At 44.7% G+C, this 288,358-nt stretch overlaps 1 protein-coding gene across 3 annotated transcripts; it reads right to left on the bottom strand.

The window, feature by feature from the left end:
* Window positions 1–88,891: 88,891 nt before the first annotated feature.
* LOC148011277 (uncharacterized) lies at window positions 88,892–282,343 on the bottom strand. Of its 3 annotated transcripts, XM_087669993.1 has the most exons (16): window positions 275,476–282,343; window positions 275,131–275,210; window positions 234,886–235,049; window positions 234,417–234,779; window positions 219,208–219,378; window positions 189,167–189,427; window positions 120,270–121,004; window positions 120,021–120,128; window positions 119,319–119,384; window positions 119,108–119,184; window positions 118,867–119,001; window positions 91,683–91,769; window positions 91,436–91,586; window positions 91,101–91,236; window positions 89,687–91,015; window positions 88,892–89,519 (listed from the first exon to the last, which is right to left on the bottom strand). In XM_087669993.1, exons 1-7 carry the CDS (start codon window positions 282,093–282,095, stop codon window positions 120,522–120,524), a joined length of 8,142 nt encoding a protein of 2,713 aa, XP_087526119.1. In that variant the 5' UTR covers window positions 282,096–282,343; the 3' UTR covers window positions 88,892–89,519; window positions 89,687–91,015; window positions 91,101–91,236; window positions 91,436–91,586; window positions 91,683–91,769; window positions 118,867–119,001; window positions 119,108–119,184; window positions 119,319–119,384; window positions 120,021–120,128; window positions 120,270–120,521. The 3 variants fall into 3 exon arrangements, with proteins under 3 accessions (XP_087526119.1, XP_087526120.1, XP_087526121.1); XM_087669994.1 differs by lacking the exons at window positions 88,892–89,519; window positions 89,687–91,015; window positions 91,101–91,236; ... (7 more) ...; window positions 189,167–189,427; window positions 219,208–219,378 and adding an exon at window positions 227,526–227,720; XM_087669995.1 differs by lacking the exons at window positions 88,892–89,519; window positions 89,687–91,015; window positions 91,101–91,236; ... (8 more) ...; window positions 219,208–219,378; window positions 234,417–234,779 and having other exon boundaries at window positions 235,036–235,049; window positions 275,131–275,225.
* Window positions 282,344–288,358: the final 6,015 nt, after the last annotated feature.

The raw sequence follows: 288,358 nt of genomic DNA, 5'->3' as shown, positions 1-288,358 counted from the left end.
TAGGAGATTTACCTGTTGAAGGATCCTTTGGATAAATATTTCCATCTACCCACAAATCTATATGTTTCTTTGCTTGAGTTCGCAATCTGTTGGCCTCCATCTTATCTGTTAGTACTCGACGATGTATACTTCTCCAAGATGAATAAATTGGATCTAGTTGGATGGTAAGTTTGTATTTGCATGTGCTCGCATTTGTATCACTTGCAGAGGTGTTGCTAAACATTTTAGTAGATCAACGATCGCATTGATAAGAAAGTGAGCACAAAGAAGAGAATGGCGAAAGAGAATGGAGAAAGAGCATGTGAAAAGAAGACGCGGGAGTAGACAAATCGCAATATAGGTGGACATTTCTCGAAAATACAAATTCTCCCAAGTTCCAAGACAAAAAACGGCCGAAAAGGTGACACTGACATAAATTAAATTTGAGGGACAATTAATGGCTCAGCTCTTTGATGAATTCAATATTCTCTCATTAATCACATCTGAGCAACCAAATTTGGCGTTTTCATTCTTCCAAAATCTCAACTAATTAGCAACTTAATCATTTTCTTACAAGTGCCTTTTTTGAAGCATTTTTTGGCCATAAAATTAAGCTACATTGCATCCACTATCTCAACTTCTCCATCGGTGATTTTCTTTAAGGTTGCCAAAGCTAAGGAAGTGTCACACGAAGCTAAATATCTTCACCAAGTGATGGCATCCAAGAGAGGAAGCTTAAGAACTACAAGTGCTAGAGTGGGAAACATAGTAGCTTGACAATGCACCAACTCCACCAAATCATTTCCAAATTGTTCTATTGCATACAAACTCTTGTAATGGAAAGGAATGCTTTTAGTTCTCATTTCAAAAGAAGAAAGAAATTATAGTTAGAAAGGGATTTTATTTACGAACTTTTCCTTGCAAGGCTCTACTTAATATAGTATATAAACAAGGATATTATGACTCTAGTTATCATACTATCTTAAAGGTATAAATCTCCCATAAAAAATACTTAGGATTGTGTTTATCTCGTAAACATGTATAATAACTATCCCCTTGAGATCTTCATAAGGATTAGAAGGCCAATGATTAAGTGTAAGCCTCTTTCATGGGTAAATTATATTACATGATTGTAAACCACTAGAGTAGCAAGACCTAAAAGCCTTCCCCCTAATGAGATCCATTGAAAGAATAAGATGGATCTTTTGCCTAAGTTTCTAAAGAAGCCTTGGTGAAATACCTTACTTAAGGGATGGCCTTAGAAGAGGGAAAAAGGTTCTTGGGCTTCCAAGAGGGAGTAAATTATGCATGATTAAGTGTTGTAGTTTTCTTAAAGGAAAAAGAGATTTAGGAGGCCTTAATCCCCCTCTTTGTGACCCTATCTCCCATCATTAGAGTCCTAAGAGATTGCCATCATGATGTCAATGTGAAGTGGGGAAACTCCTTTGAATCTTCAACAATACATAGAATAAGAATACAAGATCAAACTATATGAGTGGTTTGGATCCATCAACCAAGGGGTTGAAGCTTTAAGCTTCAAAGATTGAGAGAGCATAGCCCAAAATAGAAAATCATTTTGGGTGTAACTAGGCTCAAAGATTACAATTAAGATAAACAAGATGAACATAAGAGAGAAGCTTGGTTCTCGAAGAAGGTTTGGAAAATTTAAGACCTTGGAAAGCTTGGGAAAAATATTAAGGGGAAGAGGGAACCCAAGGATTGTTATAGGGATTACCTACTAGGGTCAATTCCATTTTTAGTTGTGCATTCAAGGATTTATTGATGCACCATGAAATGAAATGTTTGTGTTTGTAAGACTTAGGATTCTGATTGAATCTTAATAATAATAGGTTGATATAGTTTGCACTAGACCTCCCCCAAGGCTAGTAGTGGAAATCCTACACCAAGGGGGTTTGTTTAGCCACATCGTCAGCTAGGAATGACCCCGCTTGCAAGAGGCCTCTTTATCAGGAGGACATTAGATTAGGGGTGGTAAGGGTGCAAGGGGAGATATGGTTGTAAATTCCTTACATGCCTAGAAACTACCTAACCCCTACAAGCCCATGATGGTCTTCTTGGAAGGCCCTATTACTAGTTAGGAGCAAGAACTTGGTGGATTTGTATCTTTAGGTTTGTCCTCATGGATGAGAAAAGATATTGTCACAATACAACTCTTTAAGATGAATAAACGATTGTTTGACAAGAATTGCTTTACATGTTTGAGTGTTATGATTCTAATTTACATAAATGAATCCCATGCTTAAATGTTAATTAAGGAAGTGGATTTTACATATTCACATAGATATAGTAGATAATTAGATAAACTAAAGAACACCTATGTCAAAAGAAAAGAGGAAGGGTGAAACCCTTGATGGGTTTCTTCCTAAGGCTAGGTGGTCTCAACTAGCCAAGAGCTTTTTTCAAAGTTGCAAAGTCATACATTGACCCAATTTAGGAAATCTACTAGGACCCTTACTCTATACCATCTTAGGGGACTGGAGTGAGACTATGCCTTTATGGGTAGAGGGTTTGACGTGTTGCAATCCCTCTTATTTCTCACTCTCATTGAACCAATTATGACTTAGATCTGCTTCAATTCAAGTGGATTTGTGTAAAGCAGACACTATAAGACCATTAGGTGAGCTTAACTTAAGTTGGGAGCTAGATTCAAGTTGATCCTTGTGGGAATGGCTAGAACCTTCCCATGCGATGTGGACTCAAACGAGGATAGGCAAAAAAATCCATGATATTGCAATGATTTTCAATTGAAATCTCTTATTAAATATCTCTTAATGGGCCATTAAAAACTATATCACTAAAGGCTCTTCAATTGGACATGTCACACATAGTTTTATTGACAAACCTCTCACCTATTACATGCATTATGATAAAAACCATCATTTTCTTCATTGATAGAAACTTAGGACTGCTAGAACGTTTTTATTTTAAAAACAAAACAAGTATAATTTATATGAGTAGAATCTTGTGAAATAAATTATAATTCAAGAAAATATAACTCTAGAAAGGAATTAAAAGTGTTGAAGTAAACATGTTGAACTTCTCCTGGATCATCTTTAATGTCTTCTCCAACTAAAGAACTATTTGATTTTTGCAAAAACATTGCTTATAAGTAATATAAAAGTAAGTAAGTTGTAATACATGTAAAGGAGCATACCATAGATGAGCTCTCAAGTAAGCATCTCATCTCTTGTTTTTTGAACTTTCTATTTGTATGCATATTCTTAAGGGAATATACATGTATGTCTTCTTTTTTCTTAGTATGCATATATTTGCACAATTAATTTGATCCTATGTACTACGATAATACACAAGTAAATTTTTTTTCCACATTTTTTATCAAGATTATGACTATTCAATGGTGGAGGCAAAAAGATCTACTCATAAGTTGGTGTATCTACAACTATGACTTTATTGGAGGCCATCTCAAAAATTAATTTGAAAATAAAAAGTGTCTATCAAGTAAACATAATGTTGAAGATTTTAATCATTTAAGAAACATAAATAATAGTTTTAAAGATATATGAAACTTTGATTGATTTTGTAAAATCGACATTATAAAAAATACTCATATTTATAGAAATTTATGTGGCTTATAAGCATGTTATGTTTTGCATAAATTTAGGATATCCATGCCATTGAAAACTCACATAATTCTCCAAAAGGTAGCCTTTGTTTTCTTCTTTTCCTTACAAACCATCCATGTACTATTGCGATACAACAATTACAATTCCTCATGTAGCCGTCCTCCACAGAAACTTTCCGTAAGTTATTTTGATTGCAATCTTGCTCCAACCATGCTAATTTGCATTCTTTTTTTTTCTCTATCCACTTCACATACCAAACATATTTCGTTATTTTGTCATGCTAGCATAATATCATTTTTCTCTAGCCATGGAGGAATACATCCAACTTCACCCACTTGAAGTAGTCTCATCCTTGGTAAGAGATCTTTGATTTCATAAGTAGTAATTAGCTTATTTGTGAAAGGGAAAAGCATAAACTTGTGCAAAAATGATCTTATAGATTATACAAATTTCCAATCAAATTGAAGATGTTCTCTTTGTAATACACTCATTCCTATAGTTGGTTCAATAAGTAAGCACTCTGTATTATCTTTTACTATGATACATTGTTCATAATACTCTGTTCCAAAGAAAATCATGATCACTCTATTTCACTATACTAAAAATAATGATTTAGTACGGGCCTTCCAATGACCCATACTTTCAACAATAGTGTTAGGTTCGTCAACTTCAGTTATTACATCGTCCCCAAGCTTAGAAACATTCCCATTGAACAATATTTGTCTATACATTATTGCATGTTGGGATTGTAGAAAACCCTCTTTAAAAGACCAATAGTGCTCTCCATACTTTTGTTCCTCTTGAATAAGCAGTCTAATCATTCCTCTCTTCTTTTTTATATTTCTCTATATACTTTTGTTTCTCATGAATAAGTTATCTAGTCATTCCTCTCTTCTTTTGTATTGCTATGCCTTTTTGTTTTACCATTCTCCAACTTGTAGAATCTTGATTTATTATTTCAAGCTTCCTCCATAACTCATTTTTCCTCTTGAGTGTTCAAATTCATGACAATAATAGACATCATGCATTCCATTCTTGGAAACATATTCTAGTATTTCTCGAAACCCTATAAATAAAGAAAGTTAGTAGACATTATATGATATGGATAACAAGTGGTGGACTATTTTAATAAAGTTCCATACATGCAACATGCTCAAGAGGGAAAGAATTTTCTTCCATGGACTCTTCCTTTACTCCTCTCCATGAAGAAGCAAGGAACAAATCATTTGTATGCATTCCTTTGACTAGTCTTTGACATCTACTAGAAGAATCCCCAAGTCATAGATCTTTCTATGTAAGTTAGGGATTGTCAGTAAGATATATGGTAAACGATGCTAGATAAACTTTTGATTCTCCTTTGTCCTAAAAGTGTCATGGCATTTTCTTGGAGTGGATGGCCAAAGATTGTATCAAATGGATTGTGAAGCAAGGGCAAACATTTTTTAAACAAAATCATGTATATCTCTCTTTAGCTTGATGATGTGGCAACCAAGGACTCTTGATGTGAGAGTTATGAGCTTGATTTGAGCTCTATAAGAGCTATAGTAGCCATTGCTTGACAAGCTAGTAAGGTGGCTTGTTGTCATTTAGTGAAAATCATGCTCAAACATATTCTTGTCCTCGTTGATGCCACACCTTAAAACCAAGGCAAAGGAGTACTCCTTTAACGTGCCCCTGTCCAATCACATTTTTGACAGTCCATCGAGAAACGAATCTAAGCGTCGCCGCCCAACACTCCCACAGAATGTCATAGGGTTTGTCGCCTAGGGTTGTTTGTACTAGCTACACATGACTTCAAGATCCTAATGAACTAATAGTTTGAGATATTAGCAAGACTTTAATGCAATATCAATTTGTGTACCATGGACGTATGTTTCATATAATCTTTCCCATGCATGTACCGCCTATGTGCATCTACGAGTCTTAACAATATTATCCTAGGTAAAGAATAATTGAGGACTTATCGATACTTAGCACTTTAGAAATATTATATGCCACTTATGATATGCATGGATTTGTCACATAGCAACTAGGGAAATTAACTTCCCTTGATACAAGCACTTTGCAACTTCATCCTCGAATATTTGAAATGGACTTTATCCTTTCAATTAACCTATTCTCGTGCTACCTAGTAAGGCTAAATGCACCTCGTACGGAAATCAAAGTAGGTAGTCCTTTCATTTGGAAATACCACAGTTGGATTAGTAGTGATACCCTTGCCCAAGGCTTCATTGCTTGTTGTGGGGTTCCCATCCGCGCATGTCATTTTCCACTTGGGGGCCATCCCTAATCTTTGCAAGTTGTGCAAGACTTTTGCACCTTGTGCTCGAGTAGTGGATCCATTTGCGAGTGATGGATAATCTTACAAACAGGTATAGTTTCATAGCCGGGAGGGAGGAGATGTGTGTGGCCACCTCCTTTGGAGGGGAAGGGAAAGAATCTCTCTCTCTCTCTCTCTCTCTCTCTCTCTCTCTCTCTCTCTCTCTCTCTCTCTCTCTCTCTCTCTTTCCCTTTTCTTCTTCTTTCTCTCTCTCTCTCTTCCTCTTCTTCTTCTTCCCTTCTTCTTGTCCTCCTCTTCTTCTCTCCTCTCTCTCCCTCTCTTCTTCTTCTCCTTCTCTTCTTCTTCTCCTCCTCTCCTTCTCTCCTCTCTCTCTCCCTCTCTTCCTCTCTCTTCTTCTCCCTCTCTCTCCCTTTCTCTCTCCTTCTCTCTCTCTCTCTCTCTTCTTCTTCTTCTTCTTCTTCTTCTTCTTCTCTTCTTCTTGTTGTTCTTCTCTTCTTCTTCTCCCCCTTCTCTCCTTCTTCTCTTCTTCTCTCCTCCCTCTCTCCCTCTTCCCTTCTCTACACGAGCATGCCCTTTACTCAGGCATGGCGTGCAAGACGAGATACTACCAAGGTCAGAGCTCTGATATTACATATGAGCACAACGGAGGACAGAGCCGCTTTCTTTCGGAAGCGGATTTCACTCCGAGGGATGACTGGGGCTCCCATCTTCATGGATGAGGACCTGACTCAGATGCAGATTGCACACAGACGAGCATGCATGCCACAGATACTCCAAGCACGTAGAGAAGGCCATAAGGCCTTCTATCGAGATGGCCGGATTTTTATAGATGGACGCCCCACCAAATAAGGGGGCGTGGCCTATGAGACGGGGCAGAGGACTGTACAGGAGATCCCGATACGTGTGGCAGTTTGGAACTGCAACGGCTCCCTATGGTCACGACCAGACAGACTTGAGGAGATTTTACCCGACCATGATGTTATATGCCTCACAGAGACACATGAGAGCCCAGAGAGAGGGCTTCCACGCATTACAGGATTTGAGTGGGTATCTGCATACCGGGCTACTACTAGGCAGAGTACATCTAGGGGCTCAAGAGGGGTGGCAGTTCTATTCCGTCAGGGGATACAGAGACATATCCAGTTAGTGAGACAAGATGAGGAGGCCAGTTACATATGGATCAAAGTGCAGATATCAGATGAGAGATGGATCTATATGGTAGTATGCTACTTTTCACCACGAGGGTCCAGATATGCTACTATGCAGGGTGATATTCAGGCCAGAGATTCCCCCTCTCCTTATTCACAGCTCTCAGAGGACATTATTCTGTATTCTAGTTTCGGTGAGGTCTTCCTTATGGGGGACTTCAACGGGCGCACACAGAGCCGACAGTGTTAGAGTTTTGATATGGAGCAGCCAAAGATCATGAGAGCATTAGACCCTGAGGAGTTGGGGATCAGTCGGGAGTCAGCAGATACTGGGCCAGACGCCATAGGGTATGGAGGGCATTTACTTGAGCTTGGTAGTAGACATCATCTCGTTATTTATAACGGGATGGCACGATGGCCATATTCAGGAGGTCTTACATGCTTCCCACATGGGGGGGGCGAGAGTACTGTAGATTATCTACTCGGACCGATCGATGGGATGCATACTATCGAGTCCTTCGGCCTTGGGAGACTTCCACTCGGTGCCGATCACACCTTTCTCAGTTTCTCACTCCTCACCTCATTACCATCACCACCTGCAGATATCATACCCCACATGCATACTACCACACACTTCACTCATGAGCTCTCACATGTTTACTCACAGCATCTGGAGGATCACATCACGTCACTTGATCCATACGCACCCCTTGATACACTAACCATTGATATCACACGCATTCTGCATGATTCTGCTACACTCAGTTTTCCACATCACACGTACACGCACCCCCCTCGGACCGGTACCATGCCACAGAACAGGTGGTATGATGATGAGTGCAGAGATCTACATCAACAGCTACGCGATTTGGAGGCCAGAGGAGAGATCACACACAGATAGGCACAGAGACGCATGCACCACTTGACCCGTCGTAAAAAGCGGGAATGGGAGGAGGAGAGATATTGGGATATATACCACCTTCTTATGAGCAAAGATTGTGCAGGGACATGGAGGCAGATCAGAGAACCACGCTCACCCACACCGATACATGACCCTGCAGTATGGCGTGGATACGCACAGAGTTTATATCATGTACCCGCGCAGCCGCTGATACCCACACCATGTACACCGAGACCGGGTATTTCATCCTTTTTCACCACTAATATGGTGAAACATGCTATCTCACGATTATAGCATGGCCGCGCTCGAGACCAGTTTGATCTTCAGGCAGAGCATATTATATATGGCAGAGACACATTGGCTCCACTCATTGCTCACCTCTTCAACCGTGCATTGTCTGAGGGGTTCCCTGACTCGTGGACAGAGCATACCATTGTACTTATCCACAAGTCAAGGGATCCTATGGATCCTAACACATATAGGACCATCATGATTGGGCCAGTTTTGGCCAAAATTTATGGCACGGTGATGGAGGAGGAGCTCAGCATGCTGGCAGAGAGAGAGTGCATGCGCGCACCCAGACAAGCAAGGTTCAGACGGGCATTTTCTACCATAGACCACATCTTCACTCTCCGTTGTCTGATCGACCAGACACAAGTGAAGAAACAGAGATTGTATTGTTGCTTTGTGGATTTCCGCAAAGCCTTTGACACGGTTCTGAGAGAGAGGCTTTTCAGACGCCTACTTGATCTGGGGGTGGATGATGACATGATGTGGGGTATTTATGCACTATATGAGCAGGTTACTGGCAGAGTCAGATTTTCGGGAGGTATAACAGATCCCCTTGTGAGCACCATTGGTGTGAAACAAGGATGCCCACTCTCACCGACTCTATTTGGGCTATACATTGATGAGATAGTAGAGTTTATTCAACAGCAAGCCGGTGGAGGTATAGATCTCAGTGGAGCCACAGTTCATATCTTACTATATGCATATGACATTGTGTTGGTCTCAGATTCAGCTCAGGGATTACAGCAGCATTTATTAGCATTGGATGATTTTTGCATACAGAGAGGCATGACAGTGAACCTTGGTAAAACCAAGGTTCTTATATTCCATACATCAGCTCAAATACACAGACAGAGTATTTTCATGGTAGCAGGAGGGAGTATTGAGGTCACTGGATCATATGTATATTTGGGAGTCACCTTTACAGCAGCTTCAGGGATTTTCTTGATGACACAAGCAACTCGTGACCGCCTCACTAGAGGATACTCAGCATTGGCTCTTATGGAGCGACAGTGTCATCAGGCACATTTCCAGGAGCCCCGCACCAAGGGGTGGCTCTTTGATACTCTAGTCACTCCAGCACTGATGTATGGAGTAGCTATATGGGGGCCACGCCTTGCCGGTTATGTATGGACATTGATGGAGAGACCTCAGGTGATCATGATATCTAGATTGATTCGCAGCAAGGCCTCAGTCCCACATGACATTGTGCGAGTAGAGCTTGCCACACCGCCCATGCTAGTAGAGGCACTATTTCAGACAGTCTGCTTCCTACACAGATTTCAGGATATGGACAGAGATCGCATTGCATACAGAGCATATATGGCATCTCAGGAGATGGCTCGAGCGGGGGATACCACATCATGGTATGCACAGACTAGAGCTTGGTTTGATAGACATAGGCTGGACATTGATAGACTCCCACCTCTTCTATATGATACTCAGGCTCCCACTTACACCCTCTCTCTCTCTGAGAGGAACAGAGTCATCAGACAGGAGATATGGCATATTTATATACAGAGGACATGGGTCAGCCCTGCACAGCCACTGCCATCGAAGATGGCACATTATTATACACAGTTCTTGAGCATATTAGAGCAGGGATTCATAGAGATTATGAGATATATGCAGATCTATATGCCACATCGATTGAGAGTTCTTATTGGACAGCTCAGGGTATCATCACATCAGCTTATGATTGAGAGTGGCAAAGCCAGTGGCATCCCACGGGAGGAGAGGATATGCCCCCTTTGCAGATCAGAGGTGGAGAGTGAGGAGCATTTTGTTCTCAGATGCCCGGCATACTTAGAGTTGAGATCTAGATACACATTGAGCAACTCACTTCAGGGATGTATGACTGATATGGATCAGAGATCATTTGGCCATTTTCTGGGAGAGGCATGGCACATCAGAGAGCAGAGCACACAGCGGGTCCCAGTCAGAGAGGGGCCCACCCAGACGACTATTACACAGTTCTTTCAGACAGAAACAGTGAGAGCTACTGTACCAGCCTCCAGCCAGACCTCCGGGCTCACACTACAGCAGGCTGAGGACCAGCGTACCCGACGCCGCACAAGGATCGGTGGGTTTCGGACCCCACAGCCACACCGACAGGAGATCCGGAGGATTCTTGATCTACATTGACAGCAGAGTGAGATCCGACGACACTCGACACACTGAATCTCAGACCTCCAGTTTGCTCTTTCTCCACCGCCGATGTACCACATCCTACATCTAGGAGGGATCACCTGCTATTAGCGACTTCGACGACTGCTACTACATCCCAGGATAGTATATCTCCCTGCATCTGTTACATATACACATCGCACCACTTTATCACAACCGACAGTTGTTCCCCCTATCACAGCCGACATTTGTTCCCCTTTTGTAGCCATTATCTGGAGTACCAGAGCTACATACGCACATACACATACACGACACTTATCACACTCACAACACCGTATTTTCAGTTTCCAGTTTTTAGCTTTTCATTCAGCACTTTTATTTTGGATAGCTGGACCTCATCAGTTGTATCACAGTTTGTCTCATAGGCCAGTTTTGGTCTTTAGAAGACGTTAATATAACTTTCTTTCTTTCTTTCTTTCTCTCTCTCTCTCTCCTTGCAACGTCCTGGCCCCCTCTCTCCCTTTTTTTCTACGTGCCGATTGGGGGGGTTGTATAGTGGAAAGGGTGAGGGGTATTATGGGGAGGTGTGGGGAGGAGGTGGAGTCACTAGTGTCTCCCTCCACCCACCTCTCATGGGTGCATGGTGGCGGGGGTTCCAGGTGGCCATGGTTTGGTCGGGGGAAATTGTGGGGGGGGGGGGGGGTTTGGTGGACCACCTGGCCTCCCCCCTTCATCATCGTCATCTCCGTCTACATGTTGACGGCTCCCTTCCACCCGCCATGTTGTCCTCCTCTCCTGTCATCTTCCCCTCATTCTCAGTCATCCTTCTCCTTTTCCTCCCCCCCTCGCCACCTGTCATCGACGACGATGGGGGGGGGGGGGATTCCTTTAATTTTTTTAGGGAGGGGTGGTTTCTATGCAAGACATTACATCCTCTCCCCCTTAGAGAACTCGAGATGTCCTCATCTTGGAAGAACTGTGGAAGACAAGCGCTGATGGGGCTCAAGAGAACTGTGGGTTAGGATCCACCATGCATCCACTGTGCTACTCTTAATGATTCAAGTAGTGCAACTTATATTATCCCAATTAATTGCAGGTACAAGAGTAAATTTTATTCAATACAAGTTGTATTTCATGTCGACAAAATTTCTAGGATTTCTAAAACTCCCGAAGAGATGTTGTAGGTTCTAGGTCTTCGTCTCCATCTGATTCCTCTATATATCCATAGACTGATCCTGTGTGTAGCTTTGTTTTCTCGGAGGCTCAATGTCTTCCGGACTTAAGTCACAACAATTAGCTTGGATGTGTCCTAGCTCATTGTAGTGGAAGCATTGACAGTAGGGACATCTCCTACGGATGTGCCCTATCTCTCCACACATGTGGCATCTCTTGCCTTGATCTCAGGAAACATCTTTGTCACAATTGCCCAATCTAAGTTCTTGGATGATTAGCTTTTCCTGAAGTAATGCATCTTGCAAGTTCATTGGATGCATTGATTCGAGACAATAGTTCAAAGGAGTGTTTAGACCATGGCAAAACTTGGATACTTGATGTGCAATATCCATAGGTGATGCGTATTTTAGTAGGGTTACAAACTTTGAGTAGTAAGCTTCCAAGGTTGATTCCAGCTGCTTAAGCTTGAAGAATTCATTCATCTTCAAAGTCTAGTAGGTCGACGAAAAGTGTTAGGGGTAAAGGAACCTCCACCTAGCCACCCGTGTATTACTACACTGACAGTACCCGCCACCGCATACTACACGTGGTGAGCGCCTGCCACAGTCACTTATTCTTTATTCTTTTAGTGACAGTTTGAATAAAGGAAGGCCTTGCCACACATTGTGGTTGTTGGAGTTCCCACTTTGTGTTTTCCTCTCTCTCTTGCTCTTGCTCTCCATTTGCCATAGCTCTCACTACCAAGCTTCTTCCTCCTGGGTTCTACTTCCCTTTCAACTAGTATCAGAGCAAAGGCATTGGAGCTTGCCCGAGATTCTCTTCAGCCTAGATTTGAAGACCTTCAACTTGAGCTTCAATGGCAGCCATGGCTCCTTCATTTGCAGGTATGTTTTGATCTCCCGCCTCCTCCCCGATCTTCTCGACCTTCCTTTGGCACCTTGCAGGCCTGCATTGGAGCCCACTGATTATTGCCAAGTGCTCAATAGCACTATTGAAGACTCCCTAGCCCCTAGGAGCAACCAGCGCAAAATGCAGTGCATTTTTAGGGGGCCAGGCTGATCCACTTCTGGCATTTCCAGCTCCTTCCTCGGCTTCCCGGCATTGTATGCAAGCTTCCCGATCATCTCAGACTCCCTGGCATTGTTCCTTGGCTCTCAACAATCGATACGAGTGCTTCCACCTTCAACCATTGATGTATACATAGTCCCAAGACTGTCAAAAATAGGGCAATACTTGACATTTGATGTTTGATGCTTCTTGGCATTGCCCATTTGATGCCTATTGATGCCCGATGATGCCCGGATGTTATGGGATGCTATGTCTATGCTTTGGGACTTATTTGGAGCAGACTTGGGCACCGATTGAGCTTCATTTGATAGTGAATATATTGCTGTAATACAGTGGGCTGAAGCTCATTTACTTGGTGTATGCATTGGTTCTTGGATATAGGGTGCTTTACCGGTGATTTGAATGATCATCCCGATGTATCTGCAGATTGTCAAATGCTTCTTTTTTGGTTTTGGAATGCTTTTGAGCTTGGATTAGGCTCCGTCTTGGTCGTCATTCACTGGCATTTGGATTCAGTTGGCATGCTTTGGACCGGTTTATGCCTATTGTCACTACTTGACATTTAGGCCTCTTGCATTTATGCTTTGGTCAAATATGGCTACCACTTGGTTTGCCCATGCATGACAACCACTTGGAGCTACGTCTTTGGATATATTTGAGCATTTTGGATCAACTGGGAATTACATTTGGTTGTCAGTTACATGCTATTTGAATGCTTTCAGGCTTATGCTTTACGGGTCTGAGATAGCTTGGGATTTCTACTTCAGATATACCCTACGGGGATTTGGAATGTCTGATGATATGTACTCGATTTATTTGAGCATTTCTTGCTCTATTTGCATCTAACTTTACTTCCAGTGGGAGGCTCTTAGCATATTCCGATGTACAGAGAGTTTTACTTACACTTGAGCTTGAGCTTGTGGGACAGTTATATGCATTTTCTCTCTTGAGAGCTTTATGTCTGCACTTAGTCTGTAGTGGGATGATTTGATACACCTACTGGGGCAGGCACCAATCTTTGTCACAGGTTTGTCAATTTCGTATGCATCTTGGATGCTTATGCATTGAGATTCTTACTCTATTAGTTGTTTTGGTGCTTGTTCTCTTCTCTTACCCCGAGACCCATTACATGCATGACTTCTAGACCTATGCGATGTATCTTGCCTGACAGGTTATTGGTTTGATAGTTCTTGGTACCTTCTTGCCCCTTGACACTCACTGTTGGATGTATCTTGCTACTTGGCAATTGTAGTGACATATATATCAGTGATTGCTTCACTTTGGGACAATTTTACACACTGCCGTAATTTATTCCAGCAAGCTGAAATCTGTAGATTTTGAGCACTTGTATGAGGGTAATGCTTACTATTTGATGCTATCTTGGTCATATTTGGTGGACAGGTGGTTCTCTTGGTGATATCCACTCTTTCAACTAGTTTTAGCAGTGATTTTAGTGCATTTTTTGCTAATTACAGAAACCTACAATTTTGTATTTTTGCTTTGATTTGGGACAGTATGGCTGTTCATCTAAAAGACATAGCTCTATTTAACATTGCAAGGTTGAATGGTACCAACAATGGGTATTGGAAGTTCCAAATATGACAGGTTTTGGTGCAAAAGTTGCATATTGAACCATTGTGTTTCAAGGGTGCTAAACCCGAGGATATGGATGATGATGTTTGGATGGAAATTAATGAGCTATGCAAGTCCACCATTATCTTGTCACTCTCAGAAGAGGTCCATCATAATGATGTTGAAGATGAGCATCAAAGTGCATGGGACTTATGGGAGAAGATTCACGAGCTTTATGCACAGTAGAGTCCTACGTCACAGATGTATTGGCTAAAGCAGTGAATGGACCTTCGCATGAAGGAGGGGACATCCCTATCATCTCATTTCAATCGGTTTCATGCTATCATGAAGAATTTGTTGTCACAGGGTATTGAGTTCATAGAAAACTTGCACTCGTTGTTTCCGCTTGGCACCTTGCCTGAATCATGGGATGTCTTCCGTATTGCCATATGCACGAACAAGCTTGATGGGCTGAAAATCAAAGATGTTGAGAGTGCTTTATTGACTGAGGAAATCAATAGGAAAAATAATGATGCTTCCTGCTCTTCACATGCATTGACATTTAGAGGTGGCAGACATGGCAGACATGATAATGATCTTAAGGGCAAGGACTCTCAGAAGTCCAAGTCAAAGCCACGTGGCTGTGTGAAGTCCCATGGACGGAAGTCTGATCTTACCTATCATTATTGTGGGAAAGCAAGACATATTAGGCCACAGTGCTAGAAGATGCGCAATGATAAGTGCAAGGAAAAGGGAAAGGAGAAAGTGCATGAAAATTCTTCTGAGTGCAATATTGTACCTGCAAAGTCCAATGTGAATATAGAAGAGGTTAATATCATGCAGGCCATTGATTCAGATGAGCAATGTTCATGGCCGAACCCACTAGGATTGACTTGAATCTTGAATCCTTGGTGGTCAAGGGTTCCCAATCACTCTACTATATATGGAGTTACCCAATTAAAAAGCAAGTCCATACCCCACTTGGTTCAAGGATAAGTAGGAACGAGAGGGATGCATCACTCCACCTCTCTGCCCTTAGGTCATAATCCCATTCCGGTCCCCAAAAATTGTATGAATTTGGGCATTAACCCGCGTTGCCCAAAGGTCGAATGACAGCAAAATCTTGTGAGAAGCCTCCTAGTTCTCTCTCGGACCACCTTGCACCATAGGATAGACTCGTCAGGGTTTTTCCCACTCGCTTCCCTTGATAGCTTCAATTTTCTAATTAGGTCCTACCACATTTATGTGCGACACTTAAAATTATCTTCCTTAATTAAACCTTTTAGGGAACACGGTTTGTTAGCGTAATTTACACCACTGACACAAAAACAAAACAAGTAGTCCTTTTGACAACCAAGTTCCTTAACTTATCTTCAAGTTAATCTTTGTCTCCTGCCCATACAAGAGAAATTATATATATTCCCTTCTGTCCAATAGAAGTACTCAATCCAAATCACATGGTACTATAATTTCCATCCATTATCTAGAATAGGATCTTCCAACACCCTAGATGTTGGGCACACACGACAGTCTATAGCTCCGTCCAGACTCGGCAACAAGGGGTGTCCAAAGCTCCACTGACCCGGAGCAACCTAGGAGTGAGACAAACTTTCCATGGTTGGCCTTTTCACCACTCGACCTACAGCCCGTGAATTGAGCAGTGCCCTTTCGCGTTGAGACGTAGCATGACCTTGGAGATGATCCACCCACGTAAAATATCCTTCCTTAATTAATCCAATTAAGAATCAAGCACAATCAAGGCAATCAACCTAATATCATCTTCAGAGGAACATTTCTTTATTTCCCATGGTAACTTGTCATTACTGACCCTTGCCATGCATTTACCATCAAACCCAAGCATTTGGAATAATCATCCAAATCACATCCCAACAATGTTTAATGCAAAAGCATTTACAATGTTATTCGATTAGTCAACAAAAACAAGTTATCATTTTCCAAACATTGCAAGAATAGTCGAGATAACCTTCCATCACGTGTTCATTCTCCCCCTTGGGATCTAAGCAATTCCATGCAAAATTTACTTAACACTTCCTCCATTCAGCCTATGACATATGTCAAAGTTTCAACATTGCTCAAGACATGGGTTCTAATAATCCCTTATTTTAATTGATAACTGAACCCTCTTCGTAACAAGTACAAAAGCATCGGTTTTCCCTTTGACTTAGGGTTTCCTAATTCCTTGAGCTTTTCGTTTGCCCTGGAGTTGTTGTTGCATCTGGCCCATCCCTGAATAGGTTTTGATAACATGGTTGCTATCGGTAAATCTCAAGGAATCGTAGTCTTAATCCCAATGATTGTTGTTTGTACTAGCTACGCATGACTTCAAGATCCCAATGAACTAATAGTTTGAGATATTAGCAAGACTTTAATGCAAGATCAATTTGTGTACCATGGACGCATGTTTCATATAATCTTTCCCATGCATGTACCACCTACGTGCATCTACGAGTCTTAACAATATTGTCCTAGCTAAAGAATAATTGAGGACTTATCAATACTTAGCACTTTAGAAATATTATATGCCACTTATGATATGCATGGATTTGTGGCATAGCAACTAGGGAAATTAACTTCCCTTGATACAAGCACTTTGCAACTTCATCCTCGAATATTTGAGCTGGACTTTGTCCTTTCAGTTAACCTATTCTCACACTGCCTAGTAAGGCTGAATGCACCTCGTACGAAAATCAAAGTAGGTAGTCCTTTCATTTGGAAATATAATACTTACGTCCGACAGTACTGCAGTTGGATTGGTAATGATACCCTTGCCCAATGCTTTGTTGCTTGTTGTGGGGTTCCCATCCGCGCGTGTCATTTTCCGATTGGGGGCCATCCCCAATCTTTGCAAGTCGTGCAAGACTTCTGCACCTTGTGCTCGAGGTAGTGGAGCCATTTGTGAGTGATAGATAATCTTACAAACAGGTATAGTTTCGTAGTTGTGGGGGGAGGAGATGCGTGTGGCCACCCCCTTTGGAGGGGAAGGGAAAGAATCTCTCTCTCTCTCTCTCTCTCTCTCTCTCTCTCTCTCTCTCTTTCCCTTTTCTTCTTCCTTCTGTTTCTCTCTCTCTCTTTTCCTCTTCTTCTTCTTCCCTTCTTCTTCTCCTCCTTCTCTTCTTCTCTCGTCTCTCTCTCCCTCTCTCTTACTCTTCTTCTCCCTCTCTCTCTCTCTCTTCTTCTTCTCCTTCTCTTCTCCTTCTCCTCCTTCTCTCCTTCTCTCCTCTGTCTCTCCCTCTCTCTTCTTCTCCTTCTCTCTCCCTCTCTTTTTCTTCTTCTCTTCTTCTTCTTCTTCTTCTCCTCTTCTCTTCTTCTTCACCTCCTTCTCTCCTCTCTCTCTCTTCTTTTTCTCCCCCTTCTCTCCTTCTCTTCTTCTTTCCTCCCTCTCTCCTCTCTTCCCTTCTCTCTCTCTCTCTCTCTCTCTCTCTCTCTCTCTGTGTGCAGTGTCTTGACCCCCTCTCTCCCTTTTTTTCTACGTGTCGATTGGGGGGGAGGGGTCTATTGTGGAAAAGGGTGAGGGGTATTATGGGGAGATGTGGGGAGGAGGTGGAGTCACTGGTCTCTCACTCCACCCACCTCTCACGAGTGCATGGCGGCAGGGATTCCAGGTGGCTGTGGTTGGTCAGGGGAAATCAGGGGTGGGTGGTTGGTAGGCCACATGGCCTGCCCCCTCCATCATCGTTATCTCCATCTGCATTGATGGCTCCCTTTCACTGCCACGTCGTCCTCCTCTCCCGTCATCTTCCCCTCGTTCTCAGTCATCCTCGTCCTTTCCCTTCCCCGTTGGGCACCTGTCATCGGCGCCGACAGGGGGGAAATTTTTTTCGTTTAATCTTTTTAGGGAGGGGTGGTTCGTCCGTGGGACATTACAACTCCATGGCTAGTACTCAAGACAAGGAAGAATTCTATGCCATTCTTAGAGCTCAAGATGGAAGGGAAAGAAATAATGAAGCAGATGTCTCCATGGATGTGGCATGCCCGCTTGAGACATCCTTAGCGGCATGATTTTGTGGTCCATCTAGATGATTTTCTAAGAAATGCCGCTCCGTACTCCTTCAAATAACAGGAGGATTGCTACATAGACTCTCTTGAGTCTACTTATCTACTCCTCTTCTTCTTCACTTCTTCTATTCTCCTCTCTCTCTCTCTCTCTCTCTCTCTCTCTCTCTCTCTCTTCCCCCCCCCCCACCAACAAGCGGATGGTAGTGAGGCATTAAGGCTTAGGCTAGATTTTATAGCCTATTGGCCAATTTCAAATCTTTGTTCAAATTATGTGGAGCTCCCTTGTACCTCAAATTGATGCATTTGAAGATGTCCATTGATCAAACACTTGTGTGGTGAAGCCTTGGGGCTTATGAATGGACATCCATGGCGGCATGCTTAAGGGGGGTGATGGAAATCATCCAGTTGTAGTCTATGTATTTATCCCCTTTTTTTCTCTTTTAAAAAAAATATATGGTTTTTTTCAATCTTACAATTCCACTCCCCCCCTATATCTTGTTCGTGCGAAAGAGGAGATAATATTACAACCTCTTTCCCTTAAGAGGAATCGAGATGTACTCATCTTAAAAGAAGTTAGGACTTGATTCTAGTGAAATGGATATCATAGTACTTGTGGGTTAGGACTCTTTAATGCTTATGCTATGCTAATTGAGTACATGTATCACCAAAGCACTTAAGATTGTAAGGATAAGGTGGACTAGTCATTACAAAGCATTGCAAGTGTAGGGTTCATTACATCTGAGGAAGATCTTTCTAGATTTTTGTTTTTTTTTTTGGGTCCTAGTTTCTTATTACAAATGAGACTAGGGATGTTGCTTACATAAAGTATTCTCATCTATCCAAGTGGCATCCTCCTCAAGATAGTCTTTCCATTAGGGCTGAGATATTTCCTTATGGTTTTGCTTCTAAGGATGTGTTCCTTTACATCAAGTATACTGTCAGATTGAAGCTCAAGGACTCCTTGGGTTGGCATTAAAACTTGTTGATAATCAAGAATATGATCAGGATTGGGTACATAACCTTTTAGAAGGCTAACATGAAATACATTGTGAGCTTTCATGTGTTCAAGAAGTTGTAGCTTATAAGCATTGAGTCACAAACATTTGAGAATCTTGTATGAGCCACAATATCTAGGGCTTAGCTTCTTAAATTTCCCTAAGGACAAGGAACTCTTCTTAGGCCAAACACGAATAAAAACTATGGCTCCTCCCTTAAAGATCTATTCTTGTCTTCCTAGATCACGACATATGCTTTTTGTCAATCCTTGGCAACCTAGATATCTTGTCTGATAGCCTTAACTTGCTCATACATTTCTTCTAACATCTTCTAAGAAGCTTCTACTTTTAAGGTAGGGTGTGAAAAGTTTAGTGAGATTAGACACTCTTGTCCATAAAAATATTGGAATGGGATCATTTGGATGCTTTGATGATATGATGTGTTGTAAGCAAACTCAACCATGTTGAGATATCGAGCTCCACTCGTGATATGCCAGGGTGACCATTGTGCATTTATGTCACCAACTTGTCAGTTGCAGATGCGGTTGGTACACCGCCCATGAATAATAGCTAGATGACAACTATCCTTATCTACTCTAGTTTGTGGCTCAGTTAGTATGCCACCTTAGTTAGTTGAGTTTGGTTTGAGACCCGTATATAGGGTTCTTCTATTTCTTTGTATGAGAGTTCTTTTTGGCTTACACAACTAAGAAGAGGAAAACTGTTTTCAGCCTCCACCTGTGTGTGTATTCCCCCATTGTGCAAGCAAGAAAGCTACAAGTGAGACTCCTTCCTTCTCTCCCACAATCTTGACATGGTATCAGAGCCTTGTTCGTGGTAAGGAGCTCAAGAAAGCAAGCCAAGTTTGCGGTGTTATGGTAAGAGGACCAGTGTTGCTTTCATTCTTCTGTTTTGGGAGCAAGTCTCTGCAGGTAGCACAGCCGGAACGTGCAAGAGTGCATTGTCTCAGGTTGAGACGCCCTTCGCGGTGAAGCAAAAGGGCAGTATATGCTGCGGGTAAGGGCTTTAGCCCTTGGTGGCCCTACTTTTTTGATTTGAGGCCATTTCGGGGCCTGTTTTGGAGGCGGAAGTTTTGTGCGTGCACTCAGGAAAAGGCCCAGTTTTATGCTGTGCGACCACTGTTCTATAGGTCGGTGAAAAGTTACTGTAGAAATTGCATCATATGCCTGTGCGTAGAGACATTGGGAGTTACAGAATCATTCTTGTTGCATGTTGATGCAAAATCATCACTAGGAAGTGACTGTGTGGTCAAATACCACTTTCATCAGTTTTGCAGATTTGCCCTTGTGAGGCTGAAGCTGTGTTCTTTGCAGTGACAGAATTTTTTGCAGTGTTTTGTAATGGCGTCTGATTCTCTTTCACAGATTGTCACTGAAAAGCTTGACAAGAACAACTTCCAAGCATGGAAGTTTAGAATGACGAATTTCCTTATGGGAAAAGGATATTGGGAATTTGTTGCAGGAAATGAAGAAGAACCAGTTCTTCCTGATGTTCCCAATCAACAGCAAATGCAGGCATTTAAAGCATGGCATGAGAGAGCTAGGAAAGTTATGTATTGGCTGTCTATTAGCATTTCAGACTCTATGATTGTGCATATTCAAGATGCAAGTACGCCAAAGGAGGCATGGGATACTTTGTCAAAAATATATAGCACAAATACGCAAGCCAGGAAAATGCAACTCAAGCAAGAGTTGCATAATGTGCAAAGAGAAAATATGAGCATCAATGACTACCACATGAAGGTGAAGAAGATTGCAGATGCACTTGCTTCCATTGGATCGCCAGTGGAAGATGATGATTTAGTTTCTGTGACCTTGAATGGTCTAGGAAAGGATTATGCACAGTTCCGAACATCCATTTCCGTCCGTGAAAGATTTCCTGATTTTGAGAAGTTGATTGCTCTTCTAATTTCTGAGGAGCAGAGAAATGGTGGTGTATCTTCTTCAGGAGGAACTTCAAAAGAATCTGTCTTCTACTCAAATGCTGGAAGAGGTAGAGGCAGAGGTAGAGGAGGCCGATCAGGAGGCCGTGGTAGAAATCAGAATATGCAGCAAACTCAAGAAAACTAGTCCTATGGAGGAGGACGTGGTAACTCTAGAGGCAAGGGGAGCCAAAGAGGTCGTGGTGGATGGCAAAGAGGCCAAAATGCAAACAGCAATGTTGAATGCTACTACTGTGGTAAAATGGGTCATATGGCTAAAGACTGCTATAAAAAGCAGAATGACATCATGAATGGAAAATTGCAACAAGGGAATTATGCATCTTCTAGTAGACAGGGTGATGACAGAAATGAGCATTTGTTTATGGTGCAGCACATGAACAATTCTGTGACAAGTGCAGAAGAAAGCAACGATGTATGGTATGTTGACTCAGGTGCATCAAACCACATGACAGGTCATGTAGAATGGATGGAGGATGCAAGAAAAATGGAAAAACCAGGATTTGTGGAGACTAGTGATGATACTGCACATCCTATTGTGCAGATTGGAAAATTTCCTTTGTCTATGCAGGATGGGAAAAAGAAATACCTGTCAGATGTATTTCATGTCCCAAATATCACCAAGAATCTGGTTTCTATTGGTCAAATGGTTGAGCAGGGCTTGTAGGTCAGATTTAATCCTCATGGATGCTTTGTTGAGGATATGAAAAATAAAGGTCGCTTGATAGCAAAAGGAAAGAAGAAGGGCAGAATGTTTACATTGGATGCAGACATGCTTGAATTGAGTGCAGCAATGTTTGCACATGGGACCGGTGTAGTTGCAGATGTTGATATCTGGCATAAATGCATTGGTCATGTTAATGTACAGCGACTTAAATCAATGCAGGCCCAAAATATTGTTGCAGGATTGCCTAAATTCAAGGTTGCAGAAATGCATAAGGTATGTGAAGCCTGTCAGTTTGGAAAACAGGCAAGGAAACCATTTCCTAGATGTGTTCAAGAGAGTAAGAAGCCATTGGAATTAATCCACTCTGATGTGTGGACTACTAAAGCTACATCTCTTGGAGGCTGTCATTATTTTGTCACTTTTATTTATGACTATAGTAGAAAATTTTGGGTGTATTTTATGAAAAAGAAAAGTGAAGTTTTTGGGCATTTCAAAACTCTTAAAGCTGTGGTTGAAAAAGAAACAAGCCTGCAAATAAAATGCCTAAGGTCAGATGGAGGGGGAGAGTACCTCTCAAATGAGTTTGCAAGGTTCTTGCAGGAGCATGGCATAAAGCAACAATATTCATGCAGTCATACCCCACAACAAAATGGAATTGCAGAAAGAAAAAACAGGCATATTGGAGAGGTATCTCGTACCATGCTCAATGAAAAAGACCTGCCAGACTTTTACTGGGCTGAAGCAGTTGCTACAGCATCTACATAATGAACAGGACTCCCACTGCAGCAATACATGGAATGACTCCAGAGGAGAGGTATACTGGTAGGAAACCAGACATTTCTCATTTGAAGATTTTTGGCTACGTTGCCTATGTTCATGTGCCAGATGAGTTGAGATCCAAGTTGGATCCAAAAGCTGAAAAGTGCATCTTTATTGGTTATTCTCTGCAGCAAAAAGGGTATAGATGCTATAACCCTTCTACTCGTAAGTTTATAGTGAGCAGAGATGTTGTTTTTGATGAGATGAGTAGCTGGTATAGACCAGTAAATGTGATTGATAATGTAGATGCACAAAATGGTAATGCTGCACAGAATTCACAGCAGTAGTCACAAGATATTAGTGGACCTGGAGCGTCCTCTAGCAATGGTTCACATTCTTCGCCATGGACAAGCAGATTGAGATCAGGAGAATCTTCTTAAAGCAATGCAGATAGTAGTATGCAGGTATCACGAAAAGGAAAAGAGTGTTGAGAATCAGCAATCACACTCAAACAGCCTCTTTGTATGGAGTCTCAGGGTCAAGGACATGCAGGCTAACTTATCCCATATGCACAATGGTGCCTACTGCAGTTTCCTACTTTCCTATAAAGCATTGTACTTGCTTCCTTTCTTAAAGCAATGATAGTACTCTTTTCATTTCAGTAAAGTGTCAATGTCATTGTCCACATACACAAGATTGTGTTTATGAGTCCAAGTCTCAATCTTGGAACCTAATTCACTTGTGTAACAAACAGTGTCCATTACATCATGAGTCTACACTTCTCCTTCCATCCTCCATAGCTTCCGGTTATGTCATGCTCTAGATCCCGCATTTCTAACATGGTATCAGAGCCCAGTTGGGCATGGCATTGCTTCTCCAACCTCTCTTGATTCTTCTGAACCTCCATCCAGCTCAGTGTCAGTGTATGACTTCTTTTCTCAACTCTACTCTCACTGAAGTTTCCATGGCAGCCATAGCCAGCAGCACCCTGTCAGATTGAACTGCTTATATCTCACTCCACAAGTCAAATCTCTTGGAGCTTCCTTCTGGAAAAGTATTCCCCAACTCATAAAGCTTCCCTGTATCACATCAATCCAGGACATTGGACCATCTGGAGCTCAGCATTGTGAAAATCCCCAATCTCTGTTCTGTGTCTGCCATAGCCAGACAGGACCTACCTTGCTTGGAGCTTCCATAACTCTTCAACCAGGCCATTTCAGCCCACGATTTCTTCTGGAGACTTGTTCCTCTGCTCAAGGCGCTTCATCTTGGCACAATAATCAATGACATTGATGCTCCCTGGCTCCAGCATTGCAGAAATTCGACCTCGCTGTCCAGATCTGCGCCGATTCTGTTCGCAGCACCTGCGCGCTGCATACTGACTACGATCTGCACAATCTCCATGGGGCTTTGGTAGCCCATGACATAAGCTTCCTAGATATGTAAAAAGTTTTGAAAATGATGCACTGTAGCTCCTGCAATAAGCAAAAAACCAGGCCCCTGTCTCAGAAACCCTAATTCCACCATAGCCAAAAGCTTCAAAATCTTGACATTTTTCACTGTTTCTCTCACTGAAGTTATCAACAGTGATTTTAATCACTGAGCAATACTCTCTGAAGTTCGTTAAAGTACTGTCACTCAGATCTGAAGACATCAGCATCAAATCAAGAAGGGGAAGATTGCTTGGAGTAAAAGACTTTTGCAGATTTGGTATTCATTGACACTTAGTTAGTGCTTTTTAGCACTTGTGTCTCTCAATCAATTCTTCTGTTGCTCAAATCTAATAAAGTCTGAAGTTGATTTGCTACTGTTCCCGTAAATCTAACATGGGCAAAGACTCGCCAAATGCTCGATTCAAAGGAGTCGGATTCCACACTTGGCAAACCCGCATCAAGCTCATCTTGATGAAGAAGGGTCTCTGGGCCATCATAAATGGCAAAGAGAAGAAACCGCAGGACGCGGACCTTGCAACTACTTGGCAAAAGAATGATGACAGAGCCCAGGCCATTATCAAATTGGAGCTAGATGACAGTTATATCCATCACGTGGATAACTGTGAGACCTCACAGGATACATGGAAAAGACTTGACACCCTGTTCGGTGCACAATCTAAATCATCAAAGTATGGTCTCCTAATTGAATTCTTCAGGCTTGAAATGAAGTCCAGCACATCACTTGCCACACATCTTAATTACATGGAAGGACTCCTAACCCAACTTGCAGGAATCAACATTAAAATGGATGAAGATGTTTGCATCGGTGTTCTACTTAAGAGCTTGCCTCCTGAATATAATAACATATCAACAACTTTAATCAACATGCCAAATCCTGAACTTGTTGATATCCAGGCATCACTGTTAGAAGAAGAAAAGAAGCTAAAAACTAAAGAAGAACCAAGTACCTCTAGAGATGAGCATGCATTATATGTTGGCAACAGGTACAAAGGCAAGAAAGATCAGCTCTTTTGTGACTTCTGCAAAAGGACCGGACACACCGAGAAGTTCTGCCACGCAAGAAAGAGATCCCAAAAGGCCTATCTAGTCGCAGTCAAAGAAGAAGAAGAAAATGAAGCAAAGGAAGAAGAAGATGAAGATCACCAGGATCGGAAGGACAAGACTCATCAGTCCTTGTACTCTCATAATTCTGATAGACTGTTTTAATAGTCTTGTATTTTTCCTTGCCCTAATGCTTCCTGCCATAAGCTATGTAAACTCCTTATGTAACTTGGCATTACAGTCCCTGTACACTTTGTGAGGCCCCTATTACAGCCTCTGGATGTCCACCATGTTTATGGTACCCACACTTAGTTTTTTCTGCGACAGCCTCTGGTGTTTTGCCATGTCTGTGGTATACCCACACTTTGCAGGTGGTTCTCATTACAGCCTCTACACACTTTGTGCCTTTCCTAGTTGTGATTGAGGAGGGGTGTTGAGAATCAGCAATCACACTCAAACAGCCTCTTTGTATGGAGTCTCAGGGTCAAGGACATGCAGGCTAACTTATCCCATATGCACAATGGTGCCTACTGCAGTTTCCTACTTTCCTATAAAGCATTGTACTTGCTTCCTTTCTTAAAGCAATGATAGTACTCTTTTCATTTCAGTAAAGTGTCAATGTCATTGTCCACATACACAAGATTGTGTTTATGAGTCCAAGTCTCAATCTTGGAACCTAATTCACTTGTGTAACAAACAGTGTCCATTACATCATGAGTCTACACTTCTCCTTCCATCCTCCATAGCTTCCGGTTATGTCATGCTCTAGATCCCGCATTTCTAACAAAGAGAAGGTAGATCAGCCCATATTTGATATGAATGCAAGTCACTCTTATGTTGATGGTGAATCCAGTGGCTCAGAACAGAGCATTGATGATGAGTTGGGTATTCCTTCTATTGTTACACCTGGAGTACGGAAGACCAGGGATGTTTTGAGAGCACCTGGGGGGAGTGAACCTACTTTGCGCAGGTCTACCAGAGCTAAGTATCCTGTGGATAGGCTGAAATATGATGGATTTACATCCATTCACTATGCCTATATGGTCAAAGTGATACATGACCCAGAACCCAATTCTTTTGAGCAAGCCATGGGAAAAGAAAAATGGGAGAAAGCCATGGATGAAGAAATGGATGCCTTGGAAGCAAATGCTACATGGGAATTGGTACCTTTGCCTAAAGGTAAGAATGCAATTGGCTGTAAGTGGGTTTATAAGGTGAAGCATAATGCAGATGGTTCTGTGAATAGATACAAGGCAAGATTAGTAGTCAAAAGGTATGCACAAACATATGGCATTGATTATGAAGAAACATTCAGTCTGGTTGCAAGGATGGCAACCGTAAGAGCAGTTATTTCTATGGCTCCATCAAAGGAATGGTCTTCACATCAGATGGATGTAAAGAATGCCTTCTTGCATGGTGATTTGCAAGAAGAGGTATATATGGAGTAGCCACCAAGTTATGTGCATGTTGTTCATCCTGAGTTTATTTGCAGGTTTAAGAAAGTATTGTATGGCTTGAAGCAAGCACCTAGAGCATGGTCTGACAAGATAGGTCAGTATCTTGTCACTATTGGCTTTCAGATTTCCAAGGCAGATTTTTCACTTTATGTGAGAAAAACAGAGAAAGGTATTATGCTACTTGTCATTTATGTTGATGATTTGATTATGACAGGTGACAGTGATGAAGATATCCTTCATGTGAAAATGCTATTGAAGCATGAATTTGAGATGAAGGATTTGGGAGAGCTGGGTTATTTCTTGGGCATTGAGGTGATTAGATCACCAAGTGGGATACGGCTCTTGCAGAGGCAGTATGGATTGGATATGCTATCCAAATATGGGATGACAGGCTGTAAGCCTATTTCAGTTCCTTTGGAGCAGAATGTGAAGCTGAGTGCAGATGCAGGTGAGCTTCTGGAAGACCCTACTATGTACAGACGCATAGTAGGAAGTTTGATTTATATGACTATTACCAGGCCAGATTTGAGCTATGTTGTTGGATTGGTAAGTCAGTTTATGCAGGCTCCAATGGAACCACATTTGGATGCGGCTAGACGCATACTCAGGTATGTGAAGTCCACATTGCAGTATGGACTACTTTATGAGACTGGGGTTCAGATACAGTTGCATGGATACACTGATGCTGATTAGGCTGGTAGTATTTCTAATAGACGATCTATCAGTGGATATGTGTTCTCTTTTGGGAGTGCTACAGTCACTTGGAGCAGCAAGAAACAGCCTACAATTGCCTTGTCGAGCACAGAGGCTGAGTACAGGGGTGCAGCAATGGCTGCATGTGAGGTAGCTTGGTTGCATAAGCTACTTTATGATATGCATCAGCCTACAGACGGGCCAGTTGTCATTTATTGTGACAACATGAGTAGTATACACTTGGCAAATAACCCATTCTATCATGCTAGAACAAAGCACATTGAGGTGCATTATCACTATGTGCGAGAGAGAGTTTTACTAGGTCTTATTGATCTAGTTTATGTCAGCATAGAGGATCAGGTAGCTGACATATTCACGAAGGCATTGGGTGCAGAGAAGCTGCACAAGTTCAGAGACCTGCTTGGTGTGCAGGAATTGGGATTGAGCTCGAGGGGGAGTGTTGAGATATCGAGCTCCACTCGTGATATGCCAGGGTGACCGTTATGCATTTATGTCACCGACTTGTCAGTTGCAGATGCGGTTGGTACACCGCCCATGAATAATAGCTAGATGACAGCTATCCTTATCCACTCTAGTTCGTGGCTCAGTTAGTATGCCACCTTAGTTAGTTGAGTTTGATTTGAGACCCATATATGGGGTTCTTCTATTTCTTTGTATGAGAGTTCTTTTTGGCTTACACAACTAAGAAGAGAAAAACTGTTTTCAGCCTCCACCTATGTGTGTATTCCCCCATTGTGCAAGCAAGAAAGCTACAAGTGAGACTCCTTCCTTCTCTCCCACAATCTTGACAAACCAAAGATAGGTATTGTATCCATCACTTAGGCTTCTTGCAGTAGTAAGCTCTAAGTATTTCTTCAATGAATTGGTTGACCCGTTCAATTTTTCCATTACTTTGAGGGTGATAGATGGTGTTGAAACAAAGTTTGGTTCTCAAATAAACTCTTCCAAAAATGAGAAATGAAGAGAGAATCACAATTAGTGACAATCCTTTTAGGCAAAACATGCAGCCTAAAAATATTCTTCACAAAGTTCCTTGCAATATATCTAAAGACTTGTAGTTGGCCTTAACTAGCATGAGGTGAACAAACTTAGTTAGTGTATCCACAATAACTAAGATTGCATTGTATCCTCCTTGGACACAAGATAATCCAACTACAAAATACATGCTAATAAATTTTCACTTCATTTGGAAATGTCAAGTAGTTGGAACTTCCTTGGCATCTTGACACACTCAGTCTTGACCCGGTTGGTAGCTCATGCATTCAATGACATATTTAAGCACATCTCCCTTGAGATTTTTCCAATGAAAGCTTCTTCTAACAATGTTGAGAGTCTTGCATAGCTCGAATATCCTAAGAAAGGAGAATCATGGGCTTCCCAAAGTATCTTCTACCTAAGGTCTTTACTTCTAGGGATGCACAACCTCGTCTTGAAGTAGATAAGTCCTTCTTTTGTAGAGAAGTTCAAATACTTGAATTTGAACTTAGGGTATGTCTCTTTGGACATGACTTCTTGTATCATCTATTGGTACCTTGGGTCCTTACTTGCTTCCTCCTTAGCCATTTCTATGATTGGATTATGAGGAATTGACATTAGAGATCTTGCCATGGAGGGTTCTTTTGAGATAAGGGTGTTGAGAAATGCTTTATGGCTTCTGCAATGGCATTCTCCTTACCTAGCTTGTACTTGATCTTGAAGTCATACTCATACAAGACTTCAATCCATCGTCGTCGCCTCATGTTTAGATCAGGTTGAGTAAAGATCCATTTGAGACTTTTATGATTGATAACTAAGGTAAACTTGCTACTAAGAAAGTAGTGTCTCTGTAGTTTGAGAGCAAGAATTACATCAAGTAGCTCTAGATCATGGGTAGCATAGTTCTTCTCATGAATCTTCAACTTCCTAGAAGAGTAGACTATCGAATGGCCTTCTTGCATGAGCACATAGCCTAATGCAATAGATCTTGCATTAGTGACAGCTTCAAATTCTTGGTTCAAGTCGAGTAGTTTTAGAATAGGACTATTTAAGGCAGTTTGCTTCTTAAGTAAGTTAGTTCTCATGGGTGTGACAATCACGGCATAATCCTTGCTAAAAATCATGTACCATCCCATCAAGCACAGAAAAGTTTGAACTTCCTTAATTGTTGTTGGGGATGCCCATTCTTGTACATCTTTAACCTTGCCAGGGTCTACTACAATCCCTTTGTGAGAGACTATAAATCCAAGGTACTCAATTTGCCTCTTAAAGAATGCACATTTCTTCTTCTTGGCATAAGGCTTATGCATCCTCATTATTTCAAGGACAATTAAAAGTTGTGCTTCATGATCTTTATCCCTCTTTGAGTAAGTCTAGATGTCATTGAAGAAGACAAGAACAAAGTCATCAAGATAGGGCAAAAAAAATATCTTACATCAGTATATTAAATGTTGCAGGTGTCAAGATTGTGGGAGAGAAGGAAGGAGTCTCACTTGAAGCTTTCTTGCTTGCACAATGGGGGAATACACACAAGGGTGGAGGCTGAAAATAGTTTTTCTCTTCTTAGTTGTGTAAGCCAAAAGAACTCAAGTACAAAGAAATAGAAGAACCCTATGTATGGGTCTCAAACCAAACTCAACTAACTAAGGTGGCATACTAACTAAGCCACGAACTAGAGTAGATAAGGATAGCTATCATGTAGCTATTATTCATGGGTGGTGTACCAACCGCGTCTGCAAAACTGACAAGTCGGTGACATAAATACACAACGGTCACCCTAGCGTATCACGAGTGGAGCTCGATATCTCAACACTCCCCCTCGAGCTCAATCCCAATTCCTGCACACCGAGCAGGTCTCTAAGCTTGCGCAGCTTCTCTGCGCCCAATGCCTTCGTGAATATGTTAGCTACCTGATTCTCTGTGCTGACATAAACTAGATCAATAAGACCTAGTAAAACCCTCTCTCGCACATAGTGATAATGCACCTCAATGTGCTTTGTTCTAGCATGATAGACTGGGTTATTTGCCAAGTGTATACTACTCATGTTGTCACAATAAATGACAACTGGCCCATCTGTAGACTGATGCATATCATAAAGTAACTTATGCAACCAAGCTACCTCACATGCAGCCATTGCTGCACCCCTGTACTCAGCCTCTGTGCTCGACAAGGCAACTGTAGGCTGTTTCTTGCTGCTCCAAGTGACTGCAGCACTCCCAAAAGAGAACACATATCTACTGATAGATCGTCTATCAGAAATACTACCAGCCCAATCAGTATCAGTGTATCCATGCAACTATATCTGAACCCTAGTCTCATAAAATAGTCCATACTGCAATGTGGACTTCACATACCTGAGTATGCGTCTAGCCACATCCAAATGTGGTTTCCTTGGAGCCTGCATAAACTGACTTACCAATCCAACAACATAGCTCAAATCTGGCCTGGTAATAGTCATATAAATCAAACTTCCTACTATGCGTCTGTACATAGTAGGGTCTTCTAGAAGCTCACCTGCATCTGTGCTCAGCTTCACATTCTACTCCAAAGGAACTGAAATAGGCTTACAGCCTGTCATCCCATATTTGGACAGTATGTCCAATCCATACTGCCTCTGCAAGAGCTGTATCCCACTTGGTGATCTAATCACCTCAATGCCCAAGAAATAATGCAGCTCTCCCAAATCCTTCATCTCAAACTTCTGCTTCAATAGCATTTTCACATGAAGGATATCTTCATCACTGTCACCTGTCATAATCAAATCATCAATATAAATGACAAGTAGCATAATACATTTCTCTGTTTTTCTCACATAAAGTGAGAAATATGCCTTGGAAATCTAAAAGCCAATAGTGACAAGATACTATCCTATCTTGTCAGACCATGCTCTAGGTGCTTGCTTCAAGCCATACAAGGCTTTCTTCAACCTGCAAACAAACTCAGGATGAACAGCATGCACATAACCTGGTGGCTGCTCCATATAGACCTCTTCTTGCAAATCACCATGCAAGAAGGCATTCTTTACATCCATCTGATGTAAAGACCATCCCTTTGATGCAGCCATAGCAATGACTGCTCTTACAGTTGCCATCCTTGCAACCGGACTGAATGTTTCTTCATAGTCAATGCCATATGTTTGTGCATACCCCTTGACTACTAATCTTGCCTTGTATCTGTTCACAGAACCATCTGCATTGTGCTTCACCTTATAAACCCACTTACAGCCAATTGCATTCTTACCTTTAGGCAAAGGTACCAATTCCCATGTAGCATTTTCTTCCAAGGCATCCATTTCTTCATCCATGGCTTTCTCCCATTTTTCTTTTCCCATGGCTTGCTCAAAAGAAGTGGGTTTTGGTTCCTGTATCACTTTGACCATATATGCATAGTGAATGGCTGTAAATCCATCATATTTCAGCCTATCCACAGGATACCTAGCTCTGGTAGACCTACGCAAAGTAGGTTCACTCCCAGGTGCTCTCAAAACATCCCTAGTCTTTCTTACTCCAGGTGTCACAATAGAAGGAATACCCAACTCATCATCAATGCTCTGTTCTGAGCCACTGGATTCACCATCCACATAAGAGTGACCTGCATTCACATCAAACATGAGCTGATCTACCTTCTCTTTTCCTTTTCGTGATACCTGCATACCACTATCTGCATTGCTTTGATAAGATTCTCCTGATCTTAATCTGCCTGTCCATGGCGAAGAATGTGAACCACTGCTAGAGGACGCTCCATGTCCACTAATATTTTGTGACTGCTGCAGTGAATTCTGTGCAGCATTACCATTTTGTGCATCTACATCATCAATCACATTTACTGGTTTATACCAGCTACTCATCTCATCAAAAACAACATCTCTGCTCACTGTAAACTTACGAGTAGAAGGGTTATAGCATCTATACCCTTTTTGCTGTAGAGAGTAACCAATAAAGATGCTCTTCTCAGCTTTTGGATCCAACTTGGATCTCAACTCATCTGGCACATGTACATAGGCAATGCAACCAAAAATTTTCAAATGAGAAATATCTGGTTTCCTACCAGTATACCTCTCCTCTGGAGTCATTCCATGTATTGCTGCAGTGGGAGTCTTGTTCATTATGTAGACTGTTGTAGCAACTGCTTCAACCCAATAAAAATCTGGCAAGTCTTTTTCATTGAGTATGACACGATATACCTCTCCAATATGCCTGTTTTTCCTTTCTGCAATTCCATTTTGTTGTGGGGTATGACTGCACGAATATTGCTGCTTTATGCCATGCTCTTGCAGGAACCTTGCAAACTCATTTGAGAGGTACTCTCCCCCTCCATCTGACCTTAGGCATTTTATCTGCAAGCCTGTTTCTTTTTCAACCATAGCTTTAAGAGTTTTGAAATGCCCAAAAACTTCACTTTTCTTTTTCATAAAATACACCCAAACTTTTCTACTTAGTCATCAATAAAAGTGACAAAATAATGACAGCCTCCAAGAGATGCAGCTTTAGTAGTCCACACATCAGAGTGGATTAATTCCAATGGCTTCTCACTCTCTTGAACATGTCTAGGAAATGGTTTCCTTGCCTGTTTTCCAAACTGACAGGCTTCACATACCTTATGCATTTCTGCAACCTTGAATTTGGGCAATCCTACAACAATATTTTGGGCCTGCATTGATTTAAGTCGCTGTACATTAACATGACCAATGTGTTTATGCCAGATATCAATATCTGCAACTACACCGGTCCCATGTGCAAACATTGCTGCACTCAATTCAGACATGTCTGCATCCAATGTAAACATTCTGCCCTTCTTCTTTCCTTTTGCTATCAAGCGACCTTTATTTTTCATATCCTCAACAAAGCATCCATGAGGATTAAATCTGACCTGCAAGCCCTGCTCAACCATTTGACCGACAGAAACCAGATTCTTGGTGATATTCGGGACATGAAATACATCGGACAGGTATTTCTTTTTCCCATCCTGCATAGACAAAGGAATTTTTCCAATCTGCACAATAGGATGTGCAGTATCATCATCAGTCTCCACAAATCCTGGTTTTTCCATTTTCTTTGCATCCTGCATCCATTTTGCATGACCTGTCATGTGGTTTGATGCACCTGAGTCAACATACCATACATCATTGATTTCTTCTGCACTTGTCACAGAATTGTTCATGTGCTGCACTATAAATAAATGCTCATTTCTGTCATCACTCTGTCTACTAGAAGATGCATAATTCCCTTGTTGCAGTTTTCCATTCATGATGTCATTCTGCTTTTTATAGCAATCTTTAGCCATATGACCCATTTTACCACAGTAGTAGCATTCAACATTACTGTTTGCATTTTGGCCTCTTTGCCATCCACCACGACCTCTTTGGCTCCCCCTGCCTCTAGAGTTACCACGTCCTCCTCCATAGGACTGGTTTTCTTGAGTTTGCTGCATATTCTGATTTCTACCACAGCCTCCAAATCGGCCTCCTCTACCTCTGCCTCTACCTCTTCCAGCATTTGAGTAGAAGACAGCTTCTTTTGAAGTTCCTCCTGAAGAAGATGCACCACCATTTCTCTGCTCCTCAGAAATTAGAAGAGCAATCAACTCCTCAAAATCAGGAAATCTTTCACGAACTGAAATGGATGTCCGAAACTGTGCATAATCCTTTCCTAGACCATTCAAGGTCACAGAAACTAAACCATCATCTTCCACTGGCGACCCAATGGAAGCAAGTGCATCTGCAATCTTCTTCACCTTCATGTGGTAGTCGTTGATGCTCATATTTTCTCTTTGCACATTGTGCAACTCTTGCTTGAGCTGCATTTTCCTGGCTTGCGTATTTGTGCTATACATTTTTGACAAAGTATCCCATGCCTCCTTTGGCGTACTTGCATCTTGAATATGCACAATCATAGAGTCTGAAATGCTGATAGACAGCCAGTACATAACTTTCCTGGCTCTCTCATGCCATGCTTTAAATGCCTGCATTTGCTGTTGATTGGGAACATCAGGAAGAACTGGTTCTTCTTCATTTCCTGCAACAAATTCCCAATATCCTTTTCCCATAAGGAAATTTGTCATTCTAAACTTCCATGCTTGGAAGTTGTTCTTGTCAAGCTTTTCAGTGACAATCTATGAAAGAGAATCAGACGCCATTACAGAACACTGCAAAAAATTCTGTCACTGCAAAGAACACAGCTTCAGCCTCACAAGGGCAAATCTGCAAAACTGGCGAAAGTGGTATTTGACCACACAGTCACTTCCTAGTGACGATTTTGCATCAACGGGCAACAGGGATGATTCGGTAACTCCCAATGTTTCTGCGCACAAGCATACAATGCAATTTCTATAGTAACTTTTCACCGACCTGTAGAACAGTGGCTGCACAGCATAAAACTGGGCCTTTTCCTGAGTGCGTGCAGAAAACTTCCGCCTCCAAAACAGGCCTCGAAATGGCCTCAAATCAAAAAAACAGAGTCGCCAAGGGCTAAAGCCCTTACCCGCAGCATATACTGCCCTCTTGCTTCACCGCGAAGGGCGTCTCAACCTGAGACAATGCACTCTTGCAATTTTCGACTGTGCTGCCTAGCAGAGATCTGCTCCCAAAACAGAAAATGAAAGCAACATTGCTCCTCTTACCAGAACACCGCGAGCTTGGCTTGCTTTCTTGAGCTCCTTACCACGAACAAGGCTCTGATACCATGTCAAGATTGTGGGAGAGAAGGAAGGAGTCTCACTTGAAGCTTTCTTGCTTGTACAATGGGGGAATACACACAAGGGTGGAGGCTGAAAACAATTTTTCTCTTCTTAGTTGTATAAGCCAAAAGAACTCAAGTACAAAGAAATAGAAGAACCCTATGTATGGGTCTCAAACCAAACTCAACTAACTAAGGTGGCATACTAACTGAGCCACGAACTAGAGTAGATAAGGATAGCTATCATGTAGCTATTATTCATGGGCGGTGTACCAACCACGTCTGCAACTGACAAGTCGGTGACATAAATACACAACGGTCACCCTGGCGTATCACGAGTGGAGCTCGATATCTCAACAGCAGGTACATTGGTTAACACAAAGGACATCACAATGAATTTGTAATGGCCATACCTTATATTAAATGCAATTTTTAGAATGTCTTCTTCTTTGATCATTATCCAATAATAGCCTAATTGTAGATCAATCTTTGAGAAGATCTTTGTACCTTAGAGATGGTCAAGTAATTCATCTATCCTTGGGATTGGATATTTGTTCTTGATCATCACTCTCCTAAGTTAAATTCCACTCTTGTATTCTGTTGAGCAAAATTTCCTCTTTCCCATTTGCCAATTCCACTAATAACTTAAATGCACGTTTGGTATCTATTCCTAGCATCTTTGCACACTTCGATGAGATAAATGAGTGGGTGCTTCCACAATCAATCAAAAACTTAAAGGTTTTACCTTGGTAAGTTTTCGGGGTCGAGATTATTGAGAACTGGCGATTGGGGTCCTTGTTGAGAGTAGCATGTACCATTGCTCTTTTCATATCCACTTCTAAAGTGGGGTATTTACCTTTGTTTGTTCCTTTGTTCCTCCCTTTAAAGGTTACTCTAGTAACTTTCCCCTTGGTGGTTGAAATTGCTCATATCTGACCATGAAATTTCCCTTGGTGGATTGGTTGACCTAACTTTGGGCATAGTCTTTTGAAGTGGCCTGATTTGTTGTAATGGAAGCATCTTAGTACCTCCTTGTTGCCGACTATAGGTACAAAGTTTTCAATTGCACTTGTATTGGCCTTCTTCCTTTGCCTAGTTTGGTATTGTCCTCGGATCCTTTTGACATATCCTTGTAGTCCTTTGTATGGAGGACTTTGTCCCCAAAATGTGCCACTCTTGGATGTTGATTAAAGTTCCTATATGATGGGAATACTTTAGAAGGGACAAATCTAGAATAGTAGGCCTCCAAGGTTAATCAAGATTACTTTAAGCTAAAATTTCATTCATTTTCAATGTGCAATAGGCGGGTGGGAGGTATCACCCGCGTACAACTTCCTTTGGTTTTTCCCAAGTAATGGTTACTTCTATAACTGCTTGGTCCTTATACCATTGCTTCCACAAGATTCGAGCTTTACTTATCAACTTTGATTTTGCTATCATTGCCTAATTTGGAGGAGCAATGCCTGCACACGGGAGCGAAGTAATCCTCAATAGATTTTATCCAAATTTTTGCTTCGGACTTGACATCCTTTTCTTTGCCATTAGACTTGGGTGGTTTGATTTGCTTGAGAAGGAATTTCTTCTCTTGCACTTCCACCAGGGTAAGCATAGACATGGAAGGCGCAATGCCATGGTTTTGTTAATATTTTCAAGATTAGTTGTACATCTTGAGAGCTTACAATATTCATCTCTCTTGAGGTTTTTTTCAATACCTGAATCCACAAAATTTTTTCAAATTTCTAGCGTAAGGTTAGTACAAAGCACACAATCTTGCAAAAATCTTAGACTCTTTTATTATTCATGGTTTGTGATAGGGCTAACCAAAATTTGTTATTTACATCAAGTACACATACTTTGGGTGGCCTTAATAATAAGAAGTCTTGGAAATCATTTGTCACTCTTGTATATGTACGAAAGCCATTTCTAGATTTTGAGGAGTTGGTTTCTCTCATGATTACCAAAGAGATTAATATGCAAAATGACTCATCTAAAAGAAATGGTGAATAGGTCCAAGTATTTTACTCAAGTTGAGTAAGGGGATGTGGAAGATTCTCTTCGAGAGGTCATGGTATGGGATGATGTACTGGTGATAACCAACAAAACATGTTAAATCAGGAATTTGGTGAAATACAGGTTTCGGGAGGCCGTGGAAACTTTAGAGGCAGGGAAAGCTCTAGAGGAAGAGGTGGATTGGCAGAACAAAGGTTCTCAAAATTCTACTATTGTTTGCTATTATTGTGGTAAAACATGTCATATTGTAGCCCATTATTATGCTAAGAAGGATAATATCCATAGTGATAAATTGCAACAATGAAATCTTCATGATAGAATGAAGACAAAAATGAGCATCTATTTATTATGTAGCATATGATGAATGCTATTATAGAAAATGAGACATAGGATCATGTATGATATGTCGATTCAGGTGTATCTAATCATATGACTAGTCATATTGAGTGGTTTGAAGAGATGCATGACTTACAAAATCCAAATTATGTACAAAGATGTAATGATTCATGCTACCCAATTTCACACATTGGAAAGGTTCCCTTTTCCTTGCATAATGCTCAAATAAAGAGTCTGTCAGATGTATTACATGTGCCATCAATCACAAAGAATTTAATATCCATTGGTCAAATGGTAGAGCGAGGGTTGTAGATTCAATTTAATGCAAAAGGTTGTTTTATAGAAGACTTTAATGATAAGTGTAGGTTGGTTGCAAAAGGAAGTAGAGTTTGTCGCATATTCACTTTAGATTCTAGAATTTCTGCAATAAATGCTCCTATGTATGCTAAAGAAAAAGGGATGGTTGCAGACATTGAAATATGGCATAAGTGTATTGGACATAAAAATGTGCAAAGAGTGAAATTAATGCAATCCAAAGGATTGGTTACAGGGTTATCTGCTTTTAGAGTTGTAGAATTTCATAAAGTGTATAAAGCATGCCAGTTTGGCAAGTAGATAAGACAATCCTTTTAACATGACAGAGATATGAGTAGAAATATGCTTGATGTTGTGCATAAAGATGTTTGGGGGCCTAGACAAAATGTATCTCTTGGTGGCAGCAAATACTTTGTCATGTTTATTGATGATTGTTCAAGGAAACTATGGTTATATTTCATGAAGAAAAAGAGTGATGTATTTGAGCACTTTAAATCTTTCAAGGGGGGTATTGAAATAGATTCAAGCTTTAAAGTTAAGTGCTTAAGATCAGATGGAGGGGGAGAGTACCTCTCTAATGAGTTTTGTGGATTCTTGAGTTCTCATGGGATAAAGAGGTATTTTACCTGCAGATATACCCCACATCAGAATGGGGTTGCAGAAAGAAAAAATAGGCATATTACAAAAGTTTCACGAGGTATGGATGACTGAAAAGAATATGCCAAAACATTTTTGGACTGAAGCTATTTATACTAATGTCTATATTATGAACAAAACTCCCACAACAATAGTTTATGGGTTGACCCCCAAAGAATGCTTTATAGGTAACAAGCCCGATGCATCATACTTGAAAGTTTTTGGCTATATTGCATATGTTCATGTGCTAGATGAGCTACAAAAGAAGCTTGATCCAAGGGCCTAAAAATATATTTTTACTGGATACTCTTTAGAACAGAAAGGGTATCATTGTTATAACCTTGCCACATGTAAGTTTAGAGTGAGCAAGGATATTATTTTTAATTATATGAGTAGTTGATATACATACACAATGACGTATTAGATTATGATAGCTATGTGCAAGAAGAAAGGCAAGGATCATAGAGCCTTAATGGACTAGAAACATCATCTGGTACTATACCTATAGTTAGCCATTGGTTTGGGAGACTAAGGAGTAGCCCCACATCTTCAGGTGGATCTATAAGTATTGCAAGTAAAGACAAAGGGAATAAGAAAGTGTTGGATGGTAATGATACATCTACTAGTCATTTGGGATTGATGGAGATTCTAGTGGTCTAGAGAGTTTGGATGATGAGCTTAGTATTCCTTCAGTCAGGACACCAGGTATACAAAGAAAACATAGTAATGTAAAGGCTCCACTAAGTGATCTAGTGGTATGCATGTCTAATAGGGTCAGATACCCTATTAAAAGATTTGGTTTTGAAGGTTATGCAACTTACCATTATGCTCATATGGTGAAGATAGTTGAGGATGTTGAGCCCTTTTGTTTTGAGGATACTATTGATCATGCTCTTTGGGATGCAGCAATGGATGAGGAGATGACTGTGTTAAAAGCCAATAAGACTTGGGATTTGGTACCCTTACCTAAGGACAAGAAATCCATTTTCTATAAGTGGGTTTACAAAATCAAGCATAATCTAGATGGTTTGATTAAAAGGTATAAGGCTAGGCTGGTTGCAAAAGGCTATGCTCAAACATATGGCATAGATTATGATGAGACATTTAGTCCAGTTGCTAGGATGGCAATTGTTAGATGTATGATTGCTTTGGTAGTAGTGCCAAAGGTTGGAGTTTGGAGTGAATGGATGTCAAGAATGCCTTCTTGCATGGAGAATTACAAGAAGAGGTATGTATGGATATTTAAAGCATCCCACATATGTGTGCAGATTAAAGAAGGCACTCTATGGGTTGAAGCAAGCACCTAGAGCACAGTCTAACAAGATTAGAGAGTATCTTGTCAATATTGGCTTTTATATTTTTTATGTTGATCACTCACTTTATGTGAGAAAGGGAGATGGAGGTTTAGCCATCATAATCATCTATGTGGATAACTTGATTATTACATGTGATAGTGACAATGGGATTGCTGAAGTTAAGGAATTTTTGAAGAAAAAGTTTGAGATGAAGGATTTTGGTAAGCTAAGATGATGCTTTCTTGGTATTGAGATGATCATATGTGATGATTTTATATGGCTATCCCAAAGGCAATATGGCTTGGATATATTATCCAAGTATGGTATGACAGCATATAAGCCTCTTTTAGTACCATTGGAGCAAAATATAAAGTTGAGTTCTGACATTGGGGATGAGATAGAAGACCCTACTATGTTCAAAAGGATAGTAGGGAGTATGATTTACATGACTATAATAAGGCCAGACTTGAGCTATATTGTTGGCCTTCTCAGTCAATTTATGCAAATGCCTAGAAAGCCTCATTTGGATGCAGTTAGACACATATTGAGGTATGTGAAGTCCACTTTACATCATGGACTTTTTTATGAGGTAGGTAAGGATGTACATGTGTTTGGATACATAGATGTAGATTGGGCTAGTAGCATGTTAGACAAAAGATCTACCAATGGATTCATATTTTCCCTTGGCCATATAGCAGTTACATGGAGCAGCAAAAAACAACCTACAATTGCTTTATCAAGTACAAAGACTGAGTATAGAGGTGCTAGTATGGCACCATATGAGGTGATATGGTTGCAAAAGTTATCGAGTGATTTGGATGTGCAGAGAGATGGTCCAATTGTCATTCACTGTGAGAGCATGAGTAGTATACAACTAGCTAGGAACCCATGTTCCATGCTAGGACAAAACACATCGAGATGCACTACCACTTTGTGAGAGAGAAGGTACTTACGAGAGAGATTGACTTAGTATATGTTGGCATACAGAATTAGATAGCTGACATTTTCACAAAGGCATTGGGTGTAGAGAAGCTTTACTTGGAGTTGCAAAGATACAATTGAGCTTGAGGAGAAGTGTTGAGATGGCAAGCTCAACACATGCAGACATTGATGTTGATGATGGACCACCTGACTAGATGGGTCTGTATGTCTACACTTAGTACATCGGTGGTCATTATGATCCTCACAGGGCCACTAACTTATCACTTATTACATTTTGTTTGATGCACCTACTTAGTGCTGGCATAGTTATAATGCTAGTCAATTAGCATAGTTAGTTATGCACTGTTTGAATTAGCAGGCCACTTTCATTTATATTGAATATTATCTATACTTTGTGTACATTGCATTGTGGGGGGAAGAAGAAGAAAAAACTAGCAAGAAAATATTTTGGCCTCCATCTCTCTTCTTGTATTCTTGAGTGAGCTTCCTCTTATATGTGTGGTGTGTGTTTGGCGCATCAACTCAAGAAAGTCCCCCCACCACGTGATTCTTATGACCATTTAAGATCTTCCATCCAATTGATTCTTTTAAGGTTGTTTTGAAGGTAGGCAATTTGATTGGCATTGATAAAGCAATAGACCTTGCTTCGCATCCACCGGTGGACACTCCCAATGTAGTGGTGAAGGACTGTATGTATGCTCCAATATCCTCATGAAGCGATCTCACCAATCAAAGTGGAGGGAATGTATCGTTGAGATAAACATTTCTCTAAATACCAAGATTTTTTACCATATATTCATTATTATGAAAGAGATTATGTCAATACTTAGAGGGTGAATCATTTCTTTCATTCAGTGTTTCCTTAAACAAGGTTACAAACAAATCCTTCCTATACCTTAATTTCATTTTTCTCTGATACCACATGTGATGTGCCCACTCAAAACATCCTCAGTGGCATGATTTTTTAGTCCATCAAGATAATTTTCTAAGAAATATTGCTTGGTACTCATTCAGATAACACAAGGATTCTTGCCTAGACTCTCTTGAGTGTACTTATCCACTTCTCCTCTTCTATTCTCCTCTCTCACTATGTGTGTGTGTGTGCAATGGCGGAAAGTGGTAGTGAGGAATTAGCCTAAGCAAAGTCTTAAGCTAGCTTTTATAGTTTATCAACCAATTTCTAATCCCTGTTCAAATTACATGGAGCTCCCATATACCTCAAATTGATGCATTTGAAGCTATCCATTGATCAAACACTTGTGTGGTGAAGCCTTGGGATTAACGAATGGACATCCATGGTGACATGCTCAAGGGGAATGATGGTGACCACACAGTTGGTCAACTAATGGACTTAGCCCTTTTTTTCTCTTTAAAAAAATTCTAAGTTTTTTCTAAACTTTAGAATTCCACGCCTCCCCCTTAATACTTGTTTGTGTGAAAGGGGGGAGAATATTATAATGGAAGCTTGTAGGAAAGCTTGAGAGAAAGAGAAAAAACTCTTGATTAGCAAAAAGTAGACTTGTTTAAGCTTTTTTATCTCCATTAACTCAAGTTAGTCCAAGAATCTCCAAATGGGTCTCATCATGACCATGAGATCCTAAAATATCCAAGAAAATTCCTTTTTTTTTTAATTTCTCCAAGAACCTCAAAGATAGTCACGTCTTACTGTAAAGAGCCCTAACTAGTCACTGTTTGAATTGTAACAAGATTTGTGAAAAAAAATTAACTCCAATTATCCTGTAATGGTGTTAGTAACCAAATCAAAGCTTGAAAACAACCTTACCATTGTTGAGATTTATACAATAAAACTCCTAAGATAGCCTCTTCATATCGATCAGTAGGGCAAGGGATATGCAATAACTTAGGAGAAGTTACATTTATCCCATAGGCACAGTGAGGAAAGTGGCACCATCCTATAACTATAAAAGAGAGTACTTCAAAATAATTTGAATGCAATGATATTGTACTTTGTAATTTCACTCTTGTCTTTCTCTACTCAAGATTAAATTTATGAGTCCAAGCTAATCTATCTTGGAACCTTATTCACTTGATTAATAGTAAGTGTGTCTAGTCTTAGTCATCATACATGTTGTCATTGACTTCCATCCATAGCTAAACCTTACTCAAGGTGGAGCCCCAAGAGAGACACTAAGAAAAATAGGGAATCTATTGCAAGAAAATCTATATTGTCACACCAACAAGCATGTTCTTCATAGTCTAATCAACCATAAGAAGAAAAACAACACCAATCCTCTCAAATCTTCATGTAATATCATATAGCAATTCTCCCACGGATTTATCACAACAAACTTCAACACATTCTTCATATTCTTTATAGAAACCATCAAAATAACTACAATGTCACAAAAGATAGATCAACTTTGAATGGAAATCATCACATAGTATTCATATTTCATCATCTTCATAGTCTTCATAGTCTCTCTCATGTAGATACAATGTTTCTCATAGAAAATTGGCTATCTCTCATACTCTCTATCTCTCACATATCCTCTCTCTCAATATTAAATTGGAATAATGAAAAATAACACTCCATAATCCCTCTTTGGTCGTCGATACCCCTCCCAAGAGGTATATCTGATATGAAGGGTCACTAGAGCCACTACAGTATCAATAGTGTCACTATTACCCCAATCTTTACTTGAGTCTTTAGCAGCTATTTCTTCTACTTCTTTGAGCTATTTTGAACTTTTATTCATATCTTCCCAAGACTAGAAAATTTCCTCAAGCTACACATTCATCCCACAAAACACTTACAAAGAAAACAGAACAGAGACATATGCTCTACAAAAGGTCTACCATACCATACAGAAGGTCATCAGAAAACATTTATCTCAACCAAAACTATTTAAAACCATCAAGAATCATTCAATAAGATTCAAAACACCCTTAAAATCCATCAATCATCATTTCAACCTCTCATATAGAAAGAAATTAGAACAAAATAGAAGCTAAAGAGAACCTATTAGACACTCAACAGAACCTTCAACGCATCATATCTCTACTAAAAAATATCATGAGGTTCTCAAACCTATTCACCCTTATCTAAAAGTCTCTCAAACACTTCTAACCCAGTCAATCATCATTCAAATCATACAAAAATCACCCAAAAATCCAATAAAAAACATAGCCAAAAATACTATCATATCAACCCTCAACGTATCCCCATACCTAATCAGGGAGTGCCCTTTTGTGACATAAAAAAAAGAGAATAAAAGTTTGAAATATCCCCACACCTAATCATGGAACGTTCTCGCGAACTCAAAAAAGGAGAATAAAAGTTCAAAATAATAGCTCATCACTTTATCTTCAAATATCTAATCATTAGAGCTCTAGCTTCATCTCTGAAAAAGAAAACCAGTATCAAATCCTTTATTCAAGTAAAAATCCCAAAACAAGTTACCATGAACAATATTAATCAAACCAACCAAATTTAAACAAACTCTTAAAGGATATGAGAGTTTCTTCATCTGCATCCATCCATCTATCATCACCACGAATCTCCAAAAGGTTATCTTCTCGAATAGTTTGAATATCCAATCACAATCCCATCATGCAAATAATACACACAATATAGACACTAAACACAAAACAACCATTTGAATGGCACTCCCAAAAGAGAGATACAATACTATAAATCATCAAAATACATCAATGAATATCAATGAAGGTGATCCCTCTTAAAATCTTAGTGTTTTGGAAACGATTCATGGACAATGATTCATCTATAAAATTCTTGGGACGATTTTGGAAAATTTGCAAGCAACACATCCTTTCCACCAATACAAGATACCAGCTAGGCAAGGAAAGGACATGAAAGTATAAAATATCCATCCACATTCACATTCATACACAAATTCAAGATTGGTTTTTAATCATTATACAAATGTCGATGCATGTAGACTTGGATAACTATCAAAGCTTTTAAGTCTTGGGCTTCCATCAACAACCTATCTCTCTCCTCAATCACAGTAATGACTTTAGATTTGGTATCTACCAATTGAGCTTGCAAAGTATACATATCTTCTTTCTAAGCATCAATGACCTTAGTCTCCATCTATGTACACAGGTCAAAAAAAAAATCTTTTGCAGCAACTAGCTCAGTATTAGCCTTGTTCAACTCCTCCTTGGATTGCTATACCTCTTCATAAAAAGAAGAATAGAGTTGTTCAATACAAGCGGTAACTGAGAGTTCAATAGAGCTTTGTTAACCCCATTGCAAGAAAGAAAAAATAAAATTAAAAAGACACAGGTCAAAGCGGAAAAAGGCAGCATGCTGATTAAAGAAATGGGAGGAAAAAAGGCCAAAAGCACAAGGGTAACCTTAAAAGTTTAGGGCAAGCACAAAAGAGAAAAGGCACATTTTAAATATAAAATCACACTCTAAATCCTTGTAAAAGAGTGCCATGATCCCTCCTATGCAATTTTTAAATGTAGATGGGCATGGGTAAAGGCACAATGCAAATAGGAAGGGAATAGGAAAAGAGGACCTATGCTAAAATGGCTGGGCATGTAAAAAAGGGATGGGTGCCCAAGGGGATCAGGATTAGGGCTTTGTATAAAAGGCAAAAAGTGAATGAAGAAGCTCATTCTTGTGTGTGGCCTCCTCTTCTCTTCTTCTTCTTGTTCTTGCTTACTTGAGCTTGTGCTTGAGAGAGGGAGTGGGAGGGAGTGAGTGTCTAAGGGTGAGGGACCATGGTGGAGAAGCTCTCCATCTTCTCCTCTCTTCTTCTTCTTCTTCTCTTGTCTTCTCTTCTCTTGTGCGCAGAAATGGAGCATGGAGCTTGGAGCTTGAGGATCAATCTTGCTTGAGCTTGCACCTTGGATCATGGAGCTACTAGAGTGCTTGAGGGAGGAGGCAACTCAATCAAGCATGGAGATAAGCTCACTACACTTGTAGGTGTGAGAGCATGTACATCTATGTGAGAGGTAGCCATTGCACTTAGCTTGAAATGCTTGAACCAATAAGTGGTCAGTGGGTCTTGACGGTTGAGCAAGAAGCTTCCATATTTTGGTTCCATTGCCGAGACCACGGACTCAAGCTTTGAGTGCTTGCACGCTTCGAATCGAGCATTGAAGTAGGGTTTGCCCCGAACTGGTCCTTGAGATAGGTAGGAAGCGAGGGAGTTGATGAGGTATTTGATCTCCTTTGTAATGTAAGTTTTTCTAGGTTTTTGGATTTAGGTAAGTAGGTTGGATTAGTGGAAGCGGTTGCTAGTGATTTGGATGCATTTAGGTAAGGAAAATAATAGAGAAACAAGCAAGAGGGTTATTGTTGTAAATAGGGAAGAACATGAAGAAAAAGGGCCTTCAATGCATTGAGAGAGAAAAGAGAGAAGAAACTTGAGTGGAAGACTGAAGAACAAGGGGTTTCTCTATTATTTTCCTTACCTAAATGCATCCAAATCACTAGCAACCGCTTCCACTAATCCAACCTCTTGCTTGTTTCTCTATTTTGTATTCGGAGTTGAGAGAGAGAGAGATCTAGATAGGTTTGTTGCAAAGCAGTAGTGAGGCAAGGAGAGCTTTGATTTGTTCGACCGAGCGTATTCTTAGGCTACAAGTGAGTCATTTTGATTACCCCTCCTTGTTTGATTCTAGAGCTTGCCATGAACTAGGAAGAAGAATAGCAAGCATCACACCATATTTTGTCAACCCTATGCTTGTTTTTGCTATCGCGTTCAGACCGTCCAATTCCTAGAATTGGATCATCCAACTACCTCGAAGTCATTTGATTTTCAGAATTGAACACAATCCAATTGTCCGATTGACCAGTCCACCCCAAGAATCAGACATTTTGACCATTCAAGTCAGACAAATCCAACTCGAACAATCTAAAATTGAACATCCAATTCTAGGAATCAGATGGAAAAACTTGCAAATCAAATGGAAAAACCAAACATCAGGTTTTGACAAACTCTGATCTCACTGGACCCTATAGAGACCAAGCCCTAGAGTTGTGGGGCACCCCAATAGATCCCTAAGTGAGTGAGCATGCAATAGAGCTGATTGAATCAAGAGTTGAGATCTAATAGTCTAGGAGCAACTAGGATCACTAACCATATCCCAATAGAGATTCGGACAGACAACCTGAACCCACTACCTTTTAGACCATGCATCAAGCATATAGCAAGGACCTAGAGTGGACCACTGTGAGTGGCCGCCACTTGCACAGAAGAGCTAGCACTAGCCAAAATTGATTGAAGGAAGTGTGATCTACATTGATTGTAATTGAATTCACACATTTCATTACATAAACACTTGAAGTGCACTAGAAAAGTTGAAAGCCTAATTTCTCACTGCACACATTGAGGAGCATCCCACTAGCGTATGAGTGCACATAACATTGAGAATTGTTTTAAATAATAAGAAATTCACACAAGATAAGATAACTTGAATGAACCCACTAGTAGAAGGAGACCCTTAGACATTGAATAGTGACTAAGGACACCAATCACTGAATACTGAGAGACTTGAATCATCAATCCATTTAGAGAGCAACAACGATAGGCACAATTAGGGACATAGTTCTACCCAACTTGATCAATCGAATTGATGCCCTAGTTTCTCAAGAATTCAGCAATATTTTAGAAACGAGTGCCAACATGGAAAATGACAAGCTTGACAGCAATAACTGATGACCTAGTATGACCTACAAACCAAAATGGAGCATCACGGTACACCAACAACTGAGGACATCATAGCCAATATAGAGGAGGAGAGAAGATTGGCAAGGAAAGTGCTACAAAGCATGGGCACCTACAACCAAGAGCAATGAGCTCAAAACCTGAGGCTAGACATAGGAATCCATAAGATCCAACATGTCTTAGCACTCGCCAACCGAAATAGAACATGACTAAATGATAAGAGGGAGAGAGCCTTAGAGGTTGATCTTACACTAAGCGAGCTTCTCACCAGCAGGCAACTCTTAGACAACATGGCTACAGAACAGAGTGGAGTAGCCCTGGTGGCAACTTCATTGCTAGTAGGATTAGGAATCACCCTGAATTCTAGGAGCCAAACTAAGATACCTATGGTTGCTAAGAAACTCGAAAAGTATCAGCCCAATAATGAACTATATAGCTTTTTAGAGCAGTTTGAGCAAGTACGCAAGGCTAACAGCCTCAAGGACCTTGCTCAATGTGCACAAGCTTTCAAACTTTACCTAGGAGACAAAGGATGGATGTGGTACATTAGTCTAGACAATGCCAAATGCAATGACTTCAATAACCTCAAGAGTCTCTTCATCAAGAGAACTCTGAGGAGGTGGGATACTCTGACAATCTCATCATCAAGTTGATGAATGCCAATCAAAAGGATAAGGAGGATATCCAAGACTACATTACCCACGTGCGGATTCTCTTTAAGAAAATCCCAACCACCAAGAGAGTGCCCTATAGCAAACAAGCATTCTCCACTGTGTTTATAAGTGGGATCCAAAGTGAAGAGCTTTATAAGGCCTTGGTGAGCAAATCAACCTTGCAAAGGGATGTGCTAGCTAGGGTCTTCAAAGAAGTCATACAAGTGAATGACCTACTCAAGGAGAGAAGCTCAAGACCTACAACTTGAGACCACATTGTCTCTAGAAACATGCATTGCCAATTACCAAAGTGGTTGCCATACCCACAACCATACAATTAGCCTAACTACCTAGGGAATAGACTGTCGCATTATGGAAGGGGAGCTCCACTAGCTCTCCTAGCACCCAATGATTCAAAGCTAGCCATCTCCTAGGATGGACATCAACCCCACAGGATACCTAGACCACCAGGACCTATCGTGACCCATCCATGAAGTGATGCTCCCATACATTACATAGAGGAGCCGAATGAGGACAAAGCATATGTGAACCCTTACATCTCATATGATGAAGAGGGCAATCCCATCTTGATGGATTTAGCATAGGCAAACCAATCTAGTATTTCATTACCATGACCTAGCAATCGTGATGCAATTTCAATAAGAAAGAGTAGTTGTAGAAGGAGAAAAAAGAGGGTTGAGATGAAGATTACACTTTAAACAAATATGTGCTAGCACATTACCATAGGGGAAGCAAGTCAAGAATGCAGAAGTAGAGACATCTGCTCCTAAGACATCAGAAAAGGGAAGTTCCAAGGTTGGAGAATATCCCGATCTGAGGCACCAATTAGAAGTGGTTGATAAGGTCAAGAAGTGGGTGAGAGAATCCCAATCACACCTAAAGGATGCAGAACCCATCATGAAAGACGAGATCAATGAGCTCTCTAGCATGAGCATACCGGTCTTGCCTACTCAATTTCAATCAGGAGATGCATTTGCACCCCACAAGTAGCACCACATACATAGAGTCTAGATGCCACAAGTGGGCAGACTACCCAAGATCATTGGCAAAAGAGTGTAGAGTCTAACAAAAAGAAGGCATTGGCAACTTGTTCAAGATGTTAATATTGACCCCTATGACTATGCCTTTGGGAAAATTAATTAGGTAGATTCCAATGCTATGGCAAGGGTTGAAGTAATGGGTAGAATGACATGACAAGCTTGGAGTGACTAACTTGCCTAACACGACGCAGTAGCACGCATACCAAGGTTAACCTTGAACTCAATGCCTAAGGTTTTGCCTGTAAATTCTTTTTGAGAAGGCATAGAGATGCATGCAATCTTGTCTAACAATGCATTAGGAGATGCTATAAGAAAGCGAATTGTAGAGACACAAGCAGGAGTCAGTGTACTTAGCCATGCAGTCCTACTACAGGCTTGGGGTAACCCACCTATGGAGACCGCAAGGTTTAATGTCACGATGGCTAAAGGAATGAAGGTCAGAGGCTCACAATAGTTGAAGATGCCATGTTGTTAGACATAATGACTACGGTACCCTTTGGACTGGCTAATGAGTCACATCATATACAATTTGGAGTACTAAAAGAGTGGCCCTTGGAGATAGCAAGAGTCTAGTTCTAGGTGAACTTCATAGTCGTGAAGGGAGTGGACTACGACATCGTACTAGGTTGACCACACTGGATGCAAAACATATGAGTGATCAGACTTGGGAAATGGTCTTTTATATTATTATGCAATAGATTGGAGGTTGTAAAAGTCGAGATGAATACCTGGAAGACCATGCTAGCAGTTGACTTAGATGCCATCCCCGCTATCTTGAAAGGAGACTCACAACTTAGAAATTCCTATGGGAGACTAACAAAGTATATCCCTTACCCCAAGGATGAGCAAAATTGGATGGATGTGCCAGCCACCATCTACTACCATTTTCAAATGAAGAGGAGGATTATAAGCAAGATACCATCGCAATCGGTGAGTCCTAAAAAGTCACATCATCTCCGTTGCCACCGAAGAGTGGGATCCCACCATCAGTGCCACTTTGCATTATGGCTAGGAGCTCTAGCAATCAACCAACACCAGCACATCTACATACAAGCCTCCAATACTGAACCTACATATAAACATAAGAATAGCCACCATCACTAAGATAGAGGACAAGGATGAGGAAATGGTAGAACTCGCCTATCTACGCATATCAGTCACTACCCAGAAGACACACGTCTTTGATGTACTCATTGATGAGGGAGCTAACTTTAATATCCTTACACATGATCACTAGACCCTCATTGGTCAGCCCCAATTTGAGCTTAACCCATTTAGGGGATAGCTCTACTCACTATTGGGAAAGTGTGAAATAACAGTCCCTATCAAGATTGAGAACCTACCTATGATCCTCTATGTGATGCTTAACACCAAGGTTGTCAGTAAGGAATCGCTACTAGGATGCGCATTCAAAAAGCAAGCACACTGCAATGTCAACTATGACTCACAGCACATTCACCTAGCCATTGGCAATGTTTGGATAGTCATGTCTTTCAACAAGGGTAGTGCACCTTCATTGTAGTAGCCTGCAATGCCACCGGTAGAGGAACCAAGTGCAAGGTCTAAGGAGGGGGGTCATGACTTATTCCACTCTGCCAAGACAAACCACCCGCAATCCAACAAAGACACATCCAAGACCATTGAGCAACAGCTCAAATGGGTGCCCAAACACCAATTGCACCTTCCTAAAATCCAAACCATGCAAATCCATAACCACGAAACCTCATGCCTTAGGTCTAGGAAACAACGCTGGTGCTAGAGAAACAGATGAATGGTCAAGTTGTGATGGGTGCCCAAAGGCCTAGTACACGCCCAAGGCTACCATGAAGGCAACAACTTGATTTGGTTGCCCAAGTCTACAAACAACACATGTGTCCCTCAATCCCAGCCCCCCAAACCTATCTCAACAACATGGCAAGCTAGCGAGGACTGAGAAACCAATGGACTCCAAAAGCACCAAACCCATAGAACCTCAACGAGTCTATCGACCAAAGCCACAACTAGTTGGCCCTAGGTAAACTCAACCTAACACTTCTACCATTCCAACTACTCTACAAGTAGAGAGCAGCACATCAACTAAGCCACAAGACCAATCCATCACACAAATGGCCATCAACAGACACCCCATTGAACCAACCATGAGGTAGGCAGTAGTTGAGCTATCGAGCTCAATTTTTTCCTTTTTTGCAAAAAGTACTCTCAAAGGAGCTAATTGTAAACTGTTGTGCCATAACAAGGACTCGAGATGCCATGCCAAATCCCATTCTTAGAGGAAGAGCACAACAAGTACCGATTGGCCACTAAAATCCAAGTCTACAATCAACTAAAGTACTGTAGCGTCAGCAATTTGGGAGAGCTAGTGAACAAGGAAGGCGCGATGAGATAAATAGTCGAGTAGTGCAATCTCCACAAATACATGGAGAAGGTTGGCCAAAAAACGGCCAAAAAACGAACCATGGTAGATGCACAAAATTCCTAAGTACTTTTGATGTAAGAAGGAACATTGGCACAATGACCATCATGCACCCCACCATTCGCCTACAGGCTAAAATAGTTCACACCCTTTTCTCAAGCCAGAGATATAATGCTCTCATGAATAAATAGGCATACCATGTGCTCTCTCTCTCTCTCCCATCACTCTATTACTCTCTCTTCCCCCCATGCATTCTTGGATATGTGCATTTTCTTCGTGCCAAGAAGGGGTCGCTAGCAACTCCATTTTGGGCAAAAAAAAACCCCACATTCTATTGCTCTCTCTTCTTTCCATGATGTCTTCTTGGAACTATGGCTTGTTTTTTCATTGAAAAGGGGTCGTCGGTAGCCACTTATTGAGCGAAAAAAAGCCCACAAATCTAATTGGGTGAAATTTTACTCTTGCCAGGAATGAATCATCGAAAAAAAAAATCATCTAATAAGGGGCTACCAACGACCCCTTTCTAGTGAGAAAAAATTACACATATCACATGTTCTCTCTCTTCCCCCCTCTCTCTTATCACTCTTTCTCTCTCTCCCTTCATTTTCTCAACTAATTAACTAATAAATACTTAATTAACTTTACGAGAGAGATATATATATATAATTTTTCATAATAAGATAATTAATTAATCAAATAATTAACTAATTAAATATTAATTACTAATTAAATTTTAATAATGAGTTAGTTATTAATTATTAATTATTAGTTACTAGTTACACTTTAATTACTACTTAGTAATTATTATAGTTACTAATTTTAATTATGAATTAAGAATTAACTAGTTATTAATTATTAGCTACTTTTTAACTAACTATGAACCAATAAATAAATTAATAATTTGTCATTATTAACCATTTTTAAATTAACTATAATTTATTTTTAATAAATATTTTAATTAATTATTAATCAATTAACTAGCTAATTGAATTTTCTCAACTCATAAAAATATTAATAATTAACAAAATTAACTATCTAATTAAATTAATTAACCAATAAAATTATTACTTATTGATATAATTTGAATTAATTAAATTATTAGTAAACTAATTAGCTTTTGAATTACTAACTAATAAATAAAATTAATTAACTAATAAGATTTTTTCTTTTTAGGGGTGGAAGGGGGCCAAACTTTTTTCGAGATACTAGGGGATGGGGGACCGAAAGGTGTGTTGGTTGTTGTTGCTTTTTTTTTTTTCGGGGTGGGGGGGAGGGGGGGAACAATCTAGGAGAATTTTTTTGCGAGCCCCCCTTGATCGTACTTGACCTTGTGCCTGCATTGTCTGCATCGGTCACCCACCTGCACTCATGTGCACCACTCACCATGTCTGCCACAGTCTGCTCACCTGCCCTCGTGCCCGGTCCTCCCCACCTATCCACGTGTCCTATGCTCTCTCTCTCTCTCTCTTTCTCTCTCTCTCTCTCCCCCCCCCCCCCACACACACACACACACATCTATATCTATATATAAAAAGTTTAAAAAAAAAGCTTTTTCTTTTCAAGTTGGTGGAAGGGAGGGATGACCTAGGGGCAATTTTTTGCAAGCCCCCTCAATCGTACCTTAGCCTATGCTCGCATCGTTCATCATCACTCGCCCGCCCACGCTCATCCATCTGCCATGTCTGCCACCGTCCGCTCACCCACGCCCATCCTTCCCACCCACCTGCACTAGCCCCACTCATCTCTCTCTCTCTCTCTCTCTCTCTCTCTCTCTCTCTCTCTCTCTCTCTCTCTCTCTCTCTCTCTCTCTCTCTCTCCCCACACACACACATACACACACATACACATCCATATATATCTATATCTATATATAAAAATTAAAAAATGATTTTGCTTTTTCTAAATTAATTCATTACTTAACTAATTTATTTATTAACTTACTAATCAATCTATTAATTAAATAAGTAACAAATAGAAATTAAGTTTAAAATTTTAAATTAACTAATTAATTAATAAATTTTTAAAATTAATTGTTTAATAACTAATTAAGTAACCAATTTACTAATTGATAAAACTAATTTATAATTAAATAACTTATTAATAATCAATAAACCTATTAACTAAGTAACTACTTAATCAATTAAGTAATTAAAAATTGATTAATAACTTATTGATTAAATAATTATTAAGTCAATTAATTAGCTAACAAAATTATATATTAGTTGATTACTTAATATTCTTAACTAGTTACTTGAAATTAATAACAAATTAGTTAAAATTAATAACTAATAACTAATAAATGATTACTTATTTATTAATTATAAATTACTTAAATTAAAATCACTTAAAATAATTATTAATAACCAATAAATATCTTTAATTCAAGTATTAATTTTTAATTTTAATTTTATTCAAATATTATTAAATAATTTTATAGCATAATTATTTAGTAATTAGTACTATTTATACTCAATTGATGTTAAATTAATTATTATTTTTATTATTATAAAAATAATTAACACATATATAAATCAAATAATATTTACTAAGATAGTATTAGTTAGTTTATTAATTACTTAATTAGTGTATCGATCAAATTATATCAATTAGATTATTAATTCATTTGTTAATTGATGTTAGTTAGCTTGTTTATTAGTTTATGCATATCAACTAGTTTATTAGTTAATTAGTTATTGTAGTGATAAATTAGTATAAATTGAACCATTGGTATATTAATATTACTTAACTTGTATATTAATATTACTTAACTTATATATTAATATTAATCATTTCATATAAATCAATGTGTTAGTATAGTAATACTAATTAATAAGTTACCATGATAGTACATTAATATGTTGGTTGTATGGGATTTTTTTTTTTAGGGAATGAAGAGAGAGTACAAGTGTATGTGAATTAGGATCATTCTGCCCGCCAAGAAAGGGGTCATTAGCACTTACATCTATGTTAGTTATTTGGGTTAAGGGTCCAGGGTGTGCGAGAGAGTGTGTGTGTGGGCCAAGATGGTTAAAGAGAGAGAGTCTGTATGTGGGCCAAAATGGTTGAAGAGAGAGGGCGTGTATGTAGGCCATGATGGTTGAACAGAGAGTGCATGTGGACTATTATCATTTTATCACCAAAGAAGGGGTCATCAGTGCCCCAATATTTGGTGTAGATGAATATGACAAGCACCCCTCTCGCATCTCTCTCTTTGTATGCGGCATGTCTCCTAGTCTCCTTTTCTCTCTCTTTGACATTCATTTAATACCCCACTATCCCAAAGTGGTTATATAAGGCCACACACCCCCATGACACAATGCCTCCCCCTCCCTCAAGTTGTGGAATATTTTCTTAATTTCACAGGCACGTACACCTCTCTCTCTCTCTCTCTCTCTCTCTCTCTCTCTCTCTCTCTCTCTCTCTCTCTCTCTCTCTCTCTCTCCCTTGGCTCCCTCTTGCTACTCTCCAACCCTCCCCCCTCTCTCTCTCTCTAGCACCCACATCCACTCACACACACACTCTCTCTCTATCTACATCTTTTGCTCTCTCCCTCCCACACAAATCTATATATCCTCTCTCTCTCTCTCTCTCTCTCTCTCTCTCTCTCTCTCTCTCTCTCTCTCTCTCTCTCTCTCTCTCTCTCTCTCTCTCTCTCATATCTGGCACCCACTTCCATACATAGACATGCCCTCTCTCTCTCATGCCAAATACTTTATATATTAGGTACTCGTACACGCACACATACATACACTCTCTATCTCCCTTTCTGTCTCTCATGCACACACTTTATATATCCTCCTCTCCCTCCGCCTCTCTTATATATGACATACACCCCCACACTAAATCTTTCAATGACACCCATATCTGACATGCATATTCGTGTTGAGATATCGAGCTCCACTCGTGATACGCCAGGGTGACCGTTGTGTATTTATGTCACTGACTTGTCAGTTGCAGACGCGGTTGGTACACCGCCCATGAATAATAGCTACATGATAGCTATCCTTATCTACTCTAGTTCGTGGCTCAGTTAGTATGCCACCTTAGTTAGTTGAGTTTGGTTTGAGACCCATATAGAGGGTTCTTCTATTTCTTTGTACTAGAGTTCTTTTGGCTTACACAACTAAGAAGAGGAAAACTGTTTTCAGCCTCCACCCTTGTGTGTCTTCCCCATTGTGCAAGCAAGAAAGCTTCAAGCGAGACTCCTTCCTTCTCTCCCACAATCTTGACAATTCGTACATGTGTAGATAGATTTGGAAATGGATCTAACATCAAGTGCTACAGCAAACACCGAGGTCTGCATATATGTATCCTCCCTCTCTGCCAAACCTATTATGCACCACTAAAGTAGTCAATTTCCGATGTTGAAGAAGGAAGACATTTGCAATGGAAATGGCTATCATGTTCTTGCTATCACCCATGCGAATGGTCGAATACAAAGCACGTGGATCCATTGTAACAATAACCATGAGGTTGGACAGGTCTATGTTTTGGATACCTTAGTCTCGCAAAACTATCTTGTCGAACAAGGAAATGGGCCTACATTGCAGCCTTCCCCCACCATAAACCTCACTCAGATCCCTTGCAGCATTAGGAAAAAAACAATCACCGTGGAAGCCTCACCACCCCCTGGACATTGAGAAAAACAAAACCATCCCTATCACACTTGATGTGGAAGAGGAGGGGATGCGACAATCATCTTATGTTGTAAGTGTGGTTGAGTACATAATGTCTTTGGGGGCAAACACCGAGTGTTGCGTCATTTGCTTTAGAATACAAGTGCTATAGAGAGAGTGGAGGAGATCCCAGTTTTGTATGATGGCAAGGTGGCATACGAGCTTCCACCAGTGCAAACAATATGCATCCAATGGAGGGTGTGGAGAAAAAGTACAATGGCCATTGTTGGGCAAAGCCTACATTAACATCGATGGCATTTCCCCGTACTGTTCACCAAAGCAATTGTGTAGGAGCCCAATAGAAATTGTGTTAGTAGGTCGATTTTTGGCTCCCCAAACAAGGTGGCATGGACATATACAAAATTCTTCATTTGCTCCACTATCATTAAAATGATTGCAGAGTCGCATGACATGGTTCTAGTACCCTTTTGCAAGTAAATCATACTAATCAAGTCCCAATACATGCCATGCAAGTAAACTCAATACCAATATACTAACCATCAAAATGGCTGATGGTCTTGAAAGCCTTGGATGCTTCTATTTTAAGAACCCCCCATCGTGCTCTCCAAGTGTGAGTGTGTAGCGTATTAATGTGATGTTAGTGAGGCCACTATCAAGATTATTCATCCATCAAGGCACACATAACCATGAGGTGCAAAAAGGCATGTGCAGAGCTAATGTCAAAGAAGTGTGAAAGACTGTAGAGGAAATGGTAAGACACTTTAGTGTAGTTGGACTTTGATACCTACAAATAATTATGGCTAGAAGGCTAGTGATGAGTGCCTTGGTTCATAAGCAAGGTGTCCCCATGTCTGACACTGAATGACGATGCTCGAGGAACTCCAACCACTCATTCAGAGGAACATGTAACATTCACATTGGCTCTAGATGAAATCATGAAGGGCCACACAGTGGTGAAGCCATTGAAGCATGAGGTTTTCAAACTAGAGACACCTAACTCAAGTATCGTGTATGAGTATTATGATGTGCACATTGCAAAGAATCCAACATGTAATTGTCAGGATTTCATGGACCATCTCGCAAAAGGAAAAGCATATTTGGCATGCAAGCACCTATACTATGTGCACCTCTCTGAGTGTTTGGAATGGATGCGAATGCCAACATGTTTATATACCAACCCACACTCACTGAAGAAAACTTACACATTGTATTTAGAAGTAGAAGAACTTTTCCAACACCACCTATCTTGTGATTAGCAATGCAACGCCAACGCTACCTCTTAGCATGACTACATTTTATTTTGCTGAGAAAGTACTACTATACAATCCAGTTGGATGGCTTATGTCAAAATTTTGACAAGCCTTTGGTGACCTTGTCTCTCTTAATTTGTCAAGCAAAAGCACTTTTTCCAGAGTTAACACAATATAAAGGTACATTTGGATTGCCTATATGAATTGTCCTATATCAATTTTTTTGGAGAGAGGGGGGAAGGGGGAGAGGGGAGGGAGCTATCGATCCATTGCAATTAAAGTTCTAAAAACACAAAGTGGACACACAAGCATTCACATTGTGCATGCGTGCATGCGTTCATGTGTGTGTGTGTGTAGGATTTAAGAGAAGTGTTTGTTACAACATGTGTCATTATTTGATGTGAGGCATTATTATACAATGCGGACTGGTCACATATATGAGAGAGAGAAAGTGAGAGAGGGAGGGAGATAAACACAAAGAGTGATTGAGTGATTGAAACTTATATATATATATATATATATATATATATAAAATGTGTGTGTGTGTGTGGAGTGAGAGGGAGATATTGCATGTACAACCCTAAACCGAGAGAGAGTAAAGACATGGAGCAATTTGTGTGTGTAAGAGAGAGAGAGAGAAAGAGAGGTGTGGGTCGTGGTGTTCCGTTCTGGGGTTATCGCATGAATGAATCCACATTATGTGCTAGAGAGAGAGAAATTTTTTACATGAGATGGACTGCTATTTGATCGAGTATGCTAGAAAGAGAAAAAAGAATATACACGTAGAAAGAGAAACTGAGAAACTGAGAATGTGTGTGTGTGTGTGTGTGTGTGAGAGAGAGAGAGAGAGAGAGAAAGAGAGGTACATAGAGTGAAGATATTGGTGGCAATCGTGGAGGTGGTGAGGGTAATGGTAGTGGTAGTGGAGGTGGCAGCAGTGGTGGTGGAGGTAGCCATGGTGGTGGTGGTGGTGTTGATTGTGATGGTGGGGGTCAAAAAATCTAGGGGTAGAATAAGTGGACTATGTGGAACAAGAAATAGAGGTTTCCCAAAAAAGGTAGCTCAAAAAGCTTGCTTCTTGCCCTTCCCCTAATCTAATTATTTGCTCCATAAACTGATTAGCCACCTGTGAAGCAGTGATCTGTGTCTTAGTAGGAACAAAATGGGTTGCCTTAGTGAGTCTATCCACCATCACATAGATACTATTCCATCCCCTTTTGGTAGTAGGAAAACTAGTAATGAAGTCCATGGTAATGTGTGCCCACTTGCCCTCATGAATAGGTAGTGGCTGCAATAAATTACCTCGCTTATAGATGCTATCCTTATTCTACTGATAAGGCATGCACTTTATAACAAAATCCTTAACATATTTCCACAATCCTTTCCAATAAAATCTTTTGTTGATCTTATCATAGGTTTTAAAAAATCTAAAATGTTTAACTAAAGGCAAAGAATGCAACTCCATAATTTTTTGTGTAAAAGAAGAAGTAGAGGGAATAACAATCTTGTCGTTTAACAAGATTATGCCATTTTAAGCTAATAATATGAGTTTTCTTCCATGCTACCTTGCTATAATTTCTAAAAAACATGGCTAAGCACATCATCCAAAAGATAGGCTTCCTATAAATTTTCAATCCAGTCACTATGTAGCTTAGTCTCATAGTTGAAACTTTACATGCTCACATGTGAGAAAGAGAATCAACTACTATATTGTCTTTTCCCCTCGTATGAGTGTTATTAAAATTATAATTTTGTAGAGTAGCTACTCACCTATGCTGTTTAGGAGTGAGATTGGACTAAGTGAGGAAATATTTTAGGATCCTATGGTCACTTTGAACTCTAAATTGACTGTCATACAAATAATGGTGCCACTTCTTTATCACATGTAGGATAGCCAATATCTCTTGGTCATAGACATGCATAGCCATTTTCTTATCTATAAGCTTGCGACTTTCTAAGACAATAACTCCATGCTCCTATAATAAAACAGTCCTTATGCCATGGCCACTAGCATCACACTGGATAGTCAACTCTTTCGAAAAATCTAGGCGTACTAGAATAGGAGCAGAAGTAAGGAGTTCCTTTACTTGGTTGAAGCTACTATCTGCAAGTGCATCCCAAAAGAAAGCTTCCTTCTTCAACCTATCACTCAAAGGAGATACAATAGCCACATAATGCTTAATAAATTGGGGATAAAATGAGGATAGACCAAGAAACCCTCTAAATGAAGTAGTGGTAGTAGGTGTTGGCCAATTTTTAACACACTGCACCTTCTTAGAGTCAGCTTGTATCCCTTTTTCATTGACAATATAGCCCAAGTACTCCATCTCAATCTATGTGAAAGAGCACTTATTCTCCTTAGAAAAGAGTTTGTGATGCATCGTAACATCAAAAACCTTCCTCATACATGATAAATTATATTGTAGAGTCTTTCTATAAATCAACATGTCATCAAAGAAGAGTAGGAAAAATTGAAAGAGAAAAAGCTACAAAATCTTGTTCATCATAGTCGTGAAGGTAGCTAAAGCATTAGTAAGCCCAACTAGAAAATAGTATAGCCCTTGATCAGTGTCCTAAAGGGAGTCTTAACTACATTACCTCTTGCATACAAATCTCATAATACCTTGACCTCAAGTCCAAACTTAGAATCTAGCCCCCTTGAACTCATCAATCAAATCATCAACTCTAGGTATTGGGTACCTTTTCTTCACTATGATCTTGTTTAGATCCCTGTAGTCAAGACACATCCTAAAGGATCCATCTTTCTTTTTCACTAACAAGATTGGAAATGCATAAGGTGAATAACTAGGTTTAATGAACCCCATCTCTAGAAACTCTTTAATTTACGTTGCTACTTCTTCACACTTACACTTAGACAATCTATAGGGTGGCTTATTGATTGGCTTTAAGTTTAACTCCAAATCGATAGGGTGATCCACTACTCTATTAGGAGATAATGAAGTAGGTATTTCAAAAAAATCCTATACTTCTTAAGAAGAGCTTTCAAAGTTGGATGATCTATTGAATTTTTGGATTGATCTTCAACCTCTTTATTTAGGTGCAAAACAAAAATCTATGAGCACCTCTCTTGTACTCCTTCTTGAGTTGTTGAATGGTGATAAGATGAAGATCATATTTACTAGCAATTCCCTACAAAGTGGATAGGTTGACCATCAAAGGTAAACTCCATATACAACTATGAGGAATCCATAGTAATCTTTCCTAAGGTCATCATCCAATCACATCTAAGTACAACATCTATGGGTCCCATTTTCAAAGTAATCAAGTTTACATTTGCTTCATAATTTTCAAACAGTTGTAAAGGAACCTTTGGGGATATTTGAGTGTTGATTTCTTCTTCACCATTTGCTATTTGGACTCTTATGGGCTGTTGTATATTAGTGGGAAGACAATGTTAAGATATTGACAATCACACCCAGCTTCGTCTCTATGTATGGAGCAGTGTGGGCTCAGGATACAGAATCCCATATGCACAGTGGTGGAAAGTGAAGCCTAGTCTATTCCTATAAAGCATTGTTCTTGCTCTCTTTTTTTAAGCAGTGTCATAGTACATTTGTACTTCCAACAAAGTGTTTGTGTCATTGTCAACACATAAGATTGTGTTTATGAGTCCAAGCTTCCATCTTGGAACCTAATTCACTTGTGTGACATTTGGTCTTGATGCCTGTTACCTCATGAGCTCATTCTTTGCCTTTCAACCTCCATAGCCATGCTCTAGATCTGACATTTTATGACTTCACCTTCAACTTCCACCTTATGGCAGCCATAGCCAGCATCCTATACCTACCCTGATTGGAGCTTTCAATCTGTTAACCCCTTCTCGAGATAGAAGCAAAAGAAGTGGAATGAGGATGAAATGGAAGAAGCAGGATGGAGAACAAGCAAAGGTGCAACAAAGGTGCAAGGTCAGCCTCTAAAATCAAGTTAAAAGAAAAATCACATTTTTAAGCAAAAGGTGCCCTGAAACTTTTGTAAAAGTGTGCTAAGCTCCCTCCTGTGCAAATTGTAAAAGGGTAAACGGGCATAAGCTAAAGAAATAGGCTAAGTAGAAGGGAATGGAAAAAAGAAACTTGCCACAATGGCCAGTTATGTAAAAAGGGGATGGGTACCCATGGGATTTTAGGGCATGTATATAAAGTTCAAAAAGTGAATGAGAGCTCATTCTTTGGTGTGTGGCAACAAGAGACTCTTCTTCTCTTCTCTTTGCTTGCTTGTGAGTGCTTCAGGGAGGGAGTCTGAGTAAGTGAGGGAGTGAATGCGTGAGGGTGATGAATCTTGGAGGTGAAGCCCTCCACTATCTCCTCTCTTCTTCTTCTTCTTCTTCTTCTTCTTCTTCTTCTTCTTCTTCTTCTTCTTCTTCTCACGCATGGCTATGGAGGATGGATCTTGGAGGAGAAGGCTTGAGGATGCTTAAGCTTGCATCATGAATCATGGAGCTATCGAAGTGCTCGAGAGAGGAAGAAACTCAATCGGGCATCAAGGTAAGCTCACTATACTCGTAGAGAGGGATAGTGCGTCGGCTATGTGAGAGGTAGCCATTAGTGCTGGCTTTAAACGCTTGAGTCCATGGGCCTGGGCACTTGAGTATGAGCTCCGTTGCCTCTACATTTTGGTTTCATTGCCGGGACCAATGGATTCAAGCTTGGGCGCTTGCATGCTTTAAATCGAGCATCGAAGTAAGGGTTTCATCCCCAAACCAGAGCTTGGGATAGATAGGAAGTTTTGGGTTTTTTAATATTCACAACAAGTAAGTATTTTGGTTATTTTGATGTTTTGATAATTAGGAGAGTAGGAGAAATAAATTTAGGACTTTGCTTTCGATTCTTATTGCATTTAGAGTAGGTTAAGGTTAAGAAATCGGTTGGAAAAGCATAGGGTTTCCTGTTGTAAAACAAGCCTGAATAGAGCACAAATCAAGAAAAACAGGGAAGGAGGAGTGCTCAAGGGGATTAAGATCGACAAGTGAGGGATTAGGAGTGGCAAGGCCTTTGTTGGGAAGGAGTTTAATAGCCAAAAGGCCAAGGGAGAGATCCTTTGAAACCCTAGTGGTGAGAGAGAGAGAGAGAGAGAGAGAGAGAGAGAGAGAGAGAGAGAGAGCTCCATTGCATGGATTCACTTCGATCTTGCCACCGATGAGTTTGTTGCCCACTACAAGTATACCCACACATTCTCATTAATGCATAGATAGGATTTGGAAGTGCTTGACAAGTATGAAGCCTTGAATCTCTCGGCGGCGCGATGAATTTTCTACCATTTTGACAAAAAACATGTTGTGTTTGGCCTGTCCGAGTGACTCAATTAGAGTCCCAAAATGGGCCCTCGACCACTCGTCTTTGGCCTTTTGGCCTATCTGAGTCATCCTGGCACATTCAACACATAGACACTCGGCCCACCTAGACTCCACCCGTCTCAGTCACACATTCGGATAGGCTTGGCCCTTCCAATTTGGACTCGGATTGCCCACAGTCTTGTTCGGCCACTCGGCCCTCAAACTTGGCCACCACACTTGCTCATCCCTTGGCCATTCAGCCCGCCCCAGTTTAGCTAGTTCCACTCATCCTCACCCAATTTGGCTCATCCGAGTATACACTCAACCCTTACAATTCGGACCTGTTTTTTAAATTCTAGACCAGACCCACCTAGACATAGGCCCTACAAACCTCCAAAGGCCATACAAACACTTGAAACACCTTTTTGGTGCAAGAAATAGAAGAATCAATGACATGCATACGTAAAGGCAATGCTAGTTGACTATCAAGTGACCAAGTCCATTAGCAGCATCAAGTGGAGTCATAGACCCCCAAAACGAATCCTGACTGAGCAGAAGGTGCAACGAAAACCCTATAAACTGGTGAGGACGGGCCTGAAACCGAACATACAAGTCTATCAGGCCAAGCCTATAAACAAGAGTGCAAGAGCCGCTTAGACACTTTGTTTTCTCACTCACTCTGATTTCTAACACTCAAAACACACTTAAGAAAAGCTAAAGGTCTGATTGCACACAGTGTACATAAAAGAGTATGCACACACACACAGAGTGAGGGTAAGTTAAGGACTAGTTGTGATTAACAAGGAACTTGCTCAGATATAAAAAAACTTGAAGGAACCCACCAATAAGAGAATATCCCAAGACATAGACATGCGATCGAACCCCCAAAATTAGGACCAAGTGAAGAACACAACTGAAAAGTTGGATGCAGCAAGGACCCACACTATTAGGGAAGTGGATCTACCTGACCTCATCAACCTGATCGACAACTTGGCAGAACATGAAATCTTGGACATGGAAGAGAGTAGCTCAATTTGTAGAAGCAAGGAAGAACTTGACCTAGGAGACTTTCCTGAGGCAATCCAGAAATTAGTGAGCAAATATGATACTCAAACCCAGCTAGAACACCACAGCAAACCTGTACAGGACATCATAGTGGATCTTGAGGAGGAGAGAAAGCCAGCATACAAAGCTCTGCAGGGCATAGTCGCATACAACTAGGATCAATGAACTAGGATCTTATGCTAGGGCATGGAAATGCAAGAGATCTAGAGAGTGCTAGCCCTAGCAGGCAGAAATTGGACAGAGAGCGAGGGAGTGCTAGAAGGAGAACTCACATTGAGCGAGCTTCTAATGAAGTGGTTGCTAGATAACACGGCAGCATAGCAAAGCGTTGCAGCATTGACAACATCACTATTGGCAGAGTTAGGAGTCAACCAAGGCTCTAAGAGCCAATCAAAAATTCCCGTGATAGCAAAGTAGTTGGACAAATACCAACAAGTGAACGACGACCCATACAACTTTGTGGAACAGTTCGAGCAGGTTTGCAAGGTCAATAGCCTCACTGATCTCACTCAACCCTCACAAGCTTTTGGCCTATGTTTAGGTGATAAGGGTCAGGCCTGGTACACGAGTCTGGATGCTTTGAAGCATGACAATTTCAATGGCCTTAAAAATCTGTGCTAGTGCATCTTATGAATGTCAAGCAGAGAGAGAAAGAGGACATTCGAGATTACGTGGCCCATGTGAGGAGCCTCTTCAAGAGAATCCCTATGGGCGAGAGACCAACCAAAAGAGCGATGTCCACAGTATTCATTAACGGAATATGAAGTGAAGAGCTCTACAAAGCCTTGGCCGACAGCTCGAGCCTGTAGTGAGACGCATTGGCAAGGGTCTTTGAAGAAGTTATTAGAGTGGATGACCAACTCAAGGAGAGAAGCTCCAGGAATTGGAATCGAAGGAAAGGCAACAACCTATTGAATACCAAGTTAGCTAAGATGACACTTATGCTCAAAGTTACGAGCACCTTAAAGAAAGGAGAAGAAATAGAGGCACCCCCCTCAAGAAGCACACTCAATCCCTAGTAGAAATGGAAAATTAAGATCCATGCAACATATTTCACATAGTCCCTATCCCCTTGCCTCAAAAGAAAACAATAAAAAAATGAATGACAAGGTGATATAGTCAATTGATGCTAAAAACAATCCAAATTGCAACTCATAAAGGCCTCCTTGGTTGATTGCGAATGAACTAACCTATAAAACAACAATAGCAAACAATCCATAGGTAAAAGCATCCACACTAAGGAAGGAAATGAAATAACATAGTTGGTCTAATGAAATATATCCATATAATACAACTCTCAACAACATAATGATGATAACATTCCCTTTATCCCTACAAAACTCTCCTAATATGAATCCCCTAGAGCAAGGGATAGGCCATTCAGGCCCCTACACTAGATGCTAAAATCATTGGTTAATCTCTCTTCATAAATAGCAAGGAATCTGTGTATGATGTACATTAATGAAAGAATCACAAGGTAATCAATCTCTACTTGACTCATAACCCATACTAACCATCATCAACCAAAAGAGGACATCTCAACAAGCAACTCCCATAGAATCCTTGAGTTGATGTCATCAAATAAGCGTGAAAGGCCCTCGTGACCACAGTTGAAAATAACATCTTCCACATAGGCATAATTTGCAAGGAAGTTTGCAAAGTGGTTCCACTGATGTGGAATCAACTAGCAAGTCACTAACTCAAATGTCTCAAGCATGTCAAGAGCAACATGATGGTACATACACACGATGGGATCTCACATGTTGGGGGTCCTTGATGACAACCCCCATATACACATGCCCAATTGGCCCTCTAGAACCTCCATCAAAGTACACTGTATAGACTAAAACCTTAGCAATTCACCATGCCATGTGAATCAACCTATTCATACTTATGATAACTAAAATATAAACTAGAGAGGAGATGTGTAATGGGCACAATATCTCCTTCCTTATTAAACTCAATAGGGACACTCAAAAGAACCCTATGAGAGTGGTGGCATTAAACCTTAATATTCCATGTGACATAGCCTTCTAACCACTTAGTACCTTTACTTCACCAAATTATTTCACCTTGTCCATAATGTTGCTCTAAATATGGATGCTCAATATATGAAATTAATATGGCTTAGGATTATTAAAATTTACTTTGTTCTTAAACTCTATCCCCTCAAATATGCTTAAGGGATTGTAGAGCTGAGCCATTCTTCCCTATATGTATGATTTTGTAAGGAACATCCCACTTGGGTTGTAATTTTCTTGGAAATAATTTTCATCGTGCATCATAGTTGAGAACTAGCTAATCCTTTACAAAAGTATTTTCTTAGCTCACAGATCATGAAGCACTTTCATCCTCCCTACCTCATAATGCAATAAAGCATACAATCTAATCTCATCAAGATGTATTAGGGAGGTTTGACGTTTTTACAACATTTTCTTTTTGTGTAAAATGATTCAATGCAAAAATTATTATAGGCAACTTAATCTCCAAAGGAAAGGTACACTCCTTCCCATATACTAACTTGAATGGGATATGGCATGTCGCTCATTTAACAATCTTGTTATAAACCCAAACAATCACATAAAATTTCTTATTCCAATTATACTTGCATTCTAATATAGTATTAGACCAAATCCCCACAAGATGTTTATTAGTGCTCTCTACATGCCCATTTGCTTAGGGATTATAAGGTGCAGTCTTACTATGCTTAATTTTTAGAGCCTCACTTCACTGATTCTATAACCTTATTCAAAAAGTACATACCATGTTGTGTGTGCAAGTCTCAACTTAATGCATAGAGAGAGAGAGAAAGAGAGGTTGCAACATCTCTCAAATTTATTATGTAGAAAATGTTGGGGGTGAAGGCACCTCCGCCTAGCTGCCCGTGTATTACTACATTGACAATACCCGCCACTGTATACTGCAGGTGGCAAGCACCCGTCACAGTCACTTGTTCTTTATTCTTTTAGTGATAGTTCCCATGGAGGTTTGAAGCTCTCTCTCTCCACTTGGTTTGCTGAGGCTTGTTAAGGCCTATTGTAGGCCACCCTTGGCACCCATTTGAGCCCCCCTTCCACCTCATTAAGCCCACATGGTTCAACAACATCTACAAGAGAAAATGTGCCAGTTTTCAGCATGTTCTTGATAGTAGCCCCACACTTTTCATCTCCAGCTTCTTCCCCATGCCATTGGGCACTTCAAAAGGGTCTCATTTGATGCCTATACACATGCTTGGAGCTTGGTATTGAAGCCTTGAGCACTGACATTGACTTGGGTCTAATTTGGCACTGTTTTGGGACTGTCATAATAGTCCATAGGTAGTTTATAATAGTGCTACAGTGACATTTGATGTTTATGCCCGGCATTGCTATTTGATGCCCGGTTGGTCCCGGTTGATGCCTACTGATTCGGGGATGCATGCCTATTGATTTGACACCATTTTGGAGCTAATTTTGATGCTGAAATATTCAGTTTTTCATAGTGAATATCTATTGTACAGAGTTGGGTTGAAGCTATTTAACTCATGCTTGGTTATGCCTATGTTATTCGGGCTATGTTTCGGGCATACATAGAGATGTATTGACATTTGGGGACCGACTTACACTTCAAATTATTGTTTGAGCTTGAGATTGACTTTGGAAAGCATTTGGATGCTCCGTCTTTGATGCACTTATGGCATGCTTTGGTCTATGCTTGACCGCCATTATGGGTTATGTCACCTATGCATGCTAGTTACATTGTTTGGAGCCGCTTGCTACTGGAGCTTTGTCTTGGCTAAACTTTGGACTCTCAGAGATTACTTGGGCTATTTATTGGCTTGCTAGAGTTTATTTTGGGATGTACTTTATGTCTATGGATGCTACATATGGATGCTCTACCCCCTACATTATCGGAATGTATCATTGATGCTTGATCTTGGACACTTGTCACTGGTGCTTCTACCCGCTTTGTTTGAGCTTTGTTGCTTGATATTTATAGCTTTTGTGCCAGTGGGAGCATCTTTGGATGCTTGACAGACATTGTGTAGGTGGTCTATTCTATTTGAGCTTTTGAGACTATTTGGGATTTCTTACCCTTTGGGATGATGCATGGTTCATATGTCTTGGTTCCTTCCGATGCTTATGAGCCGACTCTTTGACTTGGGTCCCTTTCCTTATGAGCTGACACCTACTTGTGTCAAGTCTTGGTAGTGGCAGGCACACTTTGCTTCGTTGACTGGGGGGTGTGCCTACTCACTCATAGATATTTCATGACATGTTTGGGTGTTGGATTCATGCTTATCGACTATCATATGCCTATGTCATGCCCGCATGATGTTGGTTATGGTCTTGGCAGTATATGATTGACTTGGGATCCACTTCTGGCACAATTAGCTCTCATTTACTAAAATCTGTCATTTATTACAGCAAGCTAAAATCTGCAAAATTTGAGCACTTCTCTGAGGGTAATGCTTACTATTTGATGTTATCTTGGTCATATTTGGTGACAGGTGCTTCTCTTGGTAAAATCCACTCTTTCAGTCAGTTTTAGCAGTGGTTTTAGTGCATTTTCTACTAGTTACAGCAATGATGGAGCTTTTGCTCAACCGCCAAGACCCACGAACCGCTTATTGTTTCAAGCATTCCAAGCCGAGCACTAATGGCTACCTCTCACATAGCCAATGTGCCATCCATATCTACGGGTGTAGTGAGCTTACCTCCATGCCAATCGAGTTACCTCCTCTCCCGTGCACTTTGGTAGCTCCACGATCCAAGTGTAAGCTTCAAGCAAGCTCTATCCTCAAGCTCCATGCTCCAAGCTCCATTGCCGTGAGCAAGAGAAGAGAAAAGAAGAGAAGAGAAGAGAAGAGAAGAAGAGAGGAGAAGATGGAGAGCTTCTCCTCCCAAGTCCCTCACCCTCACACACTCACTCCCTCACACTCTCACACTCCCTCTCTCAAGCATAAGCTCAAGCAAGCAAGAACAATAAGAAGAAGAAAAAGAAGAAGAGGAGAGCCACTTTTGGTCACACACAAGAATGAGCTTCTCATTCACTTTTCAACTTTATATATAAAACCCTAAATCCCTTTTGGGCGGTCATTCCCTTATCCCCTTTTTTACATGGCCGACCGTGGCCTAGGCCCTTTTTCCCATTTTCCTTCTATCTTTCCAGCTTCCTTTCCACCACCCATCTATATTTACAAATTGCATGGGTGAGAGCCCAGCGCTCCTTAAATTAAATCATGATGTGATTGCGCTCTTTTACAAAAGTATTGACTTGCGCTTTTCCTTGTGCGCCTTTTCCCTTATTTAGGACTTTTCTACGCTTCTTGTGTTTCTAGATTTTTCTTGGTGCGCCTTCGTCTTCCGTTTCACTTTGCCTTGGCCTTTGTCTTATGCTTAAGCTTTTCCAGATTTTCCACCTTGTTCATCTAAAGAAGAGAAGAGAATAGAAGAAGAGAGGAGAAGATGGAGAGCTTCTCCTCCCCGGTCCCTCACCCTCACACACTCACTCCCTTATACTCTCACACTCCCTCTCTCAAGCACAAGCTCAAGCAAGCAAGAACAAGAAGAAGAAGAAGAAGAAGAAGAGGAGAGCCACTTTTGGCCACACACAAGAATGAGCTTTTCATTCACTTTTCAACTTTATATACAAAACCCTAAATCCCTTTTGGGTGGTCATCCCCTTATTCCCTTTTTTACATGGCCAGCCGCCGTGGCCTGGGCCCTTTTTCCCATTATCCTTCTATCTTCCTAGCTTCCTTTCCACCGCCCATCTACATTTACAAACTGCACGGGTGAGAGCCTGACGCTCCTTAAATTAAATCATGATGCGCTTGTGCTCTTTTACAAAAGTATTGACTTGCGCTTTTCCTTGTGCGCCTTTTCCCTTATTTAGGACTTTTCTGTGCTTCTTGTGTTTCTAGATTTTCTTGGCGCACCTTTGTCTTCCGTTTCACTTTGCCTTGGCCTTTGTCTTCAGCTTTAGCTTTTCTAGATTTTCCACCTTGTTCGTCTGATGGTTAACAAGAAACCTACAATTTTGCCTTTTGCATTGATTTGGAACAATATGGCTGGTCATCTAAAAGGCACAACTCTCTTTAACATTGCTAAGTTGGATGATACCAACTATGGATATTGGAAGTCCCAAATATGACAGATTTTGGTGCAAAAGTTGCAAATTAAACCCTTGTGTTTCAAAGGTGTTAAACCTAAGGATATGGATGATGATGTTTGGATGAAAGTTGATGAGCTATACAAGTCTACCATTATTTTGTCACTCTCAGAAGATGTCCATCATAATGTTGTTAAAGATGAGAATCAGAGTGCATGGGATTTATGGGAGAAGATTCAGGATCTCTATGCACAGCAGAGTCCTGCGTCACAAATGTATTGGCTGAAGCAGTTAATGGACCTTCGCATGAAGGAGGGGACCTACATTTTATCTCATTTCAGTCAGTTTCATGCTATCATGAAGAGTCTGTTGTTACACGATATTGAGTTCAAAGACAACTTGCACCCATTGTTTCTGCTTGGCATCTTGCTTGAATCATGGGATGTCTTCCGTACTGCCATAAGCATGAACAAGCTTGATGGACTGAAAATCAAAGATGTTGAGAGTGCTTTATTGACTGAGGAAATCAACAGAAGAAACAATGATGCTTCCCGTTCTTCACATGTATTGACCGTTAGAGGTGGCAGACATGACAGACATGATAATGATCATAAGGGTAGGGACTCTTAGAAGTCCAAGTCCAAGTCATATGGTCGCAGTAAGTCCCATGGATGGAAGTCTGATCTTGCCTATCATTATTATGGGAAAGTAGGACATATTAGACCACGGTGCCATAAAATGTGCGATGATAAGCGCAAGGAAAAGGGAAAAGATAAAGTGCAGGAAAAGTTCTCTGAGCGCAGCATAGTACCTGCAAAGTCTAATGTGAAGATAGAAGAGGTTAATGTCACGCAGGCCACTGATTCAAATGACAATTATATACTTGCAGCTTCTTCATGCGATACCTCACAGACTTTTGAGATACACTCTATATATGCGCAGTGCTGGCTCTTGGATTTGGGTGCGTCATTTTGTGTGACACCCTGTAAAGGAATGAAAATGCTCTGTGCTTTACAGTATCTTCTGTCTTTTGACTCTTCCCATTTTGATTCTTGTGATCATTGTTTGTATGGCAGGCAGACTAGAAATATGCATAAAAAGTTTGGTAAGAAATGCATGGGTCAGCCCTTATCTATTGTGCACTTAGATGTATGTGGACCCATGCCCTATCAGCAGTCACTTGGTGGGGCAAAGTACTTTGTTACTTTCATAGATGATTGCTCACATAAGGTTTGGGCTTGTCCCATAAAGAGAAAATCCGATGTCTTAGACACATTTCAGTGTTGGCTTGCATCGGCAAAAAATCAATCTGGGAAAAGGCTAAAATGCCTAAGATCAAATAATGGGGGTGAGTATGTATCATACGCTTTTGAGCAATTTTGTGATGAGCGGGGTATTAAGCGTCAGTTGACCACCCCTTACACCCCACCCCAGAATGGTATGGCTGAACCCATGAATAGGACCATTCAGGAAAGGGTCCGTAGCATGCTTAGCCACGCTGGCTTACTACAACACTTTTGGGCTGAGGCAGTTACTACTACAGTGCATCTTATTAACAGGTCGCCTAACTGTGGCATAGACTTTCAGGTTGCAGAGGAGGTATGGGCAGGCAAGCCCCCCTCTTATGATCATTTGGGTGTCTTTGGATGTGAGGCATTCTGCCATATACCCAAGGACAAACACAATAAGCTGGATTCTAAAAGTGTCAAATGCATTTTCATTGGCTATGGAGATACAAGAGAGATGGGTTACCATCTATGGGATCTGCAGACGAAAGTGATCAGCAGCCATGATGTCATCTTTCATGAGGATAAAATGCATATGCAACCTAAAAAAGTAGTTGAGGTATGCAGAGTTATCTTTCAGGAGGAGCCACCTGCTCCCGTTCAGCCTGCTCCACGGCTAGCTAGACAGCGTGCAGCATCACCTGATGCTCATGGCCCAGATGTTAGACATGATGATGTTAGACAAGATGTCGATCAGGCAATAGAGCCTGGGTTGAGGCGTTCTACTAGAGATAGATTACCTCTTGACTATTTTGCGCCCTCTATGGATTATGTATTGGTTACAGATGCAGGAGAGCCTCTTACTTATGATGAGGCTAGGCGCAGGGGTGATTGTCACTCTTGGGAGAGGGCTATGCAGTTTGAGCTTGACTCATTGCATGAGAATAAGACTTGGGATTTGGTTTCGTTGCCTTAGGGTAAGAAGGCTTTGCTATGCAAGTGGGTGTACAAGCTAAAAAGTACCCTTGGACACCCCAAGCTGACATACAAGGCTCGATTGGTTGCTAAGGGCTTTAAGAAGGAGCATGGGGTTGACTTTGATGAAGTCTTTTCTCCTATGGTTAAGATGACTACCCTATGCTTAGTCTTGGCCTTGGTTGCACATTTTGACCTGGACTTGTACCAGATGGATGTCAAGACGACTTTTCTACATGGGAACTTACATGATGAGATTTACATGGAGCAGCCTAAGGGCTTTGCAGACCCTGGCAGGGAACACCTAGTGTGCAAGCTAAAGAAGAGTCTATATGGCTTAAAGTAGATACCTAGGGAATGGTACCATAAGTTTGATGCATTCATGGAGTCATAGGGCTACAGCCGCAGTGCTATGGATCCGTGCTTGTGCACGAAGAAAGCTCATGACGGTTCTTTACTGATTTTGGTACTCTATGTGGATGACATACTTTTAGCAGGAACAAATCATGAGGAGCTCGATGCTCTTAAGGCTCAGCTCAAGAAGAGCTTTGAGATGAAATATATGGGACATGCCTCTCATATACTTGGTATGCGCATCACGCGCGATAGATCTCAGGGACTCCTCTATCTGTCACATAGGGAGTACGTATATAAAGTCCTTGAGTGCTTCCGCATGCAGGATGTTAAGCCTATTGGCTGTCCATTACCTTCTCATTGAAGGTTTCACAAGCCAATTGTCCATAGATAGATGAGCAGAGGGCCGAGATGGCCAAGATTCCCTATGCATCAGCCATGGGCAGTCTTATGTATGCTATGATAGCCACCCGTCCAGATATTGCTTTTGCAGTTGGGGTTGTGGCACGTTATATGGCTACACCTGGCAAGAAACATTGGGATGTCGTGAAGGGTATCATGAGGTACCTAAAAGGCATCGTAGATATGCGTCTATGTTATGGAAGCCAGGATACAGGAGTCGTGGGATACACTGACTTTGATTATGCAAGATATGCAGATAGTAGGAAGTCCACTTTTGGCTATGTGTTCACTTATGCTAGAGGGGCTATCTCTTGGATGTCCAGGGCGTAGAAGTGTATGGCTCTTTCTACTACAGAGGCTGAGTATATTGCAGCCACAGAGGCTTGAAAAGAGGCTATCTGGGTAGGCCGTTTGATTGCAGACCTTGGTATGGCAGATGTTATGCCTACACTGCATTCGAATTCTATGAGCGCCATTCAATTGGCCAAGAATCCGGTCTTCCATGCGAAGACGAAACATATTGAGGTGAGGTATCACTTCATTTGCGAGGTCATTGAGGACAGGTTTGTTGACCTTGTCAAGATTCTGACTGAGCAAAATCTTGCAGACTTGCTCACGAAGAGCCTCACTACTGAGCAGTTTGTCTTCCTTAGGAGATTGATGGGCATTGGATGAGATGACATCTTTTTCCTCTTCCTACTGTACATGTGTACATGTTGTACTGTCTTTTCTTTTTTCTCTCTCTCATTGGGGCAGATTCGCCTTTAAGTGGGAGGTTGTTAGGGGTAAAGGCACGTCCGCCTAGTAGCCCGTGTATTACTACACTAAGAGTACGCACCACTACACACTGCAGGTGGCGGGTGCCCGCCGTCACAGTCACTTACTCTTTATTCTTTTAGTGATAATTTGAATCAAGGAAGGCCTAGCCACACATTGTGGTTGCTGGAGTTCCATTTCTTGTCTCTCTCTTTCTTGCTCTTACTCTCCCACCATAGCTCTCGCGTGCAAGCTTCTAAAGCTTTGCCAATTTCAAAATCCTGGTGCAAAGAAGTAGGAGAATACTTTTGCAAAGCACCGGCAGAATCTAAGCATGGAGCACCTAGTAACAATTACCTAGTAGAAATCATCTCTCTCTTTCACTACAATGGTATCATAGTGGCTTCTTCTCAAGACATTGACAGGCGATCCTGCTCTTTAGATGGAGAAAAATAGATACAATCTACCAAATAATAATACTTGTCATCTCCTTGGCATTATCCTTCATTTTGACATGGACTTCAAACCACTTTGTAACATGGTCTGCTACCATCACAATAATATATATTTTCCATGTTGTAGAAGAAGAATGCATTGATCCAATGAAATCAATGCCCCATTTTTCAAAGGGCAACTTTACAAAAATGGGGTTAAGTGTTCGCTTATGGTTTTTCCTATCATTGTGTCATTGGCAAATATCATAATGCTATATATATTCAAAAGCATCTTGGAAGACCATTAGATACAAATATATAGTACGTAAAGCCTTCTAGGCAATAAGCTCTCTAGCAAAATGACCAACACAAGTTGCATCATGACATTCTTCTAAAATGAATGGCACCTCATCAAGCACCATGCATCGAACAAACTTCATTCACAGGCCTTCTATATACACGACACTTGCTATTAGGAAGCCTTGGAAGAATGACTGACTTCCCTAGCATATCTTGATGAGATTAGATTGCACAATTTATTGCATTAAGAGGTAGAAAAGAAGCATATGAAAGTGCTGCATGATTTGTGGTCTAAGAAATATACGATTGAAAAGGGTCAATCAGTTATCTATTATGATGCATGACAAGAATTATTCCTAGGAAAACTAGAACCCAAGTGGGATGGTCCTTATAAAATTGTATGTATAGGGAAGAATGACTCTATAGCACTTTAAGAAAATTTCAAGGAGTAGAGTTTAAGAACAAAGTAAATCTCACTAAACTTAAGCCCTATTATGTGGAGAGGGCTGATGTGAAGCTTGGTTCCTTTGTGGGCATCTCATGATCTAGCTTAAACTTACAGAGAGTAACATAGCCATTGGACGGGATAGTTAATTCCATATCTTGAGCATCCATATTTAGAGCAATGTTACCACCAGGTGAAATAATTTGGTGGAGTAAGGGTTACCATGTCATTGAGTAGCTAGATAGATCTTTCCTTGGGGATATTAACGTCTATTTCTACCATTGTTGTAGGGTTCTCTTGAGCATTCCTATTTAGTTTTGCGAGGAAGAAGGTATTGTGTCTATTACACATCCCCTCTCTCATTTAGATTTTCATTATCGTAAGTATGAATAGGTCGATTCACATTGTGTGGTGCATCGATGAGGCTTTCATCTATACATTGTACTTTGATGGAGTTTCTCAAGGGATAGGAAGGAAAAAAAGTATATCAACTATCATCAAGGACCCCGATGTCAAGTGATGATGAAATTGGATCTATCTTGATGTTGCTTTTACTAACATGGCTAAATACAAGGCACTATTAATGGGGCTAAATTCAGCCAAGCTTGTTGGTGATATTCACCAATTGCTAGTGAAATATGACTCGTAGCTAGTCATCAATCACTTGAATGGGACCTACAATGTGTGAGACCCTATCTTGTGTATATATCATTATGTTGCTCTTGACACACTTGACACATTTAAGCTAGTTACTTACCAATTGATTTCCCATCGGTGAAACTACTTTGTAGATTCCTTGACAAATTATGCCTAGTTGAAAATGTATTTTTCAACTGTGATCCTGAAGAGCTTTTACAAGTATTTGATGATCTCAACCCGGGGCTACTATGATGGTTGCTTGCTGAGATATCCTCTTTTGGTCGATGATAGTTAGTATGGGTTATGAGTTAGGTAGTGATTGAACACCTTTGAATTCTTTTGTGGATGTACACGATCATACATAGACATATCTATTGGATACCCTTTGCTATTTATGAAGGGGGATTGACCAATAATTTGATGCATCTAGTGTAGGGGCTTGAATGGCCCATCCCTCTGTCTAGGGGTTGCATATTAGAAGGGTTTTTAGGGATAAAGGGAATGTCCTCAACATTATCTCATCGAGAGTTGTGTTGTATGGATATATTTCATTAGGCCAAGAGGTCCATTTCATTTCCTTCTTTAGTGTTGTTGCTTTTAACCTATGGGTTGTTGGCTATTGTCATTTTGTAGGTTAGTTCATTGGTAGTTGAGTGTTTTGTGAGCTATAATGCATATCATTTTTTGCACTAGTTGTCTCTATCACCTTGTCATTTGTTTCTCTCTTTTTTTCTTTTGAGGCAAGTGCATAGGAACTATGTGAAATATGTTGCATGGATTTGAAGCCACAATTCAGGTTAGGGATTGAGTGTGCTTCCTAAGGAGGATGCTCTATCGCTTGAAAAAGAAAAAGAAAAAGATGATGATAAAGACGGAAACAATTATGGTGATGGTGTAGATCAAGGCTTGTAACTACCAATATCTTCTTAGCTTATGCTCAAATCCAAAAGCAGACTATACATGGACTACTTTTCTATGGTCATCAAGGTAGCAAGTAGCTATATAATAAATATAGTATTCAGATACCAACCCTCAATTTGTGCATACACTGAACATTTGATTTAGAACACAATGTTGCATAAACATTTTTCCTTTCCCCTTCTTCCTTTTTCCTTTTTCTACCCAAGATATATATAGATTCATTCAAGAGATAGAATATGGTTTTTTGTTTGGTTTTTCATTGTAGCTTCCCTTTCTTACTCTTATACATGTGTAGATATGGTTTGACACACTCATGACATGATTTGTCCTCAAAAGCTATTTTGTAGTGCAATTTTATATTCAAGCTTATGGCACTTCGAATTTTAACTTGAATTTTTGAACAAGTCCAATGAGGTGTTTATCTAATTTATTTATAAAGAGATTGCAAGGGTATGATACTATATATTTCTTAAACAAGTTTTACTTGTCTTGAAGAGCAAATCAGTTACTTGAAGGGTATTGCAACCTTACAATTCTCTTCTATGAGTATGGAGGATTCTTGTCTAACAGAGTGAGATATAAACTTAATTATTTAATTAAATTTCACAATTATTTCTAATTAAAATAAAGTTTAATTATAGTATCCTATATCTTGGCATGGTGACCATCACACAGGTAATGAAGGATTTGAAATTGAGCATGGAATCGATATGTGTACAGGCTATGTGGTACAATAACATGATAAAAGCAACAAGCTACAATGTGAAACTTTCATTAAATTGAAAGTTTTCTACTTAGAATTGTGTTACATTGAAAGTTTCACCTAGTAAGTAGCTCACTTAGGGCACTTAAGTTTTTAAGTATGCGCTGAGATAAAATTTCGTCTAATTAATAGCTTACTTATGATTATGATCAAGTCAATAATTAGCCCTTAATAAAAAATGTGATCTAATTAAGAATAGTTGGTTGTTCATTTGGAAACTTGATCTTGGCTATTTGGGACTCTCTCTCACACTTTTGGAGTAGCTTAAGTTTGGAGATGAGTAGCAACAAAAGAAGATGCATGCTTGCTGATTTTTTGTGAAAAGAAAATAGTGCTTTTTGTGATGATGAATAGCAAGAAGAGAGTGTTTTACAACAATCCCAAGGTACTGAACAATCAATAATCAATCTCTTTATTCTTCTTTCTCTCTCTTGGGCTATGCAAGCTCTATTTTATGATAGATCATTTATTGTTTACAATAGATTAACGGCTAGGTTTATAAAAATCAATCATTTCTAGTGTAGAATTATATTGAAAACATTCTAACCAAAATTCACTATTTTCCCCTTGTTTTGGATTACCAAATCATTGAAGAATCAAGGTAGACATTAAGGAAAATATTTTTAGACATACACGTTCAATTTCCTAGCCACAACTGAAAGGATTAAATTCACCATCTAATTTCAAGGCAAATACACGCCATGGATTAGAATTTATGGATAGTAGGTTTATATGTCTAAATTAGTTCAATTTGATAGTGAATTGAAGGCGCATTGGTGAGGGTAAAGCTCTAAGATTGTTGAGATATCAAGGTTGACCAATCATTCTTGAGACGAAGAGGAAGCATTGCAAGAGTGACTAGCTTCCCAAGCACATCTTGATGAGATAAGATTGCAGGTTGTATTGCATTAAGAAGTAGAGAAAAAGCATATGAAAATGCTCCATGATATGTGATCTAAGAAATGTACTTTTGTAAATGATCAATTAGTTCTCTACTATGATGTACGAAAGAATTTATTCTTAGGAAAATTAGAATCCAAGTGGGATGGTCCTTACAAAATCATATGTATAGGGAAAAATGGCTTTACATCCCTTTAAGTAAGTTTGCACGGGGCAACCGATTTGGCAGCTCATGACCAAGTTTTGGACCAAAAATTAGGGTAAGTTGGACAAAATGAGGGTTACATGACTTAGTTTGGTTCAAACTTGAGTTACTTTTTCAAGAACAAGGGTTTCTTCCCTTTCCTTTCAAGATGGCCTCAAGAATCCATGGCCAAAGGCTGATCAAATCTCTTGCCCGTGATCTCTATCTTGCCAAAGGACTTCATAGCCTTGTTCTTCATCTCTTGAGCTTTCCATGGAATAGTGGATTGGCACATTGTGCCTCATTTCTATCTTGGAAACTAGTAGTAGGCCTATTGATGTTTGTGAGGAAGGAGATAGTGTGCCTATAAGTATGATAGGTTGATTCATATAGTATAGCACCTTGATGAGGCTTTAGTCTACACATTGTACTTTGATGGAGCTTCTTGAGAGCTAGCCAAGCATGCAAGTGTAGGGGTTGTCATCAAGGACCTTCGGTATCGAGTGATCATGAAAATGAGTGTTTTTCTTGGTGCCATTTTTACTAACAATATGGTAGAGCACAATGCCTTATTAATGGGGGTAAATTTGGCCAAGCGTGGTGGTATTTACTGATCACTAGTTAAAGGTGAATGGCAACTAGTGATCAATCAATTGATGGGACCTACAATGTGTGAGACCTCATCTTCAGTATGTACCATCGTGCTACTCTTGACATGCTTGGAACATTTGAGCTAATAACTTGCAAGTTGATTCCCCATTAGTGGAATTGGAACCACTTTGTGGATTCCCTAAAAAATTATGCAATGTTAAAGATGTATTTTTCAACTATGGTACCAATGGCCTTTTATGATTATTTGATGATGTCACCCCGAGGCTATTATGGGGGTTGCTTGTTGACATTCTCTTTTGATTGGCAATAATTAGTAGGACATAAAGCTAAGAACATTCTCTTGATCCCTATAAAGCTCTCCTCATATGCATCCATTAGACCAAGGGATGGGCCATTTAGACCCCTATAATAGATGTATCAAATTATTGAACAAGAAATGAAATTGCCCTCTTGGCCTAATGAAATATATCCATACAACACAACTCTCAAGGACATAATGCTAAGAATATTTCCTTGATCCCTACAAAGCTTTCCCCATGTGCAGGCACTAGACTAAGGGATGGGCCATTTAAACCCCTACATTGGATGTACCAAATTATTGGTCAATCCCCCTCCATACATGGCAAGGGGTGGCTATTGTTGTTTTGCTAGTTCATTTGCAACATTAAGGGTTTTATGTGCTATAATGTAGATCATTTTTTACACTAATTGTCTCTATCACCTTGTCATTGATTTCTCTCTTATTTCTTTTGAGGCAATTCGATAGGGACAATGTGAAATATGTTGCATGCATTTGAAGTGATGACCTAGGCTACGAATTGAGTGTACACCTTGAGGGGGATGCCTTTGTTGCTTCTTCTTTCTTGAGGGTTCTCTTGAGATTGAGTATGAGTGGTGTCTTACGTAACTTGGTAATTAATAGGTTGTCCCCTTCATTCTATAACATAGCTAGCCTAGGTGGAAGTCCCTAGCTAGTCCTCTATCATGATAAAGTCCCCCAATTGGTGAGGGGATGGGTTTTGAGTGTGACATATGGGCTTAAAATCAATTAAGAGTTCCATCATGAAGAAAATGAAAATTTAAGAGTTGGAATATACTCATTGCTTTACAAGGGATTGGTAGGTTTTTGGGTTCCAATAAGCCCTAGGATTGATGATGTGTCCTCCTTGGGAGGAGTAAAAAAATTTGGAGATTGAGACCATTCTGATGCTCCTTTTCGCCTTGGATGGGACAAGCCAACTATTGATATAAGTATAAGGATAATCACTTCAATAAAAGCAAATGGACCCAATTCTTGGAAATTTATAGCCCAAGCATAGGGAAAGATCATCTCGACATCGAAGATAACAAAAACTAGGGTGAACATATAATAGCGAATTTGAAACCAGATCTAGATGTCCTTTTTTGGTTCTATAGTTGATTCATAGCTTGCTAACTTTTCTAGTCCTCTTACGGACATGCACAATAAATTTGGGAACTAAAAAAGCTAAGTAAGGAATGAAAATGGAGTTTAGTAAGAAGATCCATAGATTAGAATCACTAAATTGGTAACAATAAGGGGGGATATCTCTTCCTAGCCATGGGGTTTAAAGAAAGTATAGAAAAAAAATGAAGGATCCATATGCCTTGTGAGATTATGGTAGGTTCTTAAGTTTAAGATAGGCTCGAGACCAATACCTTTATCTCCTTGGGGTATGGTAGAATAAGAAATGGCCAACAAGAAACCCCCACTAAAAAAGAAAAAAAGAACATATATGTGATGATGGACTAGAAAAATAAAGAAAACTAAAGGATTTTAGTGTATCTTTTTTGATACTAGGGGTGGTAAGTGGTAGGGAGTTGACTTGGGGTTTCTCCTAGAGTTAGTGAGCCTTATGTGGGGGTGGGTTGTCTCCTAGGTACTTGTTCAAATAGTCTAGGATGTCCTCTAGGTCGACTTAGGTTCATTGACAGTAAGAGTATCCTCTTCAAGGGAGCTCTTGTTTCTTGTCTTAATCTTGGCTATTAGATTGATGTTTGTGGGGCTTAGCATTTTATATTTTCCATTGTTAATGGTTGTATCTTTTCAATCAATGTACTTTCACATTTTGCTTTTTGTTTGTAGGATATAATCATGGATTCAATGGGATAGCTCATCTTATCCCGAGATTACCAATGAGAGAAGAATTTTAAGGCACATCTTGTGGAATGCTAAGGTGTTTTTGGCAGATTCACAAGACATTCAAAGTAGGAAATCAAGATTCAAGACTCAACCATGGTTCGTTTTTTGCAAGGCAATCAAGGTGCAAGACATTGTGCATTTACAAGTTGAATGTGAAATGGAGTGCAAAGCCAACTTGGTGAGCAGTGGAGGAGCACCTAGCCATGGTCCTCTCATTAAAGCTATGCATTTGAGGTGTGATCTCATGTTGAAACATCTTACTTTGCATAGGCAAGAGGTGTAAAGAGCCAAAAGATCGAAAAGTGGCCAATTTTAAGGCGGGCATACCCAAGAATGAGGAGGCATAAGCTAATGTTTGAAGTGGCATCTTGATTAATCAAGGAAAAAAAGAAGAACAAGTGTGAGGAAAAAGAACAAGACATTGAAAATGGGAGCCATATTTCTACATTTCTCATGATCACCGTGTGTGATTTGTGCATCATTCATTAGATGTGATTGAAGAAATGAAGGCTCTCAGCAAGATCTACACGTCTATGTATTCTAATTTGGATAAAATGAAGATATGCGAATGCTATAATTTCACACACACACACACACTCTCTCTCTCTCTCTCTCTCTCTCTCTCTCTCTAGCCATTAACATGCATTCATATGAGAGAAAGGGGATGGGAGATTGAGTATGAGAGATGAATGTTATGTGAATTGTGAGTACTAGATTGCATTGCCAAGGATTGTGGAGGTCTCTCAAGTGTGTTAGTGGTTGTGAAAGGTATTAGCAGTCTCTAAGGCTTAGCTTTTATGCATAAGTACTCAAAATTCACACATTGTTTTAACATAAAATGATGACTTGTTTTAGTGCGGAGTAAATGCAAGTGAATTTGTTGGTTTATTTTGTTTTTTGAATTTTTGAATAAATATCCAAAAATTAAAAAAGAACATAACAAATAGAAAAAAATATTTAAATATACCAATAACTAGGAGAAAGTCAAGGATAGATTGCTAAATTTTAAAAACATGAATTTACATTAGTAAAAGATAATAAAACACGAAAAACATCATTCTACTACATGAAAACAACGTTTCGGTAGCATGGGAATATTTGTAGCGTCGCTCATTGCCTTTAAGTTAAGAAAAAACACTGAAAATCAATCCTTACATTCATGCTAAAATGATCTATTTTTTGATGTATTATCATGGCTAGGATGAATTTATGTTACATGTTTATCCCCAAGGCAGCAAGAGGTTGGAGAACTCGTTGGCTTAGGGTTACATAGCACCATTGCATTCCATAGTTTAAATATATATACAATAGAAAGTTGTTTGCTGCACTTGCACTTTGTTTTTCCTTAAATATTGATCGCGCATAAAACTCACACTATATGTATATAAAGCATTTCCTTGCATACACTACCGCATACCAAATGTATTCATGATATACTAACTATATACATATATACTGCACAGATGGTGCACTATATGCATAGAAAAGCATTTCCTTTCCTTACATAGAGTGTTGTTGCATAGCAATTGGATTCATGATGACTAAGTGGGTGAGGAAATACAAAGCCATACCTCGTCCTTGTCGATGGAAGCACCAAAGATGAACCGAGGATCGGTGCAAGGCCTCGCGATGTCAGTGCGAGGTTGAGGACTCCTCGCCATCTCTGTGAAATGAAGCATTCCTTTGCAGAGGCAGTGGAGGGTGATGATCTGGGGAGTTCAGTGAGGATCTTGCAGCTCGGCGATGATCCATCCATTAAACAAAAGGCAAGGGTGGAGACTTCCTGCTGAGCAGCTCCCGTAATTTCTCGTAGAATTAAATGTATGAATGTTCATGTTTTGCTTAATCGGAGGGAAGCACGGCAAGAGCCATCTACAAGGTCCTCATGACCTGTCTATAAGAGTACTGCTAAGAAACATGAGGTCCAACTCATCCCCTTTCGCGAGGTAAAAAGTCCTTTTGAACCTTCAGCTTGAGCTTCTTTTATGCAATTGAGGGAGGAGCATCGCTACAGTTTTGTGCTCACATGTCTCAAGCTGATGATAAAAGATACAGCAATGTGATTCCTTTTCCACAAGGAGAAATGTATTCTTCACCCTAGGCTTCCATGGAAGAAGAACGCAGACCATTACACACAATTTCTGGGACATGATGCGGATGATTACCCTTGTGAATTCAGTTGCCAAGTTGCCAAGTTGCCAACATACTTTGGTTCCATTAATCATCCATTATATATAGTCATGCTAGTGCCACACGGGTGCTGTTCTCGAATTCATCACCAGTCTCATTTTCATCACCATGTTCAGCATCATTACCAAATACCAACACAACCACCACCATCATCATGAACAATCTTCTCATACAAGACCTCCACAAGGTGTTGAGCAAGCAGTACCCCCAAGATGTGGATTGTCAAATGCGTCGTTAGACAAGAACAAAATCATAATGTGAGTGGCAGTGCTGTGAATGGCAATATCAGCATATATGTAAGTGCTACTTGAAGCAACAACAGTCGCAGCAATGGGCAAAATGGATCTGGTCTTGCAATTGGAGGTACTAGAGGAAGTGCATCAGGCCATGAAAATGGGAAAGCTGCTAATGGAAGTAGTTTAGCAGTTGTAGACTACAATCTGCTCACCCCTGCTGGATAGAATCGCTTTGCAAGCAGACTGGTTGCCATTCAAAAATATAGGCAAAGGGGGAAAGTAAGATAAAAATTGTGTTTTCGCATATTTCACCTTTGTATCTCTCTCTTTTTGAAAGGAGGGAAAATGCCAGAGTGGGAAGAAGAACAGAGCTGTGATCTCAGATCAAGTTTTATACGAGCAGGTCTCAAAGAAAGTTTTATAGTAGCAGGTGCACGGTCAAAGCAGGAATAGGTTAGGATGCAAGACAAATCTGGTTTTGCAATCATGCCAATCAAGTTTTGCATTCAAGAGGATCATGCAACCAACCTCCTGAAACTTCCCAACAGTTGCTCTGCAGATTTCAAACTTGGAGGCCACTGTGGATGCTTGATTTTGGGCATTCATGGAGGCCTTGGAAGAGTCAATCAGTGCAATCAATTATTTGATTTTGGTAAATTAGAGATACAAGCTGCTGTTTCAAGAACAATCAACACAGTTCTCTCAAGAGGGTGATACAAAAAGCAGATTTGATCAATAGGCTCTGGGAACTGATCAACCAGCCAATATTATAGCCCTAGACACTGTTAATTCATGGTGTAATGAACAACATACCGACATTTCCACAGTAGTCACTTAAGGACATAGATGAATGAGTGCAGAGACATATGAGGAAGCATTAAAAACAACAAATACAATTGCATCTGGGGTGAAGACAAAGGCAATGGAGATTAATTCCACACTGGCAAGGGTAAGGGAGCCAATTGCGAAACAGGTGCCAAAAAGCAAAACACTTTAGGGCTAGTGATGTTACAAAAAAAGAGGAATATGCTGAGAATCTTTCTTAGGTGTCACTCATTGATTTGCTAAAAAGCATTATATTACTGGCCCTCAAGTGTACCCTTACCTCCTAAAATTGTATTTCTTAAATTACATAAAATATTTTAAAAATAATCTTATTATTCCCTACATGCTCATATATTCAAATCTAAAAAAAATTGCAAAATGTGAAATCCCTTCCAAAAATACATCTTTTTTCTTAGGTGTTCTATAGTTGGCCCCCTTACCCGAGACAGAATAGCAACAGGCTCAGGTGTTGGTAATGAACATGCTAAACAAAGTTATGATGATAAAAATAATGACTACGATGAAAAAGGAAAAGAAGAAGATGATGATAAAGATGGAAACGATGATGATGATGGTGCAGATCAAGGCATGCAACCGCCAATATCTTCTTGGCTCATGATCAAATTGAAGAGCGATTCGGTTACACGGGGACTACACTTCTATGATCATTAGGACATCAAGTAGTTGTATGGTAAACACAATATTCGCATACCAATCTGCAATTTGAGCATAGACTGAACATTTGAGTTAGAACACAATGTTGCATAAACTCTCTTTTTTTTGCCCCTTCTTCCACTTTCATTTTCCCATCCAAGATTTATATAGATTCATTCAAGGGATAGAATATGGTTTTGTGTTTGATTTGTCATTGTAGCTTCCCTTTCTAACTCTCGTATATATATGTATATATGCTTTGACACACTCATGATATGATTTGCCCTCAAATGTTGTTGTGTAGTGTAACTTCATATTCAAGCATTATGGCACTCCGAAAATTATTAATTTCAACTTAAATTTTGGAGTGCAATGACATGTTTATCTAATTTATTTATAAAGAGATTGGAAGGGTGTGATAGTATATATTTCTCAAACAAGCTTTTCTTATTTTGAAGGGAAAATAAGTTATTTGAAGGATATTGAAACCTTATAATGCTTGTTTTTCCCGCAATGAGAAAACTTTGCAATTCTCTTCTACCACTATGGAGGCTTTTGGTCACCAAAATGGAAAATGAACTTAATGTTTTAATTAAATTTCACAAAGATTTCTCCTTAAAATTAACTTTCATTCTAGTACCACTAGCTGCTTGCATAGTGACCATCATACTGGTAGTAAGGAATTTGACATTGGGCATGCAATCAACAAGTGTACAGGCTATATGGTACAAGGACATGCAAAAGGAACACGATGCAATGGGAAAAAAGTCTGCACCTTAGAATTGAGTTACATTGAGAGTTTCGCCTAGTACGTAGCTCACTTAGGGTACTTAAGTTATTAAATAGGCCTTGAGCTAAAGATGATCAAGTCAATATATAGTCCTTAATTAGAAACATGATTTGATTCAAGATATCAGATTGATAGGAATCAATCTCTTTCTTCTTCTTTTTCTTTCTTGGACAATGCAAGCTGTATTTTATGATGTATCAAAATAGGGTTTGCTGTTTGCAATAGATCAGTGGCTAGGATTTGTAGAAATCATTCATTTCGAGTGTGGAATTGCTTGCTAAAGACATTCCAACCAAAATTTCGAATTTCCCTATGTGTTGGGTCACTGAACCATTAAAGATTTAGGGTAGATATTTAGAAAAAATGTATTTAAATATGCAAGTTTGACTTTCTAGCCAGTGAAAGGGTTAACTTTACTATCCAATCTTAAGGAAAATGCATACCAAAGATTAGGATTTATGAACATTAGGTTTACAAGTATGAATTACTTCTATTTAATAGTGAATCAAAGGTGCATTGATGTAGCTTCCTCATTGATTGCAATGTGGCAATAATGAGAGACTATAGACACATTTCTCAATGTCATGTTGGTCAACATTGGAGTGATTGCAACTTTGTATGCTTGAAGACACACTAGCTTAAGTGTGTAATTGAGATACATTCAAAGCTCATTGGTCAAGGTGGGTGAGAGTATTGGGGACATAGCAATTAAAGCGAATTCGATCTATCGAAGAGCCATGCATACAAGGAACATTAGCAAAGAGGGTGCTGATGTGTGATAGCCATGTTGATTGCAAGGGTGAATCACAAATAGGTCATATAAAGGCTCTTCTTCAATATTAAAGAAATACTATAAGGGGTTCTTACATTGAGGGCCAATTTAGTATCGTCTACTTGCAAGCACGCTCTAGCTATTAGGTTCTTTGTGTCATTTATTTTCTTTTCTAAATTGAATAGTGTGTGTGATGTAAGTTTATATTCACCGTCCTATGGACTAGATCTATAGGATGGTTTCATAGTTCCATTGCTGCGACATCACCAAATTTATTAAAGGGGTGAGCAGTGGTTATCTTGAGCTGCATACACAAGTTTTGGCTTGCTATAATTCAATGTATAGTTGTGAATTTCTTGAAATTCACCAAATATGTCTCATAGAGATCAAGATGCGAGTGATGAAAACTCAATATTCCTTGTTGAGGAGTAGCTATTGCATAGTGTAGGTTCAATTGAAGGATATGCCAATATTGAGTAGTAACACTAGAGCAACTGATACTATACAAATGCATATATATCCTTTACTGAACTATCGAGTCACTAAAAGAAGATGATATGAATGCAATGCTTTAGGTACAATTGATGAATGCAGTGAATGCATTGCCACAAGTTGCTTAACACCCAAAGTTTTTCAATGTAATGCTTGGACCTCAAAAGTCAAAGCACAACAAGAGGCATTCGCATTCTAGACATGCTAAAAGAGCACATGGGCAATAACCTCAATCTATGCCATTTAATGGGCAACATCCCAATACACATGGGTCTCCAATTCCACACATGGTGCTAATATAATTGCAAAAGGGAATAATTTTTAGTATGCATGTGGGCAACCAATTCTATATCAACCATATGCATATGCATGTTATTTCAGAGGTAGTTCATTGTTCCACGCCACGAATAGCAATGCATCAAGTGGTGCTAGAATGCAAGGAACTTATGTTGCTGCTTTACACCCTCGTTTGGAGAAATTACAAGGTAATGTTTTTGATGGTGCACAACTATGAATACAATATGGCTTGTATGGAATGGCTAATGCAAATGCAAGAGTGGTACCTCACGAGCCTTTATATTTATAGCCACTATTTCATAAAAAATTGATACCTAAGGAAAATACTAAAGTTTAAAAGGTCAAAGATAAAATTTCCCATAATTAACAAGTGAAATTTAATAACTATGCACCATAGGATGCGAAGTGGATGGAGAAGGGTGACTTAGCAAATTCACCTCACTTGTTGCAGCTTTACCTTGAGCATTTTAGTTGGAGCCAATCTTAGTTGTAGCTCCATTAGGCTCAGTAGAGCATAGATTTAGAACATTGCATGATGCTCAAGAGGGGAATTGCACTTCCACTCCTAGTCAAATATGCCCAGATATCTAGTGGTTGCTTACTGTACTTTGTATTCACATGAGGTATTGTATGCTAATAGTATATTTTCTTTGGGACCTACTATGATCAATGCTCTAGACACTATGTATGTCATGCAATTGTGTGTGGATGCTTACCATGGGATTGCGTATTATAATTTTTGGAAAACTATGATTTGGACCACAATTGTGGACATATATGTGTTAGTAGCAATACTCATGTTGCTTTGGGCCATTTTCTGTTACATGTCAATGTATTTTGATTGACACGCAAAGTGTAGGGCACTAAATGCATATTTGTTTACCTTGAATGAAATGCTTTTATGCTTAAGATGTGTCACCAATTTGGATATCTTGGAATGGCCATGACCATAAGTCTTATGAAGCACCATAGATCTCTAGGGATAGCTATGGGCATAAGTCTTGTGAAGCATACATCGCTATGGGCATTTCTTGAAATGCAACTGTTATGGGTGACTTAGACATCTAGTCAAGCATAGTATTTGTGAAAGCATTAGAGTATGACATGTGGATCCATACATGGTTTTCTCTTTGGTTCTTGCAGAACAAGCAAGATGTGTGAATCAATGTGATGTGACACTTCTCGTATGAGGCTTCTTTGCTCATGGACCATTGCTATGCATTTTAGAATGCACTTGAGAAGATTGCTTCTATTTGCGTTGTTGGCAAATGCGTATTTGCACAACTTATGGCTTTGGGATAGCCACATGATAAAGCAATTGAATTATGTCATGAATTACTATTGTGCAAAAAGTTATAGCTTGCCAAAGTATTTGTATTCATGATCTTGAAGGCTACAATCATGGATCTGTATTGAGGGCTTTTGCATATATTGGTTGGCTGTTTTTGTACACCTAATTTGTTGATCTTAAGTGGAAGCTTTGAGGTTGATACATGACTGTTATTGGAGTGGGTGAATCTCTCATCGTGGCAACTTGTGTGTTTGGACCTGAGAAAAAGTATAAGCTATGTCAAGTTTGACATCTAAATGGGATGGATTTTTAAAATTTATGGTCGTCTTTGGTATCAAAAGAAGTTGGGGTTTACAATTTCAAAGTATCAATGTATTGATGCTTCTAAGAAAGCAATTAAGACTTTGGCCAACTTTGAGCCAAGAGATGGATGCTTTTGTAAGGAATTTACATTTCCTAAATGAAGGTGTTGAGTTTGATGCATTCTTTTATCTTCCTTAATAGTGAGCTTTGAGACTTAGTATGATCAATGTGGCAAATGTAAAGAAATGCTCTACCATAGAAAATACAAAAATAATTGTACGAAAAATGCATAGCCCGATATAGAACACAGTTAGGGTTAGGGTAACATAGGGACAATGAATAAAATGAATAATAATAAATGATTATTAAGAATAGAGTTAGGGTTAGGGTAATGCAGTCCACCCACCAATGATACATTGAGCATAATCGAACTGATCTAAATCAAAGAATGCCGTTCATTTGGCCAACCACAAATTGATGTTCATCTTATCACATTCCTTTTTGTCCCCTTTAAAGGGATTAGGTTGGAACATGAGAGGCGATAACCTCATGGCTGCAAACGGAAAATGGGGAGTGCACATCTCGACCAATTGCCGTTGCATGTCCTTGATTTAAGCTTTGAGAATTGCCATTAGCAATGAATCTCCATCAGATTTGATGGTTTGGGATGCTACTCGGACATGTGTTCAGATTTAGGAGAAGCTTGATGAGCATTCTCTATGTGTTGGGGTTTGGAAGGAACGAATGTATCAAAAGGAGATCCTTCATGCGAAGCCATGGTGGTGAGAGAGAATAAGAGAAGACAAGAGAATATTTACTGATTAAAGTTGAGAGAGAGAGACAGCGCGTTGAGAAGAACATGACTGGGATGCAGGGAGTAGCTGAAGGGGCTTGTTTCCGCGCTCAGTTACATTTTCAAGCGTGGGCTGTTTCAAGGGAGATGAAGAATTATGACCTGTGAGGGGAGCTGGTTATGCCGGCATGGGTGCGTGAGTTTCTTGATCTGCCTGACTTGATCCCAGAGACAGCTCATGGTATTCGCCTAGCCAAAACAATCGCCCATATGAGGGGTCCCGGTACCTTACAAAAAAAATACTGACGTTTTCACAGACATTAAATGTTAAGATCATAGTAACAATTAATGTCACATTAACATCAAACTTAGTTATAGCGTTAACATTAAACTTCAAATCGATAAAAATCACAATCAATCAGAATATTGCCCAATACGGGCTATAAGAATTCACCTTCCAATAATGGTCTATCACAGCCCTGGAGTGGTAGCTCCCTTCTCCAATCATGAGAACCACCAAAATTCTTGCGCACAAGCATTACCCCAACACAAAAAACCCAAGCACTCTGAAACCTGGATTTGGTTTTGATTTGAGTTTTGTTTTTGTCTGTGGTTTTGATTTTGATGTTTCTTGCCTTGTCCTTGCTGCCCCCTCTGAGAGGAAACAAGAGCTCCCCCTTGTGGATGAAGCACTATGAAACTGATTGAACAGCTGAGCACAACACAGTAGATTTGACACTCATAGAACACAGACATGGTGGGTAGTGAGATCACTTGCTGCACAAAATGGAAGTATTTTTTAGCTTAGGATTTCAAAAAAGCTACACGACAAAAATGTTAATCTGCTACATGTCTTAAGGGGAAGCAAAGAGACACCAGAATGACCATTTACTTCATCTCATGCATTACCCCTGAAATTTTCCTCATAACACAGAAAATAAAGTCAGCTGTGTGCTCTACCAGCTCTCAAATTTGAAGTGTAGCCTAGAATTTCATGTTGAAAGGAAATTTCAGAGTAGTATTTCTAAAGTTATAATCTCTTGTTTCTGGAAGATACAATGGAATTTCTTGCCATGATCCTTTTGAGGTCAATATTTTCTTTACCCTTATGTGGTAGGGTAAAAACCCCTTTGAAAGGTGTTGCAACCTTCAAACATTCAAATTCGAGGGCTGACATTGCCCTACTGCCAAAACTTCAGATAAAAGGCAGCTTTTAATTCATTGCAGGGGCAAGCTAATATAAACTGCTGCCTTACATTAGATAATGCATGGAGCAGTCCCAAGGAGCATGTGTACTGTTGTCCCTAGACCTTTCCTGCTCCTTATTCAAAATATAGGAGATATATTTGTAATGGTAAGTGCTTGACTTGCGTGCAGGCAAGCTCAGAAACTTGATTCATTCATTGAGTTTTAGTATGAAATGTTATATCTGCGATTTCTTTCTGACAAAAGAGATTCTATAACCACACTGGGCTACATGAAAGACGAGTAAAATCATTAGGAAATGTCCATCTTGAATACCAAAGGAAGTGGCATCTCCATGTGTTATGCCAGTCCAGACAACAGATGAATATGATACCATTTTGATAATAAGGAACCAATCTGATCTGCCACCACGAAGTAGCAAGAGTCAATATGCTTCATGAAGTGCTGTGTGATGCTCTTGACACGGGGGATAGTACTACCCTCATAGTTAGATATGCAGTGCATCATTTGCCTCTGAAGTTGTTGACAATTAGAAGCCTTTGACATAGTTGGTACGGAGCTATGGTTGTCATCATTCCTGCAAGAATCAGCATTGTGAATCAATGAATGTGGATCATAACAAGCAATGATAATCTGCCAGCACAAGACACGAGTCGTCATACCTCTTTGATGCAATGTTCTTTTGTGAATTGGTGCTATGTCAGCACAAGGCACCAAAGTCCTTATGCCTCTCTATTGCAATTATTTTTTAGGATGGTGACAATGTATCCATACAGAATCAATTAGCTGATTTTTGACCTGAAGATGCACAAAACTATACTGATAAAATATTTAGCAACTTTTTGCAAGCTCAAATATCAGTCTGAATCTCTGACTCTACCATAATGCTTCATGAATTGCTTCAATACGCAGTCATTGACACAGATCAACAAGATTGACACAGGTCAACAGTAGCAACTGAATCATCAAAATGCGTAAGATGCTACTGTAATTATACCTTCATTGTCAGCAGATTCGTTATGCCTCTGTGATACAATCTTTGTTGTGATGGCTCGAATGTGGACACAGCCATACTGGTCAAAATTTTCCCAATCCTTGCAAACTCAATTTTCAGTCTGGAGCTCTGACCATGTCATAGTGCTTGAATTCTTTCCATTGCATTCATTGACAGATATGAATATTGTTAACACACATGTCAACAGCAGCACCTTCATTGTCAAACATGCAAGAAGATAGCTGATCACCAGGATAAGTGTTGAGAGGATTCAATTGTCTCCAACAAACACAGGGAAGCTGGCTGATAAAAATAGAATTCTGCTATGCTTGTCATCCTGTATGAAGAACATTACATCAGCTACCCTTTTTTTTTGTTGGTGTGGGGCGGGGGGGGGGGGCACAGGGGTTGTGTGTGGGGTGGTGGCAGGCAAAAAAGGTGTGGCTAATTGTTTTACTCAGAAGAAAATACAATAAAGTACAAATGCTCAACACTCTAGCTGAGCTGTTCAGAAATCAAATCATGCATACAAGGCCTCTCAGGGTGGTTGTGGGGGGCCGGGGGGGCGGGGGAGGGAAAGAAGCCACGGTGGAGTATAACACCATAGAGGTTTGCCATCCTGTAAGGTGAAGCACAGGCCATGGCCACCTTGAAGGAACTGCTGCTGAAGCTCCTGTTGGTGTCAAGAGTTCCTTGTAGCTGCTCCCAGTAGCCACAGAGGGTGTGAATAATGGATGGGTAATGGACTTGGTAACAACACATACATGTGCTTATTCGACATGCAGGTGAATAATGGATGTGTAATGCACTTGGGCACAGCCCACATACACATGGTTATATGATGGGGGTCAGGTGGAGGTGGATGACATGATGGCAGGAGCACGCGAGAAGGATTGCAGGAGCATGCGAGAGAAGAATTGCATGAGAGGCGAGCTGCATGTGAATGGAAGATGCAATGGCATGTGAAGTCTGTTCAAGGAAGATCAAGATGGAGGGAAGACTCAAGAGCTGTCTCAGATAGGACAGTTAGGTGACTTCGTGGAATTGAACTGTTGGTCAGAGCTTGGGCTTGTGGAGCCAATAATTGTACAAATCACTGTTGTATTGCTCTAATAAACATTTGAGGATCTCTTCTGCCTTTCTTGGCTTCTCTTTTCTTTTGTTGACATGTGCATTAAGATTTGTGTCTTACAATTGTTATCAAAGCAAACTCTTGACGATGGGCAAGGTTTGGAGAATTAGAACAGTTTCGCTTATTCTCTAGAGCAGGTTATAGGGATTTTCCTTTTCCGACCATGGATGCTCAGATCTTTGCAATGCAAGTGGAGGTAGCACAAGCGGCGATGGAGGTGACGTACTTGGAGGCGGTATTGCTTCATGAAGAGCTCAGTGCTATTCTCCAAAGTCATATGACATCCTCTTGTTTGATGACTACAGGGGGTCTCGGCTTTGAGGGGAGATCGCTAACATGGAACAGCGTATGAAGCATACGTTGGAGTGATTGGTGGTCCTCGATTCAATGGACGAAGAGTTCAGTAAGGTGGGCTCATGCCAAAACTCTCTGCTAGCTAGCAAAGAGAGAGCCAGCATGATTCATATATACCCACCGCTTAGTTCACATTGAGGATCAAAACAATGCTAGGCTGGAGCACTCACCTACTACTAGTGTTTCTGATATATTCAATTCTTCTCCATAGGGTGCCTTGGGCCACCCCGAGCATTTTTGACCATCTTCTACATTTATCCCTAACCATCTAGTGGGTCTTTGCATCTCTCTTACTGAGAAGGAATTGGCAGTGATGGTGAAGAAATTAACTATTCCAAAGTTCAATGGCAAGCAAGATGGGAAGCTTGTCTACACCAACAAAGGAGGTGAATAGTGAATTTGCCTTGGTGTGGCAAACAAAGGGATTTAAGATTTTCCATGTCCAAAAGAGTCTTCAAGATGGAGCCTCTCTGTGATGATAGTCATACCTAAAACCACATCCACTGAGTACTTGAGCTGAGATGCACTAGGCTATTCTTAAACACTTTACTTTGATGGATGAGGTTCGAGATATTCTAAAGGTGACTCCTCTCATCAACATCAATGTGATTTTAGGGCAGCCATGGCTCTATGTGTTGGGTTTGATTCACGCCTACACTCAAAGAGGAGTGTCGATGATCCTCAGTAGGACATTGGGGCACTTTTTACTCTCTTTACGAGAGGTTTTTTCCCCCTGATTTATTTCCTTTTATTTTATGTGCCTATGTTACACAATTTGGGCACTTATCGTGTTTTACACCCTTCAGGTGTGAACATCCTCTTACAACCCTAAGGTTTAAGGGCTATACTTTGTACTTGCACCACTCTTTTGATGATTTGCATTGGGTGTTGTGCTATCACACTCTTACACTCTTCTTACTGTCAACTGCACTCTCAGCCAAGCTTCGATCTGTCCTAACACTATGACCACATGGGCTTGGTGGGTGACGCGCTATTTCTCATCTCTAAAATAAGCAAGTAGTTAGCAAGGGCAGCCATGCCATGATGGTTTATATGTGAAAGCTTGAGGAGAGTCTTCTTCTTCTTCTTCACATTAGGGAGATGTGGAGCGGACAAGCTTGGCATTGTTGCAAGAATTTGATTTCCTTTTCTTGGATGAGTCGCGAGTTGCCCCCATCACGATAGGAGGATTTCAGGATTTAGTTTGTTCACAAAGTAGATCCTCCCTTGAAGGCACCTTATCAGATAAGCAAGGAGGAGCGCGAGGAGCTTTGAGCATAGATTGAGAATCTTTTGAAGTGGAGACTCGCTCAGGTCAGCTCTAGCTTGTTCGATGCTCTAGTCTTGTTGGTCAAAAAGAAGGATGGGAGCTCCTGCTTGTGTGTGGATTACAGGTCCCTTAATAAGCTCACCATTTAAAATACGTTTTCCTTGCCGCGGATAGATGAGTTATTAAATCAGCTAGTAGACTTAGTGATTTTCAGCAAGTTGGATTTGACGTCCTGTTATCACCAGATTTAAAATGCTCTAGAAGATATTCCAAAGATAATTCTATAGACTTTGTTTGAATTGTTTGAGTTTGTATTTGTCACAAGGACATAAAATTTAATTGCTATGCTGAGCATTTGATTAAAAGTTAATCAGATGTGGTAATGTGACTTGCACATGTGAGGTGCAAGTTAATTATTTTGCAGTGTGGGACCCAAGACCCCAAGATATTAGTAGATGTCAAAGGAAAAAGTTGTAATAAGTTATGGTTGACAGGTACTAGATGGTAACCAGTGTTAGATTTGGGCCTAGATCAATTTATTGGCCACTAATGTGAGTGGTGATATTAGAGACTAGGCATTAATAATGCCAGTCTAAGGATCAATGACTGTTCAGGGATACTTGAAACACAAATTAGCCCAACCAATTTAATTATTAGCTGGTAGAATTAATTTTCTAAGTACTAAAATAATTATTAAATAATTTTTTATAATTAATATTCTGAAAATTAATTTTATAAGCTAGATAATGCTAGAAAATGGGATTAGAAGGTTGCAATTGGCAAAACTTGCCCATGGAAGTGGAAAAAACGTTTTTAGGGGTTGGTGGAAGTCTATTCCAACCATTGTGAAAGAGGAGGCTATTAGAGAGCAAGGAGAGGCTACTAATGTGATTTGCAGCCACCAAGGATTAGTCCTACAATATGTGATAGTAGTTTGGAGCCTTCCAAAAGCAGGTGACAATAGTCCTAGGTCCTTCTGGTATAGATAACAACATATAAATAAGTAGTTCCGCCTACACATCGCGCTGTTGTCCCCCGACTATCCTGCACGCTGCCCGACTGATTGTGGCCGTCTTAGCACTGCTCGCGCCTCTCTGTTCGGCTTGCCCTCGCCCCCAAGGTGTGTAACGGCCGCCTTTTCCCCCTCTTGCTTGGCTGTCCCCCGGGTTGACCATCCCCCCCCTTTCCCCGAGTGCTGCCTTGATAAGAGGCCTGGCCTGCGATCAGTCTGCAAAACCACCGCCATTGAAAGCAGAAACACCCCCCCCTTCTTTTCTTCCCTTCCCCTCCAGTTGCTCCCTCCCCTTGTAGCAACTCCCCATTCAGCGACATAGCAACGTGATAGGTAGGTTCTCCCAGTAGGGACGGGCAATGGAAACCTTTGGTCAGACGCCGGCGTACTCACCGAGTGCCCCCCAGTCGAACACCTTGTGCGTAGTCCTCTCTAAGGAGCAGCTCTTAGCCGTCCGAGCTAAGGAGCTAGAACTAATGGAAACAACAATCTATGGTCAGGTAGTAGGACATTCCCCAGCTAGGGCCCAGCTTTGGGACTGGCTCCACTCCACGCTGAGTATCGGCTCGGCACAGATCATGGAGGCGGTCCTGTTGGGCCAAGGGATCTTCATGGTCCACCTCAGCTCGGCAGCCGCAGCTCGCGAGCTACTCGCCAGTTCACCTTATGCATCCACGAAGGGGGTCATATACATGGTCCCTTGGTACAGTGGCTTCACGGTGGAGGCGTTTGCACTCCACAACAGGTTTCTTTGGCACCCAGTCATCCTCCTCTTCCCTGGCCTGGTGATTGAGTACTGCCAGTTAGTGGAAGACTTCGGGAGGCTCTTTGGCACTGTCCTTCCCGCGTCCTTCGCGGATGCAGTGACAGCGGCAGGGGTCCCAAAGGTACGGGTGGCAGTGAAGGAGGTCAAGAATATCCCACAGTTCCTAGAGATTGAGGCAGGCGGGCATTCCTTTAGGTAGTAGGTCATTGTGACTGGGCAACCAAGGCAGTGCTTGTGCTGCCACGACTTTGGGCATCATGCAGCAGTTTGCACGCGGTTTGGAGCCAAGGTGGCTCCGCCTACAGATCCGCAGGTGGATGCTGACGGTTTCACAAGGGACCAGAGGCGACAGAGAGGGAGACGGCAAGGGGAGGCGCAGCCAGCCCCTCAAGCCCAGCCTCGTCAGTAGGGTAATGGCGGATGAGCGTCCCCCTCTCGGCAGAGCACTCCACAGCCCCCCTTGCCCGCCGGACCCGGCAGGACAAATCCCCCCCATTTTATCCACATGAGCCACAGACTGCCTCGCCGGAGCCCCCACAGGCCCCTCACCCACACCCCCCCCCCCCCCCCCCCCCCCCCCCCCCCCCCCCCCCCCCCCGCCCCCACACACCCACCCACCATAGCGCAATCCAATCCACCATGCATCTCTAGCCACTCCACCATAGCGCGATCCAATCCACCCCCATCCCCCCCCCTACCGAGCACTCCCACTGATCCGCACCCAGGTCAGGTGAGCCCCCCAGACCCACTCCCCCTCCTCCCACAGGAGGAGATGAGCCACACACACCTACCTCCTCTGCACACTAGCAGTCCCCCCCCGTCCACATAGCCACTAGCTCATCTGCCCCTGTCACCCGCCTTACTTTCCCGAGACAGGCACAGCTATTGCCACAAGAGTTTTTTCGCAGTGGCCCATGGTCTTACCTGTGAGTTGCGGAGCGCGGAGGGTTCCCACTACCTCTAGAGGTGGGGATCTTCGTGGTTCGTAAGTCAAGGAGGGGCAAGGTCCACCTACTAGCACCACCGGATGGACCAAACTACGCTTTCTTATTCCAGTCATCCTTCTCAGAGGAGTGGACGACTACACAGATTGAGGAGGAATTGAAGAGTTAGGTGGCAGATCACATCTCCCAGTGGATGGGAGATGAAGGACTAGCACTGTTTGCACAACAGTGGCCAGGCTGCATGATGGACATTAACTGGTGGACTGGCGCCGACATCCCACATTTGAGCATTATCTTTTGAGCTCCCCCACAGTGGGAAGCGCCGAGGGATGTGATTGCGTGGCCCCTAGCACAGGCGGCCCACTTCTACCAGTGTACAGTCGCGGTTTTCAGCATGGCTAATAGATGCATTGATAGTACCACTTGGAGTATCTATCACCCCTATGGTCCGGCCGAGGGCCACCATGGGGGACTGGAGCTCACCATCCAGGCCAGCGGCAAAACGTACCTGCACGCTTCGCAGTCTCTCCTCCTCATCTGCAGCTTCCACGCCGAATAGATGCCTGTTCGGTTAGTCACAAGTTTCCCCATGAGCCTACACCTTGCATCCTGGAATGTGAACAGTCTCCACTACAGTGGGGCGTGTGGCTCGAGGAAGTTGATTGTCCGACAAGAGCTGCAGCCTGCCCTCGCCGGACGGATAGACATCTTGCTACTGCAAGAGTACAAGCTCACCCTTGCCCAAGCTCAGCGGGTTGGGAAGGTACTGCCAGGCAGCTCGCATACTTATTGGGAGCAAGCCATAGGTGCCCACGGCAAGAGCGGAGGCGTATGCACATCTATTGTTCTGAGTCTCACCACCTGTGTATGAGACTATGGGACGATAGTGGCAGGAAGGGCTCTATGGATCAGACTGGATATGGGGGACTCGTGTGTTGGAGTCCTCAATGTCTATGCCCCTATGGAGGTTAGGGCACGCAGCAGGTTTTGGGGGAAATTGTAAATGGACTCCTTGAGGTGGACTCCTAGATTGTTGGAGGAGATTTCAACAATCTGGAGGCTTTGGAAGACCAGCAGGGCAGGGGAAGAAACTACCAGGGCATGGCCGGGGAGGAGCAGGAGGCATGGGAGGTCTTTTTTCTTGCAGTCGGAGCACGGGATGCTTGGAAAGACCCTGCCTTCCACAAGAGGGAGAGGTCGTTGGAATTCTCTTGGGGATACAAGCGACTAGGCGGAGCCTTGCTGGAGCGGTTGGACAGGTTTTATGTGGGAGAGTGGGGAGGTTCTCGCGGAGGCCAGATTGAGCAGTTGGCAAGTACCTAAGGCCTTCTTTACTACATACTGGGAGGTGGTGAAGGATCCCCTACTGAGGACTTTCCAAGAGATATTCTCCTCAGGACAGATGCCAGGGAGGCTATCGGCAGGTCTTATCAGTCTCCTCCCCAAAGGGGGAGACCGGTTGGAGCTATCCCAGTGGAGACCGATCACCTTATTATCAGTGGCCTATGAGGCTCTGGCAAAGATGATTGGTAGACGATTACGCCATGTGCATCCAGACATTATTCATGACACACAGACAGGCTTTGTACAGGATAGGAGCATCCTGGACAATGTATTTACATTCTTTGAGGCGACAGAGTGGGCTCAGCACAGTGGGCAAAGACTGGCAGTACTACTATTGGACTTCGAGAAAGCCTACGACAGGGTGGATTGGGATTTCCTAGAGGGTACCATGGTGAAGTTAGGATTTCCCCATGCTTGGATTCGCGGGGTCTCCGGCCTGTACAGATCAGCCACCAGCAGGGTTCTCATAGGAGGAAGGCGAGGGAAGAAGGTCCGAATGGAGAGATCGGTCTGACAAGGTTGCCCCCTGGCCCCATACCTGTTCCTATTTGTTGCAGAGCCGATGTCCCACTTCCTCAAGTCACGTGTGAGTGGACTACGCGGCCTCTGACTTCCAGTGAGAGAGGAGACTGAGTTGCTAGACTCAGAGTATGCAGATGACACAGGACTCTCCGTAGAGGACGATGAGGTGATGCTGGAAAGAATGAGGTTGGCTCTTGAGGTGCTCTGTGTTGCAGCGGGTGCGAAAATCAACTGGCGAAAGTCGGTTGGCTTCCTCACAGACCCGGAATCCAGCACGGAGTGGGGAGTCCACTTGGGATTTAGATGGGTGGGCAGAGGGCAGACCGTCCGATACCTAGGGTTCCAGGTGGGACTTGATATCACTCTTGCCCAACAGTTTCTTCCTGTTCTAGAGTCTATTAGGAGAAAACTGACCTATTGGAGCATGGCTCGCCTCTCCTAGCCGGTTGAGCCCTGGTGGTTAACCAGGTCCTCCTAGCGACGGCCTGGTACATCACCTCGTGTTGGTGTTTCTCCTCATCATGCGCAGGGCAGCTTCACCGCCTGGTGCGGAATTTCCTTTGGTCAGGGTCTGATGGCTCCAGAGACTCCAGGGCCAAGGTGGTGTGGGCGACCATCATACGACATCGATCAGAGGGAGGGCTTGGGATCATAGACCTAGAATATCAGAGTAGGGCCCTCTTGGGCAAGTTAGTTGTCCGCGGTCTCACACCAGGTGGGCAAACCTCGAAGGTCTTATTGTAGGAGGGCCTTTAGGATTGTAAACCGAGGCTTGGCAAGGAATGGAGACCATCCTTGAGATGGATCTTCACTTCAGCCCAGATTACCCTGCCCAGATCACCTTTCCTGTGGAGCCTACTCCACGTGTGGCAGGGCCTCCGTAAGGCCCTAATCCAGAGCCCCCCAGGCTACCAGGAGGAAATAGACTGTCAGCCGGTGATCTGGAACCTCCAGGTCAAAGACAGGGAAGGGGCACAGTTAGGTGAGCACCCCCACATCTAGTGGGCTGGGTGGGAGGCCGGCCCGGCTCGCTCCATCAGGACATGGTGGGAGGTGTACAGGATGGCAGACAAGGAGGTGCTACAGCGAGTATCAGGGTGCTTGAGAGGAGTGGAGTTGAGGAGAAGAGAGATAGACGCAGCAATACCTCCGGAGTGGCTTGCCCCCCCGATACGAGAACCGATAGAGGCCGGGGAGGTATGGGCAGCCAAGTTCTCTCTAGCAGGCATCCCTCTTCAGGTGACAGGTAGAGTGGGCGGCGCCCCCCAAGGGACCTTCTTTACCGTTCAGGAGGGGGGGCGTCTGGCCCTTGACAGAGGGAAACAGGATGAGGGGATTGCCACCCTCTCATGGAGGAGGATTCGGGTGGTGGGTCTTCAAGGGAAGACTTGGCGACTGGACCCCTACGTCTTCTGGATGGAGCTCAAGGAGTGGCGCCTTTGGATTTGGGAGGGTAGACCACTTGATGAGCTGGAGTGGGACCCAGGAGAGTGGCTATGGGCGGCCTCTGCGGTTGCAAAAAAGCCACCCAAGCTCCTAGAATACACTGCCAGGATTGGCAGACATGTACTGATGCAGGAGGATATGGATTGGGCGCCGTCACGCAGCAGACACTGGGCGGAGCACAGCATCACAGAGCCCTTCCGACGGACCTTCTGGCGCCGCCTATGGGATAGCTGGAGGCCAAGGAGGGTGTCGTATTTTTTATGGCTGGTGGCACATGGAGGTTTGGCGGTGGGAAGCTGGCTTGCCCAGATGCAGAAGGAAGGAGGTTGTAAGCGCTGCACACAGCAGCCTCTAGAAACCCCAAAGCATTGCCTTTGGTCTTGTGAGGAGGCGCAGCTTGTATGGAGAGGAGCATACCATATCCTTCGACGTATAGCCCCCAGCCTTGGGTGGATTTCATGGGGAGCTTTCTGTTGGCAGGCACTTAGCCAGGGCTGTCACCTTTTGTATGAGGCCGAGATGCAGGACATGATTTTCATGATCGAGGTAGGGTCATGTGCAGTGGTTGGTCTGGAGCCTTTACCCATCCGCCAGGTACTAGAGCCGACAGCAGACCGCTCAGAGATATGGGAGATCATAGGGAGTCTTAATGGATGGCATATTTGGAAAGCGCGATGCCAGGTGGCTTTCGGTGGAGAGAGACTTTCAGCACTTGCGACCTTGGCAGAGCTATGGACCTCCATCATTCACTCCCTCTGCGGCCGATGGGAGCAGGTGCAAGGTGAGTCCAGGGCGCGTCAAGAGCTCCGTGGTCACTTCATGCATACCTGGGGTGGCCACAGCCTATTCTTTGTGTTGCAGGCAGGCAGTCCCATTTGGCAATATACCCCTCCCCCATGGCTCCTTGCCCCCATCCCCCCTAGACCGCCTTGAGAGGCTTGTATACATGATGTAGTGGTGACTTTGCATTAGCTCCAGTTTATTCTGTTGAGCTTGAGCACTTTGTTGTAATCAGCTTTTTGAGTAATATATTTAGCCACATTTTCTTGGAAAAAAAAATAGATGACAACATATAAGAGGGGGCAACAGTCTTTCTGGTGGTCCTAAGCTATAGGTGACAACTTCCACGGCTGTTTAAGCAGGGCAACAATAGCTTTTTAGCATTTCTTAAGATAAAATTCTAAAATTTCTCTCTCTATAGCATTCTCTCTCATCCTCTAGACATCTTTCAAGTTATCTTAACATTTTCCAGCAGTTTGAGCTATTAGAGGAAGAGATTTCGATTAATCTCTGATGTGAACCCTAATTTATAGTAGAAATTAGGGTTACATAGCCACCTTAGGATGTGTGCTTAGAATTGAGGGCTTAGGACTTGAATTCCAGTAGCTGAAATTGAGAAATTTCAGGAAGGTTCAAGAGGCCAGCCAGCCAATATCAGATTTGGGGCTGAAATTGTCTTTCAAGGAGCAACGTGAAGGCCAATCCCCAAGCAAACCAAGGGGAAAATTGGTTTGAAGGCTTGCCGGTTAGTTTTAACAGCAAGAGATAGTTCGATTAGTAGAGGAGATCCAAGGATCTCAGTTGTACTCCTTCCATTTGCAATACAAAATAAAAAAATACTACAATGGGTGCCAGTTTTGGGGCCAATAGGGTGTCCAATGTCCAGATTAAAGTCGTAAAGTGCGCATTTTTCAGTTTACGTAAATTTTATGCTTGCTGTAATTAGTGCAAAATCAGGTTATCTACCACCCTATCCAAGAATGAAGGCTAGTTTCATGGCTCCATACAAGCCTCCAAATCAATTTGTCCCTTGGTTTTCTTGGGAATTGGCCTTTACCCTGCTCCTTGAAAGACAAATTCGGCCCCAAATTTAATATTGGCTGGTTGGTCAGTTTTGATAGCAAGAGGTACTTGGATTAGTGGAGCAAATCAGAGGATCTCAGTTGTACTCCTTCCATTTGCAATATAAGATAAAGAAATACTACAAGGGGTGCCAATTTTGGGGCCAACAGGATGTCCAATGTCTAAGATTCAAGTGGTAAAGTGTGCATTTTCAGTTTATGTGAATTTTATGCTTGCTATATTAGTATTAAATTAGGTTATCTACTGCACTTTTTAAGGAGGAAGAATGGTTTCAATGTTCCATTTCCGGGATACCATCTATTCCCTCGAATTGGTGGTTTAGAGGCACCTGATTAAAGGTCACAAGCTTTGCTCTAGTGCTGAAATTGTATTCAGGTGAGCATTACAACAAGAATGTCTTCAGATAGTGAGATGAGATCAAGCAGGGATGATGCCTCTTAATCTAAAAATTCACAAAGTGTTGGGAAAAATGCAATGTCTGATCTTGGACAAGGCACACAACACGGATAGCAAGTCGATAATGTTGGTTTAGACCAAAATGTGGGTCCTTCAAGGCCTTTAGAAGCTGATGGTCAGCAAAAAAAAGAGGAATTTGATTACCAATTTAAAGATTAGCTGAGGACAACAGCTGAAATGTTTATGCAATTGGCAAATGATCCTTAGTTCATGCGCTTTTTGAAACCTTTAAAGGAGGGTAGCAAAGGCAAGAAGAGGCATTCAAGTATGGCTGTTAATATGCATAACCCCATGTATAGCAATGTTGGCATGATGCTGGGGCACAAAGTGGCAAGTTTAGCAATGCATATATGCAACCCACTATATTCGGACTCATAGTATTAATGCTGGTCATGCAAATGCTCCATAGAGTGTTGATCACGAGGAAAAATGTAACTAGTAATGCATGCAATGTATGGAAAAATTTATCTTGGCATGGCTGGTAGTATGCAAATTTCCATGCACAATCACATTGCAATGTTTCAAAGTATGCAAATAAGAATGTTTCCTAATGCATTTGATGCTCCTAGCATATCAGGTACACATGAGGGGCTAGTAAACTAGATGCAATCTTGCATATTAATTAAGTTGGAATTGCAGCAATGTGAAAGTTAAAGCATCACAATGCTGAAGGGGAAAAAAGGCCTACAACCTAGTGGAAGTTTGAGGCAAGTAAAGTTAGAGGAAAAGTCTCCATATGCTTCTTGGTGAATCTTTAACATTGTTTCACCAATAGATGCAAAGTGAATGGAAGAGTATGACTTGGTAGACCATCCTTAGTTGTTGCAATTATACGGAGATGCCTTTCAGTTAGAGCTGACTTTGGTTCACACTCAATTAGGTTTAGCAGAGTGGGGGTTTGGAGCATTACCTGATGCAGCTCAAGGGGGAGGTAGCACTTCCACTCCACCAGTTTTGGACAGCTCTCATATGTAGTGGATCTCAGATGTATTAAGCATGCATCCAAGGTATTATGCTGACAGTATGCTTGCCATGAGGTTACTACTCTGTGTACTAGTCATTATGCATGTAGATGAGTATGAGTTTCACATGGGCATTGAAACTATACTTTTGCATCAGTTTATAATTAGTTTGGCATGAGTTTTTGCCTCTATTTTGCGACAAAAATTTTGATTAGTTTCAGCTCAGTTTTTGATCAATTTGAGAGCCGTTTATGCTCTTTGCATTAGGTGCTGATCAGTTTTTGCAATTAGTTTGGGATCACATTTGCAGCAGTTTATGCTCAGTTCTTAGATCAGCAAGTGATCAATTCATGATCAATTTATACTCACTTTTTCCACACCCCGAGGAGAAGTGCTAGAGAAAATACCCTCACCTTCATCCAAGAGCAAAGGGTGGATCTATATCGGAGCCTTTGTCTACCTCTATTTTGTCACTCACTATTCTCGCTAAGTCAGTGTTTTTACACATTTATCAGGTGGAGGAGCCTTCTTCGACTATCTTATCTTTTGAGCAGCCTTGGCTCCTTCACAATAGTGCTTCGAGTTATATGACTCCTTGAGGTGATTTGTTACAAGATCTCTGTTTGTCAAAGGGTATCACCACTGCTGGTGACATCTCTTTGCTTCCTATTAGTGGTGTTGGCACATTGCCTCTATTGTCTGACCATCCATCGAGCTCCATTTCTAAGGACCTACATGTTCCGAACTTGGGCTTCCATCTTCTCTCACTTTTTGGCCTTCCTAGACTTGGGATCCATATTGTCTTCATTGAGCCGGCCGTCTTTGTTTAGTATTCTTCTACTGAAACCCCTTTTGTGATCGATTGGTAGGAGAGGGGGCTATCTATGCTCCATTCCCCTTCCATTGTGTACGCCCTCCGAGACAACTTTCTATGGCTGCACCTGTATCCGATTCTGCACCATTTATCCCACAGGTTCGATCCCATTTCCCACCTTCTCCTCTGGTGATTCCCTCGTACCTCCCATCCCTTTTAGGGGGGGACGATATCGGTGATGTGGTTGTGGATTCCCTGGCCCTTTGTGTTTCAGAGAGGGATCCCCAGGATCATGAGAAGTTTCTTCAAGGTTTCCAATCTACTTTGGGCCTTTTCTTTATGTGACCTTGCTATCATCTCATAGTTGGGTTAGAGGCTTGGCTCACCCATCTCTGACTAGAGTTTTCAGGAGCAATTGGTTCAAGGCCTCTCTATTTCTTTTGCCCTTTGGTAGCCTTCCATTTCATCAAAATTTTACATGGAGGGGGAGTCTTGCTCCTTCGCTGGATTTCTTCATCGACGGACTTCATTGGCATTGGCACTCTTTCCGCCACCCTCACATCCGCATCTCCTTTGGCCTTTCGCCACATATACTAGATTTGCGAGGGGATGTTAGCAGTCATGTGTGTCTTGTGTGGTCATCTCCTATCTATGAGCCTTAGTTTGAGTTAGACGAGGACATTAGTAGCTTTGACATTGTCTTTGTTTGCGATTTCATGTATTTTAGGCACTTTAGATGGAGGGCACATTAGTGCATTTCTTTTTGGGCACTTTTGGCTGTCTTGGACTCAATATTTTGGGCATGGCCACTTTTGGCTCCACTTTGCCAATATATAGCTGGCCTACCCTCCCATTCTCATTATTCATCATTGATCCTTCGTGATCAGCAAGCCCATCTCATTCTCTCATCCCCTTGCTACCGTTTGGGCCCACACTGACACGCAGAGCTGCGTGTTGGGGCTGACTATTGCAGCCTTGTACCTTCAGCCATTGCAGTCACATTGTTTCTTCTCTCTCCTCCGTTCTCTCTCTGTCCCTTTGTTCTCTCCAAGTTCACTTTCCTTTTTCTGTTGCGCATTCTCACATTATCTACCATTGGTTGAGCATACAATCAATGATATAGTCACATCTCTACCAAGTGGATCCTGTTCGAAGATAATTTGTGTGGCTATTTAGCAACTTTCAACCATGCTTTGGAGACCTCTATTGGGAACCATGTAGTAGATCAACTAATTGTGGAGATGGATCAGTTGTTGAAGCAAGTTCGGGAGAATATTCAATGGGCACAATAATAGCAAAAGGAGAAGGATGACAACTATCGGCATGTATTGAGCTTTCCAAAAGGTCAATGGTGTTATCTCAAGATCTAGAAGCAGTTTGAGGAGTTTTCACCTAAGCTAGCACCTCAGAAGAATGGGCCTTTCCACTTGTTAAGAAGCTCAGTAGTCATGTGACTTATCAATTGGAGCTGCCCTCTAATTGGTAGCGGCATGTTTGTGAGCATGAAAGATGTGCTAAAGGAGGCTCACAGTGACATAGTTGGAGGACATTTTGATGCAAGTACCATAGCCCAAAAAGCACTTCAAGCCCAATTAAGGTGGCTCACTCTCTTTAAGGATGCAACCAGATTTGTCAAACACTGTGATGAATACTAAAGTACGAAGTTACGTATTTGAAAGGATAAAATGAAACTCAAACTAGTAATTGCCGGCTAACATTTTGAGAAATTGAGTATAGATTTCATGGGATCCATTATACCAGTTGCACAATATTTACAGGCTCGATACATCATCGTAGCCATAGATTACATGACTGAATGGGATGAGAGTAGGGCAATCCGTAAGGACGATGCAGGAACCAGTGCACGGTTTCTATGGAAACAAGTTACTCACTCTTTGGTTGCTCCATTGAGATCATTAGTGATCAAGGGACACACTGCCTCAATAAAGTGAGCACATACTATCCACATTCCTAATCATCCATGGGAAGTCTAGTTCTTATTATCCCCAAGCAAATGGCCAAGCAAAAGCTACGAATAAATTTTTCATTAGTATATTGACAAAAAATGTATGAGTATCATATTTAGATTGGGATCATAATCTCATAGCAGCACTTTGGGCCTATTGGACAGCTTACAAAATTACCATGAGACAAACCTCATTTTGACTTACATATAGCTCTAGAGTTTTAAGTTCCTATCCTGCACATTACCGACCGCGAATGCTTGGAAGGTACTAGAGCTTGGCAACATCACCTCTAAGAGCTCGAGCACTTGACTGAAATATGCCTACTAGTCACTCGTGCCTTGCATGCTGAGAAAGCCCAATGAAAGGTGTGGTTTGACAAGCATGTCAAGCAACGATCTTTCGACAACCCTTAGTTTGGTGATGACTCTTTGCCACTGTTTTGGATCTACTTGGAGGCTATGCAACTGGGAATAGCCACAGTTGTAGTGAGGGATAAGGTAATGCACCTGGGCAGTGCCCGCATACACATGCACCTATGCTAGGCAAGTAATGGGTCACATGGAGGTGGATGACATGATCGTAGGAGCATATGCGAGAAGGATCGTGAGAGCACGCAAGAGAAGGATTGCATGAGAGGTGAGATCATAGATGTGTGTGCATGGAAGATGAAGGCGATGGCAGGTCATGATGTGCAGGTCATGGGCAGCAAGATCATACCCTGTGGATTGTGGGCAGCAGTTCAATATTTTTCGGTGAAAAAAAGCATGTAAAATTTGACGATGTGACACATTAATTAAACTCTTATGGTTGGCTGTTTTAACTGCAGCCAACACCCAATGTTCAGCTAACATTATTTTTGTTGATGTCCACTTTGTTTGCTCCCAAGGCATGCATAAAACAGGCTCATGGTAACTTGAGGAGGGCATCATGGCGATCATCTTGGTGGCATTTATTTTTTGTGTCATTGTCATTATCATCATCATCTTCTATTTGTGCCAAGTTGTGAGGAGCAGCAACGAGCGAGTCTACCCACATTCTAGAGTTTCTTGAGATTGAGCTGGAATGTTCATGGCTTGATCAAGGTGAAGACTGTTTGAGGTGGACCGAGATGGAGTAAAGAGCTGTCCTAGATAGGATAAGATAGGTGACTGAAATTGAAGAGCTGTTTAGAGCTTGGTCTTGCAGAGCCGACAATTGTACAAATCTCTATCTTATTGCTGCAATAAAGATTTGAGGATCTATTCTGTCTTTCTTGGGTTCTATTCTCTTTTGTTGAGTCATGCATTAGGACTGCGATTCTTATAGGATGAACAGAGCTCAGCCAAGGTGGCATACACGGAGAGGTTCTCTCCATTGAAAATCATGTGATAGTGGGCCTTCCAAATGTGTCACCCTATGAGATTTCCAATAATATCCCATACCTCTGATCGTGATGCATTGGCTCCACAACCCGAGTTGACAGAGCCTGAAGACCCACCACTGCACATGAGCCGAAAATGATGATGAAGATTGCATTATGCATCTCTGCCTCATATAGTAGATGAAGGCCCTAATTGACTGATTGACTGTGTGCCAATAGAAAACCCCCCAAGAAATACACTCTAGGCTGGGCTCTACTCAGCAGAATAGCTGGCAGGCACCTCTTGACACCAGCTGTGCTGCCTCACATAGCCATAGACAATGCTTTAAAGTATCCAGGTGCTATTGTGGGAAGCATTGATAGATTCCATCCTATTGCATCCACTGTGCCAATCAGCAGGTCACTATCAAACTCCCATGTGCCAGAAGCCATAAGAATTATGAGACCCTCCTTGGCTGCCAACAATCCCAAAGGCATCACTAGAAGGTTTGTCGAGAAGGGTTTGTGATGTTATGCTCTACCCAATGTCTACAATGAGTCTATATCATCATGCATCAAAATATGTTTCCAATCCAGGTTGCATAGGCGAAGAAGCTCATTGCCTTCTCGGAAACTAATGAAGTAGGCTAGCTGCACTCTCTTGGTTCCTAGCCCCCCTCATTGAGAGCCTTGACCTCCCAAATCAAAAGTCCTCACTCCTAGATATTTGTCCATGCAATGTGTGGGTCAAGCTACCACGACTTGACTTGGAGTCTTACAACTTTGGTACTCCAAGGGACGTTGAAAAGGCAAGACCTCATTGCCCTCTATCCAGAGCTAACTGCCCATGCTCTTGTATGGTGAAGAAAGTGTCTGGGGGAACCTTTGACTCTGCATGCGACTTGCATTGGGATGCCCATAGGTGAAAACCCGACCACCCTTCAGTTTGCTGCACAGGTTCAGTGGGGAGGGGCTAGCCAATCTTGGGGATCATCACATCAATCTTGGGCCATCTGGCCTCTTTTTCCCTCCAGCATCCTACTGCCTGTTGAAGTACCTCGATAACTGCGTCCTTGTAGATATCTCTTGAAACCCCGATGGAGTGGCAAGGCCAGACTCCAAATCAGCACATTGAATGTGCATGCGATCCTTGAGCTAAAGCTGTCTCAATCCAAGACCTATGAGTTACTTCAGGACTTTTCGCAAGCTTTGCCAAACTTATATTGAAGGAAGGATGACGTGGATAGGGTGGTCAATAGTGGGTGAAGATCCACCTCAAAGCTGGTTCCCAGAAGATATTTTTGGAGGAGGAGCTTCCAGGTCTATCTGCCTACTGTGAGTCCTCAGACTACCAGCTTGCCTACTAGCTTGCCTACTAGGGCTTGACCTTGTTACTTAGGATCAATAATCCCCAAGCCCCCCTGAGTGGTGTCAGATGGTGGTCTGCCAGGCCAGCTTAGCACAAGAACCCTTGGACTTGTGTGAGTTGGTGGACCATAGGAAATTCCAGACTGTGGTTTTCTGACACATGATGGCAACAAGCACAAACAAGAAGCTATATGCCAAGGGGTCACCAAAAAGATGTGATTAACCACTAGAGCTCTACGTGAAAGGGAGAGGTCCATGCTCTAGTAGGTCAGCTTCCGACATAGCTTATTCACGTAGAAACTACATTACTGTAACTCAAGCTTACGCCCGTCACGTCGCGATACTATCCCCCCGCCCCGACTACGCACGCCCATCTGTCTGCCCGTGCCATCCGACTAATCGCCCCGCCCCGACTGATCGCCCCCGCATTGTTTGCGCCGTCCGACTGATTGTGGTCGTCCGACTGATCGCCCCGTCCGACTGAATGTGGCCGTCCGATCTTCGCCCCCGCACTGTCCACGCCCCCCCGCCTTGACGTTTTGCAACGGCCGTCTGTCTTCCCCCCCCCCCCCCCCCCCACCCCCGCGATTGATCCCCGCACCCCCTAGTTGTTCCCTATATCTGCAGCAACTACCCCCCCATCAGGTAGCACCGCGACGTGACTGGTTGTCTTGCAAAAGGGACGTGCAATGGAAACCTCTGGTTAGACGCCGGCGCACTCAGCGAGTGCCCCCCAGTCAAACACCTTGCGCGTTGTCCTCTTTGAGGAGTTGCTCTTAGCCGTCTGAGCTAAGGAGCTGGAGCTAAAGGAAACAACAATTTATGGTCAGGTAGTAGGACATTCACTAGCCAGAGCCCAGCTTCTGGACTGGCTTCACTCCACGCTGCGCATCGGCACAGCGCAGATCGTGGAGGTGGTCCTACTGGGCCAAGGGATCTTCATGGTCCGCGGCTTAGTTTGACAGATGCAATTCGTGAGTTACTTGCTAGTTCACCATATGCATCCACGAAGGGGGTCATATACATGGTCCCCTGGTATAGTGGCTTTACTGTGGACGCGTTTGCACTCCACAACAGGTTTCTCCGGCACCCAGTCACCCTTCTTTTCCCCGGCCTAGCAATAGAGTATCGCCAGTTGGTGGAAGACTTTGGTCGGCTCTTCGGCACTATCCTTCCCGCATCCTTCGCGAATGCAGTGACAGTGGCAGGAGTCCCAAAAGTACGGGTGGCAGTGAAAGAGGTCAAGAATATCCTACAGTTCCTAGAGATTTGAGGCAGGCAGGCACTCCTTTAGGCAGTAGGTCATTGTGACGGGGCAACCAGGGCAGTGCCTGCGCTGCCACAACTTTGGGCATTAGGCAATAGGTTGCACGCGTTTCGGAGCCAAGGTGGCTCCGCCGACAGGCCCGCAGGTGGACATTGATGGCTTTACACGGGTCCGAAGACGACAGAGAAGGAGATGGCAGGGGGGGCACAGCCAGCGTCTCAGACCTAGCCTCGGTAGGGAGTAGGAGGGCATGTGATGCCCCCTCGGCAGAGCACTCCACAACCCCCCCTACCTGCCTCACCCGACAGGACCGCAGCCCCCCACATCCACCACCCGTGCCACAGACTACCTCTCCTGAGTTCCCACAACCCCCACACCCACCTCCCTCCACATCCCATGCGCCCCCCCAACTGACCCTGGTCCACAGCCCCCCACTTCCAGGACCACTAGCACCCCCCCCCCTCCCCCCGGCCATGTACTTCTGTCCATCCCACCGTCCCTCGATCATCCTCCCCCCCACCACCTCCGTACCGAGCATCCCCCCTGATCCACACCTGGTTTAGGCGAACCCCCCAAGGCCCACCCCCCCTCCGACCACAAGAGGTGATGAGCCATACACGCCTACATCCTCTTCGCACTAGCAATCCCCCCCTCCCATACAGCCACCAGCTCATCCACCCCTGCTGCTCGTCACACTTTCCAGAGATAGGCTCACCTACTGCCACAGGAGTTCTTCTGCAGTGGCCCATGGTCCTACTTGAGAGTTGCAGAGCGCGGAGAGTTCCCACTACCTCCAGAGGTGGGGATCTTCGTGGTTCGTAAGTCAAGGAGGTGCAAGGCTCATCTTCTAGCACCACTCGATGGACCAAACTACATTTTTTTTCTTCAGCCCTCTCACTCAGGGGAGTGGACAATGACACAGATAGAGGAAGAGTTGAAGAGTCAGGTGGCGGACCACACCTCCCAGTGCATGGGAGAAGGACTAGCATTGTTTGCACAGTAGTGGCCTAGTTGCATGATGGACATTAATTGGTGGGCTGGTGCCGAGGTCCCTCACCTGAGCATTATCTTCTGAGCCCCTCCACAGTGGAGAGCTCTGAGGGATGTGATCGAGTGGCCCCTGGCACAGGCGGCCCGTTTCTACCAGTGCACAGAGTCTCGACTCTCTGCATGGCTGATAGATGCATTGGTAGTACCACCTGGAACATCTATCACCCCTATGGTCCGGCGGAGGGCCACAATGGGGGGATGGAGCTCGCCGTCTAGCAAAGCGCACCTGCATGCCTCATAGCTCCTCCTGGTCATCAGCAACCTCCACACCGAACAGATGCCTGTTCGGGCAGTCACAAGTTTCCCTATGAGCTTACACCTTGCATCCTAGAATGTGAATAGCCTCCACTACAGTGGGGCACGTGGTTCCAGGAAATTGATTGTTCGACAGGAGTTGCAGCCTGCCTTGGCTGGACGGATCGACATCTTACTTATATAGGAGCACAAGCTTACACTCGCCCAGGCCCAGCGGGTAGGGAAGGTACTCCCAAGCAGCTCACACACTTACTGGGAGCATGCCATAGCTGCCCACGGTAGGAGTGGAGGCGTGTGCACCTCTATTGGTCCGAGTCTTACCACTTGTGTTTGTGACCACGGGACGATAGTGGCAGGGAGAGTGCTATGGATCAGATTGGATATTGGGGACTCTTGCCTTGGAGTCCTTAATATCTATGCCCCCACGGAGGTTAAGGCACGCAGCAGGTTCTGGGTGGAGATCGCGGAAGGACTCCCAAAGGTGGACTCTTGGATTGTTGGAGGAGACTTCAACAACCTGGAGGCTTTGGAGGACCAGCAGGGCAGAGGGAGAAACTACCAAGGTATGGCGGGGGAGGACCAAGAAGCATGGGAGGTGTTTCTACTGGCAGTAGGAGCACGCGATGCTTGGAGAGACCCTGCCTTCCATAAGAGGGAGAGGTCACTGGGGATACAGACGGCTAGGTGGAGCCCTGCTGGAGCGGTTGGATAGGTTTTATGTGGGAGAGTGGGGAGGCTCTCCAGGAGGCCAGATTGGGCAGTTGGGGGGCACCACATTGTCCGATCATTGCTCGGTTCTCCTGACACTAGATCCCCCAGCATTTTCCCTAGATTCACGATCTTATCGGATCCCTGACTCGATCTACAGGAGGGAGGAGGTGACGAGACAGATAGAGCAGATTTGGACAAGAGAGTGGGGCAGGAGGAGCTAGATCGCAGAGGTGGTTGCAGAGGCCCTAGCTGGGTCGAGCAGGATTTGCCAAGAGGCAGCCATATAGGCCAGGTAGCAGAGCTGGGACGAGGAGAGAGAACTCCGACGGGACCTTGCAACCATGCAGAGATTATTACAGGTAGCACCAGGGGATCCCACTCTCCATGCACAGGAGGTGCGTGCGCGAGTAGCCATTGCTGGTCTAGAGGACAAGCGCTCCGAGTTCTCTTTCCGCACCTCAGTAGCTTTCTGGGCGCGGAAGGGGGACACGATGTGCAGGGATTTTTTCAGGTGCACCAGCCTCGCACCTCAGGAGAGCAGATACGCAGCCTCCGAGATCAGTATGGGAGGATCCGTTCTTGCCCAGACGAGGCGGTGGAGATTGCCACTGACTACTATAGTTGCCTCTTCCAGCAGGAGACAGCCTCAACTAGAGGACAACGATGTAGACAGCAGGTCTGGGATAATATCCCATCCCTTGTCACAGAGGAGATGGGACACTCCCTCCTAGCCCCCTTCACAGAGAAGGAACTAGAGGAGGCTTTCCATACATAGGATGGGCAGAAATGCCCGGGAGAGGATGGCCTCTCCAAGGCTTTCTTCACTACCTTCCGGGAAGTGGTGAAGGACCCCCTATTGTTGGCCTTTTAGGAGATTTTTACTTTAGGACAGATGCCAGGGAGTCTATCTGCAGGCCTTATCAGTCTTCTCCCCAAAGGGGGAGACCGGTTGGAGCTTTCCCAATGGAGACCGATCACCTTACTGTCAGTGGCCTATAAGGCACTGGCAAAGATGATTGGTAGGCGACTATGCCCCTTGCTTTTTGACATCATCCATGACACACAGACAAGCTTTGTCCAGGATAGGAGAATCCTAGACAATGTATTCACCTTCTTTGAGGCGACAGAGTGGGCCCAACACAGTGGGCAGAGACTGACCATACTACTCTTGGACTTTGAGAAAGCCTATGATAGGGTGGACTGGGATTTCCTAGAGGGCACCATGGTGAGGTTGGGTTTCCCCCAGGCTTGGATTTCCAGGGTCTCCGCACTTTACAGATCGGCCTCCAGCAGGGTTCTCATAGGAGGGAGGCGAGGGGAGGAGCTTCGGCTGGAGAGATCGGTCCGACAAGGCTGCCCCCTAGCCCCGTACCTGTTCCTTCTCTTTGCAAAGACGATGTCTCACTTCCTCAGGTCACATGTGAGCGGTTTACATGGCCTCCGACTTCCAGTAAGAGAGGAGACCGAGTTGTTAGACTCAGAGTATGCAGATGATACAACGCTTTACATTGAGGACGACGAGTTCATGCTTGAAAAGAGTGAGGTTGGCTCTTGAGGTGTTCTGTTCTACAGGAGGAGCGAAAATCAACTGGTGAAAGTCGGTTGGTTTCCTCATAGACCCGGACTCTAGCACAGAGTGGGGCGTCCACCTGGGATTTAGATTGGTGAGCAGAGGACAGACGACGCGTCCGGTACCTAGGGTTCCAGGTGGAACTCGACATCACTCCCGCCCAACATTTTCTTCTAGTCCTCGATTCTATTTGGAGGAAGTTGACCTACTAGAGCACGGCTCGCCTCTCACTAGTCGGCCGAGCCCTGGTAGTTAACCAGGTCCTCCTAGCGACGGCTTGGTACATCGCCTCGTGTTGGTGCTTCTCCTCCTCCTGCGTAAGGCAGCTTCGCCGCTTAGTGCGGAATTTCCTTTGGTCCGGGTCAGACGGCTCCAGGGATTCTAGAGCCAAGGTGGCGTGGGCGACCATTATACGACATCGGTCAGAGTGAAGGCTTGGGATCATAGACCCAGAGTATCAGAGTATGGCCCTCCTAGGCAAGCTAGTTGTCCAAGGCCTCACACCAGGAGGGCAGACCTGGAAGGTCCTATTGCAGGAGGGTCTTCAGGACTGTAGACCAAGGCTTGGCGGTGAGTGGAGGCCGTCCCTGAGATGGATCTTCACATCAGCCCCTAGATTATCCTTCCTACGTAGGTTGCTCTGTGTGTGGCAGGGCCTCCGCAAGGCCCTTATCCAAGGCCCCCGAGGCTGCCAGGAGGAGATTGACCGTCAGCCCGTGATTTGGAACCCCCAGGTCAAGGATCGGGAAGGGGCACAAATTGGCAAGTGCCCTCACATCCAGTGCGCAGGATGGGAGACTAGCCCGGCTCATACCATCAGGACATGGCGGGAGGTGTACAGGATGGCGGACGAGGAGGTGTTGAAGCATGCATCAGGCTGCCAGCGAGGAGTGGAGCTAAGGAGAAGGGAGATAGACCAAGCGATATCTCAGGAGTGGCTTGCCCCCCCGATTCGAGAGCTGATAGAGCCCGAGGAGGTATGGGCCGCTAGGTTTTCACCAGCTGGCATCCCCCTACAGGTGGCAGGAAGAGTGGGTGGCACTCCACCTAGGACCTTTTTCATAGTGCAGGAGGGGGGGTGTCTAGCTCTTGAGAGAGGGCACCAAGATGAGGGGTTAGCTGTCCTTTCATGGAAGAGGATCCGAGTGGTTGGCCTTCAGGGGGAAGACATGGTGGCTGGACCCTTTTGTCTTTTGGCAGGAGCTCAGGGAGTGGCGCCTCTAGATTTGGGAAGGAAGGCCACTTGAGGAGCTGGAGTGGGATCCGAGAGAGTGGCTTTGGCTGGCCACTGTGGTCGCCAAGAAGCCACCAAGGTTCTTGGAGTACATAGCCAGGATTGGCAGACACGTACTGATGCGGAAGGACATGGATTGGGCGCCGTCACGTAGCAGGCAGTAGACGGAGCACAGCATCACGGAGCCGTTCCGATAGACCTTCTGGCGTCGCCTATGGGATAGCCAGAGGCCGAGGAGGGTATCGTATTTTTTATGGTTAGTGGGACATGGAGGCTTGGCGGTGGGAAGCTAACTTGCCCAGATGCAGAAGGAGGAAGTTTGTAAGTGCTGCACACAGCAATCAATGGAAACCCCAAAGCACTGCCTTTGGTCTTGTGAGGTGACACAGCTCGTGTGGAGAGGAGTATGCCACATCTTGCGCCGCATAGCACCCAACCTTGGATGTATCTCTTGGGGTGCTTTTTGTTGGCAGGTGGTCAGCCAGGGCCGTCACCTTCTGTATGAGGCCGGGATGCAGGACACGATTTTCATGATCGAGGCAGGGTTGTACGCAGTGGTGGGTTTAGAGGCTCTTCCCATCCGCCAGGTACTGGAGTCCACAACAGACCGCTTTGAGGTATGGGAAATCATAGGGAGTCTTACTAGTTGGCATATCTTGAAGGCGCGGTGTCAGGTGGCTTTCGGCGGAGAGAGACTTCAGTACAGGCAACCCTAGCAGAGCTCTGGGCCTCCATCATCCACTCCCTCTTCGAGGCCGATGGGATCAGGTGCAGGGCGAGTCCAAGGCTTGTCAGGAGCTCCGAGGTCATTTCAGGCGTACTTGGGGCGGCCAGGACCTGTTCTTCGTGATGCAGGTAGGCAGCCCCAGATGGCGATACACCCCCCCTCCATGGCTTCTAGCCCCTATCCCTCCTAGACCACCTTGAGAGACTTGTATATATGATGTATCTGTGACTTTCACAAGCTCCAGCTTGGTCTGTTGAGCATGAGCACTTCTTTGTATTCAGGTTTTTTTTGAAGTAATATAATTAGCCACACTTTATTTGCAAAAAAAAGGTAGGTCAGCTTCCACAAGATAGACTCTAGAGTCCAACCCTAGTACAAACTGATAAGTAGTTGTGATGGTAAGTCCCACCTGGACCCCGAGGCACTTGACTGCTTGCCCCTTGCTCATCCATTTGAAACCCAAGTGAACTCCCTAATCAGTGGAGTACGGATCTGAAAGGAAACCAAGTGACTTATACTTGTTGCTTTTCACACCTGCTGCCACGTAGAACACCTCTAGTGCCAATCTCACTCTCTCCATCATCAGCTCATTATCCTCAACATATAGGTTTGTGTCATCTACATACTTTGAACCCAACAGCTCTGCCTCTATTTGCACTGGCAACTTGAGTTCCTTGAACTTGTTGGAAGTAGGGTACTGCCTCTGAAGAGAAAGAAGTGATAGGGAGAAAGAGAGCAACCCAGTTTGACTAATTGCTTCCATAACTTGGTTGTACATGACCTCCATCTATTACTCACACCATCAACCTCAATGTGTGGTCTGGAGAAAGGAGCAGAGGAGCTACTAGCTATGCCTTGCAATTTCAAGACTTGCAAATCATGAAGATTCCCACTTTCAATGGAAGTAGAGATTCCCAATGCCTGCAAGTCTCATGCATGGCCACGGCCATAATGGCAAAACTCTTGTGGGAGGAGTTGAGCACGGCAAAGGTTCCACCTACTGCAAAGGTGGTAGTCAAGGAGAGGAGGATGGAGTATGGAACTTGTCACCTCGAGGGAGGCCTAGGGTGGGAAGGATAGCGGGTGGTTTTCTTTTTTTGGCGTGGGGGGGGGGGGGGGGTTTGTTGGTTGTTTAGCACATGAGAAGATGGTCCATCCTGCTGAGATGCAAGCTATTGAGATGGGGAAAGATGGGCAAGTGGTGACAAGGAGGGGAGGTTGCACGGGGGCCGGGGAAGGAAAGATTGGGGTAAGGGCAAAGGGGAAGGGGGAGGGGGAGGGGGAGGGGGTGGGGGGTGATAATATTGCATTGGGGAGGGACTGTTGTTGCAAGAAGTAGGCTTGCCCTTGTCACGGGGGTTTAGATTTTGGTGAAGATATCCTCGTCCAATGAAGGGTGTGACTCTATTTGGTGTGTCCCATAGGTGGCACCAGAAGGTCCATCGGAATGGCTCTGTGATGTTGTGCTCCGCCCAGTGCCTGCTACGTGACGGCGCCCAATCCATGTCCTCTTACATCAGTACGTGTCTGCCAATCCTGGCGGTGTACTCCAAGAACCACGGTGGCTTCTTGGTGACCACAGTGGCTGGCCAAAGCCACTCTCCCAGATCCCACTCTAGCTCCTCAAGTGGCCTTCCTTCCCAGATCCAGAGGCGCCACTCCCTGAGCTCCTACCAAAAGACCAAAGGGTCCAGCCGCCATGTCTTCCCCTGAAGGCCAACCACACGGATCCTCTTCCATGAAAGGACAGCTATCCCCTCATCCTGCTGCCCTCTGTCAAGAGCCGAACGCCCCCCCTCCTGCACTGTGAAAAAGGTCCCAGGTGGAGCGCCACCCACTCTTCCTACCACCTGTAAAGGGATGCTTGCTGGTGAAAACCTAGCGGCCCATACCTCCCCGTGCTCTATCGGCTCTTGGATTGGGGGAGCAAGCCACTCCTGAGGTATTGCTGCGTCTATCTCCCTTCTCCTCAGCTCCACTCCTCGTTGGCAGCCTGATGCTTGCTTCAGCACCTCCTCGTTCGCCATCCTGTACACCTACCGCCATGTCCTGATGGTACGAGCCGAGCCAGCCTCCCAACCAGCCCACTGGATGTGGGGGCGCTCGCCAATCTGTGCCCCTTCCTGATCCCTGACCTAGGGGTTCCAAATCACCGGCTAACGGTCTATCTCCTCTTGGCAGCCTAGGGGGCTCTGGATAAGGGCCTTGCGGAGGCCCTGCCACACACGGAGCAAGCTGCGTAGGAAGGGTGATCTGGGGGGGGGTGTGATTTGGGCCGACGTGAAGATCCATCTCAAGGACGGCCTCCACTCACCGCCAAGCCTCGGTCTACAGTCCTGAAGACCCTCCTACAATAGGATCTTCCAGGTTTGCCCTCCCGGTGTGGGACCGTGGACAACTAGCTTGCCCAAGAGGGCCATACTCTGATGCTCTGGGTCTATGATCCCAAGCCCTCCCTTTGACCGATGTCGTATAATGGTCGCCCACACCACCTTGGCCTTGGAATCTTTGGAGCCGTCTGACCTGGACCATAGGAAATTTTGCATTAGGCGGCGAAGTTGCATTACGTAGGAGGAGGAGAAGCACGAACACGAGGCGATGTACCGAGCCGTCGCTAGGAGGACCTGGTTAATTACCAAGGCTCGGTCGGCTAGTGAGAGGCGAGCCGTGATCCAATAGGTCAGCTTCCTCCGAATAGAATCGAGGACTGGAAGAAACTGGTGGGCGGGAGTGATGTCGAGTCCCACCTGGAACCCTAGGTACCGGATGGTCTGTCCTCTGCTCACCCATCTAAATCCCAAGTGGACGCCCCATCCGTGCTAGAGTTCGGGTCTGTGAGGAAACCAACCGACTTTCGCCAGTTGATTTTCGCTCCCGCGAAACCAGCATGGTGGCAGCATTTTGGCTGGGTGGGTGTCTGGTCACATGAGCTGAGTAGGGGATGATGTGTCCAAGCATATCCTGAATTCAGTTTCTTAATGTTAAAAATTCACAGAAAGTCCTTTAGTTAGGTATAATCGCTGGAATTACAGAAAGAATAAATCAGATCAAACTCCCAAACCTGTGTTGCAATGACCTGAACCCCAGCACCTACACACAGGAAAGGGCCATCCTGGATTAATGAATGGCCAACAGCCCCAAAAAAAGGCCCAAACCAAGAGGCGACTCTGCCACAGGTGCCAACAGGATTCTGGTACTGGAGGCCACAAAACTTTCAAATTAAAATTTGGACTTTTTACAAAAATGTTTAAGAAATCATGTCAAATTAGAGGCGAGTCAGAAGATTACCACAAAAAGCTTACCTTCTCAACTTGAGAGACTTGAGATGGTGTTCAAGCTCAATCTTGGCAGCTGAGTACCACAGACATTTTTTGAACTCCTTTTATGACCCGCCAGCATGCAGATTTCAGAAAGTACAACACGGATCCACAATTTCAGCAATTCATGTGACTAATTTTGGTTGCATGTCCATCTTTACTTCAAATTTTTAACTCAAGTGACATCATAATGTACCTTTGGTGTCAAAACCCTAACTGGTTATGACAGTGATACAGCATGGAAAGATGACCTCACCATGATCTGGAAAAGTGATGTCAGAAATCAGATTTCTCAGCTAATTAATTTAATGTTCAAGTGATTGCATTACCTACAAAGCTTGAATTTTTTGGTTGATCATTTTGACCAAATGTGTTTCAAATTTACATCACTATCTAATTCTCTGTTGATGTTTATGATTATTCCATAAAATGAAAGAAGAAAGCATTTAGGTTAGATACAATAATACGACTTTTAATTCAATGTGGCTTTGTGCATAGTATTGAGCCTGGTTGTATGTTCTCCTTATTTTCATTCTTTTCTTAAAAACCCTTCTGTTTCCCAATGGGCTAAAAGTGAAGATTCGTAGAGGAAAACAAAAATTCTCCACAATGGGCATAATACATGCTGCCAAGTTGGCCACTCTAAAGGATGAAGATAATACTCTTCGATAAATCAGTTTTTTCTAGCAGGGGCATAGGTTTTCACTTATACCATTAAAGCAGAAAGTGGTATTATTCTTTATTAAAACAAACTAAATTTGCACATATGGTTCCATTTGAGAGACTACTCAACAAAAATTTCCTTCCAGCTGTGCATCAAACTTTCCTGAAATAGTCTCTGTTTCATTTGAGAAACTACCTTGTTTTGTTCAGAATTACAGAGGTAAAAAAGACTGACCTGTGTTTGTAATCATTTCATGTTGGATTGCGGGTCATTGGAGCTGATTGGCAGTTTCAGCCCTGTATCGCATTTTCTTATGCACTGCTCCTTGATTGTGTTGCTGACCTGGCATTGATCTTCACTTTAAATAAACTATTAAACAAAGATTTCCTTTTAGCTATGCACCAAAGTTTTCCTGCAATAGTCCCTATTCCATTGCAGGAGCTGGTCTGATTGTTTAGAATTACCAAAGGAGAGAAAGGCCACCTGTTTGTAATGATCCAATGTTGGCATTGTGAGTCATTATAGCTGAATGGAAATGTCAATCTCCGTGACATTTTATTTGCACCAGTTTCCACTCCTTGTTTACATTTAGTGAAGTGAAATTCAGCTTCTCTTGACGATAAATTTGGCATATTGATTCTATTGCATAGATTTTGTATCTCAGCTCCTTTCATAGGTCCCTATTGAGTGACTTAATTTTTGGTAGAAATCTGTATCCCATGTTTTGCTCAAATGCTAGCCACTGCAAATAAATTTATTGATACAAGTCTTCCACCAAGACACTGCTCTAGACATGGCGTGAAACGATACCAAACATGAATCACATGATGAGGGGGTATCTTTATTTGGGTGTTCAACCTTGTCAGGATTACTCTCATGATTTGATAAATTTTCCAGGCTAAATGATTCACAAGGCCCTTTCCTTGCACCAGCTGTAGAACACCCAGGCTCCACTGGCATCTCCCGTTGACATACATTTGAACTAGTGTCAGTTGTATCATATGAGGAGATGCAAACATTAGGTATAATGCATGAACAAGGAGAGGGGCTATCCAGGAATTCCTGTTTAACCAATTTCAATTGTAGCTGTTCCAATTGCAAGATAACTGCATCAAGGCAAGGTCTTTGAACTGGATCTCGTACAAGTACGAAATGAAGAAATTCCATGATAGGCTTGAAGTGATTCACCTTTGCTGCTTTCTCATCAGTTATAAGGTCCTGTAGCATGCATATGTGAGTGCAAACATAATGAAATACAGACTACCTCCACATTATCATGTACAAACATATATGCTAGGCGATAATAGTTCCTGTGTTGAATAAGTCTGGAAAATCACAAATGCATGCGGTCATTTACAAGACGGATCTTTTGTGTTTGCAAGACCAATCCTTCATTAACTACCAAAACAAATTAGGATGCATTTCTTTCGATCAGAAAGGCTCCAGAAAAGAGTGAAACAAGTATTAATGTGGGAATAACAGATCTGCTACAAGAAACCATCTGAAAGCCAGAAGAAATAGAGGTAGATCCCTGTTAGTTACTGGATGTTTTGCAAAAAGAATATTTGCACAATCTTTAGTTAGGAGGGGAAATAAACAGAGCTGCCTGATAATGCCAAAGAAAGCCAGATATATCCATGCTGACATTTTTGTAGAAAAGCTATTTACCATTCATTCCTAGAAATCTCCATTTCATGCATGCCTTGCTGAATTTGAATATTTCACCCATTCACTTCTTCATCTTATTTCCTATTTGTGCAACTTCCATATTACCTCCATTCACTAGCCTTAGGTCTGGTTACATAATAGGGCAGCAGACTTTCCTTGGTTTCCAAAAGGACCAATCCCATTGCAAGAAAATGGCTTTTAGCTTTCATATCAGTCCGGACAGTTGCACACATTAAATCTGGTGTGGACAGGGCTCTTTCATGCGGGCCCACCAAAGTTGCAAAATTTCAGGCAACCTTGATCTGCTGCCTGAAAGCCTGTCCAAGTGGCCAACCAATAAAAATCCTTGGCCTTTCCACTAAATTGTGGAGCCAGGTATTTATCCATAGTTCTCCAACTTCAAAGGCAATGGTTCTACCACTTTAACATCCGAAGTTAATTATGATTGTAATAGACATTACGTGTTTATTTGATGAACAAAATCACCTAGTTCAAATGTCTGGTGCCCTAGTGTGTCACCAGGCTTATTAGATTGAATAGCCAAAAAGGGTGACCTCAGTCTAAATGCCTGGCACCCTAGTGTGTAACTAGCCTTACTAGATTGAACGACCATTCATTAGACAACAAATTTAGAAGCACTACAGAACAAAGAAAATTGCACTCTCTGTCAATCTCAGCACAGAGGAGTCTCGCGGTAGGAACTTAGCTTGGCTTTGACAAAGTCACGGTAGCATGTCCGAGATGAAGTGTAACATCCACCTTGAGTTTGTGCCATCTTCAGACAGCCACACCGACATACTGACCAAGATGGTCAACCATGTGATCTTTTATTACCTTTATCAGCAGATTAGCATTTGTCCTCCCTCCCCCTTGACAATGGCATGATGGGGGGAGGCCCATAGCTTTCCCTTACACCACAGAGTGGTGAGAGGGGGTGCTTCTTCTCTTTGTGTCTATAAGATTTTGGTTCTCCTTTATCATTGATTCATATATATTTATATCATTATCCATTTGCATCTTGATGATCATACTTGTAAAAAGGTGCTTGGACAAGTGAATAGTTACTCCATGAGGGCACTGCTCAAGTGGTAACATTGTACTGTGCATTCCATTCTATTTAGCGTGACACTTTGTGTTACCCCTTGCAGCTCCATGCATTTGCATTGTGTCAATGTGAAATGGAGGGAAACTATCAGCCTTCTTTGTCTGAATAGCATTTGCAAATTTCTGCTTACTAGCAAAAAAGGAAGCTTTTCCTTTACCTTTCTCCCTAGCCACAAAAGCTCGATCTGCAACATGCCTAATGGACTTGTTTTGCCTGGATTGTTCTTCTTGCAGCAAAATAGAAACCAACTCATCAAACGACAAAGCGTTTGGATTACCTTTCATCATCAAATGAAGAGTAGATTCAAAACTTTGATAAGAATCAAGAAGACCATTGAGAGATGCATGATCAAAAGTCAAGCTTTGCCCCATAGTTTCTAGCTTGAGATTGTTTGGTGTGTAGCTTATGGACTTAACATGTGTCCCACTAAGGCATTGTAGTCTATTACTTGGTGTGAGGGCAAAAAGCCATCTGTTTCTCACTTCTGTGTTTTTGGTTACTTGGCTTATACTTTAGTACTAGTGCAACAATGCAAGAAATTGGATGATATGTCTTTCTCTATTAGCAATGTACCTGGCATGAGGCAAACCTGTCGTGAGCAGGGACGTACCTGGCATGAGGAGTATCTTTCATGAGCAATGTACTGACACAGGGATGTATGTGTCATGAGGAGTACCTGTCATGAGGATACTGTATGCTCTCTCTGCAGTAAATGCAATGAATGTACTGACGCAGGAGTACTAAATGAAACACACAGGAGTGACTGTTGCACTGTGCATACTAATGTAAATGTGCTCAAAAGCTTGATGTGCTGTGCCAACTGACATGAATACATACCTGAGTAAATGTACTGAGATTGGAGATGCTGAGGTACTGAGATTGCAGATGTACTCAGACTGATATGACATGAACGTATTCAGAATGACATGAATGCAGACCTGGGTGAATGTACTGATGCACTAACCTATGGACTAGGCAGTGATGCATTGACTTTGGTCATGTCCTGGAGTATGCAGTAATGCAGTAACTGGGGCTGTGACTTGTATTCTGCAGTGACTGTAAACAGTGTTAAGGCATTTGGGCTTGCAAAATTTAGTGAGGGGGTTCAGGAAACCCTGAAAATTTGCAAAAGTCACAGACATTGCTCTGATTTGATGAATACAAAGTACAAGCTGAGTGGCTTTGCATACAGTGTGTGAGAGATGGATAATGCAAACAAATGTAAGCATCAAACCATGCAAAATGAATATTTGGGAGACAAACCTGATTGAGAACTAACACAACTGTCCATGGAAGCAATGTTCAACACCCCTTCTAAGGGCACACGGTATAAGACATATGGCCATAGGGTCCGTGACTAGACCGTCTCCCCAACATTTGACAGGCATGGAAAGACCTCACGCACCATGAATGAAAGGAAGTACGAAGAAATGCATCTTATGATTCGCTCTGAACTACGAATTATGAGACAGAAATTCGAAAAAGAAATATGAGAGCAAGTCAAGGCCGAGCTAATAGTAAATCAGAAGGTAGAAATGCAAGACATATAGATAAAGATTAAGAATGAATTGTAGGCACAAATGCTATTTGAAATGCATATGTTGAAAACTAAAATGCAAAAACTGATAGATGCCTATAAATCTGAAATCTTAGAATTGAGGGAAAATTTGAATACATTTAAGAAAAATAAATAAATGTGCAAGAGGAACTACAAAAGGAGAAAGAGGCACTGGAGGCATGTGAAAGAGAGGTTCACTCATGGATGGAAGTGGCAAAGACAACACAAAAGCAGATAGAAGAGGCTAGCCCATGGATTGAGGTAGTTAGAAAGAATAAGGGAACATTAGTGAACAAGACTAAAGTAATGAATGCTACTTTGGAAGAAGAGGCTAGGAGACGGGCTAGGGTTTTGCATGTACGGATACTAGGATGGGAGGAGAAGAGAAACCCACAGGAAGATACTAGAACACTTGCTCACAAAATTGGGGCTTCAAATGTATCTATAGTCAATGCTTCGAGAGTGGGGAAAGAGGACTCTAAATCCAAGGCCTTAATTCTTTGCTTTGGGGACATAGAGAAAAATAAGGTCTTCTCTGAGAGGAGAGCTCTCAAAGGTGAGAAGATTTATTTGGATGAGAAACTTACCCCAACACAGATAGCACATCGCAGAGAACACATGCCCAAAGTATTGGAGGCTTCCAAAGAGGGAAAATGGACTATTCACAGGGACGGACTAGTCATCATTACTGACAAAAGGACTGCATGATGGTACGAGGCCAATGAGACATTTCTGTTAGCCTGCTCTATTCTCATTCTCAGTCTGTCATCTCCTGGCTGTGAGCTCCTGTCAGAGTCTGGCAGGAGACAGAGGAGCTCTGTCAGCTTTGTATCTACTGTTTGTGTTTGCATTCCTTTTCCGGGAGTCACACAGCCCAAACTGGGCCTTTCGGCTTCTTTTCTGGTGATCTTCATCAGCTATCTTTGCGTTTTGCAGATCCAGGTGTTTGTAGGCTATCACAGCCTGCGTCTTGGTGGTTGGTGACCATACTGTTGGTCATACTTCGGCACAGTTTTCTTTGGTGTTTGGTATTTTGCAGATTGGAAGATGTCTTACCAGTTTTCAGGCTTTGATGACTCAGAGGATGAGCTCCTTTCTCATCATTCCTCTGAGCGGAGGCGGGATTATCAGGAGTTTCGACGTCGGGAGGAGCCTCCTCGCACTCGTCCCTCTTCAGTCCATGCATCTCAGAGGATTCCATCTACCGTGAAGGTGTCTTCCGTGAAGACTGCTTCAGATGTGCGGATGCCTTCCTTGATTCCCTCTATTCAGGTGCCGATTCTCCCTTCCTTTCCGAAGGAAGATAAGTTGGATGGTTCCAACCACTCCCTCTGGTCGTGCAAGGTGGAGTGCATCCTCGATACATTCGACCTTTGGGAGCTTGTTTCTTCGCCCATCGACCGTCCCCGCGTGGATTCGTCAGATGGCACCTCTATGGACCGTGCAGCCTTGTGGGATAGGCTCAACTCTCGAGCCCGTTCCTTTCTTTTTATGAGTCTACATGATTCTATTCTTGTACATGTTCACAGGTTACAGACCGCGGCGGAAGTGTGGAAGAAGCTTGCATCTTTGTATCAGCACAAGACGTTTGCCCACAAGATTTCCTTGGAGAAGAAGTTGCGGATGCTCAGTCTTGATGATTCTTCTTCCATGAAGGAGCACATCACAAAGATGGAGGACATGCGAGGCGAGCTAGCCTCTCTTGGTCGTGTGATATCGTCTGAGGATATGGTGATGATTCTGTTGACTCAGCTGCCATCACCTTGCTATGATGTCTTCTACACGAGCCTCATCACCTCGAGGACTCGTGAGAAACTCCTATGGGAGGAACTTTCCCCGCTTGTCTTGGAGCATGACGAGCGACTCAAAGAGGTGGGAGCTAGTGGCTCCACCAAGGCTTTTACGGCAGGTATAGGTGGCGGCAAGAAGAAGAAACAACAGAAGGAGAAGGCCAAGGACAAGAAGGAGGACAAGAAGGATGCGAAGGAGAAGAAGCCCAAATGTCCCCACTGTGGGAAGGGTACTCGTCCCGAGGAGAAGTGTTGGCAGAAGTACCCCCATTTGAAGCCCAAGGAAAAGGACTCGAAGGCGGCGCCAGCCACGACAGAGTCTGCGTTTGTGCATGTCTTTTTTGAGGAGGATACAACCCTAGCCTCTACCACTCAGGAGAAGCCTTGGCTCGTAGACAGTGGAGCATCTTCACATATGACCTTCCGACAGGATTGGCTTCAGGATCTTCGTTCCAGAGGGGGCACTGTCACCATTGGTGACAATTCTACAGTTCCTGTTCGAGGCGTGGGGACTCTACCTATGTTTTCTGATAGGCGGTCATCTTCTGCCAAAGTTCTCTATGTACCTGATTTGGGTTTTAACCTATTGTCTGTGCATGGCCTTACTCAGCTAGGTACCCGAGTCATTTTTACACAGGATGCAGTCACAGTGGAGGATGCTTCTACAGGTGATGCTCTTTGGACGGGTACACAGGAGGGTGGGCTTTATACGCTCACAGCCTTGGCTGCGAGGACTTTCCAAGAGCTTGGGCTGCTTTGGCATGCTCGGTATGGTCATTTGAACCTCGATTCTATTCGGCGGGCTTCACGGAGGAAGATGGTGGAGGGACTTCCAGATTTTCCTCCTCTTCACACTTTGTGCCCTAGCTGCTTGAGGGGCAAGTAGCATAGGCAGCCTCACCCTCAGGTTGCCTCTAGGAGGGCTACTTCTCCGCTTGAGTTGGTTCACACCGACCTTTGCAGACCTATGGGCACGGCCTCCCTTGGGAAGGCCAGGTATTTGATGCTGATTGTGGATGACTTTAGTCGTTATGTGTGGCCTTATTTCTTGGAGTACAAGAGCGAGGCGTACTCCCGTTTCTGCGAGTGGCAGGTGTTTGTGGAGACCCAAACAACTTCCAAAGTTCATGGTGTTCAAGCTGATCATGGTGGCGAGTTCACTTCTCACCTTTTCTCTCAATTTTGCAAGGATCATGGTATTCTGATGGAGTATTCCCATCCGAACACACCATCCGAGAATGGTGTGGTGGAGCGTGCGAATCGGACCATGGTGGAGATGGCCCGATCTATGCTGGAGCATAGGAGTCTTCCTCATTTCCTTTGGGGTGAGGCGGTGGCTACCGCGGTGCATATTCGCAACCGCTCTCCGACTTCGGCTTTACAGGACATGACTCCTTATGAGGCTTTCTTTGGGAAGAAGCCTTCCGTGTCCCACTTTCGCATCTTTGGGTGCGATGCTTTTGTCCATGTGGATAAGAAGAAGAGGAAGACGAAGTTCGACTCTAAGTCGAGAAAGCTTATCTTCTTGGGCTATAGCACGACCACGAAGGGATATCGGCTCTATGACTCGACGACACGGAAGGTTGAGGTGAGCAGGGATGTGATCTTTGATGAGGCTTCGGCCTCTGAGGATCCGATTGATGGTTCTATTACAGGTGCTTCTTCGACATCGCCGGACCCCCCCCACCTTCTCTTCCTTCCAGGATACCCCTTCGCACCCCACCCATTCCTCCTACTACGGCTTCCCTTTCCCCTTTGGCGGATGTGACTCCTTCTATGAGTTCTTCCACCCCTTCAGACTCCCCTCAGGAGTCTTCTCAGGATACACAGCCTTCTTCAGGTGAGGAGGATCTATCTTCATTTGGTGAGGGGGAGTCCCTCTCCGATATGGGTGCTTTGCAGGTTCCGGAGACTACTCGGTCTCCTCGCAGCAGGAGGAGTCTCTTATGATTCCCTTATGGTATCGCCGGCTCATGCAGGATTCAGGTGTTACTCACTTTCCTGCTTCTTCTACAGGTCCACGTAGATCAGCCCGATTATAGGCCCAGCGAGATAGTTCACTGTGTGTGAACTATGCTCTTATGTCTCAGATTCTTCAGGATTCCGAGCCTTCCACTGTGGAGGAGGCTCTTGCACAGGATATTTGGAGACAGGCTATGCATGCCGAGCTCGATTCCATCGAGCGAAACCATACTGGGGAGCTTGTACCGCGTCCCAAGAAACGGAAGGTGATAGGTGTGAAATGGGTCTTTAAGACCAAGTATCTTGCAGATGGCTCCTTGGACAAGCATAAGGCTAGGCTTGTTGCCAAGGGTTTTGCACAGCGAGCAGGATTGGACTATGAGACTTTTGCTCCTACAGCTCGGATGCCACCATTCGAGTTATTTTGGCTCTTGTAGCTCACCACCCTTGGCCTGTTTATCAGATGGACGTCAAGTCAGCCTTTCTGAATGGCGTCCTTGAGGAGGAGATTTATTTTTCACAGCCTCCTGGTTTTCTTGTGCAGGGGAAGGAGGATCATGTCTACAGGCTGCGGAAGGCTCTTTATGGCCTGAAGCAGGCTCCTCGTGCTTGGTACCAGAGGATTGACCACTTCTTTCTACAGAGTGGCTTTCAGCGTTCCGCTCATGATCCCAACCTCTACTTACGGGTTGTGGATTCTCTTTGTGTTTTCCTTATTTTGTATGTCGATGATCTTATCATTACAAGGAGCGACACTCAGCAGGTGGAGCATACTCGGTCCATTCTTCAGCAGGAATTTGACATGACGGATCTACGGATCCTTCACTTCTTTCTAGGATTGGAGATCTATTAGATGGCACAGGGCATCTTTATCTCGCAGCACAGGTACATCTCCGAGCTTCTTTCAGAGTTTGGTATGGTCGTGTGTCGGCCTATTTCTTGCCCCATGGACCTTGAGTCCAAGCTTTTGGCAGATGGAGTCCCCCTTACCGATGCCACTCGTTACAGGTGCCTTGTAGGCTCTCTCATCTGGCTGCTTCACACTCGGCCGGATATCTCTTTTGTGGTGGCTTTGTTGTCTTCTTTTATGAAGACTCCTACACAGGATCACTGGTAGGCAGCCTTGCGTGTTCTTCGATATTTACAGGGGACTCGATCCTTCGGGATCATGTATGGAGATGGGATCACCCTTTCTGGATGGAGTGATTCTGATTGGGCAGGTGATGTGGATTCGAGACGATCCACTACAGGTTATGCTTTCACCCTTGGATCCGGTGTTGTCTCTTGGAGCAGCAAGAAGCAGCCTACTATGGCACTTTCTTCTGCAGAGGCTGAGTATTGGGCCCTATGTTCGACCGCTATGGAGGCAGTTTGGCTCCGTCGCTTACTGGCGGAGATAGGCTTTTCCCAGACCGGACCTACGGAGTTGCGCGTGGACAACCAGAGTGCTCTTGCTTTGGCGAAGAACCCGGTGTTTCATGCTCGCACGAAGCACATTGAGGTTTAGTATCACTATGTTCGAGAGCGGATCGTGGATTTGGAGCTGGTGGTGGCCTATTGTCCTATGGCGGCCAATGCGGCTGATCTCTTCACGAAGCCTTTGCCTCAGGCTTCTTTGCTTCATCACATACGGTTCTTAGGTCTTCAGACCCTCCCAGGATCTGAGAGGGGGTGTTAGCCTGCTCTATTCTCATTCTCAGTCTGTCATCTCCTGGTTGTGAGCTCCTGTCAGAGTCTGGCAGGAGACAGAGGAGCTCTGTCAGCTTTGTATCTGCTGTTTGTGTCTGCATTCCTTTTCCGGGAGTCACACAGCCCAAACTGGGCCTTTTTGGTGTGCAGTCGGCCCATATTTGGGCAGGTCGGCCAGATCTGGCCAAGTCGACCAGATTTGGTAGGTTGGCCAGTTTTCTGGCCTGGGGCTATATATAGCAGCCCCCCAGTCATTCTCAGCATATTCTTCTGCAGGTTCAGCACACTCTCCGTCCTCTCCCACTCCGGCATTGGTGCTGCCATTGCTTTCAGTCTGTTCTGGTGCCCTCACTGACGCTCCGGGCTGCGTGCAGGGACTGATCAGTCCATTTCAGTGTATTCAGCATTCATCTCAGTCAGTGTAGATTTCCTTCCTTCATTCCATGCTTTCTCTCTCCCCTCCTCTGTGTTCGTGTTCTTCTTCCGTTGCGCACTCTCACAATTTCGGATGTCAATATGGAGTTGTAATGGAGTCCTACACTTGGATGCTAGTTACTTTAAAGATAGCTTCCGAAACATAGACATAGCCATGTACATAGAAACACACCAATGTAAAGGTAGCTGATTACTAGATGTGCAAGGATACAAGTGGGAAATTGCATTTTTTCTAACAGCTATAAAATCAGGAAGCACTAGGGGTTAAAGAGGTGTGGCCATACTATACCGGGAAGACATCAAAGGGATAGTACAGGTAATGAAGAGAGATGATGATGCACAATACTTATAGATTAGGTACATACAAGAAGACCTCCCGATACATTCCTTGCAATATGCTACTTCCCTCCTGTAAACTCGAACTATGCCACATGGGATGGATCTCCCTTTGATGTACTTTACGAGGATATCATGAGATATGCTAGCACTGGGGACATATTATTAGTGGGAGATTTCAATGCATGCACTAGAGATAGACAAGGTGACTTTTATATGCATGATAATGCCATGTTCAAAGAGATTGACATAGATGAAATAGGCCTACACAAGAGAGCCCAAGACAAAGAAGTAAGTACCTATGGGACACAACTATTGGCTTTGGGAAGTGTGCAAAGACTAGCCATCTTTAATGGTCTACCAGAATCGCCAAGATCTGACAATTTGACATGTTGGAATCACAAAGAAGGGGCAAGTGCTATGGACTACTTGAAGGCTCACAAGCGAAGATACCAAACATCCAAAACTTTAAGGTATCTAAGAGACAAATTGGCATAGCAGTAGATCATGCTATATTGACATTCATGCTCTCTTGTAGACATATGAAACATGAAAAACCATGCCTCTCTAAACATCTCACATACTACTTTATAGAAGACACCTCACATATCTACAATGGTTTTCTGTAGACTAGTTTACATACCTTGGACTTAAGCAGATCATTGGAGGAATGTACAAGGGATTTAGTAGAGGCCATACATGGATCAGCCATGTATGCATTCGTATACACCTTGTCCAAATATAGACCCACAAGTTCTACTGCTCCCCAAAATAGCTAGTATAATGATGAGTGTTGAGTCACTTGAGCTCGCTTACAGGGAGAAGTGGAGCTAGGCACTCAAACACATCATGAAGCAAGGACGTTCTTCAAATGCCTTGTGCAGAAGAAAACATGAGACTAATTAGCAAAAGTAGAAGCAAAGATATATCAGCTATTTTTGGGATGGGATAGCAAGAGTGCATGGAAGATGTTTTATGAAAGACGGCCCACCATACAAATTACATCACTGGATGCTTGGCTTGACTATGGGAGACAGATGTATGACTTGCCAAGACAGCCATCTATGTAGGCCCCACAAGCTTGTAGGCCAACACAGTGGTCTTTCTTCACCTGGAAAATGGTTAGGGATGCAATTTATAGATTATGAAATGGTTGGGTACAGGATGAGGATGGGCTAGTGGCAGAACATTTCTCACACGCTTGTGACATACTAGCACCCATACTAACACATGTTCAATAGAGCAATATGTGAAGGCTTCCCTATAAGTTGGTCAAACAATACTATAATTCTACTATTTAAGAGTGGTGATCCTCAAATCCCTAGCAACTATAGGACTGATGATTGGCCATACTTTGGCCAAGATATATGGATCTATACTGGAGCATGAACTTAGTATCAACACACTCAGCCATTATTGAGGAGGGTTGAGAGGATCTATTGCTGCTTCGTATACTTCTGCAAAGCTTTTGATATAGTGCCTCATACACGCATCATGCAGAGATCGCACGATATTGGAGTACCAAAGGGTATACAATGGGGTATCTATGCATTATTTGAGACAATGATAGGTCATGTACGGGCACTTGGGGGGCTATCAGAGAGGATTGAGAGTAGCACAGGAGTGAAACAAGGATGGCGGCTTTTACCCACATTGTTTGATTTATACATAGATGAAGTGTCTGATTACATTGACCGAGGAGGAGGAGCCAAAGCCAGCCTAGTAGGGGTGCTGAAAGATATTATTGTATGCAGATGATATTGTTCTCATTTCAGATTCACTGGAGGGACTGTAGAGCCGCGTAGATGCTTTGCACATCTTTTGTAGAGATAGAGACCTCACATTGAACCTTGGGAAGACCAAAACCATGGTCTTTAATACGTCAACAGCATTGGTGACTAGATCTATGTACCAATTCACATTTGGGGGAGACACAGTCAAGCATGTGAGGGAATATATCTATCTAGGAGTCACCTTCTCTGGCCCTCATATTTGGTTTTGAGAGGGGCATCACAAGCATGTTCGGCACGAGGATATGCAGCACTAGGGGTACTCGAGAGTCAATGTGCTCACATACAATTCTAGGATCCTCGTCTGGCAGCAGTAAATGCAGCTGTGGATATAGCTTAATCATGATAGATGGGTAGAACAATGCTGAAATCTACAAAAACAGGCAGCAATGATGACATGGCAGCTGTATGGACCCTGTAGACAGCAAAACACAGATTTGTAGATGATGTGGTAGGCAGGGCAGAGCAGACAACAGCAGAACGCAGAAAGCTAGACAACAGTGACAGTAGGCTGCATGGCAGCACCGGAGGGTAGAAATCAGTGAACACAGGCTGTTCCAGGCCAAAACAGCAATTTCCAGCAGTAGATAGCTCCGAAACAGCAACAGAAGGCTGAGCAGCAGGCACAGGTAGGTGGACAGTAGTGTAGGACAGCTCTAGCTGAGATCATAGTAGCCAGGAGTTTCAGAAACAGCAAGGTAGGAAATTGGTTTCAAACAAGTTTCCTACAGTACTAATTTTTAGGAAATGTCTAAAAAACGTTTCTTACCTACATAGTAAAAATAATGGGCTATAGAATACATACACATGAGATACTCAAAGAAATAATCCTACCTATCCATTATCTATATGAACAATAATCAAATTGTACACTAAAAGCATGAAAACAATATTAAACCTTAAAGATATAGGCATTATTGACCATTTGTAAGTCACATTTCCGTTTATAACTATTAACATCCTTATCAATGATTGTCAACATAATATTCAAAAGGAAACATTAGCGGATAAAAGTAGAAAACATGAATAAAATCATAGAAGTAACAAAGTATCAAACAAGTCCAAAGCCTCATGAACCTTGTCAAATATTCGATACAAAAATGGATTATGGAAAGTACTAAAAGTCAATTCTAAGTCCTAGAGAATGTATCATGAGGCATGACTCATCTTGAATGTCCTGAGTCTCCTCATCCTTCTCCTCATCACTCTTGTTGCGAGAGTTGGAGCTCTCAAGTACATCCTCATCAATAGCTACAACACCACTTATGCCAACTGCATTATGAGTATGAGTTGTTGTTGCTTATAGCTCGAAGAGGCATCATAAGCTCCTCATAAGTTCACAAAGTGCAAATTGTTCATGGACTATCTAGAAGGGCTATAGCCTATCACCATTCATGAATCCCAACGTTTTAGGTAGAAGGCATAATTGCAAGAGGAAAAACGCCACTTTCAGGTGCTTCCACAAGGGAAAAATGTGCTTTCATGATAGGGTATACTTTTTTGGGCAAAAACGTGACTTTCCAGCTGCTGATCTTTTTTTGATGTTTAAGAAATGCCTCAAAAAGGTAAGAAACGTTTCTTACCCGTTTCGTATGTTTTCTACCTCAGGAAACACGTTTCCATGCAACTATGGATGAGATACCCTCTGCACATGGGGTGTGGACACAACGAAGCTTCTATACCTACAATCTACAAAAGCGAGTTTCACTGAGTGGGAGGGCAAGGTAGCCTGTCTATTTATAAAAAGTTTGGGGCCTCCCAAATTAGGGTTTGCATGTGGGATAGTGGAACTCTCTAGGACCATGCCTCTTTTAAATAAAAGGTTTAAATTCATTAGCTAACTTTGAGTTTTGGGCTGTCTAATTAAGGGTAATGCTTTTTTAAGCTCTACACCCCCTCTCATGCCCAAAATTGGAACCAGAAAGTAATTGTAAACAAGCCAAAGCCCTTTTCCTTTTCTTTTCCCTAAGGCATCCCACCCCAAAATAGCCAATGCATTGGGCAAAGGGTGCACGTTGACTGCCCAATAACCTACCAAGACTACAGAGGTGATGGTAATCTTACCAAGGGAACCCAAGTGTTCACCCCAGAGAGGCAAAGAATTAGACAAAGGGTGCTCATCAGCGGCCCAATTATCATTGAGGGTTTTCAATGAGTTTTCAGCCAATTGAGTAACAATGCCCCAAAGGGAGAATGACAAGGCATGGTCAGCCCCAACACCTTCACAAAATAAACAAGACTATCCCTACCACTACTAGATATCGATGACGAAGAAGTGTGGGGCGTATGTAGCAAAGCCAAAAAGGATAGGTGGAGGCAAGCTAGGTAAGCTAAGTAAGCGAAGTAAGCAAGGGAGATTGCCCTTGAAGGTTGTCTTGTGCAATGTAGCAAAGATGGTGGATCCAGAGTTGACCACTTCAAAAATTGAAAAGGGATAAATGTATATAGATGCATGTTTACAAGAACAAAATGCGGATGCATTGGAGTGATGCAAGAGGCAATGCAGTGTGATCATGCTCATGCAAAATATTATGCAAGGGTGCCACTTGGACAGTGCCTTTGCAAGGGAATTGATCACTTGCCCAAGCACCCATTTACAATTATGGTCATCCCAATGATGCAGATGAAGATACCAAGTACAAAGTAAATACAAATGTCTGAAGAAAACTATAATCAACACCCTATCACCATCAAGAGCAAAGAAGCTATCCCCTCTCAAACTGGAACAGAAAGCTAGAGGGAGCCACCCTCTCCCTATCAATCCGAAGCAGTAGTGGAGAGTGTATCCAAGCCAACCCTAGGAAGTAGACACTAAAGAATAACTATCTTGGTAAATATATCTACAAAATTTTCACTAGAAGGCACAAACTCTAGACGAACAATGCCTAGCTCAACCTGCTCTCTGGTGAAGTGAAAGTATACTCCTGCATGTCTCATCCACAGGGTGATGATGGGTTTACCAGCTAGTGCAATCACAGTCTAGTTGTCACAGTAGATGATAGCTGGAGTAGCACAAGGAAACTAAATTACAGCCAGTACGCTCCTCAAGTAGACGGCCTCGGTAATGCCATCGTAGAGAGCCCTATACTCAGCTTTGGCCATGGAAGCTGCCACCATCTCTTACTTATGACTAGACCAAGAAATGGGAGTCGTACCAAAGTAAAAGAGGTAGCTATTGTGGGAACGTCAAGTTTTGGAATCTCTTGCCCAATCAAAATCTATATAGCCCTACAAGCACAAACCATGACCAAAAGTCAAGCCATAAGAATAGGAATATCTAAGATATCTCAAAACACGCAAACATGAAGTCCAATGTGACATCCTAGGTGCATTGAAATATTTGCTAAGAAAACTAGCTAAGTACGCTAAATCTAACCTGGTGCAAATCAATCAAAGAAGCTTCCATACTATGGGCCTATAGGTAGGCTCATCGAAGGACGGGGACCGAGAGTATTGTTAGATAACTGAAAAATAGAATCAAGAAGCATGGCTTCAGGCCGTGTTAGATCAATGAAATACTAGTCCACCAATTGAAGAGTGTACTTTTGCTATGATACAAAAATACGACCCTCAAAACGAGAAATCTCCATCCTTGAAAAGTAAGACAACTGAGTGAGTTCAGTCATCTCAAATGTGGTACTAAGATGAGCCTTAATTTTTGCTATGGCAATAGAATCTGAGAGCCAATGAGAAGTAAATCATCTACGTATAGCAGAATGTAGTTGACCCACTCTAAAGTGATACGGATATATAAGTTTGGGTCATAAGGGATAGAATGGTATTCGCAAGTCCAAAGGAACTCATCTAGTAAACAAAGACCTTATCTTTCTAGTAAACAATTGAAAATCAGTGTGGCTGCTCCACATAGACTTCCTCCTCTTGATAATTGTTCAAAAAGGCACTTTTGACATCCATGTGATAGATCAACCAACCATAGTGCGCGGCATGTACAATCAACAGACGGAAAGATGTCAAATGCACATTAGGAGCAAAGGTCTCTTCATTGTCAATACCTTGCTTTTGTCAAAACCCTTGCACTACAAGGAAAGCCTTGTATTTGTCTAAAGTTCCCTTAGCTTTCTTGTGACTCCGACGATCTGCCAAGGTTGAAGTCTCATTCTGATCAATACTTTCTAGCTCCTTTTCCATGGCCTCTCACCATTGGGGATGCTGAAGAGCCTCCTAGCAACTTTTCGGTTGGGAATGTGCTATATAGTCAATTATAGACAACAACACAAATGAAGGCCAAGGGGCAAGCCAAGCATATCTTCTAGGAGCCTCCAAAGTGGAGTCCTATGGAAGGATCCCCAAATCCTGAATGGTCTGCTAGTATCTACGAGGTAACTGCGAAAGAGGTTTGGAAGCTGAAGAATCTATGGGAGGGTCAAGAGTGAGTAGTAGACCTGTCTTAGAAGGCACTATCTCCGATTGTGTATCAAAAGGAATTGTCTTAGAGTCCGATGCAAAAGACTACACAATGTTCCTCTCATCAAAAACTACATCTCTCCAGACGATCACAGTGTCTCTTCGAGGATCGAACAGACAATAGAATTTCGCTCCACAGAGAAGTATCCTTCAAAAATTAGGAGATCAGCTGAGGGAGTGAACTTTCCTATCCTATCATTAGGAGTGTGCATATAAGCTCGACACCCAAAGACTCTAAAGTGAGAAACTATATGTTGAGAGCCAAAGAATGCCTAATACGAAGTCACCTGAGAGACCACCATAGTGGAGCACCAATTGAGGGTGTATACCAAAGTGCTAATAGCCTCAACCCAAGCACTCAGGGAGCTCTACTGCAAACATCATAGAGCGTGCCATATTCATGACTATCTGGTTCCTTCTTTCTACGACTCCGTTCTAAGAAGAGGAGTTGGTAGAGGTGAGCTAGTGAGAGATGCCATGCTCCAATAGAAACTCAATAAACTCATGAGAGATAAACTCACCACCAGGATCACTCCTCATGAAACCTACAGATGACCAATCTTGTTATGTATTAACAACACCCATGCAAAAAAATAGGTGAATGCATCAGATTTATGCTTTTAAAAAAACACCTATATATAGCTAGAGAAATCATCCACTATAAAAAATAGGTACATCGCACCATTTAAGGTAGCAGTGGATATCAATCCACAAAGATCAACGAGGATCAATCCAAGGGGCATCTTAGCTCTATGTGTAGACTACCCATGAAATGGAATATATTGTTGTTTTCCTACCTGATAGGCTTTAGAGACATCTCTAGACAATTTCAGGTGTGGAAGACCCTCAACCGTCTGTAGAGGTGAGACAGCTCATAAAGAGAGTCATACTCAAGATGCCCCACGTGATAATGCCAAAGATGCTCATTGTTAGTAGGCTTCCACATGGTGGCCAAAACCTAGCAGTGGTGAAACTCTGAGCCCTCGGCTATCGGCTTAGAAAGAAATTAAGTCATGTGATACAAGCAACTAGGTTGTGCCCCACCATGAGCAATCACTCAAACAATCAAAGAGTTAAGGAGCTAACAAAGACCGCTCGTGCCAACTGTCAAAGCTGCTGAATAGATAACAAGTTTACCCCAAGCTCGAGGACATGATAGACATCCTCCAACGTAGCAAGATCTAGACTTTCGTCACTAGCAAAATTGACGTAACCTTGAGCCTGAATCTTGACAAAGGAGTTATTCATGACCCGGATATGCCAACCGACTGTAGGGGCTGGGGTGAGAAAAATGTCTTGGATGGGTTATGTGATGTGCAGCTCCACTATTCACAATCCAAACATGTGTACAAGTGCTTGGCTGTGAAGAGTGGGCCTCAGCAGACTAGTCAGACAAGCCCTTTGGTGTTGAAAATGAAGTCGACTGCGATGGCTAACTAGTGGCAGTGTGGGTCTAACCATAGGACTACCCCTGATTTTGGTTGCCACTACTTTGCCTCCCCTGCTTGCTGGGGATTGCCTGACTAAGAGGGGTCCGAGCCTTTGATTCAAGTTGTGCACCCTCTTATCTTTGATCGATACTCGTTATCAAAATGGCCAACCTTTTGGCTATATTGACAATATCTATTGTTTTTAGGTACATTCTAACACCCGGGTCTAAGAGATGACTAGGAGATTCCTTGTGACTCGCTTGGTTTTGATTTTGTTTCTCTTTTATTTTGATTTGAATTTTGATTTTGGTCTTGTTTACCTTTCCCTTGCTGCCCCTTCTAAGAAGTGGCTATTGTCATGGACATGCCATGATAAACTATACGAATTAATTCTTGCCCATGCCATATGGATCTACACCCCATGCGAATGCACCCTTAACAGGACATCCTTGAGCCAACCATGTGAATCCACCCTTGCCATGTCATCATAGAACCTCCTAGTAGATATGCTATGTCATCTCTTACATCATCGATGATATCATCATGAAATATTCTAGAAGATCTTTAGCCGCCCTCCAATACCTATAAAAGGAGGGGCTCACCATATTGTCTCTCAGTCTTGCCAATACCAGTCTTGGGAGCTCAAGGAGTTGAGACCTCCAAGTAAGTAACTTCAAGTTTTAGTTCTAGTTCTTGTCTAGTCATGGTATCTAGTCTTGTCTTGTCTTGTCTCCCATTATACTCTTGTTGTCTTGTCACCTTGTAATCTCGTAGTACGAGATCTTGTCTAGTACTGTCTTGTATCTTGTTAATCTCCGTCGAGGGAGATCTTGTAATTCTGATGTCTTGTATCCATACCTACGGTCCCAGGTTGTGGGATCCTTTATATCCTATCGAGTCCTATTGTCTATACCTATGGTCCCGGGTCCTCGGATTTTCCGTATCTTGTTAAGTTATCATTGTACCTTGTGTCCCTACATGGGATTATCTTGAAATCAAAATCCTTGTCGCAAATATTGCATCTAGTCTAGTCTCTCGAGCATAGTCTACTGCTCCCATAATAGTTTGGCAAGACTACTTTCTAGCCCTACTGAGTACATGGAGGCGACCCTTGAAAGAATCGTGGCCTCCCTTCAAAACCTCCAACAAAAAATTCATGACTTGAATGAACAACAAGCATAACTTTAAATAGAACACCCTATGCATCTGGGCCTTGTGCTTCAAGAGACGCAAGAGTAGATCCGAGACTTGCAAAACAACAGAGGAAGTGATCAGATGATTCCACGTGTTTATCAACCCCCAACAAGAGAACCCAAGATTAGCATGCCAGAGAAGTTCAATGGTGACTGTTCGAAGTTCAAGGGATTTCTACAATAAGTAAAGCTCTATATCCACATGCAACCGAATAGGTATCTAAATGATGCTTCCAAGGTGGGGTTCATTGGGGCTTTGTTTTGCGGCCAAGCTTTATCATGGTTCGGTCCCAATCTTGGAAAAGAATATGCCAGTACCTCATAACTATGAGGCATTTCTTTGCGAGCTCACTTCCACATTTGGAGATGCAGATACTGGTCGAGAAGCAGAAACAAAACTTTGGAAGCTCCGACAAGGTAACCACCTACCTCTGCTTATGCATCTGAATTTAGGCAACTAATCTGTAACCTCACTTGGTATGAGGAGTATTTTATCAGCCAATTCAGATGGGGTCTTCGAGATGACATCAAGGGCCTCATACTCACTATGCGTGAGGCAAAAACACTCAATGATTATATCATGCAAGCCATCCAGTATGATAATAGGCTGTTCAAGAGGAAGCAAGAAAAGTGAGAAGAATTAAGGCCTCGCCAATGGAACCCAGCCCCAATCAGAGAACCAATCGGAGAAGAAACCAAGCCCGAACCGATGCAAATAGACAATACCAAATTCCAGCCCTTGACCCTACAAGAAAAGCAAAGATGAAGAGAGAATCATCTATGCCTATATTGTGTAAACCCTAGACACATCGTCCTAAATTGCCCAAATAAGAGGGCAAGAACCTGAAGAGTTGCTGCAATCATCCTCGAGCAGGAAAATGAGGATGTCCGGTTGTAAATGAGACCATATAACTGGACCTTGATATAAGAAAGGATCTCTTGATCCCAACCACACCATGGAAACTTTCCTTGTCACAGTCCAGATGATCCTACCGAGAAAGACCTTTTCCTCAAAGCCTTGGTCGACTCCAAGGCCTCTGCATGTTTCATTGATGATGGCTTTGTGAATAGATACCGGATTTCTGTACTCCAAAAGACCAATCATGCACTAGCTAAAGTCCTGGATGGAAGACCTCTAACATCTAGAGATATTACCAAGGAAACCCGACCACTCATGGTAAGTCTTGGCGATCACAAATCTCATGTATGCTTTAATGTTACATCCAATCCCACAAATCCAATCATACTTGGGATGCCTTGGCTAAAGAAACACAGCCTAGAAATTGATTGTGTTAAGCAAAAGATTACACGTAGTGAAAATCAAGAAAAGTCGGTATATCTAGGAGCCAAAGCCTTTATGCACATAGCAAGGTATGAACTGACCTACATGATATATCATATACCAGCTCAAGAATCTAGTAAGGATGAGTCAGTTAAGTTACCAAGCTAGTATCAAGAATTCCAAAATGTCTTTTAGAAAAAAAATGCAAATCTCTTGCCTGAACACATACCATATGATTGTGCTATAGAACTCCATGAGGGGGCTCAACCACCTTTTGGACCCATCTACAAGCTATCCATGATGATCTAGCTGAACTATGCAAAAACATTGATGAGAACTTAGCCAAGGGGTTCATTAGGCCCTCGATGTCTCTGGAGCCCCAATTCTGTTCGTGAAGAAGAAAGACGGGTCACTTTGAATGTGTGTGGATTATCGAGGACTCAACAAGATAACAGTCAAGAATAGATACCTTGTTCCATTGATACCAGAGCTCTTGGAACGCCTTGGAAAAGCCAAGATCTTCAAAAAGATTGATCAGGAGGGGCTTACAATCTTGTACGAATTAGAAAAGGAGATGAATGGAAGACAGCCTTCCGCACAAGGTATGGTCACTTCGAGTATGTTGTTATACCATTCGGTCTCACCAATGCTCCTGTAGTATTTCAACATATGATGAATGATATCTTCCGAGAGCATCTAGATGATTTTATAGTTAAATAATTGGATGATATCTTGATATTCTCAAAAGATCCAAAGGAGCATGAGCACCATGTAAAGTTTGTTTTGGAAAATCTCATAGAAAAAGGACTATATGCAAATCTTGAGAAGTGTTTTTTCTATCAGACAGAAGAGGAATTCGTACGGTACAATGTCTCCCAGAGAGATATCTTCATGGACCCCAAGAAGATCGAGACTATTCTTGACTGGCAAACACCCATATATGTCCGCGATGTCCAATATTTCCTTGGCTTTGCTAGCTTCTACAAGATATTTATCAAGGATTACTCAAAGATAGTCACACCACTCACCAAACTCACAGGAAACTAAAGTTCTCATGGACCCCAAAAGCTGAGAAGGCCTTCTAGACCTTAAAGACTGCTTTCACCATTGTCCCAATCCTAGTCCACCTGGATCCTACCAAGCCATTTTTCTTGGAGACCGATGTATCAGAATCTAACTTAGGAGCCATCTTGTCCTAGCATGGAGATGATGGTCATATGCATCCAATGGCATTCCACTCAAGGAAGTTGTCCCCTCCAAAGATAAACTATGAGATCCATGACAAAGAACTCCTTGCCATTGTAGAGATGCCGTTAATACTTGGCGTCATCATCTAGAGGGTGCAGCCCATAAAGTTATCGTCTAAACACATCCAAAAACCTAGAATACTTTATGACAACCCGCATCCTCAATCGAAGACGATCCCGCTAGAGTAACTTCTTATCTAGGTTTGACTTTCTCATCACCTATCACCCAGGATGCTCACAATGCCAATCAGATGCTTTATCAAGAAGATGCTACCTCGCACATAGGAAGGGAGAAGAAGTTTTTGATCAACGAGCAATGCTACTCAAGCCAGAGCACCTCTAGCTAGTAGCCATCTCCAATTGCCACCAAGATGGCCCTAGCTTGATCCAATTAATCCATGAAGCCTTGTCGCATGATGATTTGGCCAACAATATCAAGAGAAAAAATCAAGAGGAAAAAGGAAATGAAGTTTGTGAGTTTCAAGAAACTAATGGATTGTTATACTATAAGGATCTACTTTACATCCCTCCAAGAAAGCCAAGACTCCAGGTACTCCAACAACATCATGTCACCCCAACAATAGGACACTTTGGAGCTAATAAGATCTTAGATCTTATTTCAAGAGATTTTTGATGGTCCATGTGGAAGAAGTTAAGGAATATATAAAATCATGTGATACCTGCAACAGGGCCAAGGTATCTCATCACAAACCACATGGCCTCCTACAACCCTTGCCCATTCTAGCGCGACCTTGGTCTTCTCTGTCCATGGATTTCATAACAAATCTTCCCAAATCACACAAATATGACTGTATTCTTGTTGTGGTAGATAGATTCACAAAAATGGCACATTTCATCCCTACATAGATGCAGCTACCACTAGACTCTTCCTCAGATACATTTTCAGATTACATGGACTCCCAGAGGATATCATCAGCAATCAGAGTCCCCAATTCATATCTAGTTTTTCAAGAGCCTTTGCAACCTCCTTGGAGTCCAAGTTAAGTTATCCATGTTGGGTATCTCACACGCCTTACTTACGCCTACGCTCATATGGGAGTGTGCGGGTGATCACTAGGACACTGGGGCACTTTTTACTCTCGGTAGGAGAGGTTTTTTCCCCCAGATTATGTGTACTATTTTGTATGTGCTTGTGGTGCACACTTACGGGCACTTACTCTGTTCGGGTGTGAACAGCCCCTTATAACCCTAAGGTAAGTAAGTGTTCGGGTGTGAACAGCCCCTTATAACCCTAAGGTATAAGGGTTATCATTTGTACTTTCAGCTAACACTCTATTCAGTACTATTGCATTGGGTATCGTGCTCAACTCTGTCTCTCACTCTCAACACTGTTTACTGCACTTCAGCTGCACCTCGATCCTCTCCCATCTGACATTTGGTATCAGAGCTCAGCTCAGAGCAGTCTTCAGTCTGCAGTCTGCAGCCCACGCCAGTTCAGCCAGCCCCCGCCAGTTCTGCCCCAGCTGCCTGTTCCTGTCAGTCCATCAGCGCGCAGCACCAGACGACACCTCTGCCCAGCGTGCAGCTCCAACAATCAGCGCGCAGCACCGCCCTGCCCAGCGCGCCATCTGTCCTGCACAGCGCGCCCTGCCCAGCGTGCCACCTGTCCTGCACAGCGTGCCGCCAATTCTGCGCAGCGCGCCATCTGCCCAGCACGTACCAGTCCTGCCTGCGCGTGTCACTGACCTGCACGCCTGTACCTGTGCGTCAGTCCGACTGTACCCAGCAGTCATTACCTCGGGAATCGTGCCCGTCGTCAACACGCAGAGGTAACATTCTGCACTTTTCTTTTACACAGGAGTTCCTGCAACAGGTTCAGGTTCAGCATTGGGAAACGTGCTGAACAGCAGGTTCAGTTTTCAGCATTGGGAAACGTGCTGTGTCTGTCTGTGACACATTGAATGCACATTTTGGGGCTTTTGTAACAGACATTTGTGACAGAAATTTTGGGCAGAAACTTTTGGGGCTTTTGATGTTTTAGTGCTGCTGAGCACTAATTGCACCTTGGGAAGCGTGCATCAGTGACAGTTTTTTTGACAGAGTACCCTTTGCACATTAATTGCAGACTTGTGTTTGCTGCAATTTCTGGAAATTTGCAGATTTCCAGCCCGTACTGCATTCACATTGCTCTATTGCCTTTTGGGAAATAATGGCAAATCAGGGAGGAGATGTATTCACCTATGTGTCCAAGGAAGACCGATTGGATGGGAACAATTATTCCCTTTGGTCTTTTATGATGAAGAATGTATTAGTGGCAAAAAATTTGTGGGATTATGTCAGTGGAGAGGAAGCACGACCGGGAGTTGTGGCTCCCGCTACTCCTCCTCCAGGAGGACGTGCAAGAGGGCAACCTCAGCCCCCTCCACCTCAGCCCGCTCAGCCACTTCCCCCAAGAACTGCAGCTCAGAAAACTTGGGATACACGGGATGCACAGGCTATGTCGCTGATTGCATTGGCAGTTCAGCGTTCTATCATTCCTCATATTCGTTCAGCAGCTTCTTCACAAGAAGCTTGGTTGATATTGGAGCAGATGTTTGCAGGAAAGAATGAGACTCGCATCTCTTTCTTGAAGAAAGAGCTAGAGACTCTAAAGATGAATGAGGGTGATTCTATGCAGGATCATCTCAACAAAATTCAGGACTTGCGGGAGCAACTCATGAATGTGGATGAGTACTACTCAGATGCGCAGCTGATTTCTACGACATTGAATTCACTGGCTCCCTCTTACTTGGCTTTTCATACTGCCTTGAACCTCACTATGAGGATTTCGAAAGAGCCCATCACTTTCATTCAGCTTGTCAGTTTGCTTCTAGAGGAGGAACAAACTAGACGGAACAGTGGTGTGGATGGTATAGCCTCTGAGCAGGCTTTTATGTCAAGGCAGAAGGATAAAAACAGCCAAGGGAAAAATGCTTCGCAGAGTTCTGGTAGTAGTAGCACTTCACAGACAAGTCAGAAACAGGGGGACACGCAAGCCAAAAAAGGAAAATGCCATTACTGCAAGAAGCCTGGCCACTATATCACTGAGTGCAGGAAGCGCATCGCCAAAGAGAAGAAGAAGGAGTCAGGGATGTCTGTTTCTGCAGCTCCTTCCACTGCTAGTGAGTCCGCGTCCTTTGTTGCAGACAGGGACTATTGTTTTTACACTTGCAGTTATGATGTCTCTTGGGCTGATAGAGCATTTAGCTCTACAGAGGATGCTGACACTTGGTTCTTTGACAGTGGTGCTTCACGGCATATCACATCTCGTAGAGATTTGTTTGCTTCTCTTGGTGCACCTCCCGTTGGGAAGTCTGTTCAGTGTGCTAATAATGCATCATACCCTGTTCGTGGTATTGGGGAGATTCAGCTTACAGCCATTGATGGCTCTATTCTCCGCCTACAGGATGCTTTGTATGTGCCTGGCATTAAGAAGAATCTGCTTTCCATTTCTTCTATGGCACGTTGTGGTTTGCAGGTCACCTTTGATGATGACCGTTGCATGGTCCGTGACAAGGAACACATGACATTGGTCTTGACAGGTTCTCTGTGTCATGGGTTATATGAGTTGGATGCTCTTTCGGTAGATCAGTCTGCATATTTGACATCCACTCTTACTCCTGCTATGTTAGAGGCAGAGTTATGGCATGCTCGTTTGGGGCATGTAAACTATGGCAGCTTGATGCTATTACAGCGTACTAAGATGTTGGATGGATTACCTCTCTTGGAGAGACCTCCTGAGCATTTATGCGAGGGTTGCATTTTGGGGAAAATGCATCGTTTCTCTTTTCCCTGTGATGTTGCTTTTAGAGCAACAGCCAGATTGCAGCTTGTGCATTCGGATGTTTGTGGGCCCATGCAGACACAGTCATTGGGTGGTTGTTACTATTTTGTAACATTTATTGATGACTTTACAAGTTTTTGCTGGGTCTACTGCTTGAAAAAGAAGTCAGAAGTGTATGATGCATTTTTGGCTTTCAGTGCACTTGTGGAAACTCAGTCTGGTTGCAAGATTAAGACTCTCCGTTCGGACCGAGGGGGGGAATACATGTCCTCTATGCTGAATTCTTATTTGCAGCAGAAGGGCATTATCCATCAGTACACTACTGCATATACTCCACAGCAGAATGGGGTAGCAGAGAGGAAAAATCGGTCACTCATGGAGATGGCCAGATGTATGCTGAAGGCAAAGAGTTTGCCTCATAGTTTTTGGATGGAAGCCGTCATGTGCGCTTGCCACATTTTGAACAGATGCCCTACCAAGGCCTTGAAAACCGTCACACCTTTTGAGGCTTGGCATAGCCGCAAACCTTCTGTTGGCCACTTCCGTACTTTTGGGTGTCTTGCATATGCCCATATTCCACAGGTACTTCGAAAGAAGTTGGACAACAAGGCTGTAAAATGCATCTTTATGGGATATAGCAGCGAAAGCAAAGGCTACAGACTCTATGATCCCGTGACCAAGAAGGTTTTTGTCAGCAGGGATGTTGTATTTGATGAAAAATCAGAATTATCCTTGGCTGGCTTTGATACATATCAGGCTGCCCGTGATGTCTTTGAAGGGCTGCTGCCCATCACATTTGGTGATTCAGCTGGTACTTCAGCAAATGAACCTAATGTTCAGCCAGCTGCTCCTATGGAACATGCAGTAAATCAGCACATTGCTGAAACTGAAATTCAGCAGGAACTTGTACACAGTCAGGAAGCAAGACAGGTGCCTAGATGGTACACACAGACTATGAGAGATAGTCATTTGGAAACACCCTTGGCTGGTCGTACTCGAAGGCAAACTCAACTGCATGATTCAGCACATTCCATGGAGTTTGTTATGGCAGCATGTACTCATGATAATGAGGAGCCTGAATGTTTTGAGGATGCACGACATAGTGTGCATTGGATGGCAGCCATGCAAGCTGAATTGGATTCTATTCATAAGAATCATACTTGGGATTTGGTGTCTTTGCCAGTTGGCAAGCGTGCCATTGGTACTAAATGGGTCTACAAATTGAAAAGGAATGCAGATGGATCCATACATAAGTACAAGGCACGGCTGGTAGCTAAAGGCTACGCACAGAAAAAGGGCATTGACTATGAGGAGACCTTTGCTCCTACCTCCCGTATGACGACCATTCGGTCTATGATTGCCTTGGCTGCACATTTTGGTTGGAAAGTGCATCAGCTGGATATAAAGACTGCATTCTTACATGGGGAACTTCAGGAAGAAGTGTATGTACAGCAGCCCATTGGTTTTGCAGTTGAAGGCTCAGAAAATTTAGTATGCAAGCTGAAAAAAGCTCTATATGGTTTGAAACAAGCTCCACGAGCTTGGTACGCAAAGATAGATGCCTTCTTGCTTAGTCAGGGGTTTGTAAACAGCCCATCTGAGTCTACCCTTTATGTACATAAAGAGGGGGGATCCATGCTGATTTTGTGTCTATATGTAGACGACCTTTTGCTCACTGGAACACGTGCTGATCAGATTTCAGCATTCAAAAATAATTTACAGCAAACTTTTGACATGTCTGACTTGGGTATTTTGCACTATTACTTGGGCATCCAGTTTGTACATGATGCTAGAGGCATTGGATTATGTCAGTCAAGGTACATTGGGCAACTTCTTGAGAAGTTTGGCTTACAGGATTGCAAGCCAGTTTGTACACCCATGGAACCTGGGCTCAAACTGTCATTACATGATGACAGTGATTTGTTTGATATCCATACTTATGCTCCAGCAGTGGGATGTCTCATCTATCTATGCCACACTCGGCCAGACATACAGTTTGCCGTTTCAGTTTTGAGCAGGTACATGCATCAGCCTCGTATGTCGCATTGGCAAGCTGTGAAGCGTGTGTTTCGTTACTTGCAGGGTACTAGAGCTCTTGGATTGCTTTATGCCAAGGGGAAACCACTGCAGTTACATGCTTACAGTGACTCTGATTGGGCTGGTGATTTTGATACTCGTCACTCCACTAGTGGCAATTGTTTCTTTCTTGGCTCGTCATGCATTTCTTGGCTTAGCAAGAAACAATCCACTGTTGCCACGTCGTCATGTGAAGCTGAGTACAAGGCAGCCTTCACTACTGCAGTTGAGTGCGTATGGCTTAGACGCTTACTTGCTGATTTGGATGTATCTGTTACGGAGCCTACTCCTTTATATACTGATAGTCAGAGTGCCATTGCAGTGGCACGGAACCCTGTGTTTCATGCTCGCACGAAACACATAGAGATTCACTACCACTTTGTCAGAGAGAGGCTACATGCAGGTGATATCAGCCTTGTCTACTGTCCTACCACCAGCAATGTGGCAGACATCTTCACCAAAGCTCTTCCACGAGACACATTTGAAGCATTTCGCGATGCTTTGAATTTGACGCCCTTTGGTGGCAGATGATCCTTGTACACTTGATCACTCTTCACTCCAGGGGGGTTTGTTGGGTATCTCACACGCCTTACTTACGCCTACGCTCATATGGGAGTGTGCGGGTGATCACTAGGACACTGGGGCACTTTTTACTCTCGGTAGGAGAGGTTTTTTCCCCCAGATTATGTGTACTATTTTGTATGTGCTTGTGGTGCACACTTACGGGCACTTACTCTGTTCGGGTGTGAACAGCCCCTTATAACCCTAAGGTAAGTAAGTGTTCGGGTGTGAACAGCCCCTTATAACCCTAAGGTATAAGGGTTATCATTTGTACTTTCAGCTAACACTCTATTCAGTACTATTGCATTGGGTATCGTGCTCAACTCTGTCTCTCACTCTCAACACTGTTTACTGCACTTCAGCTGCACCTCGATCCTCTCCCATCTGACAATCCACAACCAAACACCCACAGACTAATGATCAAATACAATGGGTAAATCAAGTCTTGGAACAATATCTCCGCTGCACTATCAACTACCATCAGAATGATTGGTTTGAGCTCTTGCCCTTTGCAGAGTTTGCTTCTAATAATAGTATCCATGCATCTATCAAGCAAACTCCTTTCTTTGCAAACTATGGCCAGCATCCAAGGATGGATGTATATTTCTCCAATCAGTAAAGAACCCTTCTGCCCAAGATAAAGCTCAACACCTAGTAGATATACACCAAGAACTCAAGCAACAAATCCAAAAGGCTCAGAATTAGTAAAAGCACTATGTGGACCAGCATCATCTCCAACATCCAGCATACAAAGTCAGTGATAAAGTATGGTTACTCAAGCATAACCGCCTGACAACAAGGCTCTCCACCAAGCTAGACTACCAAAGATTTAGGCCCTTCACTATCGTAGCCCAGATCAACCTAGTTGCTTACTAACTCCAACTCGTTAGCACCATGAAGATCCACCCAGTCTTCCATGTTTCCTTGCTCAAGCCCTACCATAGCTCACCACTGAGGGGGGAGAGATCTAATCCTCCACCACTTGTCTAGATTGAAGATCATGAAGAATTTGAGATCGAGCATGTCTTAGACTCAAGGATCTCTCGAGGTCGATTGGAATACCTTGTTCACTGGAAAGGATATGGCACCAATGGTCGCACTTCGAAACTTGCATAATATCTCCAAAGAGCACCTCTCAAAGTTAAAGAACTTCACAAGAGAAATCCAATGAAACTTGGACCAAACCACCAAGCCGCTCCTCGTGAAACTCGTCGCTAGAGGAGGGGGTGATGTCACAAACATGCCATGATCAAGCATACAGATTAATTCTTGCTCATGCAATATGAATCCACACCCCATCCAAACGCACCCCTAGCAGGATATCCTCGAGCCAACCATGTGAACCCACCCTTGCCATGTCACCATAGAACCTTCTAGAAGATATACCATATTATCGTCTACATCATCGATGATGTTATCATGGAACATTCTGTTAAAATATTGAGAATGCATACTACGGAGGATTACTGATGAGAAAATAGGAAATCATAATGAGGCATAAGCATTGACAAAGAAGAACAACTGATATTATCCAAGCATAATGCAAGTACAACTGAATGATAATGTCTGATGAAATGAGTGTGGGGATGAGTGCCTTTTATAGACTTATAGTAGGTGGTATTGGTAGGTAGAAAAAGGTGGAAAGTGACCATGGTATTCACTAATTGTGGTTTTAATAAACCATGCATACATGACCTAGTCTAAGGCTTTATTTGCAATGTGTTTCTTTACCTTCTTGTTCCTTACAAAGAGGCTATAGTGGATGTATGTGATTGCACATTTCTCAACACCCCTCCTCAATCACAACCAAGAAAGACACTGAGTATACAGAGGCTATCATGAGTAGAACTTTGCTAAGTGTAGACATGGAAAGAACCAACCATACAAAGCTAGAGGCTGTCACAAGGCCTCAGTAAGTGTGTAGAGGCTGTAGTGTGCAAAGGTTACATGAGGATTATAGGAGCTTATGGTAAGAACATTAGGCAAGTCCACATTTAAAGCTTTAAAAAGTCTATTAGAAAATGAGCTACAAAAGAGGGACTGGTGAGTCCTATCCTTTTGTTCTTGGGTGTCTTCTTCTCCATTGTTGTCTTCATCTTCTTTGACAGTTGCAAGATATACTCTTTGAGACCTTCTCTTAGCATGGCAAAACTTCTCAATATGCCCAATTTTCTTAAAAAAGTCACAAATTATACTCTTCTTCCCTTTTACATAGAGGAGTTGTTGGTCTCCTCTTGGGGCGCTTGTTTCTCCCTTGCTCTTGATCTTCTTTTTCTCTTCTAGGAGAGAGGCTTTGATATCCACAAGCTTCGGCTTTGGCATGTTGATTAATGTGGTAAACACATTATCAAACTCAGGTAGAAGACTCTTGAGAAGCACTCCAATGCAAATGTCTTCATCCATCTTTAAGTTGATTCCTGCAAGTTGTGTCAACAAGCTTTTCATATTATTCAAATAAGTTGCAAGTGAGGTACTACTTTTCATGTCAAGCCTAAAAAATTCAATCAGTAAGCCATATTTGGAGGATTTGAGAAACAGGGTTTCTAATCGATCCCATGTTGCTTGAGAGGTTTCACAATCATTCGAGCTTGATAATAGCTTGAGCCTTATCATCATTTTTATCCCATATGACTGAAAGTGCAGCTTCCCTTGGTTTCTTCTCTTAACCACTTGTGATTGACCATAAGCCTTTCTTCATTAGGATCAGTTTGATCCTAGTTTGCCATGTATGGAATCCGACATTGTTGACTCGAGCTCTCAGTGAGTCCTTGCCCATGTTGAGGTTGCAAGATCAGCAGCAAATCAGCTCAAAAAAATTCAGATTTCAGCAATACAAGAGTTGAGCACAAGTACCAAGAAGCACTAGGTGATTAGTATCAAGAGATACTAGGTGACTAGTATGCCCTTTGAACTTGAAATCTTCAAAGATATTTGAGGCCTTCAAGATCTTGCAAGTCCAAGTCTTCCCCTCCTTGATTTGATGCTGGAGTAGCACAAAAAACTGAGATTTGATCAGAGGCAAAGCTGATTGTGTCAGATGACACAGTGACAAGAGTCACTAGATTAGTGTTAAGAGGCACTATGCTTGACTATGCTTCAATCTTGCCAAAAAAAATCACCAAGATCTCCCCTTCTCAATGATTTGTTGTGAGAATGTATGCCAAATCCAATGATATTTGAGTGGTAACACTGTGGCTTGAGTGGCAGAGGAGAAAAATGAAGTGAAATAAAAGCTTGAAGTTGAAAGAGCTATGGCATCTCTGTTAGGGTTACAGCAAGCGACTGTGTTGTCAGTTCATGCAGCACGTAGACTTGATCATTTTCCAAAAAAATTTAATGGATAGAAAGCCTATCTCATGGGCTTTCAAAGCCCCATGGTAGTTGTCAAGATCGTGGACTGCAGGCGTGGCATCGGTAGTATGACAGGTTGTAGGCACATTTTGGGCAGTGGGCTGATACAGGCGCAATGCTGGAGTAGAGAGGCGATAATGTCGGGCTTTGAGGTGATACGGAGGAGCGCTTGGAGCAGAGGAAAAGCTCCCCAGAAGAAAGTACGAGCTGAAAGGGACTGGTTTGAGAGATTCAAGCCCTCCACTGAAGGTGGGTGGCTATGGAGGCAGATGAGAGATTCATGGGAAAGTGGAGGGAGCCAGAAATTCAAATTGGAATGACCCAATTAGTGGCCTAATGACTCATTAGCTTGAAAACCAGCTCTGATACCATGTTAAAATATTGAGAATGTATGCTAAGGAGGATCACTAATGAGCAAATAGACAATCATAATGAGGCATAAGCATTGACAAAGAAGAACAACTGATATTATCCAAGCATAGTGCAAGTACAACTAAATGATAATGACCGATGAAATGAGTGTGGGGATGGGTGCCTTTTATAGGCTTACAGTAGGTGGTATTGGTAGGTAGAAAAAGGTGGAATGTGACCATGGTATTCACCAACTGTGGTTTTAATAAACCATGCATACATGACCTAGTCTTATGCTTTATTTGCAATGTGTTTCTTTGCCTTCTTGTTCCTTACAAAGAGGCTATAGTGGATATGATTGCCTATTTCTCAACACATTCAAGATCTTTAGCCAACCTCTAATACCTATAAAAGGAGGGGCTCACCATAGAGCTCCTCAGTCTTGCCAATGCCAATCTTCGGAGCTCAAGGAGTCCAGACCTCCAAGTAAGTAACTTTGAGTTCCAATTCTAGTTCTTGTCTAGTCATGGTATCTAGTCTTGTCTTGTCTTCCATTGTACTCCTACTGTCTTGTTACCATGTGGTCCTAGTCCGGATATTGCTATTGATAATGAGACAAGACCTGGTTACTTGTGGGGGATGTTATCAGACCACGCGTTATATGGCAGGAGATGGTTGACATGGGTAATGCAAAGAGTAGCCGAGACCCATCTACCGTTATTATATTGGACCCATAGGTTGATCCAAAGACATGTTATGCATATGCCTCTTGCTATATATGCAAGAGGTATGGGCCATAATTTGATGCATTTAGTTTAGGGCTGAGAGCCCTATTTTTCCCCTTGGAATGGAGCGTATTTGCATATATCTGTCTTTTCCAAGGAGGGATCTCTATGAGCTGTTTTGTTTGATTCCGTTAGGCCAAGAGGGCCAGTTGCTTCTGGCGGAGCTTGTTGTCACACAAAGCCTTTCAGGGTTTTCATGAAGAAGCGCTCCAAGAAGAACATCCATCGCCTATGGAGGACAGGTCCAGCAATCTCCACTTCATCTACAAGATGCACAAGAAGGTGGATTTGTATCGTGAGCATGCTAGTAGGCAGGTATTTCTCAAAGAGACAGATCGTCTCCACTGCTCCCCGCCTCGCAGATTCAATAGAGGACATCTTAATCTCCTTTTGTGAGATCCATTGCATAAGATCTCCCTCGATGGGGATGAACAAGATACAAGACAATATTGGACAAGATCTCGTACTATGAGATCTCTTGTATCCATACCTACGGTCCTAGGTTGTGGGATCCTTCATATCCTATCAAGTCCTGTTGTCTATACCTACGGTCCTGGGTTGTGGGATTTTCCATAACTTGTTAAGTTATCACTATACATTGTGCCCCTACATGGGATTATCTTGAAATCAGAATTCTTACATCTAGTCTAGTCTCTTGAGCACAGTCTAGTACTCCATAACAATTGAAAGGGCCCCCACTAAAGATGAAGGGCTATGAAATTGATCGAATAGCTGAGCGTAATGCAATAGTTACCACTAAAATTCATAGATGGTAGATATAGTAGATTTTGAGATCACATGCTACCCAAAATGGAAGCATTTCTACGGGCAGCTTGTTTAGGAACAGTGTGACCTGGTCATCACAGGACTTATGAGCCCCTGTGGTAGAGAACCAGGCAAGAGTCACCGATATTCAGCCAACTTGACCTCAAGATCATTCCAGTCAATAATTTTAAAATTTTAAAGTTCATGGTCAAGTATGATACAATGGGTCCTATCCCAAGCTGCATAGTGGTCAATTAAGTGTACCCATCGCTCGGATGCTAGATCAAAGTGTTGTAACTATGAATGAAACTAAGGGAGAAGACCTTGCATCAACTCGACTATGGCAGAGGCATTCCTAGCCTTCCATTAATGGAGAACCTCATATGGAACAAGTGCAAGATTGAGTTGGAGTTGCAACCCCCAAGGTCCCATAGGTTCTAAGTCAAGTACATGTCTCATCAAATTCAACCAAGTAATGTAATTACCCAAGCACTATCCAAATGGTGGTTGGGACATGACAGAGTGACCAACAGGTCCACTAGGTAATGCCATGGAAGTAAACTATGGTACCAACTAATCTCTAGGTTAGCAGGGGTAGAAATTATTAGTCTACCTATTTTACGGTTTGTTTGTTTGTCATCTCTTGGTTGTGAGATCTTATCAGAGTCTAAGTTAGACATTGGAGCTCTGATTGTTTAGTGTGCATTTCCCATGCATCTCTTAGGTTTTCTAGTCATTCTGTTGCCCTACCATATTGTGACTACTTCAGACTACCACATCAGTATTTGAGAATTTTTTTGGCATAGTCCAACTGCATTTATTGCAATTGCTAGGCATTTTTTGGGAGGTCGGCCCATTTTTAGGGCCCAAATGCAGATCAGCCAGTTTTCGGGCCAGGGGGGGTGGGGGGTGGGGGGTGTTCGACTATTTATATCCCCCCTCCCACTTGGTAGATCATTCTCATCTTCATCTTCTACAAGTTGCTGATTTGCACGCTATCTCTCCGACATACTCCTCTATCTCCAACGCTACCATCATCATTCTCAGCCTGATCTGGTGCCCTCACTAAGGTTGTGGGCTGGGTGCAGGGACTAATTAGTCCAATCTTTTCCCTTTCTGTATTAAGCATCCATTTCAGATTCAATGCAGTTTATCACTTCACATTATCTTCTCTTCTTGCTATCTCTCTTTGTCCTATGCTCCTGGTTCTCCTCTGTTGCGCACTCTTACATGGTATCATCACCTAAGTGAGAACACGGGGCTCATCAGAGCAAGGGCGATCCCCCCCAAGGGCTGAAAACACAGCTTTCAACACCTATGTTTTGCTGAAAACACAAGTTTTTTCTTGAAGTCGACTACTAATCTCCATCAAGTGGACCATCTAGATCAATTCCATCAAAAGATGTTTTATCACCAGTTTTCAGACTTTGATGATTTAGAGGAGTGTTCTCATCAATCCTCTAGAAGGCAATAAGATTATCGCCAAGCACCTGAAGAAGCATGCGATTACCTACAACCGAGGCACCGAGTCTGTTTGTGCGGCAGCCCTCTCCTCCCCCTCCCTCCATGTTTCCCAAAAGACCCGTCACACTAGTCTAAAGATGCCCCCTGGCACCCTCAGTTTAAGTGTCCGTACTCCCTTCTTTGCCTAAAGAGGATCGCTTGGATGGTTCCAACTATTCATTGTGCTCATGTAAGGTGGAGTGCAGTCTAAATACCTTTGACCTTTGGGAGTTTGTTTCCCATCCAATAACCCGTCCTGTGGACAATCCCAAAGTGGGATCAACGATGGACCGTGCAACCCTATGGAATCGGCTCAATTCTCAAGCTAGATCCTTTCTTTTTATGAGCTTACAAGACTCTGTCCTTGTGCATGTTTGCAGATTGAATATTGCAACAAAGGTGTGAAAAAAGCTAGCATCTTTGTATCATCAGAAGACATTTTTCCACTGCATTTTCCTTAAGAAGAAGCTTTGGATGCTCAATGTCGATGATTCTCCTTCTATGAAGGACCACGTAAACAAACTGGAGGTTATGAGAGATGAGCTTGCATCACTCGAATAAACTATATCTTCAGAGCATATGGCCATGACTCAACTACCATCTCCAAAGTTTGATATATTTTACATCAATATTTTGACTTTGAGGACCGAAGATACTCTTCTTTGGGAGAACCTTGCTCTACTAGTCTTGGAGCATGATGAGTAGCTCAGAGATGTAGGTGCCAGTGGATCTAACTTTACAGTAGGTTTGGGAGGAGGGAAGAAGAAGAAGTCCAAGGCCAAGGAGGATGAGAAGATTGATTCAAAGGATTCCAAGAAGAAGCCCAAGTGCCTGCATTGCAAGAAGGGCACTCATCCAAAGAAGTGCTAGTAGAAGTACCTGCATTTAAAACCCGAGGCGGGGTCCAAGAATTTAAAGGCTACCCCAACAACCACTAAGTCCGTTTTCCTTCATTTGTTTGAGGTGGAGGGTACCGCTCTTGCTTCTTCTTCCGAGGATAAACCTTGGCTCGTGGAGAGTGGGGCCTCTTCCCATATGACTTACTGCCAAGATTGCCTTTAAGACATGAGATCCAAAGGGGAATCCGTCACCATTGGTGACAACTCCTCCACCCCCATTCGTGGAGTGGGAACTATTCCCCTATTGGCAAATCGGCCCACTTCTTTGGACAAAGTCTCTAATGTATCAGATTTGGGCTTAACCTCTTGTTTGTTTATGGTCTTATATAGCTAGGTATCCAAGTCATTTTCACCTAGGATATAGTCACAGTGGAGGGTTCATCTACCCACACTACTCTTTGGACAAGTACACAAGAGGGTGGACTTTACACACAACCCTTGCTACAAGGTCTTCTTAAGAGCTTGGTTTGCTTTGGCATACTCGTTATGGGAATTTCAACTTTGAAGCTATTAGGCGGGCTTCTCAGAAGAAGATGGTGGAGAAATTCCTTCTTTTCCTCCCGTTCACACTCTGTGCTCCAGCTACTTGAGCGGCAAGTAGCATAGATAGCCTCATCCATAGGTTGCTTCTTGGAGGGCTTCTACACCACTTGAGTTGGTTCACACTGACCTTTGTAGACTATGGGCAAGGCCTCCCTTGGGAAGAACAAGTATCTCATGTTGATTGTTGATGATGACATTAGCCATTATGTGTGGCTCGACTTCTCAGAGTACAAGAGCTAGGCATACTCCCAATTTTGTGAGTGGAAGGCGTTTGCAAAATGCAAACGTCTTTCAAGGTTTGCAGTGTAGGAGTCGATCATGATGACAAGTTTTGTTCTAACATATTTTCTTAGTTTTGCAAGGATCATGGTATTCGGGTGGAGTACTTCCATCCGAGCACACCATTCAAGAATGGTGTGGTGGAGTGAGCCACTTGGACCATGCTCAAAATGGCCGATCAATGTTGGAGCATAGGAGTCGACCTTATTCCCTTTGGGGTGAGGCAATGGCTATAGTGGTTAATATCCACAATAAGTCTCCTACTTTGGCATTGACGAATATGACCCCCCTACGAGGCTTTCTTTGGAAACAAGCCTTCCATATCCCACTTTTGCATCTTTGGGTGAGATGTATATGTCCATGTGGACAAGAAGAAAAGAGGGAGCAAACTCGACCCCAAGTTGAAGAAGCTTATCTTCATGGGCTACAGCACGACCACGAAGGGCTATTGGTTCTATGACCCAAAGAAATGAAAAATCAAGGTGAGCATGGATGTGATCTTCAATAAGGCTCCATCCAATTGATGGTTCTTCTGTTCCAGGCGGTTCTTAATCATCAACTAAACCCCCCCCCCACCCCCCCCACCCCCACCAAAAAAAAAAACCTACCATCATCCCCTCCCCTTCCTTCCAGGTTAGCCATTAGCACCCTTCTTCGTCTACGACTCCTCCGCCTCCTTCCTCTTCTACCCAACTTCCTCTCCTTCTCCCCTTCGACCCTTGACGGCTCCTTATTTTACCTCGTCATTGAGTATTTCTATCCCTTCCTCCTCTTCTTAGGTTTCCTCTAGGGGGATTGAACCGTCTGAGGTAAATCTTCTTAATTGAATGAGGGGGATTTACCTTCCCTTAGTGAGGGGAAGTCCTTTCCACACACAAGTGGATTATAGGTACCGAAGGCTTCTTGGGCTTCTTCAAAGCAATATGAGCTTATCACCATTTCTAGGTGGTACCAAAGGCTCATGCAAGAGCCATGGATTACTCATTTCTTTGAGACACCTCTTGGTCCCCACAGATCAGCTAGGACTCAAGCCCAATGGGATAGTCCACTCTCTGTGAATGATGCCCTTATGTCATAGATTCTTTGAGACCATAAGCCTGCTACAATTGATGAGGCTCTTGCATAGGAGGTTTGGCGCTTGCAGGCTGAGATCGATTCGATCGAGTAGAACCAAACCTAGGAGTTGATTCCACGTCCAAAGAAGCAAAAGGTGATTGGTGTTAAGTGGGTCTATAAGAACAAGTATCTTGCAGATGGATCCTTGGACAAGCATAAGGCTCGACTTGTTGCCAAGGGATTTTCTCAATAGGCAAGATTGGGTTATTTTGAGATATTTGGACCCACAACTTGAATGTCCACTATTTGAGCTATCTTGGCTCTTGCTGCTCATCATCGTTGGCAGGTTTATCAGATGGATGTAAAGTCTGCCTTTCTAAATGTTGGCATCTTCAAGAAAGAGATTTGTGTCTCGTAGCCTCCTAGTTTTCTTGTGCACAGAAAGCAGGACCATGTTTACAAGTTGTGGAAGGCCCTCTATGGTCTAATGCAAGCTCCTCACGCTTGGTACCAAAGGATTGATTGAATCTTCTTACAAAGTGGCTTCCATCGATCAGATCACAACCCCAACCTTAATTACAAGGTTGAAGATGACAAGTATATCTTGGTCATTTTGTATGTTGATGACCTTATTATCACAGGAAGTGACTCACCGAAGGTTGATCGAAGTCAAGAGATATTAGGACAAGGGTTCGACATGATGGATTTTAGGATCCTATATTTCTTCCTTAGTTTGGAGATTTATCAGATGGCACAAGGCATCTTTATATCCTAGCACAAGTACATCTCCAAGTTACTTTCGATGTTTGGAATGGCCAAGTGTCAACCTGTTTCTTGCCCCATGGACCTAGAGTCCAAGTTGTTGGCAGCCAGTGATCCCCTTCCAGATGCTACCTGTTATAGGTACCTTGTTGGCTCTTTGATCTGGCTGATTCACACTCAGCTGAACATATCCTTTGTGGTGGCATTGCTGTCTTCTAAAGGCTCACTCGAGAACTAATTTGCACCTTCTGCATTATTTATAGGGGACTAGATCCTATGGGATCATGTATGGAGAGGGGGCCACTCTTTCTGGATGAAGTGACTCAGATTGGGCAGGTGATGTGGATTCGAGATAGTCCACTACTGGTTATGCTTTCTCCCTTGGATCGGGAGCTTATCTCATGGAGCAGTAAGAAGCAGCCTACTATGGCACTTTCTTCTACAGAGGCAAAGTACCGTGCCCTTTGTTCTATAGCTATGGAGGCACTTTGGCTCTGTTGGATGTTAGCAGAGATTGGCTTGGCTTTCGAGAGAGAGGATCCACTCAGCTACCCGTGGACAACCACAATGCCCTAGCTCTGGCAAAGAACCCAATGTTTCATGCTCGCATGAAGCACATCAAGGTTCAATACCATTATGTTTGAGAGTGGACCATGGATTTCGAGTTATCGATGGCCAACTATCCCATAGAGAACAACTGAGTGGATCTCTTCATGAAGCCTTTGCCTAAGGTTTCCATGCTTCATCACATGAGATTGTTGGGTCTTTAGACGTTGTCGGGATTTGAGAGGCGGTATTACCTTGCCTATTTTAGGATTTGTCAATCCATCATCTCCTGGTTGTGAGCTCCTATCAAAATCTAATACAGACATTGGAGCTCTAATATTTTAGTGGATGCATTTCCCATGCATCTCTTAGGTTATCCAATCATTTTGCTACCACTGCCACATTGCAACTGTTCCACACTGCCATGTCAGCATCCTATTGCCACATCAGCACTTGCACATCTTTTTGATGCTGTCAAACTACATTTATTGCAGCCCCCAAGCATTTTTTGGCAAGTTGGCCAGTTTGGGGGGATTTCTACTATTTATATCCCCCCTCCCACTTGGCAAATCATTCTCATCTTCATCTTTTGCAGGTTGCTGATTTGCACACTCCGTCTCTGGCATACTCCTCCGTCCCTAGTGCTGCCATCATCATTCTCAACCTGATTTAGTGCCTTCACTGATGCGATGGGCTGCATGCAGTGACTGATCAGTCTACTCTTTTTCCTTTTCTATATTCAACATTCATTTCAAATTCAATGCAGTTTATCACTTCACATTAACTTCTCTTTGTGAGAGGATTGCATGTGTAAAAACAATAGTCCCTATCTACAACAAAGGACGCGGACTCAATAGCAGTAGAAGGTGCATCAAAAACAAACATCCCTGATTCCTTCTTCTTCTCCTTGGCTATGCACTTTCTACATTCAGTGATGTAGTGTTTTGGCTTCTTGCAATAGTGGCAGTTGCTCTTCCTGGCTTGCGTGCCCCCTATTTCTTACTGCCCTATGAAGTGCTTGAAGTCCCAGAGCTCTACGAAGCATTTTTTTCTTGGCTACCCTTGCCCTTCTGCCTTGCCATAAAAGCCTGCTCAAAGGCTATAACATCCACACCACTTTTCCTTCATTTCTATTGCTCCTCTAAGAGCAAACTAACCAACTCAAGGAAAGTAAGTGCATGTGGGGAAATCCTCATGGTGAGGTTCAAGGCCGTATGAAAGGCAAGGTAAGAGGGCAGCAATAAATTCAAGGTAGTAGATATCAACTATGCATCTGAGTAATACTCATCTATATTCATAAGGTGTTTGCACAAGTCCTGAATTTTATTTAGATGATCCTGCATACAATCACCCTCATCCATCTTCACAGTCTTAAGCTCTTTCTTCAAGAAAGAGATGCTTGTCTCATTCTTTCCAGCAAACATCTGCTCTAAGGTAAGCCATGCTTCTTGTGAAGAAGCTGCAGACCGAATGTGAGGGATGATAGACCACTGAATTGCCAATGCAATCAACGACAAAGCCTATGCATCCCGTATATCCCATGCCTTTTTTGCTACTGATCTCTAGGGAAGTGGCTGAGCTGGAGCAGGCTGAACAGGCTGAGTTGCTTGTTGTCCATATCCTTCGGGAGGAGGAGTAGCAAGAGCCACAACTCCAGGCCTAACTTCTTCACTGATGACATAATCCCAAAGATTCTTCGCAATCAACACATTCTTCATCATGAAGGACCAGAGGGAATAGTTGTCCTCCTTGGATACATATGTAAATACATCACCTCCCTAATTTGCTATTATAAATGTCACTAATCAGAGAGCAAAAGAGCAATATCTCAAGCTGGGGCAACCTGGAAATTCAGAATTTCCAGAAATTACAGCAAGTACTTTGCTGTAATTAGCAAATTTAATCACACTCTGTCAACAACTGTCTGAAATGCATGCTGTCCAAGGTGCAATAAGTGCTCAGCAGCACTAAAAATGCAAAAGCCCCAAAATTCAGTGTCCCAAAATGCACAAAATCAATCTATTTCAGATTGACACAGATGTACATTTGTCAGTCACAGATGATTGCAAAAGCCCCGAATGTCTGGCCCAAAATGCACAAAATCTCTCTAGTAATTGTGTCCCTAACACGTGCTGGTGAGATTGCCTGCCCGGGCAAAAACCCCTTTCTCAAAATAAAATTTGAATTAAAAATGATAAAATTTTCCTTTTGCCCTAATTTTGGAAGTCGAGCTAGACTATCGCGTAGCTGCTAGCTGACTTGGCGGGCAGGCTGGTGGCGTAAAGCATCAGACAAGTGGCGTCTGGCGCGGGGGAGAGGATTGGAGTAGGCGAGCGGTACAGATCAGGTTTGGCGCAGTCAGCAAACCTGGGCCAGGGGCCAGGCGGGCGACGTTTGTTGTAGGGTCTGGTGCAGGTGCAAGTGCAGGTACGCAAAGAGCTGAGACGGGGCAATGTCGCAGGCCAAGAGTAGGGCGCTGGAGCAGGTCGACGAGGGGTGGGACAGACGAAGTACTGCTCAATGGTGGTGCAGGCAGGGAAGCCACAGAGTACTGGCAGGCAGCGGCGCTAGAGACTGGCGGCACCTGGGGCAGCGCAGGAAGTAGAGACACAGGTGGTGCAAGCAGTGGGCCTGCCTTGTGGTACAGTTGGCAATTGGTGGCTGGCCTAGCACTGCAGATTAGGTCCGCCTAGTGGTAGTGGCTGAACCAGAGGTGCTGCCTTTGAAGAACTGACCTGCTGCTGGTGATGAACCTGGCTCGGCTGGTGGGACTGGAGATGCTGTCACTGTGAGTGGCAGCTCAGCTGGTGGTGGCCACTACCTCAGCTAAGCTGAGGGCCAACTCTGATACCAAATGTGAGAGGAAGGAGAGATCGAAGCTCAGCTGAGAGTACACTTGACAGTGTAGAGTGTGAGGGCACGACACCCAATGCAATAATCTGAAGTGTAAGGTGCAAGTACAAAGTACAAGCCTTAAACTTTAGGGTTGTAAGAGGGTGTTCACACCTGAAGAATGTGAAACATGATAAGTGCCTAAAACTTTGTAACATAGGCACATAAAATAAAAGAAATAAATTTTGGGAAAGAAGCCTCTCGTACAGAGAGTAAAAAGTGCCCCCACTGTCCTACTGAAGATCACCAATACTCCTCTGTGAGCGTAGGCATGAGTCGAACCCAACAATCTTCTTGTTATCTCTCTCTATCTTTCTGTTCTTGGTTCTTTTTTGTTGCACTCTCTCACAAAAACTTCACACTAGGTGTAACCCAAAAGGTGTGGAAAAATAGAGGTTGAGCCTTACCCCAAATGTGCATGTCCACCAACCAAAATTGGAGATGAAGAAGTCCTAAAGGCTGTGCCTATATGTGACAAATCCCCCGGAGTGGCATGTGCGAAACCATGTGGGGAATGATATGCAAAAGTGAAAGGTATGAAAGCTAATGGTGATGCAGCTGAAGAAGTGGGTGGGATGGGTGGGTTTCTAAATTGTGATGTTACATTGAACTGATTTTGATTAGATGCATGAAATTGAAATGAAGGTGAAGATGAATGCAAAGAAGGTGATGCACCAAACTCATTCTTACTATTAGAAGTAGATTGAAAACAACGAAAAGATGAAGAAGAGACACCTGACTTTTTCTCATAATCACCTCTTCTTGTATTCACATACATGAGTGGGTCATCCATGGGGGATTTACCATGTTCCCCATAAGGCACTCTTGCTTCAAATTGGTATTTTTACTAGCATGTTGCAGAGGTGGTAAAGAAAGAGAAATAGAGGAAAGATCAGAAATAGAAACTTGTGCACCTTGCAGTGAAGTAGGAGAAGTAGGCTGAAAGTATGGAATGTACTCCGGATCTCTCTCTCTCCAAGAGAGGGACCCATCCCTAGTCGAGGTCTCAATGGGCCTGCATCATCATCAAACTTGTGCGCTATATCTGATGGGAAAGAACCAAATATACATTCTTCATGTAGCTTTTATTTGAAGGCTTGTTGGCATAACTCTTCAGACTTCCTAGCTCTGTGAGCCAAGATCAACTTTGCAGCTCCTCATCAGTGATGTCTCCAATGAAGTTGGAAGGATCATCCGCCATGTCAGAACCTTGCGGGGTTGGTAGTTTATGCCCCTCCTCAATTCTTGACAAAGGCTCATTTGGGGACTAAGTCAGTGTAGATGTGTTTGAAGTCATCTGATCTACTGTGGTTCTTGGCTTCTAAGAAAAGCTTTTAGATCAAGGTCTAGATTTCTCCTAAGAGAACCAACCTCTAATACCATGTGGAGAAATACCCTAACACAGAAACTCAAACACAATCATATGACAATAGCACAAACTGATAAAATAACACAGTTAGGGTTAGTGCTGATTGAGTGGGAGGCCAACTTGTCTATTTATAGAAAGTTTGGGGCTGCTCAAATTAGGGTTTGCATATGGGACACTGAAACTCTCTAGGACCACATCTATTTTAAAGAAAGATTGGGGTTGTTTAATTAAGGCTAATGATTTGCTTAGCTCAACATTGAGGTTGTGAATCATAGTGATTGGTGCATAGATCCATATTCCAACATTTTTGCTCAACAATAATGGATATTTTGATCCTAATAAAAGCAATATCTTTAGAGATTAGAGTGGGAAGTGGGAAGAATATGAAGAGATCCTTGCCATACAGGGCCTTGAGATTTTTCATTTTTTGTTTATATGAACAAATTATGTAGGAGGATTCAAATAGGCAAGTTCAAGGATTGTCCATTAACACCCAATTGTAAATAGCACGACGACATCATCCAACAATTCCTCACTCAATTCCTAGAAAAGATTGGAGGATAGCTTCTGATATCCTGATTAATTCGGTGCTTGCTCATTGGAACACTAGAAAGGCAAACAATCTCAAAGGATTGGGGATCATAGATCAAGATTGCCAAAGGAGAGCTTTATTGGCTAAGCTCATTGTGAGGGGTCTTCTCCTAGGCGAGGAGCCTTGGAAAACACTTCTAATAGGGAGGCTTCAATCTATTAGACCTACACATGGAGAACCATTGCAAGAGATTAGAATCAGAAACTTAGGGAGTAGCTATTGAGTTTAGTAGTCCATTGGGAGTCTGATCTAAAAGATGCCGCTTGGCACTCCCACGGAATGTCACAAGGTTTGTCGGTTAGTGACTCCCGAGTCTACTCTGCAACGAAACGTATCAGCCAACCCTATTAGGATCGACCTGAATCTTCTTGGGTTTCTAATGGTCAAGTCATTCTACAGCCTTCTAGCACGATCTACTTTGCGCAGAGCATCTAAACCGAGGCGGACTCATATCGCATTTGGTTCAAAGAGAATGGGAAGCGAGAGGGATGCATCACTTGACTTCTCTACCCGTAGGGTAAAGTCCCATTCCGGTCCCCTAAAACGATATGAGCCAGGGTTCCACTCTACATTATCTAAGGTTAATACGTCATTGCGATTTGAATATTGAGAAGCCTCCCAGTTCTCTAGGACCACCTTGCCGTAGGACGGACCCATTGGGGGTTCCACCCACCTGCTTCCCTTGATAGCTTTAGTTTCCTACTTACCTAAGGGCACATTAGTGGTAACACATACGAGCAACTTCCTTAATTAACCCGTTAGTCACATGTTCCTTTGCGTAATTTTATGCACTAACACGGAAACTGTTTAGACAAATTCCTTGAAAATAAACTTTATATTAAAGTTTCAACTGAGATAAATATCCCGTCCATAGGACGATTCCCGCAATCCGTAAGGATGCGTCTTATTTTCCTCGAAGTTTCCGCCCTTGCACTAGTAACAGGGCCTCGAGATTCCTTCCCAAGTCACGTAAACCATTTGAGTAGGATCCGAAGACAGGGGATTTACAACCAGAGTCCACCTGGCATCCAAGCGTCCTCCTACGATCAAACGAATCCACGGGGAGACCTCTCGTAGCGGGTTCGATCCACATTCCCGTCACAGTTATTTAGAACCCCCTTGGATAGGGTTGGCCGCCAGCTGGGGGTGGCTTGGCATGCCCCTCCCGGAATTTAACCTGATTCTTTATACAAGATTCTTATGAGAGCTTTGGTCAAACAATCCTTTCACAAACAACGCTCCTAAAAATTACAAGCACAAACAATAATGTGGGCGAGTGCTCAGAACACCTACTAAGGTAGAGTTCCTTTTTGAACGTTTAGCATTCAACCTTCGGATTTTTCTTGCCTTGGTGAGATTGGCCATGATACGTTTGCATCAAATCCTTGATGTTATCATCCATATCTCTCGCGTGACAGAGGTATCCTAGGTACATGTCCTCTTACTCCTAGATGAGTAATCTATGCTTCATCCCTTGATTATCCTTGCAATAGGAATTGCAATTTGCCTTTAGTAGGCGTTACCATTCCCATTATTATCCCCACAAAACCCTACCCAATCCTCTAGGATTAGAGTTTTCGCATAGGTCGAATTAAGTCATCCTAGATCACTCTAGGCTCTATTTAGGATCCCTCCTATTCTCATTATCCCACTCCTTTGATTTCTTTGCAGAAATCACTATCAACTACCTCATGTATGATAAGAATAACTCTACCGTACTTTGGATGACCACCACCATCATGGGGTTTTATTTTTTCTACGATAGCAAACCCTAGTTTGCTATGAATAGTCGCATGTTTGTGGGCAACTATGCTCTCACCAATGAGTGTGGAAAGAGAAAGTAGTGGTCTTATGGGTTGGTCTTTATACAGTGTTTCCATCGTCTTGATAGTTGGGTCACAACTATCGCTCTAAGGTTTATCTATTGACCGGGAATCCTTGGGATAACCCAAGTGAGTTGATCTTCTTACTTGGACAATTTTTAAGTAGTCTAATTATCCGCGTCATTATCACAAGCAGATCGGAGCTTGTATGTCTTTCAAGTATTCATTATTGTAGATACATTTTTTTATACTTCAATGAACGCAAGTAACCTAATTCATGCACATTGCAATCATAGGATGTAAACGCAATTTTGTGAAAAAAAGGAAGAACACTTTTATCTCCTTCAATTCTTTCCTCTCTATAAGTGAAGCAGAAATTGAATACACTACTTATGCAAGTGAAGAAGAACTTAACTCTTTGCACATGTAGTGAAGCAAGAATTTAATGCTTTTCAGCAAAAATTGATGCAAATATTTATTTATTAGCTCAGACGCTTAGGATCCTGCCTTGCAATCATAAGACGCGACTTCCTAGATGCAAGTCTTCTTCATTATATTTTTTATGTAAAACGTCAATCCCTGACAGTCCGTCTCATTCTTCTACACACTCGAGTGCAGTTACTAAGTGTTGCGGTTCCTTGACCCATAGCTCCATCATTTGATGCGGGATTCACGTTCGCTTGAACTTTCCTTCGCTTTGGAGCCATTGTTTAGCTCGGGCCTTCTTCAACAGATATGCACACGGACTATTATGGAAGCTTGCTCACAGACCTAAGGGGGTCTTTGCCCCGACACACGCGTCTCTTGCAAGGTAGCTGCTGGCCTGGGTTACAGAGAATTTCTGCAAAACAGTGCAGAATTTCCAGCACTATGATGGTCCTTACGCACTCTTGGGTGAGTAGCACTTGATATCTATATGTAAAATAGAAGGTGTGTGAAGGATTGTTATGATAGGGATTCTTTGGAAGGTTTTAGAATTTTCTTGGCTTCCTTCTTCTCTCTGATCAGCGTCGCCCCCCATTGGGGGGGGAGAGGGGGGTTTGATATGGGGGGTGACGGTACCCCTCTCCTCACCCTCCACCTAGGCGGTCCAAAATGGCCACCGCCATACAGGCCGTCACTGCGAATTTGGGGGAGGGATAGTGTGTGTGTGGGGGGGGGGGGGGGGGGGAGGTAGCACATGTGTGCCCCTCCTCCTCATCGTCTTCATCGCCAAATTCTGCTTCCCCTCCCTTTTGCTAGTTGGCCGCATCGATAGAGGGGGGGGAGGGAACTAAAAAAAAATTGATATAATTTTGATTATATTGGGGGGGGGGGGGGGGGTTCCTATGGAACGGTGAAAGGGGGGGGAGGGGTGGTCTATTACAGGGAGACTGTTTCACATTCTCAGATCTACTACAGGAGATTCATTTGTAGAGACTATAAGGTCTCACTTGTAGGTGTCCTAAGAATTCCCAATCAACACAATCATATGCCTCCAGAAAGTTGAGAAGTAGCACGATAAGGTCCTAGTTCCTAGATTGAACCAAAGCTATGGACTCTTAGAAAGTGAAGATGTTGTCCAAGATGCTTCACTCTTAGACAAAACCTATCTGTGTGTGGGGTGGATGATATCTGGTATCAATGGGGCTAGCTTGGGACTGATCACCTTTGCAAGGATCCTATAGGCAGTTCCAAGCAAAGTAATCGGTCTCAACTGTGTGATCTCCAATCTCTCTCCACTTCCTTTGGAAATGAGGTGAATCAATCCCTCAGAAAGTCTCTTTGGCATGACGCCTAATGCCATGATCTTCTGGAAAGCTAAGATGAGGCCTACTTTGATGAGATCCCAACAGCTCAAAAAGAAGGACTTATCCAATTCGTCTTCTCTTGGACACTTGCCTAAGGGCATGTGAGAAGTGCCTTCTACACCTCCTCCTTCGTAAAATGAGCCATTAAGTATCTACTCATCTTGTCTGTGATGACCTTTTTTGTGCTCTGCCATTTGTCTCTTTATTCTCTTATAGTTGGGGGGACCTGTTGAGCGAGAGAAGCCACACAAACACTGCCTATGGGATTATCCTAAAGCTTAGGTGGTATGGAGGAGAGCCCTTAGGATAATATTCCACAGTACAATAGAGGCCATGGTCTTGACCTAGGGGGCTCTAGCTTGCGTCACAGATGAGAGGCCCAACATTTGGCTATGAGGATGTTCAAGGGTTCCTATCTTTCCTCATTATTGGATAGCATATGAGTAGGAGCCCCACTCCAAATTATCCATAGGCAGAGTGGACCCAAGGGTTGGTAGAGGTGATTGCTAAAATTGTAGCCTAGTACAAACTCTTTCGAGGATTCAGATAGAGATTATCCACACTCTTCACGGACTATGGGAGAGGATGCAAGGAGGCTCTAAGAGGATGAGGAGGAGAGAGGAATTCCTGTAGATCTAGGACTCAAGAAGTTCCTTCCATATGGCCCCTTAGATAGACTCACATTATAGCCCACCAAGTTGGTTGTTCCACATGACTTGATTGTCAATGAGCCTGAAGTGTTTGATGGTGAGCTCTCTGAACGAAACTAGCCTTCCTTCTCGGGTACAAAGGTAAATAACTTGACTCAACACTAATTACAACAAGCGTGAAATTTCACAAACTAAAAATGCAAATGTTACCACTTAATCTTGGACAGTATATACCTACTTAGCTCCAAAACTAGCGCCCCTTGTAATATTTCTTTAACTTGTATTGCTAAAGGTTGAAGTACGGTTAGATCCAACCTAATCTCCTTCAATCTTCAATTCATCTTGCTGTCCATAGCAACAAACAAGCCTTCAAACCGATTTGCCCTTTGGTTTACATAGAGATTGGCCTTCAATTCACTCCTTGAAAGACATATTCCACCCCAAACTTAATGTTAACTAGCTAGCCTCTTGAAATTCTTTGAAATCCCCAAATTTATCTGCTGAATTTCAAGTACCAAACCCTGAATTTTGAGGACTGTTCCTAGGGTGGCTGGTAAACCCTGATTTCTGCTATAAGTTAGGGTTTACCAACAAAAATTCTTCAATTACAACCTCTTAGGACTGAATTTTGCTGAGATCTCCTAAGGGAAGCTGTGGATTGGCCAAGAAAATAAAGAAGCAGCTAGATAGAGAAATTTCAGAGTTTCATCACCAAAATTGATTGAAATGTAATGTTGCCTTGCTGTGAATGGCTCATTAACTACAACCCACCATTAACAGGAGCCCCACATGCAATCGTCTACTCTTGTGAGCCCCAAAATTGTTGTCACAACCTATACAAGTTGTCACCTACCTCCAATGTGCTCTTGATCAGTTGGGGGCAGCTCTTTGATAGCCTCCAATGGCTAGGTTGATCATCAATGACTAGAAAATTGCAATAGCATCTCGCTCTCCTCTCTCCTAGCCTCCACAATGTGAAAAAGAGTCTCCACTGGCCTCTAATAGCCTTACCCTCACTTGCATGGGCAAGTTTTGCCAAGTGGCAACCTTCTAAATGCATTTTCAGCAATTTTCAGTCCAATTAAATTACATTTCAGAATATTAATTTCAAAAGTTAATCCAATTATTAATTCTTGCGTAATAATTTAGTATATCAGCCAACAATTAAATTGGCTAGGCCAATTTGTCATAAAAGCAATCCTAAGTATTTATTAGCCCTTGAATTGACATTAATTAATCCATCAATGCCTAGTTCTCAATGTCAGCACCACAGATATTAATGGCTAGTCAAATATTCTAGTCCAAAATCTGCCACTAGGCACCACCTAGTACCTGACTAATATAACTTATTACAACTTTTTCCTTTGATGCCCACCGATATCTAGGGGTTCTTGTCCTCTCATTGTGAAATAACTAACTTGCACATCACATCTGCATCTCACATTTACACATTTGATTAACACTTAATTAAATACTAAGGAAAGCATCATAATTTCATGTCTTTGTGATACATCTCCCCCTTGAAATCATTGCAATTTCCCTACTTCAATTTCTCAAAAGCATTCGTTGCCACTACTGGAAATACATGGCAATATCATAGTCAAACAACATGTGCACCTATTGCTTAGCCATGCTCATGCTCTCTGCATGTCCAAAACTCCGATCAATGAAACAAGTTGTGATCCACACACATGAATCATAACCATTGTCAAAACCATAAGAAATGCATCCATATGTCAAAACTCAACATTGTTCTAACCACTAAGGCATTTTAATGCATAAATTGAGTATAAACAATGCCTCAAAGCAATGATGTACCACATGAAAGTCATGTAAAGCATACATCAACTACAACCACATGTAACTTATGCAATTGAACTTATCTTGCATCACTTGCAAATGCACATTGCATGCCATCCATGTATCCCATACATGCCTTGCAAATGTACATCACATCCAAATATATATTCCATGTATACTAGAAACCTTCCAAATATACAGTTTCAGAGCCTACACACTTGCATTTCAAATCACTATGACTCATAGGGAGCCCAATGGCAAAAATATTGTCAACATAGAGTACTATGGATGCAAACCAAGTGCATCCAAGATCCACTACATAATTGAGTTGTCCATCACTAGGGCAGTGGAGGTGCAACCTCCCCCTTGAGCATCAGGCAATACTTTGGATCTTCTATGTTCTGCTGAACGTAAATGAGCCCGATCCAAAATTGTCTCTAAACTAAAACACATCAAGGTAAAGTATAATGCTAAGGATGATTTGCCAGGTCACCCTCCTCTATCCATTTGCATCTATCATAAGTGAAACAATACTGAAACTTCACCAAGAAGCACATTGAAACTTTACCTCTAACTCTTCATGCTTTTAAACCTGCACCAAGTTCTAGGCCTTTTTTCCTCCAAAGCCTGGAGATGCTTTATACTTTCACATTGCTACAATTCCAACTTAACTAGTATGCAACATTGCATCGAGTTGACTATGCTGGCCTATTGTGAATGGCTACTTGTAGGAGCCCGACACCCAAGCCTGCATACTAACATCCACAAGGTTTCTTCTCCACTTCAGTTGGCATTCATGTTGGGGGTAAAGGCGCCTCCGCCGTGCCGCCCCGTGTATTACTACACTGACAGTACCCGCCACTGCACACTGCAGGGGGCGGGCGCCCGTCACGTCACTTTATTCTTTATTCTTTTAGTGACAGTTTGAATAAAGGAAGGCCCGGTCACACATTGTGACTGTTGGAGTTCCCATTTCTTGTCTCTCTCTTTCTTGCTCTTGCTCTCCCGCCATAGCTCGCGTGCAAGCTTCGATCCTTCTCACCTTTCAACTGGTATCAGAGCTTGGCATTCTCTTGCTCGAGCTCGACTCGGTGCTTCCCGACCTTCGCATCGACTCGCTTCACGCATTGGGTCTCCATCCCGGCAGCCATAGCCGACCTCTTGAGCTCCCGACTCTCCCCGGCTTCCCGAGCTCCATCCTGGCCTTCTTGAGCTTCATCAGGGCCTTGCCCTTGAGGTATTGCTTCAGCATTTGCAGGCATTTGAGTGTATTCTCAGATTGAAACAGGGCAGGAACAAAGGGCAGCCACTCTTCTTGAGCTCCATAGCTCATATCTTCCCTCCCCTTTGCATTGGGCCTTCATGGCTTGGTATGTGCCTACCTTGGGCCATCATTGAGCCCCCCATTACCCCCTTTTCAGCCCATGTGGAGCAGCAGCAAGTTCAGCACCAACAGGGCAGATTGCATCATTTTTTCCAGGCTGTGAGCACTCATCTACTTCAGCTCCACACTTGGCCATTGCTTCTTGCTCTCTACCTTGATCAAGAGGGCTATAGACTTCATGTTTGATGTCATTCAAGCTTTGGGCATTGGTCTTGATCTTTCGGGGCTGATTTCTTCAGATTTGGGACTGTCATAAACTGTCATAACAGGCTGAAAACAGGGCAACACCATTGGCATTAGCATTTGTTGCTTATACTCCATTCCGGTTGTGCTATTTGATGCCCGTATGCGGTCTACATGATGCCTAGTGCCTTGGGAATGTATGCACATGATTATGCCATGATTTTGGCTTGAAATATTGGCTGATTTGGGACTGTTATTTACTGTTATACAGTGCTGGAAACAGGGCAGCCACACTTGGCATTGGCATTTAATGCTTATACTCTACTCCGGTTACCTTGTTTGATGCCCGTATGCGGTCTACTTCCTACCCGGATGTATTGGGGATGTATGCATTTGGTTTGACCATGATTTTGGCTTGAATTTGGGGCTGAAATCTACTGTTTAGAACAGTAAATACATGCTGGAATAACAGTGGGCTGAAGGTACTTTACATGCTTTGGCACTTACCTACCGATACCGGATGTATGCTTTGAGCTTTGGCATGATATCTCTGACATTTGGGGACGACTTGGAGCATATGTATGAGATTATGGGATGCTTTTGAGCTTCGCATTAGCTCCGTCTTCACTGGCTTTTGGACCGACTTGGCATGCTCGTGGACCGCCTATGCCTCATGTCTCTGCTTGACAGTTAGGCTTTTGCATTACATGCTTTGGTTCGTGACATATGCTATTTGGTTCGTGTATGCCATACCGACATTTGGAGCTTGGATTTGGATGTATTTGAGCATTCCCGGCTTACTTGATCACTGATCTTGGTTGCTATTTGGATGTCATTGAGTTGACCGAGAGCTTATTTGGGCTTATGTATTGCTTCATGGTTAATACAACCGGTGCTTCATGTATGTCATGCTCTCTTGGATGCGCTTGATGCATTGACATGGTCACTTATCATTGGTGCTTTCTCTTGGGTTGTTTGAGCTTCTGAGCTTGCTTTGTACGCCTTTTGTGCCAGTGGGAGCATTTTACATGCTTGCTTGACCTTTGACAGTTGCATGCTATTGGAGCACTTACATGTATTTGGAGCAGTTTATGTCTTGAGCAGCTACATACGCATTGAGACTTTGGGATCATACTCTGATCTTTATGGATATGCATTGATGTACTCTTGGTTCACAGGATGCTTATGAGCTGAGTCTCATATTTGGATCTTTCTCTTTGAGCAGACACCTATTTGTGTCAGGTTTTGGCAGTTACAGGAACACTTTGCCTAGAGTGTCTGGGGGTGTGCCTTTCATTGGCAGATGTTATTTTGACATGCTTCGGTGTTGAGCTCATGTTCTTTTCACTGTCATTGGCCTTGCTTATGTCCATTTCATACCGGCTTTGGACCTAGCATTGTTTGCTTGACATTGAATCCTATTTTGGGACAGTTTGCTCTCTAGACTGCATACCTTCAATTTATTACAGCAAGCAGTTATTGGTGGACTGAGGTGTACTTTTCATGCTGAAATATCCTGATTTGGTGTACCGCACCTAGTACTAAGTGGGCAGCAACTTTTGGCACACTTTGCTCGCCCTTTGGACCCCGTTTTGGTCATTTTTGGGCAGTTTCTGCAGTAAAACAGCAAGCAGTTTTGGGCTGTTTGGGCATTTCCAGCCTGCATAATGGCGTCATCTTCGCATGATAGTGCCATGTTTAACATTACAAAGTTGGATGGTACCAACTACTCTTACTGGAAGAGTCAAATATGGCAGGTTTTGGTGCAGAAATCTCAGATTAAGCCACTTCGGTTGAGTGGGGAGCAGCCTGAAACCATGGACAATGACGACTGGCTTGAACTTGATGAGCTATGCAAGTCCACGATTGTATTGTCTCTCACTGAACAGGTACATTATAATGTATTTGAGGAAGCACAGAGTGCATGGGATCTATGGAATAAGATCAAGAATCTTTATGATAAGAAAAGTCCGGCGAGTCAGATGTACTGGTTGAAGCAGCTTATGGATCTGCGCATGAAGGATAATGCGACTATGTCTGCTCACTTGAGCCAGTTCCATTCTATATTGAAGAACCTGACTTCGCAGGATATCACCTTTGGAGAGGAAGTAACTCCTCTTTTCTTGCTTGGGACTCTGAATGAGTCATGGGATGTTTTCCGTACTGCTCTTTGTGCCTCTAGTGCTACTCTAAAATTGGCAGATGTTGAAAGTGCTCTTCTTCAGGAAGAGGTGAATCGCAAAAACTTGGATGCCTCTCGTGGTAGTCATGCTTTGACAGTTAGAGGCAGGAATGACAGGTATGACCGTGGTAATGGTCGAGGCCGTGACTCGCAGAAGGGTCGGTCTAAATCTCGTGGCAAGTTGCGTAGTAAGTCGCGTGGGCGCAATGCAAATGTCACTTGTCATCATTGTGGAAAAAAGGGCCATATTAGACCACAGTGTCATGAGTTGCGCAATGAGAAGCGCAAGGATAAGGGGAAAGATAAAGTGCAGGAGAAGTCCTCTGATCGCAACATAGTACCTGCGAAGTCCAACGTCAAGATTGAGGAAATTAATGTCACGCAGACTGAGGAGTCCGATGGTGGTGATGAGTTTATACTTGCAGCTAGTTCTTTTGATGCTTCACACTTGACTGAGACACCTAGTATGTATGCACAGTGCTGGTTATTGGATTCAGGTGCGTCCTTCCATGTGACGCCTTACCGTGAGTGGTTTCACTCTTACCGTACTGTATCTGGATCAGTCAGACTTGGAGATGACAGGTCTCTTGATATTGTGGGCATGGGTGATATTCAGTTGCAGTTTTCCACTGGCAGTTCATTTTTGCTTAGGAATGTACGTCATGTATCTGCGCTTACGCGCAGTCTTATGTCTGCAGGACAGTTGGATGATGCAGGGTTTCATGTCTGTTTTGGGGATTCTGCCTGGAAAATTACCAAAGGCAGACTTGTGCTTGCTAGAGGCGCCAAGGCTGGCAGCCTCTATCCTCTTGTTGTATCTGGATCCTCAGTTGACCATGTTTTGGCAGTGGGTTCTATCCCACATGTATCACTTTGGCATGCCCGTTTGGGGCATATATCTTTGAAGGGAATGAAAATGTTATCTGGTTTGCAGTATCTTCCGCCTTTGGACTATGCACGTTTTGACTCGTGTGATCATTGTCTTTATGGTAAGCAGAATAGGTCTACGCATAAGAAATCGGGTAGGCCACGCATGAGTGAGCTCTTGGCATTGGTGCATTCCGATGTTTGTGGGCCTATGCCTTGCATGTCTATGGGTGGCGCGAAGTACTTCGTTACCTTCATTGATGATTTTTCTAGGAAAGTGTGGGCTTATCCCATAAAGCAGAAGTCCGATGTCTTGGCAGTTTTTCAGAGATGGCTTGCTCTTGTTGAGAACCAGACTGGGTATAGGCTGAAATGCCTTAGGACAGATAATGGGGGAGAATATGTCTCGCATGCTTTTGAGCAGTTTTGTGATGACAGGGGTATTAAGCGTCAGTTGACCGCCCCTTACACCCCACCCCAGAATGGTTTGGCTGAGCGCATGAACAGGACTATTCAGGAGCGTGTGCGCTCTATGCTTAGCCATGCAGGCCTACCCCCGAGTTTTTGGGCTGAGGCAGTTAGTACGTCAGTGCATGTCATAAACCGATCGCCTTCCAGTGGATTGGATTTCCAGGTTGCAGAGGAAGTTTGGGCTGGTAAGCCACCCTCTTATGCGCATCTCCGTGTCTTTGGATGTGAGGCATTCTGCCATGTGCCCAAGGACAAGAGGAGTAAATTGGATCCAAAGAGCATTAAATGCATATTCCTTGGCTATGGTGAGTCAGGAGAGATGGGCTATCGCCTATGGGATCCGGAGGCGCGGAAAATAGTACGCAGCCATGATGTCGTCTTCCATGAAGACAAGATGCACAGGCAGCCTGAGAAGGTGGTTGAGATCCGTAGAGTGATCTTTCAGGAGGAGCCTAAAGCTCCAGCACAGCCAGTAGTACAGCTTGCAGCAGTTCCTCCACAGGGCCAGGATGTTGGACAGGCAGTTAGAGAGGCAGCAGAGCCTGCGGTGAGACGGTCTGCTAGAGACAGACGTCCACCTGACAGATTTCAGCCCTCTATGCATTATGTTTTGGTTACAGATGCAGGAGAGCCTTTCACTTATGATGAGGCTATGCACAGGGGTGACAGTCACTTCTGGGAGAGGGCTATGCAGTCTGAGATAGACTCCCTGCATAAGAATGAGACTTGGGATTTGGTTGCCTTGCCTAAGGGCAAGAAGGCTTTGCCATGCAAGTGGGTGTACAAGCTAAAAAGTACCCCTGGACACCCCAAGCCGGCATACAAGGCTAGATTGGTAGCAAAGGGTTTTAAGCAGGAACATGGTGTGGACTTTGATGAGGTCTTCTCTCCTGTGGTTAAGATGACCACCCTGCGCTTAGTCTTGGCTTTGGTTGCACAGCTTGACTTAGATCTATATCAGATGGATGTCAAGACGGCTTTTCTACATGGGGACTTGCATGATGAGATCTATATGGATCAACCTAAGGGCTTTGCAGAACCTGGCAGGGAGCACCTAGTGTGCAAGTTAAAGAAGAGCTTGTATGGCTTGAAGCAGGCACCTAGGAAATGGTATCATAAGTTTGATGCCTTTATGCAGTCACAGGGCTACAGCAGGAGTGCTATGGATCCGTGTCTTTACACGAAGAAAGCCCGTGATGGCAGTTTGCTTATCTTGGTACTCTATGTTGATGATATGCTGATAGTAGGGAAAGCTCATGATGAGCTAGATGCTCTTAAATCTCAGCTAAAGAAGAGCTTTGAGATGAAGGATTTGGGACAGGCCTCACATATACTTGGGATGCGCATTAAGCGCGATAGGCATCAAGGACTTTTGTATCTCTCACAGCGGGAGTACATTCATAAAGTCCTTGAGCGCTTCCGCATGCAGGACGTAAAGCCTATTGGCTGTCCATTACCTTCTTATGTGAAGGTATCACAGGCCGATTGTCCGCAGACAGATGAGCAGAGGGCCGAGATGGCCAAGTTCCCTTGCATCAGCCGTGGGCAGTTTGATGTATGCCATGATAGCCACTCGTCCAGATATTGCACATGCAGTTGGTGTTGTGGCACGCTATATGGCTACACCTGGCAGCAGACATTGGGATGCCGTGAAGGGTATCATGAGGTACCTGAAGGGCACAGCAGATATGTGTATTTGCTATGGCAGCCAGGATACAGGGGTCGTGGGGTACACTGACTCCGATTATGCAGGACATGCAGATAGTAGGAAGTCCACTTCTGGCTATGTATTCACCTATGCTGGAGGGGCTATCTCTTGGATGTCCAGGGTTCAGAAGTGTACGGCTTTGTCTACCACTGAGGCCGAGTATGTTGCAGCCACTGAGGCTTGCAAGGAGGCCATATGGTTTTTTTTTTTTTTGCAAGTAAAATGTGGCTAATTATATTACTCAAAAAGGCTGATTACAACAAAGTGTGCATGCTCAACAGACTCGCTAGAGCTGATGCAAATCACAAGTCCATCATGTATACAAGCCTCTCAAGGTGGTTTGGGGGGATGGGGGCAAGAAGCCATGGAGGGGGGGTGTATCGCCATCTAGGGCTGCCCACCTACATCGTGAAGAATAGGTCATGGCTGCCCAAGTTAGAAGAAAGTGAAAACGGAGCTCCTAGCGAGCACAAGACTTGCCCTACACCTGGTCCCAACGGCCGCGGAGGGAGTGGATGATGGAGGTCCACAACTCTGCCAAAGTCACATATACTAAAAGGCACTCCCCGCCAAAAACCACCTAACAGCGTGCCTTACAAATGTGCCATCCTATAAGATTCCCTATGATCTCCCATACCTCTGAGCGCTATGCTGTGGGCTCCAATACTTGGCAGCTGGGTAGAGTCTCCAAGCCGACCATTGCACAAGACCCAGCCTTGATGAGAAAGATCGTGTCCTGCATCCCGGCCTCATACAAAAGGTGATGGCCTTGGTTGACTACCTGCCAGGAAAAATCCCCCCACGAGATGCAACCAAAGTTGGGTGCCACTCCTTGGAGAATACGGCAAGCTCCTTTCCACACGAGCTGTGCCGCCTCACAAGACCAAAGGCAGTGCTTTGGAGTTTCCAAGAGCTGCTATGGACAACACTTACAACCTCCATCCTACTGCATCTGAGCCAACCAACTCCCAACAACTAGATCCCCATGTGCCAAAAGCCAAAGGAAATATGACACCCTCCTCGGCCTCGAGTTGTCCCACAGGCGACGCTAGAAGGTCCAACGGAACGCATCTGTGGTGCTATGCTCCGCCTAGTATCTGTTGCGCAAAGGCACCCAATCCATGTCCTCCTGCATCAGTACATGTCTACCAATCTTGGCTATGTACTCCAAGAACCTCACAGGCTTCTTGGCGACCGCAGAGTGGCCGGCCATAGCCACTCTCCACGATCCCACTCCAGCTCATCAAGTGGCCTGCTCTCCCATATCCAAAGGCGCCACTCCCAAAACTCCTTCCAGGGCACATAAGGGTCCAATCGCCAGGTCTTCCCCTAGAGTCCGACCACACGAATCCTCCTCCAGGAAAGGACACCAATCTCCTCATCCTCCTGCCCTCTATCAAGAAAAACACACCCCCCATCCTGCACAGTGAAGAAAGTCCCACAGGGGGCAGCACCCACTCTACCTGCCACCTGTAAGGGGATACTACCGGTGAGAATCTAGCAACCCACACCTCCCCAAGCTCCACCAGCTCTCGGATCAGGGGGTCTAGCTACTCCTGAGGGATCACTGAGTCAATCTCCCTCCTCCTCACCTCAACTCCTCGCTGACATCCTGATGCCCACTGCAACACATCCTGATCCACCATCCTGTACACCTCCCGCCACATCCTGATAGTACGAGCAGGGCTAGCCTCCCAACCAGCCCAATAGATGTGGGAGCGCTCACCTATTTGTATCCCAACCCCATTCTCTGACCTAGGGGTTCCAGACCACCGGCTAGCGGTCTATCTCCTCCTGGCATCTTGGGGGCCTCTAAACTAGGGCCTTGCAAAGGCCCTGCCACACTTGAAGTAAGCTACAGAGGAAGGAAGATTTGGGTGGTGTAATCTGTCCAATTGTGAAGATCCATCTCAAGGATGGTCTCAAACTCCCTCTACACTCCTGGAGACCCTCCTGCACAAGGACCTTCTAGGTCTGCCCACCTCGTGGTGTGAGACCACGGACCACTAGCTTGCCCAAAAGGGCCAGGCTCTAGAACTCTAGGTCAATGATTCCAAGCCCTCCCTCAAACCAATGCCGGATGATGGTCACCCACGCCACCTTGGCCCGGGAATCCCTGGAACCGTTTGAGCCAGCCCAAAGAAAATTCCGCACTAGGCGGCGAAGCTGAACCACACAAGACGAGGAGATACACCACCAAGAGGCGATGTACCAAGCCGTCGCTAGGAGGACTTGGTTGACCACTAGGGCTTGGCCCGCTAAAGAAAGGCCGACAGTGCTGCAGTAGGTCAGCTTCCGCCTAATAGAGTCGAGAACTAGAAGAAATTGCTAGGTAGGAGTGACGTCTAGTCCCACATGGAGCCCTAGATATTGGACGGTCTGTCCCCTACTCATCCATCTGAACCCCAAGTGGACATCCCACTCCGTGCTGGAGTCCGAATCTGTAAGAAAACCAACCAACTTTCGCCAATTGATTTTCGCTCCAGCTGTAGTGCAAAATACCTCCAGAGCTAGTCTCACTCTCTCCAATATCAACTCATCATTCTCTACATAAATAGCAATATCATCTGCATACTCAGAGAACTTGCCATTTACAGAAGTCATTGAACGTGCTCACGCACGTCACGTCGCAAGCTGCCCCCGCTCCGTCTAATCGCGCCCGCCCCAGATCGATCGTGCCCGTTCGTCAACTCACCCCCCCACCCGACAGCTCGCAACAACCCGCCCCGCCCGCTCGTCTTTCGCCCCCGCCCCGATAGTTCGCCCCCCCTACCATATCTTGTCATATTGCCCCCGCCCCGACAGACCGAGCCTCCCCGCTTGCCCGTCTTTCGCCCCCACCCCCGACAGTTCCTCGTATGTGCTACCGTCTTATCCACCCCCCCGCCCGCCCTACTGTCCCCGCCATATCCACCCCCTGCCCTGCTGTCCCCTCCACCCCCGGCACGCTGCCTCCGTCCGCGGTGTCCAACACCCCCCAGCCAAAAACAATAGCTTCCCCCCCCCCCCCCCCCCCCCGCCATTGCTTCCCCCCACCCTCCAATTGTTCCCTCTATCTACAGCAACTTTCCCCCCTCATGTAGCACCGTGACATGATTGGTAGTTTTCTCAAAAGGGACGTGCAATGGAAACCTCTTGTCAGATGCTGGCACACTCAGCGAGTGCCCCCCCCCCCCACTCAAACACCTTGCACGTCGTCCTCTTTGAGGAGCAGCTCTTAGCCGTCCGAGGTAAGGAGCCGGAGCTAAAGGAAACAACAATTTATGGTCAGGTAGTAGGACATTCCCCAGCTAGGGCCCAGCTTCGGGACTCGCTTCACTCCATGCTGCGCATCGGCATAGCGTAGATCATGGAAGCGGTCCTAATGGGCCAAGGGATCTTCATGGTTAGGCTCAATTCGGAAAACGTGACTCGCGAGTTACTTACCAATTCACCATATGCGTCCACGAAGGGGATCATATACATAGTCCCTTGGTACAGTGGCTTTACTGTGGAGGCGTTTGCTCTTCACAACAAGTTTCTTCGGCACCCGGTCACCCTTCTTTTCCTTGGCGGCTTGGCGATAGAGTATCGCCAGTTGGTGGAAGACTTTGGACGGCGCTTCGGCATTGTCTTTCTCACGTCTTTCACGGATGTAATGACAACAGCAGGAGTCCCAAAGGTACGGGTGGCAATGAAAGAGGTCAAGAATATCCCACAGTTTCTAGAGATTGAGGCTGGCGGGCACGCCTTTAGACAGCAAGTCATTGTGATGGGGCAGCAAGGGAAGTGCTTGCACTGCCACGAATTTGGGCATCAGGCAGTAGTGTGTACGCGTTTCGGCGCCAAGGCGGCTCCGCCGACAGGCCCGCACATGGATGCTAACGGCTTCACACGGGTCCAGAGACGACAGAGAGGGAGACGACAAGGGGGTGCAGACAGCTCCTCAGACCCAGCCTCGAAAGCAGGGAGCAAGTGGACAAGCGACACCCCCTCGACAGAGCACTCCACAGCCCCTCCTGCCCGCCCCACCCGGCAGGACCATAGCCCCCCACATCCACCACCCGTGCCACAGACTACCTCACCTAAGATCCCACAGCCCCCACGCCCACATCTTATGAGCCCCCCCCGCCCCCCCCCCCCCCCAACCCCCTTTGACCCTGGCCCACAGCCCCCCCTCTCCAGGGCCATGAGGCCCCTCCCCCCCAACACCCGCAAACACCTCCGTCCATCCCACCACCCCTCAATCCTCCTCCCCCCCACCACCTCCCTTACTGAGCACCCCCCTCTGATCCACACTTGGTATAGGCGTTCCCACCCAAACCCACCCCCCCTCCGCCCACAAGAGGTGATGAGCCACACATGCCTACATCCTCTTCGCACCAGTAGGGGATGCCCCTGCCGCCCGTCACACTTTCCCGAGACAGGCACAGCTGTTGCCATAGGAGTTCTTCCGCAGTGGCCCATGGTTCTACCTAAGAGTTGCGGAGAGCGGAGAATTCCCACTACCTCTAGAGGTGGGGATCTTCGTGGTCCGTAAGTCAAGGAGGAGCAAGGTCCATCTACTAGCACCACCGGATGGACCAAACTACGCCTTTTTTCTTCAGCCCTCTTACTCAAGGGAGTGGACGACTACACAGGTAGAGGAAGAATTGAAGAGTCAGGTAGCGGACCACATCTCCCAGTGGATAGGAGAAGAAGGACTAGCACTGTTTGCACAGCATTGGCCTGGTTGCATGATGGACATTAACTGGTGGGCTGGTGCGGAGGTCCCACACTTGAGCATTATCTTTCGAGGTCCTCCATAGTGGAGAGCTCTGGGGGATGTGATCGAGTGGCCCCTGGCACAAGCGGCCCGTTTCTACCAGTGTACAGAGTCACGACTCTCAGCATGGCTGATAGATGCATTGATAGTACCACCAGGAATATCTATCACCCCTATGGTCCGGCTAAGGGCCACCATGAGGGACTGGAGTTCGCCGTCCAAACTGGCGGCAAAGTATACTTACATGCCTTATAGCTTCTCCTCCTCATCAACAGCCTCCACACCGAGCAGATGCTTGTTCGGTCAGTCACAGGTTTCCCCATGAGCTTACACCTTGCATCCTGGAATGTGAATAGTCTCCACTATAGTGGGTCACGTGGTTCCAAGAAGTTGATTGTTCGACAGGAGCTGCAGCGTACCCTTGCCGGACGGATCGACATCTTACTTCTACAGGAGCACAAGCTCACCTTCACCCAGGCCTAGCAGGTTGGGAAGGTACTTTCAGGCAGCTCGCACACTTACTAGGAGCATGCCATAGGTGCCCACGTTAGGAGTGGAGGCGTATGCACCTCTATTGGCCCTAGTCTCACCGCCTGTGTACGAGACCACAGGACGATAGTAGCAGGGAGGGTTCTATGGATCAGATTGGATATTGGGGACTCGTTCCTTGGAGTCCTCAATGTCTATGCCCCTACGGAGGTTAGGGTATGCAGCAGGTTCTGGGTGGAGATCACGGATGGACTCCCAGAGGTGGACTCCTGGATCATTAGAGGAGACTTCAACAACGTGGAGGCCTTGGAGGACCAGCATGGTAGAGGCAGAAACTACCAGGGCATGGCTGGGGAGGAGCAAGAGGCATGGGAGGTCTTTCTGCTAGCAGTAGGAGCACACGATGCCTGGAGAGACCCTACCTTCCACAAGAGGGAGAGTTCTCTGGACTTCTCTTGGGGATACAGGCAGCTAGGTAGAGCCCTGCTGGAGCAGTTGGACAGGTTTTATGTGGAAGAGTGGGGAGGCTCTCGTGGAGGCCAGATTGAGCAGTTGGCAAGCACCATGTTGTCCGATCATTGCCCAGTTCCCCTGACACTTGATCCCCCAGCATCCGCCCTAGACACACGATCCTATCGGATCCCTAACTCGATCTATAGGAGGGAGGAGGTGACGAGACAGATAGAGCAGATTTGGACGAGAGAGTGGGACAAGAGGGACCGAATAGCAAAGGAGGTTGCAGAGGTCCTAGCCGAGTCGAGTAGAATCTGCCAAGAGACAGCCATATAGGCCAGGCAACAGAGCTGGGAGGAGGAGAGAGCACTCTGGCGAGACCTTGCAGCCACGCAAAGATTATTATAGGAGGCACTAAAGGATCCCACCCTCCACGCACAGGAGGTGCGCACGCAAGCAGCCATTGCTGGCCTAGAGGACATGCACTCAGAGTTCTCTTTCCGAACCTCAGTAGCCCTCTGGGCACGGAAGGGGAAAAGATGTGCAGGGAGTTCTTCCAGGTGCACCAGCCTCGCACTGTAGGAGGAGAGCAAATACGCAGCCTTCGGGATCAGTATGGGAGGACTCGTTCTAGCTTAGACGAGGTGATGGAGATTGCCACCGACTATTACACGCGCCTCTTCCAGCAGGAGACAGCCTCAACTAGAGGACAGAGATATAGACAGCAGGTCTCGGATCACATCCCGTCCCTCGTCATAGAGGATGGGATGCTCCCTCCGAGCCCCCTTCACAGAGAAGGAACTGGAAAAGGCCTTCCATACACAGGATGGGGACAGAAATGCCCTGGGGAAGATGGCCTATCTAAGGCCTTCTTCACCACCTACTACTGATGGCCTTCCAGGAGATTTTCACTTCAAGACAAATGCCAGGGAGTCTTTCAACAGGCCTTATCAATCTTCTCCCCAAAGGGGGAGACCGGTTGGAGCTTTCCCAGTGGAGACCGATCACCTTATTGTCAGTGGCCTATAAGGCACTGGCAAAGATGATTGGTAGGCGACAACGGCCCGTGCTTCCAAACATCATCCATGACACATAGACAGGAGCATCTTAGACAATGTATTTACCTTCTTTGAGGCAATGGAGTGGGCTCAGCACAGTGGGTAGAGATTGGCCGTACTACTCTTGGACTTCGAGAAAGCTTATGACAGGGTGGACTGGGATTTCCTAGAGGGCACCATGGTAGGTTGGGATTCCCCCAGGCTTGGATTCACGGGGTCTCCGCCCTTTACAGATCGGCCATCAGCAGGGTTCTCATAGGCCGAAGGCAAGGGGAGGAGTTTCAGCTAGAGAGATCAGTTCGACAAGGCTGCCCCCTAGCCCCATACCTGTTTCTTTTCTTTGCAAAGGCGATGTCTCACTTCCTCAGGTCATATGTGAGCGGATTACACGGCCTCCGACTTCCACTGAGAGAGGAGACCGAGTTGTTAGACTCAGAATATGCAGATGATACAGCACTCTACATAGAGGACGATGAGTTGATGCTGGAGAGAGTGAGGCTAGCTCTTGACGTGTTCTGTTCTGCAGCGGGAGCAAAAATCAACTGGCGAAAGTCAGTTGGTTTCCTCACAGACCGGGACTCTTGCACGGAGTGGGGTGTCCACCTAGGATTTAGTGGGTGACCAGAGGGCAGACCGTACGGTACACCTAGGGTTCCAGGTGGGACTCGAGATCACTCCTGCCCAATAGTTTCTTCCTGTCCTTGATTCTATTCAGAGGAAACTGACCTACTGGAGCACGGCTCACCTCTCACTAGCCAGCCGAGCCCTGGTTGTTAACGAGGTACCCCTAGTGACGGCCTAGTACATCGCCTCGTGTTGGTGCTTCTCCTCATCATGCGTAGTACAGCTTTGCCACCTAGTGCGGAACTTCCTTTGATCAGGGTTTGATGGTTCCAGGGACTCTAGGGCCAAGGTGGCGTGGGCGACCATCATACGACATCGGTCAGAGGGAGGGCTTAGGATCGTAGACCCAGAGTATCAGAGTATGGCACTCTTGAGCAAGCTAGTTGTCCGTGGCCTCACAGTAGGCGGGCAGACCTGGAAGGTCTAATTGCAGGAGGGCCTTCAAGACTGTAGACCGAGGCTTGGCGGTGAATGGAGGCCGTCCCTGAGATGGATCTTTACGTCAGCCCAGATCACCCCCCCCAGATCACCTTTCTTACGTAGGATGAGGAGAAGCACCAACACGAGGCGATGTACCAAGCCGTCGCTAGGAAGGACAGTGCCGAAGAGCCAACCAAAGTCTTCCATCAACTGGCAATACTCTATCGCCAAGCCAAGGAAGAGAAGGGTGATCGGGTGCCGCAGAAACCTGTTGTGCAATGCAAATGCCTCCACAGTAAAGCCATTGTACCAAGGGACCATGTATATGACCCCCTTCGTGCACGCATATGGTGAACTGGCAAGTAACTCGCGAGCCGCGTCTGCCGAATTGAGCCGGACCATGAAGATCCCTTGGCCCATTAGGACCACCTCCACGATCTGCACTATGGCGATGCGCAACGTGGAGTGAAGCCAGTCCTGAAGCTGGGCCTTGGCTAGAGAATGTCCTACTACCTGACCATAAATCCCTGTTTCTTTTAGCTCCAGCTCCTTAGCTCGAACGGCTAAGAGCTAAGGTGTTTGACTGGGAGGCACTCGCTGAGTGCGCCGGCATCTGACTAGAGGTTTCCATTGCGCATCCCTTCTAAGAGAACTACCAATCATGTCGCGGTGCTACCTGAGGGGGGAAAGTTGCTGCAGATAGAGGGAACAACTGGAGGGTGGTGGGAACAATGGACGAAGGGGGGGGGGGGGGGGGGGGGGGGCGGTGGATGTTGTATAATGCAGACGGATCCGAGATTGCGAACGGAGGCAGCGTGGCCGGGGGGGGGATCTGTAGCAGAGGGTGGCCTGGCGGGAGGAGGGACAAGGCGGCCAAATCTGTTGGAGCGGGGGGAGAGACAGGGCCGAATCCTTTGGAACAGGACAGGGCGAGATGTCGGGGCGGGACAGGGCGAAATGACGGGGCAGGACAGGGCGAAATGTCGGAGCAGAGGGGAAAGACGGTGGTACAGGGCGAAATGTCGGGGCGGAGGGGGCACAATCGCGAGCTGTCAGGGCGGGGGGGAACTCAGCATGTGGGGGGGGGGGGGGGGGGGGTGAGTTGGCGAACAGGGCACTGACGATGGCTCGGTTGAGCTGTGACGGGCACGATCAGACGGAACGGGGGGCAGCTTTCGACGTGACGGGTTGAGCTATGCAGCCCATGTACATATTCTCATACAAGACCTTTGTTAGCAAATTCCTGCCAAGTACCTTAAATGCAAAACAAGATGCTCTGTGTCATTCCCGAGATACCACTGGAAGTTATCTGAAAGAGTTACCTCTGAAGGCAGAAAAATTTTGAAAAGCCCCAAAATTTGTTGTCCCAAAAAGCACAAATTCAGTCTATGACAGACTGACACTCGTGTACATTTGCCAATGTCTGAGCTGACTTCAAAAGCCACAAATTTCTGGCTCGAGATTCACGAAATCTCTGCGATAAATGTGTCCCCGATACTTGCACAAACAGAGATATGCTCCCCGGGCACAAGCCCCTTCCAGTAGATCAAATCTGAATTAAAAATTTTGATAAATTTTACCTTTTTACCTCTGATACAATCGGTGTAGAGCTGAACCAGGTGGGCGGACCTGGAGGACCTGGTGGTAGCGCTGGCGGCTCAGCTGGAGATTTTCAAGTCTAGGGCACTGGTGGCGGCAACTGACTGTGGGAGGAGGCGGCTGGAGCTTTGCTGGTGGACAACACTGCAATGGCACAGACCAGGGCCAAAGAGCAGGCTGGAGGCAGGCATGCAGATGGTCGCACGCTGTTGCAGGTGCAGGAGTGGGCATTCAGCAGCGCATAGGTCTAGAGCTCCTGCAGGAAGGACGAGGCGCTGCTCTGGTGGCAACACACACCTGCAAATGGTGGCGGAGCAGGCAGAGGGGTGGGAGCAAGGCTAGCAAGCGCCTGTAGGACCAGCTGCAAGAAGCAACAACTGCGCTGCTGGCGCCAGGCAGCTGGCGGATGCTAGAGGTGGCTCTGGTGGAGCTAAGGACAGCTCATGGCAGTGGAGCTACTGACACTGGAGGTGGCGGCTCAACTGGTGGTGGCCCCAGGAGTTTAGTTGAGCTAAGGGTCAGCTCTGATACCAAATGTGGGAGGTGAGAATGCGTAGAGATCGAAACTCAGTTGAGAGTACAGTTGACAGTGAAGACACGACTCCCAATGCAATAATCCAAAGAGTGTAACGTGCAAGTACAAAGTACAACCCTTAAACCTTAACGTTGCTAATGTGTGTTCACGCCCGAAAGGTGTAAAACACGATAAGTGCCCAAATTGTGTAACATAGGCACATAAAATAAAAGAGAATAAAGCTAGGGGAAAATACCTCTCGTAGGGAGAGTAAAAAGTGCCCTAGTGTCCTACGGAGGATCACCAACACTCTTTTGTGAGCATAGGCGTGAGTCAAACCCAACAATCTGCAAGAAGGCCTCTCTCATCCTTGTCATTCTCTCAAAGCCACCCTGCATCCTCTCCCATCTCCCGTGGAGAGTATGGATGATCTCTGTCCAAATCCTCAAAAGAGTCTCTACTATGGATGCATCCTAAAGGTCTATAGCATGGCTGCAACTTGCAGTCCAAATGTAACAGTCTATAATACCAAGGCCTAAAATTCTCCTTCTGTATCCTCCAAAATTTGTCATAGAAATTTTTGGTTTATGCGAAATCTATACCAATAAATGAATTGTAAAGCATGTAATAGAAGATATGGAATATAAACAAAAGACATTTACACCTCGTCCAAGATTTTCTATTTGTTTTTGTAAAATAGCCTTTCTCATTCAGTTGTAAATTGAGATCAGTGCATTAGAATAGGGAGTCGCTAATGTGTGGACTTTCAAATTACAAAGACGCCAAGATCCAAGGGTATCAAGCTGCTAGCCAACCCATAATGCTACATAGCCCATTGGCCATACTTGCCACAACCCCGAGGATAGGTGATACTCCCTATAGATACATAGTCCCATTAGCCACCTTGTAGAACCCCAAGGGAAGGAAATATCTCGCCCAAATGCACTTAAGTTTGTTTTGAGAAAACCTATAGCACACTTGCAGATGAGGGCAAGTCCAGCAAAGAGTGAGAATATCACTTTTGAAGTGCTTATGACTGTGCAAGCTAAAAAACCACAACAGGTATATGACTTCCTATCTCCATTTGAAGGTGATGCAGAGGTTTAGGCTGATAGGGAGAGAGACGTTTTCCTTTTTCTGGTGAGGGAGGTGCCAAGCGAGAAGGATCTGACCATCAATTGATCTCTTATTAGGTTGGCACAAGGCTCAAGCCTTAAAATGTTGACGCAGTTCCCATTTCAGTGATCCTATTGGACCTTTGGTATCTCTACTAATGTTTGAAAGGGTTAGATAATTTAAAGAACTGCATATTTTACAGAGCTTGCTGCAATCAAGTATGTCATCTTCAAATGTGACATATTCAAAGCCCTAAGTCGTTGTCCTACCTCACCAATATACAGTAAGAAAGAAAGATGCACAGTAGTCCAGGGCTGAATAATGCATCTGAAAACGGCCAACTTTAAATAGTGTACAACTTAGCATACCAAAAGTCCTAGAGCAATCATAAAAACTTAAGGGCCAATTTGCAAAAGAGAAGGGTTCAAGAATGTTGAAATGCGATATAAATTCTCAAAGTCAACTTATATAAAATCTCAAAGCACAGGAGTACTCCTATCTCCCATATGCGTGGGAAGACTTGGTGATTAAAGTTGTGACCCTTCCTATTTAGGAGATCTTTAGCACATGCCACATCTGAGAAAATCCTCTAATGTGTCGCTAGCCTCCATGGATAAGCTAGCACCACTGGTGGATGGCCCATGCTAAAACAAACTTAAGAGCCAAAACCATATTTCATAATAAAGTGGCAAGCCAAAGAAAATAAAACCATGAAAGGGGAGAACTGACCTTGGCAGAGCTGCAGTCATGATAGATGAGCAGAGGTGAGTATGCAAGGGGAGATGCAGCAGAAGATAAGGGCAGATACAAGGAGGTATAACAGTGAGGAGAAGGTACAAGAAGATGGTAATACATAATGGCAAGGAAAAAAGAAATACAAGACAAAGGAAAGTTATATTAAAATCCATTAAAGGCTCAGTAGGCCTGTTAGACCATGAACAGCAGTTCCAACATGATTCCATAAGAAATGTCTCTTCATTGATTGTCAAATCTGTGATTGTGGCATCAGTCTACACTAGCAATCTCCAGCATTGGACCTGTAGGTGAACACAGAAGGGTCAAAAGTGATGACAAGAATGTGTGATGCAGCAAAGGCCATGCCTCTCAACTTAAATGGTGTGCTTCCACTTGTTTCCTGCATCAGAAAACTACATAACAGGTCTGCATTCAACATTCTGCATCAATGACTCTAGATTTATGAACATCGTTGGAACATATATTATGACATTAAGATGCTTGCTTGAACAAAACATCCAAGCATAGATTGAGTATACAGAAGGATACACAACTAAGAGATCACATCAACCATTGATAGCAGCAAGAATGGTAAGTTTTTAGAAATTATCATCTGAATGTTTGAACAATGTACATATTCTCATACAAGACCTTTGTTAGCAAATTCCTGCCAAGTACCTTAAATCCAAAACAAGATGCTCTGTGTCATTCCCGAGATACCACTGGAAGTTATCTGAAAGAGTTACCTCTGAAGGCAATGTGACACGGAAAAAGAACCTTGTCCAATCTTCATCATAAAGAAGGTATTCTCCTGTCAAAAGCTCATAAAGTAGACAACCTAGACCCCAGACATCAACTGCTTTTCCTACACTTCCATCTGTTGCTGGTAGCTGCAGTGAACTGCTATCAGACTTGTTTGTGCTCAAAAGCTTTAGCATTTCAGGGCTTTTTACATACTCAGTCCCTCGATTTCGTACTGTGCATTCACCACCCTGTATAAATGATGCCTTCAAGAAAAACCAGTTTTATATTTTGAGTGGATTTTAAATGCAACCGCTACAAATTGTAAAAGGAAAACTTAAGAGAAGTTTTTGTGTGCAAGAAAATAACATGCTTGAAAAACAGGCACATTGTGAGACTTCAAAGAGCAGAAACCACGCTTCTCACATGATACCAGAAGGATCATCCCTGCAGGGACTATTAGATTTGTACATGTACATGTAATGGTTTTTTTTTTGCCCAATACAATTAAGCCATTGGTAATCTGATGGATAATTGAACAGGGCAACCCCTTTACATCACCTCTTCACAAAGACACAAAGCACATTCTGCTATAGGTTGATTTGCCTGAAAAGATACCACAACTAATAATTCTTTTGGATAGTACATATAGAAATAGAAATAGTTCCTAGACTCTGCCGCTTCTGTTGCAGCTCAATCTCCTCCTCTCCAAACATGCAATAATGTTATCCCAAGCTACTATGTCCTTTATAATCTCCTATCAAAGACATTTCCCCTCACCTTCACTGTGTCTAAAAAGAAGAAAATGGGGCAAGCCGAAATACAGGTTGCAGCATCCAAGTCCAGAATAACGCAATCCCAAAAACAAGCTGCAGATTCCAAGTCCAAAATGGGGCAATACTAAACATGGGCTACTATCATGGGGACGTGAAATTTTTGGGATGCTCTAATCTTGCTAGTAACATTTGATTAAGTTAATAATCAAATGTGCAATGTTGTTAAGCACGTGTGTTGCACATGGCAGTTATTTCATGATAAATAGGCCAAGGACCCTGAGGATGCAGTGGGTGTCAAAGGCAAAATTTGTGATAAGTTATGCCAACTAGGCTTTGGTAGTCAATTGGTGCCAATTTGGACCCTAGGAGAGTTGTTTGGGTATTAAGTTTCATTTTAATTAATTAATTAATTAATGCCAATCTAAGGGTCAAAAGAGATTGGGGACCACTCCAGAATACAAAGCCTAGCCAATTTAATTATGGATGGGCACATTTAATTTTGGTCATATACATAGTCCAACTTCTTTCGAAGTACTTGTGGAATATGGGCATATGCAAGACACCCAAAAATACGGAAGTGGCCAACAGAAGGTTTGCGGCTGTGCCAAGCCTCAAAAGGTGTGACGGTTTTCAAGGCCTTGGTAGGGCATCTGTTCAAAATGTGGCAAGCGCACATGACGGCTTCCATCCAAAAACTATGAGGCAAACTCTTTGCCTTCAGCATACATCTGGCCATCTCCATGAGTGACCGATTTTTCCTCTCTGCTACCCCATTCTGCTGTGGAGTATATGCAGTAGTGTACTGATGGATAATGCCCTTCTGCTGCAAATAAGAATTCAGCATAGAGGACATGTATTCCCCCCCTCGGTCCGAACGGAGAGTCTTAATCTTGCAACCAGACTGAGTTTCCACAAGTGCACTGAAAGCCAAAAATGCATCATACACTTCTGACTTCTTTTTCAAGCAGTAGACCCAGCACAAACGTGTAAAGTCATCAATAAATGTTACAAAATAGTAACAACCACCCAATGACTGTGTCTGCATGGGCCCACAAACATCCGAATGCACAAGCTGCAATCTGGCTGTTGCTCTAAAAGCAACATCACGGGGAAAAGAGAAACGATGCATTTTCCCCAAAATGCAACCCTCGCATAAATGCTCAGGAGGTCTCTCCAAGAGAGGTAATCCATCCAACATCTGAGTACGCTGTAATAGCATCAAGCTGCCATAGTTTACATGCCCCAAACGAGCATGCCATAACTCTGCCTCTAACATAGCAGGAGTAAGAGTGGATGTCAAATATGCAGACTGATTTACCGAAAGAGCATCCAACTCATATAACCCATGACACAGAGAACCTGTTAAGACCAATGTCATGTGTTCCTTGTCACGGACCATGCAACGGTCATCATCAAAGGTGACCTGCAAACCACAACGTGCCATAGAAGAAATGGAAAGCAGATTCTTCTTAATGCCAGGCACATACAAAGCATCCTGTAGGCGGAGAATAGAGCCATCAATGGCTGTAAGCTGAATCTCCCCAATACCACGAACAGGGTATGATGCATTATTAGCACACTGAACAGACTTCCCAACGGGAGGTGCACCAAGAGAAGCAAACAAATCTCTACGAGATGTGATATGCCGTGAGGCACCACTGTCAAAGAACCAAGTGTCAGCATCCTCTGTAGAGCTAAATGCTCTATCAGCCCAAGAGACATCATAACTGCAAGTGTAAAAACAATAGTCCCTGTTTGCAACAAAGGACGCGGACTCACTAGCAGTGGAAGGAGCTGCAGAAACAGACATCCCTGACTCCTTTTTCTTCTCTTTGGCGATGCGCTTCCTGCACTCAGTGATGTAGTGGCCAGGCTTCTTGCAGTAATGGCATTTTCCTTTCTTGGCTTGCGTGCCCCCCTGTTTCTGACTTGTCTGTGAAGTGTTACTACTACCAGAACTCTGCGAAGCATTTTTCCCTTGGCTGTTTTTACCCTTCTGCCTTGACATAAAAGCCTGCTCAGAGGCTATACCATCCACACCACTGTTCCGTCTAGTTTGTTCCTCCTCTAGAAGCAAACTGACAAGCTGAATGAAAGTGATAGGCTCGTTCGAAATCCTCATAGTGAGGTTCAAGGCAGTATGAAAAGCCAAGTAAGAGGGAGCCAGTGAATTCAATGTCGTAGAAATCAGCTGCGCATCTGAGTAGTACTCATCCACATTCATGAGCTGCTCCCGCAAGTCCTGAATTTTGTTGAGATGATCCTGCATAGAATCACCCTCATTCATCTTTAGAGTCTCTAGCTCTTTCTTCAAGAAAGAGATGCGAGTCTCATTCTTTCCTGCAAACATCTGCTCCAATGTCAACCAAGCTTCTTGTGAAGAAGCTGCTGAACGAATATGAGGAATGATAGAACGCTGAACTGCCAATGCAATCAGCGACATAGCCTGTGCATCCCGTGTATCCCAAGTTTTCTGAGCTGCAGTTCTTGGGGGAAGTGGCTGAGCGGGCTGAGGTGGAGGGGGCTGAGGTTGCCCTCTTGCACGTCCTCCTGGAGGAGGAGTAGCGGGAGCCACAACTCCCGGTCGTGCTTCCTCTCCACTGACATAATCCCACAAATTTTTGGCCACTAATACATTCTTCATCATGAAAGACCAAAGGGAATAATTGTTCCCATCCAATCGGTCTTCCTTGGACACATAGGTGAATATATCTCCTCCCTGATTTGCCATTATTTCCCAAAAGGCAATAGAGCAATGTGAATGCAGTACGGGCTGGAAATCTGCAAATTTCCAGAAATTGCAGCAAACACAAGTCTGCAATTAATGTGCAAAGGGTACTCTGTCAAAAAAACTGTCACTGATGCACGCTTCCCAAGGTGCAATTAGTGCTCAGCAGCACTAAAACATCAAAAGCCCCAAAATTTTCTGCCCAAAATTTCTGTCACAAATGTCTGTTACAAAAGCCCCAAAATGTGCATTCAATGTGTCACAGACAGACACAACACGTTTCCCAATGCTGAAAACTGAACCTGCTGTTCAGCACGTTTCCCAATGCTGAAAACTGAACCTGCTGTTCAGCACGTTTCCCAATGCTGAAAACTGAACCTGCTGTTCAGCACGTTTCCCAATGCTGAACCTGAACCTGTTGCACGAACTCCTGTGTAAAAGAAAAGTGCAGAATGTTACCTCTGCGTGTTGACGACGGGCACGATTCCCGAGGTAATGACTGCTGGGTACAGTCGGGCTGACGCACAGGTACAGGCGTGCAGGTCCAGTGACACGCGCAGGCAGGACTGGTACGTGCTGGGCAGATTGCGCGCTGCGCAGAATTGGCGGCACGCTGTGCAGGACAGGTGGCACGCTGGGCAGGGCGCGCTGTGCAGGACAGATGGCGCGCTGTGCAGGACAGGTGGCACGCTGGGCAGGGCGCGCTGTGCAGGACAGATGGCGCGCTGGGCAGGGCGGTGCTGCGCGCTGATTGTTGGAGCTGCACGCTGGGCAGAGGTGTTGTCTGGTGCTGCGCGCTGACGGACTGACAGGAACAGGCAGCTGGGGCAGAACTGGCGGGGGCTGGCTGAACTGGCGTCGGCTGCAGACTGCAGACTGAAGACTGCTCTGAGCTGAGCTCTGATACCAAATGTCAGATGGGAGAGGATCGAGGTGCAGCTGAAGTGCAGTAGACAGTGTGAGAGTGAGAGACAGAGTTGAGCACGATACCCAATGCAATAGTACTGAATAGAGTGTTAGCTGAAAGTACAAATGATAACCCTTATACCTTAGGGTTATAAGGGGTTGTTCACACCCGAACACAGTAAGTGCCCGTAAGTGTGCACCACAAGCACATACAAAATAGTACACATAATCTGGGGGAAAAAAACTCTCCTACCGAGAGTAAAAAGTGCCCCAGTGTCCTAGTGATCACCCGCACACTCCCATATGAGCGTAGGCGTAAGTAAGGCGTGTGAGATACCCAACACTATCATGCATCTCTTTGTCGGCGGCGTCGACAGGCAGCGGAGAACCTGCTGGTTTTGGTCCGTTCGCTGCTGGTGGACACTCCGGATGATGCATTTCTGCTTGCACTGGCCATGCAGGTGGCTGATCTTATTAAAGAGTTCCAGTTGAGATCATATCAGTAGGCCAAACTGCAACATCTAACGGAGACTTTGCAAGATAGTGCGTGTCAAACCCATAAGTTCTTTCGAGCTCTCCACGCCTCTCCTGCTCGAGAGAATATGACCAGACTCGAGGATGCAGAAGGCCACCTTATCCTGGATCTGCAGACTATTGTGCATATGTGCAGGAATTATTTCCGCGACCTTCTCGGTTCTACTTCTCCACCTTCAGCCCAAATTACTCAGGCCCGTTCGGTTTTTTATGACCTGGTCCGCAATCAGCTTCCGCAGGACATGCAAGCTACTATGGAGTCAGATATTTGTGAGGCAGAGGTTATGGACGTCTTGTTACACTTGCCTAAGGATAAAAGTCCGGGCTGGGATGGTCTCACTAATGAGTTCTTTGAGGCTTTTGCTACCCAACTGGCAAAACCATTGCAGGCTTTGTTTCAGCAGGTGTGGGAAACGGGGATCATGCCTTCCTCATGGAAAGAGGGACTTATTAAGCTGCTTCCAAAAGTTCCTTCGCCATCTAAGTTGACACAGTGGCGCCCAATTTCTTTGATGGGTTCAATGTACAAAATCTTTTCCAAAGTAATGGCGAATCGGCTCCATAAGCATCTCCCTGCCATTGTGCACCCTCTCCAGTATGGTTTCATTAAGGGCCGCAATATTCTGCACAATGTATTGAATGCTCAACTGGCAATTGATTATGCAAGGCATTCTCATCAGGAGGTAGTACTGATTCAACTGGACCTGGAAAAGGCTTTTGACTATCTGGACTGGTCTTTCGTTTGCTGAACTTATGTCTGCTATGGGCTTTGGTGCTCGGATGTCTCGTCTAATCTACACCATTAGCACTGCGGCGTCTTCGCGAGTCATGCTGAACGGAGGTGTTACTGAGCCATTTGTCCTTGCCCGCTCTGTCAGACAGGGGTGCCCTTTGAGTCCTCTATTCTTTGCCCTTGCGACACATCCAGTTCTTTCCATGTTATCTCATATGGCAGCCTCTTCTCAGTTGGCCGGACTGTCGCTTCCTACAGGACAGCACTTCATTAGCCAATCCCTGGCGGATGATAGCTTTATGATTTTGCGTGCGGACAAGGATAACCTTCGAAAAGCATTGGATGTTTGGGGTCTCTTTGGTCAAGCGTCCGGCCTTCGTATCAATGCGCTCAAATCAGCCATTCTCAGCTGCACGGAGTCGGATTTGCAGTCCTTGGACTGGCAAGGTCTGGTTGTTCCTCGTGGCTCCATTGTCAGGCATCTTGGGTATCCTTTGGGTGTTGAGGTTCCCCCAAAGCAGCTTCTGCAGTGGATTTCTCAGAAAATGGTGGCTAAGTTTATGTATTGGAAGTCTCAGGCCTGGCCCTTCCATGTTCGCCTCAAAGTAGCCCAAACAATTATGTTGCCAATGCTCACATATTTCTTGCCATTGTTGCCCTGGACTACTACGACTCTGAATGCTCTTACTCAGTCTATTCGTTTCATGCTATGGAAGAAGGATTCATTGCACACAGGTGTTTCCTGGATCTCTTGGTCGCATGCATGCGCCCCCAAACGCATGGGTGGCGGAGCTCTTTTAGATGCCCAAACTCACATGCAGGCACTCCGTTGGTCTCTTTTTCGCGCCATGTGCTCGGATCATCATCCATGGGTAGATATAGCCCGTTATTTCCTTGAGGCCCATGGGCTTTTGCATGGTAATACCCAAATCCGGAGTTCTTGGTGGCATGTTCTTAATGCTGATTCACGGTTCTCCAGTTCATCTTCATCGCTACTTACTCATTTGGTATGTTCCTGGAAAGTGGTCCTCCAGAAGGCTCAGTGGCATCCAGCGGAGGATCGCTTAGCTACTAACTCTTTTCAATTGGAATTGCTGGCAGTCTCGCGTTTACTTTCATGGGAAGGTAAACATGAGCTTAGACCACAATTCAACCGGATGGCACGTTTGGGCTTGTCTTCAGTTGCGGATGCCACCCTTGCCAGTCGCAATGTGCTTATATCATTTCGTACAGCTAGGAGGCTTTTCAGGATCCCTCGTGGATATAGGCCTTTATGGGAACAGTGTCAGATGGGAGAGGATCGAGGTGCAGCTGAAGTGCAGTAGACAGTGTGAGAGTGAGAGACAGAGTTGAGCACGATACCCAATGCAATAGTACTGAATAGTGTGTTAGCTGAAAGTACAAATGATAACCCTTATACCTTAGGGTTATAAGGGGCTGTTCACACCCGAACACTTACTTACCTTAGGGTTATAAGGGGCTGTTCACACCCGAACAGAGTAAGTGCCCGTAAGTGTGCACCACAAGCACATACAAAATAGTACACATAATCTGGGGAAAAAAACCTCTCCTACCGAGAGTAAAAAGTGCCCCAGTGTCCTAGTGATCACCCGCACACTCCCATATGAGCGTAGGCGTAAGTAAGGCGTGTGAGATACCCAACAAACCCCCCTGGAGTGAAGAGTGATCAAGTGTACAAGGATCATCCGCCACCAAAGGGCGTCAAATTCAAAGCATCGCGAAATGCTTCAAATGTGTCTCGTGGAAGAGCTTTGGTGAAGATGTCTGCCACATTGCTGGTGGTAGGACAGTAGACAAGGCTGATATCACCTGCATGTAGCCTCTCTCTGACAAAGTGGTAGTGAATCTCTATGTGTTTCGTGCGAGCATGAAACACAGGGTTCCGTGCCACTGCAATGGCACTCTGACTGTCAGTATATAAAGGAGTAGGCTCCGTAACAGATACATCCAAATCAGCAAGTAAGCGTCTAAGCCATACGCACTCAACTGCAGTAGTGAAGGCTGCCTTGTACTCAGCTTCACATGACGACGTGGCAACAGTGGATTGTTTCTTGCTAAGCCAAGAAATGCATGACGAGCCAAGAAAGAAACAATTGCCACTAGTGGAGTGACGAGTATCAAAATCACCAGCCCAATCAAAGTCACTGTAAGCATGTAACTGCAGTGGTCCCCCCTTGGCATAAAGCAATCCAAGAGCTCTAGTACCCTGCAAGTAACGAAACACACGCTTCACAGCTTGCCAATGCGACATACGAGGCTGATGCATGTACCTGCTCAAAACTGAAACGGCAAACTGTATGTCTGGCCGAGTGTGGCATAGATAGATGAGACATCCCACTGCTGGAGCATAAGTATGGATATCAAACAAATCACTGTCATCATGTAATGACAGTTTGAGCCCAGGTTCCATGGGTGTACAAACTGGCTTGCAATCCTGTAAGCCAAACTTCTCAAGAAGTTGCCCAATGTACCTTGACTGACATAATCCAATGCCTCTAGCATCATGTACAAACTGGATGCCCAAGTAATAGTGCAAAATACCCAAGTCAGACATGTCAAAAGTTTGCTGTAAATTATTTTTGAATGCTGAAATCTGATCAGCACGTGTTCCAGTGAGCAAAAGGTCGTCTACATATAGACACAAAATCAGCATGGATCCCCCCTCTTTATGTACATAAAGGGTAGACTCAGATGGGCTGTTTACAAACCCCTGACTAAGCAAGAAAGCATCTATCTTTGCGTACCAAGCTCGTGGAGCTTGTTTCAAACCATATAGAGCTTTTTTCAGCTTGCATACTAAATTTTCTGAGCTTTCAACTGCAAAACCAATGGGCTGCTGTACATACACTTCTTCCTGAAGTTCCCCATGTAAGAATGCAGTCTTTATATCCAGCTGATGCACTTTCCAACCAAAATGTGCAGCCAAGGCAATCATAGACCGAATGGTCGTCATACGGGAGGTAGGAGCAAAGGTCTCCTCATAGTCAATGCCCTTTTTCTGTGCGTAGCCTTTAGCTACCAGCCGTGCCTTGTACTTATCTATGGATCCATCTGCATTCCTTTTCAATTTGTAGACCCATTTCGTACCAATGGCACGCTTGCCAACTGGCAAAGACACCAAATCCCAAGTATGATTCTTATGAATAGAATCCAATTCAGCTTGCATGGCTGCCATCCAATGCACACTATGTCGTGCATCCTCAAAACATTCAGGCTCCTCATTATCATGAGTACATGCTGCCATAACAAACTCCATGGAATGTGCTGAATCATGTAGTCGAGTTTGCCTTCGAGTACGACCAGCCAAGGGTGTTTCCAAATGATTATCTCTCATAGTCTGCGTGTACCATCTAGGCACCTGTCTTGCTTCCTGACTGTGTACAAGTTCCTGCTGAATTTCAGTTTCAGCAATGTGCTGATTTACTGCATGTTCCATAGGAGCAGCTGGCTGAACATTAGGTTCATTTGCTGAAGTACCAGCTGAATCACCAAATGTGATGGGCAGCAGCCCTTCAAAGACATCACGGGCAGCCTGATATGTATCAAAACCAGCCAAGGATAATTCTGATTTTTCATCAAATATAACATCCCTGCTGACAAAAACCTTCTTGATCACGGGATCATAGAGTCTGTAGCCTTTGCTTTCGCTGCTATATCCCATAAAGATGCATTTTACAGCCTTGTTGTCCAACTTCTTTCGAAGTACCTGTGGAATATGGGCATATGCAAGACACCCAAAAGTACGGAAGTGGCCAACAGAAGGTTTGCGGCTGTGCCAAGCCTCAAAAGGTGTGACGGTTTTCAAGGCCTTGGTAGGGCATCTGTTCAAAATGTGGCAAGCGCACATGACGGCTTCCATCCAAAAACTATGAGGCAAACTCTTTGCCTTCAGCATACATCTGGCCATCTCCATGAGTGACCGATTTTTCCTCTCTGCTACCCCATTCTGCTGTGGAGTATATGCAGTAGTGTACTGATGGATAATGCCCTTTTGCTGCAAATAAGAATTCAGCATAGAGGACATGTATTCCCCCCCTCGGTCCGAACGGAGAGTCTTAATCTTGCAACCAGACTGAGTTTCCACAAGTGCACTGAAAGCCAAAAATGCATCATACACTTCTGACTTCTTTTTCAAGCAGTAGACCCAGCACAAACGTGTAAAGTCATCAATAAATGTTACAAAATAGTAACAACCACCCAATGACTGTGTCTGCATGGGCCCACAAACATCCGAATGCACAAGCTGCAATCTGGCTGTTGCTCTAAAAGCAACATCACGGGGAAAAGAGAAACGATGCATTTTCCCCAAAATGCAACCTTCGCATAAATGCTCAGGAGGTCTCTTCAAGAGAGGTAATCCATCCAACATCTGAGTACGCTGTAATAGCATCAAGCTGCCATAGTTTACATGCCCCAAACGAGCATGCCATAACTCTGCCTCTAACATAGCAGGAGTAAGAGTGGATGTCAAATATGCAGACTGATTTACCGAAAGAGCATCCAACTCATATAACCCATGACACAGAGAACCTGTCAAGACCAATGTCATGTGTTCCTTGTCACGGACCATGCAACGGTCATCATCAAAGGTGACCTGCAAACCACAACGTGCCATAGAAGAAATGGAAAGCAGATTCTTCTTAATGCCAGGCACATACAAAGCATCCTGTAGGCGGAGAATAGAGCCATCAATGGCTGTAAGCTGAATCTCCCCAATACCACGAACAGGGTATGATGCATTATTAGCACACTGAACAGACTTCCCAACGGGAGGTGCACCAAGAGAAGCAAACAAATCTCTACGAGATGTGATATGCCGTGAAGCACCACTGTCAAAGAACCAAGTGTCAGCATCCTCTGTAGAGCTAAATGCTCTATCAGCCCAAGAGACATCATAACTGCAAGTGTAAAAACAATAGTCCCTGTCTGCAACAAAGGACGCGGACTCACTAGCAGTGGAAGGAGCTGCAGAAACAGACATCCCTGACTCCTTCTTCTTCTCTTTGGCGATGCGCTTCCTGCACTCAGTGATGTAGTGGCCAGGCTTCTTGCAGTAATGGCATTTTCCTTTCTTGGCTTGCGTGCCCCCCTGTTTCTGACTTGTCTGTGAAGTGTTACTACTACCAGAACTCTGCGAAGCATATTTCCCTTGGCTGTTTTTACCCTTCTGCCTTGACATAAAAGCCTGCTCAGAGGCTATACCATCCACACCACTGTTCCGTCTAGTTTGTTCCTCCTCTAGAAGCAAACTGACAAGCTGAATGAAAGTGATGGGCTCTTTCGAAATCCTCATAGTGAGGTTCAAGGCAGTATGAAAAGCCAAGTAAGAGGGAGGCAGTGAATTCAATGTCGTAGAAATCAGCTGCGCATCTGAGTAGTACTCATCCACATTCATGAGTTGCTCCCGCAAGTCCTGAATTTTGTTGAGATGATCCTGCATAGAATCACCCTCATTCATCTTTAGAGTCTCTAGCTCTTTCTTCAAGAAAGAGATGCGAGTCTCATTCTTTCCTGCAAACATCTGCTCCAATATCAACCAAGCTTCTTGTGAAGAAGCTGCTGAACGAATATGAGGAATGATAGAACGCTGAACTGCCAATGCAATCAGCGACATAGCCTGTGCATCCCGTGTATCCCAAGTTTTCTGAGCTGCAGTTCTTGGGGGAAGTGGCTGAGCGGGCTGAGGTGGAGGGGGCTGAGGTTGCCCTCTTGCACGTCCTCCTGGAGGAGGAGTAGCGGGAGCCACAACTCCCGGTCGTGCTTCCTCTCCACTGACATAATCCCACAAATTTTTGGCCACTAATACATTCTTCATCATGAAAGACCAAAGGGAATAATTGTTCCCATCCAATCGGTCTTCCTTGGACACATAGGTGAATACATCTCCTCCCTGATTTGCCATTATTTCCCAAAAGGCAATAGAGCAATGTGAATGCAGTACGGGCTGGAAATCTGCAAATTTCCAGAAATTGCAGCAAACACAAGTCTGCAATTAATGTGCAAAGGGTACTCTGTCACAAAAACTGTCACTGATGCACGCTTCCCAAGGTGCAATTAGTGCTCAGCAGCACTAAAACATCAAAAGCCCCAAAATTTTCTGCCCAAAATTTCTGTCACAAATGTCTGTTACAAAAGCCCCAAAATGTGCATTCAATGTGTCACAGACAGACACAGCACGTTTCCCAATGCTGAAAACTGAACCTGCTGTTCAGCACGTTTCCCAATGCTGAAAACTGAACCTGCTGTTCAGCACGTTTCCCAATGCTGAACCTGAACCTGTTGCACGAACTCCTGTGTAAAAGAAAAGTGCAGAATGTTACCTCTGCGTGTTGACGACGGGCACGATTCCCGAGGTAATGACTGCTGGGTACAGTCGGACTGACGCACAGGTACAGGCGTGCAGGTCCAGTGACACGCGCAGGCAGGACTGGTACGTGCTGGGCAGATTGCGCGCTGCGCAGAATTGGCGGCACGCTGTGCAGGACAGATGGCGCGCTGTGCAGGACAGGTGGCACGCTGGGCAGGGCGCGCTGTGCAGGACAGATGGCGCGCTGGTTGTTGGAGCTGCACGCTGACGGACTGACAGGCGCAGGCTGGACTGGGCAGGAACAGGCAGCTGGGGCTGACGGCACAGTCTAGCTCAGCGCAGGGAGGCTGCGCAGGCAGACTGACAGGCGAAGGGGCACGCTGGGCAGACACAGGGCAGAGGACACGCTGGGCAGAGGTGGCAGCACGCAGGTACAGGTGGCTGGGGCAGAACTGGCGGGGGCTGGCTGAACTGGCGTGGGCTGCAGACTGCAGACTGAAGACTGCTCTGAGCTGAGCTCTGATACCAAATGTCAGATGGGAGAGGATCGAGGTGCAGCTGAAGTGCAGTAGACAGTGTGAGAGTGAGAGACAGAGTTGAGCACGATACCCAATGCAATAGTACTGAATAGTGTGTTAGCTGAAAGTACAAATGATAACCCTTATACCTTAGGGTTATAAGGGGCTGTTCACACCCGAACACTTACTTACCTTAGGGTTATAAGGGGCTGTTCACACCCGAACAGAGTAAGTGCCCGTAAGTGTGCACCACAAGCACATACAAAATAGTACACATAATCTGGGGAAAAAAACCTCTCCTACCGAGAGTAAAAAGTGCCCCAGTGTCCTAGTGATCACCCGCACACTCCCATATGAGCGTAGGCGTAAGTAAGGCGTGTGAGATACCCAACAAACAGTTTTTGAGGGAGCTCCAGTGCAGACAACCCTTTCCTGCCCTTGCTTTGGATCATCCTTGGCAGGATTGGGACCTACAAGGCCGGCTGCATTTAAGCAAAGCTTCTGCTAACCAAGTGTACCATCTTCTGATTAAAGATCATCAATGGCTAGTTACTAAAGCGAATGCTTTATGGGGATTGCGTAAATCCCGGTCATGGTGGAGGGAAACTGTGATGGAGGGCTGGTTGAACAAGACACCCTTCAAATATAAAGTCTTTCTTTGGAGAGTGATGATTGGTGGTCTTCCGCTTGCTTCAGCTCTTTCCAAGCGACGAATCTCCAATGGCAACTGTTTCTTTTGCACCACAACTGTGGAATCCGCCCGCCACCGATTTATTTCTTGCCCCATTGCTAAGAAAGTCTGGTTATTTTTGTCGGTTGTTTAGCAAGGAGTGGTTGGTTTCACCCTGCGTCCCTTTGATTGGGTTTTTGGGCAGCCCAAATACCCCACTCCGGCACAGCCCCATATGAAGCTCATGTATCACTTTCTTCGATATTGGGGCTGTTGGCATAACTGGACCATTCGGAATGCTTTTCTTTTTGACTCCGCCTATAATGTTCAGCGACATATTGCGAGGCTTAAGGGCCTCTTGTATTGGCAGCTAGATCTTCTCCAGCATTCTGATTTGCTCTCTAGGGAGGACTTACGTCCCTGGCATATGGCAATTTCCTCCGCGCCTTTGCCTTCTTGTAGTACTTAGAACCTCTTCTCATGATGGCTTAGATTGTCGTCATGTATCTTGTAATCAAGTAATCTTGTATTTTTTTTCGTAATTAATATAATTACCTTTTACGAAAAAAAAAAAGAGAGAGAGAGAGAGAGAGTACAATTACCTTTTACGAAAAGAGAGAGAGAGAGAGAGAGAGAGAGAGAGAGTATTTTTATGAGAGAGAGAGAGAGGAGAGAGAGAGAAGAGATGTCGACTAACGGGATGCGGCGTGACCTGTCCTCCGTCGTCGGGCCCGTCTGGCCCATCGCCTCCGTCGCCTGACTCGCCCCGCTCTCGTCTGCGGGCTCTGCACCTGTTCGCCCTGCTCTGCGTTCGTTCACGCCCGTGCACCCTGCTTCGCGCCTGTCTGCCCTCGTTCACGGCTATCCCGTCTCGTCCCATCCCGTCCTGTCCCGTCCTGTGCTGTCGTCTACGGGCTCTGCGCCCGTCCGCCCTATTTCACGCCCGTTTGCGGGCACGCCTCCCTGCCCTGTGTGCAGCCTCAGGCCTTCCCTCCGGGCTGTGCAGGTTCACCTCGGCCCTGTGTGCAGGAAAAACGAGAGAGAGAGAGAGAGAGACTCGCCTTGTCCTGCCCTGTCTTCTGCCCAATCGCGCTGCCCAAACGCCCTGTCTTCTGCCCATTCGTCCTGCTGGTCCTTTTCTGCTGAGGCGCTCAGCTGCGGTAAACCCTAAGCCAGACAGTTGGCAGAGAGGCAGCATCTCGGCCGGAGTACCCACTGATCTGTACAAAGACAGAGAGCGAGAGAGCGAGAGAGAGTGTGAGCGCTAGTGAGAGAGCAAGAGAGTGAGAAGCAGAGAGAGAGGACAGAAGTATGGCTGGGCTGGATCTGGCTTTTATCGACCAGACGGTGGCAGCCCTTGGTCCGGATTCTGATACAAAGGAGACGGACGAGATGGTTTCTTGCACGGAGGAAATGCCTTCTGGTTCTGACCTGCCACCTGCGGGCAAACGCTCCAAGCATACTTTTGACGAGACAACGGGTCCTCAGGAACATTCCCATACGCAAGTTGCCTCTGATTCTGTGCATTCGTTGGAGATTGACTAGGAGCATTTGCTGGAATTTGCAAATACTCTGCTTGGCGATTATGTTCAACATAATCATGAAGCTTTTTTCTGACTCGAAAACTGATGAAGTGCTGGAAGCCACGGTGGACCCGAAAACTGTTTTGTGATCTTTTTCGGTGTTTTATGACCGTGCGGTCATACTCTTCTTCACTGGCAGGATCCCAGTGCTTTCCCATATTCGTCAGTGGCTGCACCATGTATTACAAGGGGAGTGTGTTGAGGAGATCTTTCTTGGACCCCACAGATTTTATGAGGTGCTGCTGAAATCAGAGAAGCCTCGGGCTGAGCTCCTGTCCAAATTGCCATTGTTCTTTGATCGCCGCTTGGTCCATGTGGTGCCATGGCGCCCTATGGCAAACTTTCAGCGCCTGCTTCAACGTGAATGCCCAGTGTGGGTTGAAGTGGAAAATTTTCCGGTGGTCTATTGGCCATTGTTAAAGGATGCGATGGCAGTTGTGGGAATGGTGCTGGTTCCCCCAAGCCTAAGGGCCATGAATCAAAATCGTTTATGTATGTTAAGGGACACGGCCAGAAAAAGGCCTGCGTGGCTTTGCCTCAACTGCTCGGGCATGCATCCTTTGCACTTTCGCTTGAAATGGGGCAACTTTGCAGGCCACTGCTTCTCCTGTGGCAAACTGGGGCATTTTATGGCTGAATGCCCAGAGCGGCAACCATCTTCAGATGATGCGCATGTTGTGATGCCTATGGATGACATGGTGCTTGATGCTCCGGCACGGGAGGCCCCCCAGCCACCTAATGTTTTGGATAAAGGTAAACAACATGTCGGGGGTTTGGATTCCCGTAGCAATGTCTGGCAAGAGGCACGTCCTAAAAAAGGGAAAAAGTTGGATGCAGGCCTGGCGGATTCTGAGCCTACAGTTTCACAGGATTCCATGCGCACATATATGCGCAGGAAAGAAATGTTCTCTTCACAGCATGCGGCGCGTACTATGGTTCCTTCTGCCCCCCGTAATCAGTCTACAAGGAAAGTATATACAGAAGGTCCAAAGGGCCCACCTGCTAAACTAGCCTTTGATACTAGAGGTAATGTGATTACACCCTGGAATTGTCGTTATCCCCGTTCCACTTCCAAGGCAGTGGATATTCCCTCTACCTCTAAAGCGGGCCGCCAGAATTCTTTTGCAGTGTTGGCTGATTTTCTGGATGAAGGTGTCCTAGACATTCTCGCGGAAAAGGTGAAATCGAGGCAACAGGTGCCTCGTTCCTGATTCTCTTTTTTGAAGATATATGAAGATAGCCACGTGGAATGTGCGAGGCATTTGTTCTCGTCATAAGCAACATGCCATGTGGACTGTCTTGCATGAGAACCAATGGGATGTCTTATGTGCGGTTGAGCACAAGAGTCACGGTGAAGCAGGAAAAGTTATGGATTGCCATGGGTTTCGCCTGTTTTATGCAGGGACACATGCTATGCACTATTCTGGCGTGCTTATGATTGTCCATGAGAAATACCAGCCTGTTCTTATAAAAAATGTACAGGGCCGCTTTGTGGTAATCGATGTTTTATTTGAAGGAGAGATCTTATGGTTGCTGGGCCTCTATGCTCCGAATGACCCTGCATCTCGACGGGATCTTTGGAAGACTTTGCAGAGCTCCATGTCACTTGGCAGAAGGGGTTTTTTGATGGGGGATTTCAATATGTGTGTTGACTCTTCTTAGTCCAGTTCAGGGCATTCGGTGATGGATGCTCCGGAAAGTCGGATGTGGAATGACACTGCTCTTTAGGTACTTAAGCAAGATCTTTGGTCTTGGCTCCACCCTTCTTCTTCACGATTTACATTTCATTCCGCTCAATATGCAACTACCTGGTTGCGATTGGACCGAATGTATATCATGCAGGGGGATGATTTTCTTCCTGAGATGCTGGAAATGAAAGTCTTGCAGCAATATGCCTTGTCGGACCATTTCCCTCTCCAACTTGAGATGCTTGCGCAACCTATTGCACCTTTTATGCAGTTGCTGGAAAGACTCCCTTTACGTTTCAACTCGTCCTATTTGAAGCATCCAATCTTCCAGGGCTATATGCAGCAATTAATTGAGAGATTTCTATTAGACTTCGCCTCTGAGGGCCTGGCTTCTTTTGCACGGCTGCTCTCTAATGTGCACCGGGTTGCTCGGCAGTATGGGATCCATCATGCCTCTATTTGTCGGAGGCGTCAACACGCAGCGGAGGACTTACTGGCGGTGGTTCGTTCATTGCTGGTGGACACCCCAGATGATGAATTTCTGCTGTCACTGGCAATGCGTTTGGCTGATCTTATTCAAGTATTTCAGTTAAAATCTTATCAGCAGGCCAAACTGCACCACTTGACTAACACTTTGCAAGATAGTGCTTGTCAGACTCATAAGTTCTTTCGCGCATTGCATGCTTCTCCTGCTTGAGAAAATATGACTAGACTCCAAGATTCCAAAGGTCGCATGGTCACTGATCCGCAGACCATTGTCAATATGTGCAGGAATTACTTTCTGGATCTTCTTGGTTCTTCTTCGTCGCCTTCTAACCAGGTTACGCATGCACGTTCAGTCTTCTATGATCTCGTCCGCCAGCAGGTTCCATTTGATATGCAAGCTACTTTGGAGGCAGATATTTGTGAGGAGGAGGTTATGGATGTTTTGTTACACCTGCCTAAGGATAAAAGCCCTGGGTGGGATGGTCTCACCAACGAATTCTTTGAGAACTCGGCCACCCAACTGGTGAAGCCATTAGCGGCTATGTTTCAGCAGGTTTGGGAAACAGGGGTCATGCCTTCCTCATGGAAAGAAGGCCTTATCAAACTGCTTCCAAAGGTTCCTTCGCCGTCAAGGTTGCAACACTGGAGACCAATTTCTTTGATGGGTTCGATGTATCAAATCTTTTCCAAAGTGCTGGCGAATCGGCTTCACAAGCACCTTCCAGCTATTGTGCATCCTCTTCAATATGGTTTCATTAAGGGCCGCAACATTTTGCATAATATTTTGAATGTGCAAATGGCTATTGACTATGCGAGGCACTCCAGTCAGGAAGTGGTATTGATTCAACTGGATCTGGAAAAGGCTTTTGACTATTTGGACTGGTCTTTCATTGCAGAACTTATGTCTGCTATGGGTTTTGGTCCTCAGATGTCCCGATTGATCTACACCATTAGTGTTGCGGCTTCTTTGCGCGTTATGCTCAATGGTGGGGTTACAGAGCCATTTGTCCTTGCACGCTCAGTGAGACAGGGTTGCCCTTTGAGTCCTCTCTTCTTTGCCCTGGCGACCCACCCAGTTCTTTCAATGTTATCTTCAATGGCAGCTTCTACTCAGCTGGCTGGATTGTCTCTTCCTTTGGGACAACACTTCATTAGCCAATCGCTGGCTGATGATAGCTTTATGATTTTGCGTGCCGACAAGGACAATATTCGCAAGGCATTAGATGTTTGGACGCTTTTTGGTCATGCTTCTGGACTTCGCATCAATGCCTTCAAATCAGCCATTCTCAGTTGCACGAAGTCTGATTTACAGTCATTGGGCTGGCAAGGTCAAGTTGTTCCCCGTGGCTCCATTGTCAGGCATCTTGGATACCCATTGGGGGTTGATATTCGGCCAAAGGAACTGCTGGAGTGGATTTCACAAAAGCTGGCAGCTAAGTTTATGTATTGGAAGTCGCAAGCGTGGCCATTCCATGTCCGCCTCAAAGTGGCTCAGACAATTATGCTGTCGATGCTCACATATTTCTTGCCATTGCTGCCCTGGACTCCTACTTTGAAGGCTCTCACTCGCCCCATTCGTTTCATGTTATGGAAGAAGGATTCATTGCACGCAGGTATTTCGTGGATTTCATGGTCACATACATGTACCCCCAAACGCCTGGGTGGTGGGGCTATTTTGGACACTGAAACTCATATGCTGGCTCTTCGTTGGTCTCTTTTTCGCACTCTGTGTGTGGATCATCACCCGTGGACCATTATAGCCCATTATTTTCTTGAGGACAGCGGGCTCCGGCATGGTAATACACGACTTCGGTGCTCCTGGTGGCATGTCCTTAATGCAGACTCTCGGTTTTCCAATCCCTCCTCCTCTCTGTTACTGCATTTGGTTGGCTCCTGGAAAGACAAACATGAGCTTAGACCAAGATTTAACCGCATGGCCCGTTTGGGTGTGACTTCAGTTGCGGATGCCACCCTTGCCAGTCGCAATGTCTTTGCATCGTTTCGTACTGCCAGGAGACTTTTCAAAATCCCGCGCAGATACTGTGATTTATGGGAAAATATTCTGTCGGTGCTTTAGGGCAGGCAACCATTTCCTGCCATGGCTGTGGATCGTCCTTGGCAGGACTGGGACCTTGCAGGCCGCTTGAGTCTGGAAACGGCATCTACTAATCAGGTGTATCATCTTCTGATTAAATATCACCAATGGCTGGGTGTGAAAGCTAATACTGTATGGGGATTGCGGAAATCTCAGTCATGGTGGAAGGCAACTGTGATGGAAGGCTGGTTGAATAAGACCTCTTTCAAATGTAAGGTCTTTCTTTGGCGGGTCATGATTGGTAGTCTCCCTCTTGCCTCGGCCCTTTCCAAGCGTCGAATCTCGAACGGCAATTGTTTCTTCTGTACCACTACTGTGGAATCGGCCCGACATCGATTTATTTCTTGCCCGCTCGCCAAGAATATCTGGTCATTCTTGTCACAGGTTTGGCGCGCGGTGGTGGGATCCTCACTAACTCCTTTCAATTGGGTTTTTGTGCGCCCAAAATACCCCACACCGCCACAATTGCATATGAAGATCTTATTCCACTTCTTCAGATACTGGGGATGCTGGCACATTTGGACCACTCGGAATGCCTTTCTTTTTGATTCGGCATCTAATGTACCAAGACGCATTGCCCGGCTTAAAGGTCTTTTGCATTGGCAGATAGATCTCATTCGGCACTCGAACTTGCTCCCTCGGGAGGACTTGCTTCCGTGGCATATGGCAATTTCCTCTAGGTCTTTGCCATGACTTGTGTAACTTCTTCGTGGCCTAGTATTGGGATTTTACACACGTTGGCTTAGGGCCCTCGTGTATCTTGTAATCATGTAAACTTGTACCTTTTTTTCGTAATTAATACAATTACCTTTTACGGAAAAAAAGAGAGAGAGAGAGAGAGTATATTACCTTTTACGAAAAAAAAAAGAAAAAGAGAGAGAGAATATATTAACGTCTCTAAAAGGCCAATGTGGCCTATGAGACCAAAGCAATACATACAATGATGGTGTGTTTCTCATCTGGAACGAGAAAAAGATGAAAAACATGCCTATAAGACTGAAAAAAAATGAAATAGTGTCCTATAAAAGGGAAACATGTCAATGATCTGAAAGTGAGAGTAGAAAAAGGAAAACTCTCCATCAATGATATGTTTGTTCTCTAAGGATGTGTATCTCTGCATGGCTGAGGCGTCTCGGCATCTGTCTCCTGTGGCACTCAATGATGGCTTTAATTTGTCTGTGGTGTGGATGTCTAGGCCTACGTCCGAGTGGACGTGGGCACCTAGACCGGCTAAGTGCCATTGCTCTATCCAAAGGGACACCTACAAAAGATGAGGTCCAATGATGATGTACTCCTGTAGGCTGTGTGGCAGTAGTAGTGGTATCTGCCATACTCTATCGTGTATCAGTGAAAAAGTCAGTGACTGCTCTCTGTCTATGTGAGCCGAGCTGTGGGGGCCTCCTACTCTGTAGAATTGTTGCTCTGTGCCTTTGGAGCTCCAAGAGGAAGAATCCCAAGCATCTCTGATCCTCAAACTGCATGATTCGTCTCAGGGATCCAAAACCCTCTCGAAACAGACAGTGGTATCTACCTCGTATGTCATAATATACAGTCCATTTTTTTAGCAGAGAGCAGCAAATTGCTGCAGGCGACAGCCATCTGGGGGCCTCAACAAGCAGGTGATAGCAAGAGGATCACCATCTAGAGTTAGCGACTATATTTATGGGCCCTCAAGCAACTGGTTACTGCATTTAATGTAGTGTGGTATGGGCAGCAGGCAGAATTCAATCATTTCCCGTGTGGAAATCAGAAATTTCTCTCGCCTCTGGCATTCTCTCACCTTCTCCGGTCAATTCTCAAAACATGTCAACATTTCTTAGCCATTTGGAGAAAATCTCAGTCAGATTTGGTGGGCAGCAAACAGGAATTCTACTATAAACCCTAATTTACAGCAGGGTTTAGCAGCTACCTTGGGACCCATGCCATTAGTAGAAGACATGGTACACTAAAATCAGCACTTGCAATTTGTAGTACTGTCAGGGACTTCAAATACCAACCCATCCATTGTGAGTTTTGAGGCAGCATTTGGCTAGTTGGGGTTCCATTAGAGCAAGCCTTGGGTGAAATTCAAGGGGCAATTGACCCAATTTGTTTATTGATTATTGGTACAGCAAAGGGCTTTTGGATCAATCCATTAGCAATAAAGTCGAAGAAATACCGAAAGGGGTGCCAATTTTGGGGCCAACACAGACGCCCTATTCGCCCAAAATTAGCGTCCCTCTCAGTATTTCTTTGACTTTATTACTAATAGATTGATTACAATCCAAGATTCCACAATCTCCTTGGCTGATCCAAAAGCCCTTTGATGTACCAACTATCAGCAAACAAATTGGGCCAATTGCCCCTTGAGTTTCACCCAAGGCTTTCTCTAATGGAACCCCAACTAGCCAAATGCTGCCCCAAATTCACAATGGATGGGTTGGCATCTGAAATCCCCGATAGTACCATGAACTATGGGTGTTGATTTCAATGTATGATGCCTTCTACTGATGGCATGGATCCTAAGGTGGTTGCTAACCTAATTACTGCCATAAATTAGGGTTTACAACAGAATTCCTCCTGTTGCCTACCAAATCTAGCTGAGATCTGCTCCAAATGGATGGAAAATGCTGATATCTTCTGAGAATTGACAGGAGAAGATGAGAGAATGCCAAAGGAGAGAAATTTCTCATTTCCATGTGGAAAATAACTAAATTCTGCCTGTTGCATGTACTAGACTGCATTAAATGCAATAATCTGCTGTCTAAAGGCTCATAAATGCAGTCACCAACTTGTGTATGCTATCGCCAGCTCCAGATGGTGATCCCATTGCTGTCATCTGCCTATTGAGGCCCCCACATGGCTGTTGCCTGCAGCAATTTGCTGTGCTCTACTCAGAAAATGGACCAGCACCTCCTCTCTCTGTCCCAGGCTGAAAACTGACTAAATGGCTCAAACCAAGCCCAAAAATCATTTTCTCAGTTTGCATGGGTATTTTTGCCAAGTGAAAGCCTTCTAAACCCAATTTTCAGCATTATCTAGTCATAAATTAATTTTCAGAATTGAATAATTCTGAAAATTAATTTCAGCCCTTCTAACCCTGCCCAAAATTAAATGTGCCCATCCATAATTAAATTGACCAGGCCATTTGCAACCTGGAGTGGTCCCCAACCTCTCTTGACCCTCAGATTGGCATTAATTAATTAGTCAATGCCTAGTCCCTAGTATCACCACACCGACAGTTAATGGCCAAATAACTATCCTAGGGTCCAAACTAGCACCAACTGACCACCAAAGCTCAACTGGCATAACTTATCACAACTTTTGCCTTTGATACCCACTACATCCTCGAGGTCCTTGGCTTGTCATCATGAAATAATTGAGATGTGCAACACATGTGCTTAACAACTTTGCACATTTGATTATTAACTTAATCAAATATTACTAGCAAGATTAAAGCATCTCAAAAATTTCATGTCCCCGTTACACTACAACATCCAAGTGTAGTGAGCTTTTCTTACTTGAAAAGTTATTCCATTATGATTTCCCTATAACCAATATAGATACTTGCAAAGGCATAGAAAAAGGCCATGATTCACAACATTTTGGATGCCAAATCATGTAGAAACCTGGCCCAAAAATTCCAAGACATGCATATTTTATTAACCCAAATCTTGAAGCAATACCACTACTAGAAAAGGTTGTTTGATAATGGAAAATAGGGAAAGTGCACCCAAATTGTTGCTTCATGAATTCAGCTCCCCTTGCTTTTCCTCAACCCAACATATCATCCTACTGCATCCTCCCCTCATACCACTTCTCCCTTTCCTCAGCCCACCATCGTTCCCTCAGCATATGCTATTTCACCTCCCTTGCTTACTCATTCCATCAGCCCATCACGACTCTTCTCCCTAATCTTTTCCATTCCCCACTTTCCACTTCTTCCAATCTCCCTTGCCTACTCATTCCATCAGCCCATCACCTTCCTTCTCCCTTATCTTGGCCACTCTCCACTTTCCACTTCTTATAACCCCCCAAATAAGAAATTTCTTTAAATAGCACCTCAGGAAAAACCTTCCTCAAGATAGAACACAAAGTACAAAATAAGTCATGAAAAGGACAACAAAGTACATAAAAAATAAAGCACTGTGTAAACAGCCAGTCGGGCAAGCTGAATTCCAGACCATGCATGACTCAAAGTGGAAGACCATGCTAGAGTCCCATGTATGAATAAAAGCATCTCACCTCCTCATACACTCAGAGTCACCCTGCAATCTCTCTCATCTCTCATACAAAGTGTGGATAACCTTTGTCTAGATTCTAGAGACAATCTATGAAAAAGAACTTTCCTGGAGATCAATGATGTGACTGCCCCTTGCCATCCTAATGAACAAACAAATAATGTTGGCAATCAACTCCCATCTATGGCAATGCCCCTCAATCCACTATGAATTCAAGAAGTTTGGTGTGAGAATCATTCTCAAATGCTGACCAATGAATAGAGTGACTCCATGTAAATCCTCATATCTCCTTCACACTTCCCTTCTGCTCCACCCACATCTTCAGAATCTCTTTCTTTCGTATTCTGTAATCTAGGATTGCAATCCACTTCTACATCTAACACACTGGGAGTCGGGTCTTCCATCTCTACTCCTAGTTCCTTCTCTTTCTCTACAGCCCATGTCATTTATCCTCAAGTGAATACCACACCCTGGAACATTGTTAGGGGGAATCCTCACTCAACATATCAATCTTGACTTTGAGCTTCAAGAGTTTTCCATTAACAAAAGGGATGATTTGGAAAGTCAAGTTGGCTAAATATAGGTCATTACTCACTATGCGGCATGAGATCGCACTTAGCATATCAATCTCGACTTTGAGCTTCAAGAGTTTTCCATTAACAAAAGGGATGATTTGAAAGTCAAGTTGGCTGAATATAGGTCATTACTCGCTAAGTTTGCTACTACTAGCTCAATGAAGTCAAATGATGATCAAGTCACATTGTTTTTAAACAAGCCTCCTGAAAAGTATTTCCACTTCATTGAACACATCATCTTGTTGCCCCGATTGCCAACTTTCTATGAGTTCAAATATTAGTACTTGCATTACATGAGGCTACATGATCAAGTCCCCATGAAGTCCTCCCCACATTCTTATTCAGAGAGGGGTCTAGTTGCCTCTTCTTCACAAGGGAAAACTAGAGGTGGCAAGAACTCTCAAGATGCAAAGACAACTCAAAACAAGAGTGGCACCACTTCCCTAGGCAAAACCAAACAAACTAAACCCATTTGGCAGCAACTCCTTAAAGAGAATAGCTTTTGCACACACTGCCACTGATCAGGCCATGTGGATGAGGAGTATTATACCAAGGCCTAAGGCCTCCCACCTAAGAAAACATAGCAAACATTGGGACTTCCTCCACTCTTGTTGGATAGTTCAGTGGGCCTACGACTCCCGTTGCTGCCCCATCTGCTCCTTTTGCCACAATTGCCACTGGACATGTACACAAACAGTTTCAGCAACCCATGTCTTTCACTACCCCCAAAGGATTAGTTGATTGTTCTGGTGGTTCCTCAACCATTACACTAGTTGCATCCATTCCTAGATCTCCTCCTACACCCCACCCTGGGCACACTTTCCCACCTCATCATGTGTTTCATTGGCAGTGACCTACAGGTGGCCATATTGCACATATTTCATTTTGCTTTACTTTTCTCTTTTGTTCTACTTTAAACATCTCACTCCTAACCTCTATTTTGCAAATTTCGATCTCTCTTGCAAGGTTTTGTATTTTCAATGTAGGGCTAACATGCAAGTTTGTACTAGTCCTTCCTAGGCTGGAGACATGGACTGCACACCATTCCTTTCGTGGTTTCATCTTCCAAGAAAATTTTCTCTCCTACCAACATGGAAGCTTCCCCTACCAAGGTAGATCATACAGCATCTCTCTTGAAGCTATAATAGCAATGACTTCTACTTTGCTCTTCAAGTTGAGGTGCTTTATCCTTATCTTCAACTATCATCATTTTTCTCGACACTACACGAACCCCAACATCAGGCTTCCCTTCCTCCTTCGGCCTTGACATCTAGGGTTGAGAGAGTTCCTACCCTTTCTTGGTATTCTACAGGATTCAATATTTGTCTTCAACATCGGCCTCCCTTCCCTGTTGTACCTCCCCTTTGCATTGCATGATCATCATCATCTTTGTACTAGGGCACTTGAGCAAGTGAACAATTATTCCACGAGGGACACTATCCAAGGGGCACCTACTGCATGCGCATTCTCATCATGTAGCACACAACTCTATGTATCTCATTCTGCAAAGCACACCTAGGCGGAGCCTAAGCTCTCTCCATCGATCGTTCTTCACCACCTTACCACCACCTCATCATACTTCATCACCCTTTTCCTCGTCATTGATACCATCGAGTGGTTGGGATAGCTTGTTTCTTTTGTGATGTGTTGGATCTAACCATCTCTTTTCATTCTCCCCCGGGGGCATAGTTATTTAATAGGCTGCAAATCATTGTTTCTCTTCACCAAACATTTTTTTTTTAAAGTTCGATGTGGTTCCATCCACCTTTGCAAGACTTGGTACACCACTAGACAACCCATGAGTACCCTTTGTCTAGTGCCCTATCCTCTCTAGGGTGGCTATTTGGACTCTCTTGGTAAGATAACCATCACCTCTCTAGTCTTGGTAAGTCACTAGGCAACCAACATGCACCCTTTGTCTAATGCCTCGGCTACTCATCATCATCTTTGTACTAGGGCACTTGAGCAAGTGAACAATTATTTCACGAGAGACAATATCCAAGGGGCACCTACTGCATGCGCATTCTCATCATGTAGCACACAACTCTATGTATCTCATTCTGCAAAGCACACCTAGGCGGAGCCTAAGCTCTCTCCATCGATAGTTCTTCACCACCTTACCACCACCTCATCATACTTCATCACCCTTTTCCTCATCATTGATACCATCGAGTGGTTGGGATAGCTTGTTTCTTTTGTGATGTGTTGAATCTAACCATCCCTTTTCATTCTCCCCCGGGGGCATAGTTATTTAATAGGCTGCAAATCATTGTTTCTCTTCACCAAACCTTTTTTTTTTTAAGTTCGATGTGGTTCCATCCACCTTTGCAAGACTTGGTACACCACTAGACAACCCATGAGTACCCTTTGTCTAGTGCCCTATCCTCTCTAGGGTGGCTATTTGGACTCTCTTGGTAAGATAACCATCACCTCTCTAGTCTTGGTAAGTCACTAGGCAACCAACATGCACCCTTTGTCTAATGCCTCGGCTACTTTGGGGTGGGATGCCTTGGGGTAAAAATGGGCTTGAGCTTTTCTTCCAATCCTTTCTTGGTTCCACTTTTTGGGCCTGAGAGGGAGTGTTGAGCTAAAAATTCATCTCATACTCATTAGCTCTTTTAAACAATTCCAAAACATGTACATTGCCAAAAGTTTCATCAAACGAGGAGCGGTTCTAGAGAGTTTCTATGTCCCACATGCAAAACCCTAATTTGTGAGGATCCTTCTGCATCTATAAATAGATAGGCTGCCCACTATTCAGCCCCATCCTTGTTTTACAGGTTTCAACCAATCAACCCTCTTCCACTACCTATCCAGCCCCAAACGACTGCTACTACATAGACTACTTTTTGCAAAAGAGCTTTCCCCCTTTCTTTTGCAAGTTGCCTACCAGCTTTCATGGATTCTTGGAGCTCCTAACCTCTTAACCATGACCCTTACTCCTTCAATGGCCACTTAATTCTTCTTCATGGTAACCTTGGGAGTAGTGTGCCACTTCAAGGTTGTTCTTGCTATTGACATGGCAAAAGTGGCGAGCAAAATTTTGCTGCTTGTAGGTTTGAAAACTCCCCTCCCCTACACCATCTGCTTAATCTCTTGATAGGGGGCTTAGTAATGTTCCAAATGCCTACCATATCCAAGGAAAGCTTGAGACATGGTTATTCAACGATCTTACTTCTCTTCTTGAGTCATATTCAACAATCTTGAACTAGTAATAATAGGGACTAGTAGTTACCTCAACAACTATGGCCCAACCTCCCACTGCTATCGGTGATGGCAATTGATCACCTTCAGGCAATTACATTGTTGCATTTAACAATTCCATCCCTAGAGACTACAGCATTCTAGTTTCCAACTTACATCAGCCTTATTTGCATTTGCATTTGCATCTACATGATGCCATTTTTGTGTTTTCAGCATTTTTCTTCATCAGCCTCTACTCTAACTAGTGGTTACTGCAGTCGGGATCCATCTCCGATGGACGATACACATCAACACCTCCCTCAGCCTACTCCCACAAGAACCACCAGCTGCTGGGCAGCTCTACCCTTGAGCATCTTATATATTCTTTCCTTCATTTACAACATTCACTTCAGAGTTCTCTCTCTTCTCTGTTTGCGTTTGTGTCTTTTTACATTTTGCATTTTGAGTTCTCCATTTTGTATTTATTGCGTTACTGTCAAAGTTATCATGTTTTAGTCATGTTCATGCATTTTGTTTTTTTTTTGTGCAAACCCTAGCATATCTCCACAACATCCAATTAATGAAATGGATAATTAATTGTAAATTTTTTTAATTTAATTAATTATCACTAAAATTTTCTTTTGAAAGGCTGCCTACGTGGCAAACTTGGCCATGTAAGCTGGGAGAAGGCTGTTTGGGGCTCACTAAGTGTGATGCCAACCCTTCTACAGGCAGGAGGAGGAAGGAGAGACTGTTGTTGCTATTGGCGCCTAATCCAGGAGGGAATTCCAGCTACAGAAATTAGGTAGGGAATAGGCCTTCTAGTAGGCATTCTAGGAGCTCACTATAGCATTTATGGCACTTCCTACCGTAGGTGACAGCATCTTGACCCTTCAATGTAGCAGGTGACAGTTTTGGTGACCGTCTCATTGATAATGGCAGTAGATTTGGGCCACTTCTCACCTTAAATTTCTCTCTCATCAGCTTCTTCTCTCGTCCTTTGACATTTTCTCATAAATCATCAGCATATTCCAGCCTTTGATGAAGGGTAGCAATGGTACACTGTTGTCAAACCCTTATTTACAACAGTAACTAGGGTTTACTTAGTTACCTTGGGACCCATGCACATTCATCGAAGACTCGTGCAATAGATCAGTAGCTGTGATTGAACAACTTGCAACTGATTCAAAGGGTACCTCCATCCCCATTTGCTTTGGCCCAAATGCAAGAGTCCAAAAATCAATTTGTGCCCATTCCTTAGTCTAAACAAGGGGCAATTTGATAATTGTTGCTGCTGGTTATTAATGACACCCCATTGTATTGAAATTTGAAGATCAGTCCATATCTGAGTGTGCTTCAAGTTAGTGCAATACAAGTTAAAGAAGTACTGCAAAAGGTGCCAGTTGTTGGGGCCAATCCGATGTTACCTATCCAAGATTAATTGGTATGAATTTTCAGTATTGTAAATTCATGACTTACTGTAATTAAAGTTAAACCAGGTCAATCACCACCCTATTCAGTTACGAAGGCTGGTTTCACGGTTCCATTGCTAGGATCACATAAACTCTCTTGAGTAGGTGGGCCCATGGCACCTAATTGCAAGCCAGAGTTATTGCACATTGCTGAATTTGTAATCAGCTGGGCCCAATTCAGCAACCATGTCATGATATTCTAGTAAAATGGGTTCAGCCATAATGATGCTTTACAATTTGAAGGTTCACAAAGCATTGGGGGTAATGCAATGCTTGATCTTGGAATGGGCATGCAGCATGGGCAGCTTACTGAGAATGTGGATTTTGACCATGAAGTGGGTCTCTCAAGGCCTCAAAATGTTGATAACCAACAACAAGAAGAAGAGGATGATGATCAGTTTAAGGCACATTTGAGGAAAACAGCTGACCTCTTTGCACCATTGGCAAAGATATTTGCAATCCTTGGATGCTTCTTTGAAAGACAGCAAGGGCAAGAAGAAGAAGTCATGTCCTAGACCTTCGGGACCGCATGAGATTCCATAGGAATAACCATTACAACATCAAGATGCACCTAATGTTGGTAATGACCAAAAGCAAATGATGCTAGAGGGGCAAACATAGCAGTTACAAGGCCATCTTGGTAGTGTCAATCCAATGAGTTTTGGACAACAAGGCATGCATGCTAATGTGGAACACCCGGCATACTTGGGTGGTGGATCTAACTTCCATACAATTGCCGGTCAAGGGGCCTCTATGGGGATGTATTGCACGAACTCTTATGGTATGCAGCAAGCAACGCATGGAATGCAAGGCCCAATGTATCTAAGTATGGCAAGTGGAATGCAAAATCCCATGTATCATAATTTTGGCATACGCCTGGGGCACAAAGTGGCATGTTTGGTAATGCATTTGCTAACCTCCATGTGGAATGAATGTTGATCATGTAGATGCTTCATATGATGGTGGTCATGATGCAAAAAAAAAAAACAAATGTACTTTTCCTCTACCCATCATTTTATGATAATGTTGCACCTAAAGGCAAGGCAAAGGACTTCAATGAGAGTGGCAAAGCCATGAAGTTTGAGACCTTCAATGGTACACAAGATAGATTGAAAGCTTTGCACCAATTTGATGCAGCCTACTCAAGAGGCAACTTCACAGAGTCATCAAAGGTACGAAAGGCATCCACTTTCTTCTTGAAGGGTAATGCATTGCAGTGGTGGACATCTGTGTTGATGCAAGGTAGAGCACCCTCAACATGGGTTCAGTTTAAAGAGTTCCATTTAGTAAAATTCAAATTTTCTTGAAAGTGAAAAAGAATAAACAAACAAGAAGATAGGTATCACCAGCATATTTGGTCTTATAGACTCAATTAATACCAATCACCATTAAGCATATCAGAGAGATGGAGATAGATTCATAGGGAGTATATGTGAGGAAGGCTACTCTTTTCTCTACCTCAAGAGGAAAATCACTGCAACTAGACTATCAATATTATCTTAAGATTTCGAAAGATAATGTTTTAGGTATCATTGCACAATCATAGCATACCTTACTTTGACCAAAATCAGCAATACAAACTCGAAATGGCAAAGAGAATTTTCCGTCAAACTTTGGATACCAAAAATCTTCCTCACATTGGAGGGTTTCAAGCGGCTCCAACAAGATATTATCACATTTGAGATCATAATGTACAACATTGTGTGATTCCAAAACTTTCACCTATCAGAAACAAAGTAGCATGTTAAGCTAGTAAATCACATGTACTAATATAAATAGGAGAAATAGGAGAAACCAATCTTTTCATTGCTTTACAGCTGAAGCCCTCAATTACTTCACAGTCTAAATATTCGTGGAATATAAACAGGAGAAATAGGAGAAACCAGTCTTTTCATTGCTTTACATCTGAAGCTCTCAATTTACTTTACAGTCTAAATACAATCTTTATAATCCTATGGTATTAAACATAAGTACAACTTAAAACCCAAATAATTTTAGTGAACCTAAAAACTGCAAAAACAAGATTGAGGCCTAGCAATGGGCAACCTCTCTAATTATAGATAGATGGGTCCTCCCATTTAGGGTTTGGCTTATGGGACATAGACACTCTCTAGGATTGCGTTTCTTTTTCATAAAAGTTTGGTAAATTTGAGCTTTGGGACTGTGATTAAGAGCTCATTAAGTAATAATGCATTTGTAAGCTCAATATGCCCTTCATATTTTGGTGATTGGCACTTTCTTCCCCCTAGGAGCCTTCCACATGATTTGGTATTATAGCCCATCTGAATAGTTTTCTTTTTGCAAGTAAAATGTGGCTGATTATATTACTCAAAAAAACTAATTACAACAGAGTGCTCATGCTCAACAGACTAGCTGGAGCCGATGCAAAGTCACCAATACATCATGTCTACAAGCCTCTCAGGGCGGTCTAGGGGGGATGGGGGCAAGAAGCCATGGGGGGGGGGGGGGGGGCAGGTATATTGTCAAATGGGGCTGCCTGCCTGCATCACAAAGAACAGACCCTGGCCGCCCCACGTATGCATGAAGTGACCGTGAAGCTCCTGACGAGCCCTAGACTCACCCTACACCTGATCCCATCGGCCGCGGAGGGAGTGGATGATGGAGGTCCATAGCTCTGCTAAAGTCACATGTGCTGAAAGTCTCACTCCGCCGATAGCCTCCTAGCACCGCGCCTTCCATATATGCCATCCAGTAAGACTCCCTATGATATCCCATACCTCTGAGCGGTCTGCTGTGGGCTCCAGTACCTGGGGAATGGGTAGAGTCTCCAGATCGACCACTGCGCACGACCCTGCTTCGATCATGAATACCTTGTCCTGCATCCCGGCCTCATACAAAAGGTGACGGCCCTGGCTGACTGCCAGCCAACAGAAAGCTTCCCATGATATACACCCAAGGCTGGGTGCAATGCGTCGAAGGATACGGCATGCTCCTCTCCACACAAGTTGCGCCTCCTCACATGACCGAAGGCAATGATTTGGGGTTTCCAAAGGCTGCTGGGTGCAGCGCTTACAGCCTCCCTCCTGCATCTGGGCAAGCCAGCTTCCCACCGCCAAATCTCCATGTGCCACTAGCCATAAGAAGTACGACACCCTCCTCGGCCTCCACCTATCCCATAGGCGGTGCTAGGAGGTCCATCGGAAGGGCTTTGTGATGCTGTCCTCCGCCCAGTGCCTACTGCGTGATAGCACCCAGTCCATATCCTCCTACATCAGTACATGTCTACCGATCCTAGCAGTGTACTCTAGGAACCCGGGTGGCTTTTTGGCAACCGCAGAGGCCGGCCATAGCCACTCTCCTGGATCCCACTCCAGCTCATCAAGTGGTCTGCCCTCCCAAATCCAAAGGCGCCACTCCTTGAGCTCCTTCCAGAAAACATAGGGGTCCAGTCGCCATGTCTTCCCCTGAAGACCCACTACCCAAATCCTCCTCCACGAAAGGGTGGCAATCCCCTCCTCCCGCCCTCTGTCAAGGGCCAGGCGTCCCCCCTCCTGAACGGCGAAGAAAGTCCCCTGCAGGGCGCCACCCACTCTACCTACCACCTAAAGGGGGATGCCTACTGGTGAAAACCTAGCTGCCCATGCCTCCCTGGGCTCTATCGGCTCTCGTATCGAGAGAGCAAGCCATTCCGGAGGTATTGCTGCGTCTATCTCTCTTCTCCTCAACTCCACTCCTCTTTGGCAGCCTGATACTCGCTGTAACACCTCCCCGTCCGCCATCCTATACACCTCCCGCCATGTCCTGATGGTACGCGCGGGCCGGCCTCCCACCCAGCCCAGTATATGTGGGGTCTGATCTTTGACCTGGAGGTTCCAGATCAGCGGCTAACAATCTATTTCCTCCTGGCAACCTGGGGGGCTAGGGCTCAGGATTAGGGCCTTACAGAGGCCTTGCCACACGCGGAGTAGGCTGCAAAAGAAAGGTGATCTGGGGGGGGTGATCTGGGCTGATGTGAAGATCCATCTCAGGGACGGCCTCCAATCACCGCCAAGCCTCGATTTGGAATCCTGAAGGTCCTCCTGCAATAAGACCTTCCAGGTCTGCCCGCTTGGTGTGAGACCGCGGACAACTAGCTTTCCTAAGAGGGCCATACTCTGATACTCTGGGTCTATGATCCCAAGCCCTCCCTCTGACCTATGTCGTATGATGGTTGCCCACACCAGCTTGGCCCTGGAATCGCTGGAGCCATCAGACCCAGACCAAATGAAATTCCACATTAGGCAGCGAAGCTGCATTACACACGATGAGGAGAAACACCAACACAAGGTGATGTACCAGGCCGTCGCTAGGAGGACCTGGTTAATCGCCAGGGCTCAACCGGCTAGTGAGAGGCGAACTGTGCTCCAGTAGGTCAGCTTCCTCCGAATAGAATCAAGGACAGGAAGAAACTGCTAGCAGGAGTGATGTCGAGTCCCACCTGGAACCCTAGGTATCGAACGGTCTACCCTCTGCTCACCCATCTAAATCCCAGGTGGACGCTCCACTCCGTGCTGGAGTCCGGGTCTGTGAGAAAACCAACCAACTTTCGCCAGTTGATTTTCGCTCCCGCTGCAACGCAGAACACGTCAAGAGCCAGCCTCATTCTCTCCAGCATCACCTCATCGTCCTCTATGTAGAGGGCTGTGTTATCTGCGTACTCTGAGTCTAACAACTCAATCTCCTCTCTCAATGGAAGTCGGAGGCCGCGTAATCCGCTCACACATGACCTGAGGAAGTGAAACATCGCCTCTGCGAAGAGTAGGAACAGGTATGGGGCCAAGGGACAGCCCTATCGAACCGATCTCTCCAGCTAAAACTCCTCCCCTCGCCTTTCGCCTATGAGAACCCTGCTGGTGGCCAATCTGTACAAGCTAGAGACCCCACGAATCCAAGCGTAGGGGAATCCCAACTTCACCATGGTGCCCTCTAGGAAATCCCAGTCCACCCTATCGTAAGCTTTCTCGAAATCCAAGAGTAATACTACCAGTCTCTGCCCACTGTGCTGAGCCCACTCTATCGCCTCAAAGAATGTAAATACATTGTCTAGGATGCTCCTATCCTGGACAAAGCTTGCATGTGTGTCATGAATGATATCTGGAAGCACGGGGCGTAATCGCCTACCAATCATCTTTGCGAGTGCCTTATAGGCCACTGACAATAAGGTGATCGGTCTCCACTGGGAGAGCTCCAACTGGTCTCCCCCTTTGGGAAGAAGACTGATAAAGCTTGCCGAGAGACTCCTTGGCATCTGTCCTGAGGTAAAGATCTCTTGGAAAGCCTCCTCCCCCGGGCATTTCTGCCCATGTATGGAAAGCCTCCTCTAGTTCCCTCTCTATGAAGGGGGCTAGGAGGGAGTGTCCTATCTCCTCTGTGAGGAGGGACGGGATGTGATCCTATACCTGCTGTCTGCATCTTTGTCCTCTAGCTGAAGCTGTCTCCTGCTAGAAAAGGCGCGTGTAATAGTCGGTGGCAATCTCCATCACCTCATCTGGGCTAGAACAGGTCCTCCCATGCTAATCCCGAAGGCTGCGTATCTGCTCTCCTGCGGTGTGGATCTAGTGTACCTGGAAGAACTCCCTGCACATCGTGTCCCCCTTCCGCGCATAAAAGGCTGCTGAGGTGAGGAAAGAGAACTCCGAGCGCCTGTCCTCTAGGCCAGCAATGGCTGCACGAACGCGCACCTCTTGTGCGTGGCCAGCAATCTCTGCATGGCTGCAAGGTCCCGCCGGAGTGCCCTCTCCTCCTCCCAACATTGCTGCTTGGCTTGTATGGCTGCCTCTTGGCAGATTCTGCTTGACTCGACTAGGACCTCTGCAACCTCCTCTGGTATCCGGTCCCTCCTGTCCCACTCTCTGGTCCAAATTTGCTCTATCTGTCTCGACACCTCCTCCCTCCTATAGATCGAGTCACGGATCCGATAGGATTGTGTATCTAGGGCCGATGCTGGGGGGTCAAGTGTCAGGAGAACCAGGCAATGATCGGATAACGTGGTGCCTACCAACTGCTCAATCTGGCCTCGACGAGAGCCTCCCCACTCTCCCACATAAAACCTGTCCAACCACTCCAGCAGGACTCCACCTAGCCGCCTGTATCCCCAGGAGAAGTCCAACGCCCTCTCCCTCCTGTGGAAGGCAAGGTCTTTCCAGGCATCACGTGCTCGGACTGCAAGCAAAAAGACCTCCCATGCCTCCTGCTCCTCCCCAACCATGCCCTGGTAGTTTCTTTCTCTGCCCTGCTAGTCCTCCAAAGCCTCCAGGTTGTTGAAGTCTCCTCCAACAATCCAAGAGTCCACCTCTGGGAGTCTAGCTGCAATCTCCACCCAAAACCTGTTGCGTGCCCTAACCTCCGTAGGGGCATAGACATTGAGGACTCCAATACACGAGTCCCCAATATCAAGTCTGACCCATAGAACCCTTCTTGCCACTATCGTCCCGTGGTCTCGTACACAAGTGGTGAGACTTGGGCCAATAGAGGTGCATACGCACTCCTGTCGTGGGCACCTATGGTGTACTCACAGTAAGTGTGCGAGCTGCCCAGAAGTACCTTCCCAACCCGCTGAGCCTGGGTGAGGGTGAGCTTGTGCTCCTGCAGAAGCAAGATGTCGATCCGTCCGGCAAGGGCAGACTACAACTCCTGCCGAACAATCAACTTCCTGCAGCCATGGGCCCCACTGTAGTGGAGACTGTTCACATTCCAGGATGCAAGATGTAAGCTCATGGGGAAACCGGTGACTGACCGAACAGGCATCTGTTCGGTGTGGATGCTGCAGATGAGGAGGAAAGACTGTGAGGCATGCAAGTGCGCTTTGCCGCCGGTCTGGATGGTGAACTCTAGTCCCCCATCGTGGCCCTCGGCCGGACCATAGGGGTGAAAGATGCTCCAGGTGGTACTATCAATGCATCTATCAGCCATGCTGAAAATCGCGACTCTGTACACTGGTAGAAGCAGGCCGCTTGTGCCGGGGGCCACTCGATCACATCTCTCGAAGCTCTCCACTGTGGTGGGGTCGAAAGATAATGCTCAAGTGTGGGATCTTGGCGCCAACCCACCACTTAATGTCCATCATGCAACCTGGCCACTGTTGTGCAAACAGTGCTAATCCTTCATCTCCCATCCATTGGGAGATGTGATCCGCCACCACCTGACTCTTCCACTCCTCCTCAATCTGTGTAGTCGTCCACTCCTCTGAGTAAGATGACTGAAGAAAAAAGGCATAGTTTGGTCCATCCGGTGGTGCTAGTAGATGGACCTTGCCCCTCCTTGACTTACGAACCATGAAGATCCCCACCTCTAGAGGTAGTGGGAACTCTCCGCGCTCCGCAACTCGCAGGTAGGACCATGGGCCACTGCGGAAGAACTCTTGTGGCAACAGCTGTGTGTGTCTCAGGAAAGTGTGGCGGGTGGCAGGGGCGGATGAGCTGGTGTGTGGGAGGGGAAAGACTGCTGGTGCGCGGAGGAGGTAGGTGTGTGTAGCTCATCACCTCCTGTGGGAGGAGGGAGGGTGGGTCTCGGGGGGCTCACCTGACCTGGGTGCGGATCAGGGGGGGTGCTCGGTAGGGGGGGTGATGGGGGGGAAGAGGATCGAGGGATGGTGGGATGGCTGGAGGGGGGCGCGGGTTGGGGTGGGTGAGGGGCCTATGGGAACTCAAGCAAGGTAGTCTGTGGCATGGGTAGAGAATGTGGGGGGTTGCGGTCCTGTCGGGTGGGGCGGACAGGGGGGTGCTGTGGAGTGCTCTACCGAGAGGGGGTCACTCGCCCGCCAACACCCTGCTAACGAAGCTGGGTCTAAAAAGCTGGCTGCGCCCCCCCCTTGCTATCTCCCTCTCTGTCGTCCCTGGACCCATGTGAAACCGTCAGCATCCACCTGCAGACCTGTGGGCGGAGCCGCCTTGGCTCCGAAACGCGTACAAAAACTGTTGCCTAATGCCCAAAGTCGTGGCAGCGTAGACACTGCCTTGGTTGCCCAGTCACAATGACCTGCTGCCTAAAGGAGTGCCCGCCTGTCTCAATCTCTAGGAACTATGGGATATTCTTGACCTCTTTCACTGCCACCCATACCTTTGGGACTCTTGCTGTTGTTACTGCATCTGCGAAAGACACGGGAAGGATAGTGCCGAAGAGCCGTCCAAAGTCTTCCACCAACTGGTGATACTCAATCGCTAGGCCGGGGAAAAGAAGGGTGACCGGGTGTCGAAGAAACCTGTTGTGGAGTGCAAACGCCTCCACAGTAAAGCCATTGTACCAAGGGACCATGTATATGACCCCCTTCCTGGACGCATATGGTGAATTGGCGAGTAGCTCACGAGCTGCGTCTGCCGAGCTGAGCCGGACCATGAAGATCCCTTGGCCCAATAGGACCGCCTCCATGATCTACGCTGTGCCGATGCGCAACGTGGAGTGAAGCCAGTCCCGAAGCTGGGCCCTGGCTGGGGAATGTCCCACTACCTGACCATAAATCGTTGTTTCCATTAGCTCCAGCTCTTTAGCTCGGACGGCTAAGAGCTGCTCCTCAGAGAGGACTACACGCAAGGTGTTTGACTGGGAGGCACTCACTGAGTGCGCCGGCGTCTGACCATAGGTTTCCATTGCGCGTTCCTTCTGGGAGAACCCACCTATCACGCTGCTATGCTACTGGATGGGGAGTTGCTACAGGGGGAGGGAGCAACTGGAGGGGGGGGGGGGGGTCGGCGAAGGGGGAGATTTCTGCTTTCGATAGCGGTGGTGTGACAGTCTGACAAAGGGCCAGGCCTCCAGGCAGGACAGCACGCGGGGGGCAGGGGGTTGGAGGGGAGGAAAAGATAGGCAAGGGCGGGGCGGCAGCTGGGGGGGTGCAGGTGGGCGCAGGCAGAGGGGGCAGGGCAGGCGCTGCCCCCGGGTGCAAGCGGTGCGGAAGACACAGGCGGTGGCGCAGGGAGCTGGTGATGGGGGCCCTGGCGATGGCGAGGGGGGTGGGGCGCAAGCGATGACGAGGGGAGTGGTGATGGTCCTGTCGACGGCGAGGGGGGGTGATGCTGGCAATGGCGCTGATCCGGCGAGGCATGACGATCAGACGGGGCGGGTGGGATAGCTCGCGCGACGTGACGGGCAGGAGAGCCAAGTTGCGTAGAGAATATTATCAACCCATCTGAATAGTTATTTCATTGACCTTCTGCTTGACATGTCTTTGTGCAAATAACTAAGGAGGAGTCGTTTCCCTTGATTCCTTGGTAATCCAACATTATGTTTTGGTTCTTTTGTAAAATATATTGACTTTGTCATTACTAACAAAATGTCACCCACAATTGGTAAATTACATTCTAGAACCAGTAGATATACCTGTCTACTTCTCCATATAAGTGACCTAAAAATAGACAATCAAAGAGAAACTTCACAAGGGACTATCTCCTAGATTTACATGCTACCATGGTAATAACATGATTCTAGGCTAATCACAAAGCCTAAAATTCCCAATAGGCAAACAAATGGATGAACCCCAACCCTTAATGGTTACCACCTAAAGATCAAAACATTTTACAAAAATGAATGCTGCTGGCTAGGCTCTGCAAAGTGCTGAAACATTTGCAAGAAACATTTTCTTTAAGGGTGAAATCAAAGCTAGTGTCTAGGACCAGTAGCTTAAGTGCATGTTCCACACTTAGGTGGAGTAACTGAACCGCAACTGAACCACAACCTAACGCAAACCAGTAATTAACTTCACCACAGCCTTGCAGCTGTGGAAAAGCAGATTACAAGTCACTTTGTTATCTGTTTTTCAGACGCAAGAATGATCAGTATTGTTTGATCTTTCCTTCCAAAGAAAAGAAAATTCTATTAATAACACCTCAGAAAGATTCCCTGAGGTAAATACAAAGTATAGAATAAGGCCTGCAAGGGACTACTTAGATCATAGATACAATGGCTGGGTAATCAACCAGTCTGGTGGGCTGTAATGCCAGACCATATGTGATTCAACAAGGAAGAAGGTGCCAGATTCCATGTCCACATAAAACCATCTCTTGTCCTCCTCTTACTCTCAGAATCGCCCTCTCTCCCATCTCCCACAGTGCCATTGTTTGATCTTCTACCTGTTTTCAGAACAAATCCATCCTAATATAAAGCACTTGAACAGATGATCCAAGTCAAAAACAAATACAAAGAAGACTTCTCTAAGTGACTTTCCTACACCACTTGATACTAATAGCTCCATGAGAGCTTTTTAGCTGCATGTTGACATTTTGCCAAATAATATAGGCGATGCATTGTGCAGGTTAGAGATGCTGCAGGTTATGGACTTTAAGATCCAAGGGGCTGATTCCAAGAAGCACACCAAGACAAACTATGTGAGGACAGGAAGGGCTCACTACTTGTTTAACCATGGAATGACTTTTCTGTTATCACATGCCAATAAAAATACAGGCTTATGGTATTTTTCACGAAAGTTGTAACATGCTTGAGAATCTTTGTTTTTGTTGCAAATAAAGTGTGGCTAATTATATTACTTCAGAAAAAACCTGAATACAAAGAAGTGCTCATGCTCAACAGACCAAGCTGGAGCTTGTGAAAGTCACAGATACATCATATATACAAGCCTCTCAAGGCGGTCTGGGGGGGATAGGGACTAGAAGCCATGGAGGGGGGGTGTATTGCCATCTGGGGCTGCCTGCCTGCATCACAAAGAACAGGTCCTGGCCGCCCCAAGTGCGCCTGAAATGACCTCGGAGCTCCTGACGAGCTCTGGACTCGCCCTGCACCTGATCCCATCGGCCTCGAAAGGAGTGGATGATGGAGGTCCAGAGCTCCGCTAGGGTCGCCTGTACTGAAAGTCTCTCTCCCCCAAAAGCCACCTGACACCGCGCCTTCCAGATATGCCAACCAATAAGACTCCCTATGATTTCCCATACCTCAGAGCGGTCTGCTATGGACTCCAGTACCTGGCGGATGGGAAGAGCCTCTAAACCCACCACTGCGCACGACGCATCCCGCCCTCATACAGAAGGTGATGGCCCTGGCTGACCGCCTGCCAACAGAAAGCACCCCAAGAGATACATCCAAGGCTGGGTGCTATGCGGCGCAAGATGCGACATACTCCTCTCCACACGAGTTGTGCCACCTCACAAGACCAAAGGCAGTGCTTTGGTTTTTCCATTGATTGTTGTGTGCAGCACTTACAAACTCCCTCCAGCATCTGGGCAAGCCAGCTTCCCACCGCTCCATGTGCCACCAGCCATACAAAATATGATACCCTCCTCGGCCTCCAGATGTCCCATAGGCCGCGCTAGAAGGTCCGTCGGAAAGGCTCCGTGATGCTGTGCTCTGCCGAGTGCCTGCTACGTGATGGCGCCCAATCCATGTCCTCCCGTATCAGTACGTGTCTGCCAATCCTGGCAGTGTACTCCAAGAACCTCGGTGGCTTCTTTGTGTCCGCAGTCGCTGGCCAAAGCTCCAGAGGTGCCACTCCCTAAGCTCCTGCCAAAAGACAAAAGGGTCCAGCCGCCATGTCTTCCCCTGAAGGCCAACCACCCAGATCCAGAGGTGCCACTCCCTAAGCTCCTGCCAAAAGACAAAAGGGTCCAGCCGCCATGTCTTCCCCTGAAGACCAACCACCCGCAGTGGCTGGCCAAAGCTCTAGAGGTGCCACTCCCTAAGCTCCTGCCAAAAGACAAAAGGGTCCAGCCGCCATGTCTTCCCCTGAAGGCCAACCACCCGCAGTGGCTGGCCAAAGCTCCGGAGGTGCCACTCCCTAAGCTCCTGCCAAAAGACAAAAGGGTCCTTCCTGGATCCAAAGGTGCCACTCCCTAAGCTCCTGCCAAAAGACAAAAGGGTCTAGCCGCCATGTCTTCCCCTGAAGGCCAACCACCCAGATCCTCTTCCATGAAAGGACAGCTAACCCCTCATCCTGGTGCCCTCTGTCAAGAGCTCGACGCTCCCCCTCCTACACTGTGAAAAAGATCCCAAGTGGAGCGCCACCCACTCTTCCTGCCACCTGTAGGGGGATGCGAGCTGGTGAAAACCTAGTGGCCCATATCTCCCCGGGCTCTATCAGCTCTCGAATCGGGGGGGCAAGCCACTCCTAAGATATTGCTTCGTCTATCTCCCTTCTCCTCAGCTCCACTCCTCGCTAGCAGCCTGATGCATGCTTCAGCACCTCCTCGTCCGCCATCCTGTACACCTCCCGCCATGTCCTATTGGTACGAGCCGGGCTAGCCTCCCATCCAGCCCACTGGATGTGGGGGCGCTCGCCAATCTGTGCCCCTTCCCAATCCCTGACCTGGGGGTTCCAAATCACCGGTTGACGGTCAATCTCCTCCTGGAAGCCTGAGGGGCTCTGGATAAGGGCCTTGCAGAGGCCCTGCCACACACGGAGCAAGCTGCGTAGGAAGGATGATCTGGGGGGGCGATCTGGGCTGACGTGAAGATCCATCTCAGGGACGGCCTCCACTCACTGCCAAGCCTAGGTCTACAGTCCTGAGCACCCTCCTGCAATAGGACCTTCCAGGTCTGCCCTCCCGGTGTGAGGCCTCGGACAACTAGCTTGCCCAGGAGGGTCATACTCTGATACTCTGGGTCTATGATCCCAAGCCTTCACTCTAACCAATGTCGTATAATGGTCGCCCACGCCACTTTGGCTCTAGAATCCCTGGAGCCGTCTGACCGGGACCAAAGGAAATTCCGCACTAGGCGGCGAAGCTGCATTACGCAGGAGAAGGAGAAGCACCAACACGAGGCGATGTACCAAGCCGTCGCTAGGAGCACCTGGTTAACTACCAGGGCTCGGTCGGCTAGTGAGAGGCGAGCCGTGCTCCGGTAGATCAGCTTCTTCCGAATAGAATCGAGGACTGGAAGAAACTGCTTGGCGGGAGTAATGTCGAGTCCCACCTCGAACCCTAGGTACTGGACGGTCTGTCCTTTGCTCACCCATCTAAATCCCAGGTGGACGCCCCACTCCGTGCTAGAGTCCGGGTCTGTGAGGAAACCAACCGACTTTTGCCAGTTGATTTTCACTCCCGCTGCAGAACAGAACACCTCAAGAGCCAACCTCACTTTTTCAAGCATCAACTCGTCGTCCTCTATGTAAAGCGTTGTATCATCTGCATACTCTGAGTCTAACAACTCGGTCTCCTCTCTTACTGGAAGTCGGAGGCCATGTAAACCGCTCACACGTGACCTAAGGAAGTGAGACATCGCCTCTGCAAAGAGAAGGAACAGGTACGGAGCCACGGGGCAGCCCTATCGGACTGATCTCTCCAGTCGAAACTCCTCCCCTCCCCTCCCTCCTATGAGAACCCTGCTGGAGGCCGATCTATAAAGTGCGGAGACCCCAAAATTCCAAGCCTGGGGGGAACCCAACCTCACCATGGTGCCATCTAGGAAATCCCAATCCACCCTGTCATAGGCTTTCTCAAAGTCCAAGAGTAGTACGGCCAGTCTCTGCCCACTATGCTGGGCCCACTCTGTCGCCTCAAAGAAGGTGAATACATTGTCCAGGATACTCCTATCCTGGACAAAGCCTGTTTGTGTGTCATGGATGATGTTAGGAAGCAAGGGACGTAGTCGCCTACCAATCATCTTTGCCAGTGCCTTATAGGCCACTGACAGTAAGGTGATCGGTCTCCACTGGGAAAGCTCCAACCGGTCTCCCCCTTTGGGGAGAAGACTGATAAGGCCTGCCGATAGACTCCCTGGCATCTGTCCTGAAGTGAAAATCTCCTAAAGGCCAACAGTAGGGGGTCTTTCACCACTTCCCAGAAGGTAGTGAAGAAAGCCTTAGAGAGGCCATCCTTTCCCGGGCATTTCTACCCGTCCTGTGTATGGAAAGCCTCCTCTAGTTTCTTCTCTGTGAAGAGGACTAGGAGGGAGTGTCCCATCTCCTCTGTGACACGGGATGGGATATTATCCCAAACCTACTGCCTACCTCGCTGTCCTCTAGCTGACGCTGTCTCCTGCTGGAAGAGGCGACTATAGTAGTCGATGGCAATCTCCATCACCTCATTTGGGCAAGAACGGATCCTACTAATCTCAGAGGCTGCGTATCTGCTCTCCTGAGGTGCGAGGCTGGTGCACCTGAAAAAACTCCCTATGCATCGTGTCCCCCTTCCGCACCTAGAAAGCTGCTGAGATGCGGAAAGAGAACTCAGAGCGCCTGTCCTCTAGACCAGCAATGGCTGCTCGCGCACGCACCTCCTGTGCGTGGAGAGTGGGATCCCTTGGTGCTACCTGTAATAATCTCTGCGTGGCTGCAAGGTCCCGTCGAAGTGCTCTCTCCTCCTCCCAGCTCTGTTTTCTGGCCTGTATAGTTGCCTCTTGGCAGATCCTGCTCGACCCAGCTAGGGCCTCTGCAACCTCCTTTGCAATTTTCCCCCTCCTGCCCCACTCTCTGGTCCAAATCTGCTCTATCTGTCTCGTCACCTCCTCCCTCATGTAGATCGAGTTAGAGATCCGACAAGATCATGAATCTAGGGCAAATGCTGGGGGATCTAGTGTTAGGAGAACCGGGCAATGATCGGACAACGTGGTGCTCGCCAACTGCCCAATCTGGCCTCCCCAGAGCCTTCCCACTCCCCCACATAAAACCTATCCAACCGCTCCAGCAGGGCTCCACCTAGCCGTCTGTATCCCCAAGAGAAGTCCAGCGATCTCTCCCTCCTGTGGAAGGCAGGGTCTCTCCAAGCATCGCGTGCTCCTACTGCCAGTAGAAACACCTCCCATGCCTCCTGCTCCTCCCCGGCCATGCCCAGGTAGTTTCTCCCTCTGCCCTGCTGGTCCTCCAAAGCCTCCAGGTTGTTGAAGTCTCCTCCAACAATCCAGGAGTCCACCTCTGGGAGTCCTTCCGCGATCTTCACCCAAAACCTGCTGCATGCCCTAACCTCCGTGGAGGCATAGATATTAAGGACTCCAAGGCAAGAGTCCCCGATATCCAATCTGATCCATAGCACCGTTCCTGCCACTATCGTCCCGTGGTCGCGAACACAAGCGGTAAGACTCGGACCAATAGAGGTGCACACACCTCAACTCCTACCGTGGGCACCTATGGCGTGCTCCCAGTAAGTGTGTGAGCTACCTCGGAGTACCTTCCCTACCCGTTGGGCCTGGGCGAGGGTGAGCTTATGCTCTGTAGAAGTAAGATGTCGATCCATCCGGCCAGGGCAGGCTACAGCTCCTGTCGAACAATCAGTTTCCTGGAACCCCGTGCCCCACTATAGTGGAAGCTATTCACATTCCAGGATGCAAGGTGTAAGCTCATAGGGAAACCTGTGAGTGCCTGAACAAGCATTTGTTCAGTGTGGAGGCTACTGATGACAAGGAGGAGCTATGAGGCATGCAGGTGCGCTTTGCTGCCAGTCTAGACGACGCGCTCCATTCCCCCATGGTGGCCCTTGGCCGGACCATTGGGGTGATAGACATTCCAAGTGGTACTACCAATGCATCTATTAGCCATGCGAAGAGTCGAGACTCTATGCACTGGTAGAAACGGGCTGCCTGTGCCAGGGACCACTCGATCACATCCCTCGGAGCCCTCCACTGTGGAGGGGCTCGAAAGATAATGCTCAGGTGAGGGACCTCGGCACCAGCCCACCAGTTAATGTCCATCATGCAACTAGGCCACTGTTGTACAAACAATGCTAGTCCTTCTTTTCCCATCCACTGGGAGGTGTAGTCCGCCACCTGAATCTTCAACTCTTCCTCTATTTGTGTCGTCGTCCACTCCACTACTTTTGGGACTCCTGCCGCTGTCACTACATCCGTCAAGGATGCGGGAAGAATAGTGCCGAAGAGCCGACCAAAGTCTTCCACCAACTGGCGATACTCTATTGCCAGGCCGGTGAAAAGAAGGGTGACTGGGTGCCGGAGAAACCTGTTGTCGAGTACAAACGCCTCCACAGTAAAGCCACTGTACAGGGGACCTATATATGACCCCCTTCGCGGACGCATATGGTGAACTGGCAAGTAACTCACAAGCTGCATCTGTCGAACTGAGCTAGACCATGAAGATCCCTTGGCCCAATAGGACCGCCTCCACAATCTGCGCTATGCCGATGCGCAGTGTGGAGTGAAGCCAGTCCCGAAGCTGGGCCCTAGCTGGAGAATGTCCTACAACCTGACCATAAATTGTTGTTTCCTTTAGCTCCAGCTCCTTAGCTCTGACGGCTAAGAGCTGCTCCTCAGAGAGGACGACGCACAAGGTGTTTGACTGGGGGGCACTTGCTGAGTGCGCCAGCGTCTGACCAGAGGTTTCCATTGCACGTCCCTTCTGCGAGACAACCAGTCACGTCGCGGTGCTACCTGGTGGGAGGGGTAGTTGCTGCAGATAGAGGGAACAACTAGGGGGTGGGAGGATCAATTGTAGGGGGGAGAGGGGGTGGGTGGGGGGGTGGACTATGCTAGTTTCCGTGGGAAGGAGGCCTGGCAGGGGGGGCAGACAGGCGGCCGTTGCAAAACGTCAGGGTGGGGGGGCGCGAACAGTGCGGGGGCGAAGATCGGACGGCCACAATCAGTCGGACGGGGCGATCGGTCGGATGGCCACGACCAGTCGCACAGCGCGAACAGTGTGGGGGCGATCAGTCAGGGCGGGGCGATCAGTCGGATGGCGGGCGATCAGTCGGCGGACGGCGCGGGCAGACGGACGGGCATGTGTAGTTGGGGCAGGGGGACAATATCGCAACATGACGGGCATGAGCTCCTGATCTTTCTTAGGCATGGAAACCATCTAATGCTTGAGAATCATATAAAAAGCTTAGCAGAAATTATTACTTTCTTAAAGAGAACAGTTGCCAAATACTTACTGCCTGAAGTACAGCTGCATAAATCTCCAAGTAAAGAGGTAGGCTCAGGTAGAAAGAGTTACTTAAGCTTTCTGAGTCATTTTTTTCCCTTTCAAACTGCAAGTTGTGATGTTGGCGCCAACGGCGCAGGCTGCATTTATAGTGCTTGAGGACAATTATATACGATTCAATGTCAACACCATAGTCCAAGAGCTGGCAAATCCTATGATCTCCAATAAACTTCTCAAGAATTTCAACCTCAGAATACACATCAAAAAATTTACAAGGGTCATGGGGACCCTTTGATAGACTCATTGTCTTCAAAACTACAGACTTACTTTGCAAATTTTCACCTTCTTTATGTATGCAAGTTGCTGTATATATCTGTCACATAAACTCATCAAGTAACTGCATATCAGATCCTTTTAGGTTCCAAAAATCTCTGAATTCACAATATAAAACATTTCATTCTACAGCAAGTAAAACTGACCTGAGCAAAGGCACCATGTGCAATCCGCTGTCTATTTGTGTAAAGGGAGGAATCAAACAGATCCTTCCATACCAACTTAAGGATTCGAAAAGCTGATGGGTGAAAATTTTTCATCCTCTTTCTCAGAAAAGGAAGTATTTTTGCATTGGAGGCATGATTAATATCTAAATCCAAAGTAAAGGGATATAATTTTTTTTCAAACTGATTTAGAAAAAGCAATCACTATCAGGATTTTTCTGCTTTTCAGAAAAAATAAACTAAACTTTGGGACAACAAAGCACATGAAGTATAAAGAATACTTAGCCTGCATGCATGCTGACAGAAATGATGGTGCCTAGGGAGAATGTTTAATCCAGAGAGCGATAGCATTCAGGCAATTTACAGTTCATGAAAGTAGATCCCATTACTTCAGCATGGAGGAAAAGAAAAAGAGACTGCTATAGTTTCTTGACGTGTTTAAATTAAGCCACATTAGTGTAGCCTGTTAGGGTATAGCTCTAGCTAATAGCAGTGCAGCTCTAGCAAGCCAGAGCAAAGCTTCGCAAAGCTACTGGTAAGGTCTAGCAATACCATGGAAACAAGATTTTTGCTTTCACTAGGAGCACTTTTATCAGGCCCAGCTTTCGATGGACTATCTTTTTGCAAACAACCGCTTTTGCAGCTCTCACTGGCCACCTACTTTTACAAGTTTTACAAGGTCACAATGATGGAAGCAGCAGCCCACCCAATATTAAGCTAAAAAATGCATTATCACTTAATTAGCTCTTAATTACAGCCCCAAAACTCAAAATTACCAGACTTTTATTAAAAAGAAATGCTATCCCAGAGCATGTTTGTGTCCCAAAAGCCAAACCCTAATTTGGAAAGACCCATCCATCTATAAATAGACAGGCTGTCCACCACTTATACTTAATCCCGCTTTGTAGATTGCTGGTTACTACCTTTGTTGTCCACACCCTGTTGCAGAGGATATCTTAGTTCGAGCTCCTATCTACTACTGTCGAACATCAAGCACCTGCTGTCTAGCCATCTAAATCAGCTGACAACCTGCTTTTCAGCCTGTGTTCAGTACTAGATCTGTTGTTGTCATTGTCATTTGGGATCTGATTGCTATCACCAACCTACCATGTGGCAAATTTGCTTGCGTGCTGCTTCTGCAGTAGCCGACTACATGTCATGTGGCCTTTCAGCCTACGTTTTGCTGACTGCAATTTACGCATCCCTTCCTAGGAACTCCACTGCACCTTCTAGGCCTTCTTCCCCACCTTGCCATATGCAATGGTGGCCACACACTTAGCCTTTCATTTCAAGTCTTCCACTGCATTTACCCACACATACACATTTGCATTATTGCACTTAATCATTCAATTCATTTTTCATTTCAGTTTTGTTTTTCTTTTTAAAGCATCTCACTGAAGACCTCTATGATTGTAGATCTTACTCTCTTTTGCAAATTTTGTTTTCAGTGCAAGGCTAACATACAGGTTTGTCTAGTCCTACCTGGGTTGGAGACATGGGATGCACACCATTCCATTCATAGTTTCATTTTCCTAGGAGTTTTACTCTTCTATTAGCATGGAGGCTTCCCCTCCTAAGGCGGATCGTATAGCATCTCTCTTGATGCTATCATGGCACTGACTTCTACCTCACTCTTCCAATCCGGATGCCTCTTCTCATCATAGTTCTCGGCACCACATGAAGACCGACATTTGGCTCCTCTTCCTCCTTCGGTGTCACCATTCCAGGTTGAGGAGGTTCCTACCCTTCTTGGTATTCTACAAGTTTTGGTACTTGTCTTCGACATCGGCCTCCCCCCCCCCCCCCCCGCCCGGGTTTGTACCTTCACCCTTTGCATTGCATAATTTCATCATCTTTGTACTAGGGCGCTTGGACAAGTGAACAATTTTTCCACAAGGGACACTGTCCAAGTGGCATCTGCTAGATAAGCATTTCACAGCATGTAGCATACTCATTGTGCAGAGCACCACTAGATGGATCCTAAGTTGTTTCCATTGGTGGTTTATACACCACACCACCATTACTTCCTCACCATTCCCTCATCATCGACATCCTCGAGTGGATGGATAGCTTGTTTGTTTTGTGATGGGTTGGATCTAACCATCCCTTCTCATTCTTCCGTCTTCTACTCAAACAACCGCAAACCATCTCTCACTTTTTTTTGAAAAAATCAAGTTCATTGTAGTTCCATCCGCCTTTGTAGGGCTTAATAGGCCACTAAGCACCCTTTGTCTAATGCCCTATCCTCTCTAGGGTGACTACTTAGACTCCCTTGGTAAGATAACCATCGCCTCTCTAGTCTTGGCAAGCCACTGGGCAGCCATCGTGCACCCTTTGTCCGATGCCCTGGCCACTTTGGGGTGGGACGCCTTGGGCAAATTGGGTTGGCCTCCTCACCCTATTTTGGGCCTGAGAGAGGGTGTTGAGCTAAGAAATGCATTCCATGCTGATTAGCCACTTAAATAGCCCCAAAACAAGCTTAATTTAATGAAAAACCCTAAAACGGAGAGCGGTTCGAGAGAGTTCAATGAAACCCTAATTTGGGAGGGTCCATCCTCATCTATAAATAGACACGCTGCCCCCATTCAGTATCATCTCTTACGTGCAAGTTTATCACCTTGTGTGTAAATCTCAACCATCAGTCTCCCATCACGTGGCGGTATAGCCTTCGCAATTGCTGCCATCACCTTGTTCTACTGCTGCATTTTATTGCAGTGTTCTACTGCGCGTTCTACTGCGACGTTCTACTGTGGCATTTTACTACCGCATTTTACAGCGGCATTTTACTACAGCGTTCTACTGCTACGTTTTGTTGCTTTGTCCACATCATCAAGCATCATCCTCTGTAGTCGCCTCAATCTCCTCACACTAGTGTGATCAGCGTTTGGTGTTTCTCTCACTCTGTCACTTTGACTGGTGGTCACAGCACCTGGGATCCGTCTCCGGTGGACATCACACTCCGACACACTGCTCTCCCCTTGGGCACATGTATACTCTTATATTCATTTACAGCATTCATTCACTTTAGAGTTGTGTTCTTTCTATCCCTTCTTCTGTTTGTGTTTGAGTTTTGAGTTTTGCGTTTAGGGTTTGAGTTTTGCTTTCTGTGTCTATGGTTGTCTCGTTGTGCTTTTGTCATGGTCATACACTCTATGTTTCCTCAGTGCAAACCCTAGCAATGCCTCCATACTCTTCTTCACACCGGAGACGAATCTCAAGTTTATGACCACCAGTCGGAGAGTAGGATGATGACGATGCAGCAAACGCAAGTGTCAGGAGGGCCTAGAGCACCAAACACAAGCAGGACATGTGCGAAAGAGGACTAGCAGCTGTCGCCTGATGTGGAAGAGTTGTCACCTAATGGAGGAAGCTATCATCTGATGTAGGAATTGTCGCCTCTGCTGGTCTGGAACCAAACGCAAGTTGCAGAAGGTATTGGAGATGTTGGCGATGGCTAATGGATGCCAAACGCAGCCTGGAAGGGTGTCACTCAATGGTCGGCAACTATGGAAGAAGATGCCATGCACTGGAGCAGCAGCAAATGGAGTGGCAACAGTCGCTAGGGCTGGACAGCCACGTGTGTGGACTGATGGCTGAAATCTGCACTCAAGGCCGAGAAGCCTGCACAAACAGGATTGAGGCTGAATGGGGACAGCCTATCTATTTATAGATGAGGATGGACCCTCCCAAATCAAGGTTTCACTGAACTCTCTTGAACTCCTCCCCGTTTTAGGGTTTTCATTAAATTAAGCTTGTTGGGGCTATTTAAGTGGCTAATCAACATGGAATGCATTTCTTAGCTCAACACTTACAACTTATAGTCTCCATCACAGTTTCTATAAATATTTCTATCGTATTAGGTTGTCCCTTCCTTTCTACCGATGGGATGGCACTAGACATTGTTCTGCTCTGGGATAGTCCCATCATATAGTTATTGTCACCATTGTTTTATAGGTCACTTACTTATTTTAATGTTATACACCTTATTGATGAGATGGCATTAGACACAAATGTACTCCAGATGTTGTTTCATAGGCCACATTGGCCTTATGTAGACATTAGTATATCTTTCTTTCTCTCTCTGGTAATAATTAGTTATATTATATCAAATCACATGAGGAATACAAAAATCACAGCAAAGAAACAAAAGAAATTGTCGTATTCAAGGAACCAAGTCCTCCCTAGAAAGAAGGCCAACATGCTGAACGAGATCTAATTGCCAATGTAGAAGACCCTTAAGTCTAGCAATATGTCCTTGAACACTAGAGGCTCAATCAAAAACAAATGCAATCTCTCTCTCTCTTTTTTTTTGGTAAAGTGGAAATTAATGTATGAAAAGTTTTACATTAGGCCTTTAGTCCAACCAAGCAAAACGGCAACAACTATCATGAAGCCCAAAGGCTAACAAAACAACACACTACATGAACAAAAACTCTCTAAAAAGCTATCCAACACCAATCCATACGAACGAAGGAAGGGGATCAACCCAAAGGGTGAAACGGGGACGGAGCAAACAATATCCATGCATGGAGCAGCCATTTCTCCAACTATGAAACCAACTGAAATCATAGAAGAAATCTGCCATAAAAGCAAACCTTGCACTTGTCCCACATGGCCACAGATACCTAAGGCCAAATCAAATATTAAAGCATTTCTAGTCCACCAGATGTGCCAAAGACCAGTCCATCCCATCAAGTGAAAGAGGCAAGGATGATGAGACTGCAACATGGCCGTGGAACGAACAGGCATTATGTGACCTATCAGCAAGATCCATACTCTGGAAATGAGGTCCCAAACCTGTCTACCAACTGGGCAAGAAATGAAAAGATGAACCGGTGTCTCATCACAAGTGGTGCAAAATCTTTGGGGCTCGTAGTACATTGCTTGCGGGCAAACCCCCAATGAGAACCCTCCAGAGAAAAACTTTCCCTTGATAGGAAAGCTTTGACTTCCACAAGTAAAGCACATGATCACGCCACTTAGCTGCACTATCACAAATCGACCAAACTTTATTAGCTTTTTCAATAATCCATCTCTTATCCTCCACCATTTTTTGGTAAATCTAATTAGTTAACCTCTTTAGAAAATCTTGGGGTTTCACAAGATCCCAATCCAACCACAGTGATAAGGGTAAGGAAGGCAAGGGAGTGTGCCTTCGAAGTTGGTCCTCCAAGGTCGACCAAAGCAGCCTGTAACCTCTCAGTACTCAAAAAGTACCAAGGAATGTGGCAAAAAGAATAAACCCTCACCCAGGATAACAACATCCTCGATAGTCTTCAGGCCCCATCTCACCATCCTATTAAATTTAGCCATTTGCAATTGCTTATCAAGCTAGTCAAGTAACCTAGATGTAGTCAAAACCTTTGCTTGCAAATAATCTGCTTCCTTTCTGAAATTTGCAAGAGGCCATATAGTAAGGTAAAGAGACTCTTGCCATGATGCAATCAAATGGGTGAGAAGAAAAGACTTAGGAGTTTTAAATGGTTGAGTGGTATTCAAGATATTTCACCACGGGGCCTTAAAAGTAGTGAGGCCATGGGAAATTCCAACATCCTTCATAAAAAGCTTGGGAATATTGGTCCAAGGATGGTGCTGAATAAAATAGCAAACCTCAAAGCTGTCATGTGGATCTTAATATCCAACAAGGAAACACCACCCAACTATTTTGGCATAGTTACATGTTGCCAAGATACCCGCACTTAGCCCATTTGGTTTCCTTGTTTTTTCCAAAGCATGAAGTAGATATGCTGCATTGCGATGACTTTTGCCTCCATGGAAGCAATGGTAAAAAATATGAAACCATGATGATCATGATTGTTTGGGCTACTTTTAATCACAAATGCAAGGGCCAACCTTGAGACTTCCAATGCATAAACTCAGTAGAGAGAGCATCGGATGTGTCACCAAAGCAAAATAGCAAGGGACTAAGAGGGCATTCTTGGCAAAGCAAGCAAATAAGAGCAATCTCATCAGTCGCTCCCCCATTAAGCACAATACGCACCACTGCATCAGTGCTGATAGTATCAATAAGAGATACCATTCAAGGCCCAAAACCTATGGTAGACATTAAGTATCAAAGAAACAACCAGCTGACATGATCAAAAGCCTTTTCGATATCCAGTTAAATCATAGCAACCTACTGGTTAGAACTTTTGCATAATCAATCCCGGCCTCCATAAAATCTACCCATTCAGGTTTCACCTGGTCTCACACCATGCCCACAATATAATTGCAAGCAGCACAAACCACATCAGTAAGAATTTCTTGAGAACCCAACAAAGATTTATAATACTGTAGGCACATCTGTTGAGAAACCCTTCACCCGCAGTTTACATTTTTGCGTTTCTGCGTTTTGCGTTTAGGGTTTGCAGCCCCAAAAAGGGGTGCCACCCTAGATTGGCTATGCCTATTTATAGGCCACTCTCTCATTCATTCCTTACAGCTGATCCTTCAGTCTATCACTCCCACTCTCTCTTCGTCAGTCTTCTGATACTTTCTCTCTTCCACCATCTCTCTCTCTCCTCTCCTACCACCATCTCCACACTCTCCTGGCGCTAGCCTTCATCTCCAGTTGGCTATTTTATGGTGGCAGTGTGCTCCTCTTCAGCTGGCATCCATCCTCCATTGTTGGTGACAGCACTTCTGTGCTCCTACATCTTGCGTTTGGAGTCCACACTCTCTTGGCGCCATCCTCCACCCTTTTGGCGGCTCCACCTTGCATTTGGCTACCAAGGAGATTCCTCACCATCTGGCGTCTCTCTTCAGCAAGTGTCACCTTCATCAAAGGCAGTTGCACCTTGCGTTTGCTTCTTGGCTACTTCCCACCCTTCTAACCTCACTCCACAGTTGACGTTTCACTCCCAGAGGCTGTCTTCATCTGCGTTTTCAGCATCTGGCTCATCCTCACCACCTGGCGTCACTCCTAGCAGCTAGCGTCACCTCATCACGCTTGCGTTTGTAGACGGAGGCTTCATCGACTATCTCCCTGCTCGTAGGTACCACTCTTGATCCTTGCGTTTGCAGATTCAGAGGCTCCTCACCCTTCAACAGCAATCTCCCCACCCTCTCACACTCCCTCCTACCCCTTATTGGGCCTGAGAGGGGGTGTTGAGAAACCCTTCACCCGCAATTTGCATTTTTGCATTTCTGCATTTTGCGTTTAGGGTTTGCAGCCCCCAAAAAGGGGTGGCACCCTAGACTAATTGTGCCTATCTATAGGCCACTCTCATTCATTCCTTATGGCTAATCCTTCAGTCCGCCACTCCCACTCTCGCTTCGTCAGTCTTCTAACACTCTCTCTCTTCCATCACCTCTCTCTCCTCTCCTACCATCATCTCCACACTCTCCTCGCACCAGCCTTCATCTCCAGTTGGCTATGTTTATGGTGGCAGTGTACTCCTCTTCACCTGGTGTCCATCCTTCATTGTTGGCGACACCATCTTCTGTGCTCCTACACCTTGCGTTTGGAGTCCACACTCTCTTGGCATCATCCTCCACCCGTCTAGCGGCTCCACCTTCTTGCGTTTGGCTGCCAGGGAGGTTCCTCACCATCTGGCATCTCTCTTCAACAGGCGTCACCTTCATCAGAGGCAGTTGCACCTTGCGTTTGGTTCTTGGCTACTTTTCACCCTTCTAATATCACTCCACACTTGGCGTTTCACTCCCAGAGGCTGTCTTCATCTGCGTTTTCAGCATCTGGCTCATCTTCACCACCTGGAGTCACTCTAGCAGCTGGCGTCACCTCATCAGGCTTGCGTTTGCAAACAGAGGCTTCATCAGCTGTCTCCCTACTCGTAGGTACCACTCTTCATCCCTGTGTTTGCAGATTCAGATGCTCCTCACCCTTCAATGGCAGTCTCCCTACTCCATGCGACACCTCCTCATCCTGCATTTGCAGAGTCAGAGGCTTCTTCGGCAGTCTTCCTGCACTCCGAGGCTTCCTTTGTGCTACGGCACCCTTGTATCAGATTCACTTCATCAACATGATTCAACTTTCATCATCTTCTGTGTTTCTTTTCTCTCTCAATGTTTGCCGTACACACACTGTGTTTTTCCCCACAAACCCTACTGTCTCTGTGGTCACTTAGTCATTTTGACAACATCAATATTATAGAATGAGGCTCAATGACCAACTCACTCTGCGTATCCAAGCGCACAATATTCTCATGTGCATATTTTTGGCAAAGCCTAGCATAAAACTGATGAGTTTGGCAATTACTATCATATAAGGCATCCAAACGGGCCAACAATTTATATTTTGCTGCATGCATCTCATCATGGAGAGCCTGCACTCTGCATTTCCACCATTCAGAGTAAGTGATCAGCTCATCAAATGAGTCCCCAGCTGCAAGGTGACACATTGTTCCAACAAGGATTGCAAATGCTGTAATTCAGAATTAAATGCAAATGCTTGCTGTGAATCCTGTAAACTGTAGACAAAACCCATGCATTATTCTGAAAGATTCCCCATGTTTCCAATCTCTCAGATAGAGCCTGTCTACCAAACAAAGCTATCAATTCCAACATATATTCCGAAAAGTGATCATGCAACAGGAAGGATTGATTGAATCTCAAGGACCTAGTTGGGCCTTGAAGGCATCCACTGGGTGATGGATCATTTCCAAGCTTAGAGGAAAATGTTTAGAGAGGACATGCTATCTCTCCACCCATAGATTAAGCACTGTTGGACAAGAAGAACTCTAACAAACATACATCATGTCCAATGTAGCCCAGGTTTCAGCATGTTGAAGAGAACGAAAGGTAAAACCTAGCTTTGAGGGATGAAGCCAAGACCACATGTCTTGCTTTAATGGTGAGGCTGTCGAAGCATCCATGTCTATCATTCTAGACCATCCATCACGGAATGAGGCGAAGTTGCATGTTCCACAAACTCACAAGTATTAAAATAACCCATCACAAACCCAATGACAAGAGAAAGTGAGACACTGCAAGTCCACCCATAGCTACCGACGATCCCGAGCAGTATTGGAAGCATACATCTCTACCACCCAAAGAGCTTCCCCCTCATACATAATCTCCACAATCATAAACCTGCCTTAAGCATTCTAGAAAATCAAAGAAGGTTGTAGGGGAGAGTAGACAGCAAACAAAACCCTAGATCTACTAGGTGCCCGACCAAACACACACGCTCTCTCTCCTTTTTTTTTCATGAAGATAATTGAATTAAGTAGTAAATATTTACATCAGACCATCAGGTCGGCATAGAAATAACAGACATAAAGGAAAAGTCTACGAAGACTCTAACACAGAAAAGTCACACAGAAAGAACAGTTGGTGTGGAGCGAACAATGTCCAGCCAGGGAGCAGCGATGTCAGGAAGAACCAAATCAGCAGACACCATAGAAGAGATCTGCCACAACACTAAACCACGAATACAAGCCACATGACCATGGAATGCCCAACACTGAATCAAAAATGAAGGCATTCTGAGTATGCCAAATATGCCACAGGCTGTCCATCTAAGGAAATGGAAAAGGCAGGAATAATCTGAGTGCAAAGAGGTCATAGAAGTCATCTTTCCCATAATCCACGAACAAGTTGATATCCGGTGTTGAGTCTCGGAGGGCCACACACGGGAAACAAAACTCCAAATCTCTATCTTGCAACAGGGCAGGAGACAAAGAGATGAAGCATTGTCTCATCACATGTAGTGCAAGATACACATCGACCAGCAGAGATCTTGCGAGCATGCAACACATCCCCAGTAGGAAGAGCCCCAATAAGCAGCCTCCACATGAACATTTTTCCCTGATAGGAACCTTAGATTTCCAGAGCTGGAGGAATCAATCCTGCCACTTCTTTTTGCTTTCCCGAATATGCCATATTTTATTAGCCTTACCCGTGACCCATCTCTTGGCCTCCACCATCTGATGATACATCTAGTTAGCTTACCTTGTCTCAAAATCATTAGGAATCACAAACATCCAATCATGCCAGGGAGACAATGGCTGTAACGCAGGCAAAGGATAGAACCTCAAAAGTCTATCTTGTATGGCTGACCAAATATTGTGATATCCTCTAGGCACCCAAAAAAGTTGACGAATATGTCAATAAGACTAAAGACAGGCCTGCCCAGGAATGACACCATCAAGGACTGTCTGCAACCCCAAACGAGCCATCCGATGGAACTTGTCTCACTGCAGATCTTTATCAGGCCAATCCAACAACCTAGAGGTAGCCAGTACTTCACCTTGCAAGGAATTCTCCCCCTTATGAGAATCAGGAGGGCGTCAATTTGCAAAAGTTAACATTGCTTGCCAAGATGCGATTATATGAGAAAGGAGAAAAGACTCGGAGACCTTAATAGATCTTGTGGAGTTAAGCACATGCCACCAAGAAGCACACACACACTCTCTCTCTCTCTCTCTCTTTTTTCTTTTTTTCTTTTTTAAAGAGTATATACTCTCTCTTTTTTTTTTTTCGTAAAAGGTAATTGTATTAATTACGAAACAAATACAAGATTACTTGACTACAAGATACATGATGACACTAAGCCATCATGTGAAGAGGTTCTCTCTCTCTTTCTCTCTCTCTCTTTTCTAATTACAAGAGACACGAGGGCCCTAGGCCAACGTGTGGGGAATCCCCGTAGTAATGCACTAAAAAGGTTACACCAATCATGGCAACAACCCAGAGGCAATTGCCATATGCCAAGGATGCAAATCCTCTCGAGGGAGCAAGTCGGAGTGTCAGATGAGATCTAGCTGCCAATGCAAGAGCCCTTTAAGCCTGGCAATATGTCGCGGTACATTAGAGGCCGAATCAAAGAGAAAAGCATTGCGCGCGGTCCAAATGTGCCAGCATCCCCAGTATCTGAAAAAGTGAAATAAGATCTTCATATGCAACTGTGGCGGTGTGGGATACTTCGGGCGCACAAAAACCCAGTCGAAAGGAGTTAGTGAGGACCCCACCACTGCGTGCCAAATGTGCGACAAGAGTGACCAGATATTCTTGGCGAGCGGGCAAGAAAGAAAACGATGTCGGGCCGATTCCGCCGGTGTGGTACAGAAGAAACAATTGCCATTCGAGATGCGACGCTTGGCAAGGGCCGAGGCAAGAGGAAGACCACCAATCATCACCCGCCAAAGAAAGACCTTGCATTTGAAAGGTGCCTTATTCAGCCAGCCCTCCATCGGCGTTGTCTGCCACCATGACAGCGATTTCCGCAGTCCCCAAACAGTATTAGCTTTCTCACCCAGCCATTGGTGATCTTGAATGAGAAGATGATACACCTGATTAGTAGAGGCCTTTTCCAGACTCAACCGGCCTGCAAGGTCCCAGTCCTGCCAAGGGCGATCCACAGCCAGGGCAGGAAAGGGTTGCCTACCCTGAAGCTCTGACGAAAGCTTTTCCCATAAATCACGGTATCCGCGCGAGATCTTGAAAAGTCGCCTAGCAGTCCGAAACGATACGAGGACATTGCGAGTGGCAAGGGTAGCATCCGCAACCGACGTCACACCTAAACGGGCCATGCAGTTAAATCTTGGTCTGAGCTGATGTTTATCTTCCCATGAAAGGAGTCTCGATACTGCCAACAATTCCAGCTGAAAGGAGTTAGTCTGCAAGAGGTCCCCTACTGGGTGCCAACGGGCCTTTTGGAGCACCACTTTCCAAGAGCTGACCAAGTGCAGTAACAAAGAGGAAGAGGGACTGGAAAAACGAGAGTCAGCATTAAGGACATGCCACCAGGAGGCCCGAAGCCGTGTGTTACCATGGCGGAGCCCGCTGTCCTCAAGAAAATAACGGGCTATGATGGTCCACGGGTGATGATCCACACACATGGCACGAAAAAGGGACCAACGGAGAGCTAGCATATGAGTTTCTGCATCCAAAATAGCTCCACCACCCATGCGCTTAGGGGTACATGTATGTGACCATGAAATCCACGAAATGCCTGCCTGCAGTGAATCCTTCTTCCATAGCATGAAACGGATGGGTGAAAGGTGAGAAGGATCGAAGCTTGCACGCGAGCTATGGCGGGAGAGCAAGAGCAAGAAAGAGAGAGACAAGAAATGGGAACTCCAACAGTCACAATGTGTGACCGGGCCTTCCTTTATTCAAACTGTCACTAAAAGAATAAAGAATAAAGTGACGTGACGGGCGCCCGCCACCTGCAGTGTGCAGTGGCGGGTACTGTCAGTGTAGTAATACACGGGGCGGCACGGCGGAGGCGCCTTTACCCCCAACAACCTCCCACTTAAAGGCGAATCTGCCCTAGTGAGAGAGAAAAGAAAAAGAAAAGACAGTACAAATGTACATAGGTGAGGAAAGGTGACATCTCATCCAACGCCCATCAACCTCCTGAGGAAGGCAAAGCGCTCAGTAGTGAGGCTCTTCGTGAGCAAATCTGCAGGATTCTCGTCAGTGGAGATCTTGACAAGGTCAACAGACCTGTCCTCCATGACACCACGTATGAAGTGATACCTCACCTCAATGTGTTTCGTCTTCGCATGGAAGACCGGATTCTTAGCCAACTGAATGGCACTCATAGAATCCGAATGCAGTGTAGGTGTAGCATCAATCCCAAGGTCAGCAACTAGACGGCCTAACCATATGGCCTCCTTGCAAGCCTCAGTGGCTGCAACATACTCGGCCTCAGTGGTAGACAAAGCCGTACACTTCTGAACCCTGGACATCCAAGAGATAGCCCCTCCAGCATAGGTGAATACATAGCCAGAAGTGGACTTCCTACTATCTGCATGTCCTGCATAATCGGAGTCAGTGTACCCCACGACCCCTGTATCCTGGCTGCCATAGCAAATACACATATCTGCTGTGCCCTTCAGGTACCTCATGATACCCTTCACGGCATCCCAATGTCTGCTGCCAGGTGTAGCCATATAGCGTGCCACAACACCAACTGCATGTGCAATATCTAGACGAGTGGCTATCATGGCATACATCAAACTGCCCACGGCTGATGCATAAGGGATCTTGGCCATCTCGGCCCTCTGCTCATCTGTCTGCGGACAATCGGCCTGTGATACCTTCACATAAGAAGGTAATGGACAGCCAATAGGCTTTACGTCCTGCATGCGGAAGCGCTCAAGGACTTTATGAATGTACTCCCGCTGTGAGAGATACAAAAGTCCCTGATGCCTATCGCGCTTAATGCGCATCCCAAGTATATGTGAGGCCTGTCCCAAATCCTTCATCTCAAAGCTCTTCTTTAGCTGAGATTTAAGAGCATCTAGCTCATCATGAGCTTTCCCTACTATCAGCATATCATCAACATAGAGTACCAAGATAAGCAAACTGCCATCACGGGCTTTCTTCGTGTAAAGACACGGATCCATAGCACTCCTGCTGTAGCCCTGTGACTGCATAAAGGCATCAAACTTATGATACCATTCCCTAGGTGCCTGCTTCAAGCCATACAAGCTCTTCTTCAACTTGCACACTAGGTGCTCCCTGCCAGGTTTTGCAAAGCCCTTAGGCTGATCCATATAGATCTCATCATGCAAGTCCCCATGTAGAAAAGCCGTCTTGACATCCATCTGATATAGATCTAAGTCAAGCTGTGCAACCAAAGCCAAGACTAAGCGCAAGGTGGTCATCTTAACCACAGGAGAGAAGACCTCATCAAAGTCCACACCATGTTCCTGCTTAAAACCCTTTGCTACCAATCTAGCCTTGTATGCCGGCTTGGGGTGTCCAGGGGTACTTTTCAGCTTGTACACCCACTTGCATGGCAAAGCCTTCTTGCCCTTAGGCAAGGCAACCAAATTCCAAGTCTCATTCTTATGCAGGGAGTCTATCTCAGACTGCATAGCCCTCTCCCAAGAGTGACTGTCACCCCTGCGCATAGCCTCATCATAAGTGAAAGGCTCTCCTGCATCTGTAACCAAAACATAATGCATAGAGGGCTGAAATCTGTCAGGTGGACGTCTATCTCTAGCAGACCGTCTCACCGCAGGCTCTGCTGCCTGTCTAACTACCTGTCCAACATCCTGGCCCTGTGGAGGAACTGCTGCAGGCTGTACTACTGGCTGTGCTGGAGCTTTAGGCTCCTCCTGAAAGATCACTCTGCGGATCTCAACCACCTTCTCAGGCTGCCTGTGCATCTTGTCTTCATGGAAGACGACATTATGGCTGCGTACTATTTTCTGCGCCTGCGGATCCCATAGGCGATAGCCCATCTCTCCTGACTCACCATAGCCAAGGAATATGCATTTAATGCTCTTTGGATCCAATTTACTCCTCTTGTCCTTGGGCACATGGCAGAATGCCTCACATCCAAAGACACGGAGATGCGCATAAGAGGGTGGCTTACCAGCCCAAACTTCCTCTGCAACCTGGAAATCCAATCCACTGGAAGGCGATCGGTTTATGACATGCACTGACGTACTAACTGCCTCAGCCCAAAAACTCGGGGGTAGGCCTGCATGGCTAAGCATAGAGCGCACACGCTCCTGAATAGTCCTGTTCATGCGCTCAGCCAAACCATTCTGGGGTGGGGTGTAAGGGGCGGTCAACTGACGCTTAATACCCCTGTCATCACAAAACTGCTCAAAAGCATGCGAGACATATTCTCCCCCATTATCTGTCCTAAGGCATTTCAGCCTATACCCAGTCTGGTTCTCAACAAGAGCAAGCCATCTCTGAAAAACTGCCAAGACATCGGACTTCTGCTTTATGGGATAAGCCCACACTTTCCTAGAAAAATCATCAATGAAGGTAACGAAGTACTTCGCGCCACCCATAGACATGCAAGGCATAGGCCCACAAACATCGGAATGCACCAATGCCAAGGGCTCACTCATGCGTGGCCTACTCGATTTCTTATGCGTAGACCTATTCTGCTTACCATAAAGACAATGATCACACGAGTCAAAACATGCATAATCCAAAGGCGGAAGATACTGCAAACCAGATAACATTTTCATTCCTTTCAAAGACATATGCCCCAAACGGGCATGCCAAAGTGATACATGTGGGATAGAGCCCACTGCCAAAACATGGTCTACAGAAGACCCAGATACAACAAGAGGATAGAGGCTGCCAGCCTTGGCGCCTCTAGCAAGCACAAGTCTGCCTTTGGTAATCTTCCAGGCAGAATCCCCAAAACAGACATGAAATCCTGCATCATCCAACTGTCCTGCAGACATAAGACTACGCGTAAGCGCAGGTACATGACGTACATCCCTGAGCAAAAAGGAACTGCCAGTGGAAAACTGCAACTGAATATCTCCACAGCCCACAATATCAAGAGACCTGTCATCTCCAAGTCTGACTGATCCAGATACAGTACGGTAAGAGTGAAACCACTCACGGTAAGGCGTCACATGGAAGGACGCACCTGAATCCAATAACCAGCACTGTGCATACATACTAGGTGTCTCAGTCAAGTGTGAAGCATCAGAAGAACTAGCTGCAAGTATAAACTCATCACCACCATCGGACTCTTCAGTCTGCATGACATTAATTTCCTCAATCTTGACTTTGGACTTCGCAGGTACTATGCTGCGATCAGAGGACTTCTCCTGCACTTTATCTTTCCCCTTATCCTTGCGCTTCTCATTGCGCAACTCATGACACTGTGGTCTAATATGGCCCTTTTTCCCACAATGATGACAAGTGACATTTGCATTGCGTCCACGCGACTTACTACGCGACTTGCCACCACGAGATTTAGACCGACCCTTCTGCGAGTCACGGCCTCGGCCATTACCACGGTCATACCTGTCATTCCTGCCTCTAACTGTCAAAGCATGACTACCACGAGAGGCATCCAAGTTTTTGCGATTCACCTCTTCCTGAAGAAGAGCACTCTCAACATCTGCCAATTTTAGAGTAGCACTAGAGGCACAAAGGGCAGTGCGGAATACATCCCATGACTCATTCAGAGTTCCAAGCAAGAAAAGAGGAGTTACTTCCTCTCCAAAGGTGATATCCTGCGAAGTCAGGTTCTTCAGTATAGCATGGAACTGGCTCAAGTGAGCAGACATAGTCGCATTATCCTTCATGCGCAGATCCATAAGCTGCTTCAACCAGTACATCTGACTCGCCGGACTTTTCTTATCATAAAGATTCTTGATCTTATTCCATAGATCCCATGCACTCTGTGCTTCCTCAAATACATTATAATGTACCTGTTCAGTGAGAGACAATACAATCGTGGACTTGCATAGCTCATCAAGTTCAAGCCAGTCGTCAATGTCCATAGTTTCAGGCTGCTCCCCACTCAACCGAAGTGGCTTAATCTGAGATTTCTGCACCAAAACCTGCCATATTTGACTCTTCCAGTAAGAGTAGTTGGTACCATCCAACTTTGTAATGTTAAAGATGGCACTATCATGCGAAGATGACGCCATTATGCAGGCTGGAAATGCCCAAACAGCCCAAAACTGCTTGCTGTTTTACTGCAGAAACTGCCCAAAAATGACCAAAACGGGGTCCAAAGGGTGAGCAAAGTGTGCCAAAAGTTGCTGCCCACTTAGTACTAGGTGCGGTACACCAAATCAGGATATTTCAGCATGAAAAGTACACCTCAGTCCACCAATAACTGCTTGCTGTAATAAATTGCAGGTATGCAGTCTAGAGAGCAAACTGTCCCAAAATAGGATCCAATGTCAAGCAAACAATGCTAGGTTCAAAGCCGGCATGAAACGGACATAAGCAAGGCCAATGACAGTGAAAAGAACATGAGCTCAACACCAAGCATGTCAAAATAACATCTGCCAGTGAAAGGCACACCCCCAGACACTCTAGGCAAAGTGTTCCTGTAACTGCCAAAACCTGACACAAATAGGTATCTGCTCAAAGAGAAAGATCCAAATATGAGACTCAGCTCATAAGCATCCTGTGAACCAAGAGTACATCAATGCATATCCATAAAGATCGGAGTATGATCCCAAAGTCTCAATGTGTATGTAGCTGCTCAAGACATAAATTGCTCCAAATACATGTAAGTGCTCCAATAGCATGCAACTGTCAAAGGTCAAGAAAGCATGTAAAATGCTCCCACTGGCACAAAAGGCGTACAAAGCGAGCTCAGAAGCTCAAACAACCCAAGAGAAAGCACTAGTAATAAGTGACCCTGTCAATGCATCAAGCGCATCCGAGAGAGCATGACATACATGAAGCACCGATCATATTAACCATGAAGCAATACATAAGCCCAAATAAGCTCTCGGTCAACTCAATGACATCGAAATAGCAACCAAGATCAGTGATCAAGTAAGCCGGGAATACTCAAATACATCCAAATCCAAGCTCCAAATGTCGGTATGGCATACACGAACCAAATAGCATATGTCACGAACCAAAGCATGTAATGCAAAAGCCTAACTGTCAAGCAGAGACATGAGGCATAGGCGGTCCACGAGCATGCCGAGTCGGTCCAAATGCCAGTGAAGGCGGAGCTAATGCGAAGCTCAAAAGCATCCCATAATCTCATACATATGCTCCAAGTCGTCCCCAAATGTCAGAGATATCATGCCAAAGCTCAAAGTATACATCCGGTATCGGTAGGTAAGTCCCAAAGCATGTAAAGTACCTTCAGCCCACTGTTATTCCAGCATGTATTTACTGTTCTAAACAGTAGATTTCAGCCCCAAATTCAAGCCAAAATCATGGTCAAACCAAATGCATACATCCCCAATACATCCGGGTAGGAAGTAGACCGCATACGGGCATCAAACAAGGTAACCGGAGTAGAGTATAAGCATTAAATGCCAATGCCAAGTGTGGCTGCCCTGTTTCCAGCACTGTATAACAGTAAATAATAGTCCCAAATCAGCCAATATTTCAAGCCAAAATCATGGCATAATCATGTGCATACATTCCCAAGGCACTAGGCATCATGTAGACCGCATACGGGCATCAAATAGCACAACCGGAATGGAGTATAAGCAACAAATGCTAATGCCAATGGTGCTGCCCTGTTTTCAGCCTGTTATGACAGTTTATGACAGTCCGAAATCTGAAGAAATCAGCCCCGAAAGATCAAGACCAATACCCAAAGCTTGAATGACATCAAACATGAAGTCTATAGCCCTCTTGATCAAGGTAGAGAGCAAGAAGCAATGGCCAAGTGTGGAGCTGAAGTAGATGAGTGCTCACAGCCTGGAAAAAAATGATGCAATCTGCCCTGTTGATGCTGAACTTGCTGTTGCTCCACATGGGCTGAAAAGGGGGTAATGGGGGGCTCAATGATGGCCCAAGGTAGGCACATACCAAGCCATGAAGGCCCAATGCAAAGGGGAGGGAAGATATGAGCTATGGAGCTCAAGAAGAGTGGCTGCCCTTTGTTCCTGCCCTGTTTCAATCTGAGAATACACTCAAATGCCTGCAAATGCTGAAGCAATACCTCAAGGGCAAGGCCCTGATGAAGCTCAAGAAGGCCAGGATGGAGCTCGGGAAGCCGGGGAGAGTCGGGAGCTCAAGAGGTCGGCTATGGCTGCCGGGATGGAGACCCAATGCGTGAAGCGAGTCGATGCGAAGGTCGGGAAGCACCGAGTCGAGCTCGAGCAAGAGAATGCCAAGCTCTGATACCAGTTGAAAGGTGAGAAGGATCGAAGCTTGCACGCGAGCTATGGCGGGAGAGCAAGAGCAAGAAAGAGAGAGACAAGAAATGGGAACTCCAACAGTCACAATGTGTGACCGGGCCTTCCTTTATTCAAACTGTCACTAAAAGAATAAAGAATAAAGTGACGTGACGGGCGCCCGCCACCTGCAGTGTGCAGTGGCGGGTACTGTCAGTGTAGTAATACACGGGGCGGCACGGCGGAGGCGCCTTTACCCCCAACAATGGGATGAGTGAGAGCCTTCAAAGTAGTAGGCGTCCATGGCAACAACGGCAGGAAATACGTTAGCATTGGTAGCATGATTGTCTAAGCCACTTTGAGGCGGACATGGAATGGCCACGCTTGCGACCTCCAATACATAAACTTTGCCGCCAGTTTTTGTGAAATCCACTCCAGCAGGTCCTTTGGCCGTACATCCACCCCTAATGGGTATCCAAGATGCCTGACAATGGAGCCACGGGAAACCACCTGGCCTTGCCAGCCTAATGACTGTAAATCAGCCTCCATGCAACTGAGAATGGCTGACTTAAAGGCATTGATGCGAAGCCCAGAGGCCTGACCAAAGAGCGTCCAAACATCTAATGCCTTTCGAATGTTGTCCCTGTCCGCTTGCAAAATCATAAAGGTGTCATCAGCCAAAGATTGGCTAACGAAGTGCTAGCCCAAAGGAAGAGACAACCCTGCCAGCTGAGCAGAAGCTGCCATGGAGGATAACATTGAAAGGACCAGGTGAGTCGCCAGGGCAAAGAAGAGAGGGCTCAAAGGACAACCCTGTCTGACCGAGCGTGCAAGGACAAATGGCTCTGTAACCCCACCATTGAGCATAACTCTGGAGGAAGCTGCAGCACTAATGGTGTAGATCAATTGGGACATCCGGGTACCAAAGCCCATAGCAGACATGAGATCTGCAATGAAAGACCAGTCCACATAATCAAACGCCTTTTCCAAGTCCAATTGAATCAATACCACTTCCTGACCGGAGTGCCGCGCATAGTCAATAGCCATTTGCACATTTAAGATATTATGCAGAATGTTGCGGCCCTTAATGAAACCATATTGGAGAGGATGCACAATAGCTGGAAGGTGCTTGTGAAGCCGATTCGCCAGCACTTTGGAGTAGATTTTATACATAGAGCCCATCAAAGACATTGGTCTCCAGTGTTACAGCTTTGACGGCGAAGGGACCTTTGGAATCAGTTTGATAAGGCCTTCTTTCCATGAGGAGGGCATAACCCCTGTTTCCCAAACCTGCTGAAACATGACCACCAATGGCTTCACCAACTGCGTGGCCGAGGTCTGAAAGAATTCATCAGTGAGACCATCCCAGCTAGGACTTTTATCCTTAGGCAGGTGCAACAAAACATCCATAACCTCCTCCTCGCAAATATCCGTCTCCAAAGTGGCTTGCATATCAAATGGAACCTGCTAGCGGACCAGATGATAGAAGACCGAGCGGGCATGCGTAACCTCGCTAGAAGGCGAGGGAGAAGAACCAAGAAGTTCAATAAAATAATTTCTGCACATAGTGACAATGGTCTGCGGATCAGTGACCATGCGACCTTCCGAATCCTAGAGTCTGGTCATATTTTCGCGAGCCGGAGACGCATGCAAGGCGCGAAAGAACTTATGAGACTGGCAGGCACTATCTTGCAATGTGTCAGTCAAGTTATGCAGTTTGGCCTGTTGATAAGATTTCAACTGAAAGACTTGAATAAGATGGGCCAAACGCCTCTCCAGTGACAGCAGAAAATCATCATCTGGGGAATCCAGGAGCAAGGAATGGACCAAAGCCAGTAAGTCCTCTGCTGCATGTCGACGTCGGCGACAAAGCGAGGCATGATGGATCCCATACTGCCGAGCAACCCGCTGCACATTAGAGAGCAGCCGTGCAAATGAAGGCAAGCCCTCAGAGGCGAAGTCCAATAAGAACCTCTCAATCAATTGCTGCATATAGCCCTGGAAAATTGAATGCTTCAAATAAGAGGAGTTGAAACGTAAAGGGAGCCTATCCAGCAACTGCATAAAAGGTGCAATAGATTGTGCCCGCATCTCAAGATGGAGGGGGAAATGGTCCGACAACGCATAGTGCTGCAAGACCTTCATTTCCAGCATCTCGGGAAGAAAATCATCCCCCTGCATGATATACATTCTGTCCAGCCGCGACCAGGTAGTTGCATATTGTGCGGAATGAAAAGTAAACCCTGAAAAAGAAGGGTGAAGCCACGACCAAAGATCTTGCTTGAGTACGTGCAAAGCAAAGGAATTCCACACCCGGCTTTCCGGCGTATCCATTGCGGAATGCCCTGAAGTGGACTGAGAGGAGTCAACACACATATTGAAATCTCCCATCAAAAACCCCCTTCGGCCGAGTGACATGGAGCCCTGCAAAGTGGACCAAAGATCCCGTCGGGATGTGGGATCATTCGGAGCATAGAGGCCCAACAACCATAAAATCTCTCCTTCAAATAAGACTTCGATTACCAGAAAGCGGCCCTGCACATCATTTTTAACAAGGACAGGCTGGTATTTCTCATGGACAATCATCAGCACGCCCGAATAGTGCGTAGCATGGATCCCTGCATAAAACAGACGGAATCCATGACAATCCACAACTTTTCCTGCTTCACCGTGACTTTTGTGCTCAACTGCACACAATACATCCCACTGGTTCTCATGCAAGACGGTCCACATGGCATGTTGCTTATGGCGAGAGCAAATGCCTCGCACATTCCACGTGGCTATCTTCATGTATCTTCAAAAAAGGAAGTCAGGAACGAGGCGCTTGTTGCCTCGATTTCACCTTTTCCGCAAGAGCATCCAGGACACCCTCATCCAGAAAATCAGCCAATACTGCAAACGAATTCTGGCGACCTGCTTTAGAGGTAGAAGGGAAATCCACTGCCTTGGGAGAGGGGCGGGGATAACGCCGATCCCAGGGTGTAATAACATTACCTTTGGTATCAAACGCCAGCTTAGCAGGTGGGCCTTTGGGGCCGTCGGTTTAGACTTTCCTTGGAGACTGATTACGGGGGGCAAACGGTGTCGTAGGACGCGCAGCCTTCTGTGAAGTGACCATTTCTTTCCTGCGCGTATACATGCGCACGGAATCCTGGGAAGCAGTAGGTCCAGGATCCGCCAGGCCTGCATCCAACTTTTTACCTTTTTTGGGACGTGCCTCAATCCAGTCAGTGTGACGGGAATCCACACTCAGGACCTGTTGTTTGCCTTTATCCATGACATGAGGAGACTAAAGGGCTTCCTGGGGCGGGGCATCAAGCACCATGTCATCCTTGGGCAGCACAACCTGCGCATCCTCCGAAGACGGTTGCCTTTCAGGGCATTCGGCCATGAAATGCCCCAATTTACCACATGAAAAGCAGTGTCCCGCAAAGTTGCCCCATTTCAAGCAAAAATGCAAAGGATGCATGCCTGAACAATTGAGGCGAAGCCACGCGGGCCTTTTCCTGGCCATGTCCCATAACATGCATAAACGGTTTCGATTCATCGCCCTGAGGCTTGGGGGAACCAGCATTGTTCCCACAACCGCCATCGCATCCTTCAACATGGGCCAATAGACCGCCGGACAATTTTCCACCTCCACCCACACCGGGCATTCTCGTTGAAGCAGACGCTGGAAGTCGGCCATGGGGCGCCATGGCACAACATGGACCAAGCGGCGATCAAAGAATAGTGGCAACTTGGACAGGAGCTCAGCTCGATGCATTTCCGATTTCAATAGCACCTCATAAAAGCCGCGAGGTCCAAGGAAGATCTCCTCAACACACTCCCCTTACAATAAATGGTGCATCCACTGGCGAATATGCGAAAGCACTGGGATCCTGCCAGTGAAGAAAAGTATAACTGCACGGTCATAAAACACCGAGAAGGATCGCAAGATTGATTTGGGGTCCACCGTGGCTTCCAGCACATCATCCGTTCCCGCATCAGAAAAAGATTCATTATTATGCTGGACATAATCGCGAAGTAGAGTATTGGCAAAGTCCAGCAAATGTTCCCAGTCAATTTCCTGCGAATCCACAGGATCAGAGGCCACTTGTGCATAGGAACGTTCCTAAGGACCCATTGGCTCATCAGAAGTATGCTTGGAGCGTTTGCCGGCAGGCGGCAGTTCAGAACCCGGAGGCAGCTCCTCCATGCATGGCACCATATCCTCCAGCTCCTCTGCATCGGAATCAGGGCCAAGGGCTGCCACCGTCCGGTCGAGAAAATCCATATCCAGGCTAGTCATACTGCTGTCTTCGCGCTCGCGCCCCTCTCTCTCTCTCTCTCTCTCTCTCTCTCTCTCTCTCTCTCTCTCTCTCTCTCTCTCTCTCTCTCTCTCTCTCTCTCTCTCTCTCTCTCTCTCTCTCTCTCTCTCTCTCTGTGTGCAAGTCCCACAGACCTGTCGGCCTCAGTCGTGGCCTATCCCGAGGGAGTGTAGATAACGCGTGGGTCAAGGCGCAACCCTAACGGAGCAGATTTCAAGAGGGCGAAACACAGGGCCAACGGGCAGTGACAAAGGCCAGAACGCTGAGGAGGAAGGCTGGCAGGCGACGGCAGGGCTAAACCGTCAGCAACAAAAGCGCTGCGGAGCAGGGATCAGGCGACAGTCCAGAGGGCCCAGGTCCGATGGCGACGGTAGGAGCTCTGACACGCAGGGCAGACGTGCGTTGACCAGGAGCACAGCCCGCAGGTCAGACGGCCGACAGGAGGGCAGGGCACGCAGCCAACGGGCCTCCAGATGCTGGCAACGGCGACGGGTCTGCAGACGACGACGACGGGGCACAGGCGACAGGGCTGCAGGCGATGGCGACGGGGCACAGGCGACGCATCGTTCTCCCACCTCTCTCTCTCTCTCTCTCTCTCTCTCTCTCTCTCTCTCTCTCTCTCTCTCTCTCTCTCTCTCTCTCTCTCTCTCTCTCTCTCTCTCTCTCTCTCTCTCTCTCTCTCTCTCTCTCTCTCTCTCTCTCTCTCTCTCTCTCTCTCTCTCTCTCTCTCTCTCTCTCTCTCTCTCTCTCTCTTTGTGGCCACATGCTGGCCAAGATATATGGCTCTATCGTGGAACAAGCGTTGAGTGAATGGGCCGAGATGCATGGCCTGAGGTCAAAAGGCCAGGCTGGCTTCAAGAGGGGATATACAACTCTAGACCATATCTTTACGTTGAGGGCAATCATTGAAGAAGGCAAGGCATTCAAGAAAAAGATCTATTGCTGTTTTGTGGACTTTCGCAAGGCCTTTGACACAGTGCCACGTGCTAGACTCATGAAAAGAATGCAAAACATTGATGTGCCCGTAGAGATACAGTGGAGTATCTATGCCCTGTATGAGACAGTGACAGGCAGAGTACGAACACTTGAGGGCATCTCAGATACAGTCAATAGCACCATTGGGGTGAAACAAGGCTATCCACTTTCACCGACACTTTTTGGGCTGTATATAGATGAAATTTCAGAATATGTGGGTAGGACGGGTGGGGCCGGAGCCAGCCTAGCTGGAGTGCTGATACCATTACTGCTTTATGCCGATGATATTGTACTTATATCTGACTCACCTGAGGGACTAAATAGACACTTGGATGCATTATCAGCTTTTTGCAGAGATAGAGATCTTAAGGTGAACCTTGGGAAAACTAAAGTTATGGTATTTAACACTTCAGCTGCTTGGGTGACAAGAGCTGAGCACCAGTTTACTTTTGACGGAGAGCCAGTGGAGATGGTTAGGCAGTATGTTTATTTGGGGGTCACATTGAAGGGACCACAGTTCTCTTGGAGAGAGACATCAGAGGCTCGTTTGGCAAAAGCATATGCAGCCTTAGGTGCATTGGAGAGGCAATGTGCTCACATACAATTTCATGAGCCGCGCACCAAACTGTGGCTTTTTGACACCTTGGTTACACCCACACTCCTATATGGGGCAGCTATTTGGGGTCCGAGTCTGTTTCACACGAGGAGACAGCCTTTGGGAGACCAGGATGGACCAGAGAAGGAATACTATGATGGATAGGAGCATATGGAAAGACCACTGGTCATGATGATCTCACGCATGATACGAGCGAAGAGCTTGACCCCACATGAGATTATCAGAGCTGAGTTGGGGGCATCACCCATGGTGGCTGAGGCCTTGGTTCAGGCAGTGACTTTCATACATAGACTATGGGAGCTCCCCCAAGATAGATACCCACGGCTAGCCCTGGCCTCTTCTAGAAAACTAGCAGCAGACGGTGACAGACACTATTGGTATGCTCAGATGAGTACATGGATGCGTCTACATGGTCTGCAGATTGACAGACTACCCCCCTTTGACTATAGCCTAGATTGCCCTACACTTGACCTAAGCCGATCAGAGCTAAACCATGTGATCAGAGCAGACATACTGAAGTTAGATACGGAGAAGACCTGGATCCGACCCCCCTCGCCCCATGGCACGAGGATGGCACACTACCAGACCCACTTCCTCCAGGTATCTGAGGATGGTTTCATCACCCGACCCAATTACATAGACACACAGCTGCCTCATGGACTACGCACAGTTATTGGTCAGATCCGCACCTCATCCCACCACCTGAGGATTGAGACAGATAGATGGGAGGGTATACAGACAGAAGAACGCATATGCAGACTATGCAACAGAGAGCCAGAGACAGAGGAACACTACATCTGCCGATGCACTGTCTATTATGACATACGAGGTAGATACCACTGTCTGTTTCGAGAGGGTTTTGGACCCCTGAGACGGATCATGCAGTTTGAGGATCAGAGATGCTTGGGATTTTTCCTCTTGGAGCTCCAGAGGCGCAAAGCAACAATTCTACGGAGTAGGAGGCCCCCACAGCTCGGCTCACATAGACAGAGAGCAGTCACTGACTTTTTCACTGATACACGACAGAGTATGGCAGATACCACTACTACTGCCACACAGCCTACAAGAGTACATCATCATTGGACCTCATCTTCTGTAGGTGTCCCTTTGGATAGAGTAGTGGCACTTAGCCGGTCTAGGCGCCCACGTCCACCCGGACGAAGGCCTAGACATCCACACCACAGACAAATTAAAGCCATCATTGAGCGCCACATGAGACAGACGCCTCAGCCATGCAGAGATACACCTTTATAGGACACTATTTCATTTCCTTTTCAGTCTTATAGGCATGTTTTTCATCTTTTTTCTCGTTCCAGATGAGAAACACACCATCATTGTATGTACTGCTTTGGTCTCATAGGCCACATTGGCCTTTTAGAGACGTTAATATACTCTCTCTCTCTCTCTTTTTTTTTTTCGTAAAAGGTAATTGTATTAATTACGAGAAAAAGTACAAGATTACATGATTACATGAGTACAAGAGACACGAGGGCCCTAGGCCAACGTGTGGGAAATCCCCGGACTAGTATACTAAAAAGGTTACACCAATCATGGCAAGGACCCAGAGGCAATTGCCAAATGCCAGGAATGCAAATCCTCCCAAGGGAGCAAGTCAGAGTGCCTGATGAGATCTAGCTGCCAATGCAAGAGCCCTTTAAGCCTTGCAATATGTCGCGGTACATTAGAGGCCGAATCAAAGAGAAAAGCATTTCGGGTGGTCCAAATGTGCCAGCATCCCCAGTATCTGAAAAAGTGAAATAAGATCTTCATATGTAACGGTGGCAGTGTGGGATACTTTGGGCGCACAAAAACCCAATCGAAAGGAGTCAGTGAGGACCCCACCACTGCGCGCCAGATTTGCGACAAGAGAGACCAGATATTCTTAGCGAGCGGGCAAGAACGAAAACAATGTCGGGCCGATTCCGTCGTAGTGGTGCAGAAGAAACAATTGCCATTCGAGATTCGACGCTTGGAAAGGGCCGAGGCAAGATGAAGACCACCAATCAGTACCCGCCACAGAAAGACCTTGCATTTGAAAGGTGCCTTATTCTGCCATCCCTCCATCAGCGTTGCCTGCCACCAGGACTGTGATTTCCGCAAGCCCCAAACCGTATTAGCTTTCACACCTAGCCATTGGTGATCTTTAATGAGAAGATGATACACCTGATTAGTAGCGGCCTTTTCCAGACTCAACCGGACTGCAAGGTCCCAGTCCTGCCAAGGGCGATCCATAGCCAGGGCAGGAAAGGGTTGCCTATCCTGAAGTTCCGACGAAAGCTTCCCCCATAAATCACTGTATCCGCGCGGGATCCGGAAAAGTCTCCTAGCAGTCCGAAACGATGCGAGGACATTGCGAGTAGCAAGGGTAGCATCCGCAATCGAAGTCACACCCAAACGGGCCATACGGTTAAATCTTGGTCTGAGCTGGTGTTTATCTTCCCATGAAAGCAATCTGGATACTGCCAACAATTCCATCTGAAAAGAATTAGTTTGCAAGCGGTCCCCTACAGGATGCCAGCGGGCCTTTTGGAGCACCACTTTCCAAGAGCCGACCAAATGCAGTAACAAAGAGGAAGAGGGACTGGAAAATCGAGAGTCAGCATTAAGGACATGCCACCACGAGGCCCGAAGCCGTGTGTTACCCTGGCGGAGCCCGTTGTCCTCAAGAAAATAACGGGCTATGATGGTCCATGGGTGGTGATCCACACACATGGCACGAAAAAGAGACCAACGAAGAGCCAGCATATGAGTTTCCGCATCCAAAAGAGCTCCACCACCCATGCGCTTAGGGGTACATGCATGTGACCATGAAATCCAGGAAATGCCTGCCTTCAGTGAATCCTTCTTCCATAGCATGAACCGAATGGGATGAGTGAGAGCCTTCAAAGTAGTGGGCGTCCATGGCAGTAATGGCAGGAAATACGTCAGCATTGGTAGCATAATTGTCTGAGCCACTTTGAGGCGGACATGGAACGGCCAGGCTTGCGACTTCCAATACATAAACTTCGCCGCCAGTTTTTGTTAAATCCACTGCAACAGGTCCTTTGGCCACACATCCACCCCCAATGGGTATCCAAGATGCCTGACAATGGAGCCACGGGAAACCACCTGACCCTGCCAGCCTAATGACTGTAAATCAAGCTCCGTGCAACTGAGCATGGCTGACTTAAAGGCATTGATGCGAAGACCAGAGGCTTGACCAAAGAGCGTCCAAACATCTAATGCCTTGCGAATGTTATCCCTGTCCGCCTGCAAAATCATAAAGGAGTCATCAACCAAAGATTGGCTAATGAAGTGCTGCCCCAAAGGAAGAGATAACCCTGCCAGCTGGGCAGAAGCCGCCATGGAGGATAACATTGAAAGGACCGGGTGAGTCGCCAAGGCAAAGAAGAGAGGACTCAAAGGGCAACCTTGTCGGACCGAGCGTGCAAGGACAAATGGCTCTGTAACTCCACCATTAAGCATAACTCTTGAAGAAGCCTCAATACTAATGGTGTAGATCAATCTAGAAATCTGGATACCAAAGCCCATAGCAGACATAAGATCTGCAAGGAAAGACCAGTCCACACAGTCAAACGCCTTTTCCAGGTCCAATTGAATCAAGACCACTTGCTGATTGGAGTGCCGCGCATAGTCAATAGCCATTTGCACATTTAAGATATTATGCAAAATGTTGCGGCCCTTAATGAAACCATATTGGAGAGGGTGCACAATAGCTGGAAGGTGCTTGTGAAGCCGATTTGCCAGCACTTTGGAAAAGATTTTATACATCGTGCCCATCAACGAAATCGGTCTCCAGTGTTGCAGCTTTGACGGGGAAGGCACCTTGGGAATCAGTTTGATAAGGCCTTCTTTCCATGAAGAAGGCATGACCCCTGTTTCCCAAACCTCCTGAAACATGACCACCAATGGCTTTACCAACTGCGTGGCCGAGTGCTCAAAAAATTCATTAGTGAGACCATCCCAACCAGGACTTTTATCCTTAGGCAGGTGCAACAAAACATCCATAACCTCCTCTTCGCAAATATCCGCCTCCAAAGTGGCTTGCATATCAAATGGAACCTGCTGCTGGACCAGATGATAGAAGACTGAGCGGGCATGCGTAACCTGGCGAGAAGGCAAGGGAGAAGAACCAAAAAGATCCATAAAATAATTTCTGCACATATTGATAATGGTCTGCGGATCAGTGACCATGCGACCTTCCGAATCCTGGAGTCGAGTTATATTTTCGCGAGCTGGAGAAGCATGCAAGGCGCGAAAGAACTTATGAGACTGACACGCACTATCTTGCAATGTGTCAGTCAAGTTATGCAGCTTGGCCTGTTGATAAGATTTCAAGCTAAATACTTGAAGAAGATGGGCCAAACGCCGCTCCAGTGACAGCAGAAAATCATCATCTGGGGAGTCCAGGAGCAAGGAACGGACCAAGGCCAATAAGTCCTCTGCTGCATGTCGACGGCGGCGACAAAGAGAGGCATTATGAATCCTATACTGCCGAGCCACCCGCTGCACATTAGAGAGCAGGCGTGCAAACGAAGCCAAGCCCTCAGAGGCGAAGTCCAATAAGAACCTCTCAATCAATTGCTACATATAACCCTGAAAAATTGGATGCTTCAAATAAGAGGAGTTGAAGCGTAAAGGGAGCTTATCCAGCAACTGCATAAAAGGTGCAATAGATTGTGCCCGCATCTCAAGCTGGAGGGGGAAATGATCCGACAACGCATATTGCTGCAAGACCTTCATCTCCAGCATCTCGGGAAGAAAATCATCCCCCTGCATGATATACATTCTGTCCAACCGCAACCAAGTGGTTGCATATTGTGCGGAATGAAAAGTAAAACCTGAAACAGAAGGGTGAAGCCACGACCAAAGATCTTGCTTAAGGACGTGCAAAGCAAAGGAGTTCCACACCCGGCTTTCCGGCGTATCCATTACCGAATGCCCTGAGGTGGACTGAGAAGGGTCAAGACACATATTGAAATCTCCCATCAAAAACCCCCTGCGGCCAAGTGACATGGAGCCCTGCAAAGTCGACCATAGATCCCGTCGGGATGCGGGATCATTCGGAGCATAGAGTCCCAACAACCATAAAATTTCTCCTTCAAATAAGACTTCGATTACCAGAAAGCGGCCCTGCACATCATTTTTAACAAGAACAGGCTGGTATTTCTCATGGACAATCATCAGCACGCCCGAATAGTGCTTAGCATGTGTCCCTGCATAAAACAGACGGAATCCATGACAATCTACAACTTTTCATGCCTCACCGTGACTTTTGTGCTCCACTGCACACAATACATCCCACTGGTTCTCATGCAAGACAGACCACATGGTATGTTGCTTATGGCGAGAGCAAATGCCTCGCACATTCCACGTGGCAATCTTCATATATTTTCAAAGAAGGAAGTCAGGAACGAGACGCCTGTTGCCTCGATTGCACCTTTTCTGCGAGAGCATCCAGGACACCCTCATCCAAAAAATCGGCCAATACTGCAAACGAATTCGGGTGACCTGCTTTAGAGGTAGAAGGGAAATCCACTGCCTTGGGAGTAGGGCGGGGATAACGCCTATCCCAAGGTGTAATCACATTACCTTTTGCATCAAACACTAGCTTAGCAGGTGGGCCCTTGGGGCCCTCTGAATAGACTTTCCTTGAAGCCGGATTACGGGGGGCGGACGGGGCCATAGTATGCACAGCCTGCTGTGAGGTGACCATGTCTTTCCTGCGCGTGTACGTGCGCACAGAATCCAGGGAAGCATTAGGCCCAGGATCTGCCAGGCCTGCGTCCAACTTTTTACCTTTTTTTTGTCGTGCCTCAATCCAGTCAGTGCTAGGGGAATCCAAACCCCGGACCTGTTGTTGGCCTTTATCTATGGCAGTAGGTGGCTGAAGGGTCTCCTGCGTCGGGGCATCAAGTACCATGTCATCCTTGGGCTGCACAACCTGCGGCGCCTCAGAGGACGGTTGCCGGTCCGGGCATTCGGCCATAAAATGCCCTAATTTACCACATGAAAAGCAGTGGCCGGCAAAATTGCCCCATTTCAGGCGAAAATGCAAAGGATGCATGCCAGAACAATTGAGGCGAAGCCACGCAGGCCTTTTCCTGGCCGTATCCCATAACATGCATAAACGGTTTCGGTTCATAGCCCTGAGGCTTGGGGGAACCAGCACTGTGCCCACAACTGCCATCGCGTCCTTCAACAATGGCCAATATACCGCTGGACAATTTTCCACTTCCACCCACACCGGGCATTCTCGTTGAAGCAGACGCTGGAAGTCAGCCATAGGGCGCCATGGTACCACATGGACCAGGCGGCGATCAAAGAATAGTGGCAACCTGGACAGGAGCTCAGCTCGATGCGATTCCGATTTCAACAGCACCTCATAAAAGCCGCGAGGTCCAAGGAAGATCTCCTCAACACACTCCCCTTGCAATAAATGGTGCATCCACTGGCGAATATGTGAGAGCACTGGGATCCTACCGGTGAAAAAAAGTATAACTGCCCGGTCATAAAACATCGAGAAGGACCGCAAGACTGATTTTGGGTCCACCGTGGCTTCCAGCACATCATCCGCAGCCGCAGCAGAGAAAGTTTCATTATTATGCTGGACATAATCGCCAAGCAGAGTATTGGCAAAGTCCAGCAAATGTTCCCAGTCAATTTCCTGCGAATCCAGAGGTTCAGAGGCAACCTGCGCATAGGAACGGTCCTGAGGACCCATTGGCTCGTCTGAAGTATGCTTGGAGCGTTTGCCTGCAGGCGGCAGTTCAGAACCCGGAGGCGGCTCCTCCGTGCATGGCACCATGTCCTCCGGCTCCTCTGCATCGGAATCAGGGCCAAGAGCTGCCACCGTCCGGTCGAGAAAATCCATATTCAGGCCAGCCATACTGCTAGCTTCTCGCTTTCGCTCGCTCCCTTACTCTCTCTCTTTCTCTCTCTATGCAAGTCCCGCAGGCCTGCAAAATCAGGGAACCACCCGGCTGCAGCAACAGGACAGTGAGACTTCAACGCAGCTGCAACAGGCTTCCACGCTGACGCAGTGCAGCCGACCACAAACAGAGGGCTCTGCACCGGGCAAACGTCGAAAGGGCAGGCGAGGCGTGAAAGGGTCAGGCACAGGCCAGGCGTCGAGGGGACAGCGTGGAAGGGGGCAGAGGGACAGGCGCAGGCCAGGCGTCGAGGGGCAGCTTGGAGGGGCGCTGCTCACTGGCGCAGCACCAGCGACCAGCGGCGGCGCTGACGCAGATCAGCAAATCAGGGCGACGGCAGGGGTCTCTGTCGTTCGAAGCAAGCGGGGAGAAGGAGCCTCGTGTCCAACCCCTTGACGTCGTGGCGGGATAGGCGAGCTGCGACCTGGAATGTGACGGAAGGCTTCTGCGTGTATCGCGCGATGAGGCCTTGTTGCTCCGTCCGACGGTGGCTGTGGCGACGAATCCTCTCTCTCGCTCTCACACTCTCTTCTTTTTTTTTTTCGTAAAAGGTAATTGTATTAATTACGAAAAAAATACAAGATTACTGGATTACAAGATACATGATGACACAAAGCCATCATGTGAAGAGGTTTTCTCTTTCTCTCTCTCTCTCTTTTTTCTGATTACAAGATACACGAGGGACCTAGGCCAACGTGTGGGGAAGCCCCGTAGTAATGCACTGAAAAGGTTACACCAATCATGGCAACGACCCAGAGGCAATTGCCATATGCCACGGATGCAAATCCTCCCGAGGGAGCAAGTCGGAGTGTCGGATGATATCTAGCTGCCAATGCAAGAGCCCTTTAAGCCTGGCAATATGTCGCGGTACATTAGAGGCCGAATCAAAGAGAAAAGCATTGCGCGTGGTCCAAATGTGCCAGCATCCCCAATATCTGAAAAAGTGAAATAAGATCTTCGCATGCAACTGTGGCGGTGCGGGATACTTCGGGCGCACAAAAACCCAGTCGAAAGGAGTTAGCGAGGATCCCACCACCGCGCGCCAAATGTGCGACAAGAGTGACCAGATATTCTTGGCGAGCGGGCAAGAGAGAAAACGATATCGGGCCAATTCCGCCGGTGTGGTACAGAAGAAACAATTGCCATTCGAGATACGACGCTTGGCAAGGGCCGAGGCCAGAGGAAGACCACCAATCATCACCCGCCAAAGAAAAACCTTGCATTTGAAAGGTGTCTTATTTAGCCAGCCCTCCATCAGCGTTTTGTGCCACCATGACAGCGATTTCCGCAGTCCCCAAACAGTGTTAGCTTTCTCTCCCAGCCATTGGTGATCTTGAACAAGAAGATGATACACCTGATTAGTAGAGGCCTTTTCCAGACTCAGGCGGCCTGCAAGGTCCCAGTCCTGCCAAGGGCGATCCACAGTCAAGGCAGGAAAGGGTTGCCGACCCTGAAGCTTCGACGAAAGCTGCTCCCATAAATCACGGTATCCACGCGGGATCTTAAAGAGTCGCCGAGCAGTCCGAAATGATACGAGGACATTGCGAGTGGCAAGGGTAGTATCCGCAACCGACGTCACACCTAAACAGGCCATGCGATTAAATCTTGGTCTGAGTTGATGTTTATCTTCCCATGAAAGGAGTCTCGATACTGCCAACAATTCCAGCTGAAAGGAGTTAGTCTGCAAGCGGTCCCCTACTGGGTGCCAACGGGCCTTTTGGAGCACCACTTTCCAAGAGCCGACCAAGTGCAGTAACAAAGAGGAAGAGGCACTGGAAACATGAGAGTCAGCATTAAGGACATGCCACCAGGAGGCCCGAAGCCGTGTGTTGCCATGGCGGAGCCTGCTGTCCTCAAAAAAATAACGGGCTATGATGGTCCATGGGTGATGATCCACACACATGGCACGAAAAAGGGACCAACGGAGAGCTAACATATGAGTGTGTGCATCCAAAATAGCTCCTCCACCCATGCGCTTAGGGGTACATGCGTGTGACCATGAAATCCAGGAAATGCCGGCCTGCAGTGAATCCTTCTTCCATAGCATGAAACGGATGGGATGAGTGAGGGCCTTCAAAGTAGTAGGCGTCCATGGCAACAAAGGCAGGAAATACGTTAGCATTGGAAGCATGATTGTCTGGGCCACTTTGAGGCGGACATGGAATGGCCACGCTTGCGACTTCCAATACATAAACTTCGCCGCCAATTTTTGTGAAATCCACTCCAGCAGGGCTTTTGGCCGTACATCCACCCCCAATGGGTATCCAAGATGCCTGACAATGGAGCCACGGGAAACCACCTGGCCTTGCCAGCCTAAGGACTGCAAATCAGGCTCCGTACAACTGAGAATGGTTGACTTAAGGGCATTGATGCGAAGCCCAGAGGCCTGACCAAAGAGTGTCCAAACATCTAATGCCCTTCGAATGTTGTCCCTGTCCGCCTGCAAAATCATAAAGGTGTCATCAGCCAAAGATTGGCTAACGAAGTGCTGACCCAACGGAAGAGACAGCCCGGCCAGCTGAGCAGAGGCTGCCATGGAGGATAACATTGAAAGGACCGGGTGAGTCGCCAGGGCAAAGAAGAGAGGGCTCGAAGGACAACCCTGTCTGACCGAGCGTGCGAGGACAAATGGCTCTGTAACTCCACCATTAAGCATAACTCTGGAGGAAGCCTCAGCACTAATGGTGTAGATCAATCGGGACATTCGGGTACCAAAGCCCATAGCCGACATGAGGTCTGCAATGAAAGACCAGTCCACATAATCAAACGCCTTTTCCAAGTCCAATTGGATCAATACCACTTCCTGACCGGAGTGCCGCGCATAGTTAATAGCCATTTGCACATTTAAGATATTATGCAGAATGTTGCGGCCCTTAATGAAACCATATTGGAGAGGATGCACAATAGCTGGAAGGTGCTTGTGGAGCCGATTCGCCAGCACTTTGGTGTAGATTTTATACATGGAGCCCATCAAAGAGATTGGTCTCCAGTGTTGCAACTTTGACGGCGAAGGGACCTTTGGAATTAGTTTGATAAGGCCTTCTTTCCATGAGGAGGGCATGACCCCCGTTTCCCACACCTGCTGAAAACATGGCCACCAATGGCTTCACCAACTGCGTGGCCGAGGTCTGAAAGAATTCATTAGTGAGACCATCCCAGCCAGGACTTTTATCATTCTGCAGGTGCAACAAAACGTCCATAACCTCTTCCTCGCAAATATCCGTCTCCAAAGCGGCTTGCATATCAACTGGAACCTGCTGGCAGACTAGATGATAGAAGACCGAGCGGGCATGCGTAACCTGGCTAGAAGGCGAGGAAGAGGAACCAAGAAGTTCCATAAAATAGTTTCTGCACATAGTGACAATGGTCTGCGGATCCGTGACCATGCGACCTTCCGAATCCTGGAGTCTGGTCATATTTTCGCGAGCCGGAGACGCATGCAAGGCGCGAAAGAACTTATGAGACTGGCAGGCGCTATCTTACATTGTGTCCGTCAAGTTGTGCAGCTTGGCCTGTTGATAAGATCTCAACTGAAACACTTGAATAAGATGGGCCAACCGCCTCTCCAGAGACAGCAGAAAATCATCATCAGGGGAATCCAGGAGCAAGGAACGGACCAAAGCCAGTAAGTCTTCTGCTGCATGTCGACGTCGGCGGCAAAGCGAGGCATGATGGATCCCATACTGGCGAGCAACCCGCTGCACATTAGAGAGCAGCCGTGCAAATGAAGGCCAGCCCTCAGAGGCGAAGTCCAATAAGAACCTCTCAATCAGCTGCTGCATATAGCCCTGGAAAATTGAATGCTTCAAATAAGAGGAGTTGAAACGTAAAGGGAGCCTATCCAGGAATTGCACAAAAGGTGCAATAGAGTGTGCCCGCATCTCAAGCTGGAGGGGGAAATGGTCCGACAACGCATATTGCCGCAAGACCGTCATTTCCAGCATCTCGGGAAGAAAATCATCGACCTGCATGATATATATTCTGTCCAGTCGCGACCAGGTAGTTGCATATTGTGCGGAATGAAAAGTAAACCCTGAAAAAGACGGGTGAAGCCACGACCAAAGATCTTGCTTGAGCACGTGCAAAGCAAAGGAACTCCACACCCGGCTTTCCGGCGTATCCATTACCGAATGCCCTGAAGTGGACTGAGAAGAGTCAACACACATATTGAAATCTCCCATCAAGAACCCCCTTCGGCCGAGTGACATGGAGCCCTGCAAAGTGGACCAAAGATCCCGTCGGGATGCGGGATCATTCGGAGCATAGAGGCCCAACAGCCATAAAATCTCTCCTTCAAATAAGACTTCGATCACCAGAAAGCGGCCCTGCACATCATTTTTAACAAGGACAGGCTGATATTTCTCATGGACAATCATCAGCACGCCCGAATAGTGCGTAGCATGGGTCCCTGCATAAAACAGACGGAATCCATGACAATCCATCACTTTTCCTACTTCACCGTGACTTTTGTGCTCAACTGCACACAATACATCCCACTGGTTCTCGTGCAAGACGGTCCACATGGCATGTTGCTTATGGCGAGAGCAAATGCCTCGCACATTCCACGTGGCTATCTTCATGTATCCTCAAAGAAGGAAGTCAGGAACGAGGCACCTGCTGCCTCGATTTCACCTTTTCTGCGAGAGCATCCAGGACACCCTCATCCAGAAAATCAGCCAATACTGCAAAAGAATTCTGGCGACCTGCTTTGGAGGTAGAAGGGAAATCCACTGCCTTGGGAGAGGGGCGGGGATAACGCCGATCCCAGGGTGTAATAACCTGCCTTGGGAGAGGCCCAGGATCCGCCAGGCCTGCATCCAACTTTTTACCTTTTTTAGGACGTGCCTCAATCCAGTCAGTGCGACGGGAATCCACACTCGGGACCTGTTGTTTGCCTTTATCCATGACATGAGGAGACTGAAGGGCTTCCTAGGGCGTGGCATCAAGCACCATGTTGTCCTTGGGCAGCACAACCTGCGCATCCTCCGAAGACGATTGCTTTTCAGGGCATTCGGCCATGAAATGCCCCAATTTACCACATGAAAAGCAATGGCCCGCAAAGTTGCCCCATTTTAAGCGAAAATACAAAGGATGCATGCCCGAACAATTGAGGCGAAGCCACGCGGGCCTTTTCCTGGCCGTGTCCCATAGCATGCATAAACGGTTGCGGTTCATCGCCCTGAGGCTTGGGGGAACCAGCACTGTTCCCACAACTGCCATCGCATCCTTCAACATGGGCCAATAGACCGCCGGACAGTTTTCCACCTCCACCCACACCGGGCATTCGCGTTGAAGCAGACGCTGGAAGTCGGCCATGGGGCGCCATGGCACAACATGAACCAAGTGGCGATCAAAGAATAGCGGCAACTTGGACAGGAGCTCAGCGCGATGCGTTTCCGATTTCAGCAGGACCTCATAAAACCCGCGAGGTCCAAGGAAGATCTCCTCAACAGACTCCCCTTGCAATAGATGGTGCAGCCACTGGCGAATATGCGAAAGCACTGGGATCCTGCCAGTGAAGAAAAGTATAACTGCACGGTCATAGAACACCGAGAAGGATCGCAAGACTGATTTGGGGTCCACCGTGGCTTCCAGCACATCATCCGTTCCCGCAACAGAAAAAGATTCGGTATTATGCTGGACATAATCGCCGAGCAGAGTATTGGCGAAGTCCAGCAAATGCTCCCAGTCAATTTCCTGCGAATCCACAGGATCAGAGGCCACTTGCGCATAGGAGCGTTCCGGAGGACTCATTGGCTCATCAGGCGTATGCTTGGAGCGTTTGCCGGCAGGCAGCTGTTCAGAACTCGGCGGCAACTCCTCCGTGCATGGCACCATATCTTCCGGCTCCTCTGCATCGGAATCAGGGCCAAGGGCTGCCACCGTCCGGTCAAGAAAATCCAAATCCAGGCCAGCCATACTGCTGTCTTCACACAGAGGGCGAGCTCTCTCTCTCTCTCTCTCTCTCTCTCTCTCTCTCTCTCTCTCTCTCTCGTGAGGCAGAGGTGCACGTCTGTCTGCCTCAGTCGTGGCCTGTCCAGAGGTGCACGTCAGTCTGCGTAGGTGCAGAAACAGAGGACAGTCTGCTGCTGCCTTTCAGTCGGGCACCGAAAGCAAAGCAGGACGCCAGGAACAGACCCTGCGTAGGTCAAGTGGAGAGCCACGATCCACAAGGAAGATGCCCTTCAAACCTGTCAACAGTCGCAGGAACAGAGACGAGCTCCAAGGGGAGGAGGGCACAAGAAGATTGGTGCAGCGATGGCCACTGCAAGGCAGAGCATCGGAGCAAGATAGCAGAACTGCCTGGGACAGGACGTCAGGGCATCAGGCCAGTGGGACGGGGCTGACACGACCACAGACGCGGGCAAAACTGCCGGCCCACAGGTCTGCGTGCCTTCACAGAAGTCACTGGCCACGAGGGAGACAGTGCCAGACACGGCCAGCAGGCGAAGCGTCAGGTCGATGCAGCAGGTGAATCAGGGCAGGTCCGCGACGCCATCACGTTCCGCCATCGATCGCCTCTCTCTCTCTCTCTCTCTCTCTCTCTCTCTCTCTCTCTCTCTCTCCGTGCTCTCTCTCTCTCTCTCTCTCTCTCTCTCTCTCTCTCTCTCTCTGTCTACCAAGAAAGATAAAAATAGAACCATCAGACTACAGAGGCTATATTCAAACTTGGTACCCACACGAAGACATAATAGCAGAACTCTCGCCGCTTGATTGTCACATTCTCTCTCTCACTCTCTCTCTCTCTCTCTCTCTCTCTCTCTCTCTCAACACATTTAATCCACATTAAGACTTAACCATAACATCAATATCGATACTAATCTTAACATTAATATAATTTATAACACTAATTTAACATTAACATTAAAGCAAATTTCAATGCTTATCAATGCCAGAGTCTTCCCATTGCCAATGACAGTCTGCCAGGGCCTCAAAGTGGCAACTCCCCAAACCCCAAACATTGACACTGCTGAAAGACTTATGCAAAATCATTAGTTACCCCCCACCTATCCCAAGCACAGTACCGATACTTTGTCATCACCATGTGCAACAACATGTCCCCCATGTGCACCCCATTGCTAATAGCATCCCATAACCCACCCTATACAAGAAAAAGAGCATCTCTCTCTAGAGTGGACCATCACAATCCCTTCATCGAACAGTAATTTTGTGCATGTCATAATATCCCTGTCAGATAGCAGACTTATGCTCTAATAAAAATGAAATGTCCCCCTAGGATCCACCTTGCACAAGGGAATACAAGCCATACCACAGTCCCTTGATCGAACAGCAGTTTTGTGCATGTCATAATATCCCTGTCAGATAGCAGATTTATGCTCTAATAAAAATGAAATGTCCCCCTAGGATCCAACTTGCACACGGGAATACAAGCCATACCACAGTAAAAGACAAAGAGAATGGACATTAGACTCACCTCTCAGTCATAGGGCCAAACGGGTTCATCCTAAGCCTGGGTGCTAGCGAGTCACAATCACGTCCCAAGAACTGGCATCCATATCACTAGCCCACACCTTCCCAATGTGCGACGTATTTGCCTACTGGCCAAGAGTCTGATAGTTGTGATCACACAATGATGTGCACAATAGGGCCTTGAGTTGTATAAATAGGACTTCACTTCCCTAGCCCTAAAGTGTCCCTAGTGCATTTGCACTCAGAAAGTTTATGTCCACTATGACCAATGTTGATAGCTCCCGTCTAGATGTCCAAACACGTAACAAAAAGCTCCCTTGAAAATTCTTATATAGACATTTTGTCCTCTGTTTGTGAACCAAGCTATCATTCCCCAAGTGATAATATGGCCAAAAATCCCCCATGCTATTTGCTCGAGGGAGCTGTCCATTATAAGGCTAGCAGAGAGCAGCCAGTCCAACTGGATCTTTAAGGTGGCTCCAAAGGAAAGGTGGCAGACTCCCAAGTATATATGAGTCCCTTTGCCATCATCTCTCCAATCTATTATTAAGAGTGTCAATAATCTCTGTCCATATGTGGGTAAGGGTCTCCAACACAGAACATGGTTCTGCTCAATGGTTTCAGTGACTCTCGATGTCCAAAAACACCAAGCTATACTGCTGCCAATAAGTACCCATCTATGGCAATGTCTTGCAACCAATACAGTCTACGAAAAGTCGGGAGGGAAACAGCTCTCAACTGCTAAGCTGATATTAGAAGTCTATGGTCCCTTGGAAATCAATTCCACAAGCAGGTCCTGTGTCTATGGCCCAAGCTACTGCTCCCTGAGTCACTATTATCTAGCCAGCATGCCATTAAGATACTTACCTAAGGGCTCTTCTCTGGACCTCTAGAGCTCTAAAGCAATGCCAAATACAGTGTCTTTGGGTCTCTCATGCCTCCCCATCAATAGAATTATGTTTGTCCCCCTTATCAAATGAAATCACTCTCTTTGCTAGCTGTTTGTTACTTAGCCTAACACACTACCTAAATCTACCTTCCCTGGGCAACTTCAGATGGATTCAAAACTGAGCAATCCTAAACTGCAACCATTTTGCATTGAGTGGATTCATCTCATAAGCTGTTCCACTAGGCCTTCGCTGTCAAGGACTTCCAAAGGCAAACATTACAGGTTCAACCCTCGCTGAAGCACTCACACAGATGGTGGCACTGAAAGGTTAAGATAAAGCCCCAGCATAAATTTATATCAGGACAAAAGCTTGAACTTTGCACCCATGTGCCTTTCCTTTCTATAGTGAGCTCAATAGATAGGTGACTTTCCTTTCTATAGTGCCTTGTACTTTAGTTGCATAAGATGGCCTTATTGATCAGCACACTTTTTGTTTCAAAAGAAAGTAAACTTTGTTGGATAGAATACAAGTCCTGCAGCACAAGAACCTCCTTCAAAGGCAGGATACGGTGGAAAAGATAAAATGGAGCATTCATCTTCTGACCTTCCATTGGGAATCTGTCAGTGTAGGAAGTCTCCAGTGTACCCCTGCATCAAGAAAAGCTTTGATTTGCATGAAATAACAAAGACCGAATCAGTTAATCATAAAATGAATACCTGGAAGCCTAATTACATGACATAAGCAGTGATTATGGCTTTTGATCTAAATTGAGCAGCTTTACAACAATTTCTGGCACAAAGATTAATTGCACTAACAGCACGATCTAAGAACTAGATCAGTAATGCCCTGATGATAATAAACCCCCAATTTGCAACGATGAGAAGTAGATAAGAAATGCAATACTGTACTTACTGTGAAGTAACCATGAGGGATACAAACAGCTCGAGTAGTAGTACATGAAGTTTGAAGTCACGATAAATGCGCCTGTTTAATTGTTCTCTTTCATATGAAAAACTGTAGGTTTTGTCGCTGCTGCCAGAATAATCAGTTCCCAGAACAACTTCACCTTTTTGGTATTGAGATGCTTCTGGATGAAGTTTTTTTTTAACTTTCAATTTATCTGGAGCATCCTCCAACACCAGGTTTTCTTTGACAGGTTTTCTAGCAGAGCTCAAATCTTCATCACCTTTTCGTGCAGATTTTGGCAGGTTCAACTTAGGAACCAGAGGTCTTGCTCCAGCAAGCTTCCTTGACTGCTGACTAGCAGGAAGTTTGCAAGTTTCAGGACTTCCTAGAACCTTGTTACTCTCTCCTGAAGAGATGTTGCCAGAACTTTTGCTCATCAATAATCGATTCATCTCCTCTTCGTGACCAGAAGGAGCAACCTCCTCTTGTGCCAACTCCTTTTCCACTTCTTCATTCAAATCAAAAAACCTACCAGAGTAGTAAAAATTATTGCAGCACCTTGACCCATTTAAGTTTGCTTCTCCTATATGACTTTTACTGCTTTTCTTTAACCTACTCTTCTTCTTGCAGTGACTTTGATTTGTCTTGTTTTCGCTATCAACAGTATTAGAAACAGTACCATGTTCAAACACAAAGGAAGAACTCTCATATTGTTGAAGTTCTCCAGAGTCATGCAGACAACCAGTCCTTTCACAACATCTCAAAACACCCTCATCTGCATATCTTACCTTTTGTTGGTGCCTGCCTGACTCTCTGCTATCTGAAGCCCTTAATACCAACCGAGGGACTGAAATTGGAAGCCTGGTGTAAAAATCATAAGGATTGTGCTGACTGATTGAGAAAATTTGATGCAATGAGCCAATAAGTGGAAACTGCAGACCAGACCATGTTGGGTATCCATATTTCATATAATTGGACCCTACCCTACATGAGAAGAATCCAAGATCATTCACAGCTGTATGGCTCAAAAGCTTATGCCTTGAGTTTGAATCCAAACCAGGAAAGTGGAAAACTTCCATACAATTATCTTCATTACTTCGCACTTTAGAAATGCCATTTATGCCACACCTAGTTCTAGCATGTCTCTTTGGGATAGCATCATGTATTGATTCCCCCAGATCCTTACAAGCTTCTATGGTATTGGAATCTTTATTGTCAGATACTACAGTCTTCATTTGAGGATCCTCTTTTTCCTTGGACAAAGCACACTTAGCCAGTAATTGATTTTCTTTTGTGTGTGAAAACAAATCATTTGGAAAAGAGCTCCTTTGTTTTTTCAGCACTTCATGTTCATTACCTTCTACCACAATTCCCCTAGGGGTGGCAATGTGTGATAGTTCATATTCAAGAGCTATTTGATGAACCAAGAAATCCATTAATTTAAGCTGCTTGAAACGTCTGCTTACATCCTCAGTTTGATTTTGTGAGAATGCCAATAAAATCTTTCCATGTTTTCGGCAAGCCAAACTTATCGTTTCATCTTCTGAGGGTACTACAGACAAAAAGTCATCTGAAGAACTGGACTTATGCCGTGCACCTGTTGAAAGTGTATCAATGTACAGTGCACTATCTTCTGACTCTTGTAATGAGTAATCGGCGCTTTTCATTGGAGAATAATTTGTTTGTTTCTTACTCTGCCAGTCTTCTGTTTTCCAAGTGTAAAGCTGCAAGAAACAGAGAAAATGGTAGTCTAGGAAAGCTTCAACATATTTTTGGGTGAGAAAAGGATTCTGGAACATGCTATCTGCATGCAGCTGCCGCCCAGTGGTACATGAAGAAAACTTCAGGCTAAATATTTGTGCCAAAAGATTTAAACTTTCCTCTTCAATAAGCAATGACATGCGCAATGAAAGACCTTGGGCTACTAATCTAGTTGCACAACTTCTGCATTGGCAATGAGAATGATCCAACTGTGAGCTTAGTGAATGATTTAAGCAAGCATCATCAACAACCCGTTGCTTGAATAAGAGCTCACTAGCCACTCCTTCATTGACTTGACTTAACATTTTAAACAGGTAAGAAGTTTGCCAACTCCAACCTCTCATCGATGAGCTGCTATATTTACACTGTGAAGCCATCTTTATATATTTATCATGCAGTTCAACATTCATCGACTTTCTCGCGCTACTGCTAAGGTCATTCATACAACTTGCCGAGAGCTTCTCTGAGCCTGATTTCAATGTTGGCGAAACATCAAGATTATATTTGTAGCTACATGAGGCCAGGTTCTCTTTAGCAGAGGTCTCGCCATCCAACAAATGCCCTTCCAGCTCCCTTTCACTATGTATCATTCTTCCTTGATAATATGGACCCTTAAGTATGCTCATTATCAATCCATCAATAGGATTCATTAAAAATTCAAGGGAGTACACTGCTAGTTGTGGCAAAGTTGAGGGATCTTGAGCATGAGAGAAATTTACCAACAACCTTCTATGGAGCAGGACAGTAAATGAGCTGAGAAAAGCAAAGACATCTTTGAGATGTCCAAAACCAGGAGATTCAAGACAAAAACCTGGTTTGCTGAATAACATGATAGCTAATGCCTCTGGCATCTCTGGCCAAAACTTCCAATGACTCGAGAGATTCTTGAAGCATCCATGAGATGACTCAAGCAGCAACCACTTCACATACTTCTTAATCAAAACCCAATACTTCTCATGCATAAGAAGTTTCCAAATCTTCTCCTCAGCATCCGTCCAGTATGAAGAGCTGTATTCATGACTATGCCTTGTCCCTTGAAGTATGACTTCGATTAAATTGAGCAGGTTTTGCATCAGTAGAATCTGAGGAAGATTCCAAGTAGCTGGCTCTCCTATTCCAGAGACTAGATTCAATGCACTCTCAATATTGTCAATATAATCCTCAGAAATAAAGCATGCAGCAGTTTTCTCCAAAATGAAACCACTGCAGTCAGCTAATATTTTCACAAATATGCCAGTTCCATGCCAAGTGCATATGTTTGACGGTTGCTCACCTGTACAATTCATTCCACTGTTCTTCTGCAACTGATCAGAGAAAGAACAGAGTGCCTCCTTAAGCTGCCGGTGCACCTCATTAAAAAACCTCTGGTAGTTCCCGCTTTTGGCATTCCCTCCCAGTAGCCTAGGGTTGTGTGGTTCCAACCTATCCATTCTTGATTCACCATGCATGCAAGATGAGATGCAACAAGCCACAATGCTATCCATCTGAAGCATCACTTCAAAAATAGAGCTCTGCAATTTCCTTACATCACATAGAGGATATACAATGTAGGAGTTATATAAGTCCACTATAAAAGAAGAGACAATACTGCTGATACTTTTTAAAAGGCTATGTGCAGTATTCTGTTTTGCAATGCTTGCAGCTGTGCTATTTTGGCCCAGCACGATTGTAAATGCCTCAAGGAGATGAATTTTTGCCTCTAAAGCCATGACACAGCACTCCAGTGAGGCTTTGGACGATGTTTCAGAAGTTTTTAATGAGCTGGAGGATGAACTATTTGCAAAAGCTGAAGCTGAGATGTTCACCTGAAGTGGACCTGTTTCCTGCAAACTGTTTTCACATATCTGTTCCAGCAAACATGGCTTTAAAATCAGTTTTGGCACTTTTGGCCTCACGATACATTGAGACACCTCACTGGATTGGGCAAAGTCTTGGACAACAGATAGATGAGAATCTTGGCCAGCTTGCAATTTTTCCTGGCCACTTCCAGTTGTACACTGTAAATAGTTTCTCCAAAAGCTGCAAATATGGAGCCTTGAAATCTTTTCAAGACACAGATGTGCAGTCATGTGTTTTTCAACACCATGATCCAGGGTGGATCTGTTCGTTTTGCTTTGATTATGATTGTCAATTGGCTTACTTAATTCAGATGTGGTCTTAGGAGTTCCTGTCATCTGTTCCCCTCTACACCACAGAATAGACTTTTCAATGAGTGCAAGAGCTCTACAAACCCCTTCAGCTGTAACTTGTCCCCCTTCGCCTCTCTGAACAGAACGTGTATCATGCCCAGGACTTTCCCTGCAAATGTCTGGAATGGGGCGGGGAGTCAACAAGTTTATAATATATTTTTGTCTGAAGAAGTGAGAGAAGTTAGTGGAGATTGAAGAAACAGTCAATGGCCTCTTTTGGTGGTCTGAGATTCCACCCGGAAGAGACTCTGTAATCTTAGCACGCTTGAATCTGGAGGACCAATTTTTTCCATGCCTATCCAAAATTCCTCCTCTAACAAGAGCACCATACAACTCAAGTATCACAGTCAAGCCTCCTTGTTCAGCTATACCAGATGCAATAAAATTTGAGGCACTAATCAAAGTAAGTACAAGTTTGCTTAAACACCATACCCTTTCTAACTCTTTTTCTAAACTCTGATCCATATCAACCCTCATGTCAAGTACTGTTTGACCTGCACCATCACCTCTAGCAGATGTAATATTGTTCTGTACTTTTGCTTCATCTGGCTGTAAACTGCGAGAATTCAGCAAACAGTTTTCTCCAGTACAAAACTTCAGCCAAAACATTAAGGACTGGACAACATGACTACTTCCATCTGCTGGAAGAGCATTAATTACTTTTATGCATATATTGGCCGTCTCTTCAATGTTTAAGCCTGTTTTACTGTTTCTAGGTGTCTCAATTGCCTCTTCAATCAGGGACTCCAAGAAACCATTTTGCACCCATTCAAGTAATCTCGTCTTGATGGACTCTACTTTACCACTGTAAATTTCAGAATTTGGAGTATCTTCTACAACTGCATCATTATAAAACATTTCAAAATATTTTCTGATACAGACACTCTCAGAATCCCTTCTAGACCTGTCACTAGACATCAAGCTTTTCTGGCCACCAGATTCTGGTTTGGTTCCTGATTGAGCTTCTGCAAGTCCAGGCTGCAACTCATTTTCTGGCCGTCTGTGAAACTCAGAGCTTCCAGAAACCCATTCCTCATGTCCATGTTGAATGGCCATGCATGAAGAGCCTTGTGATTGCTTTCCAATAGCATCTCTACCTCTAAAATGGTCACTCTTCTCAAACCTTGGTGTGCCTTTGAGGCTTTCCTTCCTTGACATGTTCCCACTTGTTGGGGCTGAGGAATAACGCCTTGTGTCAATGCCCTTGGATGTGCAGCATTGAGAGCCAGCAGAAACAGGTGCCGATGAAAACCTTGATTTCATGACATTGCCTTTTGAGATATTTATACTTGAGTGGCCCTTTTCCCTCGACTCATCAAGCAAGATGTCAAGGAGAATCCACAATCCCCTCTGCCTAACAGATCTGCTGTTGCTTCCTAGGTTGGAAAGACCACACCGCTCTTTGGAAGAAAGTAGAATACATTCTGACAAACAGCCAGATTGCAGTCCCTGAACCCTCGCAGTGGCCGAAAAATTGCTGGAATCTTGCTTGCATGCCAAAAAACTGAAATCATTCTTAAAGGCCTCAGATGCTTGTTCTTCGGTGAAGCCACCTTCTCTATACATCAAATCAAGAAAGGTATCCTCTACTACGGGAAAGTCTGAAGTAACTGCCTCACTGCTCCTTGAAGCTTGATACACTTTCCACTTAACCATGCTGGTGCAGACTTCAGTTTTGCTTGTTTTCTTGTCAAAAAGTTGTGTCATGCCATTTTTATCATCATCTGGACAGTCTGTCACCCTTTTTAGCCAAAAAGTATTTAAACTGTCCAGCCCTTTGTCTCCAGTAATATTAACAAGATTCTCTGCAAAGTTGAACCTTACGGCAGTCCACTGTAGATTACCCAGTGTGACCAAAAACTCCAAACCTTCCAATAAAGCTATATATGTGTGATTTTCCAGCCAATTTTTGAAATCTATCAGTTGATATTTTACATCTATAAACTCTGATAAATGTACAAGTTTACCAACAAGCTGCTGAAACTGCCAAAGTGTGCCACATGGCAAAACCATGCTGACAAGCTGCTTAAAATATGCCCATGGTAATGCTAAAAACCATCTTCTAATCCAATTACAGCTTTCCAACATATTTCCATGAGCATTAATGACCTTTATACAAAATCCATCACCCAAATGATTCACTCCTATGGACTTCAAAAACTTTTCCTTCTCCCTTTGTCTAAGGGTATGCCATTTACCACATAACGGACTTGCGGAAGCCTGGTTATCATGGTTGGGCTTCTTTCCTGAGAAGGCCTCTCCCTGTTGTACATGAGGGGTCACTATGATAGCCATCTTGTTGAGAACTGGCTCAAAAAATGGTTGTGATGACTTCAACATGTATGCCAATTGTAGGTGGCCTCTGAGAAGCCTATGCTCTGCATCTGGATGTGAGAGATCCATATGTTCCTCTGCAAGTTCGACCCATAGTGTGCAGGACCCAGGACCACCCACTTTCAGCCATTGCTGAACTGCACCCTTAGGCCCAACCAAAACCCTAACAAAGTCAAGACCCCCATTCTGTCCTGATTCCGAAAATGAACAACAGTCTTCAGTCCTGTTCTTGTTCTTGAAAAACCGTGAATTAAGGTAGCCTCTCTGAGGAAAGATCAATCCTTCAGCTAAGCCAGGGATGTCGAAATCTTCATGGAGAACTTTCGACCATAGATCGATCATCGTGTCATGCGGCTTTACCTGTAGGGCCGTTCAGTCATTTGGGAAGGAGAAGAATCGAAGGGCGGCTGTGAGAAGCAGGGCAAAGGGGATGCCGCCCCCAATGCAGGAAAGGAGGCTGCAGAGGGGACTGCCAAGATGGCAGGTAAGGAAGCTGGAGCTATGGCCCTGTGCGGGTAGGAGGGGAACGGTGCAGAGGGGGGAGGGCATGGTGGGCTGAGAGAGAGTGTTCCCTGTCAGTTGAAAGGTAGTTGGTTAGAAGGCGCTTCGAGGAAGAAAGAAAGAGCATTGGCTTATCAAACTCAGATTTTGCAGAATATTCTCCATATTTTCGCCTTTTTCAAAAACAGTTTTAGACAGATTCACACCGTAATTACCACACTTTACCTTATGACAATATCATTTCTCCGATGGAAGGACTCCATGCCTAGTTATGCATTTAGGATCTCCATCATTAGGCTCTATAAAGACTAAGTAGCATTCCTTGCGCGCTTTGGAACGCTAGGATACTTTGCAGCAGCAGCAAGCGAAGTAGCTGTGCTATTGCACGGCAACTTTGCTCAATAATCAATTTCTCTTTCCTCTTTTTCCTCTCTCTCTCCCCCCTCCAAATTCCTTGTCTAATTCTTTTTCTCTCTCTCTGTCTCTCTGCTTTCTATTTTAGTTTATTTTTTCTCCTCTCCTGGTTCTCTCTCTCTCTCTCCTTTTTTTCTCTCCTCGCTTTTCTTCTTTCGCTTTCTCTCTTTTTATTCTGTCATCTTTCTCCTCTCTTTTCCTTCTCTCACCCTCTTTTCTTTTTTCCTTTTTTTTCTTATTCTTCTCTCTCTCTCTCTCTTCATTCTCTTTTTAATTTTTTTCTTTTCTCTCTCTCTCTCTCTCCTTTTCTTCTCTTTACGCTTTTTTCTCTCTCCTCTCTTTTCCTTCTCTCTTTCTTGTCTATTTTATCTTCTCTCTCTCTATAATTCTCTCTACATGCTCTCTCTCTCTCTCTCTCTCTCTCTCTCTCTCTCTCTTATTCTTCTTTTACTTTCTTTCCCCCCTAGTATCTCTTAAAATATGTAAATTTTATCTTTTTCCTATATATAATTCTCTCTTTATATTTATATTCACTCTCACTCACTCTCTCTCTCTCTTTCTCTCTCTCTCTCTCTCTCTCTCTCTCTCTCTCTCCTTTTCTTATTCTCCCCTTTCTCTTAATTTTCCGTTTTTTCTTCTATCCCTCTCTCTCTCTTTTAAATTTTATATTTTTCTTCTCTTCCTCTCTCTTTTAAATTATATTTTCTCTCTCTCTCTCTTTCCCCCTCTCCCCTTCTTCTTTCTCCCTTCCTCTCTTTCTAAAAAAATATTTACATTTTAAAAAGACTTTTCTCTTTTTCCCTATCTCTTTTCCTCTTTCTTCTTCTCTCTCTTTCTTTCTCTCTCTCTCTCTCCCCTCTCTCCTCTCTTTTCCTTCTCTCTTATTTTTTCCTTTTTTTCTCTCTTTAAATTTTTTTATTTTCTCTTTCTTTTAAATTTTATATTTTCTCTCTCTATAATTCGCTCTGTGTTCAAATTCTCTCTTATTCTTCTTATTTTCTCTCTCTCATTTTCTTCTCTTTCTCTCTCCCTCCTCTCTCCTCTCTTTTCCTTCTTTCTTTTCCTCTCTCTCCCTCTCTCTTAAATTTTATATTTCCTCTCTATAGTTCTCTTTCTCTCTATTCCCTCTCTCTCCTCTTCTTTCTTTTTTGCTCTTTATATATATATATATAAGAAAGTTTCTCTTTTTTCTTTTTCTTTTTTCTCTTTCTTTTAAATTTTATATTTTCTCTCTCTATAATTCTCTCTCTGTGTTCAAATTCTCTCTTCTTCTTATTTTCTCTCTCATTTTCTTCTCTCTATCTCTCTCCCCTCCTCTCTCCTTTTTTTTCCTTTTTTCTTTTCCTCTCTCTTTGTCTCTTAAATTTTATATTTCATCTTTCTATGATTCTCTTTCTTTCTTTTAAATTTTATCTTTCCTCTCTCTATAATTCTCTCATTGTGTTCAAATTCTTTCTCTTCTTATTCTCTCTCTCTCTCTCTCTCTCTCTCATTTTCTTCTCTCTGTCTCTTTCCCCCCTCTCTCTCTTTTTCTTTTTTCTTTTTCACTCTCTCTCTTAAATTTTATATTTTCTCTCTCTATAATTCTCTTTCTCTATGTTCCCTCTCACTCTCCCTCCCTCCCTCTTCTCTTCTTTCTATTTTGCTCTTTGTGTGTGTGTGTGTATGTTAGATTAAACTTTTAAATATAAACTTTTTGTTTAATTAAAATAAGGAGAGAGAGAGAGAGAAAACCTAGGCCCTACACATGAGAGAGAGAGGAGGGGAGGGGGGAAGAATTTAATTAAAAAGGGGAGGGGAAAAGAAAGATTATAAGTGAGAGAGGGGGGAGGGGTTTTAATTTAGGGGAGGGAAACTTCAATGAAAAAAGGGAGGGGGAAGAGAAAATGGGATATTACACGTGAGAAAGAGGGAAGGGGAATGAGAGGGAGGTTTGGAAAAGGGGGTAGGTTCGGAAAGCCCTCTGGAAGTTTGGGGCTTTCCGAACCTATAGTTAAAATAGTATAGTAGTAAGATAAACTTTTAAATGTAAACTTTTTGTTTAATTAAAATAAGGAAAGAGAGATTAAACATTTAAGTATAAACTTTTTGTTTAATTAAAATAAGAGGAGAGAGAGAGAGAGAGAGAGAGAATCCAGGCCCTACACATGAGAGAGAGAGAGAGGGGGGAGGAATTTAATTAAAAATGGAAGGGGGAAAGGAAAGAGAGAGATTATAAGTGAGAGATAGGAGAGGGGATTTTAATTTAAAAAAGGGAGGTGGGGGTGGGAGGGGAGGAGTGAAGCTTTAATGAAAAAAGAGAGGGGGAAGAGAAAATGAGATATTACACGTGAGAAAGAGGGGAGGGGAAGGAGAGGGAGGTTTGGAAAAGGGGTAAGGTTCGAAAAGCCCTCTAGAGGTTCAGGGCATTCCGAACCTATAGCTAAAATAATATAGTAGTAAGATTCCTCTCTCTATAATTCTCTCAATGTGTTCAAATTCTTTCTCTTCTTCTTCTTATTTTCTCTCTCTCTCTCTCATTTTCTTCTCTCTATCTCTCCCCTCTCTCCTCTCTTTTTCTTTTTTCTTATCATCACAACATTCATGATGTCCTCGAGCCCTCTTTATGACTTTTCTTGCATAGCATGCAATTTAGGAGTATAAATTCTTATGATTATGCTAGTAACTTTAGATAAATCTTTTAGAAGCATGTTGCTAGTAGCGAAGGTGCACATCACAACTTCCAAAAATTTCAAACATTGATTCTAAATTTTGATTCTCAATAGGGATATGCGCTTGTAGACATCAAACTTTTTAAAACTTGATGAATTTGCTATGCATGATAGCTCTACTCTCATAGAAGCAATCTAGGAGCACTCAAATATATCAATGTTATTCTTCATGGTGTACTACTCCAATTGATGATGATGCTTCACATCAATCCCAATTGAAATTAGATGGCATGTGTATAGTAAGACATTGATATACTCATGTTTCTTGCAACAAAATTACTGAAAATAAAATGAAATGCAATTGTGATGTTTTTGTTAGTAAAAAGAAGTCCTCAACACACGATTACTATTATGTTGAATGTTGCTAACAATATCCCTTTAATGCTCATTGCTTATAGCAGTACAAGCCAAGCCCTTGCATAGTTAGTAGAGGAAGGGAATCCATCTTCAAGTGCTCTAGTAGATCTACTCATGTGGTATGTTCAAACTTAACCTCTACTTCAATAATAGCTTGTTGACTAACCTTGTCCAAGTCTTTCTCATTCTTAGTTTGTTGATTTTCCTACAAATTCTAAAGTTTTTAATCAAGCTTCCTATATTTGTGTTAAAGATTGTTGATTTCTACCCCAAGATTTCTAATTTCTTGCATAGAATTGTTGGTTTCTTGCAAATGATTTACAAGTAACATAATACATTTGGCTAAAATTTTATCCATGTCCACTTCAAACACTAGAAAAATAGATGGGTTAGCTTGAACAAACAACTATTCCTCATCATCCTATATTTTTGGATCTACATTAATAGTTTGTGATGTCCTGAATATGGGCTTCAAAATCACTTAAATTGTGATTGAAAGTTTTACCTCCTTAAATCCGTGAGGTATTATCACTATATCTACTCCCTAGTCATACTTAAGCTTGGACAATCTGAACCATGGTCCGCAAAAGCATTTGATATGAATCACCTAGATCTTCCATGTGGAGCACCAACAAAACTTACTCTAAATATGAGATTGACACTTTAATCAATGGGTTCTTCAAAATCTCTAAAGGTTGAAGTTTTCTTTGAACTACCACTTTAACCTAAAAAGGTATTGGCACTAACCTATGTATCATGCTAGCAAGATAAAGTTCTTTCAAAACAATGATAATTACTAAATCCACTATCTAAAAAGAAATAATCAAACTTTATCCCCAATTATTCTACTTGAATAGTGGGTACATTATAGTCCACTACCTTTGCTTGGGTAGAAATACCTAACATTCTAAAATGACTTTTGCTTTCTAAGCATAAATTAATTTCAAGGATCATTTAGTCAAATCTCTAAACAACCCATGAGAGTCCTCTTATTATCCATTTGTGCTTCAAACTTCCTTCTCATAGTCCTTATGCTACAAGACTTCTGTAGACATTCCTACTCCTTGCTAGATTGTTTTTTATAAAAAAACTTTATTTTCCCCAACCTTTTCTCTACCCTTTAGGCAAGTTCAGCTAGGATATCAATTGTAGCATTGGCTTGCAAATTCAGCATTAATCATGATACTTGCAATAGTTGGATCTAGACCCTTAGAAAATAAGAGCTCGACAATTCCAATGAGACGGTTTGTCAATAGCATCCAACCTATTCCTAAGGTTCTTGAATTTTTGTGCATAATTCTCAATTATAGCATTCGCTTGAAAATTTAGCATTAATCATGGTACTTGCAATAGTTGGATCTAGACCCTTAGAAAATCAGAGCTCTACAATTCCAATGAGACGGTTTGTCAATAGCATCCAATGTATTCCAAAGGTTCTTGAAATTTTGTGCATAATTCTAGCATACCCTTATGCTCAATTTTCTTAAGTTTTTTAAACACATCGATAGTTTCTTTATCAATTTGGAATCTACTTAAGAAGGTAGTTTTTACTTGATTATACGAGAGAAAATATGCAATTCCATATGTGCTATACTAGTTCATGGCTTTCCCCTTGTAAGTAGCAGCACATTGTTGTAATTTGACTTGATCCCCATATTAAAGCCACTAGCTATCCATGTTGTTTCAAAGTGAGCTACATGACAATTAGGATCATGTTTACTTTTGGTTGAGAATTTAGAGCCTTTATTCTGAGGATTGAGTGGTGATTCTTGGGCCATTACTTGGTCTTCTTTGTCTTCTTCAAAACTAGTAAGGACAAAAACTCAAGGTCTTCTTTGCTATTAGAGAAGAGGTTTTCAAAAGAAGTGCACTACCAAGCACCAACTTGTAACCTCTTAGTCAATTCCTTAGGAAGAGGGGTCAATTTGGAAAGCAAATGTAATGCTTCCTCTTCCTCAAATTAATAGGAGAATGGTACGCTAAGGGTACTCTTCCAAAGGTACCTATATTTGGATAATCCTCTATGTACAATATGTTGCTTTCCTCATCTAGAGTCGTAGATTCTCTTGCTTCTCCTCCTCCATTCTATTGAGACTCCTGTTGTTGGTACTTTTCAAGATTTGTAGGAATTTCAAGGTTCAACTCTCAAACTCCGTTGTTTTTATATAGCAATGCAACCATAGTTCCAAATCATCATGTGCAAGATTTCCAAAGTATTAGACCCTTGAATTCTAAGCAATAAATGCTATAGGATTGTAAAATTTCTACATGCAAGTTGCTTATCTACATGAGAAACTACAGCAAACTATCAAGAAAAATATCAAGAGACTACATCAAACTTGAAGAATAACTACACAAAACAGAAGAAAGAGAGAAAAATTAAGAAACATCCACAATATCTTGTTCTATCATAGTTCTCATTTCATTCCTCTTCAAGAACAATGGTTGTGTATGTATGTCACACTAGTAACAACCACAAACTACCTAATCACATAGTATTTTAATATATTTATATATCATGATATATAAGACTAAAGGTATTAAGGGTAATTCGAAGGCCTAAATAATATCTTGTCTAGATCCTCAACCTTTAGTTGAATAATAGCAAATATATCCTCTAGC

This window comes from Lygodium microphyllum, chromosome 28, assembly GCF_053477565.2.
Source record: "Lygodium microphyllum isolate KBCC chromosome 28, Lygodium_microphyllum_v1.1.10, whole genome shotgun sequence".
Lineage (NCBI taxonomy): Eukaryota > Viridiplantae > Streptophyta > Polypodiopsida > Schizaeales > Lygodiaceae > Lygodium > Lygodium microphyllum.
Note: the sequence above shows the minus strand (reverse complement) of the source record. Positions and strands in the feature narration are given on the sequence as shown.

Bases quoted from the DNA above. Each gene is read 5' to 3' on its own strand.
- LOC148011277 (XM_087669993.1), bottom strand. From the start codon at position 282,095: ATGATCGATCTATGGTCGAAAGTTCTCCATGAAGATTTCGACATCCCT. The intron at 234,780-234,885 runs GTCAGTTTTACT...TTTATGTGACAG, and splicing joins CACATGGTGCCTTTGCTCAG to ATATATACAGCAACTTGCAT. The intron at 219,379-234,416 runs GTAAGTATTTGG...TGTTTCTGATAG, and splicing joins ATGCAGCTGTACTTCAGGCA to GTGAAAGTTTTGGAATCACA.